The 238,642-nt window shown below is 52.6% G+C and overlaps 5 protein-coding genes and 1 pseudogene across 17 annotated transcripts in view; 1 reads left to right on the top strand and 5 right to left on the bottom strand.

Annotated features, from left to right (window-relative positions):
- Poln (DNA polymerase nu) overlaps nt 1-92,277 on the bottom strand; it is a 126,971-nt gene extending 34,694 nt beyond the window's left edge. The window contains exons 1-19 of one of the 8 annotated variants that reach the window (XM_070021689.1): nt 92,208-92,277; nt 90,381-90,542; nt 77,264-77,408; nt 59,275-59,354; nt 56,130-56,621; nt 53,868-54,070; nt 51,429-51,538; nt 45,310-45,467; nt 43,162-43,230; nt 41,471-41,531; nt 40,780-40,844; nt 39,221-39,304; nt 38,847-38,942; nt 29,704-29,760; nt 27,978-28,031; nt 27,316-27,381; nt 5,434-5,491; nt 2,949-3,026; nt 1,975-2,089 (exon numbers count right to left, since the gene is read on the bottom strand). In XM_070021689.1, coding sequence (XP_069877790.1) covers nt 1,975-2,089; nt 2,949-3,026; nt 5,434-5,491; nt 27,316-27,381; nt 27,978-28,031; nt 29,704-29,760; nt 38,847-38,942; nt 39,221-39,304; nt 40,780-40,844; nt 41,471-41,531; nt 43,162-43,230; nt 45,310-45,467; nt 51,429-51,538; nt 53,868-54,070; nt 56,130-56,621; nt 59,275-59,354; nt 77,264-77,402 — 1,985 coding nt within the window. In that variant the 5' untranslated portion in view covers nt 77,403-77,408; nt 90,381-90,542; nt 92,208-92,277. Of the gene's footprint in view, nt 1-1,974; nt 2,090-2,948; nt 3,027-5,433; nt 5,492-27,315; nt 27,382-27,977; nt 28,032-29,703; nt 29,761-38,846; nt 38,943-39,220; nt 39,305-40,779; nt 40,845-41,470; nt 41,532-43,161; nt 43,231-45,309; nt 45,468-51,428; nt 51,539-53,867; nt 54,071-56,129; nt 56,622-59,274; nt 59,355-77,263; nt 77,409-90,380; nt 90,647-91,396; nt 91,587-92,207 lie in introns of those variants that run through there. The other 7 variants (XM_070021688.1, XM_070021693.1, XM_070021691.1 and 4 more) reach the window with 7 other exon arrangements.
- On the bottom strand, nt 31,204-32,394 carry LOC138826477 (dnaJ homolog subfamily C member 3 pseudogene; annotated as a pseudogene).
- Nucleotides 81,832-90,374, bottom strand: Haus3 (HAUS augmin like complex subunit 3). Its single transcript, XM_070021696.1, has 4 exons — nt 88,954-90,374; nt 87,271-87,710; nt 84,080-84,308; nt 81,832-82,146 (listed from the first exon to the last, which is right to left on the bottom strand). Exons 1-4 carry the CDS (start codon nt 89,860-89,862, stop codon nt 81,913-81,915), a joined length of 1,812 nt encoding a protein of 603 aa, XP_069877797.1. The 5' UTR covers nt 89,863-90,374; the 3' UTR covers nt 81,832-81,912.
- A 4,403-nt stretch (nt 92,278-96,680) lies between the features above and the next one.
- On the bottom strand, nt 96,681-110,881 carry Mxd4 (MAX dimerization protein 4). Its single transcript, XM_070021697.1, has 6 exons — nt 110,687-110,881; nt 110,507-110,606; nt 107,924-107,953; nt 103,369-103,483; nt 100,200-100,362; nt 96,681-99,645 (listed from the first exon to the last, which is right to left on the bottom strand). The coding sequence occupies exons 1-6, from the start codon at nt 110,748-110,750 to the stop codon at nt 99,488-99,490; spliced, it is 630 nt and encodes a 209-aa protein (XP_069877798.1). The 5' UTR covers nt 110,751-110,881; the 3' UTR covers nt 96,681-99,487.
- A 4,199-nt stretch (nt 110,882-115,080) lies between these two features.
- Zfyve28 (zinc finger FYVE-type containing 28) lies at nt 115,081-205,335 on the bottom strand. 4 transcript variants are annotated; one of them, XM_070021700.1, is made up of 13 exons: nt 205,216-205,335; nt 162,816-163,000; nt 157,339-157,476; nt 155,663-155,865; nt 154,514-154,603; nt 153,414-153,503; nt 138,032-138,133; nt 135,883-137,121; nt 121,501-121,655; nt 120,902-121,018; nt 117,795-117,899; nt 116,769-116,872; nt 115,081-116,217 (listed from the first exon to the last, which is right to left on the bottom strand). In XM_070021700.1, exons 3-13 carry the CDS (start codon nt 157,444-157,446, stop codon nt 116,086-116,088), a joined length of 2,445 nt encoding a protein of 814 aa, XP_069877801.1. In that variant the 5' UTR covers nt 157,447-157,476; nt 162,816-163,000; nt 205,216-205,335; the 3' UTR covers nt 115,081-116,085. The 4 variants fall into 4 exon arrangements, with proteins under 4 accessions (XP_069877801.1, XP_069877800.1, XP_069877799.1 ...); XM_070021699.1 differs by having other exon boundaries at nt 121,501-121,652; nt 162,816-162,956; nt 205,216-205,320; XM_070021698.1 differs by having other exon boundaries at nt 162,816-162,956; nt 205,216-205,320.
- A 465-nt stretch (nt 205,336-205,800) lies between these two features.
- Cfap99 (cilia and flagella associated protein 99) lies at nt 205,801-238,442 on the top strand. Of its 3 annotated transcripts, none has more exons than XM_070021702.1 (16): nt 205,801-205,936; nt 213,331-213,457; nt 220,634-220,778; nt 221,793-221,887; nt 223,598-223,710; nt 224,709-224,886; nt 228,033-228,113; nt 228,297-228,371; nt 229,370-229,441; nt 229,623-229,711; nt 233,175-233,379; nt 235,325-235,466; nt 235,677-235,828; nt 235,951-236,156; nt 237,661-237,817; nt 237,972-238,442. In XM_070021702.1, exons 2-16 carry the CDS (start codon nt 213,347-213,349, stop codon nt 238,083-238,085), a joined length of 1,935 nt encoding a protein of 644 aa, XP_069877803.1. In that variant the 5' UTR covers nt 205,801-205,936; nt 213,331-213,346; the 3' UTR covers nt 238,086-238,442. The 3 variants fall into 3 exon arrangements, with proteins under 3 accessions (XP_069877803.1, XP_069877805.1, XP_069877804.1); XM_070021704.1 differs by having other exon boundaries at nt 205,821-205,828; XM_070021703.1 differs by lacking the exon at nt 205,801-205,936 and adding an exon at nt 206,003-206,130.
- The last annotated feature ends 200 nt before the right edge of the window (nt 238,443-238,642 follow it).

The following is a 238,642-nucleotide window of genomic DNA, read 5'->3' on the forward strand; positions in this document are numbered from 1 at the left end:
GGATGCAGTGGGGAGTGCACTGGATGGGGAGCAGAGCTGGGATGCAGTGGGGAGGGCACTGGACATGGAGCAGAGCTGGGATGCAGTGGGGAGTGCACTGGACATGGAGCAGAGCTGGGATGCAGTGGGGAGTGCACTGGACATGGAGCAGAGCTGGGATGCAGTGGGGAGTGCACTGGACATGGAGCAGAGCTGGGATGCAGTGGGGAGTGCACTGGACATGGAGCAGAGCTGGGATGCAGTGGGCAGTGCACTGGACATGGAGCAGAGCTGGGATGCAGTGGGGAGTGCACTGGACATGGAGCAGAGCTGGGATGCAGTGGGCAGTGCACTGGACATGGAGCAGAGCTGGGATGCAGTGGGCAGTGCACTGGATGGCGAGCAGAGCTGGGATGCAGTGGGGAGTGCACTGGATGGGGAGCAGAGCTGGGGTGCAGTGGGGAGTGCACTGGACATGGAGCAGAGCTGGGATGCAGTGGGGAGGTCACTGGATGGGAAGCAGAGCTGGGATGCAGTGGGGAGGGCACTGGACATGGAGCAGAGCTGGGATGCAGTGGGGAGTGCACTGGATGGGGAGCAGAGCTGGGATGCAGTGGGGAGTGCACTGGACATGGAGCAGAGCTGGGATGCAGTGGGGAGGGCACTGGACATGGAGCAGAGCTGGGATGCAGTGGGGAGTGCACTGGACATGGAGCAGAGCTGGGATGCAGTGGGGAGTGCACTGGATGGGGAGCAGAGCTGGGATGCAGTGGGGAGTGCACTGGCAGGGAGCAGAGCTCGCGTCGGGTGAGTGAGTCAGTGGCAGGGAGCAGCTGGGCTGGGAAAGGTGAGGCTGGGTGTTACAGAAGATCTCAGTGGTCTTGCTTGCAGAACAGAGTTGGATGATTTTAGGCAAAGACCTTCCTGAACCCAGAAATGAAGAGTGAATAAGGTGGGCATTGGTGTACTGGCACCAGCCAAGGAGGACCAGAGTGGGCCGGAGAGTGGCCAATTGCTGGTCTGGACAAGGGATATAGTCCTACCCTTGGTGACCTCACATGCCTCCAGGCAGTGACAGCAACAGAGACAAGTGTATGTTGAGCAAGTTAGGGCCACGTGAGGGCAAGGGACAGTATTCCTGGAAGTAATGCGTGTAGTGACTCCTGAGGGTGAGCAGGAAATGGAGGGGGTGGGGAAAGGAGGGGAGTCATAGGGGAGCCACCTGAGGGGAAATGCACAAGGTAAGGGGAAGCTGGCAACTGCAGGCTTTCCAGAAGGGAACTGCAATGGCAGCAGACACAGGCACCTTCCAGTAGTGGCCCATCTGGCCCTGTCTTCTTGCAGCAAAATCCGGACTGTGCAGGCAGTGACACACCCCTCAGCTGCCACTGACAGTCCGGTTCTCCTTCTCAGAGCAGAGCCTTACCAGTTTCTCGGCAGCTGGGGCAGTGAGCGTGACTGCTTGGAAAAGGGGACAGCAGAATCTGCAGTGGGCTCCTAGATCAGAGGGTGGTGTGAGAACGCAGTCCTGCCCTTTCCACCTGCCAAGCAAGCAGGCGGCATGTCTCCCACTCGGAAGAAAATCTCCCAGCTGTGCTGCCTAGAGGCTGCCTGCCTCTGAGTTCTCTCAGAAAGGGCTAGCCACGCGCAGACCAGGCGCTCCCACCCTCTGACACTGGAGGGGATGTAGTGGACATCTGCCCTGCTCCCAGAGGGCTGTGGCTCACATCCCCAGCACAGGGCGCTCTCCTCTCCCTCTGTGACTTGCTCTCGCTATTCTTCCAATATTCCATTGCATGCCCACTTAGTGGGGAAGAGTCATCCATTCTTTCATAATTAGGAAGCTCTTGGCTTCTATCTACATTTTTCAATGTGATTAACCACTAGAGAAAAACTTAATTTCTTCCTTGTAAAAATAGTCTTGGACTAACTTCAGACGTTTAAATCATGTCAGCATTCTTGTATATCTGATTGTACTGTGGCTTGTTATCTTACCACTGTGCAGTCAGGGTAGAAAATACATCATCTCTTTCAGATTCCTGGAATAGCTTCAGAAGTTCTGGATCCCCAGATAAATGTGCAAGAATGCGCAATTCGATCTGTGAAAAGTCTGTGAGACAGAGCTCTGTGTTAATTCCCAGTCCACCAACGATGCCCTCAGCTTTCCCCATCCCTGCCCCCTCACACTGCCTCTCTCTGGGTCAGATCAACGTCCCCCTCCAGCTGCCAGGCTAGTCTGTGTGTGTGTGGCAAATCCGAAGCTCTGCTCTGCCTCCTGTGGGCCCCAGTGCAGCCAGCAGGGAGTGTCCATTCCTTGGCCCATTCACTCACTCCATGTACCACAATTGTAGAAAGAGACTTCTATGTCCCAGGAGCAGTGCTTGGAATGTGTTAGCAAATGACACAGACAGGAGTCCCTCCCTCCACGGAGCTTTGAATACATGATTTGGAGTCAGAGGTGAGGAATGAAATGGACAAGAGTGCCAGGTAAAGCAGTTTGGTTTGGAAGTTAGAGGTGTGTACAGGAGGCTGCGGTTACATCTCTGCACGTGCCAAGAGATGCTGACAGATGAAGAAAGGGACCCTGAGCAGAGGCACAAGGAAACAAAAGGGGCTCAGATGGCTGGGAAGAGGGAGGACTACAAGGTGTGAGGTGCAGGAGGGGCCCCTGGGCTAGGCAACTGCTTTGAATGAGCAGAGGGAACAGAGGCAGCAGAGGGCTGTGCAGGGGTATCTGGGACCTAAATGCGGCAAGACAGAAGAAGCTGGGAGCCAAGGAGTTGCTATTACTTAATGATCATAAGGAATCGCTGTTACATATCAGTATTTCCTTTAGGGATTATTTAAAAAAAACAACAGACCCTGTTAAGTGATTTGAATTATTCAATCGGTTAGCACGTGGCTGCTCAGCGACGCAGGGAGCAGGCAGCAGTGGCAAGGGGAGCTCTTCTACCTTTGCTTGCACCTACCTGCTGTCAGGAAGGAGTGGCCTTGGGAGGAGACAAACAGGGCCCGTGGGGAGATGGTGAGGGTCTGGCCTTCTTCACCTGCATGGTCATTCAAGAGCATGCGGTGAGTGGTCGTGAGCCGACCCCTCAGCCATTCCTTAAAGTTGAATTATTTAACGTCAGTTTTGTGGCTACTTGTATTAAGTGTATTAATTAAAATAATACTACTTCTGAACACTAATGAGATTTCCAATTATTAAAGTGTTCTGTCCTGAGCTGGGCATCAGTGGGTCTTGCCATAACCCTAGCTACGTGGAAGGTGGAGATTGGGAAGACCCCCGTTTGAGGCAGCCCAAGCAGGAATGTGAGACCCCCTCTCAGTCAATGGTGGGACCGAGTGGCACGCACTTGCCATTCTAGCTCTGTGGGGAGCATGCACAGGCAGACTGTGGTCCGGGATGGCCTAGGCACACATGCAAGATGCTATGGAAATAACAAAGGAGCCGGGCGCTGGTGGCTCACAGCTGAAATCCCAGCTGCTCAGGAGGCTGAGATCTGAGGATCGCGGTTCAAAGCCAGCCTGGGCAGGAAACTCTGTGAGACTCTTATCTCCAATAAACTACCCCACAAAAGCTGGAAGTGGAGCACTGGCTCAAGCAACAGAACACTAACCTTGAGCAAAAGAAGCTCAGGGATAGCACCTAGGCCCTGAATTCAAGCCCTAGGGGAAAAAAATGAGCCAGGCGCCAGTAGCTTACACCTGTAATCCTAGCTACTCAGGAGGCTGAGATCTGAGGATCATGGTTCAAAGCCAGCCCGGGCAGGAAACTCTGTGAGACTCTTATCTCCAATAAACTACCAGAAAACTGGAAGTGGCGCTGTGGCTCAAGTGGTAGAGTGCTAGCCTTGAGTTGAAGAGCTGAGGGACAGCGCCCAGCCCAGAGTTCAAGCCCCATGACCGACCAAAAAAAAAAAAAAAAAGAAGAAGAAAGACAAGAAAAACAATAAAGATTAACAGGACTGGCAGAGTGGCTGAAGAGGGAAAGCACCTACCTAGAAAGTGCAGGTACTTATTATTATTGTCTCTGTTCTGTGTAGGTGCTAGTGGCCCAAGCTATAATCCTGGCTTACTTAGCAGGCAGAGAATAGTGGCTCAAAGCCAGCCTCATCTCAATCCATAAACTGGGCGCAATGCTTGGTACTGTCATCCAGCTGAGATTGGAAGGATGCAGGTTCCCAGCCAGCCTAGGCAAAAAAAATTTCCAAGACCCTATCCTAACAGAAAAGGACTTGGCATGGTGGTGTACACATACCATCCTACCTATACAGTAGACATACTTAGAAGAATATTGGTTCTGACTGCCATAGGCAAAAAATGAGATCCTATCCAAGAACAATGGGAGCAAAAAGGCTGGAGGTATGGCTCAACAGAGGACTTAGCAAGCACAAAACATTCACTTCAACCCCCAGTGTCTTCATAACACCTCAGTTCTTCTAGAATACTGATGAAGGGAGGGAAAGATAGATATTGTCAGTGACTGCTCTGTGGTAAGAGCCTTGGGACGGAGGCTCCTGCTAGGAAGATGTGCAGGGGGCCGTGCAGCTCTGATGGTCCCACTGTGACCCTGCAAAGGGTCAGAGTACACGGTCAGGTTCACTTCGCCAGCCCGTCTGTGTACCGCAGTGTGTGTCTGGAGAGGATGGCTTGGGGCTTTGAAGTGCTGTGGTGCTCCTCAGCCAGCACCACAACCCAGGGCAGCGGAGCCTGGGCACAGAATGTCACTGGGAATGGGTAACACCGCACTCATTTGCCATACTTAAGCCTTTTCTTCTTAAGAAATGTGACCATCAGCATTACAACAGAATAGCTCAAAACAGTCCTCAGGACTCCATCTCCAATTAACCAGGAAAGGCTAATACTGGAGAAGAATGTGAGCATACTTTCATAGACATTTCCAGAAATGTTCAGGCTTTAATAAAAGCCAGTGCTATTATATGTTTGTTTTTTCTTTCTCAAGAAGCTGGTGGGGGGCAGATGGTAGGAGGGAAGCTGCTTTCCTGGTGTAATTACCATGTATTTAAACGATGGGAACTGCTAAAAGGGAGGTGCCATATCCTTCAACTGCTTTATATTTTTTCAATGTATATTTAAATCCTAGTCATGTAAATATAGAGAATTTCAGGAAAGTGAAGTTGTTAAGTTTTATAGAAAAGCAATTTGAAACACTTCTAGATTATAGAAAAATGTTACTCCTGATTTTAACAAGGTAGAAAGGAACATATTACCTTTAATTTTTTTTGGTGGGGGGTCCGGTCGTGGGGCCTGAACTCTGGGCCTGGGCGCTGTCCCTCAGCTCTTCAGCTCAAGGCTAGCGCTCTACCACTTGAGCCTCAGCCCCACTTCCAGCTTTTTTCTTTTGTTTATGTGGTGCTGAGGAATCAAACCCAGGGCCTCAGGCATGCAAGGCAAGTGCTCTACCACTAAGCCACCTTCCCAGCCCCTTACCTTTAAATTTTTGAGGTTTGGTAAGCTGAATTGGGTGCTTAGAGATACCTTGGATGTTCTGTTAATAATAAGAAGAAAATAGCATTAGTTGAAATGTCTGCTTTATAACCAGACCATTTAAGGATATTGAAAATTCGTAATATTGTGTTTAACATGAACAAAACCAGTAATGCACTGTTTCATACCTGAGCATAGCAACAGTAGTACAACTGTCTAATAGGGAAACACCATTAAGTACGGGTAGCCCATGTGATCCTTACGGTAATTCAGAAAGTAACTCCACAGCAGTCTGGATCATAAGCTTAGTCAACTTGAAGTTAGTAACATATGTAAAGTAAATTTCTATGAAATGTTAATATTGTAGTTTAATTTAAAAATAGACTTTCCGTCAGAATTCTGTTCTCTGGCCCGTGTCTCCCCCCCACTCCCCCTGGTGCATGTGCCTGTCTCACACTGACTGTGGTTGGTGGTGGCAGCAGCTGTGGCCTTATGACGGCATCTCCCACAAGCCCTTGGGACACTTATTAGGTATCTGTGCACTTTGCAACTTGGGGTAACCAGCAATAGATCACAGCCTCTCCCCACCACTCAAGTCAGCTTTCTGACCCTCGGTAGTACAGTGGACAGTGATGCCCACTGTTTCTCCTAGTGAAATCTTTGGTGCTCCCTGATTCGATCTCATGAATTCTGCTACCGTGCAGTTGCTGGGGTCTGACGGGCGACACTTGTTTAGGTCCATCAGAAACCTGAAAGGGTTGCCAGTGGCAATTTGAACGCAGCGCTCGTGTTCACTACGTTTCCTTGCTTGGCTGGCTTTCTACCATTTGAGTCATGTCTACAGTCGTTTTTTTTTCCTGATTATTTTAAAGATGGAGTCTTGTGGACTTTTCTGCCTTGGCTGGCCTTGAACCACCATTCTCCAGCTCTCAGCCTGCTCAGTGGCTGAGTGAGCCACCAGAGCTCAGCTTCATCCTAGTTTTTTTTACAGAAAGGACAGTAAAGCTTAGAGGTGTTAAGCCAGTGTCTCTCAGCTGTTGCTATAGGTCAGTATCATATAATATTAAAAAATTACCAAATAGAACAGAGTCATTTAAAAACAATGGGACAAATTAAGAAGCAATCCTTTGTTTCTTGAGTCCTGTTTACTTTGTCATCTCTGGTTGTGTTTTGAATTTAACATCTGCCTATCAGGGAAACTGTGTGCTTTTCTGTCTCTCTGAATCTGTCTCTTTTCTTACTTTGTCCCATTGTTTTTAAATGACTCTGTGTTCTTTACCCCACATATGGTACATACATGTGCGCGTAGGAAGGAAGGTAGGAGGAGGGCACAGAATCAGAGGAAAATGTGTGAAAAAATACAGCAGAGGGGCTCGTAAAGAAAGTGCTGTATAAAATGACCTTGAAACTAAATTTATAAGCTAGATATGAAAACAAATGAATTTTGTGATTATTACTTGTATTTCACTCCAAATATCTCATTATGCACATGCAAATATACCAAAATCTAGGGGGAAAATCCAAAGTATATTTGGTTCCAATAATTTCACATAAAAGATAGTTGACATGGGGGAGAAATTTGGGTTTTTCCTAGCTTTGCTTTGACATATACATTATGAAAAATACATTCACCCATCCAAACTAAAAAAAAAGTACTGAGATTATTTTTAATAGTATTGTCATGTGATAGTGGCTCTTTCTTTCCACTATGTGAATAATAAATAAGTTATAGTGATCTTTAGTAAAAGAGATGGTATTAGGCATAAGATACTGCAATATACTTAGTGTACATGCTCTATTTTTGTTGTTCATAATTTTTGCTTTTCTACATTGCTATGTAGCTTGAAGTTTTCTTGTTTCTTTTGTGTTTGAAGACTGGAAAAAATTTCAATATGCAAAAAACCCATCACATTTTACCACATATATCTGTACAAATATTATATGCCAATCCATAAGAAAAGAGAAAAAACAAGTATGAATGGGATGTGTTTCAGCAACTTCTTTTTTGTGACACCAATCAAATCTTACAAACTTGTTCCGTGCACCACACTGGCTGACTTGCTTTGCTTTCTCTCTACTCAGTGGCTAAGTCTACAATGATCTGAGCTGTGTATCGATGCTCATGAAAATCATGAGAAACTTAATATCTGTGCTTTAATAAACTTCTATTTTGTATGCTTTAAAATATTACCAAATAGTTATAGGATAACTCAGCAATAGATAACAGAAAAATGCCAATAAATTTGACAGTGAATCAATAGAACCTAAAGTAAGGAGGAAATGAAAATAGTAAAAATAAGTATGCAACAGTGTTCCCAGGATTTATGAGATATCTAAAGTATAATATCAAATTATATTGTTTTAGGCTGGGTGCTAGTGGTTCATACCTGTAATTCTTGTTTCTCAGGAATCTGAGATCTGAGGATCAGGGTTCAAATCTAGCCAGGGCAGAAAAGTCTATGAGACTCATTATCAACTAACTACCAAACAGCCACAAGTGGAGCTGTGACTCAAGTGCCTTAAGTGGAAAAAGCTGAGGTACAGTGCCCAGGCTCTGGGTTCAATCCCAGTACTGGCATAAAAAAGATATTTTAGTTCCTGAAAGAGAGAAGTGAATTTTTGCAGAAATTAAAAAAAAAAAAAAAGATTAGCCAGATGCTGATAGCTCACGCCTGCAATCTTAGATACTAAGGAGATTGAAGGCAGCCTGGGTAGAAAAGTCCTCAGGACTCCATCTCCAATTAACCAGCAAAATGCTAGACTGGATACATGACCTAAGTGGCAGAGCGCTGGCCATGAGCAAAAAAGTTGAGCAAGAACACGAGGCTCACGAGGCTCTGAGTTCAAGCCCTGGTGGTACACAGACACAAAAAAGAATGACTAAAAATTTCCTAAATGCAGTGATATACCTAATTTTTCCTAATTCAAGAAGCTAAGTAACACTAAATATGATAAAGGAAAACCATGTCCAGAAACATCCAAGGCAAAGTTGAGAGAGATCAGGTGTGAGCAGCAAAACACAGCTATGCACAGCTATGCTCAGGTGAACCGCAGGACAGCAACCCAGAGTTCTCCTCAGCAAACACATCAGCCAGCAAGGGAAGTGAGAGAAACACATTCTCACATGAACGAAATTTAAGCGAATTTGTCCTCTGTAGTCCTGCTCTGAAACTAAAGGAAGCTCTTCAGATCTGTGGACTGTGACTCAAAGCCAGAAAAGTGCATGAGACTATTATCTCCAACTAACCAGCAAAAACCTGGAACTGGAGATGTTTCAAGTGGTAGAGTGCCAGCTGTAAGCAAGAGTATGAACCCTTGAGGTCAAGCCCCGGTAGTAGCGCGCGTGCACACACACACATACACATGAGTGAGTGGGAAAAAATCTTTGCCAGCTAATAATCTGACAAGGGATTAGTATTCAGATTATATAAAGCACTCAAAAGATTAAACACTAAAAGAGCAAATGAATTGAACAGATAGTTCTCAAAAGAAGGACAAATGGCCAAAGATAGATGAAAAGTGAATCAACATCCTTAGACATAAAGGAAATACAAGTTTAATCACCAAGAGATTTCATCTCACTATCATCAAGAAAACAAAACAACTTACACAGGAGGATACGGGAGTGTGGAGGAAGAGCCTTTACACATTGTTGTTGGAAATGTACACTATGGAAATCAGTATGGAGGCTCTGCTAAAAACTAAAAATAGAACTACCACTCCTAAAGAATCTAAGTCAAAATACAGCAGGGGTGCCAGCATACCCATGTTCACTGAGCCACTATTCACAACCACCAAGACTGGAATCAGCCTAGGTCACTTCACAAGTGAAGATATGTGAGTATAAAATGGAGTCATTTTTTAGTCAAAAAAAAGAACGGAATTACATCATTTGCAGAAGAATGTATAGAACTGGAGATCATATTAAGTAAAGACAAATACCATATATTTTCTCTCTTATGCAGAATGCAGATCTAAACATGAAAACAAACAAAAATATGTCTGTAAGAGGGGACTATTTGTGGGGACAGGAGTGATGAGGTGAATAAGACTGAAGTGCACTGTATACATAATGGCATAATGAAACCTATTTTTTGTACAATAAAAATAATATATCATAATAAAGGACAAAACTATCTTCATCATAATAGAGCAAAAAAGACCAAATTCAACATTTATTCATACTAAAATATTTCAACTAATAAGCAGAAGGCACAAGATTTCGTGAGTAATTTCAGTATCTTACACTGAATGCGCCCATCCATGAGCATGTCCATCAGGCATCAAGACAGACCGCCGTTCTTGCTGAGCACTGCATAGCTGGAATCAACCAGCAAACAAGGGTGCACAGTTCCTAAAATCTTTCCTGCAGTACCTACCATGTGAGTTTTAATAAGAGCTGGTATATATTTTTTAAAAGGACATGTTTCCTATTTGTCCTGAGAAAGCAGTAACATTACATTTAATTTTATTGTTTTTAGATAAGTTAGGAAGTTATGACTTTCAAGAATTAAGTTTCAGCCGGGTGCCGGTGGCTCACACCTGTAATCCTAGCTACTCAGGAGGCTGAGATCTGAGGATCGCGGTTCAAAGCCAGTCCGGCAGGAAACTCCATAAAACTCTTATCTCCAATAAACCACCAGAAAACCAGAAGTGGTGCTGTAGCTCAAGTGGTAGAGCGCTAGCCTTGAGCTGAAGAGCTGAGGGACAGCGCCCAGGCCCAGAGGTCAGGCCCCACAACCGGACCCCCCCCCCAAAAAAAAAACCTCACCAAGCATCTCATTTATGTACGCTACTTTGCTAGTAAATATGTTGCATACTTTGAATATCTTAAGAAAAGTTTAAACACCGGTGTTTAAGTGTCATCCTGAGAAGGGATTTTTCTTTCCTTCCTAAAGTTAAAGACTTTTGCTCTAGACATCAGCCCAACCACCAGGTACCACCGTGAGTCTAAGTGCTGCCTCCTCTTCTGTATTCCTGCGACAGCCATTTGCGGTCTGCACCCACTTGCTGGGGCAGCATTGGAGCTGGCATCAGCACAGAGGGGCATTCCAGGCAGTAGCAAACCTCTTTTTGGCTGAAGGGAGAGGAACTAACAGCAGTGCCAGCCTTATAAGCCGGATAAATGCCATGCACCCAGAGTCAAGACGAGAGGAACACAAAATCACCGAAGAAGAAAAATACTTTCAATCAGGATTGCTTTTATGAAGTGTCCCAAATACGTCTAGGGACCAGAGCTATTAAAGCTAAGTAAGTCAGCTATTAAAAATAGAACCAGATTTTATTTGGGTGAGGAGCACCAGAAAGAAACATTCATGGAATGTCTATTGTTCCAAATGGCCTTTAGACAAAAATAACTCTTATTTTGGAATAGTGCAAGGAAGGTTGTGAAGACAGTAGGAGCCCCCCATGCCCCGCAGTTCCCCCTGTTAGCGTCTTGCAGGGCCTTGGTTCATTTGCTTCAGTTAAACCAACAGTGATATATCACAATCACCTAATGCTACTCAGATTTCACCTTTCTTGAAGCCTAAGCCCAGCACCTCCCTCCCGGGCAGTCTGGACATCTATCACCATGCTCTGGGGCGTCTTCCACCTCTCAGCGGGAACATGGAGCCCAGCACTGTAGAGCTGGGGTTCTGCTTCCCCTTCCTGCTGTGCTCAGCATGGTGAGTGGTGAGTGAATGTGTGACCTAAGTGACCAAAGACACACACACACACACACACACACACACACACACACACACACACACACACACACACACACACACACACCACACACACACACACACACACACACACACACACACACGAAGCCACTTTTGACTGCACTCCTCAGTTTTGCTATGGTCTTCTCAATAACACCCATGACACCTACAGTGCCATGACCTGCAGTCTGGGGAGGGACTGCAATATACAACTATCTGCCGCGATGTGTGTCACACATGTAAATCATTCAAAACACAGGGGTCAACAGGAAATGTCTACAGGTGCTCTGAGAGAAGGGGCGAGTACCTTAGAAAGGTCCCTGAGTGGTAAAGCTGGGAAAACAGCAAATTTCCAGCAAAGGACACAGGAAACATCCACAGAATTATGTGTATTGCTTTTGTACACATCCTTTTCTCCTCATGCTGCTATGATTTGAACTCAGGGCCTTACCTGCTAGGCAGGCACTCTATCCCCTGAGCCATGCCTTTATTTATTTATTTATTTATTTAGTCGGTCATGGGGCTTGAACTCTGGGCCTGGGCGCTGTCCCTGCGCTCTTCAGCTTAAGGCAAGTGCTCTATCACTTGAGCCACAGTGCCACTTCCATGAGCCATGCCTTGACCCCCATATCCATCCTCTGTGGCACCTTCACCACGCCTTGTTGAGGAGGACATCAGCCTATGCAAGCTTTCGTGGCTGACAGCCACGTGGGCCAGGGGGGTCTGCCACAGTCTGCTCCTGTACCTGCTCGGCACAGTGGGGCTCCCACAGGGGCGTCTGGAGGACGCGAGAGGAGGTGTGATGGCCACAGGCAGCTCCAGGCAGCGTCCAAGTTAAGAGTCCTTCGCACATGAGTGCAGTCAGAGACCAAACACAGGTAGAACACACAGGAGGGGCTGCGTTCTCCTAAGAAGGAAGAGGAAAGAAACAACAGCTTCTTGCAGATGCTACCTGGCCAGTAGGCTTGTCTCCCAGCTCAGGTAAAGAGCTGGCTCCTCCAGCTGACATCCGTGTGGGAGAGCCTTCAGCTCCGTTTGCTGGAGCCAGACATGCCTGTGTAGATCCCTTCGTACTGGCCACACGTGAAAATTAAATTCCCATGTCTGACTCACATCCAGGGGAAAGACCATGCTCATGAGTCGTCTCTCCAGTGTTTGGGTGGAACTCGGTGCTAGCTGATGGCACAAGTGTGATGCCACACGTGAAAATTAAATTCCCATGTCTGACTCACATCCAGGGGAAAGACCATGCTCATGAGTCGTCTCTCCAGTGTTTGGGTAGAACTCGGTGCTAGCTGATGGCACAAGGGTGATGCCACCACACAGCAGGAAGACCACTGGCAAGCTGAAAGCCAACAAACCCTTCTCCTCTGGGCATAGAATCTTCTGCTCTTAATGTGGACGTTGGAGTATCTAGAAAGCACCTCCAAGTCCCCTGTGTAAACAAGCCTCCCCAGCTTCTCCAGGTGCCCGGACAGCCCGTGGGCAGCATGCACTTGCTTCCACCCCCTGACACTAGGAAGCCCAGGTCTGCTGCTGGCAGCTGGAAGGAAAGTGCTGGAAGGAAAGAGCTGGCAAAAGAAGTGGCCATCCCAGCAGTTGTTTTCAGTGAACTTTGGTGTGTGTAAAAACAAATGAGAACCTTTATAATATTGCCTTTATAATAATAAAGAAATAAAGATGTAAACACTGAGAATTTAGAAAAATTCAGTGTCATAAGCCTTCATTTCACATTTAACAAAAGGCAAGGTATTGCTATGTTTTAATTCCATGTGGTAATTAGTTAAAATGTCAGTAGCTGATTGGAATGCCAGGCAGGGGTGGTAGAAGCTGTGTCCTGAGCTGTACCTACTGTCTTTCTACTTGGGTGCTGTGTCAGAGGGCTCAAAGTGCAGGTGCCAGCCCTGGGAGGGGCTGTGTGGAAGTAGCAAGGGCATCGCCATCTCCCCACCTCTACAGTACCCCATGTCCTGTGCCATCTCCCCCCCTCTGCACCGCCCCCGTGGCCTCTGGGAGGGCAACAGTAGTACAGCGTGGTCACAGCTGCCCACGGGCCCACTGCATGTCCTTTGCCCTGAAGCATGTGGCAGTGCAGGTTCCCTTCTGCCAAACACCTGAAGCAGCCACCCTCCCCCTCCCCCCCAGCTCACTGCCGCCCCAGCAGGGTCCTGAGAGCAGGGTAGAGTCCTCACCATGTCCTCAGCACTACTAAATTCCTAGCATATAGGAGCAATCCACAAGTAGTAGCCAAAAGAATGAAATGAAAAATAGATTTATTCAATAACCCAGCACTACACTCGACTACGTTGAGTCGAGTGTAGAGACTCATGGCTGCAATCCCAGCTATTTGGGGAATGGAGGTCCAAGGCTAGCCAAACCAAGAAAAAATATGAGACCTCATCTGAAAAATAAACTAAAACAAAAAGGGTTGAAAGCATGGTTCAAATGGTAAAACACTGACTAGGGCAAATGTGTGGCCCTGAGTTCAATGAGATACTGGTTAAGTTAAACTTATCTCTTGGACTAGGTTTAAAATTCGGAATCCTTGAGCTAGAAGCAAGGCTCAAGTGGCAGAATGTCTGCCTAACAAGCATGGCCCTAAAGTATGTGGGTGAGATAAATGGCCTAAAAGTTGTAATTCATTTCAGCTGATGGGAGGAAAAAAACAAACCAACCAAACCAAACAAAACCCTTTGGGTCTATTCAGAGTCTTCTTTTCCTTTTTTGATTTAGAAAATGGCCTATACATGTCATTAAGCTCACCAGCACCATTAATCTCGCTAGCTTAAGGCCACAGAGACACATGGAGATGCTGCTGAGGGCATCTATAAAAGCCACTTCTGGGGCTGGGAAGGTGGCTCAGTGATATAGTGCTTGCCTCACATGAATGAGGCCCTGGGTTCGATTCCTCAGCACCACATAAGCAAAATGAAAAAAGCCAGAAGTGGCGCTGTGGCTCAAGTGGTAGAGCGCTAGCCTTGAGCTGAAGAGCTGAGGGACAGCGCCCAGGCCCAGAGTTCAGGCTGCATGACTGGAAAAAAATAATTTTTTTTTGGTCGGCCGTGGGGCTTGAACTCTGGGCCTGGGCACTGTCCCTCAGCTCTTCAGCTCAAGGCGAGCGCTCTACCACTTGAGCTACAGCGCCACTTCCGGTTTTCTGGTGGTTTATTGGAGATAGGAGTCTCACGGTCTCTCCTGCCCAGGTTGGCTTTGAACCGCGATCCTCAGATCTCAGCCTCCTGAGTAGCTAGGATTACAGGCGTGAGCCACCAGCGCCCGGCTTAAAAAATAATTTTTTTAAAAAGCCACTTCTTCCTGCTTTTGTGAAAGTACATGGAGGGATGCTGCTCATCTCCATTGGAGGTGAACTTAGCAAAATCCTCCATGCTCCACTGGAATGCAACTCAACAATAAGAGCTAAGAAAAGGGAGAACAGGACTGTCCCATAACTTCCATCACCAGATCAAACCTAAGATTTCTAAATCAAAAAAGCTGAGACCTAGCCTTGATGTGATCAATCTGAGTTTGTGTTTCTGCAAATTCAATGGATTAGCGGGAGTTTAACTCCCAGTTTAGGTCTTTTTTTTTGTCAGTCGTGGGGGCTGAACTCTCCAGTTTAGGCCTTTCAGGAAAAGCACTCAAGCTGGGCTTGACCATTCTCCTCTCTGGCCATTTCCCCGTCCACCAGCTCCCCTTCTTCCCAAGGAGTCTGGAGCGGTGGAGATGCCCCTGTGGCCTGTGTCACCAGTGGGGGCTGCCCTGCCTCTGCTGGCTGGTTGCCTTCTGCCTGTGTTCCCTGTCTTACTGCTTCTGGGACACTTTAAAGCATGGCAGCAGAGGACTACAGCCTGTGATCTCTGCATGGATAGTATTCTGATGCCTCTAACAGCCTGGCTTTGGTCTTGGTCCTGGTGACTGATCTGTGGAGCTCAGCCGTACTCTCCCTGTTGACCTGGCCTTGGACTGTCCCTGTTACAGTGTACCTCCAGGGTCGAATGAGCAGGGGCGGGGGCTTCATTTATCCATCAGAGGGCCCATAGGACTTCATAGGACCCAGGGGCCCATGAAGACTTGGCAGGAAGAGTGACTCTAGGCCCCACTGTTCAAACGATGCAACTTGACGTGGCAATCCTGGAAATACCTGTCTCGCCCAGGCCTCCCAAACAGAAGCATGCATCGCAGGGTCTGTAGGGGTATGTGCCTCCTCTGGCTGTCCACCCCGCCCTGCTTCTGATCCAAAGTGGCTGGAGCCAGAGCCATTTCACAGTGCCACCTAAGTCCCCCTCCAGTATCCACAGGAGCCTGAAGAGCCACCCACCATCTCCTTCTGCAAATGCAAGGAGAAAAAAGCAGAGCAAGTCACCTTTGGATCTCTAGTGCCTGATGCTTTTCTTGTTTCTCCTGTGCTCATTCTTAAATTCCAGCTGGAAGCCAGACTGAACAGGATTCCTTTATTCTCAGTAGTACCCACTCTCTGTGAAGAAACAGACTTCAGCCCAATGGTGAGTTTCTCAGCAGCAAGAGGTATGTGAATGAAATACCCAAAGACAGTATTTCAAACCCTACTCATGTTAGGAAATATTTTGTTCAACTAAAGGTAATTTCTGCTTTCAGGAAGGTGTCACAAATACTTTCCCTATCCACCCCAATAAGTACAACTAACACACTGGGTACCATGTATACAGCAAACATATGAGAGGAAAGTAGGCTAACCAGGGACTGTGAGTCTCCAAGAATTACACAGAGGAGCCGAGGTCCACACTGTCGCTGTCCCAGTATGTACTACACTAGGAGCTGGAGAAGCTGAAGGCCAGGGACAGAAAAAGCCCTACGGAAAATGTCTGTTCTTATTAACTAAAAGATCAGGAAGGGGGCAGTCTTGCCAGACTGAAAACTTGGTTGTACATCATCTCTAGGTAACACCACCACCAAGACTGTGGCTGAGGTTAGCAAGCTCAGTAAGAATCCTCCCACCTGACACCTAGCCAAGTTCCTCTTAGTATCTTTCCATGCACTGACCCCTCACCCTGCCTGTGGGCTCAAGTCCCCAGATGCCCCTGCTATATTTGGTCTTGAGTTCAATCTCTCTCCCCTATTGGGGCAGTCATAAATGAGCTTTTCCTCTCCTGTTTATCTGTCTGGTATAAGTTGCAGATTTGTAATTTTGCAAAATTTCAAATATACCAGACTCCACAGGATACAGCTAGAACAGTCCTGGGAGAGAAATTTATTACACTAGCAATATGTATACAAGAAAAGAAGTCTTAAGCCATAGAAAATAGAAACCAGTAAGTGGAAAATAGAAAAATAAGAGAAAAATCAGTAAAACAAATAGCTGGTTATTTGAGAAGAATAAACTCTCACTAAACTGGCAAAAAAAAAAAAAGAAAGAAAGAGACAACAGAAGATCAGTGGGAGGAACTGAATAGGAAATACCACTATACAACCTATAAATAGCAAAAGGATAAGGTGAATTCCTTGTACAACTACACACATATGACTTTTACAACTTAGTCAAAACACAAACTATCAACATTTACTCAATATGAAATGCATAACGAGAAATTCCAGGTGATGTCATTAAAGGATTCTACCAAATGTGTGTGTGTGTGTGTGTGTGTGTGTGTGTTTATTTTAATCTTTTATACCAGTCCTGGGGCTTGAACTCAGGGCCTAGGTGCTGTTCCTGAGCTCTTGTGCTCAGTCTAGTGCTCTACCTCTTGGGCCACAGCTCTACTTATGGCTTTTTTGGTGGTGAGAGATCAGAGTCTCACAAATTTTCCTACAGGATTGGCTTCAAACTATGATCCTCCGCTCCAGCTTCCTAAGTAGCTAGGATTATAGATGTTAGCTATTGGTGCCTGGCTCAATTGTCTGTTTTTGTTTTTGTGCTGGTCCTGGAACTTAAACTCAGAGCCTGAGCTATTCCTGGGAGCTTTTTTTTTTTTTTTTAGCTTCTGAGTTTTATAGATAGAAAAATAAGTTATCTTGGTAGCTTTATAAATCTACATTATTTCTGGAGAAGTTAATGTATTACATGACATATTTTCTACAGAATTAAGAATAGGTGTTGCTCTAATTTTACAAGGTTGTAAAAACCAGTCTTCTTAATCTAAGGATCATGGTTTGAAGCCAGTCAGGGCAAAAAGGTCTGTAAAACTCTTCTCCAATTAACCACCCAAAATTTGGAAGTAGAACTGCTGTGGATCAAGAGCTAGAGCACCAGTCTTGAGTGAAAAAGCTCAAGCCTTGAGTTCAAGCCTCACTGCCAATACAACAACAAAAACCAGTCTAGGTAATTTAGAGTAATTTTCTACTAGCAAAAAATTAACTTCTAAATTATATAAATCCTATATACCTTATAATTCTGGAAACTTGTGATTAATCTGTGAAAATGTGTATTAAAGTCAGTATATCCCTAATTAGGTACAACAAGCTGGTATGGGAACAAATTTTATAACTTGTTCACAGTCCTGGGAGCTTTTTGTGCTCACAGCAAGTACTATACCTCTTGAATACAACTCCACTTCCAGATTTTTGGTAGCTAATTGGAGATAAGGGTCTCACGGACTTCCCTTGCCTGGGCTGGCTTCAAATTTCCATGCTCAGATCTCAGCCTCCTGAGTAGCTGAGATTATAGGCATGAACCATCAGCACCAGGTCCTAATTCATTTTATGCTCATATTACCTTGATACCCAAACCAGATACAGATCAATATCTTCCATGAACATATATACAAAAGTGTTTTAAAATATTTACATACAGAATTCAGCAATATATTTAAAAGTATATGATCCACTAATTGTACTCCAGGGTTTACAGCAGATTTATTTGTAATAGTCACAATGTGGAAATGACCTAGGTGTCCTTAAATCCAAGTAGTCACTCATACCTAGATGCTTCAGGTAAAGATAAACTATCCATGTGCCTGGGGGTAGTCCCTGAGCTCTTCAGCTCAAGGCAGGGCTCTACCACTTCCGGTTTTCTGATGGCTTATTGGAGATTAGAGTCTCATAGACTTTCCTGCCTGAGCTGACTTTGAACAGCAATCCTCCTATCTCAGCCTCCTGAGTAGCTAGGATTCCAGGCTTGAGCCACCGGTGCCCAGGCTCTAAAACAATCTTAAGCTCTTCTTGTGCCGGAGGCTGGTGGCTCAAGCCTGGAATCCTAGCTACTCCAGAGGCTGAGATCTGAGGATCACAGTTTAAAGCCAGCCGGGGCAGGAAAGGCTGTGAGACTCTTATCTTTAATAAACCAGAAAAACCAGAAGTGGTGCTGTGGCTCAAGTGGTAACTCGCCTTGAGCTAAAGAGCTGAAGGACAGCACCTAGGCCCAGAGTTCAAGCCCCCATGACCGACCAAAAAATAAACCTTCTTCACTAGAATTTACTCCATGTGTTTAATCCAAATCCTGCATGAGTGCTATTACAGAAAATGCCAGTTCTCTACACACAGCCCCTAGCCAGGTAGTTCTGACACACTACATAGGCTGCTGGGGGAATACCTTTATCTGAGGAACCCAAGTTGCAAGAATTATGCTATTTATTTTCCCTAAAATGTCCCCCTACCATAATACATCAGATATACTTAGCATCCCATCACTGATGGCATTTGTGATGACCTGTCCTAATGTAGACAACTGTGCCCTGGGGGTGAAGATGACTGCTGGTGAGGGGAGGGCAGCACAGCAGGGCTGACAGGGACACCCGGGGACACACACACTCCCCTGAGACTCGCGGGCCAAGCAGCGAGAAAAGTACTCCAAAGACACTGAATGACCGTCAAGAACCACACGACACATCTGCCAACATGTCTGTATGTCAGAGACATACAAACTACTCTAAGCTCTTATAATGGCGATAGGTATAAAAAGTAGAAAAATAGTCAGATATATACCTTAAACCTATATAAAAATAAGTTCCAATGGTTAAAGACCTAGTGTAAAAAGTAAAACTTAAAAAAAAAAGAATCTTTATGATGTCCATGTGAGAGGGATCAGGAAAGCCAGGGTTGGTAGTGTGTGCTTGTAGTACTGACAAAGGTAAATTCTAGTTAAGAGGATTTTTTTTGCCAGTCCTTGGGCTTAAACGCAGGGCCTGGGCATGGTCCCTGACCTTCTTTTTGTGCAAGGCTATTGCTCTACCACTTGAGCCATAGCACCACTTCTGGCCTTTTCTGTTTATGTGCTACTGAGGAATTGAACCTAGGACTTCACGCATGTTAGGCAAGCACTCTACCACTAAGCCACATTAAAGCCCAAGAGGACCTTTTTAAGAATTTTTTTTTGGGGGGGTCTGGTCGTGGAGCCTGAACTCTGGGCCTGGGCGCTGTCCCTCAGCTCTTCAGCTTAAGGCTAGCCACCTTAAGAGGCTGGGAAGGTGGCTCAGTGGTAGAGCGCTTGCCTTGTATGCCTGAGGCCCTGGGTTCGATTCCTCAGCACCACATAAAAAAGAAAAAAGCCAGGAGTGGCGCTGTGGCTCATGTGGTAGAGCGCTAGCCTTGAGCTGAAGAGCTGAGGGACAGCGCCCAGGCCCAGAGTTCAGGCCCCACAAGTGGACCCCCCCAAAAAAAAAGAAAAGAAATTTTTTTGAGAATATATATTTTGCAGAAGTGCCTTTCATAATTTTAAGAAAAATAATTATTTTTTCAAAAAATTAAAAATAAAACGTAAGAAAGTAGAAACTACAAACACTGTAAGTTTCATGATATTGAAACAAAGACCATCTATAAAGACACAGACTACAACATGAAACAAACCATAGACTTGGGAAAGATATTTATACAAATAAACAAAAGATTAATGTCCACAATACATAGAGATCTTTTAAAAATTAATAAGAAAAACTATTAAATGAAAATTAGACAAAGGAATAAACAGGCAAGTCATTGTAAAACCAAACATAGTCAATAAGCATGAAAATACATTTTCCCTCAATGGCAGAGAAAGTTAAGCCATAAGATGCAAATCCACACTTGACAGAAAAATGTTAAAATTATGGAAATTAAGGAGTCTAATGCTGGGCACCAGTGGCTCATGCCTGTCACCCTAGCTACTGAGGAGGCTGAGATCTGAGGATCGTGGTTCAGTACCAGCCTAGGCAGGTAAAGTCAGTGAGACTCTTATCTCCAATTAACTACCAGAAAACTGGAAGTTGAGCTCAAACTGGTAGAGCTCTAGCGTTGAGTTAAAGAGCTCAAGGACAGCACCCAGGCCCTGAGTTCAAGCCCCACAACTGAACAACAACAAAAAAGAGTCTAGAAATACAAGTGCTATGTGCTCTCCAGAATACTGACAGCTGACTCCAGCCACCAGCAAAAATGAGCCAGGGCACCTGTTTAGTGTGTGTCTATCAGTAGAGCTAAATGTCAGCATTTCCAATAGTCAGGCAGCGCTGGGCATGAGGAAAACCCTTAAACATACTCAAGAACATTCTTTACAGCAGAACTTTTCCTTACAACATTGTTTCTAATAGCTAAAAATGGAAATGAATGAGTATTATACAATGATATACTGTGTAGCAGAGAAGACAAATGAACTGGAATTGCTCTGCCAGTACAAATAAGTCTCAAAAACAATGCTGAAAACACAGCATTTTATATGAATATAAGTATAATTTGCTATTGTTGTAAAGTTTAAAATAGCAAACAAAATGAAGTAGGACACATTTGGGATAAAAAAGGATGCTAACTTGAACGGATCTGGGAGAAGATAACGCAGATGTATTCAGAGATCTAGAGTATAGAAAAAGCAACAGATGTAACGAGAACAGAGGCTCAAAAGCCAAAGAATGCATGAGGGGGTCAAGGAATCATAAATCATATTAAAGCCTTATCATATTATATTAATATAAATGTTAATTTGGCTTTGACCCAGATAAATACTAAAAAGGAAGTACAAACATGCTAATGAGACACTGGACATATAGTTAGAAGAGCAAAGAAAACTGAAAGGGCAAAGAACTCACAAACAAAGGAACCAAGACAAAAATCCTGCTCAATAATACCTGGATTTTTAACATTTCCAATTACTACAGCCCTAACTTCTAAAAAGAAATTGAACATTGACCTAGCAGAAAACTTGAGAACTCGGGACACCAAAGAATGAATAAAAATACAATGTGAAAGGTTAGATATTTGAATTTCGTAACATGGATCCATCTTCAGCCAGCAGCATAATGGGCACCGCAGTAAAATGAGAACACTGACAAAAACTGGCCCCACTGATAGAGGAACATTAGAAGGGACATCTAAAGCCATGTGTGATAAGGAGGTATTGGATGGAAGAATGTGACTCCTGGCAGGTACAAGGAGGGCAAAGGTCCTTGGCACCTCCCCATGGGAAAGCCTGTGTGAAAAGACGTCAGTTCTATGGGGCATACAAAAGGAGAACTGACAGGCACGTCAGTCCTGAGTTAGATGAAGAGGGGAACTGAGAGGAAGCAAGGACTTCAGACCTCGGGTGCAGTGCAGTAGGCCAGCATGGGAAAGATTGTGGCTACATTGTCAGCACTCTGAATCCCTGGTGATAACCCCAAACCAGTCTCTGAGACACGTGAATCCAGCCCATGGGCAAATCATACATGTGGCTTTCCACTCGATGTGTGCCTGTGCATGCCAAGTATACAGAGAAGCAGGCCAAAAAGGCTCCTCTTCTCTAGGAATTCAAAATCCAGAGAAGTAAACGCAAGTAAAGAAATGGTGACACCACATATCATAAGCATCATGACAGAGAAGCTGGGAGATGCCAGGCTGAGGTACTCACAGAGCCAACAATGACTGGTGGACCGTTCCAATGCAAGAGCACGTAAGAGCCACATTCCAATGCAAGAGTGTGTAAGAGCCACAATTTTAGGTGAATTCAAAATTTCTAAGTAACCTACATGTCAAATAAGACATTAAAAAAGTTACTAAGAGCCAGGTGCTGGTGTTTTACACTTGTAATCCTAACTACTGAGGAGGCTGAAATCTGAGGATCACAGTTTGAAGCCAGTTGGGGCAGAAAAGTCCATGAAACTCTTATCTCCAATAAACTACTCAGAAAAAACTGAAAGTGGCTCAAGTGGTAGAGCACTATCCTTGAGTACAAACAGGCTCAGCGACAGCACCCAGGCCCTAAGTTCAAGGACAAGCAAAAAAAAAAAAAAAAGTTACTAAGGTATCTTTTGGGGGTGGGAAGGTAGCTCAGTGGTAGAGTGCTTGCCTTGCATGCATGAGGCCCTGGGTTCCATTCCTCAGAACCACATAAGCAAAAAGCTGTAAGTGGCTCTGTAGCTCAAGTGGTAGATCACTAGACTTGAGCTCAGAAAGCTATACTCAGTGGGAAGTTTTAGCACTTATTAAATACCTATATCAGATTAATGACTTATCAGAAAAGATTCATTAAACCACTCAGCTTCTATCTTAAGAAACTAGAAAAATGCCTTTTTTAAACCCAAAGCAAGCATAAGAAAGAAAGTAACAAAGATTAAAGCACAATCAATAAATAGAAAGAAAAACTAATAGAGAAAATAAGCAATTAAAGTCATACCTAGTTCTCTGAGATAAGCCATAAAATATGTAATTTCTAGGCAGATTTGATCATGGGGAAAAGGTGAGAAGACAAAAATTACCAATATTAAGAGTGAGAGAGTTTACATCACATACAGATTCTACCAGTTTTAAAAGAATAAAGAAAACCTCTGCTAAAAATTTAACTATTCGGGAGTGGGAAGATGACTCAGTGGTAGAGAAAAAAAAGCCAGAAGTGGTGTTGTGGCTCAAGTGGTAGAGCGCTAGCCTTTAGTTGAAGAGCTGAGGGACAGCGCCCAGGTCCAGAGTTCAGGCCCCACAACCAGACCCAAAAATAAATAAATAAATAAATAAATAAGCAAATAAATTCAATGCCAGCCCAACAAGAAATAGGCAAGTCAAATAACACTATTGTTATTAAAGAAATGGACTTTGTAGTTAAGAACCTTCCCACAAAGAAAACTACAGGCCCATTAGCAGATTCTACCACAACTATAAAATGAAGAAAATAAAATCTATATAAATTCTATACAAATTCTTCCAGAAAAAATAAAGAGAGGGGGGCTGGGAAGGTGGCTCAGTGGTAGAGTGTTTGCCTTGCATGCATGAGGCCCTGGGTTCGATTCCTCAACACCACATAAGCAGGAAAAAAAAGCTGAAAGTGGCGCTGTGACTCAAGTAATAGGGTGTCGCCTTGAGCTGAAAAGCTGAGGGACAGCACCCAGGCCCAGAGTTCAGCCCCACAACCGACAAAAAAAAAAAAAAAAAAAAGTTAAAAAAAAAAATAAAGAGAGGGAATATTTTCTAGTTCATGATTTGAGGTTGGTACTACCCTGAATCCAAGAACAAAGACATAAAAGAAATAAAACTGTCAACTAATAGCTATTCTTAGAACAGATGCAGGCCATGCACTGCTGAGCATCATGGTTTGAAGCCAGCTGGGGTAGGAAAGTCCATGAGAATCTTATAGCCAATTAACTACCAGAAAAAGCCAGAAGTGGTGCTATGGCTCAATTGGTAGAACGCTAAACCAGCAAAAACAAATAAAACAGATCAAAATTTTAGCAAATCTGATCCAACAACATATCGAAAGTACAGTGCATCAAGAGCAAATGAGCTTTATTTCATGAATGTAGAGTTGGCTTAGCAACTGAACATCTATAGGTATAATTCACCATATTAACAAATGAACCAAGAAAAATGCGCAATCTTTTTTTTTTTTTTGTCGGTCATGGGGCTTGAACTCTGGGCCTGGGCGCTGTCTCTCAGCTCAAGGCGAGTGCTCTACCACTTAAGCCACAGCACCACTTCCAGTTTTCTAGTGGTTTATTGGAGATAAGAGTCTGACAGACTTTCCTGCCCAGGCTGGCTTTGAACCGTGATCCTCAGACTCTAAGCCTCCTGCATAGCTAGGATTACAGATGTGAACCACCAGGGCCAGGCCCCTGAAATGATCTTACTTGATGAAAACTCAACAAATGGTTTCTAGAAGGGAACTTCCTTAAGCATGCTAAGAGCATTTATCAAACCCAATGGCTGACATCATTCTTGCCAATGAACAACTTTCCTGTGAGATCAAAAAATGAGGCATGGGCTCTTGCCACTTCTATTTAACATGCTACAGCCTGTGTCCATCACTCCAATCAGCCAAGAAAACGAAGTAAAGAAATCCAAATTGGAGCCAGACGCTGGTGGCTCACGCCTGTAATCCTAGCTACTCAGGAGACTGAGATCTGAGGATCGAGGTTCAAAGCCAGCCCGGGCAGGAAAGTCCGTGAAATTATTATCTCCAATAAAGTGGCCCTGTAGCTCAAGTTGTAGAGCACTAGCCTTGAGCTGAAGAGCTGAGGGACAGCGTTCAGGCCCAGAGTTCAAGCCCCATGACTGACAAAGAAAGAAAGAAAGAAAGAAAGAAATCCATATTGGAAAGGAAGAAGTAATCCTTATTCATATGGAACATGATCATCTACTAGAACAAATAAGTAGGCCTATCAAAGTTCCAGAATGCAAAACCAGTATATCGCTACATACTAGCAATGAACAATTGGGAATCAAAACAATAATAGAATTTATAATAGCATAAAAATGAAATGCTAAAGAGATAAATATGACAGAACATACATGCTTAAGAAACTATAAAACCGGGCTGGGAAGGTGGCTCAGTGGTAGAGAGCTTGCCTTGCATGCCTGAGGCCCTGGGTTCGATTCCTCAGCATCACATAAGCAAAAAGAAAAAAAAGCCGGAAGTGGCGCTGTGGCTCAAGTAGTAGAGCGCTAGCCTTCAGAGCTGAGGGACAGCGCTCAGGCCCAGAGTTCAGGCCCCATGACCGGACCCAAAAACAAAAAAAGAAAAAAAAAAAAAAGAAAAGAAACTATAAAACCTTGTGAAATTAAAGAAGGCCTAAATGGATCAAGAGATTTACTTTTTCTGCAGGCTGGAAGACTAAATATTAAGATATCAATTCTTGCTGGGCACCAGTGGCTCATGCCTGTAATCCTAGCTACCCAGGAGGTTGAGATTTGAGAATCTTGGTTCAAAGCCAGCTTGGACAGGGAAGCCCATGAAACTCTTATCTCCAATTAACCACCAAAAAACCGGAAATGGCGCAATGGCTCAAGTGGAAGAGCTTAGGGATGGCACCTAGGCCCAGAGTGCAAGCCCCACAACTGACCAAAAAAAAGTCAGTTCTTCCTAAATTGGATTCTATTTTATTTTATTTTTGGGTCCAGTCGTGGGGCCTGAACTCTGGGCCTGGGCGCTGTCCCTCAGCTCTTCAGCTCAAGGCTAGCGCTCTACCACTTGAGCCACAGTGCCACCTCCAGCTTTTTTCTTTTTGCTTATGTGGTGCTGAGGAATCGAACCCAGGGTCTCATACATTCACAGCAAGTGCTCTACCACTGAGCCACCTTCCCAGACCCCTAAATTGGATTCTAGAATCAATGTAATCTAAACAATAATCTCACCATACTTTTTGCAGAAATTAACCATTTGCTAATCATAAAGCTAATGTGGAACAACCAACGGTGTTAAAGGACTTACCCAAACAAACAACTTATTAGAAAAGTACAAGAGCCAAACCTGATGGCACATGTTTGTAACCCTAGATTCTTGGGAGATGAGGCAGAAGAACTATGAATATGAGGGCAATTTAGACTACATGAAAGACTCTGTTTCAAGCAAAAAAAAAAAAAAAATGAAGCCACCAAAACAATGGGTCACAGCTATAATACTAGCTATTAAGGAGACAGAGATCAGGAGGGTTATGGTTCAACCAATAAAGGCAAGTGCCTGTCATCCCAGATATGCAGGGAATGTAGATAGGAAGACAGTCGTTCAGGCTAGCCCAGTCATAAATGCAAGACCCCCCCCTCTTTTTTTTGTCAGTCGTGGGGCTTGAACTTTGGGCTTGGGCGCTGGCCCTGAGCTCTTCAGCTCAAGGCTAGTACTCTACCACTTGAGCCACAGCGTCACTTCCCGTTTTCTGGTGGTTAATTGGAGATATGAGTCTCACAGACTTTCCTGCCCAGGCTGGCTTTGAACTATGATCCTCAGATCCTTGGCCTAGGATTATACGTGTGAGCTACCAGTGCCAGGCTTGCAAGACCCTATTTTTAAAAACCCTAAAAATAAAAGGGCCAGGGACGTGACTCAAGTGGTAGGATATATAACTAGGAAGGTCCTCAGCTCACACCCCAAGACTGCCAAAAATTAAAAATTAAAGGGTGGTATCAAAAGAATGAATGGACAGCTGGGAAGGTGGCTTAGTGGTAGAGCGCTTGTCTTGCATGCATGATGCCCTGGGTTCGATTCCCCAGAACCACATAAGCAAAAAAAAAAAAAAAAAAAAAAGAATGAATGGACACATTACAGTCTGGGAAAAAATATTGAGAAGTATATATCTGATCAAGGATGCGTATCTATAATACATAAAGAATTTTCAAAATAATCCCTTTATACTTGCAGAAGACTTGATGCTTCACAAAATAAAAATGGATGACAAACACATGGAAAGATGCTTACCATGATTAGTCATTGTAGCAATGACTATACACTATACACCTGCCAGAATAGCTAAATTAAAAGACCAAGTCAAGCAAGAGCTGATGGGCTTGCAAAGAACAGCTCCCAGGCCCTAAGTCCAAGTCCCAGAAAAGGCATGCACGCATGTGTGTGCGCACACACACACACATACAGACTCACACCAGAGTTGTTTTAAGTTTATTAAAACTGCACCATAGGAGGCATGGGTCCAGTAACACCAAAAACAAAACAAAAATTGTATCATAAACTCAACGGTATTAATAGCTTGCTTTCATTAGAAAGTCTTCAGTAACAAAAAAATGGAGGTGATGATCAGAGACACTTCTGGAAACCAGAAGCCAATCTGACTGGCACAAACTGACAAAGAAGATAAGGGAGAGGAGAGGGACCTCTGTCTTCAGCAGGAGAGTGGCCAGGCTTCTGGGTGGGAATCCTCTCCTAGCTAACTTAGTCCCTCACAAGTCTTGTCCTAGAACAAGAGACTTGTCCTCTACAAACTTCAGTGGTATGACAGCAGAAGAAACACAGCTCCCTGTGTGTGATCCCCTCTTGGGAACACAATGTTCACAGGCAAATACATGTCTAGGAAAAACTTCAATGGCAAGGCATGGAAATTGGTGTTTAACTTACAGGATGCTTGGCTGAAAGTCTTCCGGTCACAGTTCCGGTCTGATTCCATGTAGAGGAAACAGAGCCCTGGAACATTGAAAAGAGTGTTTAAACCCAAGCAATGCTGTGTGAAGTAAGGACATGCAGGGCCTTCCACTTACATAACCTCCCCACTCCTCTACAGGTCCACAAGCTGCTGGCCCGACATGTCCTAGGATTACCCAACCCACCATGGGATTAGGTCACATAAAGCATACTCCCCTTTAACCAAGTAGCAGCGTCAACAGGCAAGTTGGTCTATACCACCCACCCACCCACACACTGTGTATGAGGCAAGGGGTTCTGAGTGGCTGGGACCTGGCACGCACTCTAGTGGGACTGTGTGTCAGACAGGTTCTGTCATTTGCTGCATGGTCTCAAGTCATAGAGATCTGTAACTGCAGACTCCTTGTCTGTTAGCAAAGGCAGTAACATCTGCTTCTACAGTGATGGGAAAGCACGAGGCTAGGGGAAGAACTGCTTCATAAACGGAAGTCTTGAGATTCTACAGAACCTGAACAACTGGTGGTCCGCAGATCCAAGACGACTTCATCATTTAACAGAATTGTAAATGTCCTATGTGTATCTGAACTTGCTTATAAGCCACCTTTCTAAGACCACTTTTTATTTTAAGCCTCAGTTACCTTTTCCATACAAGCTAGAAATCCATCTACAAAGGTTGACTTGATCTTGTGAACCTAAACCGCAAAGACAAGAATAGCCATTTTTTTATTTCAACAGGAACACAGTGCTGGGCACATGCTGTCAAAGTCACCTCATTTGACCTCAGGCGGTGCCTGCCAGGATTGAGCAGCACTGGCGCACAGAGAAAGGTGCTACCCTACCCTTCTTTTCAATGTAATTTATTGTTATTATGAAGGTGTTGTACAGAGGGGTTACCGTTTCTTAAGTCAGGTAATGAGTATACTTCTTTTTGGAAAATGTCACCCCTTCCTTTGCAAATGGCATAGTTCATTTTCCACATACTGTCTACTGAGTACCATGCCTGCTTCTGTTCACTTTCCCTCCCTCCATTTCTGTACCTCCTTTCCCCCCTCCTAAAAATACAAGGGGAAAAAAACCAAAAGCCAAAACACTACTTCTACTACCCTACTACCACCAAAAACCCCATGTTTCCATTTCCTGAAATTTATCTCAGTAAAGAGTATTTTAAATATTCAGAGGAGCTATACCTTTGGGTTTCTTCACTAAGTATTCTCCTTTAGTCCAATTGTGTGCTACATTGCTATTTTATTTTATTTTTTGTCAGTTGTGGGGCTTGAACTCTGGTCCTGGGCACTGTCCCTGAGCTCTTCAGCTCAAGGCAAGTGCTCTACCACTTGAGCCACAGTGCCACTTCTGGTTTTCTGTGGTTTACTAGAGATAAGAGTCTAACAGACTTTCCTGCCTGGGCTGGCTTCCAACTGTAATCCTCAGGTCTCAGCCTTCTGAGTAGCTAGGATTACAGGTGTGAGCCACCGGCTCCCAGCTACCTTACCCTTTTAAAATTAATCTTTTATTCAGCAATATTTCTAGATTTGCAGATAAGTTGTAAATATAAGCAAATCAATAAAAATCTCACCCAGTGTCCTTGAGGTCTGTGTGCCCTTTCTAGACCCCTCCCACTTGACATGTTTCTGCACGTGGACAGCAGGCCACGAGCTCAGTAGGTAATAGGACCAGCAGTCTCAGCAATGGTAAAGTTATAAATGGGGTTCATGAACAACAGAAAACACTGAAGTAATGGGCAGATTTGTGTACTAGAAAAAGCATCAGTAGCCGCAGGAGTAAAGGGGTCATCAACCCCTTGGCAAATGTTACTGAGCAAAAACACTGTCCTGGGGCACAAGGACCACTGGAAGAGTGGGGGCTTTTGTAGGGTTGAAATATGAGTCAAAACAAAGCCACAGTAATGACAGGCTGTCAGTCTCCCTCTACATAGGACTCCTCGGGTTGCCTGTGCTGGGCACAGCACACCCTCTGGCATAAGATCACATCATGGGATGAGGAAGCAGAAATAACACAAAGTTGGCTGAGAAGATACCCTTCACTTAGAACAGCAAGGGAGTCGCAGCTTATGTGAGTGCATTCACAGAGAGAGGGTCAGACAGCATTCTTACAAACTAGTTACAAAAATGTCTACTCGTGCTGGGAAGGTGGCTCAGTGGTAGAGCGCTTGCCTTCCATGCCTGAGGCCCTAGGTTCGATTCCTCAGCACCACATAAGCAAAAAGAAAAAAGCCGGAAGTGGCGCTGTGGCTCAAGTGGTAGAGTGCTAGCCTTGAGCTGAAGAGCTGAGGGACAGCGCCCAGGCCCAGAGTTCAGGCCCACAACTGGACCCCCCCCCCCAAAAAAAAAAAAGTCTACTCACCTGCCTGTATTCCAAAATTATCTTGGGTAATGGATGAAGGCCTTGCAGAGAACTTAACTAAAAAATGAAAATATGAATCACCAATGTAATTTTTTCATATTAATATTTTGAATATTTTCAGCAGGAGAAACTCACAGCTACAAATGGGCAAATGAAATAAACATAGATTGCTTTGTCAGAAACAAAACATTCCTCGCCTCCCTGCTGTTGTACACTCATCAACCCTAAGTCTAGAATGGGTGAGGATAGCCTTTTCTCTACTCTGGTCATACACAAACTAAAATATTTGAATTTTTCATTAGGACCCCAGAACAAGGTTTCTTTGTTTTTAATCGTGTGTGTGTGTGTGTGTGTCTGTGTGTGTGTGTGTGTGTGTGTGTGTGTGTGTGTGTGTGTGTGTGTCTGTCTGTCTGTCTGTCTGTCTGTGTCTGTGTGCATGCACTAATCCTGGGGCTTGAACTCAGTGCCTAGGTGCTATCCGAGTTTTGCTCAAGGCTAGCACTCTACTATTTGAACCACAGCTCCACTTTTGGCTTTTTGGTGATTAATTGGAATAAAGAGTCTCACAGACTTTGCTATCTAGGCTGGCTTTGAAGCACAATCCTCAGATCTCATCTTCTTGTGTAGCTATGATTACAAATGTAAGCCACTGAAACCTGGTTTGTTTTTAATCTTAAGAAAAAACGATAAAGGAAGCAGGAAAGTGATGGCTTACACCCTAAACTTAACTACTCATGTGGCTGAGATCTGAGAACTGCTGTTCAAAGCCAGGTTGGGAAAGCTAATCGCAGACTCTTATCTCCAATTAACCAGCAAGAAAGCTGGGATTGGTGGTATAGGTCAAGTGGTAAGAGCACCAACCTTGAGCAGAAAAATCCAAGGGAGAGCATGATACTCAGAGTTCCTGCCCAGTACTGGCACAGATAAATACACACATACATGTATACACACATGTACATATATACATATATGTGAATATATACATCTATGTGTATAGATGTATATACACATATATGTAAATAAAGGGTGAAGAGGAAAAAACAGTTGGTTTAATTGAAGTGGGATTTAATCTAATGGTCCTCCTGAGATGAAGGAGTCCCAGCTTCTGTGGAAAGGCTGCAGCTTCCTTCTTGCTGGCTCTCTGCATGGAAAGAGTCTTCTCTATTGACAAGATTCTTCTTTATTTCTGGATCAAGGAGGATATTTTATCATTATTTTTCTTTCCTTCATTCTGGAAGTTGTCTGAGTGCCACTACAATGTTAATTTTCAGTATACTTTAATGATTTCTTGCTTGCTTTTTTTTTTCTTTTTTGCCAGTCATGGGGCTTGAACTCAAGGCCTGGGCACTGTCCCTGAACTTCTTTTGCTCAAGGCTAGCACTCTGCCACTTGAGCCACAGTGCTACTTCTGGCTTTTTTTTTTTAGTAGTTTAATTATTAGGGATAGGAGTCTCACGGAGTTTCATGCCTGGGCTGGCTTTGAACTGTGATCATCAGGTTTCAACTTCTTGAGTAACTAGGATTACAGGTCTGAGCCACTGGTGCCCAGCCGATTTCTTGCTTTTTGACATTTCTTTTTACTCTCAAGATTATATAATAATTTCATTTCTATGACTGTTTCAATGGTCCATGTGCTTTCTCTAGACCTTCCTGAATTTGTTGATGACTTTCATTATGTTCTTGAGCAGCTTCATAATCCTGAATAGTTTTACCGTACAATTCTATTAAACAGACATCTCTTGATCTTTCAGAGCATTCACACTGTCTTGTTCCATCTGTAAAACTTCAGAACATACTCTAATAGCTTCAGTGGACTTCTTGTCCTTAGGAAAGTATCAACCAATACTTCCTTGTGAACGAATTGTATATGTATCCATGCTGGGCTTTGCTTTCCTGGCAGATCCAGACTTGCTGGCTGCATCTGTGCATCTTCTATCTCTGATGAGCTCTTCAGCTGAATCAATCAATTCATGACATGCAAAACATCTTTTATGATCTTGATCAAGTTCAAGACATTCACAACATCACTGAGGACAAACTGTGTAGGTCATGTGCTGATTCTGTAAAATACCTCAGTATGATCATTCTTCAATTTTGATGAAGCTTTTAAGTCACAGAATTTCTAGGTTCCTTTTCTTATATAAAAATATTCAGTTCGAACTTCACATTATTCTGCTTCCCAAATACAAACCTCCAAAATCTTACCAAGGAAGGTATCGCAACAGTATGATCTAAGTTTGTGAATGCAGATGCTGTATTTTGTCAGATTTTGTACATTGACTGAGCTTCCTTTTCTTCATTTTCACTTGGGTTATATTTGAGCACTTTTATGAGATCATCTTTCTGACACATCAAGTCTTCCTATAATCTTGCTACAATGAAAGCCACGCAAGTTACATCAGGAAGTGCTGCTCTTGATTTACTAGTGGTTAGAAAGACAGGAGCCCTCCAGTCCAATAGCATGCAACATAGCTATCAGGGTTACCATCCACTGTAGCATGAAACTAAGATAAAGCACCAGCTAGATGTCCAGCAGCAAGTAAGTTCTTGCCCAATTGAGATGTGTCTCAACAACTGCATTTACTGCGCATTCAGCACCTTTGTACTGCAAGTCCTCCAGGACCGGCAGGAAGGGAACGCCAGGCCCAGCTGGCTGATCACAAAACTAGACAACACCATGTCTGAGGGCATTGGGGATGTGGAGGAGAAAGGTATAACACCTACTAGCTCTGGCTACCACTACAGCTGCCTGCTCTCTGCTCTTAGTCTTTGTTTTGTGTGTGTGTGTGTGTTTTTTTTTTTGGGGGGGGGTCCGGTTGTGGGGCCTGAACTCTGGGCCTGGGCGCTGTCCCTCAGCTCTTCAGCTCAAGGCTAGCCCTCTACCACTTGAGCCACCGTGCCACTTCCAGCTTCTTTTTTTTTTTTTCATTTTATTTTATTTGTGAACATACTGTACAGAGGGGTTACAATTACATGGGCAGGATAATGCGTACATTTCTTATCAAGCATTGCAGCCTCCTCCTTTGTTTACCCTTCACATCCCTTCCCAACCTCCCCCCACACTCCCCCAACCCAATCCTCCCCCCCCCCGCACCAACGTTGTAAAACTCGTTTTCGACATGACAACTTGTACTTCTCATTGTTGCAACAGGTCCACCTGTATCCTTAAACGACTTGTTTTTCCCCATCTCCTCCACAAGTTATACTGACATCAGCTTTTTTCTTTTTGCTTATGCTGAGGAATCGAATCCAGGGCCTCAGGCATGCAAGGCAAGCGCTCTACCACTGAGCCACCTTCCCAGCCCCTCTCTGCTCTTTGTCTAGCCAACTGTCTCTGTGTGTAAACATCTTGACAGCAGAAGTCTGAAAACACTTCAAAAGAACTAAGTGTTTGCTCGTACAGCACTGTAAACAAAGTACTGCACATGTTAAGGATCAGAGAAGGAGGACATAGGAAGCCTGCAGCCCTGCCACTTTATTGAAGGCAATGCTGGCTCATGACACCGCACCCTTCTGACCTTGCTTCCACTCCACCACTCCACTCGCCCACTGGCGCCTCCTCTTGCTGACCTCCAGTGTCAGTTTCTCAGAGTTCAGCTGTGTGGTTACTGACTGGTAGAAGAGCTTCCAACACTGCCCGATGGCTTGCCTGCCTGGCTGGCTCTGAGTCAGTGGTAGTATCAGTTGGGTATCTGAGTATCTACACCTTCCAAATCTCCAGCAGAGTGGAACACCACTGTCTCAGGGTGATGGAAACAGAGATCAGCTGACAGCTTCCTGCAAGTGCAGGCTCCATCCCTACAGCATTCACCCCTGGCTCCAGCCCACAGATACACCTAGACACACCTGTCCAGATGAAGTGGCACACAGCACCATGTGCACATCTGCCTGAACACGCCCCACACTAAACAGTGGGCACCTCACAAACAAACTACCCTCTTCTCCATTTCCTCATAGTAGCTGTATCCAGTGTACAGGCGCACACTCAGGAGCCTCACTGTTATTTACATGCACACCAATGTACTGGAGGTCCTTTCTGTTCTAAAATATTTTGGAAATCCATCTGCTCCACTCCACTTCCCTGATATCACCTGCATTGTAGTGACAAAGCCTGTTTGTTAGTGAGATACAAGATACAAGAGAGCCAGATACAAGAGTGATATTGTAAACATACATAACACCTGTGAGAAGAGGTCCAAAGCTGGGTTACAAAATGCCAGGGAGGAGGTGTCACAACAGGAGCTTCATGGGTGCAGATGTAGAGCGGTTCAGCCGCTTCCGAGGCAGACGTGGTGGTTTCCTGAAACACTCGGTGTACTCTTACTATGTGACCCAACAATCGTGCTCCTCGGTGTTTACCAAAGGGACTGGAAACTCAAGTCTATATGAGTGAGTGATAACTGCCAAAACTCGAAAACAATCAAGATGTCCTTCAGCAGGCACTGGTGGTTTGTGCCTATAATCCTGGCTACTAAGGAGGCTAAGATCTGGAAAATCATGGTTTGAGGCCAGCCTGGGCAGAAAAGTAAGACTTCTCCAAAATAATTAGCAAAAAATCAGGGCTGGAGGCATGGCTCAAGTGGCAGAACATCTGCTGAGCAAGCAAGGTGAGTCAAAACCTTGAGTTCAAACCTCAGTATTATCAAGGAAAAAAAAAGACATCCTTAGCAAATAAGTAGATAAACAAACAATATCCAGACTGTGGAATATTATTCAATGCTAAAATAAATGGTTGTCAACCATGAAAGATAGGAGAAATGTTAGCTAAAACTGCTAAGAAAGCTCCATTCTGTGTGACTCCAATGACTTTATGGTACCCTGGGAAAGCAAAGCTATGGAGACAGTATAAAGGTCAGTGGTCACCTGGGATTGGGATAGAGACAGAGGAATATGCAGGAAAAAAAAGGATTTTTAGAGCTGTGAAAATATTCTGAATAATACAATAATAGTCAACACATGGCATTATTTTCTTGTCCAAACAGTAACAGTGAGCCTTAACTTAATGTAAGGACTGGACAATAATGTGTTAGTGTAGGTTCATCAACTGGAACAAACGTCCATCTGTGAGTGCAGTTGTAGCATCAGGATCATGTGTGTGTGGCAACAGGGCGCATGTGGAAACTGCACTTTCTGCTTGATGGGATGTGTTCTGAAAGGTCATCTGCAGCCCTCCCGTGGCCTGCAGAGCATAGTCCTGGCCTATCTCTCAGTTTTGTCATAAGGCTGTAGCCTCAGAGACCTGAGCAGCCAGAGCCCCAAGCCCTGCTCCCCATTCCAAGCACAGGTAGAACCTTATCTTCAAGCTTCCACTTATGCATCATGTTTTGAAGTTCTTTCTGAACAGCTCAGTCTAAAACATGTCATTCTGCCTGATGTTCTCCCCCTCAATATCTTACTTTCATGTTAGGAGATCTTATCCCACTGGATAAATATGTTTCTGTGATAATGATAAATATGTTTCTATGATGCTTAATTTTAGGTGTTAACTTGATTATATCAAGGGACTATCTAGAGGCTGGTGAAGTATTCCTTCTGGGTCTACTGTGAGGACTTTTCAGAAAAGGTTGGAAAATCGTGGGCTGACCAAGGAAAGATCTACCCTCGATTACCCTAGTGGACCCTGGCTCTTAGGCCTCCTGCCTCAGACTGAGACTTACACAGTCAATTCCCTGGGTAGAGGCTCTAGACTTAGACTAAGAAATGCCATTAGGACCCTTGGGTCCCCAGCTTGCAAAGGGTTGATAATAGGAGTTCTCAGCCTCCATAACCTCATGAGCCAATAATAAATGTCTCCTCAGATGGGTGGTGGTGGCTCACGCCTGTCATCCTAGCTACTCAGGAGGCTGAGCTCTGAAGATCATAGCTCAAAGCCAGCCCAGCAGGAAAGTCTGTGAGACTCTTATCTCCAATAAACCACCAGAAGGCTGGAAGTGGAGTTGTGTCTCAAGTGACAGAGCACTAGCCTTGAGCAAAGAATTCAGCTCAAGGACAGTGTACAAGCCCCAAGTTCATGCCCCAGGACCAGCACAAAACAAACAAACAACAAACAAATAAATATATAAATGTCTTCTCATACATCTATATCTAGCATGTTGGATCTGCCCCTCTGGAGAACTCTAATACAATCCCCCACTGGAACAGTTCCTGTTTTATGATGACAAAGGCCTTTTCCTATCAAGCTATTAAACTGTGTTTAATTCTGAACTAGGGTACAACAAATGTTGAACAAATAGGGAAGCCACCTGCCTTATTCATGGCTAGAGTATCCAAAGTTTAGCTGTATTCTTGATATATAATAGATGCCCATCAGAGGGTGTAACTACATGACCTGGGGACCCCTCCCTTCAGTCAGGTGGAGGTCTGGGAGTTAACTCCCAGAAATGCTGAAAGCTTCCTAACCCCAAGATCAGGCCACTTTCCCAGAATCTGAGTCCCCTACAATGCTCTTAAAATATATGACTTCACTGGAGGAAATACTAAAACTGCCTTCAGTATGTGGCTAAGGAAGAACCCTTTCTCACCCTGGGTGTGTCTACTGTGGGGCAGGAATTCCCACTGTTCCCAGGCAGGAGTGAGTAGAGAAGACTGCCAGCTGGAACCACACATCTCCAGAATGCCGAATGCCACCCTGCCCAGCTGCACCCTTCAGCCGGCATCAGCGAGCCCTGGTGAAGAGTGCCAGAACGGGCCTGCATCAGTGTAGAGATCACGCTCTCTGACCAGCAAGCATTTACCCAGAAACCAGTATCAGAATATGTGAGAATCTGCCACAAGTTTTCAAACTTATACTTCCAAATAATGCGCTCAACAAAGAGGAATCATAATGGAAATGAGAATATACATAGAGAATGTGAGCATTACACACAGACAATGTGAAAGTGAAAACTTGAGTCATTCAAGTCTACTGAGTGTTCCCTGCTCCCAGGAGAATTCCAGAACAAAGCAAGCTCATGCCATGTGAGTGCTAAATCTCAAAGCAGTCAGAAAAATGAAGGTGTAAATTCCAAGTTCTCCTTAGCCCTGGGATGCTGAGGAGGAAGAGGGCAGGAAGGAGGGGAGGGAGCTGGTGGGAGGAGCCACAGGGCTCATTACACCCTGGGAACGGGATAAGGAGGATGGAGAGAAATAGCAAAAAGGAATTTAGAGCAGTATCCATATTTTACTTATCAAATGTCATCTTTTAAATGCACAGAATGAACAGCTTGACTTAGCTAAACAAGAGTGAGGTCAATGATTCATGTTGATGATATCTGTGGGAAAAAAATTAACGTCAGTGCTCAACTTTGTCTACAGGAAAACATATCAAAACCAGGAAAGTGATACTTCCTTTCTTGTATTATTGGCTATCTTGAGAGCAGAGGGAGCTGCAAGGGAAGGGCAACAGTGCTGGCTGGTGCCAGGACAGAAAATGAACTGCCCGCAGGTGCAGGCTCCAGGCCCCGTGTGCTCTCCGAGGTGGTGCCTGCCAGCGGCGTTGGGCTGCGGTCCATCTTTAGTTCTGTTGACACACCTAGGCATATTCGCACTCAACCCGTAAGATCCCATCAGGAAAATCACTATTACATCCTTTCACAGACCTGGAACTAAGGCCCAAAGCAATCAGGTAAGGGTGGCTACCGAGGACCTGGCAGTTCCAAGTCCCTTGTGGGGCACCCTTGGCAAGAGACCTTTGTTCTCCTCAGAGCCTCTCACTCAGATGCTGAGAACCAGCTACGAGGAGTCAGTGAGCACAAGCTCTGTGAGGGCTTGTTTCCGCAGCTCTGCCATGGCCCTGACAGACATACGGAATGCTGGAGTGTCAGAGGAGTCTAAGGAGAAACTCCCCCTGCCACAAAGCCAAGAGCCAGATGGCACAGGAACTGTAAACTCAAGCACCAGTAGCAACTCCCCATAACAACACAGTCCACTTCTCACAGGCTTCTCCTCAGAAGCCCTTCAGTGAAGCCACTTGTCAGCTCTGAACGTCTGTAATCGAAGCTACTCAGGAGACTGAGATTTGAGATCTGAGGATCATGGTTCAAAGCCAGCCCAGAAGGAAAGGACTTAATACTCTTTTGTGTGTGTGTGTGTGTGTGAAAATACCGTACAGAGGGGTTACAATTACATGGGCAAGATAACGAGTACATTTCTTATCAAGCATTGTTGCCTCCTCCATGGTTTCCCTTTCCTATCCGTTCCCATACCCTCCCCCCGCCCCCCAGGACTTAAGACTCTTATCTCCATTAACCACCAAAAAGTCAGAAGTGGGGCTGTGGCTTAAATGGTAAGGTGGTAGCAGGAGCAGAAAACCTCAGAGACAGCACCCAGGCCCTGGGTGCTGGCACACACACAAAAGTGTACCCTCTTGAAGAAGGGAAAGGGAAAAAGAAAGGGGAGTGAACAATTTTATAATACAATGTAAGTATGTATGAAAATAGATAAATGACTTCAAAAGTTCATTCCTCTTAAAGGAAGAACAGCTACAATTCTCTAAAATGAATTTGGGGAACAGGACTGATGATGACCCTCCTCATTTCTAGTCCCTTTTGTGACATGAAACAAAGAAGTCATAATTAGATTGTCAAGAATTTGTTTTAACCCAGGCATGGTATTACACTCCAGTAATCCCAGCATGTAGGAGGCTAGGACAGTAGCAGCTCAAGTTTGAGATCAGCCTAGACAGCATAAGTCAAAGAAACCAAAAAATAACTTAAGCCTGGCGCCGATGGCTCACACCTGTAATCCTAGCTACTCAGGAGGCTGAGATCTGAGGATCGCGGTTCAAAGCCAGCCCAGGCAGGAAAGTCCGTGAAACTCTTATCTCCAATAAACCACCAGAAAACCTGAAGTGGCGCTTTAACTCAAGTTGTAGAGCACTTGATCTGCAGAGCTGAGGGACAGAGCTCAGGCTCAGAGTTCAAGCCCACAGTGGACAAAAACAAAAACCAAAACAAAAAATAACTTAAGAACAAAATTCCACCACATCATCTTTTACCAGAAGTGTGGCCAGCCAGGCACTCCTGGAGGGCTGCTGGGCTCAGCCAGGAGCACAATCCTGGTAGGCGTCCGTCCCTGTCCCCTGAAGGCTGCTGCTGGCACGGAGGGCAGCACCCAGCCAGAGCAGGCCAACGAACATGTCAGACACAGAGATGCTGGAGTCTTACCACAGCCTCTGAGGTGGATGGATACTGCTGCAGCCCCATTCTGGGAAGACGTTTCTTCTGGCTCAACAGGTGCAACTTCAACTTGCCAAAGAGGATCTTCAACAAAAGCAATGCACACATATGAAAGAGCACCAGCCCTGAGGAAACCGCCATCCTGATCCTAGACAAAGCTGCTAGTCAGACACACAAATGGACGTTTTGCTTGCATTTTGATTTTCTGGAATTTAAAGACTCAAAAACTGAATATCATTTGTGAAAGAATACAAACTTAAATACTTTCTAATACAATATACTTATAAATTCAGAATAAACCTCCATTTTAACTCCTGAGTAAGAAATTTATTTTTTGAAAGAATACAAGAATTTACCATTACCTTACGAAGCTGATTATTACTCATTATAAGAAACTGTTCTCCTGAAACAAAGTGGGCTTCTTGCTCCAGTTCCTTGAGACGAGCCTGAATATGTAATAAACACATTTTCATAGTTTTCACAATTAATCAAACAATTACCAACAAAAAAGCTGATAATGGAATAAAAAGTAATCTATATTACCAAAATGGACACACACACACACACACACACACACACACAAACACACACACAATGGACTAATAGAATCACCCTATCCAAAATCTATAATAACAAACTGAAGAAAGCAAAAATATTTTTTTTTCTGGAAGAACTGACGTTTGAACTCAGAATCTTACACTTGCTAGGCAGGCAATATGCCAACCCTAACCTCAGTCTCAAAAGCAAAAATAATAATATACTAACATGATATTAGGACTAAAAAAAGGAATCCAGCATCACATGAAATAAGACAGAAAGAGAAAGGCTTATCAGAATATATGAGATCAGTAAGAAGAAGACATGAAAATGAGTAAACAATCTAAATAGATCCTTTACAAAAGGAAACTAATAGCTAATGGCAATAGAAAAGTTATTACCCTCATCAGTAATCAGGAAAACAGAAACTAAACTTTTTGTATGGTTTGTAATGAGGACAATCTAGAAATAACCAGGTGTTTTCCACAACACAGTCTATGCACTAAGCTACATAAAGCCATGCATTGAGGCTTAGATGCAGAAGGCTGAGTGAAAGGTCTCACTTTTGGTTTACTTAGTTACTGATTTACTTACAGTTCAATACTACTTACAGTTCTAAACCAAGCCAATTTACCTTGTTTGAAGAAACAAGTAAGGTTTTATTGAAGTGGAAAAACCACAAAGAAAAGCAACAACAAAATAACCATGAAGGCAGGGTGGAGGTTGCTTTTAACATCAGAAATGTGTTTCTGGCAGAAAAAGCAGACAGGGTTCTGGACATCCCATGCTTTAACCAAAGTGACAGTTGCACCTGAGTTTTCTTTAAGGTAAGTTTTCATGCATTTTTCATGTATCTTTCTGTATTTTTATTTTTAAAGGAACCCAAGAATTCCACCATTAGATTCTAGGGGACAATGTCCTTGCAAGAAAACCTGACACTTAAGGACTCTGTAGGTCCATTAAAGAACCTGTCTCTTAGGTGGAGGTGTGGTTACAGACAAAAGAACCACTCTGGCAAGCATAAAGTCCTGAGTTCAAACTGTCATACAACCAAAAAAAATCTATTATTTACCATATCCATGTCACATGTAATACTTGTCATTCCCCCTCACACACACAGTAGTTGCAATGCATGCTTCATGTGCACATGTGCAGCAAGGCAAGGTGTGCCCCCCACACGCAGCAGATGCAATGAAGGCCCCGTAAGCATGCGTGCAGTAAACACGACGTGTGCCCCCACAGGTACACATGCACTTGGATGCACTTGGATTTAAATCCTCCCTCCAGGAGTCAGCATGGAAGAACAGTATCAACCTCAGTCTGCAACCAATGGGAAGGAAAGAAACACAGAATCTACTGAGAAGACTCTGAAAGCACAGCTTACCCCAAGAAGTGCCGATGTCCTTTCCATTTCTTCTTTGTTCACCTGAATCTTGTGGTTTTCCATCACTATGGTTAAAAACCCAAGGTAAATCACACTTGCACTCCAGTAAAGAATCCTTTTCAGTAGACTAAAGAGCCCTACTCAGCAACTCCCATTTACGCAGCCCGGCCTCGGCTGGCCTTGTGAAGGGGTCGGCAGGGGGCCTGCACTGGCCTGCTCTGGCCTGGCCCCTTGCACTCCATATATGGAGATGTGCCAATGGCAGTGAGGCTCAGGCCTGGGCCAGAGGCACAGGTGAGAGCCCGGCTGGGTGCTAACAGGGAGAGTCTCAATGCTCCTGTCAGGCTGGAGAGGAGCACAGGACTTGAGGGTGGGTCAGGGTAGAAAAGTGACAACAAGTCAAAGATCAGAGAGGTCTCCTCCTTTTCTTCCTCCTCCTCCTCTTGATTTTATGGAACAAGAGGAGCCCAAATGGCCAAATGTCAGCAACTTTGAGATACTTGTAGACGGGGCGGTAATACAGCCCAACCCTCTTGCTACAGAAGGAAAAGTAAAGAGCTGCTGCCTTTTCAGAGCCCACAAGACAGGTGCCGATGGAAGCCAGAGAAAAGAGTCATTCCCAAATTATTCTCTAGAAAATTCTCTAGATTCTCTGGAAAGAATGACTATACTTCGTCTTGTGGTAACGTACCTGCCAAAATCGGTATCAGAGGAAGCTCCAAAGTGCAGAATAGTTTCCATAAACCATGAACCTGTTTCATAGGAAGAAATATCAATGTTACTCTTAAATTGCTGTCTGTATTTGTTGAACAAGCTACTTGATTTTGTGGCTCTAGAACAAAGGAAACTCCTGTTAGAGTGCATCTCTTTCTCATTATCTACTCTCCTTTGTTCTTTCAAGTAAAACTCCTATTTCTGTTGCATATCCTATTTTTCATCAAAATCCAGTAGAGATATTCAGAAATGCTAACTAGACAAACTGCGCCCCAATCTCCTTTACATTTTCTTGTTTTTTAGGATAGGTTTAAGAACTTGGCAGGCTTTTAGTCTTCCTTTTTAATATAAAAATAAGCTTGCTGAATTCTATAAATTTACTTCGATTTCTATTGAACTTGGATTGTGACCACCAACTAAAGAGCACTGGGATCTTTACACAAGGTCACATACTCTAAGATCATGAAATCCTTCCTCTTGTACTCTTGTTTTCTTCCATGAGCTTTATCAGAGTTTTGTCCTTACTTTGTCCTGCTGCTGTCTGAGAGCCTGCTGGACCTCACTGTCTAGCTCCTCCTGATTTCTCTGTCTGCCCTCCAGCCATTCTCTGCTGGCTTGTGCCCAAAGGCAGGCTGGCTCCCTTCAGGCCACATAATCTGGATTCCCTCTTCCGCCTGCATGAGTTCCATGTTTGGGTTCCAATAAAAGACTCAGGGAAGGAAGGGACAGAGACAGCTCATCTTGGATCCCGCTGGTGGACAAGCCCTTTACTGCCTGTCCCAGAAGGCATCTCTATGTTGTGGGTCTCTTTCATCATGCCCTGGCCTCTGACATAGCTCCTTGCTTCAGCTCAGTTGACTCCTCTGGTGGCTCTGGCTTCCCCATAAAACTCTGGTTGAGGAAAATTATTATTACTATTTTTAGTTGGTTGTGGGGCCTGAACTCTGGGCCTGGGCGCTGTCTCTCAGCTCTTCAGCTCAAGGCTAGCGCTCTACCACCTTGAGCCACAGCACCACTTCTGGCTTTTTGTGCTTATGTGGTATTGAGGAATCGAACCCAGGGCCTCATTCATGCAAGGCAACCGCTCTACCACTGAGCCACCTTCCTGGAAAATTATTTTTATACCACTACTAACTAAACTAAATGCTCAGCTTTTATATTATCTATCACTAGAAACATCCCTATTAAAGGAGGAGGTGTTTTATTTTTTCAGCACTTTGATTTAAACTCACGGCCTGTGCTTGTTTGACAGGCACCCTACTTCTGAGCCATGCTGCCAGCCTATTTTTACACTGGTTATTTTAGGATAGGGTCTTGCTTTTTGCCTGGTCTGATGCCTGGACCTTAATCCTCCTATTTCATGCTTCCCACTCCCAACTTCTCACAATGAATGGAGTCTTATGAGCTCTTTTGCCCAGGTTGGCCTTGAGTCATAGTCCTCCTGATCACAGGCTCCTAGGTAGCTAAGATTAAGGAAAGAGCCATTGTGCCTGGTTGAGAGGTTTAGGCCTTATCATTCCAGTCTTCTATTTCCTGAGTGAGGTGCAAGTGAATCAGGCCTAAACAAAGGTTTCACCTCCTTTACCTTAAGGATGCTGCCACTACACCCTGTGGGGTAGGTGTGAGTGAAAAGACAGCTCTTGTACAATCAGAACTTAAATGTCTTGCCTTCAATTTTGAACAAAGGTCCATCATGAGCTTGTAGAGTATCCTCAGGTCCACACGTACATTCTGATTCTTTAAAAGTGCAAAAGTATAACAATTTAGAAAAGCAGGGCACCAGTGCTCATCACAGTAGGACATGAGAATATGAGAACTGCCATCAGCACCAGAGTGCTGTTAGCGAGAAGCTGAGGCTCTCACTGGCTGGTGTTATCTAAATGGTGTTTCACCACATGCCTCAAGTGGACATGGTTCCCTCCACAGAAGGTACCTCCAGAATGCAAGTGCAGGCTAGCTAGACCCTGTCTCCCAGACCAGCATTTTCCTCATTCCTCTCCCAGAATGAGAAACAGATCACAAAGAGCATACATTAAAAAAAAAACCCTCATAAAATATTCCGCTGTGTACTTGATGCATTACTGAATGTCCACATTAACATGCATTAGTAATAATCATGGGGAACAATGATTAAAAGGTGCAAAGCGAGAGCACAGACCTCTCAGATCCCACTGTCTCCACCACCCTGCCACACACCCCCCCCCGGCCCCCCGCACAATAGTGGCCACATCCACACCTACCTACCCATTCTCTCCTTAGGAGAGAAGCTTACGAAAGTGCAGGGAGTCCCACAAATGGGCTATTTCCAACAGACAGAGAGGGAGACAGAATGAGATCAGCTCCTCCACCCAGTCTGGCTTCTCCCAACAGAGAGTTGCAGGCCATCCTGCTCAATACCCAAGGTTGAACAACCCTACTCCAGGCAGTTCAGAATGTTCACTACTGAAGGTCTCAGACTGGGATGGCCCAGTGGGCCAGGGGCTGGCTGTACACCTAGCCTGGCTCTCCTGTCAATGACCCATCAGAGGAGTACATATCTGCATGCTGAGACCACCATCAGGAGAAATTCCACATGGCTGATGCAGGAGCCCTATTAACTCCAAAATGGCCCCACACTCCTATTCTACTTTGAACAGTCGCAGGATAAGCCATCTCCTTGGCATCACTCAACACTCTAAAAGCCTCAAATCTTTCCAGTTCCCTCCTCCTTTGCAAGTTGCCCTACTGTTCCCTGTAAAGTATTGCCATTCCCAGAAGTTCCTTCTACCAGAGGTTCCTTCCACTTTTCTAAGCAATTCAGCAAAAACTCTATGGGACACAGACCCTCCTCTCACACATGCATGCAAAGGGGGAAGAGCCTCAGGTTGGTGCCTCTGCATGCTTGCCTGCCATGTTTCCACCAGGTGACCTGACCCGAAGAACCTGACTTCAGATGTATTGCTCCCTAGCCCCTCTCTTCCAAGGCCTTGCATCTCTAGGCAAAAACTATGGGCATCCCCAGCAGGAGGGCTTGAGATGTTCTGCCACAAGGACTGAGGTGGCCATCCCAGGTGGCCATCCCAGGAGCTCAGGCATAGTGGTCATGTTACCAGCATGAGGTGTTTGTAACAGGGCAGCTCTCAGCTCCCAGAACAGGTGACTGACACCAGAATCACACCGTGAATTGGATTTCTCAGAAGTATCTCAGGGGGGGCTGGGAAGGTGGCTCAGTGGTAGAGCGCTTGCCTTGCATGCTCGAGGCCCTGGGTTTGATTCCTCAGCACCACATAAGCAAAAAAGAAAAAAGCCGGAAGTGGCGCTGTGGCTCAAGTGGTAGAGCGCTAGCCTTGAGCTGAAGAGCTGAGGGACAGTGCCCAGGCCCCACTACCGACTCAAAAAAAAAAAAAAAAAAAAAAAGAAGTATCTCAGGGGCTGGGAAGGTGGCTTAGTGGTAGAGTGCTTGCCTTGCATGCATGAGGCCCTGGATTCAATTCCTTAGCACCACATAAGCAGAAAAAGCTGGAAATGGCGCTGTGGCAAAAGTGGTATATGGCGCTAGCCTTGAGTGGAAGAGCTGAAGGACAGCGCCTAGGCCCAGAGTTCAGGCCCCATGACTGGTCAAAAAAACAAACAAACAAATAAAAAGAAGTATTTCATCTGTATTCACCATACGCCACAAGAAATGCCAAGTCCAAAAATATTTGTGTAGAATATGGGCCAATGAATGCTGGAAATGCTCTTTTTGCTATTAAAATGTTTCTTTAGTAAGTAGGGAAAGTTTATTTAATAAAAGAGTTGTAGAAAGGTGGACAAAAATCTCATTTTAAAATGACTCACCACACTACTTGTTGAAGAATCTGTGTTCGCTCCACTTCCTTTGACTATGGTAGACTTTTCAAGGTGTTTTGCTACCAGGTCCTGGAAAGAAGGTGCAGTATCACTGGGATCTATGAGCCATGCAGCTATCTTGGGATCAAGCCCTACAAAACCAGCAACTGAAAAGGAACATTTCATTTAATCTTAAAAAGAAAAAGAAACCCTTAAGTGGTGCTTTTTCTGCTTTTACAAGGTTCTTAAAGATTAAAGTATGGTAAGGGGAAACAAAGGAGGCGGCAACAATGCTTGATAAGAAATGCACTCATTACCTTGCCCACGTAATTATAACCCCTCTGTACGATATTTTCACAATAAAAAATATTTTTTTTTTTTTTGGTCCGGTCGTGGGGCCTGAACTCTGGGCCTGGGCGCTGTCCCTCAGCTCTTCAGCTCAAGGCTAGCACTCTACCACTTGAGCCACAGCGCCACTTCCGGCTTTTTTCTTTTTGCTTATGTGGTGCTGAGGAATCGAACCCAGGGCCTCAGGCATGCAAGGCAAGCGCTCTACCACTGAGCCAACTTCCCAGCCCTAAAAAATATTTTAAAAAAGATTGAAGTAAATAATAATATTATATTGTCATCCCTTCAAATTATACAGCTAGGTACCCATTTGATTTTATCATCTCAGCAATTTGTGTGTGTGTGTGTGTGTATGCACATGCACATGTGTGTGTGTATACATGCCAATCCGAGGACTTAAATTCAGGGCCTAAGAGCTGTCCCTGAGCTTTTTTGCTTAAGGCTATAGTCTTGTTTTCAGCTTTTTGGTAGTTAACTGGAGATAAGAGTCTCTCAGATTTGTCTGCCCCAGTTGGCTTCAAACTGTGATCTTCAGAGCTCAGCTCCCGAGTAGCTACAATTACAGGTGTGAGTCCCCAGTGCCTGGCTCCTCAACAATTCTCACTCTAGAAAGGTGGCCACAGCACACCCAGGCTCCATGCACATCACAAGCTGAGAAGGGACGGGCTCTGGGGCCAATTAGAATTTAGAGCTTTCAACAATACAGATAAGAGCCTGAAGTCAGAATCTCTAAAGACATGAGTCTAAGATTTATAATTACAAAGCAGACAGTGTCTGATCATGCAAGTGTGAGATGACTCTCTTACGAGAGCAGGTTTGAAACTGTGGATGAGAGCCCATAGTCAAGGTGACTGCTCACGCCAGGTCAGCAAGGCGTGACTTCACACAGCACTGCCTGGTAACACAGACTCACCCCAAAGGACCATTTCCATTGTCTTTCTTAAACTTTTAGTGTAAGAGTCCTTACTGACAGATATTTTGAAAGTCCTTGGGGAAATCTGACAGCACTGGAAAACTCTGGAGGCTGGTCCCTGGAAATTCTCAAAAGTGAAAAGACTAAGTCTGCCAATCAAATCTCCACAGTGGGAAGAAAATGTCAGTAGCTGAAAAAGAAATGTTAGGCCAGGTGTGGAGGTACACTCTTCTAATTCTGGTGCTCTGGAAACTGAGACAGGAGGCTGGTGTATCTGGAGACAGGCTGGACTACATGAGATACTCTCTCAAAAACAAACAAAAGCCGGGCGCTGGTGGCTCACGCCTGGAATCCTAGCTACTCAGGAGGCTGAGATCTGAGGATCGTGGTTCAAAGCCAGCCCAGGCAGGAGAGACCGTGAGACTCTTATCTCCAATAAAACCACCAGAAAACCGGAAGTGGCGTTGTAGCTCAAGTGGTAGAGCGCTCGCCTTGAGCTGAAGAGCTGAGGGACAGCGCCCAGGCCCAGAGTTCAAGCCCCATGACCGACAAAAACAAAAACAAAACAAAAAAACTGCTATGGTAGGCTGCTAGCCTTGAGCAAAAAAGCTCAGGGACAGTGCCCAGGACCAGTGTGTGTGCATATGCACACACACACATGTGCATGCGCATGCACACGCACAAAAATTGCTAGGTAGATTTAATGGCACACACCTATGATCTCAGATAAAGTCAAGAATATATTTTGAATATCACTATGCTAAAATTTAGGAATGTAGGCAAAGACAACAATAAATGATATACAAGTAAGAGGTATTATAGAATGAGTGGGGAAATTCAAATACTAATTGGAATCTAGAAATATGAAAAGATTACTGCCAACTCTAAGGGGATATGATGGAGCCTCCTTAAATGTGGAATAGTTGTGCTTTTACTCATATACCTGAAATATTTACAGCTTAATTTTATGATGCTTAGGATTTGTTACAAAATATCAAGGAGGCTAGGGTTTGGGGTGTGGCAAGTCAAAGAAGAAAAGGATTGGTAGCTTCAAGTTGATAACTGTTAAAACAAGGTAATTTTATGTGTGCTAGAAAATTTCTACAATAACCAAGAACAGTGGCTCGAGCTTGTAATCCTATCTACTTGGGAGGTAAAGATCGGGATTACAGGTTGAGGCAAATTTAGGCATACAAGATGTTTAATTTTTATTTTTTGTCGGTCATGGGCTTGAACTCTGGGCCTGGATGCTGTCCCTCAGCTCTTCAGCTCAAGGCAAGCTGAAGCTCGAGCCACTTGAGCCACAGCGCCACTTCCAGTTTTCTGGTGGTTTAGTGGAGATAAAAGTTTCATGGCCTTTCCTGCCCGGGCTGGCTTTGAACTGTGATCCTCAGATCTCAGCCTCCTGAGTAGCTAGGATTACAGGTATGAGCCATGGGCGCCCAGTGACATACAAGATTTTTAGGACATAATCTCCATCAACATTGGGGTGAGGTAACATGCAGCTGTCATCTCAAGCTTTGGGGGGGGGGTTGGGGGAAGCACAATGGGTGGGTGTAGCAGCATACACCTGCCATCCCAGGGACAGCAAGAAGCACAGACAGGTAGATCATGTTTCAGGCTGGGTCAGGCATAAAGTAAAACCTTTTCTTGAAAATAACCAATGTGCAAGTGTACTATAGGTATGGCTCAAGGGGATAGCAAGTACAAGGGCTAAGTTCAAACCCTAGTACCACCAAAAAAAGAAAAAACACTACAATAAGAGCTTCTGTCCCAAAATCTTATGACTATTTCCAAGTCTGCACATAATTAAAAATATAGAAAGCTGGGCACAAGCAGTTCACACCTCTAATCCTAGCTACTCAGGAGGGTGAGATCTGAAGACTGAGGCTTGAAGCCAGCCTGGTCAGGTAAATCTGTAAGACATTTATTTCTAACCAGAAAAAAGTTGGTAGTGGAGCTATGGCTCAAATGGTAAATTGCTAGCCTTCAGAAAAAAGCTTAGGGATAGTACCCAGGCCCTGAGTTCAACCCCTGGAATTGGCACACAAAAAAATTTATACAGTGAACACATGTGGTTCCTAGATTCTAGACTGAACATCTTCACTACATTTGCTTTATCACTTGTTAAATAAAAAAAGATTAGGTGGACATGGCAGTGGGGAATGTCTGTAACACTAGCACTAAGGAGGCCAAGGTATGAGGATTTTGAGTTATGGGCACCATGGCTACACAGAAACAAAAAATTCCAAAGCCAGGCACTGATGGCTCACGCCTTTAATCCTAGTTATTCAGGAGACTGAGATTTGATGGTTGTGGTTCAAAGCAAGCATGGATTTTTGAGACTTATCTCTAATTAATCACAAAAAGGCCAGAAGTGGCACAGTGGCTCAAGTTGCAGCGTACTAGCCTTGAGCAAAAGGAGCCCAGAGACAGCACCCAGGATCAGAGTTCAAGCTCTAGAACGGGCAAAAAATAAAATGTCTATAGGTACTTCATATCTTACCACAATCTGAGTTCAAGTCATGTAAGTGTGAGGAATATAAGAAGAAGTCAAATAAAGGTAAAAACGGAAAACCTTCATTATACATGGCATCCCATACTGTCATTAAACTGGTGAATGTAAAGTACTCTGAAAATCTTTGATTTATCAAGTTAATTTCCAATACAACAGCAGGCTTATAGCATAGAAAAAGTCTCTTAATGCAAGCGATATGGAAAGGACTTTGTTCTAGTTCATTTTAAATACATGCAAGGACTCATACTGTAGAAAATCTCATGGTGATGAAGCTCTCACTTCTTCTACATCCCTTAGTAGATGGAGAGAACTCACACTAGAAAAAGTCCTATGCAGGAAAACAGTGGGCTGAAGCCTTTGGAGATCACAGCTGCTTTTGAAGCCATGAAAGAACACATGGTGGAGGAAAAACTCAGGAATGTAAACAATGTGCTAAAGTCTAGATATTAAAAATACTTTCAATTACATGAAAAAGCTCATGAACGAAAAAAGCCTATGCATGTAAACAAGAGGGCAAAGCCTTAAGAATTCAAGTGCTCTTCTCAGACATGAAGGAACTAATATGGGGGGAAAAAACCCTGCAGTGATAAAAAAAAAAGTGTGGTAAAGCCTTCAGATATGAATTCCTTCAGCTGGGCAATGTGGTTCACACCTGCAATCCTAGATACTCAAAAGGCTAATGTCTGAAAGACAGGTTTGAAGCTAACTGGGCAGAAAAGTCTATAAATTCTGTCTTCAAAATAATCAGCCAAAAGCCTGGCTGGACTTGTGGTTCAAGTGGTTGAGCACCTCCAGCTGAACAAGCAGAAGCCAAACAAGTATAAAGCTCTGAGTTCAAACCTAGGGATCAAAAAAAGGAAAGAAAGGAAAAGAATCCCTTTGATCATGTCCAAAACTAGCTTTACAACATCGGTGCGGGGAGCGGGGGGGGGGGGGGGGGGAAGGAGAAGGATTGGGATTGTGGGGGAGGGGGGAGGCTGGGAAGGGATGTGAAGGGTAAACAAAGGAGGAGGCTGCAATGCTTGGTAAGAAATGTACGCATTATCCTGCCCACGTAATTGTAACTCCTCTGTACAGTATGTTCACAAATAAAATAAAATTAAATTAAAAAAAAAAAAAGAATCCCTTTGAGTCCATGAAAGAACAACTAGAGAAAAATCATGATTATCAACAATGTGGTAAAGCCTCCAAAGTCACATTTCCCATACAGTATGAGTTCTCTCATCCTGGAAAGACATCATAGCAATATAAGCAATGTTATAAGCAACATAAGATATTCAGATGTTCAATTTCTCTTCATATTTATAGACAAATTCACTGGAGGAAAATGCTATGAATAAAAAAATATGGTGAAGCCTTACATTTTTTTCAGTTCTTTTAAGAGCATTGAGGGACCCACACTGGAGAAAAGCCCCTGAATATAAGGAATGGATTGTTTTTCATGCAGAAACCCATACCTATAGTCTACACACATCTGGGCTATATGCTACACAACATTACTTCGTGCTCCAAACCTCTGGCCAGTGCTGCTGTCTTCCTTTATTATTTTTTTGAAACATGATCTACTTATGTAGCCCAGGTGGTCCCTGGACTCATGATCCTTCTATCTCAGCCTCATGGGTGAGGATCACACACATACACTACCATGCTTGGGCCGAATGTGCTGTTCTTGACTTTTTTTTTTTTTTTTTTTTTTTTGTCGGTCGTTGGGCTTGAACTCTGGGCCTGGGCGCTGTCCCTCAGCTCTTCAGCTCAAGGCGAGCGCTCTACCACTTGAGCTACAGCGCCACTTCCGGTTTTCTGGTGGTTTATTGGAGATAGGAGTCTCACGGTCTCTCCTGACAGGGCTGGCTTTGAACCGCGATCCTCAGATCTCAGACTCCTGAGTAGCTAGGATTACAGGCGTGAGCCACCAGCGCCCGGCTGTTCTTGACATTTTTAAGACCAGCAAATTAAATGATGTCTGACAATTATTTCTAAAAATGAAGGTATTACTTCAAAATAAAACAGAAAAACAAAAATGTGTTGACAGTGTTGTGATGTTTATTTTCACTCTGGTCTATAGTTCTTAGAAACTATGTGTTGTTTATAAGCTGTTTGTAGTAACGAGTCCCTTTCTGACTATACCCTTGTTGTTTTAATTACTAAAGGAATATAAATAGGTAATATTTCAAGTATAACCTGGACATATGGAGGGCAGAGCTTGTTCCTGCTTAGGGCAAGTAAGGTATTTATCTGCACTGAATGGCCAGCAGCCCTGCAGTAAGTGACAAGATGGCACATATCATTTCCCCACCCCAGGAGGAGTTAAAGAGCTAAACTGCAAAGTCAATAAGTGCTGCAACTTACCATGCTTCCAACTGCCCTCACCACAGAGCTGCAGCACGGTCTTCAAAAAGTCCTTAGCATTAAAACAAACAACAGGGCATTTACATTTCAGGGTCTGAAACAGCACGTTCCTAGAAAACAAATTCACTAATTTAGAATTTAATTCAGAACTTTAAACTTAGAAAAATATTACCATTACTCTACTGATGGTTATTATTTAGATTAACTAAAGAATCCTATGAGGTAGGTAACTTACCTTTTTTCTTTCTTCTTCCTCCCTCCCTATTCCCTCCTTTTTTCCTTCCTTTTGCCAGTATAGGAGTTTCAACTCAAGCCTGTGTGCTTGATCAGCTGGTAATATACTTCTTGAAGCACATCTCTAACCTTGCTTTTTGCTGGTAATTTTGGAGATAGCCTTATGGACTCTTTGAACCTTGATCCTTTAGATTTTAGCTTCCTAAGTAGGTAAGATTGTAGTTGTGAACCACAGGCCTACGCTGGCATTATTTTTTCTCTACTTTTTTTTTTTTTTTGTCGGTTATGGGGCTTGAGCTCTGGGCCTGGGCAATGTCCCTGAGCAATTCAGCTCAAGGCGAGTGCTCTACCACTTGAGCCACAGTGCCACTTCTGGTTTTCTTGTGGTTAATTGGTGATAAGAGTCTCACAGAGCTGGGCACCAGTGGCTCACGCCAGTAATCCTAACTACTCAGGAGACTGAGATCTAAGGATCACAGTTCAAAGCCAGCCTGGGCAGGAAAGTCTGTGAGACTCTTATCTCCAATAAATCACTAGAAAACCAGAAGTGGCATTGTGGCTCAAGCGGTTGAGTGCTGGCCTTGAGCTGCAGAGCACAGGGACAGAGCCCAAACCCAGAGTTCAAGCTCCACGACTGACCAAAAAAAAAAAAAAAATTAAGAAGCTAGATTTGGGCTTAAAAGACATTTGAAGGGCTAGGAATGTGGCTCAATGGTAGAGTGCTTGCCTTGCATGCATGAAGCACTGGGTTCCATTCCTCAGCACCACTTAAGCAGAAAAAGCCAGAAGTGACGTTGTGGCTCAAGTGGTAGAGTGCTAGCTTTGAGCTGAAGAGCTGAGGGAGTGTCCAGGCCCAGAGTTCAGGCTCCACGACTGACCAAAAAAAAAAAAAAAAAAAAAAAAGACATTTGAAAGCTGGGCACCAGTGGCTCACACCTGTAATCTTTGCTACACAGGAGGCTGAGATCTGAGGATCACAGTTTGGTGGCAGCCAGGGTAAGGAAATCTGTGAGATCCTTATTTCTAGTTAACTACCAAAAATTTGTAAACAAAACTGTGGCTCAAGTGGTAGAGCTCTAACCTTGAGCAAAAATGCTCAGGGACAGTGTCCAGTCCCTGAGTTCAAGCCCCTAGACACACACACACACACACACACACACACACACACACACACACACACACACACACACACACACACACACACACACACACACACACACACACACACACACACACACACACACACACACACACACACGACATTTGAGTTGAAATTGAAGACTGATCTATGACTTTATTTCTTTGAGCCTGTTTTCTCATGGAACCAATAAGATCTAATACATAAAGATGAATATTTGGATATGTGAAAAGATATTGCATTTATGTGTATATTAATTTATGTGTATATTAATTAAACTTATGTAAATCCATTTAGAATCCCAAAGAAAGTATCATAGAGTTGAGAATAATGCATCCAATTTTATGGTACATGAGGTAATACTATAATCAGATAATAATATAATTATCCTGGAACTTACTAATGCTCATTCATTCAATAATAACACAGAATAAATATTATGTACCTACTTTGCAGCATTGTTCTCGGGGATACAAATGTGAATAAAACAATTCCTGCCTTCAGAGAGCTAAGGAGTGTAAACTAAGTGGTCCCTCAATACAATGACTATGGAAGACACACAGACTGAAGCTGGGGAAATGTGAGGTGGGATTAGGTGTGGTGCTGGCATGGGTACTATCTTCTCTAGGTGCTTCAGGAAGGCCTTGCCAACAAGATCACCTATGACTGACGACATGAAAGGCACAGTAAGCAAAGTCTGGATGATGAGGGAAAGCAAAGCTTTTTACAGGAGATGTTAACTAATAAATGTGGAGGAAATTACAAAATTAGAAAAGAAGTTGGATCAAAGTAAGCCTTTAGAACCAAATTCCATATACTACATAGAAGAAAAGAAACCAAACTAAAGAACCCCACAATGAAGCTGACAGGTAAATGCAGGACACAGGATCTCTACAAGATGATTTAGATTAGAAGAGATGTGATCACCAAATATTACATGTGAGCCTTTGTTGGGGTTTCTGATCCCAGTAAATCTACTGCAGAAGGACATTTTTAGGTAACTTTTGAGAAACTTGGGCTAAAGCAGGCATGTAAGCAGGAGATGAGGAAACGAGTAGATCCCTTACCTGGCAAACAGACTATGTGCCTCTTGTTCTTGGCTAGGGATGGAAGGATGTTCTGTGTGTATGTAGATGTACCGTTCAGTGGACACAATGCCCTCCTCCAAACTACCACCACAGACTCCTGGGGAATCCAGAGGACCTCTGGTGTTTTCTGGATGACTCTTCAGTAACATCACAATTCCTTTAACGGAGGAAGCTGGAGAAACCTGTAAAAACACAGCACAACTAAGGGTCAAAATTAAACACATACATCTATTACCCAAGATATATCATTTTATAATGAGAGAAAGTTAGAAGATAATAGAATAATATCTTTACTGAAAGAAAAAAGATCAACTGATTTTTTTTTACTTTTTTATTAATTCTTTTACTGTACAGAGGGGTTACAGTTACATGTGCAAGGTAATGAGCACATTTCCAATCAAGCATTGTTGCCTCCTCCTTTGTTTTCCCCCTACCATCCCTTCCCTCCCACCTCCACAACTATTCCCCCCACCCCTAGAAGTTGTAAAATTTGTTTTCAACATAGTGTCTTGTATATCTCATTGTTACAATGGGTCAAACTATATCCCTATTTAAGCATTTGGTTTATTCCCCTTCCCCTCCCCAAATTAGAGAAGTGTATGTACAAGATGCAGGGCACTGGAATCAAATAAAGTGAAAACGGGTTATACTGTGTCTTGGTGCCTGGTCACTGTCCTTGAGCTTTTGTGCTCAAGACTAGTGCTCTACTATTTGAGTCAAAGTTCCACTTCCAGGTTTTTTGGTGATTAATTAGAGATAAGAGTCTCATGGACTTTCATGCCCAGACTAACTTCAAACTATGTTCCTCAGACCTCAGCCTCCTGTGTAGGTAGTATTACAGGTGTAAGCTATCCGCATCTGGCTTCAACTGTTACTATTCTTATAGATGTTTAAATTTTGAATCTTCTTGGTCATTGCTGAACTGTTTATAGCTTGCTTGGTGTCCTCTTTTGAGGTGGAGTTCTGTGCTAATGTCCTGTACCTCTTTTTGACCACAGGGAGCTAGGTTTATTCCCTGTCACTATTTCGACATCTTGCCCCAGTCTCCCTAATGGTATTTTTTAACCCAGGAAAATATCTTTTAAAAAAGAGAAGTCCTCAATTTAGGAGTAGGCAAAAAATATTGAATTTCACCAAAGATGATATGTGAACAGTCAATAAGCAATCAAAATATGTTCAAAGTCATTTTTTTTTTGGTTGTGAGGCTTGAACTCTGAGCCTGAGCACTCTTCAGCTCAAGGCTAGCATTCTACCACTTGAGCCACAGTGCCACTTCCAGTTTTCTGGTGATTTATTGAGATAAGAATTTCACAGAAGCTGGGCACTGGTGGCTCATGCCTGTAATCCTAGCTACTCAGGAGGCTGAGATCTGAGTATTGAAGTTCAAAGCCAGCCCACGCAGGAAAGTCTGTGATATTATTATCTCCAATAAACTACCAGAAAAGCGGAAGTGGCACTGTAGCTCAAGTGGTAAAGCACTAGCCTTGAGCTGAAGAGCTGAGAGACAGCGCTCAGGCCCAGAGTTCAAGCCCCACGACTGATTAAAAAAATTTTTTTCACGGAGTTTCCTGCTCCAGCTGGCTTTGAACTGTGAGCCTCAGATCTCAACCTCCTGAGTAGGTAGGATTACAGGCATGAGCCACCACATCCGGCTCAAGGTCATTGTTATTAAGCAAATCCAATTTATTTTTATTTATTTTAATTTTTTTTGTTATTATAAAGGCGATTACAGGGGTTACAGTTAATTAAGTCAGGTAAAGAGTATGTGTCTTTTTGGACAATATCACCCCTACCCTTGTTCTCTCCCAGTTTTTGCCTCCCATCTCCACCAGCAAATAAAATTTAAAAGCACCATGAAATACCATTTCACACACACTAGAATGGCTAAAGTAAAAAAGATGGGGAATATTTGCAAAGAGGTGGAGACTGTGAAACCTTTACACTTTACTAGTGGAATATATTCCACTGCAGTTTGCTAGTCTCCTAAATCACTTACCGCTGGTGGGGAAGAGGAACTTAAAAGTCTTATTTCTAAAATCAGACACTAAGAAAATCAAAATCAGACACTAAGAAAAGGACCTTCCTTTCATTGCTGTTTTGAGATAGGGTCTCACTATGTTGTCCTGGGCTCAAGCATTCCTCTGTCTGCCAAGAACTGTACTACAGCTGTGCCATCATGCCCAGGAAAGAGGGATTTCTCTTGTGGAGAAAAAGTAACAAACTCTATCAATGTTTACTAACCTGGGTAGCTGTTATCTGGGTGTAACCATCCTCATATATCAGAGTTACCACCAGGGCTGCTGCCTGCTCTAGCATTTCCATCAGCTGGCCTTTTGCCAAATCATCCAAATACCTAACATCACAAAACTGCCTTTGAAATGTTGTTGAGTGGCTAGAGTTCCCAACCTTATCATCACGTTCTTCCAATGCCATGTGTTTACTTGTTTTCTCTAATGAATTACTACATGCATTATATTTTCTTTTGGTATTCATGCTTTCCTTCTTTCCATTATTTACGTTTTTCTTTAGGAAATGCTGTCTTGTATGTTCCATTTTCTGTATAACTGAAACTTCTTGATCACACTGTGGAATTACATAGCTGGGAAGAATCAATGAGTTTGTGCTTTTCTGCATTTGCTCAGCAGACAGGTGACCCATGAGCTCAGTAATGGAGGACTGAGGAAAGGGCTTGGTGGACCCTCTTGATGTCTGGCTTGTTAAAGACTCAGAAGTCTGTGGACAAATGGAAAATATTTCGTTAGAATATGTTCACATTTCAAGGCTGGGAAGGTGGCTCAGTGGTAGATCTCTTGCCTTGCATGCATGAGGCCCTGGGTTCGATTCCTCAGCACCACATAAGCAAAAAGAAAAAAAAAAGCCGGAAGTGGCGCTGTGGCTCAAGTGGTAGAGTGCTAGCCTTGAGCTCAAGAGCTAAGGGACAGCGCCCAGGCCCAGAGTTCAGGCCCCACGCCCAGAACCAAAAAAAAAAAAAAAGAATATGTTCACATTTCATAGGATATTACCTATGTTCTGTTTCATTAAAACATGGGACAGCATAGGATAGCTCTATTAATCAAACTAATTTCTGTTAAAATTGTCCAAGATAATGTGAGGAAATAAGCCTCACATTTCCTATGACCACTCTTTCTTGCCCTCCCTCTCTTTCTCCCCTCCCTCAGGATAGAACCCAGGACTTTGTACATGTTAAGCAAATGCTCTACCACTAAGCCACATAGCCAATCATTTAACCATATTTTCTTTCTTTTTTCTTAGCATACATTGGTTTAGCTGGGTACCTGTGGCTCAAAGTCTGTAATCCTACTTAGAAAGCGAGCCCAGACAGGAAAGTCTGTTAAACTCTCATCTCCAACAAATCACAAAAAAATCTTGAAGTAGAATGGTGTCTCAAGTGCTAGCCTTAAACACAAAATCTCAAAGACATCACCCAGGCCCTGAGTTTAAGACCCAGAACCCACACTACATATGTACATAATTGTAGAAGGGGAATTCCACGGACATTTCCACATAGTCTACAATGTGTCATAATCAACCTCATCCCCTCAGTACTCTTCCTAAAACAATTTCAATAGGTTTCATGGTTCTATTTTCATATGAAAATAGTTTTCATAGTTTTATCTTCATGCAAATAAACTATTGTTAGCCCTAGTAATCCTCATGCACCCCCCAGTACCTATCCACATCCAAGCCAGTTTTTTTTTTTCTGGTCATTCATTTTTGTTTTAGTTATAAAGTGACATCACAATATGTTAATTGATCTACTAACTAAAGAAGAAAGTGCAGATCAATAGTGATCTGGTAATGAGTAACATAGTATTCCAGCATCCTTGTCCATTTCATTATAAGATCCATGGACAGTAATAATTTGTCTTTAACATTTATTTTCAATTTTATCATATGAAGACCTTCATTTAAAAAATTAATTTGAAATAATTTGGAAAAAAAGCTTTAACAGTTGGCTATATGAAATGGAAAATTTTACATTTATACTTACTTTTATTATAGAGAATTACTTGTTTTTCAAGAACAGACTTTCAAGCATAAAATTTATAGATTAAGAATTCTGTGGAGGAGTATACAAGAAAAAGACTCAGGAAAAATGGGAACTCTAAGATTTCAGATGTTGCTCATGTATTTTTTTAGGGTATGATTATGGATATCAAGTCACCACAGTGTAGTTTTAATCACAGTGGATATATTTGAAATTTAGCATGACAGTTTTAAATATTAACAATATGTCACAAATCATATCCTTTACAAGTTTCTAAACTTGTGATAAGTATTTTAATTTCAGCGTAAAATATGTCAGGAAGTCCATGGATTTTCAAAATTCAAGTCCTCATCCTATCAGCCCATCCTGTCCACACTAGAGACAGCTCTACCACTTCCCTATTTTGCTACAGGAAGTTTATGTTGAAATGATGATAAGCTGGGGCCTGAACACAGGTTTGCTCAGAGTCCTTTCTCCTCACCACTAGGCACCTCCACCCATGTTCCTTACACAAGCTCTTCAGCAAAATGACCACTTCTCTCTCTGATACTGTTTCCAGGTCTTTCTGACTACTTATTTTCACTATTTCAAAATTCTAAGCTTTCCATGATCTCCCAAAATATATCTCCATTCTTCCTTGACTCTCTATAAATGTGGGATCATCAAACCAGCCAACTCCTAATCATCCACTAGATCTCAGTGCAGATGTAATTTTCATACTTCAGAAAGACTACCCAAACTCCTGTCTCTCCAACTCAAAAAATCAAATTAAAACAGTATAAAGTTTAAGTTATATGGCTCTCCTCTACTTCCCAGAGCACTCTGAATTCAGGCCTGTTTTGGCACTTCTATTATGGTACAAATCTGTGTGATATGTCTCTGTCTTCCCGTTCCCTCATCCAAATCAAATTCTATTGCTTCTGAAGAATAGAAACTCTGTGTGTGTGTGTGTGTGTGTGTGTGTGTGTGTGTGTGTGTGTGTGTGTGTGTGTGTGTGTGTGTGTGTGTGTGTGTGTGTGTGTGTGTGTGTGTGTGTGTGTGTGTGTGTGTGTGTGTTGGTATGTGAGCTTGTGCTCAGGGCTTTGAGCTTTTGTTCCTTTTCACTCATGGATGATGCTCTACCACTTAAGCCATACCTGCAGTCTAACATTTTGCTGTTTAACCAAAGACCAGTCTCCTGGACTTTCCTGCCCCTGCTGGCTTCAAACCACAGTCCTTAGATCTTAACCTCTGGAGTAGCTAGGATTACAGGCCTGAGCCACTGGTGCCTACATTTTTTAAACCATTATATCTACAGTGCCCAACGTATAACAGGACATTTAATAAGTATTTGTTAAGCAAATAAGGTTTAGAATTATTCTATTTGCAATGATTTACCTTTCTTTCTAGTGTTTGATTCATCCTATTTTCAAGTATTGCTGAATACTCAACACTGGGTTTACTTATCATATTTGCAGCTTTAAAAACAACAAAAATATAAGGTATTAAAATCATTGAAATATAAATCATTCAATTAACTAAATACTGAAAATAGCCTCTATAATCATGCTATTTGCTCACCATTAACTTTTTTTAAAGCTGTAATAAATTTCACAACCAAAATGCATAGGACCTTTGCTGTAAGTTGATATATAAAGCAAAATTCAAATTAACCGGAGGCAGATCTATTTAATTATGAAATGCTTGTTTAAGATGATGACTTGGCATTTGCATCTGAACTTTTGATTCTGAAAACCCAAATTCGACACTTTATAGAACCTGATAAGTGTTAACGGTTTATTTAGACTTTGTTTTATTTTAATAAGCCTTGGTTGCAGTGAGATGGAACCAGAATTTGATCCCAAGCAGTCTGGACTTAGAAGTCTACGTCTTAACCACTGTGATATTTCCTCTGAAGATGTAACTACCACCAGGAGAAGCACATGGGGAAACAGAATGTCCTCTACAACAGAAAAGTTACTAAAGATTAACCTAACAACCAAGGCATAAGACACTTAATATGAAAACTCAAAAATGTTTTTCATGAATGTGCTGATCCTGGGGCTTGAACTGTGGGTTTGGGTGCTGTCCCTGGGCTTTTGTGCTCAAGGCTAGTGTTCTACCACTGTTAAACACAGCACCATTTCCAGCTTTTTGGCAGTTAATTGGAGATAAAAAATTATCACAGACTTTCCTGCCAGGGCTGGCTTTGAACCATGATCCTCAGATCTTGGCCTTCTGAGTAGCTGGGATTACAGGCATGAGCCACCAGTGCCCAGTGAAAACTTACTAATTTTATGAAATAGCTTAGAACACGACCTCTACAAAGAGCAAGACATAGCATTAGAACATATATTAAAATATTAAATTCTTCCAAACACAAATATATTCAGCTCTAATTAAGAGACCATACAGGGATATTTTAATAAAATAATTTCAAAGTGCACATGAAAACAAAATATCTAAAAATAGAAAAGAAAATAAAAAAGAATTGCCTTGGTAAAATTTTTTTAGAACATATTTTAAAGTCACTGTAATCAAATCAACACAATATTTGAATATGGATAGACAAAAAGACCTCTTGAACAGAGCAGGTAACAGGAACTAATCCTAGATCTTATGAGAACTTAATATATTAAAAGATAGCATTTTACTTCAGTAGAAAATAACAAATTAGCCGGGCACTGGTGGCTCATGCCTATAATCCTAGTTACTTAGGAGGCTGAGATCTGAGGATTGCAGTTCAAAGCCAGCCGGGCAGGAAAGTCTGTGAAACTCTTATCTCCAGTAAACCACCAGAAAACCAGAAGTGGAGCTGTAGCTCAAGTGGTAGAGCACTAGCCTTGAGCTGAAGAGCTGAGGGACAGTGCTCAGGCCCACAGTTCAAGCCCCACGACCGACAAAAAAAAAAGAAAGAAAGAAAAAAAAAGAAAATAACAAATTAATAACTATATCTAAAATAAAAGTAATGTACTATTTGGAACAAAAATTGCAAAGCTCTGCTGGGTGCCAGTGGCTCACGCCTATAATCCTAGATACTCAGGAGGCTGAGATATGAGGATCACTGTTCAAAACCAGCCCTGGCAAGAATGTCCATGAAACTTTTTTTTTTTGGTTGGTTGTGGGGCTTGAACTCTGGGTTTGAGTGTCTCCATGAGTCTCTTATCTCCAATAAACCACTAGAAAACCAGAAGTGGCTCTGTGGCTCAAGTGGTAAAGCACTCGCCTTGAGCTGAAGAGCTGAGGGACAGCGCCCAGGCCCAGAGTGCAAACTCCATGACCAACCAAAAAAAAAAAAAAAAGACAAAGCTCTAATTACTTAGATTACACAAGTTCTTATATGTTGAGAAGACAATTTTTTGTGTGCCAGTACTGGGGCTTGAATGTTGGGCCTTGGTGCTTTCCTATAGCCTTTTCATTCAAAACTAATGCTCTACTACTTTAGCCACAGCTCCACTTCCACTTTTTACTGATTTAATTAGAGATAAAAATCTCTTAGATTTGTCTGCCCAGGGGCTGGAAGGTGGCTCAGTGGTAAAGTGCTTGCCTCACATGCATGAGTCCCTGGGTTCAATTCCTCAGCACCAACATAAACAGAAAAGGACAGAAGTAGCGCTGTGGCTCAAGTGGTAGAGCACTCGCCTTGAGCTGAAGAGCTGAAGGACTGTGCCCAGGCCCAGAGTTCAAGCCCCATCACTGGAAGGGGGGGAAGATTTGTTGGCCCAGGCTGGCTTTGAACCTCAACCCTCAGATCATAGCTCTGAGTATCTAGGATTACAGTCATGCATCACTGGCACCAGACAAGACAATCTGATAGAAAAATAATCAAAGGATAGGAAGACAGAATATACAAAACAACAAACCTCAAAAGCAAATATACTTAAATTTACTAGTAGAGAAATATAAATTAGAGGCTCTTTAAAACTTTCTGGTCACTGATGGACAGCAGTCCCATATTGCCTACTGACATCATAGCTGTCTTAGTTTATATAAACATACTCTATAGTGTTCACACAATGACAAAAAAGATATATTTCAGAATATGTCTTATCACTAGCTGATACTTGGCTGCAAACATAATTTGTTGATGAAAGAAACGGGAAGTCTCATGCACTGCTTTTTAGAAAACAATGACCTATACTTATTACAATTAAAAATGTACACACCAAGGAGGTGGTGGCTCATAGGTATAATCGTAACTACTCAGGAGGGCTGAGATCTGAGGACCAAAGTTCACAGCCAGGCTGGGCAGGAAAGTCTGTGAGACTCTTAGCTCCAATAGATTAGCAAAAAAACTGAAAGTGGAGCTATGGCTCAAATGGTAGACCACAAGCCTTGAGCAAAAAGAAACTTAGAGGCCCTGAGTCCAGACCCAGGACCAGCAAAACATAAAAACAAAAAATGCACAGATCACTCTTGGGAACTGGGAGGAGGAGTGGTCCAAAGGGAGCACAAGATGTGACTCTGGGAACTCTAGTAATGTGGTCTCTCCTAAGTTGGGTTCAAGTCTGGCAAACTGGATGTATAGAGTAGGTAAGGTTATATATATGAGCTTATTGTGAGAGAAAACTTCAGTGAAACAGGGATAAACATGCATCAATCATTTATCCAAACAATCTCACTCTTAACTATCTGTTCCACAGAAATATGAGATTCAAGCAAATATTTATGGTTATTGCTCATTACGGTGAAGGAATCAAAGCAGATACCAATCAAAAAGGAAAAGGATGAATAAATTTACATAACATCAAAATGTTATTTAATCAACATATTATTAGTGACTTACAGCTGTTTCAGTGGACTACAGACAATGACCACATTTTAAAAAACAGTGATCAAATTCTCCACTTGTGTATATGAAGATACTACACATGTACTCTGTGGATTGGGTTCCCACTCTGTATGGTTTGCACCTGGGAAGGCAATTTGGGAACAGAGGAAGCTAGAGTAAATCTATGAAGAAGCTAGTTAAGACATAGTCCCTCAGGCCCAGTCAGGGCCCAGCTAGCCCTGTAGAGGTGTTCTGATGGGGGAACTGGGCCTTTATAAGCCAGCACCAACCATCATTGGATAGGTCACTCCTAGGGAATAGATGTTCCTGGGAAAAGAAGCTCTACATCTTGGTTGGGGATGTAGCTCAACAGAACAGTGTTTGCCTACCATGTGCAAGGCACTAGGTTCTATCCCTAGCACTGAAAGAAAAAAGGGTTAAGCAATGCAATCAAGATGAAAATCTCTTGATAGAGATAGTTGTAGTAAAGTCAGACACCAGTGGCTCACACCTGTACTTCTAGCTAGATCTGAGGCTCATGGTTTGAAGCAAGGCTGGGAAAGAAAAGACATGAGACTTATCCTCAATTAACCACCAAAAAGCAGGAAGTAAAGCTGTGGCTCAAGTGGTAGAATGCTAGCCTTGAGCACAAAAGCTCAGGGATAGTGCCCAGGTCCTGAGTTCAAGCCCCAGGACCAGCACAAAAAATAAAAATGTAAAAAGGCAGGTCTCCATCTGGAGCAGCCACCAAGAGGGACTGTGACAGTAGCTGGGCATTGGGTCACAGGGGACCTGGGCATCTGCAGTGCCCAGGAACATACCATGCTACTCATGTGCGTCAGACATGTTCAGAAGTACCTGCAGGATCTGGTGAGCCTCTTCTTTATAGACAGGTTAAAGGAATAAACCACATGTGGTCACTGCAGCTGATCTCAGACAGCAAATGACACCCAGTATCTGTCTCTCTCCTCTCTTGCCACTCTGAAGTCCCCACCACGGCCGAGCACTCTAAGTCTAGGTAGCTTACTGATCAAGTGTCTCAAATACTCATCACTAGTCAAAGGTTGGGTGTTTACCAGAGAAATAGCTAAGGTGGCCCTGGCAAGTAGGAACACCATGTTATTGGGTCATGCATAGCTTTTCCCCAGCCCCATGGTTACTCCATTAAGGATGGCCATGTGTTAGCACTGGGACAGCGTAGGACAAGGACTGGCAGTGTTAACTGGCCACGTCATTCTGCTAACGTGCTTGCTGCCTGTGTTTGTCTCTCGTCTGTGGTAGATATTCTCAGTGGGGAGATGCCTCACACTCATTCCATAGACCTAACCATTTGCCTGGCCTCAAGAACTCCTCGTGCTAGATCTCTCAAGCTTTCTTATTCCAAATCCCTGGTCAGCTAGGTGACCAACTCACACTGCTCATGGTCCCGATGTTTTCTAGAAGTCAAGTGCACTCCCAGTTTGTCTCTTGGATTTCTCTTCAATGTATCTTCCAGGTCTGCCCAGGTCAGGCTGAGGTGACTCACCGCCTACTGAACTGACCCATTTTGAACCAGGATCAATGCTTTCTCCTCTTCTAGCTGGTCTGAAGCAGGTCTCCCTCCTCCCTACAGATACCAGGGCCAGCACTAATGAGTGATGGGAGCCTGGCCACCTGCTCAGGCAGCCTGGCTGTGCCTGGTGGCCAGCTTGTGTCTAATACCACGGGTTGCGACATGCCTTCCTCTTGATGGTCTGACAGAACCAGCGTATGCCAAACAGCTGGAGCTCCACAGTCAATCTCTACCAGGAGCCAGTAGCATGGGAGGAGTCTTTTGCTGTTATTTTAATTAAAAACATTATTTTCTGCAGATGGCATTGCCTGACTTAAGGCTCCATCTGACTTGCCAGTACCTAATATGAATTAAGATCCTCCCAGTCTTCCAAATCCTTTAGATATGGGAGCCAGCAGCCTATTCTAGTCTGTTGCTATTGGTTTGCTATGCATTTGGGCTTCCTGGCAGCTCTCATGGCATAGACCAAGTCATTGAGGCCGGGGTGGGGGTGGGGTCTTCTAATGAACTATACCTCCTGTGGAGCCAGCAGGAGAAATTCCAGACCAAAGTCCCTACGTCCTGACTAATTATATTAATTCAGGTTACCTAGTCTCCATGTCATAATGGACTCTGTGCATAACTGCCTATAAAATGTCTCTCCCATGCACAATGAAGGCACCAGGGTGAGTGGCAGAAGTCCCTCCAGGGGAAATAGACGGGGCAGTGACTACCACACAGTCCCTCCCCTCGGGCCTTGCTCTCCTCCAGCCACTGTCTACATGGTTGCACACAGCCTGCTTCTGATCAGAACCACCAACTGGCTTCTCTTCTGGGCACCCATCCTCTGTTATCAGGAAGCACTTCTACCATCAGTTCTGGTTCATAGAGGACACAGTACCCTGGGACCGCAGGGAAACAGGTCTCTGGCCCCATGGCAGCACTGCTTATTGCTTTGGTAAATGGAGTGTCCAGAGACCCTCTCACAAAATACTCCCAACCCTAGTGTGCTCCAGGAGGTCCACCTCTCTGGGCTTGTGAGCCCTTTCTCTCCATCACTAAGGCAGTGGAGCAAAGGCCTAACACTTCTGCCCAACCCAATGTGCACTAGCTCCTGAAGGGTGTGAAGAGCCACCCTTGAAGTCTTTCATCACCTCTCAGTATCCCTCTCAGGTATTAAATCCAATGTCCCTGAGTGAACACTCCCTCTCCCAGCTGTAGTTTTACTTGTCTTGAGCTGGCATGGGACCATCCCACACATCCTCTCCCCTCACCCCGCTTGCACAGGCTGGCCAGCTTCTGCTGTGCCTGTGCCAGCTATCCATGGCTTCTTAGCTACAAATTCAGCCCTTACCACTCTGCAATACTAGAGCCAGACGCTGCTGAGCCTTGTCAGCAGAGGGTGCTAGCGGGGCACTGTCAGAGGAAGGGACTTCCCTGAGGAAGGCTTCCCAGGCAACTCCACAGCAGAGCTGCCAGCTATTCATGAAGGGACTGACACACCAGAGCCACCCAGTGGGCTACCTCCACGACCTCGCAACAAGGCTAAATCTCAGCTTGGGAGAAACAACTTCTCTAAATTTCAGCACTCTGTCTTCCTGCTTCATGTCTGCTTCTTGGATCTTTTACATTCACTTTACTCCTTGGTGACTAATCCCATCTCTAGTTAATCATACTTCAAACATTCTCTGTTCACTGCTGTATGGCTCCTGTCCTGCTTGGCTAGGTGGCTGTGACTTAATGGTTAGGAGGGAAGAGGTGATAATAAGCAATTTCATATAAAATGTGTATGAGCACATATAAAACATTTAAAGAAAAATGTGGGATTATAAATGTTAAAAAGCTTCCTAAAGTATTACAAATTAAGGAGGAAGCATGATTTAATTTTCCACGACAAAAAGGGCAGGGGCAAAGTTGTCCAAACTAGTCAGTAGGCATATGCCATGATGTATCAACTCTTACACTGACTGTGGTAAAATAACCAAGAACCCTAGGTTTTGCAATACTGTAAAGATTGTTTATCTAATAAAAGTCAAAATTCTTGTCTAGGCTAAGGGATACAAAAATAAGAAAGGCGGGGTCCCCCAAACATTACTGCTGTTGTTTGTTTGTTTTTTTGGGGTCTGGTAGTGGGGCCTGAACTCTGGTCCTGGGCGCTGTCCCTCAGCTCTTCAGCTCAAGGCTAGCGCTCTACCACTTGAGCCACAGCGCCACTTCTGGCTTTTTTCTTTTTGCTTATGTGGTGCTGAGGAATCGAACCCAGGGCCTCAGGCATGCAAGGCAAGCGCTCTACCACTGAGCCACCTTCCCAGCCCATTGCTGTTGTTTTTTTGTAAAGTAGTCTAAAATGGTTTCTTACATACAAGGACAAGTTGCACTAAGGTTGCTTAAAAAGAATCAATTGTCAGCCGGGCACCGGTGGCTCACGCCTATAATCCTAGCTACTCATGAGGCTGAGATATGAGGATCTCGGTTCAAAGCCAGCCTGGGCAGGAAAGTCCATGAGACTCTTATCTCCAATAAACCACCAGAAAACCAGAAGTCGTGCTGTGGCTCAAGCAATAGAGCACTTGCCTTGAGCTGAAGAAAGGAGGGACAGGGCCCAGGCCCAGAGTTCAAGCCCTACGACACACACACACACACACACACACACACACACACACACACACACACACACACACACACACACACACACACACACACACACACACACACACACACACACACACACACACACCACACACACCACACACACACACTCAATCAATTGTCTCCAGCTAGTCCCAGATTAGGTTCAATTAAAACAAAACATAATTCCAATTCCAATGTCACAGCACGACAGACACACACACACACACACAAAATCAATTGTCTCCAGCTAGTCCCAGATTAGGTTCAATTAAAACAAAACATAATTCCAATGTCACACCCTAGGTAAAAGAAGAGTGGAAGAAAGAAACCTTCCATCCTGAAGCTAGAAAGAGTTCCAGAAGCAGGTAGTAGTGGGTACATCCAAGTCACAAGGTTTGTGGTTGCTTCTTCCTGTCTCCCACTGGGGCGCCCATCTTGGCAGGTGCAGCTGGTGGATTTTCAGTGATGAGCAAGGGTCTGGTCCAAAGGAAAGGCTTCGGGCTCCTTCACAGTCCTAGATGGCCAAACCTCCAGAATCAGACCAGTGGAAGGATCTTGGTCCACCTGAAATTGAGGTTCTGCGCCCTATCTTTTTCTGAAGGACTTATCCCAGTCCATTCTCTTCCTTGTCTTTATTTCTAGAAAACACAGCACTGTTCCAGCCAGTGCAGCTGCTCTCACTGGTATTCCAGACCCTAACATTGTTACAACACAGACACAATGTGTCTTCCACCTACAGTCGGGATAGCCCGAGGGTGACCCAATCCATGTCTACTTGCTCAGACCACTTCTGATACCACCACAGCAGAACAGGCTTCCTCAGGCACACTCAGACTTGACAGCAGAAGTTTACTGAGGAATGCTCTTGGGGCCAGGACTGAGACAGGAGAAAGTAAAATGTGATAGATCCCAACAAACCCCTCAGTGAGTATCACTGGAGAATGCCATCAGATGGTACAGACACAGACCACTGTAATTATTTTTTTTTTTGTGCAGGACACAGGTCCTTAAGTCCTTGGTAGGCTCTCTCATTCACAGCTGGTGTTGTATCACTTATACCATACCTCTAGTTCCAGTTTTTTGCCAGTTAGTTAGATGAGAGTATCATAGATTTGTCTGTCTGGGCTAGCTTCAAACCAAGATCCTCAGATCTCAGCCTCATAAGAAGCTAGTGTTACAGGCATGAGCCAATGGCACCTACAGACAGTTGTAATCCTAATCATTAAGAGAAATAGGTAAAAATAAAAAAGGCACATACTAAATTGACATGAATTCACTGAGAGTTCAACAAGCAAGAAAGGCCTAAATTAACACAATAGATTTCTCACAATTTTATATAAACTGATACATGTAACAGCAGTAAAAATTATAAAGAAAAGAGCTTATGGATGTTAGAGTGCGTCGTTTTGTAATGCTTGGACAAACTGAGGGGACCTGGTGCCCAGCAGGCAAATATTAATACAAACCATACCCTCCAGCCTAGGGCTTCACTTTTTGTTTAAAAAAAAAAAAAAAGACAGGAAAGTCTGTGAGACTATCTCCAATAAATTACCAAAAAAGCTGGAAGTAGGGGCTGGGAAGGTGGCTCAGTGGTAAAGCGCTTACCTTGCATGCTTGAGGCCCTGGGTTCGATTCCTCAGCACCCATAAGCAAAAAAAAAAAAACCGGAAGTGGCGCTGTGGTTCAAGTGGTAGAGTACTAGCTTTGAGCTGAAGAGCTGAGGGACAGCACCCAGGCTCAGAGCTCAGGCCCACGACTGGACCCCCCCCCCAAAAAAAAAAAGCTGGAAATAGAACTATGACTCAAGTGGTAGAGTGCTAGCCTTTAGTAAAAGAAGCTCAGGAACAGTGCCCAGCCACTGAGTTCAAACTGTAAGACTGGGGGGAAAAGAAAGAGATGTTGGAGAAACATCCAAAAAAAAAGTTGAGGAGGGGCTGGGAAGGTGGTTCAGTGGTAGAGCGCTTGCCTTGCATGCCTGAGGCCCTGGGTTCAATTCCTCAGCACCACATAAGCAAAAAGAAAAAAGCCGGAAGTGGCGCTATGGCTCAAGTGGTAGAGCACTAGCCTTGAGCTGAAGAGCTGAGGGACAGCGCCCAGGCCCAGAGTTCAGGCCCCACTACCGGACCCCCCCCCAAAAAAAGTTGAGGAAAATATTTACAAAATACCTAATAGTAATAACATTTGTTACTATTTGTTGTTCGTAAACAGCTCTTACAAATCAGTATGAGCTAAATTCACAAATCAGCCTGCCATGTTGGCATCCAAGATGAACAGAACAATTTACTCTGCTTTCCAAGAACTCAAAATTTACCAAGAGTTAGAGCATTACACAATCAACTAGCTATCTCATATGTGTTGTAGCATATGTCATATGTTGTTAAACATCAAGCAAATGCAAAAGCAAAGAAAATTGGCCATGAAGACAAAACCTTGAAAATCATACAGAACCTTGAAAATCATTACCTGTGTGAGCAAAGGGTGAAGACAAAAAGATACAGGGCACAAGAGAAAAGTGCCATGTCTCTGGAACCCATAGTCAAATTTGCATGGAACATAAAGATGAAAAAGAGTGGGACATATGACCAAAAAGGGAAGGCTGGAGCCAGGCCATGCTGCAAATCTTGCAGAGAACAAGGACAATGAATGAGCTAACTACAAGATTGTGCAAAAGAGCAATCAAGAGGTTACTACTCTTGTCTCCTCATTCAGGGAACCCTGAATGAGGGCCATGGCATTACAACTAAAACCTAAGGCTTTTTAGGGTCTAGTAACTAAGTGAGTAGAAATATTTTATATTTGTTTGCCAGATATAAAAATATCCATATAATCCTGATTAGAATAATCATTTAGTTTTATGTCCCTGAAACTACAAAATATTTCCACTTAGATACTGAGAAAAGAGTTCATATTAATTAATTGGATTTTTTTTCGGTTCTGGAGCTTGATCTCTGTGCCTGGGCACTATCCCTTAGCTCTTCAGCTCAAGGCTAGTGCTCTACCACTTGAGCTACAGCACCACTTCTGGTTTTCTGGTGGTTAATTGGAGATAAGAGTCTCATGGACGTTCCTGCCCAGGCTGGCTTTGAACTGTGATCCTCAAATCTCAGCTTCCTGAGTAGCTAGGATTACAGGCGTGAGCCACTGGTGCTCTACAAATTGGATTTTAACAAATACTTTAGAGGGCCTTTTTTTGGGTCCGGTCGTGGGGCCTGAACTCTGGGCCTGGGTGCTGTCCCTCAGCGCTTCAGCTCAAGGCTAGCACTCTACCACTTGAGCCATAGCGCCACTTCTGGCTTTTTTTTTTTCTGCTTATGTGGTGCTGAGGAATCGAACCCAGGGCCTCATGCATGCAAGGCAAGCGCTCTACCACTGAGCCACCTTCCCAGCCCCTTTTTTTTTTTTTTTAAAGTACTGGAATTTGAATTCAGGGCTTTTGACCTACCATTTAAGCAATCCCTCTAGCCTTTTTAAATATTTTTCAGGTTATGTGTCCCACTTTTTGCCCAGGCTAACTTCAGACTGTAATCTCCTATATATACCTTCCCTGTAGCTGGGATTTACAGATGTGCACACTCACATCCAGTTTATTGGCTAAGGTTTCATAAACTTTTTGCGTGGGCAGGCCTCAAAAACACCATCATCCTAATTTCTACCTCTCAAGTAGCTATAATTATAGGCAAGAACTACCACACCCAGCTATCTTGAACTTTAATTTATAATTTTATAAAATATATTGGTGCCAGGCACTAGTGGCTCACATCTGTAATCTTAACTACCCAAGTGGCTGAGTTCTGAGGATTGTGGTTCAAAGCCAGCCCAGGCAGGAAAGTCCATGAGATTCTTATTTCCAACTAATCACCCAAAAATCAGGAAGTGGAGCTGTGGCTCAAAGGGTAGAATCTTGAGTAAAAAAGTGTAGAAATAGCTCCAGGCCCTGAGTTTAAACCCTAGGGCTGGCAAAAAAAAGAAAAGAAAAAGAAATATATGTATTAAAAGACAACAGCAAGAGGGACAGTGCCCAGGTCCAGAGTTCAGGCCCCACTACCGGACCCCAAAAAAAAAAAAAAAAAAAAATAAGCCGGGCGCTGGTGGCTCACGCCTGTAATCCTAGCTACTCAGGAGGCTGAGATCTGATGATCGCGGTTCAAAGCCAGCCCGGGCAGGAGAGACTGTGAGACTCCTATCTCCAATAAACCACCAGAAAACCGGAAGTGGCGCTGTAGCTCAAGTGGTAGAGCGCTTGCCTTGAGCTGAAGAGCTGAGGGACAGCGCCCAGAGTTCAGGCCCCACGACCGACAAAAAAAAGAAAGAAAGAAAAATATAAATAAATAAATAAATAAATAAAAGACAACAGCAAGCCAGGTGCCAGTAGCTCAAGCCTGTAATCCCAGATATTCAGGAAGTTGAGATCTGAGGATCGTGGTTCAAAGCCAGCCTGGGCAGAAAAGTCCGTGAAACTATGATCTCCAATAAACCACTCAGAAAACCAGAAGTGGTGCTGTGGCTCAAGTTGTAGAGCGCTAGCCTTGAGCTGAAGAGCTGAGGGACAGTGCCCAGGCCCATAGTTCAGGCCCCACAACCGACAAGAAAAAGGAATGCTAGACATAGCTACCAAACTAGAAAGACAGCCAACCAATTGGGAAAAGATATCAGACAAAGGCCTATCCATATCCACTATATATAGGGAGCTCAAGAAACTAATTCCTCCCAAATCTAACAAACTAATCATTAAGTGGGCAAGGGAACCAAAGAGACTTCTCAGAAGAAGAAGTTAAAATGGCAAAGAAACAAGTGAGGAAATGTTCATCATCCCTGTCCATAAAGAAAATGCAAATAAAAACAACCCTGAAATACTGCTTTATGCCAGTCAGAATCCTAAATTCAGACAATGACAAATGCTGGCAGGGATGTGGGGAAAGAGGAACCTTACTGCACTGCTGATGGGAATGTAAACGAATACAACCACTCTGGAAAGCAATCTGGAGGTTCCTCAGAAAACTAAACACAGGGAAGTGGCGCTGTAGCTCAAGTGGTAGAGCGCTCGCCTTGAGCTGAAGAGCTGAGGGACAGCGCCCAGGCCCAGAGTTCAAGCCCCACGACTGACAAAAAAAAAGAAAAAGAAAAAGAAAACTAAACATAGATACACCCTATGACCCCCATACCACTCCTCGGCATTTACCCTGAGCAACAGGAACCAGAATACAACAAGGACACCTACACTTCCATGTTCATTGCTGCGCTGCTCACAATAGCCAAGATAAGGAAACAACCCAGATGCCCACTATATATGAATGGATCCAAAAAATGTGGTACCTTTATGGAATTTTACAGTCATTAGAAAGGATAAAATAATGGCATTTGCAGGGAAATTGATGGGACTAGGACAAATCATGTTAAGCAAGGTAAGCCAAGATCAGAAACAAACAGCGCATGTTCTCCCTGATATGCAGGTGTTAAAATTAAAATGCAATAATATATGACAAAATAAAACAGGGCTCAAGTTACCCATTCACAGTTAGACCAAAAGAGGATAGTCTCAGGAGAAAAGCACCAAATCTCAATACCCAAGCAACCCCTTCATTTGTATATAATAGGCATGCTGAAAAGACCCCAACGATAAGAAAACAAAGGACCTCTTCTAAATTTGTCCCATCATTTTTAGATGACTGTATTCTTCACTTCACATATGGTGTACACACACACATGCACATCTGAGGAAAGGTGGGGGCAGGACATAGGGGAGTAGGGAAATATAGCAGAGGGGCCTATCAACTGCACTGGACACTGATGAAAGTGAACTAAGCAACTCAAGGGCAGTGTTGGGAGAGAGGGCTGATACTAAGCAAAAGGAAAGAAATGTATGTATCACTTGATTTGTAAAAAGAACAGTTTTACTGTTAAAAGTCATAGAGTTCATAAGTAATGTGTATTGAGATAATGATGCTGGGCGTCGGTGGCTCATGCCTGTAATCCTAGCTACTCAGAAGGCTGAGATATGAGGATCTCAGTTCAAAGCCAGCCCCAGCAGGAACATCCATGAAACTCTTATCTCCAATTAACCACCAGAAAACTGGAAGTGGCCCTGTGGCTCAAGTAGTAGAGTGCTAGCCTTGAGCTGAAGAGCTGAGGGACAGCGCGCAGGCCCAGAGTTCAAGCCCCATGACTGACCAAAAAAAAAAAAAAAAAAAAAAGATTTCTAGACACTGAGGCAAAAAGATATAAATATATTAATCATATGCAAAATCCTCAGCTGACCTAGAAACGACTCCCCTAGTAACTGCCAAACACCTCTGACATCATCACTGAACAATAAAGTAACAAAAATTTAAATCAAGTAGGGCTGGGAAGGTGGCTCAGTGGTAGAGTGCTTGCCTTGCATGCCTGAGACCCTGGGTTCGATTCCTCAGAACCACATAAGCAAAAAGAAAAAAGCTGGAAGTGGCGCTGTGGCTCAAGTGGTAGAGCACTAGCCTTGAGCTGAAGAGCTGAGGAACAGTGCCCAGGCCCAGAGTTCAGGCCCCATGACCGGTCCTTCCAAAAAAAAAAAAAAAATTTAAATCACGTAAAACCAATTCAGAATAGAAAGGTGTGTTAGTTAAGATAAAAGCCTAAGGTACAGTCACACAAAAGCAAATACAACAGCTGAAAGAGCAGAGAGTAAGTTTATTTTCTCTCATATTTTGAAGTGAAAGGTCTTAGTAGGTGTAGCTGTTTTCGTGAAGCATTGAAAGGCTGAGGGTCCTTCTAGAATGTTGTTCTACAATCTGCTAAGATGAGTCATTTTGGGTACCAACTGGTAGGAAGGAAAAGGGCTATGCTGTGTTCAGGCCCACCCTGGAAATGGGACATAGTACTTGACCTCAAACCCCACTGACAGGAATCTGGCCATGGGGTCATTTATGATGCAATGAGACTGAGCTATGTAGGGCAACCACATGCCTCAGAAGAGAAGAATGGCTTCTAAGTTTGTGGTAGACAACACTATCTACCAGAAGGGTTTTCAGATCAATATACTAGGCCTGTGGTTAGGAAATAGTTGCCATAAACATCAGGAAAATGGTTACCTTTGAGCCAAGAGATGGTTCTTAGAAATCCTGGTACTTATCAATGTGACTAGCAGTGACTTGGATATTCTGATATACATGTACATATGTGCATACATGTATGTGTGTGTATGTGCAGTACTGGGGACTGAACTCAGGGCCTCCTGCTTGCTAGTCAGGCACTCTGCCACTTCAGCCACACACCAACCCCTGATACTCATATTAATTCATTATGATATATTTTAAACTTCTGCAAGTCTAGTACTTTTCATGGCATAAGTTATAAAATAAAAATTTATGCCAGTTTAAGAGAATGTAACAGTCCACTCTTTACTGGGTGTGTGTTTGAGTAACTCCATGTGTCAAGAGTAGAGACAGACTTCACAGTGACAATGAACCACAGGCTTGATGCTGCTTGGTTTTACTTAGCAAGTACTTGTAAAAGCAAATATTTGTAATTTATTCCTATGAACTTCTGTTTTCAATTTTGATATTTATCTGACATGAATATTCTACTAGTTCTTAGAATCCAAGAGCAACTACCAGAAAAAAAACAAACCTCATCTTTTTCTATTACCTTCTTGATACCCTTTAACAAGTCAGGATTTTACAGAATACTTTAGAAAGATGACAAAGAGCGTTCATGTGAGATGGGCTGACTACCAGAAGCTTTTCAGTAGAGCTTCCAGAGGTGTTTCATTATGCTCATCAGTAGGTTTTGTTTTGTGTCAGGGCAGGGCTTGAGCTCAGAGCTTGGAGCTCTTGCTTGACCTTTTTACTCAAGGTTGGCACTCTGCCACTTGAGCGACTCCTACATTTTCTGTTTTAATTGTTAGAGATGAGTCTCTTTTCTGCCTCGTCTGTCTTGGAACGAAGATCCTCAAATCTCAGCCTCCTGAGTAACTAGGATTATAGAGGTGGCCCACTGGCTCCCAGCATACTCATCAGCAAGGCAAGTATGTTTCCACCTCTGTCAAGTGCCTATTGCTCCATGTTTTTCTTTTTTTTCTTCTTCTGGTGGTACTGGAGTTTGACCTCAGGGCCAGGCAGGCACTCTATAGCTTAGCCAATTCTTTTTTGCACTTTTTTCTTTTTTTGGGGGGGGTCCGGTCATGGGCCTGAACTCTGGGCTGGGCACTGTCCCTCAGCTCTTCAGCTCAAGGCTAGCGCTCTACCACATGAGTCACAGCACCACTTCCAGCTTTTTTTTTCCTTTTTGCTTATGTGGTGCTGAGGAATCGAACCCAGGGTCTCAGGCATGCAAGGCAAGTGCTCTACCACTGAGCCACCTTCCCAGCCCACTTTTTTCTTTTCTTTCCTTCTTTCTTTTTTCTTTTTTCCTGGTTCTAGGGCTTGAACTCTGGGCCTCGGTGCCGTCCCCAAGCTTTTGTGCTCAACATTAGCACTCTACTACTTGAGCCACAGCTCTACTTCTGGCTTTTTATGGCTAATTGGAGATAAAGGTTCACAGAATTTTCTGCCTGGGCTGGCTTTGAACAATGATCCTCAGATCTCAGCATCCTGAGTAGCTAGGATGACAGGCATGAGTCACCGGCACTCAGCCTGCACTAGTTACTTTTAAGAAAAGGTCTTACTTCTTGTCCAGGTATGTGCTGAGACTGTTACCTGCCTATTTACGGCTTCCTTTTGCAGCTGAAATGACGGGCATGCCCAGCCATGCCCAGAAATTTTCTGTTGAAAGGAAGTCTTGCAGACTTGTTTTCCTGGACTGGCCTAGACCCACAATTCTGCAGTCTCCCACATAGCAGGCACATACCACTACACTCAACTATCTGTTGAGAATGGATGTCCAAAACATTTTTTGTCCTTGATCCATGATCTTTATTTTCAGCTCTCCAAATAGCTACTATTACAAGCATGATATACTGGCCCCTGACTTTTTCTTAAAGTATTAGGAAAGTTAGGTGTGGTGGCATGCACCTGTAACCTGAGCACTCATGAGGCTAAGTTATGAGGGAGTGTAAGTTCAAGGCAAGCCTGGACTACACAGACCTCGAGCACTAGCCTGGTCTACACAGTGAAAGCCTTCCTAAAAACCCAGACTAGTAAGAATTTCTGGGTGTGGACAACATACTTAACACTTCTTAATGTTTTAGGATGAACACATAGGAATAAAAAATTTTAAACATAGCTGGGTGCCGGTGGCTCACACCTGTAATCCTAGCTACTCATGAGGCTGAGATCTGAGAATTGCGGTTCAAAGCCAGCCCTGGTAGAAAGTCCATGAGACTCTTATCTCCAATAAACCACTAGAAAACCGGAAGTGGTGCTGTGGCTCAAGCAGTAGAGGCTTGCCATGAGCTGAAGAGTGCAGGGACAGCGTCCAGGCCCAGAGTTCAAGCCCCACAACAGAACAACAAAAAAAATTTAAACATTTAGGTTTAAATAAGTATCTTTACTATTCCCTTTTATTTTCACTAAACCACTATGAATTGCTGGATACATAGTCAAAATTTTGTATTGCTTTATTAATGATTCCTATTATAATAAGGCATATAAACAACATAAGCCTGTGTATGTGAAGAAATTGAAATGTTAAGTGCTGAGTGTAGTGGCCAATACCTATAATCCTAAATACTCAAGAGGTAGAGATTGGGAGGAAAGCTGGAAGCTGCAAATAACCCAGGGATGGTAGGTAGCATGGTTGTGCATGCCTATAATCTCAACTACGAAGGATGCCATAGGTATGAAGATCACAGACTAAGTCTAACTTGGGGGTGGGAGGGAATACAAGCCTCTACCCAAGTAATTTAATTACTTATTAGCTTACTCACTTATAACTTACTCTGTAAGAAATAGATCACAAGTGATCCAGACTTGCAAATTCAGAATAAAACTTGTTTTGTTAGTAAAAAGACAATGTCCTGATGTTGCAAACATTTCAGCCACACTTTTGACCACACATCTGCATTTTTATTATGTTACCTATCGTAAACATATCCACATACATCCACTGGTCTTTGGAGTTGATACACTTTTGTGGTAGTATAATAGTTTCAAAACACTCCTTGTATGCCACACACATAATAACAAATGTAGGTACTGACCCAATGACCTGAGAGCCAAATGAGAGGCAATAGGAAAGAGCTTGTTGCTTTTGGAAATAAATACTGATGTAAGGGAATGTTTGACTGAAATGTCCAGCACAAGGAAGGGTATATTTTAGTTTTAAAGCAACACTGGTAAGGGATTGTAAAATTCAGAAATTGGTGTCAGCGCTGATTGACAGTAAACAGGGAAGGAACCAAGTTTCCTATTTATAAGCCTCGGACAGCTCCACACACACACACAAAATTCTATGGAAATTTGCTACATTCATCTTACTTTCAATTATTAACCTTAAAAATATTAGTAAAGATAATAAAAGATGGAAAGATTCAGAAAACTTACTCTTTGTATTCTCTCCCCAGTTCTTAGAATCCACTAAATCACCTGAATGTATAGCAGACATAATCTTCTGAGCAACACTGGAAAGAGGTGTCTCATAGAGGTCAAAGCCTACATATGCCTCATAATTTTCCATTTTCATAAGGTCCTAGATATAACATAAGATACTCATGTTATCTTTGAAACTTCAAAATAATAAACACCATTATTTGGAAAATTAATGTCTTGAGAACTTCATTTTTAAGTCTGTATTAATAGCCACAATAAATAGGTTTGAATCAACTCATAATACAAAAACAAAAAAACCCTCACACACACACACACACACACACACACACGGAGTCAAAGATTCAATATTAGGGGATCATGGTAAACAGAGAATTTATTTTCTAATTACTTAGTTATGAAGTAAGTAATGTAAGTAAGTAAGTAAGTAAGTAATGTACTCAAGCACAGTTTGGAAAAGGCTATTAACTGTTCAACCCCAACAGACACCTAGACTAATCCGGTGAAGGTCAGTATAGATCGAGCACCTGATCACACAGCTGGTATTTTTTCATGAGAGAAGAAAAACATAAATGCTAGGCTGGGTATGTGATTTATTGTTAAGAGTGCTTGCCTAGCATGCATGAAGCCCTGGGTTCGATTCCTCAGCACCACATATACAGAAAAAGCTGCAAGTGGTGCTGTGGCTCAAGTGGAAGAGCACTAGCCTTGACCACAGAGAGGTTCAAGGACAGTGCCCAGGACCTGAGAAGCCCTAGACTGGCAAAAAAAAAAAAAAAAAAAAAGAAAAAAGAAAGAAAAAGAAAAAAATAAATGCTCTAGCTCAAGATAAAATGGGGGAGGGGTGGAGGGAATGTTACTTGAGCTGATAACTAAATCTTAAAATGTATTGCAAAAATGTTTTAACACACTAAAATTCCCTTAATAAAAACAAAAATTTGGGGCTGGGAATGTGCCTTAGTGGTAGAGTGCTTGCCTAGCATCCATGCAAGTCTGGATTCGATTCCTCAGTACCACATAAACAGAAAATGCCAGAAGTGTCTCTATGGCTCAAGTGGTAGAGCACTAACCTTGAGCACAGAAAGACTCAGGGACAGAGACCAGGCACTGAGTTCAAGCCCCAGGACTGGCAAAACTAAATTAATAATAAAAATTTAGCCATGTGCCAGTGGCTCACCCCTGTGGTCCTGCTCAGGAGGCTGAGATCTGAGGATCCTGCCCACCCCCGCAGGAAAGGCCATTGAGATTCTTATCTCCAGTTAGCCACCAGAAAAATGGAAGTGGCACTGTGGCTCAAAGTGGTAGAGTACTAGTCTTGGGCAAAAAAGCTCAGGAATAGCACCCAGGCCAAGTTCAAGCACCACAACCAACAAAAATAAAATAAATTTTAACAGATATAATAGCTGGTAAATTTTATTTATTGTTAGTACTGGGGCTTGAACTGTCCCTGAGCTTTCTGTACTCAAGCTAGTATTCTACCACTTGAGCTACAGCTCTATTTCTGGCTTTTCAGTGGTTAATTAGACAAGAGTCTCAGGGACTTTCCTATCCCAGCTGGCTTCAAACCACAATCCTGATTTCATCTTCATGAATAGCTAGCATCACAGGTTGAGCTACCAGTGCCTGCTAGTAAATGTTTTGTCCTTTACAAAAATTAACAGGAGGGGCTGGGAAGGTGGCTCAGTGGTAGAGCGCTTGCCTTGCATGCATTAGGCCCTGGGTTTGATTCCTCAGAACCACATAAGCAAAAAATGCCAGCAGTGGTGCTGTGGCTAAAGTGGTAGGGAGCTGGCCTTGAGCTGAATTGCTGAGGGACAATGCCCAGGCCCAGAGTTCAGGCCCCACAACTGACCAAAAAAAAAAAAAAAAAAGGATTGCCCATTTCCAACAATGATAGCTGAAAACGCTCATTCTCTACAACACACACAAGAAAATTCTGGAAGTTATTCCCTTAGAAACTCACTTGGGATTTAACACAGGCCAAATATAAACTCAGCTCTTAAGGAACATTTGATGTAGTAACTGACAGTCCACTTTGAACTTGCAATTTTTAACCATCAAAATGCTACATTAATATCTTATATTAAATACAACCTAATATTTAAGTATTCTTTCCTAAGGAATTAAAATATGCACAATAAGCCCTTTAACCACTTTTATGTAATTTCAAATTTCACATATCATTTATTATGTGTAGTTTACATAAAAAGTACAAGCACTGCTGAAATCTGTATTGCAAGAAACTTAGGGTTTCTCAGCCCCCAGAACTCAATCTCTTAAGTCGAAAGTTGCCATTCAAATTCTGACATTGTATGTTATAAACAGGCACTTTCAAAATCTCTTAAGTCAGCCAAGTGCCAGTGGCTCACACCTGTAATCCTAGCTACTCAGGAGGCTGAGATCTGAGGATCAGAGTTCAAAGCCAGCCCAGATAAGAATCAAATTAACCACCAGAAAACTGGAAGTAGCACTATGGCTCAAGTGGTAGAGCGCTAGCCTTGAGCTGAAGAGCTCAGGGACAGCACCCAGACCCAGAGTCCAAGACCCATGACTGACTAAATAAATAATCTTTTAAGTCTGCAGCAGGGAATTACATGAAAATACAATTGAGCAGCCAAATTTTACTTTAGTCCATATGAGGTGACTTGACTATTTCATAGACAAGGACCTCCCCTTAGCCATGGAAGATACATTCCAAACCCCAGAGGATGACTGAAATTGCACAATGTAGAGCATGTGATAGAAAACTGCCAGAGCTAGCCAGGTGACTAACAAGAGGGCAGAACACACCACAGAGATGCTCAATGAACAACTCCTGTCCAGAGCGGGTGGTTTCTGACTCCTTCACATGGCTCAGAACTACATACAACTAATAACAGTTGTTTCTAGAATTTTCCATTTAGTATTTTCAGACCACAGCAGACCAAAGTTGACTAAACTTTAGAAAGCAATGCCCAGGTAAGGGGAAACTTGTACTAATAAAGTCAATGATCTTAAAACGCTAACTCATTGTATTAAAGTCAATGAAAACTCAGATAAGGGAAAAACTACTTATTAAGAGTCATACCTTGGAAGTGGTGCTATGGCTCAAGTGGTAGAGTGCTAGCCTTGAGCTGAAGAACTAAGGAAGAATGCCCAGGCCCACAGTTCAAGCCCCATGACCGACCAAAAAAAAAAAAGTCACACCTGTAATCCTAACTACTCAAGAGGCCAAGACCTGAGAATCGAAGTTCAAAGCCAGTTGGCAGGAAAAGCTATGACTCTTATCTCCAATTCACCACCAAAAAGCCAGAAGTGGAACTGTTGTTCAAGTGGTAAGACACTAGCCTTGGGTAAAAAAAAAAAAAAATCTCAAGAGGCAGCACCCAGATTCTGAGTTCAAGAATCTGAGTTCAAGGATCCATTCCAGGACTGGCACACAAAAAAATGTATTTTTAAAAATGTTAACTCAGTTGGGCACCGTAATCCTAGCTACTCTGAAGGCTGAGATCTGAGGATCATGGTTCAAAGCCAGCTGGGGAAGGAAAGTCCGTGAAACTATCCCTAATAAACCACCAGAAAACTGGAAGTGGTGCTGTGGCTCAAGTGGATGAGCGCTCACCTTGAGCTGAAGAGCTAAGGGACATTGGCCAGGCTCAAAGTTCAAGCCCCAGGATTGACCAAAAAAAAAAAAGTTAACTCAAAGTCCTACAATTATTTTCAATACTCAATAGCAGAAAACTTCAGTGTATAAAGGATCTGATTGCATTAAAAACATTTTCAGAAGAGAATGATAAAGAGAAATTGATCAAGACACATTATATTCTGGACACATTTGACTTCTGGAATTGAAACCCCTTTGTACAACTACTTAATGTTTTAAAAATACATTCCTTGACTAATTATACTCTTGACTTCTGAAATTGAAACCCCTTTGTACAACTACTTAGTAATACTTTTAAAAAATACATTCCCTGACTAATTATACATTTGTATATACATATATTTGCACATATGTATTATGTTTTCTACCTATAAATGCAAATTTTCCAGAACTAAGTGCTACCAAGCAAACAAGACATAAAATAGCACGACAATCCTGTATGAGGGAAAATACAAACATAACAGATTGAGTATCCCTTATCTGAAATGCCTAAAACCAAATCAGACTTTAAATTTTAGAATATTTGTATAATGACACATCTTGGAGATGAAACCCAGGTCTACATCTGAAACTCATTGTCTCATATACACATTATACACTGAAGAATATAAGGACAATTGCATTCCATTTCTGACTTGTCACCTGGTTAGAATGGAATTTCCACTTGTGGAGGACATAAATGTGCACAAAGCTTCAGACTGTGGCTAGGCATGGTGATGTATGCCTGTAACTGCAGCTCATGGGAGGTGGGAAGCAGGATGATGTCAAATTCAAGGCCAGCCTGGGCTACAGAATAAGAACTTTCCTCAAGAAAAAACAAGAAACTTTTTCCTTGAGTAATATGGATTTTCAGATTAGGGATGCTCAACTTCTATGTACTTAAACCCACTAAATGAAAAAATACATTGACCTTGAATTTCAACTGAGTCATGTTTATTACATATATTTTCCTTCTAATACATAAAACACTAAAACAGCATATAAAGATTGTTTTCAATAATTTTCAATCTTGAAGACCAACAGCCTTAATCTTTGATTGGCTTTCTAAATTCTCCACAATATCTTTCAAATGGTCTCCATCTTTTAAAAAGTACACATATAATTCTCTTTCTATTTGATGCAATTTATTAGTTGCCAAAATTTTTCTTTTGGTCTTCACATCAGCAAAAACATCAGCAAGGAGATGATTGAGCTTATTCAATTGGGATTCAACTTGATAAAAGTGGTCCATTAATTCCTAAAAAAAGAAAAACGCTTTTAATCAAGAATTTTATTAACAGCAATTATAACTTAAAACATAATTTATAAAAGAATGATTTAGTAACTATGCACCATCTAAGAATTAAACTGCAATTAGAAATGAGATTATAGGAATCTAATCATTATATATTTCATTATCATGTTTCAAATATAATCATTATAAAATGAGCCCAGCAGCCAGGCACTGGTGGCTCATGCCTCTTATCATAGCTACTCAAGAGGCTGAAATCTGAAGATCATGGTTTGAAGCCAGCCCAGGCAGGAAAGTCCATGAGACTCTTATCTCCAATTAACCACCAGAAAACCAGAAGTGGTGCTGTGGCTCAAGTGGTAGAATGCTAGCCTTGAGTTGAAGAGCTGAGGGATAGCATCCAGGCCCAGAGTTCAAGCCCCACAACCAACTGGGGAAAAAAAAAAAAATCACTCAGGGGCCAGGAAGGTGGCTTAGTGGTAAAGTGCTTGTCTAGCATGCATGAAGCCCTGGGTTCGATTCCTCAGTACACATAAACAGAAAAAGCCAGAAGTGGAGCTGTGGCTCAAGTGGTAGAGTGCTAGCCTTGAGCAGAAGCAGCTCACAGACAGTGCCCAGGCTTTAAGTTCAAGCCCCACGACTGGGGGGGGGGGGGGGGGGGGGAATCACTTAGAATGTTAGGATGTATCCTTGCACATCCATCTAACTCTACCTAAAATGAAGATGCATTCTGTAATCAGGAACATCCTATGACTATAGCTATGTACATTTTTGTTGGTGGTGGTGGTCATGGGGCTTGATGCTGTCCCTCAGCTCTTCAGCTCAAATCAAGCGCTCCACCACTTGAGCCACAGCACCACTTCCGGCTTTTTTCTTTTTGCTTATGTGGTGCTGAGGAATCGAGCCCAGAGCCTCAGGCATGCAAGGCAAGTGCTCTACCACTGAGCCACCTCCCCAGCCCCATAGGTAATTTTAAATGTTTTCTCATCAACATTCCTGATGTACAGTGTAGCAAAATATAGTCAATTATGAATCAACAAATCAATTAGGGGCATTTTAAATTGAACATGAAGCTTTAAAAATATCGTAGCCATATTATTTGGCTTTAGTGTTCCTTTGTGTCAGTACAGAGCTTGAACTCAGGGGGATTACTCAATCAAGGACTTTGCTCATACCCAACACTACCATTTAAGCCACCTCTCCACTTTCAGTTTTTTGCTAGTTAACTGGAGGTAACAGTTGGACTGAATCTTCAATTATATTCAGACTGCTAAGTAGCTAAGATTATAGGCAAGGATGTATGCATGTGTTGTGTGTGTGTGTAAATGCACATGTGTGCACAGGCTGGTTGGTCCTGGTATGTGTCTAGATCAAGATCTATCTCAGCTTTCCATTGTTGTGGGTCTGACAGATGCATGTGAGCACATCCTGCTCCCTATTAAGGTTATGTGTCTTGGACTTTTCTGCCCGGGCTAGCCTGGAGCCACTATCCTTCTAATCTGTCTCCTAAGTAGCCACAACTCTGTCCAGTTAGGGTTGAGAGTGGTTTTGTGAGTGTTTCTGCCTTGGCTGGCCTCAAACTGACAATCCTCTATCAGTCTCTCCCAAGTATTTAGAATTATACCTTTGAGCCACCAGCAATCATGCATTTTTTTTCTGGTGGGTCGTGGGGCTTGAACTCTGGGCCTGGGCGCTGTCCCTCAGCTCTTCAGTTCAAGGCGAGCACTCTACCACTTGAGCTACAGAACCACTTCCGGTTTTTCTGGTGGTTTATTGGAGATAGGAGTCTCACGGTCTCTCCTGTCCGGGCTGGCTTTGAACCGCGATCCTCAGATCTCAGCCTCCTGAGTAGCTAGGATTCCAGGCGTGAGCCACCAGTGCCCGGCTCTCTTGCATTATTTTTTAAAACGTATTTTTAGCTACTATGAGTCATACCCACCTGATCACTAAGCAAAAGCTGATTTCCTCCTTGATATAAAGCATCACTAAGCATGTCCACATCATTATTAACTTTGGACAGAAAGAAAAAATGTTCTTGAGTAGATATTGCCAGTTGATCTTGCTCTAGAGAGACATCTTTTTTCAATTTCTCAGCCACTTCCTCCAGACTTCCATGAGTAATAAACAACTCTTTTTTCTTGTTGTCTCCCTCTAAAAGTTGATAAAGCCTAAAATATATAAAGAAAAATAGAGATAAATTCTCAGTAGTAGTTTCAAAATTACAACCCACTGTATTGAGGCATTTACAGGGATAACAACTAATAAACAGAAATGTATGTGCTTCTAAAACAAACAAAATTATTTCAACTTTATTATTTCTGTACAGAAATACCTAAATTTGGACTTGGTGGCACATTATTTATAATCCTAACACTCAAAGCTGAAGCAGAAAGTTTTGGGTTTTTTTGGGTCGGTCATGGGGCTTGAACTATCGGCCTGGGCGCTGTCCCTCAGCTTTTCAGCTCAAGGTGAGCGCTCTACCACTTGAGCTACAGTGCCACTTCCGTTTTTTTCTGGTGGTTTATTGAAAGAAGTCTTAAGGTCTTTCCTGCCTGGGCTGGCTTTGAACAGCAATCCTCAGAGCTCAGCCTCCTGAGTAGCTAGGATTACAGGCGTGAGCCACCAGCGCCTGGCTGAAGCAGAAAGATTTTGAGTTCGGGGGCTGGGAAGGTAGCTCAGCGGTAGAGTGCATGCCTTGCAAGCATGAGGCCCTGGGTTCGATTCCTCAGCACCACATTGTGGCTCCAGTGGTAGAGTGCTAGCCTTGAGCTGAAGAGCTGAGGGACAGCGCCCAGGCCCAGAGTTCAGGCCTCATGACCGGCAGAAAAAAAAAAAGATTTTGAGTTCAAGGCTTGCCTAGAAAACGTACTAAGTTTGAGGTCAATGAATGCTGTCATAAAAAAAAAAGTTAACAAGAAAAACGATGCCTAGTTTCTCCCTCTTCCAAGTTTTAGATATGAAATTAACCTATTTCAAAGTGTGATTTATTGATACTCCAGAGAAAATATTCTTCACAGAATACGTTTATGAGATGGTAGCAATAGTAATGCACTTGAAACCAAAGGCTGAGGTTCAAATCAAGTCTTGAAACTTAATTTCTATATTTAATATCTGCATATTTTATAAAATTCTGATTAGATTAGAGAAACACTAAAGATGTAAACAATATGTAAACATCAAAGAGCTACTTAATGGCTATATGATACCAAGCTTTTGCTACTCCAATCTTGTCAGTTTGGAGTTGCTAAGTTAAAATCTTGACGTCAGGGAGGCACGATGACTCATACTTATAATCCAGGCTACTTGGGAGGCTGAGATTAGGGGAGTTCAAGGCCAATTTGGGAAAAACTTAAGGGACCTCACCTAAACCAGTAAAAAGCTGGAGTTGGTAGTACACGTCCATCATCTCAAGAAAAGGATAAATGGGAGGAACATGGTGCAGGCTAGCCCAAACAAAAAGCAAGACTCTATATAAAAAATAATTTTAAAAGGCTAGGAGCATGGTTTAAATGGTAGAGCCCTCCCAAGCATGAAGCTTTGAGTTCACACTCCCCAAGATCCCCCTACCCCACTACACACACACACACATCTTAATGCACCACAAGACCATCCATATAGGGCTGGGAAGATGGCTCAGTAGTAGAGCGCTTGCCTTGCATTCATGAGGCCCTGGGTTCGAGTCCCTAGCACCACATAAGCAAAAAGAAAAAAATCCGCAAGTGGCGCTGTGGCTCAAGTGGTAGAGCGCCAACCTTGAGCTGAAGAGCTGAGGGACAGTGCCCAGGCCCAGAGTTCAGGCCCTACGACTGGACCCCCCCGCCCCCCAAAAAAAAGACCATCTATATACTTCAATCGTTAGTAGCAGAAAAATCCACCTGTCTATAAGGGAAATGAAAAAAAAATCTGAAGCAAAATATTCCATACAAATGTTACAAAAAGCATCTGCTCCTTCTTATTTTCCTAAGTTATAATAGACTTTTTTTTTGATCGGTTGCAGGGCTTGGAACTCTGGGTCTGGGCGCTGCTGTCCCTCAGTTCTTCAGCTCAAGGCTAGTGCTCTACCACATGAGCCACAGCACCACTTCCGGTTTTCTGGTGGTTAATTAGCAGTAAGAGTCTCACGACACTCCTGCCTGGGCTGGCTTTGAACCATGATCTTCAGATCTCAGCCTCCTGAGTAGCTAGGATTACAGGTGTGAGCCACCAACACTATAATAGACTACAATAGACTACTGAATGGCTCAAGTCCAACGCTGCCCACCATAATCCTGTGAAATGTAACTACACAATTCCACAAGGCATAGCTCATATACATCATGATGTTGATGGCACTCTCTGAAATGAGGCAGCCCTGAATTCCAGGTCCATCATTTTACTAGTAACAAAAATCTACAGTGGGGAATAAACTTTGTTGTATCTATTCATTCCTCCAATCCACTGGCTTCAGCTTAAAGTAGCTGCATTTACACTTAACATGAATGGGAAGGAAATACAAAATTTATTTATTTATTTTTTTTGGGGGTGCGGTCATGGGGCCTGAACTCTGGGCCTGGGCGCTGTCCCTCAGTCTTCAGCTCAAGGCTAGTGCTCTACCACTTGAGCCACAGCGCCACTTCCGGCTTTTTTTCTTTTTGCTTATATGGTGCTGGGGAATTGAACCCAGGGCCTCATGCATGCAAGGCAAGCACTCTACCACTGAGCCACCTTCCCAGCCCCAGAAATACAAAATATAAAAGGAAGCTGTGGCTCACACATATAATACTACTCAGGAGGCTGAGAGCTAAGGATTAAGGTTCAAAGCTAGACAGAAAAGTCCACCAGAGTCTCCAATTACCCAGCAAAAAGCTTCAAGTGGAGCTGTGGCTCAAGTGATAAAGAGAGTCAGTCAGCCTTGAGTGAAATAAACCAAGTGAGAGCCCAAGGCTCTCACTGAGTTCAAATACCATGACTGGTATACATGAATACACACACGAATACACACGTATACACACACAAGGGAAAAAAAAAACAGAAGAGAATAAAAAGACCAAAATTAGAGTGCAAATATTTTTTAAGCCCACACAACTTTAATTTGAACTAATATTTCACAAAAAAAGAAAAAAATTACTAAAGATGCAATAAACTACATACCGATGAGTAGAATAATCGTTGCTATTAATGGTATTCCTTGGATTTATTTGCCTAGAGACAGATGGATCTGTTAAAATTTGTAATCGCTGACAGAGCATCTTGTTTCTTTGACTAAGTTCTTGAACCAAGTTCTCAAGGTGTCGATATATGTCCCAATGCTTCCTCAATTCAATTTCATAAGATAGTTGTACAAGTTCAAATGATGCCTTTTGCTTTATTAACTGATTTAAAACTAACTCTTGTCTTTCTGTATAATAATCTTGTTTAGCAATCTGCAGGTCAAAATCTCCCTTTACAACTGGCATAGTCAATAACTGGGCATTCTCTTTTATCACAGCAGGCAAACGTTTATCTTTTATATGAGTAATTTGTTCTTCAAGTTTCAGAATCTCATTATTCAAGCTAGAAACTTTAGCATCCAAATTTTCTTTGTCAATGACCTACACAAAGAAAAACAATTACATTTCAAACTACAGGTTTAAACTAAGAATATTTTTAAATGATTTTTTTTATTACTTTAGGTGATCAGATAATATGCTCAATGAATAAAAACAAATTCCATATTAACATTAGCCAAAATTTTAGTTTAAAAAGAAAAAAGATAGACTAAGACAAGCGTAAAGCCAGCATAAACCTTAGGGCCTGGGCTGGGAAGGTGGCTCAGTGGTAGAGTGCTTGCTTTGCATGCATGAGGTCCTGGGTTCGATTCCTCAGCACCACATAAGCAGAAGGAAAAAAAAAAGCCAGAAGTGGCGCCATGACTCAAGTGGTAGAGTGCTAACCTTGAGCTGAAGAGCTGAGGGACAGCACCCAGGCCCAGAGTTCAGGCCCCACGACCAGAGCCTCCCCCCCAAAAAAAAACCCTTAAGAGCCATATACATAGACATAGACAGAGTAATGGGTGCCAAAGATCTTGTCGCATTTGATTAGCTAAATCATAGCACAAGCACCTTACTCACTGACAGCAAATGAATGCTTTCTAAGTTTTTCTTAAAAATTATTCTCAAGGCTAGAAGTATAGCTCAAGTTGTAGAGTGCCTGCCTAGCAAGCACAAGCTTTTCCAACCCCAGTATCATTAAACAAAAAAATTGTCAATTTAAATAATATTTTTTAAAAAGTTGGTATTCTTCTAGCTTACTGGTTGATTTTAGTACACAGAATTACACCAAAAGTTTTGTGTCCATTATAACTAACTTGGTACACATAGTAAGATTATAACTAACGTAATACAGATAATAGTATTTAGAAATTACATTTTTACTTAACACATCCATACACTGTAAACAAAGCAGAGGTCCCTGAACTTAGATGTTTGGCTTCGTTAACATCATGTTCTCTAAGTCAGAGTAAACAGGCAGAATATTCACAATCAAGTAATTTGTCTCTTTACCATATGAAAAGCAAATTCCAGTTTAGTCTATATCTAAATACAACTTTTAAATTCAGAATGTAAATTAAAATGTTCTCATTTAAAATAAACTACAGAATGTAATTAGAATTATAATCACTATGCTCGTCATTACTGAGGACCTATTGGCTATAACTAATACATATCGTACATAAGTACTAAACTAAAAAATAAAAATTGTAATCCGAACCACCTTTCTAAAGTATTTTAGTAGAAATACTAAATCCTACATTCCCACCACAATTAGCATATATATTTTCATTCACTTGTTTACCTTGCTGGTTAGGCTGTGAAGATTCTCCTCTGCCCATTTTATACTTGACTTCATGCTCCAATTACTTGTTTTCAAGTGAATTAACTGATGTTGAGCACAGATGTATGCTAGCTGCAGCCTAGCCATCTCTAGTTGTCTCTCCTCCAGGATTTCTTGATTATCACAAATAGACGGTGTTTGTATATCTAAAAGTTGAAATTTTTCTTCATTTGAACTTTCAACTACTTCACGTATACCTTGAAAGAAGTGCTTTTTGGAGTATGAAGTTAACGCTGTTGTGCTTTTCTCTTCTTGGCTTAGATATTTCTCCAAGGAAAATTGGGATAAAAACACCATTGGATTTGTCCCTTGACCTAAATCTGAATGTCTGAGGAATATCATCAATTTATTAATTCCATCAACAAGAGACTTAAGTTCATTACTGAGTTTAACATTCCTAACATTTAGAATTCCTTGACTTTGCTTCAGTTTTTTACTGGCTTCTTCTTGTTTAGCATTTAATCTCAGAGATGTGTGGCTATTTACTGAAGTCATCAACTGGCACTTATTACGGCGCTGAATCTTTAGTTTCTTTAATTTCTGCAAAGTTTGAACTTCATCCTCTAATTTCTCTAGTTCTTTATCATCCAGTCTAGATGTCTTCAAATCAAAAGTTATACAAGTTTTAAGAACTTCTTCCAATGCTGACCCTTCTAGGATGGGCTTGCCTGATTTTTGAAGAATGGTAAAAGCTTCCAATTCTTTCTCAGACAACACGTTCTGTTCATTCACATTCCCACAAAACCATCTCAAAAATGATTCATCTTCCACATTCTCAAACAGCCAGTCAAAATCTTCTCCATTAAGAATATCAGCTTTGGGATAACCAATTTTTCTTAATGTTTCTACAAACTCATTTCCACAACTCATGGTTTAACTACCTCGGTTTCTTGTACCCGATACTGGTTTAAGGTACTGACTTTTAGAAAATAAATCCAAACATAAACATAGCTAATGTTTATACTAAGTCCACAGAGAAAGAGAAAACTGATTTAAGAATCTTATGATTCCTCCTGGGGGGGGGGGGAAGGAAGAAAATAAACATTAGACCACAAAGCAAAAGTATTTTTTAAAGATACAGATAAATGACACATGGTATTAGGGAGCAGTAGCTGCGTTGCCTGGTGACAATAAAGCAAGACGTCTGTTTCAGGTATTTCTTAGGAAATTACAACAGTAATGAAAATTAACAATAACACCCCTTTGCCAAAGATAAAATTGCTTAAGAATACACGCTGCATTTTATAGAAAACATGGTTATTATTAACTCAAAGTAAACGGATAGAACAAACCCAAGCAGCCTTTCTCCTGGCTTTCCAAGCAAGAAAACGGAAATTTCCTTTCTCTGAGGAAGACCCAGCAGAGTCCCGGCCTCCGTTGGCACTCACCGAGCTGTCAGGGCTCCATCTGAGACTCCCAAGTCAGCACCCGGTAAGAACGAGCCAGCACCTGTGATTTTCAAGAAGCCCAGCGCCGGGGTCGGGGCCGGGGCCGCAGGCCCGGGCTCACCACGCCCTTCCGGGCTGGCTTCGGTTCGATCCGTCGAGACACTAGTGCGCGCAACAAAACACGGAACCGCTGAGCCCCGAGCCGGGCCCTGCAGGGTCCACCCCGCAGCCCGAGAGCCGCTCCGCGGAGCCCGCCCCGCCCGGCGCCCCGCCGATGCGCGCCCGCCCCGCTCCGCTGCCGCTCCCCGAACGCCCCCCGCCCCCCCCGCCCTCGGAGGTCCAGGCCGCGGAGCCCGCCCCGCCCCGCCCCGCCCCGCCCCGCCCGGCGCCCCCCGAACGCCCCCCGCCCCCCGCCCCGCCCCGCCCGGCGCCCCGCCGATGCGCGCCCGCCCCGCTCCGCTGCCGCTCCCCGAACGCCCCCCGCCCCCCCCCGCCCTCGGAGGTCCAGGCCGCGGAGCCCGCCCCGCCCCGCCCCGCCGCCGCTGCTCCCCGAACGCCCCCCGCCCGCCCCCCGCCCTCAGAGGCCCAGGCCGCGGAGCCCGCCCCGCCCCGCCCCGCCCGGCGCCCCCCGAACGCCCCCCGCCCCCCGCCCTCAGAGGTCCAGGCCGCGGAGCCCGCCCCGCCCCGCCCCGCCCGGCGCCCCGCCGATGCGCGCCCGAACGCCCCCCGCCCCCCCCCCCGCCCTCAGAGGTCCAGGCCGCGGAGCCCGCCCCGCCCCGCCCCGCCCGGCGCCCCCCGAACGCCCCCCGCCCCCCCCCCCGCCCTCAGAGGCCCAGGCCGCGGAGCCCGCCCCGCCCCACGGCGCCCCGGCTCGCAGCCGCCCTCCTCGAACGCCCTCATCCCGTCCCTCCCCCTCAGCGCTATTCGCATTCCGGAGAGCAGCATCCGGAGGGCGCAGAGAGAAGGTCGCGGCCACCCCCACAGCTGTGCGGCTCCACAGCCCCGAAGCGTCTCACCTCAGGGCGCTCTCGCTCGCGTCCTCACAGATCCCGCCAGAAGCGCGCCTCGCGGGGCCTGTCGGGAACGCAGCGACTGGCGCATGCGTAATGGAAGAGCCACGGCGTCGGGGCGGGACTACGCAATCCGGGTGGCGGGGGAGGGGAGGAGGGGCCTGGCTTGAGGACTCAGCCGCGCGTCCCCACCGTCCCCACCGATGTTCAGTGATTGGCTTTCTGGCGTGAGACCCCGCCCTGGACTCCGCCCTGAGCCACCGCCCGGTAGGGGAGTGATGATTGGCTCGCTCTCTCGAAGTCCCGCCCTCGCTCCGGTCTCGGGGCCCAGCGCTGGCTTCCCGCCGAGTCGCCTTGGGCGCTGCGCGGTGCCTCCGCGTTCCGGGCCGCGAACGTGCGGTTCTGCCCTCCGTGCCCGCTTCCGCTCCCGCTCCCATTTCTGGAGTACCGAGGCCCGAGAGCTCGGCCGACCCCACTCTGTCCTCCTCTGGGACTCTGGTGGTGCCGGGAACGAGGCAGCGCACCGACGACCCCAGGTCCGGCGGCCCGTCACGCGCGGCCCGTCACGCGCGGCCCCTCACGGCGCGGCCCGTCACGGCGCGGCCCCTCACGGCGCGGCCCGTCACGCGCGGCCCCTCACGGCGCGGCCCGTCACGCGCGGCCCGTCACGGCGCGGCCCCTCACGGCGCGGCCCGTCACGGCGCGGCCCCTCACGGCGCGGCCCCTCACGCGCGGCCCCTCACGGCGCGGCCCGTCACGCGCGGCCCGTCACGGCGCGGCCCCTCACGGCGCGGCCCCTCACGGCGCGGCCCCTCACGCGCGGCCCCTCACGGCGCGGGCTCGGTGGAAGGGTTGTCGAGTGCTCGAACCTTCCGCGGGGGAAGGAGGGAGCGGGGAGGACCAGCCAGGAGGAGTGTGTGGATGTTTACAGACTTGGAGGGGAGCTCAGAGGCAGTTGAGGGCGTGGATGAGGCCGCCTGGGGGGGTCCTCCCCAGCCGGGGCTTTGCGGGGGGGGGAGGAGTCCCGGGCTTGGCGGGGGGGGGGGCGGGGAAGGAGTCCCGGGCTTGGCGGGGGGGGGGAGGAGTCCCGGGCTTGGCGGGGGGGGGGGGGGCGGGGAAGGAGTCCCGGGCTTGGCGGGGGGGGGGGGGGAGGAGTCCCGGGCTTGGCGGGGGGGGGGAGGAGGAGGAGGAGTCCGGGGCTGGGCGGGGGGGGGGCGGGGAAGGAGGAGGAGGAGTCCGGGGCTTGGCGGGGGGAAGGAGTCTCGGAGTCCGGGGCTTGGGGGGGGGCGGGGGGAAGGAGTCCCGGGCTTGCCGGGGGGGGGGGGGGGGGGGAGAAGGAGGAGGAGTCCGGGGCTTGGCAGGAGGAAGGAGTCCGGGGCTTGGCGGGGGAGGGGGGGGCGCGGGGGGAAGGAGTCTCGGGCTTGGCGGGGGGGGGGGGAGGAGGGGGAGGAGGAGGAGTCCTGGGCTTGGCGGGGGGGGCGGGGGGAAGGAGTCCCGGGCTTGCCGGGGGGGGGGGGGGGGAGAAGGAGGAGGAGTCCGGGGCTTGGCAGGAGGAAGGAGTCCGGGGCTTGGCGGGGGAGGGGGGGGCGCGGGGGGAAGGAGTCTCGGGCTTGGCGGGGGGGGGGGGGGGGGAGAAGGAGGAGGAGTCCGGGGCTTGGCAGGAGGAAGGAGTCCGGGGCTTGGCGGGGGAGGGGGGGGCGCGGGGGGAAGGAGTCTCGGGCTTGGCGGGGGGGGGGGGGGGAGGAGTCCCGGGCTTGGCGGGGGGGGGGAGGAGGGGGAGGAGGAGGAGTCCTGGGCTTGGCGGGGGGAAGGAGTCTCGGAGTCCCGGGCTTGGGGGGGGCGGGGGGAAGGAGTCCCGGGCTTGGCGGGGGAGGGGGGGCAGTGGGGGGGAGAAGGAGGAGTCTTCCCCAGCTCGGGGGGGGGGGGGGGGCCAGGCCCACCGAGGCTTCCTGGACATCACTGGCGGTTCTGGCTTCCCGGCCCACAGACTGTCCCACCGACTTCTGAGCTGACCACAGTTACCCACAGTTACCCTCGCTGAGACTAGACCTGAGGATCACGGTTTGAAGCCAGCCAGGCCAGTAAAGTCCCCAGAGACTCTTACCTCCTGTCATTCACTCCAAAAGACCTCAGGAACTGCGCCCAGGCCCTGAGTTAAAGCCCCCCATAAAACTATAAAGTAAAAGTTAAAAGTGTTAGCGCCACAAGTACAAATTATAAACATACAGGGTCTTCTTGATGTTGTATTTGGAATTTTATCTCAAACTTGTTTCTAAGGCAAGCTTTCTTCCAATCAAAATCAGTTGGAGCTTCAGTGTAGTCAAAAGATAAGGACCTGTAATCCTAGCTACTCAGGAGGCAGAGGTCTGAGTATCTTGTTTGAAGCCAGCCCAAGCAGGATAATCCATGAGACTCTTACCTCTAATTAAACGCATGCACCGTGTGCACGCGCGCACACCGAAAAAGACTAGAAGTGGAGCTGTGGCTCAAGTAGTAGAGCTATGCTAGCCTTGAGCACAAAAGCTCAGGGACAGCGCTGAGCTCAAGCCCCAGAACTACACACACACACAGATAAAGGGGACACAGGAACGAATGCACACAGAGCAAAAATATATAAAAAATATATAAAAATATAATGAACCAACTAGCCTTCAACATAGGTTTGTGGGAATGAGTGCTATTACTATTTGCTTTTTTTTCCTTCCTAGATGTTTTCCTCCCACTAATATTAAAAAGTATCTTAGGTTTTGGATGATGACTTTTCAGACTATTTTTATACTCTTTGCATCAGTTTGTGATGCTGAAGATTGTTTTTAGATACCATTTGAAATTTCATTATTATTATTATTGTGAGGTAGAGAGGTTAGATGACATTTTAATAGAGGTGCTGGGAGCATTCTCCAAGCAGTAGGGAATAGAGTGTTTTTAAGCGGAGTATGACACACTCAGATGTGTGTTAAGAGACTTGACTCTGCAGCTACAAAAGCAACAAAGGTGGAGGAGTAAGCCGGAACAAAGCAACCCAGGAGTTCGATAGGGCAGAAGGAGCTGCAGGAGCTGGCAGGACCAGGGTGTGACCAGCCAGAGAGATGTGACCTGGGAGGCTACCAGCTCCTGATCAGATCGGGGTTCAGTGCCCCAGTGACACAGTGCTCTTAACCTGTGTCCTCCCGGCACTGGACGCCCTCAGGTTCATGCCGATGTCAGTCTGGTGCTGAGCTGAACCGAAACCTTCACCAGCATTGGCTCTGGTGGCAGCTGCTCCTCCTCCACCTGAACTGGGATGAGGGGGAAAGGGAGGGCCAGCTCCTGGGATGCCTTTCATTGCTCTGTCCGTTGTGAGGCCTGCCTGGGCAGAGTCCACCCCTCCCATCCCTCCTGCCCTGGCCTAGGAGCCTACACTACTCCACTTGGAGTCTGCATGGACGCCAGACTGTGAAGCAGCCTTGTCCATGCTCCATGGACATCCCAGGTGGACAGGGGAAGCCTGGGGAGCTGAGGCAGGGTCTGCTGGAGCTCTTCTTTTTCTTTGAGACAGGAGAAGAAATCAGACTTTCTTGAGACCTCAGGGTTGGAGGAGGGAGGAGAAAGACTGTTTATCATCATATTGGCAAGTGATGTCATGTGACAAAGTTAACTGTCCTCAAACTCAGAAGAGCGAGCTTGGGGGTGTGGTGTGTGTGTGTTGGGGGGTGGGGAGGGTCCTTGGAGTTGGAAGGAGCAGGCCCAGAGGACTGGCAGAGCTCGGCAGCCAAAGGAGAGAAGTGTCTGATACTTGGCCTCAGACAAACTGAGGGGGTGAGGCAGCGCGGAAGTGAGGTGCTGCTGAGAGCCACTGCAGCCCCACCCTGAGGAACGGCATAGCCCACTTCCATGCTGGTAACCTGGGGTTGGTGTGCAGCTCCTCTGGCTAGAGATCGGGTTAGGAAGCAGGAGCCATGTGGAATGGCCTGCCAGCAATTAGCTCAGATTAGCCTAGCCCCAATATTGTGGCTGTAATCTCAGCAAAAATGTGAGGGGAAGGGACATGGGGAGGCCGGGCCTCCGGGCGGGCTGGGCCTGAGCCTGGTCAGACAGCTTACAGGAGGTGCGCTGAGGGCAGGGTTGGGGTGAAGGACATGATAAGGCCGATGTTGTGGCTCAATGCCAAGGTCACGGGACTCAGAGGAGGATAGCAGGGAGAGCAGCAGGGCCAGCGCCGGGCGCCCCAGCTGCCCAGAGTGGGTGAGGGCTGGCCGTGGGCGGTACCACTCGAGGGTGCTGGCTGTGGCTTAGCAAACAGGAACATGACAGACCTGCCCAGGGGGGATGCGGGAATCCCGAGGGTTGGGAGGGGCAGGTCTCCATCCATCCCCCTCTGGCCAGGTGGTGGGGGAGGAGTACCTTCTGTGAGCCTTAGTTTCTCAAACTGTAGAGGACGCCCGCACAACGACTCGGGTGTTGCTTGTGGCTCGCATGGACTTGTGCCCACCACTTCCAGCTGTGAGCGGTAGTGACAGATTGTGAAGCATTATGTTTGGAACTTAAATGTCTGACATTTACAGCAACACCAACTCAGGCCTCAATTGTGTTCCCAGCAGAATTCCCTCCCTTTGAGAGTGCCCCCCTCAACAGCCCTAGGGCCCCCCAGGTGGAATCATCCTGGCCCAGAATGACACCACCTGTTGGAAATGGGGAGCACCCCCTCTCACAGTCCCCCCAAAACCTGCCAGCAGGTCCCATCTCTAGCAGCTCTGTCATGGGCCCAGCCTGGGGCTTCTTCCCCCACCCCCCACCCCCTCTGTAGTGCTCAAGGTGGCGCATCCCCACAGGGCAGGCTCAGACAGCAAGCCCTCCCCACCCCACGCACTCTCAAAACCTCACAGCTGCTCCCCCAAGACAGCCGGACGGAGGCAGGCTCTGCTGGCAGGTCCTGAGGTGGGCAGCAGACAATGCCCAGCTTATTCTAGGGATGCTGGGGAATGGAGAGCCACAGCATAGAACCCTGGAAGGGGCAAGCCAGCCAAGCCCAGGGCTAGGCAGCACCCAAACCAGTAATAGCAACACCTGTGGGCACAGAGGCATGGAGAGGAGTCTGCCTCAACTCCCTCCTGCGCTCAACCCCAGGGGTGACAGTGGGCTCCACGACTGGTTGGGACACAGGGCTTCCTGACCCATCAGAAGCAGAGCCCGGACAGGGTGGCGTGGGTCAGTTACATGGGCTGGGATGACGGGATGCGCTCAGGTCCTCTAGCCGAGGCTGAGGGGAAGGGTGCAAAGCAGGATGATGGAAAGAACTGGAAGCCAGAGGCCGAGGTATAAAAATCTGTATTTATATTACAATGACAGATTGACACAGCACAACCCTGCCCAGGGGTGGGAGGGGCTGCTCGGCAGCTCAGGGCCCAGACTCTGCTCGGGACCTGCCCCAGTGCCCCCACAAAGGGTCTGGAGTAGGGATGGAACCGGGGTGGGTGAGGGAGTGGCAGGCCAGCTGACCCCAAGAGAGCTTGGTGATAGCTGGGAACAGGAGAGGGGCTAGAGGTTGGTTCCAGGTTCCATCCACCCAGGGGCATAAGCTCAAGAACCCTGCCGTGCCACTGGGAGGGGACCACAGGCCCCAGGACGAGCCACCTGCAGCACCTCCAGGGGACCTGTAGCAGAATGGGAGCCCTGGGTGGGGCTGCCTCTCCCATGCCCCGGCCCAGCCCGGGCCTCAACCAGTCAGCACCACGGGGCCTATATGGGCAGGGAGGGTACAGAGAAAGGACGCAGACTGGCTGTTCTGGCCATGACTCCTTTCTAGAGACCATATCTGCCCTGCTCTGACCCCGTGGCCACCAGTAATGACCAGCTTGTGCAAATGGAAGGGAGTGGGAGAGGAATGGATAGGGACCTCTTAGCACCAGTCCCCCTCCACCCCCCAGACCGTCTGCCACACCTCTGCAGGCAGCAGCAGGGGGAAGCAGGGTAGAGCCTGGGCGGCTTCTGAGACCAACCCTGCAGTATTGGTGGGACAACTGCTGAGCTGCTGGGCAGGTTGGCCCGGGAGCTGCTCTGCTCACCTGGGTTAGATTCTGCCAGGCAGAGTGAGGAAACTGATGGCTTCAGAATTCTGACTTGGGAGCAAGCCCTAAAGACAGACTGGGCACTGGGAATGAATGCTAGGTGGGCTGGCTCCCACAGAGAGAAGCCCCCTTTCTAGACCCTGCAGACCCCCAGAGGCAGGGGAGATGCAGACAGAACCACTCAGCATCCTCTTAGGCATCCTCTCCTATTCCACAGAACCCACCCGCAGGCCTCCTCTCCACCCGCTCTCCAACAGCCCCTACAGGGCCAGTTCTGTGGCAGAGCTGTTTCCAGGGAACCCTTGCCTAGTGGGGCCCCCACCACAGGGTGTCCATCGACATGGTGAAGAAAAACAGCTTGGAACTTTATCACAGATGCCCTGGGGACGGGTGAGGTGCTGCTGCCCTGCCCCCCTGCTGCCACCACCTAAGTATTGCTGTGTGCTGCCCACAGGGAAAAGTCTTCAGGAATGACAGACCAGCAGCAGCAGCCTCCTACCCTAGCCAGAGACAGCTGTGTCCACCCGCTGCCATCAGTGGATTCCTAGATCCACCTCAAGCCGAGAACAGGGGCTCCGGCAGAGTTGCGGGTTCATAAGGAAGCCCCGGCCAGGCAGACCTGCTGTCCCCAGGCTGCAGTCAGCCACCAGGGAGGCACCACTGAGCCCGGGGCCACGGGCCCTGCCTAGAAAGCAGCTACGCCGCTCACACGGGCCCGGACATGTCACTGGAGGCGGCCTCAGCTGTGGGAAGGGCTGGAAAGCTGCCGGGCAGGCCGGGGCATCCCGTGAGCCACAGGGACATGCTGGTGGTGGCGGCAGGGCAACACAGGGACACAAGGCACACTCTGACGGTGTGCGGGGGACAGGTCCCTGAGACGCTGGGTCACTCCCACCCCTCGGCACACAAGGACACAACGGCTAGGAAAATAGAGTACAAAAATCTTATACAGGAAATAAAGGCGACACACACTCACGTCCTCGGTGAGAGAGTCTTCAGAGTTTTCTCTTTTTAAAAATGTTTCTATTTTTTTGGGAACCCTCTGCCGGCTGAGGCCGTGGGCAGAGCGCTGTGAGGGGCTCCCTGGAGGGAGCTCCTGGGTGCGCTTAGCCTGCCTGCCTTTCTCTCTCTCTCTTTCTTCCTTTATTTTATTTTTTTGCTTAAGAAAGGGAGATGAGCGTCCAGGGGCAGTGTACCCAGCTCACCCCAGTCTCTGTCAGGAAGAGAAACCATATTCCTGCACAGACCAGGCAAAGCCACCTGGGCCAGGGAAAGGCGAGTGGGAGAGGGGGAAGGGGGAGGCAGCAGGAAAGCCAGGCATAGGCCAGGGGCCAGCACTTACAGGCTGCCCTTGAAGGCCCAACCTCACAGGATGTGTGTCGGCTGGTGCCTGCATGTTTGTGTGAGTGTGCGCGTGTGGGAGTGAGCCCAGGGGGTGCATGTGTGTGTCTCATGGTCCTAAACAGAGCGGAAGCTGCCTAGCATGGCACGGAGTGGCCTGACTAGCCCCCAGGAACGCGGCCCTGGCTCCTGACACCCGCAGGAAGAAAGCCTCTCTCCACCCGCCTGCCCCAGGTGCTCACCCAAATCCCGCCCTTCACGGGTCCCTCGGTCCACGCCTCAGGAGCCTGTGTGGACCAAAAGATGGACGTACAGACAGACAGACAGTGGCGCCTTCCTTCCTTCCTCAGTCCACGCCTCTCTCCCAGGATCTGGCGTCGGCTCCAAGCTCCCGCGGTGGTCATTAAGCCCCTGACATGGAGCCCACCGAAGTTTGCAGCAATGACATTTAATACTTCTGGAATGATTGGGAATCTGAGAACAGACTGTGTGCAGCTACGCTGGGCTCCAGGGCGCGGGAGCTGGGCTCTGCCTCCCTGCAGGAGGACCCTGCTCTGCAGGAAGAGGCTGGCAGTCCAGGCAGCGGTGGAGCTTCCAGAATGGCACAGCAGTGGGCCCACGGAGAGGCTGGCATGGGTCAAGGGAGGACTGGAGGGCTGACACGCTCGGCCAGGCAGGGCGGCGGGCCGAGGAGCACAGGACATGGGACCTACAAGAGGCCAGGGTGGCCGGGCCGCTGGCAGGGGCGCCCGTAGCTGCCGTCGCTGCAGCCGCCGCTCCGCAGGCTGTAGTGGTCATCGGTGTCACTGCTGCTCCCAACACTGTCCAGTTCCCCGGGGCCCAACTCCATGCCCTCTATGTCCACCTCTGGGGAAACAGCGGGGAACAGGTCAGGCAGGCGCTCTGAGGCTAGCTGGGAGCTCCCTTCCAAGGCAGGGCTCCTCTCCCACAGCAGCAGAGGCTCTGGGGTGGGGTGGGGGTGGGGAGGAAGGCAGACCTGCCTGGCCCAGAGGAAGCAGGTACAAGACTGCTCCAGAGTGCAGCCTGAGATAAGAACTCAGCCTGGGACTCAGCATGGTGGTCAATGCCTGCAATCCCAGCTACTTAGGAAGGAGGAGTAGCTAGGTAAAGTTAAGAGGGAGAGTCTCTGAAAAACAAGCTAAGGACCTGAGGGACCCAAGCGGTGGGGTGCTCCCTTGCCTATAGTAATCACAAATTCCCGCATCTAAACCCAGTCCTTGGGGGAGGGGGAGGTGCACTGGGGGGGCGAGGGGGACAGTCACCATCAGCAATGAACATGCCTCGTTGGTGGGGCGGGGACCTCCTTGTCCCGGGAACACCCCCACCCAGCCCCCGGCATCCTCTCTGCCACGGGGAGGTTCAAGGTGCCTGAAGCCCGCGCAGGCTGCCCGGGCCCCCACCTTGCTCCGAGTCGTCTGTGGAGACAGCCGAGCCGGTGCTGTCTGTGCGCACGCGCTCCACGCTCTGCACCGACAACTGCTCCAGGCGCCGCTTCAGGAAGCGGTGCTCCCGCTGCAGCTGCTCCTTGATGCTCAGGGCGCGTCGGTCCTGCTCCTCCAATTTCTGGGGGGCCATACAGGGTGATCTGTGGGGCTGGGGCTGGGAGGGCCGCAGAAGCCTGCACAGAGCAGGATCCTCACCCCTCCTGGGGTGACCCCACACGGTCCCCAGCTCCACTGGCTCCCAAGACGGCCTGGCCCTGTGCTCTCAACATGCTGCCCAGCTCTAGAATGCCCATAGCTGCCGGCCAGCCCAGCCCAGCCCAGTCACATGCGGGCCTGAAGCTGCGGGCCTGAAGCTGCCGGCCAGCACCATCTCCGGAGCCTGCCCCGCCCGGCCCTCACTGAGCTTGTGCCCACATTGTCTGTGCCACGCCCTCACCTTCAACCCCCTCCTGGCCCCGTCAGTCACTGCTCTGCGAGGACCCCCAGCCCCACACCGGGCCTCCCTCGAAGCTCCCACCATGTAGTCCCTGAGGGGCAGAGGAGGCCCTTCAAGGGGACAGAGACCCACCTTCGAGCGTTTCCAAATCCCCAAACCTGCATGTGTGTTTGAGGGCCTCCCTCATCCCATGCCAGCTGCCAGCAGCCTCCACGGCCCCACACCCTCCAAGATGGCTGCCTCCTTCCAGAGGGCCTGCTTAGGAGAGCATGGAAAGACCCCTGGCCCCACCGGTCCTTCCAGTGGCTACCCCTGCACAGCCCAGGGACACACAGGCACCATCCTCCCCTCCCCCCAGCCTGGCCTGCCCACACCACTGCCTCACCCCCCCCCAGCCTGGCCTGTGCACCCCACTGCCCCCCCCCTCCCCCCCCCAGCCTGGCCTGCGCACCCCACTGCCCCCTCCCCCCCCAGCCTGGCCTGCGCACACCACTGCCCCCCCCTCCCCCCCAGCCTGGCCTGTGCACTATGCTGCCCCCCCAGCCTGGCCTGCCCACACCACTGCCCCCTCCCCCCCCAGCCTGGCCTGCGCACACCACTGCCCCCTCCCCCCCCAGCCTGGCCTGCGCACACCACTGCCCCCTCCCCCCCCAGCCTGGCCTGCGCACACCACTGCCCCCTCCCCCAGCCTGGCCTGCGCACACCACTGCCCCCTCCCCCCCCCAGCCTGGCCTGCGCACACCACTGCCCCCTCCCCCCCCAGCCTGGCCTGCGCACACCACTGCCCCCTCCCCCCCCAGCCTGGCCTGCGCACACCACTGCCCCCTCCCCCCCCAGCCTGGCCTGTGCACACCACTGCCCCCTCCCCCCTCAGCCTGGCCTGTGCACACCACTGCCCCCTCCCCCCCCAGCCTGGCCTGCCCACACCACTGCCCCCTCCCCCCCCCAGCCTGGCCTGCCCACACCACTGCCCCCTCCCCCCCCAGCCTGGCCTGCGCACACCACTGCCCCCTCCCCCCCCAGCCTGGCCTGCGCACACCACTGCCCCCTCCCCCCCCCAGCCTGGCCTGCGCACACCACTGCCCCCTCCCCCCCCAGCCTGGCCTGCCCACACCACTGCCCCCTCCCCCCCCAGCCTGGCCTGTGCACACCACTGCCCCCTCCCCCCCAGCCTGGCCTGCCCACACCACTGCCCCCTCCCCCCCCCAGCCTGGCCTGCGCACACCACTGCCCCCTCCCCCCCCCAGCCTGGCCTGTGCACACCACTGCCCCCTCCCCCCCCCAGCCTGGCCTGTGCACACCACTGCCCCCTCCCCCCCCAGCCTGGCCTGCGCACACCACTGCCCCCTCCCCCCCCAGCCTGGCCTGCCCACACCACTGCCCCCTCCCCCCCCCAGCCTGGCCTGCCCACACCACTGCCCCCCCCTCCCCCCCAGCCTGGCCTGTGCACACCACTGCCCCCTCCCCCCCCAGCCTGGCCTGTGCACACCACTGCCCCCCCCTCCCCCCCCCAGCCTGGCCTGCGCACACCACTGCCCCCTCCCCCCCCAGCCTGGCCTGCGCACACCACTGCCCCCTCCCCCCCCAGCCTGGCCTGCGCACCCCACTGCCCCCCCCCCCAGCCTGGCCTGCACACCACTGCCCCCTCCCCCCCCAGCCTGGCCTGCCCACACCACTGCCCCCTCCCCCCCCAGCCTGGCCTGCGCACACCACTGCCCCCCCCTCCCCCCCAGCCTGGCCTGCCCACACCACTGCCCCCTCCCCCCCAGCCTGGCCTGCGCACCCCACTGCCCCCCCCCTCCCCCCCCCCAGCCTGGCCTGCCCACACCACTGCCCCCCTCCCCCCCCAGCCTGGCCTGCGCACACCACTGCCCCCCTCCCCCCCCAGCCTGGCCTGCACACACCACTGCCCCCCCCTCCCCCCCCCAGCCTGGCCTGCCCACACCACTGCCCCCCCCTCCCCCCCCCAGCCTGGCCTGTGCACACCACTGCCCCCTCCCCCCCCAGCCTGGCCTGCCCACACCACTGCCCCCTCCCCCCCAGCCTGGCCTGCCCACACCACTGCCCCCCCCTCCCCCCCAGCCTGGCCTGCGCACCCCACTGCCCCCCCCCCAGCCTGGCCTGCACACCACTGCCCCCTCCCCCCCCAGCCTGGCCTGCACACCACTGCCCCCTCCCCCCCCAGCCTGGCCTGCGCACACCACTGCCCCCCCCTCCCCCCCAGCCTGGCCTGCCCACACCACTGCCCCCTCCCCCCCAGCCTGGCCTGTGCACACCACTGCCCCCTCCCCCCCCAGCCTGGCCTGCCCACACCACTGCCCCCTCCCCCCCAGCCTGGCCTGCGCACCCCACTGCCCCCCCCCTCCCCCCCCCCAGCCTGGCCTGCCCACACCACTGCCCCCCTCCCCCCCCAGCCTGGCCTGCGCACACCACTGCCCCCCTCCCCCCCCAGCCTGGCCTGCGCACCCCACTGCCCCCCCCTCCCCCCCAGCCTGGCCTGCGCACCCCACTGCCCCCCCCAGCACTGCTAGTAAAACCCAGCCAAGCCATGGCATCTCCTTGACTCCCATCCATTCTACGGTCCCCCAGAAAACATCCTTTCCCAACACATGCCTCTAGGCGCCCCCACGGCCCTCTGGGCCTGTGGCAGAGCCAGGGCTGCCGGAGCGGGCAGGCCACACTGCTCACCTTGATGTGCATCTTGGCCCGCTTCAGGAGGCTCAGCGTGGTGTGGCGCGTGCTGTCAGGGCCCAGGGGTACCAGTTGCTTCAGCTGCTCCAGGTAGAGCCTGAGTTTGGCTCGTCTGAAAGAGCCAGAGACAGTCCGTGAGGCCAGGCGGGAAGGCCCATGAGGCGCCAGCAGGAGGGGCCCGGGCCTGAGGGAGGGCCGGGTGGCTCCCGCCCGGACCGCCGCCCCACCGCTGGGGTCCCTCCCCGGGGATCTCCTGGCCTGGCACGTGGGGCACACTGGATGTGGGCGCTCGAGGGACCCTGCAAAGCCTGACTAAGCACAAGCTGGGCTCAGATGCCCAGGACTCAGACAATGCCAGCATGCCGCACGCGCCCTGGTCCCTCTTGTCGCGCTGACCAGGGTGCGTGAGGGCTGAGGGCCAGCTCCCTGACCCCGGGTTTGCTAGGCCTTCATGACACATTTTGTTCCTGAATCCATCTCCTCAGGGGGCTTAGTCTCACGACCCTCCCTCCCCGACCAAGTGCTGCCGCTCCGGACAGGCCCACTGGGCTGGAAGGGGCAGCTACGTCCGGGCCACGGCCCTCTGTGGCCTCGGTGACAGCCGGACCCGTGCCGTGGCCGCACGCATCCACAGGCTGGCACACGGCCCTTGCCTGGCCCTGCCAGTTGGATCTGAGCGGCTCAGGGGTGCGCGGCTCAGCACCGCCCCCAGGCCCTGCCGGCCCCACCTCGCTCCCACGTCCACTATACTCTGCTAAGTATGGATTCTCAGGCGCACAGCTGCCAGGTCAAGGCGGGGAATATTCTGGGGACTTTGGAAAGCCTGCAGCCCATCAGGGCCAGCATCTTCTCCCTAGCCATGGAGCAGCACATTCACGGTCTTCTTCAGTCCTGAAGAGACCCTGCAGGGCCGAAGGCAGGCACTACCACCTCCTCCTTGGACAGAGGAGGCGTCACTGGGTGCAGGGAGAGGCTGCGGGGAGACACTGGCAGCCCAGCTCAGAGGTGGGGAGGGAGGGAAGGAAGGAGAGAGGCTACAGCCTGCGCCCACACCTGTTAACAGCACCGTCTCACTGGAGCCCTGGCCCAAGCACCTGGAGGCCCAGAGGTTCTCCTGGATGAGGAACAGTTAGACTTTAGGAAGAACTTCTAGAATACAGACTGAGGCAGGGGCTGGTCAGTAGATGGGGGAGAGAAGTCACACTGCCGGAGCCGGGCTTAGGCAGTGTGTTGGAGCTGAGGCCTTGTGGGTTTCCCTCTGCCTTCATTCACGTCCAAGCGCCCAGAACCCCAGCCTCCTCTCCTCCAGGGGGTGAACCTGAAGTCCCGGGCTGGAGGCATGTAGCTGAGCAAGCTAACGGAAGAAAGGCCCTGCCAAGACCAGTCACCTGTCCTGCGGCCACCACCGAGGCTAGGGTGCCAGGTGCTGTCAGGCCTCCTCCAGTGCCCACCTGTTGCCACCCCCACTTAATAGCATCTGTCACACATGACCTTAGCAAGTACCAACTGTCAAAAAGAAAGTTCCCCGCCCACAGAGAACCACATGATCACTGTGCTGCATCTCCATTTCCCTGTCATGAGTGTTCAACAAAAAGTTTGGAAACAGAACCACGTGTGTGACAAGTGACCCGGTTTTGTTTGAGCAAATGGAACAGCAGACGCACATGAGAGACTCCACGGAACACAACAAAGCGCAGGAAGCGCGCGTCGCCAGCACAGGCGGCCACAACGTTTATTTCTTTAGCTTGGTGCTCTTCTGTATTTCCAGGTATTTGCTATGCTAGTCCCTCCCCCGCGTTACTAATACAGAGAAAGACACATTTGTACAAGAAAGAGGGGGAAAAAACACAGCTAAAAGACAAGTAACAGTAGAAAGATATTTGCAATACATATAAAAGACACACGGTTAGTATTCGTGATATTTTGAGCTCATACACATCCAAAACAAAGAGCAGTACCTCAATGTAACAATGAGCAAAGAGCACAAACAGGTGAGTTGCAGAACACAAAGGGCAAATCTAACATGAAGTTCACTCCATCTCATGAGTAATCAAGGAAACAGGCACTCCAACAAGCAGATACACATTTTCTCCTTCACGCCAGCAAGAGGGCAGAAGGCGCTTGCTTAGCCGGCGCCGATGACCTGTCGTTTGCCGTGGGCTTGGCTCGTAACTGTGGCTAGCGCTTCCACTGGTCTTAGGACTTGGGTCTTATAACGTCCTCCCAGGCATGCAAAGATGCGGGGTCAGCACTGCCCGCCACACAGGCACCATTAAGACCCTGGGAGCAAACTGTGGGTCCTACGCAGGCTTCAGGCCAGGGAGGTCTGGGAGGGAGAGGCCGGAGGGCAGCGCTCACGGGGTGCTGAGTGGAGGACCGCAGCAGGGACAGAGGAGCGTTAGGGGCCCTTCTTACCCCAGGGACCAAGTGATTGAGACGCTCTTTGGGGTGCAGTACAGGAAGCACATGAACAACACTTTAGAAAAACACATTTCTCCGGAGACAAAGCCAGGCACTAGACCATACACATGTGCTGTTTAAAATTCAGCGTGTCCACCCAGTCCTGGGCGGGTGCGTGCCCGCGGCTGCAGGCTGCCGGGTCGCCCTGGCTCCTCGCCCGGGGCAGCAGCTGTGACGGCAGGCTGCCTGAGGCCCTCAGCTCTGCCAGCGTGGGGTGGGGGCGCCGGGGCAGTCCTCACCCTTGGAGCCCCACAGCCCCAGAACCCGGCCACGCTGAGCCTCCGGCGGAGCCCCTCCCCGCAGCCCTCCGTCCCGGCCCCAGGCATTCCGTGGAGTCGCTGGAACTTTGCCTTTTGGAAAGGACCCGGAGCGGACACAGCCCCTGCGAATCCTGCGTGAACCACCCCCGGTGCCAAGCCCTTGGCACCGCCCTCCTGCCTTGCTGCCACCGGCTCCCACTCCTCAGACAACACCCTGAGCTCCATGCCACGGTGCCCCTCCGCCGCGGGGCTGAGCTCCAGGCGGCTGGCAGAGCCACATTCTGGCCAGGCCGCTGGAGAAAGGGCACTGGGGAAGTCACCTGCCGGCCAGTGCGAAGGGGCAAAAGAGCTCCTGCGGGCCCTTCAGCTTACTAGAACCTTCTATGCGCCCTGTGTGGTTCCATGGGGCTGCACTGGGCCTCTGCCCCTGGAAGGGACCTGGCGCCATCTCCCTTTAGGGTGCAACCCGCCACTCTAGGGCAAAGAGAACCCGGAGCTCCCTCTGTATACTAGCTCTGGCCAAAGCCTAGGGCTGAGCCCACAAGGGCCACCAGGCCCTGGGTTGGCTGCAGTCACTGGCTGGCAGACTGCTTGTCCACTGGAGGGCTTAGAAGACGAGGATCAGGGCCAGAGCAAGGCTGAGAACCTGTCCAAGGAGGCCCCACAGGCTCAAGCCAGGCCCCAGCAGGAGGGCCATGTGAGCCTGGCTGTGCGTGCAAGGGTACCCAGAGTGACCCTCCCTCCTCCCTGGCCATGACGGAGACCCCTACCCGGGCCCCAAGCTCAGGCCCCTGGGCTGTTCAGGGCCCACCAAACCTAAGGCTTGGCCAGGACTCCTGGCTGGGCTGGGGGCACCCAGGCTGCCAGCCATGCCTGAGGCCCAGTGTGAGCACAGGCTGGGGGCAGAGATGGCAGAGATGAAGGCCAGGCCTGGTCCTCTGCCCTTGCCACCTGCCCTCCCTCTGCGCCCAGGCTGCTCCCCCGACACGCTCTCCAGGAAGTGTCCCCCAGAATGCCCCCGCGCCGGGCCTGGTCAGGGCTGACTGGGCTCCTCTGGCCTGGGAGCCCAGCAGCAGCCCCCAACCCTATGGCCCTCTGGGAACACCCTGCCCCCCGACACACGTGACCAGTGCAGGAAGTGCATCTCCTCAGGGAACACGGTGTTCCGTCCCGCCCAGCCAGAGCCCCGATCCCGCGGGAGCGGAAGCTGGCGCTGCCAAGGGTTCAGACATGGGGGAGGGGAGGGGAGAACTGGCCAGACTCCAATCTTCCCAGCACACCCATGAGGCTCTGGTCTGGGATCAGCCCCGCCCCACCAGGAAATGGAGCTGGCCCATTTCACAGATGTGGGCAGCCTCCACCTAGCAGTCCTCAGGGATCTCCGTGGTCCACGGGGCTGCTCCGGTGCCTGAGCTCCCACTGACCACCAAGAGGGTGCTCGCCTAGCCACACCTCCCACACACAGGCCGAGTCTCAGGGGACGCAGCCGCAGCACACCCCTGCGCTGGGCTCTGCTGGCTGACTCCGGCCTCAGTCCTGCACGGGACGTGGCCATCTAGCTGTCTGTGGGAGGCCTGGGGGCAGGAACCCACGCTCTGGTCAGGGGCCTGGCTCCAACGGGGCCTCGGGCAGGAGGAGCGGGCCTCCTCCAAGCTGAGCGCAGGAGCCACACAGGGCCACAGTCCCCTCCTCCCGGGAGCACGGCCGACTGCCAGCAACAAGTCCCTGGCCTCCATCGAACTCTGGCCCCAGTCTGCCGCCCCTCAGCAGAAGGTGGGCCATGCCTGCCAGGCAGCTCGTAAGGAAACACAGGGGGCGGGAGAGCCACTTACCTGTGCTTTTCTAGTTCGTTGTGCGAAGACCTGTTTAGAGAGACAGAAAGACAGGGCTCACTCTGAGGCCCCACATCACAGCACCAACTACCACAGTGCTTCTGAGGGCGCCCGCAGCCCCGGGCCCAGGGAGTCCCCAGGTGATGAGGGCAGGGGCGGCTGAGCAGCTGGCAACCCAGGGCTGAGGAGTCTCCCGCGAGCTGTGAGGACAGGGCAGGGCACACACAGCGAGTGCAGAGGGACAGGGGCCCGTGGCCACGCAGCCACCGAGCGTAGCCAACGGGAGGACACAGGGGAGGTAAGGAGCCCTGGAGAAGCCCCACTCAGTGCTTCACATCTGGCCAGGAACAAGCACCTGCCTTCTCTGCTTCGCTCTCCCCAGGCCGTCTGTATCCCTGCAACAATCCCACCGCACAGACGCAGCTGAGCAGGGCGCACTGTGTCCTAACAAGACGGACAACACTGTCCTCCTGCGGCCCTCCTCAGGCTCACACGCCTGGTGGCCACGGACGTGGTCCCCATGTGGATGGAGACGCCCAGGACAAAGCCATCCTAGCCAGGTCAGCTCATGGTGTGCATGTGTGAGCGTGCGTGCGCACGTGCGTGTGTGTCCTGGGCTGTAAATGCTTCCTGGAGCAGTAGGTCTGGGGGGACTGTGTCCCACATCCTGAGCCCCACCTGTCCTGCCCATCCAGCCAGGGCAGCCAGTCCTGAGCACCATTCGGAAGAGTCTGCCCTCCAGTTATGAGGTCACTTGCCGTCCCAGTCTGGGGAAGGCTGGGCACACAGGAGCAGGGCTTAGGTACGCGCCCTGACCCTGATCCACGTTCCCCTGCTTCCTGGGCCTCTGTGGCCACTGCCTCTTTCCAGTGGCATCTCCCATCTCCACTCAGGCCACAGCGCCCGCCCACCCTGTCTGCTTCCACCACCTGACAGCCGCTGGTGCAGCGGGCCTCTCCTCTTCCCGCCCCCCCCCCCCGGGCTCTGCCAGGTCCTCGGCTGCCTGTGCAGTTTCCAGGCCGCAGGACCTCCTGGTCACCTGGGCTGGGCAAGGAGTCCCAGCACGGAAGCCACAAGGGGCACCGCGGAGGCTCCTCACTGGCCATCAGGGGGACAATCTCTCAGCCTGGCCGTGTGGTCAGGTCTGCTGGCTTACAGGGGAGGCTGAGGTCAGCAGGTGTCCTTCAGTGTAGACAAACCCACCCATCCGCCCCGGTGAGGACGGCACTGGGCTCCTTACACCCTGGGGGGCGGACAGGCACTCTGCCGCAGCCTGGGGCAGCTTCTCCCCTGCTCCCTCTGCCTGCAGGTACCCGCAAGTCCCAGGAGCACCTATCCCTGGAGAAGTAGCACTAATGCTGCTCTGGGTGGTGCCAAGGGCTGTCCTGGCACCGCATCTGTCTGTGAGGTAGGCATTCTTTTGCTCGCTGTCTCAGAGAACCTGGTGCCAGCTCCTCCTTCCAAGCCTTCCCTTCACAGAACTTGGAACAACCACTGTACTGCTGACGTCCTACCCCAGGGATGTCTTCCTGCCTGCCACCCACCGCTCGCTCTAGTTTACCATGCCCAATCTTGTCCCTTGCCGAGGCAGACGGTAAAGAGCCGTCCAGGTAAGGGGCTGCCCCTGACACGTGGCCTAAGGCCGGCTGCAGATAAGCCTACTAACAAGGAAAGGACATCAGCCTAGACTGGGCTGAACAGGCCCAGGGAAGGTTGTAAATACCCAGAGGGGCTGCAGGAAAGCTACAGCCAGGCTGAGGCAGCCCCTCTGCACCCCCCCAGCTGCCGGGAGCTTGCCATCACAGCAGAAGGTGAAGAGCTCCCAGGAAGAGGGTGTGAGGGGTGAGTGGGCCCGAGCAAGTAACCGCATCTTTCTATGCTCTGGGCTCCCCAGGCTGCAAGATGGAGACAACCATGACACTGCCTTCCAGGGACCCACTGGGGCGAGGTGAACGCGGAGGAGGGGGAGGACGTGCTCAGGCGGGCTGGCGGCGCCAGAGGTCGTCCTGGCGGCCGGACGGGAGGCAGGGATGCCCGCACAGCCGGGTCTGTGCACAGACGTCCGCAGCAGGGGGCCGAGCTGGGCCTCAGGCGGCCAGGGCCTCAAGGAATTGTCTGCCTGGCCGGACCCGCAGCGGCGGGCGCCCGTGCGGGCCTCGCTTCCCAGAAGCACGCAGGCCGCAGGAAGGGGGCCGCGGGATGGGGGGCAGCGGAGGCTGCCCCGAGCCGGGGCGGGGCCCCGGGTCCGCCGGCAGCCCGGTCCCCTGCCGGCGACCCCCGCCCCGCGGCTGGGGTCTCCCGGGGAGCACCGGCGGGGGCCCTGACCCCCACCGTGGAGACGGGGGGGTGCGGGGCGGAGGCGCGGCCGCCCCCCGCCCCCCGGAGCAGTCCCCGGGCGCGCGGCGGGCGCGGGCCGGCGGTGGGCGCTGTACGCGTGGCACTGTTTACGGCGGCGGGAGGCGCGGCCGCGGGAAGATGGCGACGCGCGGGCGGGGCGGGCGGGGCCGGGCGGGAGGCCGGGGCGCGGGCGGGGCGCGCCTCCCGCGGGCCGGCGGCCGGGCGCGGGGCGGGGGGCGGCGGTACCTGCTGTTGGGGGCCTTGCGCACCAGGCCGGCTGCCTTTGTTTTCTTCCTGGAGAAGTCGCCGTCGAAGGGCAGCACCGAGGCGTAGCCGTGCTCGGCCTCTGCGGACAGACGGCGCGGTCAGCGGCCCCCCGCGCCCGCCCGCCGCCCGCCCACCCGGGCACAAAGGGGCGCGGGCTACCTCGGTCCCTGCGCTCCAGGTACTCGGCCGCCTCCAGCAGCAGCAGCAGGGAGTTCAGCTCCATCCTGCCGCCCGCGCCCGGGACGGCGGCGGCCGCTGCCCGGCGCGCTCCGGCCGGCTCCGCTCGCCGCCCGCCCCGCGCCCGGCGGCACACTCGCCAGACTCGCGGACTCCTGCGCTCGGCCGCCACCCTCCGCCTCGGGCCCTCAAATTGACACATAAGGGAGAGCGGCGGGTGGGGCGGCCAATAGGCGCGGGCGCTGCGGCCCCGGGGGCGGGCGCCGTGCCGGGCCCCGGCCAATGGAGACGGGCCGAGCGCCTCGGGCAGGGCCGAGAATGTTGACAGATGCAAGGCTAGGCCGGGATAGGCTGGCCGCGCTAGTAACAATTTAGAAGCCCAAGCTTAGCAACAGCACGTGGTGGCCCGGCCCCCGCGCGCGCTGACTGGCGGCCCCCGTGCATGTTAAGTAGTTGCCGCGCGCCGATTGGTCCAGAGCGGCCTATGTAAATTGAAACCGCGGGCCAATGGGCGCTGGCCGGGCGCGCGGCCAATGAGGGCCCTGGAGGCCGGACGGACGCGTTGCCGAGAGGAAGCGGCGCGCCGCGGGCCGGTCGCGGGCCGGGCCTGCGCGGGGGCCCCGGACCGCGAGCCCAGGGCCGGGGCGGCACGGGCTCCGCGGAGGACGGGGCCTGGCGTCCCGCGTCGGGGTCCCTTCGTCGCTGCGCGCCGCAGGTGGCTCCTGGAAGCCGGGACGCGGGAGCGGGGTGCGGACGGCCCGAGACTGGAGCCAGGCACCCCGGGGGCCAGCGGAGGAGCCGAGGCCCCGCCCGGCCGCCGGGGCCCCCGGAGCGGCCGCCTCGGGCTCCCTCGTGGCTCTCGTGCGGGGCCTGGCCGGGGTGGGAGGGAGCGGCCCACGGAGCGCGCTCCCGGTGAGCGTCCACCTGCCCCGCGGACGGCGGCCTCCACGCGCCCGGAGCCCCCCGCGGAGCGGGGCTGGAGCCGGCGCCGAAGCGCCCCGGTGCTCCCTCCCCCGGGAAGCTTCTAGACCTTCCACCCCACGGGGCGATCCGTGGCTTCCCCTCTCTGGCCCCGGGTCACCGCACCGCGCAGCTTGTCAGTTGTCTGCTGGCCTCGGCATCGCATCGAACCCCACCCCCCCACAGGGTCATTAGGTTGGTAGATACCCCCCCACACACAGGGTCATTAGGTTGGTAGACCCCCCCACACACACAGGGTCATTAGGTTGGTAGATACCCCCCCCCACACAGGGTCATTAGGTTGGTAGACCCCCCCACACACAGGGTCATTAGGTTGGTAGACCCCCACACACAGGGTCATTAGTTGGTAGATACCCCCCCACACACAGGGTCATTAGGTTGGTAGATACCCCCCCACACACAGGGTCATTAGTTGGTAGACCCCCCCACACACAGGGTCATTAGGTTGGTAGCCCCCCCCCCACACACAGGGTCATTAGTTGGTAGACCCCCCCCCACACACAGGGTCATTAGTTGGTAGACCCCCCACACACACAGGGTCATTAGTTGGTAGACCCCCCCCCCCACACAGGGTCATTGGGTTGGTAGACCCCCCCCCACACACAGGGTCATTAGGTTGGTGGACCCCCACACAGGGTCATTAGGTTGGTGGACCCCTCCCCCACAGGGTCATTAGGTTGGTGGACCCCACACACACACAGGGTCATTAGGTTGGTAGCCCCCCCCCCCACGCACAGGTCATTGGGTTGGTAGACGCTCCCTCCTCCCATCCCCCATGAACCAGCCCTACCCCCTCCCCTAGATGCCCAGCACGCGCTGGGCCGCAGGGCTGGAGGGCGGCCGGTCAGTCATCTCCCAGCCAGCCGTCTGCCTCACAGACCCGGGTCAGCTGGTTTGTACAACGCCCTGAGAGCCACCATGAGCCGGGCAAAGCCCCGGCTGCGCCCGAAGCTGGCTGGTGCTCCAGCAGGAGCCAGGAGTCCGTGAAGTTCCGGATTCTGGTTTGGCCAAGTCACCTGTTTCTGTAGTTATCAAATGGACATGGCCGTACTACCCCTTGGGGTGGCGTAGACTCGGTGAAACACTTCATGGACAGCCCTGGACTGGACAGCAGGCTGGGCACAAAGCGGCACCCAGAGGTAGCAGACCAGGGAACAGCGCCCAAGTCAGTACTTGCATGGCCAAACTCCTGGTCCCGCCCATGGAGGGGAGGGGAAGGAAGGGGAGGTGCCTGCCTGGTCACAACTGGCCAGAACCGGCTGCCAGGCTGGCCCACCACTAGCCCGGGTCAGGCCTTGAGAAAGTTTGACATGCAGGAAAACATTGTTTTCAGAATACAAAAGACAGGGAAATCAGGGTACTTAAAGGTGTGATCAAATGTCTATGGATCCTGATATAACGCCAACGTTGCTTTTAATTTTTAAATAAAACAACTCATCCTACTTGTGAACGATTGTCAGAGTGGATTTTTGTTCTCAACTTATAAAGGTTTCCCCACTTTGCTGATGAGCCCTGCACAGTTTAGCAATTATAGAGTTTCTTGTAGCCAAAAATATCCTCAAAAGCAAAAAAAGGTAAAATATCCTTTTAAAAGCTTTTTGAGAAGGAAAAGAAGCCCTAAGGAGGGATATGTGGGGGTGGATGAGTGTCCTCGGTGGTGAGCAGGTGGCCCTTAAAGTGGAGGTGCCCAGTCTCTGACCCCTCTGAGCACAGAGCATGCCCAGCCCAGCCCTGCTGCCCTACGGCCCCAAGGGGCTGTGGCGCATCCTTCCTGAAGAAGAGAGCCTGGGGTGGGGCAGGTCTTCCACGAGGGAAAGAGGTGTTGATGTGCGCCGGGTGTGTTTGGGGCTGTGTTGTGCTGTGTGCTGGGGTGGTGACAGCATTGCTAACAAGGAAGGCTGCCTGGAGGTGGCAGTCTCGGAAGGAAACAGGTCTCCTCAGCTCTCCCTGCACAGCCAGCGGGCCGGCCCACGGAGTCCCGGCTTCGGGGTGCCGGCAGCTTTCACCCAACCTGGCTGGCCAGGGCGTGCGACCCCACAGGTAGCCTCCTCGGAGTCTGCCCTGCCTCCGTCAGGCTGTGTCAGAGGCAGGCCTCTCTGGACCCTCCACCCATCTGTGGGGTTCTGAAAACCAGGACCTGGCCACTGGGAGATGGCGGTGGAGCGACCTCTATCAGAGCTGGCACCCTGGGAGCCCGCAGGCCTGAGGCAGTGTGTGGCGTGCCCCCTGGTGGCTGTTAGGTGCTGTGGTTGGAGTCTGGGCTGGACCAAAGGAGGAAGACATGGAGGCGGTGGGGTGTCCGTGACTCCAGCCCCCCAGTTTGGCTTTAGCACCCTCTTCACCAGCAAGGACACCAACGGTCCTGAGCCCCGTGCTGTGATGCGGCCCGTGTAACCGGCTGCCTATCCCCACTCCCTCCTCCCCAGTACAGGACTCTGCCTCCCAGCCAGGGTCCCGTGATCTGTGCGGACAGGCCAGAGGTCCAGTGCCACACACAAGGGGAAGGGCTGTGGGGCCAGCGGCAGAGGCCAAGTGTGTCCTGGCACTGATGGAGTGGGATCTCGGTGCTGAGCCTTTGGGGTCCCTCCCCTGCCCCTCCTGTGCTACCTCTGGTCACCTCCCAGGCTGCCATGTTCTGCTTGCTGGGCTGCCTTGTCGGGCGCTGCGTCTAAGTCTGGATCTGAGCACCCGTGGTCAGGCCCCCTTTGGCCTTGGGCCCCTGCTGTGATTGGAAGCTGGGGTGGGGCTGCCCAAGGGCCCAGTGTCAGCCTGTGTGCCGTCTCTGGCTGCCGGCCGGGTGATGGGACAGGACGGCCTGGGAGGTGCCTTCCCCGGCACCTATCTGTGCCCACTGCAGCTTCCGGCCCTGTGGTCCTTCCTCTAGCTCACAATCCAGCTCTGCCACTTACTGGCCTCCTCGAGCCTCAGTTTCCCCATCAAGATGGGACTCCTCCCCTAGGTGGACAGATGTGATGCCTTATGTCCAGTCTGGAAGATGACCACTGAGTGCAGGGCTGGGCTTCGGGGCTGGAGGCTGTGGGGCCTCCTTGAGGGTGCAGCTGTCTGCAGGGGAGGGCCATCTCTGCGCTCCGTCCACGACTCCCAAGGGACTGGGCCCCCAAGTCCTCACTGCCCCGGCCGTGTGAGCAGGGGCCGCCTCCTCCAACCACCCCACCCCCTGCTGGGCTAGGCCACAGCACAGGAACACAGGGACCAGCAGGACGGTGGCGGGAGGAGCGGCGGCCGCCCCCCCCCCCCCCAGGGCTGATGGAAAGCCATGTCTGCCTTCCAGCCGTTGTAAGAGTGGCGGCGGTCCATGTCAGCGCCCACACCTTCCTGTCTGGGGGTGGGGGGGGGAGAAAGTCGTCAGCGTCCACAGAAGACATGAGAACCTCTGCAATCCTTAAATAGATTTATGGAAATGGTCTCTAGTTACAGCATTTAGAAAATAAAAATCATCTCAATACATAAGACTCTCCCCCCCAGAAGCCATTTTTGTGCATGTGTATGCCACTGCTGAGCGACAGCGGGTTTTTGTCTATAAAAGAAGCAGTAGGTGTGTCATCTCTAAAAACAAAACTGCAATCGTCATTGCAATGTGAAGCCTGAGATTGAAGCCTGAGGAGACGGCGCGCAGGGGCCATTTGGCTGTCTCAGCCTGGGTCCCAGCGGCTCTGGGTCTGAGGGGCGGGCCCAGGGCCCAGGGCGCAGGGGGAGGAGGGTAGTGCTGGCCACGGGGCGGTCTCCGTGGCCCTGTGCCGCCCGGGGCCGCGGCCCAAGAACCTGAAAACCTTCTACCCACGGGGTCTGGGCCCAGCCAGTGCCTGCTGTCTGCCTGCACTGGGCTGTGTGTGTGTGCCTAGGCCGGGCATGTCTGTGTGCCTCAGGGCCACTGGGCTGGCATTCCACTGTTCCCTCGGGGAAGAGATGAGATATGTGTCCTGGAGCAGGGTCCTAAGGCGGGCAGCGGGGATGGGGAAGGAGGTGGGGAGCAAGCACAGGAGCCCCGGGCTCCTGCTTCCAATCGCCAGCCACAGAGAGCAGCCACGCCTGCGTCCCTGCGGCCGGAGCGGCCTCTGGGACGGGTGGAGGAGCCCCCCCTGCTCTACCAGGTGTCCTGCCCCAGAGGCAGCCCCCAGGCACCCCTGATCCTCCACGGGGAAAGAAGACCTGTCGGGCCCCTGCAGCAGACCTGGCCACCAGGCTGGGGACCAAGGCTGGGGACAGTGGCAACCTGAGCAGGGCTACAGCAACGGCAACAGCTTGCTGGGGCACGCGGACACCTCCGGGGCGGCCTGTGCGTGCGTACGTGCGTGCGTGCGTGCTCCGGCAGCAGGGCCGGGAGGAGCCCGGCCTTCCCGGAGTCCCCGGCCCCAGAGCGGCTGGGGTCCCATGTGGTGTCACATGCCCGCCTTGTCGCTGTAGAAGGGGGTGACGTGGAACACGTAGCAGTGTGTGCACACACGGACCGGCTTCACCTGCCCATAGCGTGGCAGCGGCGCTGAGTGCGGCGAGCAGCGGGAGCAGAAGATCTGGAAGGCAGAGGGACATTGTCGCCGAGCCGGGGGGGGGGGGGGGTCCCGCTCGCCCCTTGGGTCCTCCCTCCAGCCAGGCCGAGCTGTGGCAGAAGGGATCTGCCTGGCCCAGGTCCTGGGGGCTGTGGAGCTGGGACCTGCAGGCACCCCTGGGCAGGAGGCCAGGCTCCAGGGCCAGTGTCACCACTGCCGATGCTTCCCGCTCAGGCTCTGGCCCTGTCCCGTGTCTGGCTCTGAGGCACTGGACATGGCATCGTCCAGGTGTGGGCTGATTGCCTGGCCAGGACTGAGAGGGGGACATGTGCCTGAGGAGCCAGAGGCCCTGCTGGCCTCCCACAACCACAGTCCTGACTGCTGCCCAGAGCTTGGTCTGAGGGGGCGCGGGGCGAGCACACCACCCGAGCTTGGTCTGGGGGGTCGCCGGGCGAGCACACCACCGGAGCTTGGTCTAGGGGCGGGCGCGGGGCGAGCACACCACCCGAGCTTGGTCTGGGGGGTCGCCGGGCGAGCACACCACCGGAGCTTAGTCTGGGGGCGGGCACACCCACCTTCCCGCAGCTCCGGCAGTGGTGCTTCCTGCGGATGACTGTGAAGGGCGCTTTGCAAGCTGTGCAGAAGCCACAGGCCTCGTCTGGCACCCACTCAGGGGGATCTGTCACAAGAGCCAGGAGCCCATGAACCGGGTGGGGCGGGTGGGCAGGCATCCTGACACCCCCCCCGACGTCTTCCCCTCCCCCCCACCCCCCACCCCCGTCCCGTCCCGTCCTGGACTTCAGGGCCGGCTGTGATTGCAGAGTCTGGCTGTGATTTGGGGAACAGACTGCAGCCCAGGGGTTCTTCTTAGCCATCACCTAGGCAACCACGCCCCAGCTGCAGGCCAGGCCTGGCCACCTGGACTTGGGGTGTGCAGCAGGGCCCTCTGTCCGCCTGGATGACTGAGGCCTTCACCCCCAGGTTTCCTCTGCTGACTCTGGTCACCTGGTGCAGCCAGTCTTCTGTCATCCATCTTGGAAGGAACGCGGACCTCAGGACCAAGAGGCCCCTTTACCAGACTGGTGGTGCCATGTGGGAGTCTCTCCCACAAAGGTACCGGGGCGCCCCCAAACAGACCCTGACTTCCTGCCAGCTCAGCCGTCTGGTCTCCAGCCAACTCCAGGCTGATAACGGAGAGGGTCCCCCCGATCTCACAACATTAAACTGGGCAGTCTGCAGCCCCGTTGGCCACAAGAAAGGCTCTGGGACTCCGGAGTTCCCAGGGGAAAGGCTCTGGGGCCCCCAGAGCCCCCTGTGAGGAAAGTGTCCTCCACCGGCCGCGCAGGGCCGCTCTGTGGTGCCCGTGAGCTGAGCGTCGGGGCAGCCAGCCCCTCACCCGACACCGCCTCGACTCCCCGCATCATCGGGTTTGTGCCCGTTGGGATGACAGATCTGTGCTCACATGGCAACAAGGGGCTGCGCGCGGAGCCGAGGCGGGGTGGGGGGGCGGAGGCGGCCTCCCCTGGAAGCTGCACCCCACGTGGCGGGAGCCGAAAGCGTCCACAGCAGCTGGGCCGGCCCGGCCCACGCTCCCCACTCACCTTCCAAGTCCCCGGCCCGGGTCTTGGCGGCGAGCTCAGAGGAGGAGAGGGGCTCCTGGCACAGTGCGCAGTCCTCCAGGGCTGCCCTCCGCAGGCTCTGGGACACTGAAGGAGAGGGGCCGCTGGAGCCGGGTGCCCTCGGCGGCCCCTGGCGGCCACCGTGGTGCTCCCAGAAGGCCACGGGCCCCTCAGCACACGGAGCGTGAGGGATGACCCAAAGGGCTCCTTCTGGTGACCTTCATGCTGGGGGAGGAGGCTGAGGTGCATGGTGCATGCATAAATTCTCCCCCACGCATGGTTTGTGTGCCCCCCCTGTGATGCATGCAGCTCCCCCCATGAGCACATCCTGCCTGGGAGCACTCCTCCCCTGACAGCGTCCTGCCTGGAGCACTCCTCCCCTGACAGCGTCCTGCCTGGGAGCACTCCTCCCCCGGGAGCGTCCTCCCTGGGAGCACTCCTCCCCTGACAGCGTCCTGCCTGGGAGCACTCCTCCCCTGACAGCGTCCTGCCTGGAGCACTCCTCCCCTGACAGCGTCCTGCCTGGAGCACTCCTCCCCTGACAGCGTCCTGCCTGGGAGCACTCCTCCCCTGACAGCGTCCTCCCTGGGAGCACTCCTCCCCTGACAGCGTCCTCCCTGGGAGCACTCCTCCCCTGACAGCGTCCTGCCTGGGAGCACTCCTCCCTTGACAGCGTCCTCCCTGGGAGCACTCCTCCCCTGACAGCGTCCTGCCTGGGAGCACTCCTCCCCTGACAGCGTCCTCCCTGGAGCACTCCTCCCCTGACAGCGTCCTGCCTGGGAGCACTCCTCCCCTGGGAGCGTCCTGCCTGGAGCACTCCTCCCCTGACAGCGTCCTGCCTGGGAGCACTCCTCCCCTGACAGCGTCCTGCCTGGAGCACTCCTCCCCTGACAGCGTCCTGCCTGGGAGCACTCCTCCCCTGACAGCGTCCTCCCTGGAGCACTCCTCCCCTGACAGCGTCCTCCCTGGGAGCACTCCTCCCCTGACAGCGTCCTGCCTGGGAGCACTCCTCCCCTGGGAGCGTCCTCCCTGGGAGCACTCCTCCCCTGACAGCGTCCTCCCTGGGAGCACCCCTCCCCTGACAGCATCCTGCCTGGGAGCACTCCTCCCCTGACAGCGTCCTCCCTGGGAGCACTCCTCCCCTGACAGCGTCCTCCCTGGGAGCACTCCTCCCCCGGGAGCGTCCTGCCTGGAGCACTCCTCCCCTGACAGCGTCCTCCCTGGGAGCACTCCTCCCCCGGGAGCGTCCTGCCTGGGAGCACTCCTCCCCCAGAGCGTCCTGCCTGGGAGCACTCCTCCCCTGACAGCGTCCTCCCTGGGAGCACTCCTCCCCTGACAGCGTCCTCCCTGGAGCACTCCTCCCCTGACAGTGTCCTGCCTGGGAGCACTCCTCCCCCAGAGCGTCCTCCCTGGGAGCACTCCTCCCCTGACAGCGTCCTGCCTGGAGCACTTCTCCCCTGACAGCGTCCTGCCTGGGAGCACTCCTCCCCTGACAGCGTCCTGCCTGGAGCACTCCTCCCCTGACAGCGTCCTGCCTGGAGCACTCCTCCCCTGACAGCGTCCTCCCTGGGAGCACTCCTCCCCTGACAGCGTCCTCCCTGGAGCACTCCTCCCCTGACAGTGTCCTGCCTGGGAGCACTCCTCCCCCAGAGCGTCCTCCCTGGGAGCACTCCTCCCCTGACAGCGTCCTCCCTGGGAGCACTCCTCCCCTGACAGCGTCCTGCCTGGAGCACTCCTCCCCTGACAGCGTCCTCCCTGGGAGCACTCCTCCCCAGAGCGTCCTGCCTGGAGCACTCCTCCCCCAGAGCGTCCTGCCTGGGAGCACTCCTCCCCTGACAGCGTCCTCCCTGGGAGCACTCCTCCCCTGACAGCGTCCTCCCTGGAGCACTCCTCCCCTGACAGTGTCCTGCCTGGGAGCACTCCTCCCCCAGAGCGTCCTCCCTGGGAGCACTCCTCCCCTGACAGCGTCCTGCCTGGAGCACTTCTCCCCTGACAGCGTCCTGCCTGGGAGCACTCCTCCCCTGACAGCGTCCTGCCTGGAGCACTCCTCCCCTGACAGCGTCCTGCCTGGAGCACTCCTCCCCTGACAGCGTCCTCCCTGGGAGCACTCCTCCCCTGACAGCGTCCTCCCTGGGAGCACTCCTCCCCCAGAGCGTCCTGCCTGGGAGCACTCCTCCCCCAGAGCGTCCTGCCTGGGAGCACTCCTCCCCTGACAGCGTCCTCCCTGGGAGCACTCCTCCCCTGACAGCGTCCTGCCTGGGAGCACTCCTCCCCTGACAGCGTCCTGCCTGGGAGCACTCCTCCCCCAGAGCGTCCTGCCTGGGAGCACGGAGCGTCCGGCCTGGCAGCTCACAGTCCTGTTTGAGAGCGAGTACCCATTTTGGATGTTCCTGATCTATGACTTCCAGGTGGCAAAGCTAGTCAGTACAGAGGCTCCTCGGGACCGTCCTGCTGGGCTGGGCTTCTAGAAATGATGCACTATGCCAGGTATCCAGGTATCCAGACACCCCTCAGCAGAAGCCCTGAGCTGCGTCTCAGCTCAGCAAGGAGCAGGGAGCAGGGGTCCGAACACCTCCTCCCTGCACCTGACCAGCCCGCATCAGACACCTTCTTCCTTGCCAGACACTGGCAGTGCCTACGCGGCCTGCTGGAGCACGGAGGTGTGCCCTGTGTGACAGTGTGATGCGTGTGCCTTCCATGTGTGCCATGCCACACAGAGGCAGCCCGCAGGCCGCGGGGGACACTGCCCCTGCTCATGGGAGGTGGGCCCTCACCCCTCGCTCTGGCTGGCCTGTGAAGGCACTGACAGATGGCCAGAGGTGGCATGGTGGCACATCTGGTCTAGTTTTTAAGAGGGAGGGCAGGTCTCCCCCGCATCTGTCTGCGGTAAGACCTCCAGACCCCGCCGGGGACTGGAGCAGGGTCACCGCCGGCAGCATGGCAGGGTCCCCAGTGGACAGCCTGGCACGTTTGGTCATGCCAGTCCGGTGGTGAGCGGTTGGCTCGCTCAGGCACTGCCCGTTCCCCTGGCTGGGAGGTGTGAGTGTTCAGTGTCCCTTCCTGGGAGCTTGTCCTGGGCGGCCACTCACCCTTCTTTAGCTTGTCCTTGTCATCTGCCTCTGGCTTGGTGGCCATGACCTCAAACAGCGTTTTGAGAATACTTCTCAGGTCACTGGCATAGTTCGTCTGCAGCTGGTCAGCCACACCTGAGGGGCAGGACAGAAGGAAGGACAGGGAAGGCTGGCCTCAGTGGAGGCCAGTGCCACGGGCTAGGTGGGGCTCAGCAGGCCCCGGCCCCTGGGGCGGTAGGGAGGGGGAGGGGGAGAGTGCTTCCCGCAAGGCCGCACCACACCACAGCTCCCAGTTATGTCGACTGCTCAGCCAGGGACCGGCGAGAGCCGCCCCCAGCTGGGCCCCGTGAAGGCCCCAGCCACCATCACAGGGGCGGGGCATCTAGACATGCCCAGAGCCACAGTGTGGACCACACGTGCGGGGGCCCCAGGGGCGCCCCAAGCCGCTCCTCTCCCCGCACAGGCCTCCCTCATCCTTTCTGGTGGGCAGGGCTGGCCTGAGGGATGGCTCTGCCCACAGCCCCACAGCGGGACCCTGACGTCCGCGCTGCCCACCGCACGCACGGCCAGGGAGGCCGGCCCCGCGGCTCCCAGGCCCCACCCGGCCCACCGCACACCTGAAATGCAGACAAACAGGCGGTGGATGAGGTCCTGGCTGCCGTGGAACCTGGACCGGATCTTCTCTCTGGAGGCGGCGGGGGTCACAGGCATGGCGTCCTGGCCGCCCTCCAGCCCCGTCTTGTCTGAGGAGCAGGAGCTGGGGGTGGAGCTGCTGCAGAGAAGGGGAGGCAGGGTGGGTGGGGGCAGTGCCGGGGGCTGAGGGAGCCCAGGGGTCAGCCGGGCGGGCGGAGGGACAGACAGACGGATGAGGCAACAACCTCCCCACTACCGCCCTCCTCGAGAGGGCTTGCACATGGCATCCGTGTGAAAAAAAATCCATGTGATCCAAGTGAGCCCCTGGAGAACCAGGCAGTCGGGCAGGCCGGTGCCCGACCTCATCCGGACCACGATGGCTACGCCCTGGGAGTAAGCCCTTCCGGACCCTTCCGGTGAGTCTCCTAAGCTCACGCCACTCCCCTTGTGTCCTTGTCCAGCGCTGTCTCCTGGTGTGCTCTTGGCTGCCACACCCTCTGAGGAGGGCTCAACGTGGCCCAGACCCTCTGAGTACACCTGCGCTGAGTACACCGTGACCAAGCAAAGGGCAAAACCACTCTGCAGTCCTCAACCCAACCACCAGTGTCCTTAGAAGACACAGAACTAGAGTCGGGGCACTATCCCTGAGCTTTTGTGCTTAAGGCTAGTGCTTTACCGTTTTGAGCCACAGTGTCATTCCAGCTTTTGGGTAGTTAATTGGAGATAAGAGTCTCATGTCTCAACAGATGTTGGCAGGGATGTGGCCAAAAGGGAACACTACGACACTGCTGGTGGAAATATAAACCACTCTGGAAAGCAATATGGAGATTCCTCAAAAGACTAACATGGAGCTCCCCTATGATCCAGCAATCCCACTCCTGGGCATTTACCCAAACGATCACAAGCAACACCACACTGAAGCTACCAACATAACTATGTTTATTGAAGACGAACATCATCTAAGATCTGGAACCAACCCAGATACCCCTCAGTAGATTAATAGACCAAGAAAATGTGGTAGATATACACAATGGAATTCTGTGCTTCCATCAGAATGACATCACCCATTTGTAAGGAAATGGAAAGACAAAAAAAATTAAGTGAAGTAAGCCAGACCTAAAAACACATAGGCCCCATGGTTTCCCTCATTTGTAGTAATTAGTATATGTCTAGAATAGTCCTAGCAGAGGATCACAATAGCTCAATAGCTATGTACATATGAGCATATAAAATGATTCTAATCAAAATGAACTCTAAAATATGGAAATGAGTTTATTTATTTTTTGTCGGTCGTGGGGCTTGAACTCTTGGCTTGGGCGCTGTCCCTCAGCTCTTCAGCTCAAGGCTAGCGCTCTACCACTGGAGCTACAGCGCCACTTCTGGCTTTTTCTGCTTATGTGGTGCTGAGGATATCAAACCCAAGGCCTCATGCATGCAAGGCAAGCGCTCTACCACTGAGCCACCTTCCCAGCCCTTTATTTCCTATTCTAACTGCTGTTTTGTGTATGCAATTTTTTGTCCATCTACAAATGTTCATTACAATTCTTAACATTTCCCCCTGAGGCCTACTCTGGCCCTACCCTTTTGGGGGTACTGGCCACCGGCCGTTTGTCCAGCTGGTGGTTTTCCTCAAGCGCTGGCTCTGCGTTGGAGGAAGGTGCATATGTAGAGACCAGGAAGCTGCCCCTTGCTGGCGGGGCACACACGGGCGCAGCCTCCGTGCAGGAAGTGCTCTGGTGCCATCCCTGCCCACTCCGCCATTCCTGCGGCCCCGGGCCTCCCGTGGCTCTGGGGCAGCCTCCAGAAGAAACTGGAAAGGAGCCGAAGCCTGCACGCCCCGGCGGGGATCCGGGGACCTGACTGCCGTCAGCCCCGCGTGTGGAGGGGCAGGCACCACTGCGGCCGGGACACCTCCTCCCACAAGCTTAGAACCATCCGGAAACACAAAGACAAGATACAAGGAGCACTTCAGGGTGCCACGTGGTGCTGCACGGGAGAGGCTGGGTGGGGAGAGGCCCTGGAGCCCTGTGGGCTCCTTCCTTTATTGGAGGAGGGGGCGCCGGGACTCATCACTCTGACCTAAAGCGATGGATGTTCTCTAGAACGTCCCTAGAACGTTCCCTAGAAATGAGGGGGGGGGGGCATGGGAGCCTGGCGTGCAAGGCCATGGAACCCAGAGTTGTGCAGGGCCCGAGCGAGGATCTACACCCCACCCCGCACACCTGGACCCCGTTTCCAGCAGAGGTGCGGCCCTCACGGCCCCGTCCTGGGAGCTGAGGGGGGCCGTCAGCTTCCATTGCATCACCACCAGCATCAGTAGACGGCCTCGCCACAAGCACTGACGACAGACGAGCAGAGACCTCCTCCCGTGGCGTGGCTCACCCAGCCCAGAGACGGAAGACACCAAGGGCCCAGGGAGGAAACAAATCGTGGCGGAATATCACTCCGCTCTCTCAAGGAATAAGACTTAGAGACCTGCTGCAGTCTGGCTGAGCCTTGGAGCATGCTGAGCAGGGCAAGCCAGACCTAGGGTGAATTCCTGCAGAATCCCACTGCGTGAGGTCCCTGGAGCAGGCAGCCAGCAAAGACAGCAGTGGAGGGGCCGAGGGGGTGGGCACAGTGTGGGAAGATGAGCGCGCTCTGGGGTGACGGCACAGGGGCTATGCACAGATGGATCATGTGCATGTGACATCACGGTGCCACCAGCTGGGAACCAAGAGCGTGAACATGGAAGCCAGGCGCCAGGCGCTCAGCCTACAACCTTAGCTCCCTGGAGGCTGCGTTCTGAGACTGTAGTTCAGAGCCAGCTAGGTCAGAAAAAGCCCACAAGACTCCATCTCCCATTAAGCAGCAAAAAGTAGGGTGGGAGACATGGCAGAGCTGTGAGCAGGAAGCTGAACAGATGTTTAAGGCTCAAACCCTGGTACTGACAAAAATAGAGAGATATCAAACTAACTGTGTGTGTGAGTGTGTGTGTGTGCATGCATGTGGGAGTACATGCTGGTCCTGGGGCGTGAACTTGGCCCAGGTGCTGTGTCTTAGTTTTTTTGATCAAGACAGGCACTTTACCACTTGAGCTATAACTCCACCTCTGGCTTTTTGGCCGTTAAAAGAGTTTCACAAGCTGGGTGCTGGTGGCTCATGCCTGTAATCCTAGCTACTCAGAAGTCTGAGATCTGAGGATGGAGGTTCAAAGCCAACCCGGGCAGGAAAGTCTGTGAGACTCTTATCTCCAATAAACCACTAGAAAACTGGAAGTGGCGCTGTGACTCAAGTGGTAGAGCGCTCGCCATGAGCTGAAGAGCTGAGGGACAGTGCTCAGGCCCAGAGTTCAAGCCCCACAACTGACAAAAAAAAAAAAACAAAAAAACAAAAAAAGAAGTTTCACAGAACCTCCCTGCTCAGGCTGGCTCTGAACTGAGGTCTCAGGTCCTGACCCTCCTGAGTAGTTAGGATAACAGGCATAAGCCAGTGGCACCTGACCAATTGATAATTATTTTGTGTTTTATATCTATATCTATCTATCTATCTATCTATCTATCTATCTATCTATCTATCTATCTATCTATCTATCTATCTATCTATCTATCTAATCTATCTATCTATATATGTTTTGGCAGAATAAATGTTCTTCTTTGGTGATACTGAGGTTGGAACTCAGGGTTTCGAGCATGCTTAGCAGGTACTCTACATTCCTCCCCTCCTCATGAAATTTTAGAGGAAAATAGCCATCAGGGGAGAGGACAGAGACAAAGGGGCCAAGATGAGTGTGGAAGAGATGGCTGGACTGGCGCGCCATTCAGGCTGCAACAACATCCACGTGCTGAAATCCATTCGCAAGTGTACCCACCACCATCCGCCCAGTCCATCCAGGGCCTCCCGCAGCTTCCACATGCTCTGTGGCCACGCCCACCACTCTGCCCACGGAAGTTCGAATCGCTACAGAACACCATTGTCTGGTAGAGAGATAGAGGGGACTTGGTCACATCAGTCGCAAAGGTCTGGGTCAAGCCCATGCCCAGGTGCAGCCAGGTGAGGCTGCAGCGCTGCGCGAAGGTGCCAAAGCTCTTCTCTGACGGCCCAGGGAGGAGAATGTCTGGCTTCACTGTAGAAGTGGGTAAAGCTACAAGTTGAGCTTCTGGAAGGTTGGGAGCCCAGGGCATAGCTTCATTCAGCAGCCTGATACAGCAGACAAGCACATTTTACTCAAAAGCTTAACTCCAGTCACCTTTTCAAAAGACCATAGCAAGTCGGGTGCTGTGGCCTAGAATCCCAGCTTCTCAGGAGACTGAGATAGGATGGCTTCAAAGCCATCTTGGGCAGGAAAGTCTGAGAGACTCTTATCTCCACTAACTACCAAAACAAACAAACAAAAAGCCCAAAGTGGAGCTGTGACTCAAGCGGAGTAAAATACTAGGCTCAGAGTTCAAGCCTTAGGACTGGCAGGCACACACACACCCAGACGAATGTGGCTCAGCAAAGAATGTAGTAACCGAGTATACAGATAGAAAAAGGCCTTCACTCCCTTGAGCTTCTCAGTCCGTGAAGCAAGAATGAACACCAACAGGAAAACCGACAGTACTGCAAGCTGTTCTGGCTACGCCATCATGGATTCATCTGAATCCCCAAATCCACTGCAAGGCCTGAGTACCAGGAAGGAGATGCTGCGGGCTTGTCTGGGCGCGTCTTGCTGTGGGAAACGTGAGCACACAGACCTCTGCACAACCATGTCCACCCAGCCCGTTAGCTCCACCCCGACGCAGGTAATGGGGGCTGACCCGTTACAGTCATCCATCCATTTGTCTGTCATCCTTCAGAACCCATCAGCCACCTTCCACCACCCACCCAGCCACCCTCCCTCCATCCATCCATCATCCAACCTACCCATCTATCCATCGATTCATCTAGCCACCCCCCACCCACCCTTCATCCATATCCATCTCTCCATCCATCTCCCATCCACATCCATCCTTCCATCCGTCCGTCCAGGCACTCACCCATCCCATCCACTTGTCCTAAAAATGTATACTAGGAACCATGCTTATGGTAGAGTGACGACAGGGCATGCTCTTCTTTTCCCTGAGGGTGGCAGGCCTGGGGTCCTGGGAGGACTTCCTGAGGACGGCCCGGGCAAAGGCCTCACGGCAGTCCCCGACTGCAGGGGCCCACCCCGGCAATGCTGGGAAGACCAGCCGGAGGAAGGCGGAAGCTGGGGGAGGTTTTCACAGGACCATGGCCACAGCTGGAGGTGTGGAGGGGCCCGTGACAGACCCTCCCAGGAGCTGCCCCAAACCTCCAGCCTCAGGCCTCAGAGCAGCAGGAGGAGGAGCACGCCCTGAGGCACCGGTGTCCAGCGCTGCCCGTCAGCACCACAGCTCCGGTGGGCAGCAGGGCCTTGGTGCCATGGGGTGAACTGGTGCCTTCCCGCTTCCTTCCTCCTGGCCACACATGGTCTTTCTCCCTGGAAATCTCAACATACGACCCTCACCCTCAGGAATGACATCTCCTCATGACAGCTCCTGATGCCCGCGGGCAAGCAGGGGGCAGCAGGAGACCCAGGTTCTTCCCGTCCGACGTACCTCCTCAGACGAGGTTCTGTCCAAGTGAGAAAGTGAGGCACGAAGCCGGTGCTGGAGGCTCACACCAAAACCCCAGCTACTCAGGAGGCTGAGATCTGAGAGCGCGGTTCAAAGCCAGCACGAAGACTCCCATCTCCCAGAGAGACTCCTATCGCCAATTAACCACTCAAAAGCTGGAAGTGGAGCTGTGGCTCAAAGTGGTAGAGAAGTAGCTTTGAGCATGAAGAGCTCAGGGACGGCACCCAGGCCCTGAGTTCAAGAACCATAACCAATAACCAGAAGGAAGGAAGAAGGGAGAGAGGGAGGGAGGGAAGGAAGGGAGGGAGGGTGGGAGGGAGGGAGGGAAAAAGGGAGGAAGGAAGGGAGGAAGGAGCAGGCAGGGACCAGAAGAGAAGGTACGAATCCAGGAAATGAGTGGTCTGGGAGGACAGGAACCTAAGGCAGAGGTCTCCAGCTGGCGTCCTCGGGGGAGCCTCTGGCTCGGGTCGGGTGGCCCTGAGTGCCAGGCACATCTTGGTGCCTTCTCTGAGTGCCCACCAGCGTCCCTGCTCCTTTACTCCTGGGGCAGCAGGTGTGGACCTGGCCCCGGGGGACCAGCGCTGGCCAGGAGGCGGCCCAGGGCCTGGCTCAGGGGCTCGGAGCCCACTTCCAACCACAGCTCTGGACTGGATGCTGGACAGCGCTGCTGGGAGGCCAGGCCCGCGTGCCTGCGCCGCCCCCGTGGCTCCCTGGCACGGGCAGAGCCGCCCCGGGCCTCAGAGCAGCTCAGCACAGGCCACTGGCAGACGCCGCCCGCCCTGCGGCGGGAATGGCTCCCACGAGCTTCAGCTCCCACCAAGCAACACGCAGACCTGAGCGGAGAACCCTTCACATGGTCAGGAAATGCCCTCCGCTGCCCTAAGGCTCAGTGTCCCTGGCAAATCCCCGTGCTCCCTCTCCTTCCTCTCCTTCAGCCTGGCTCCCTGTCGCCACCAGATATCCTGTGGCCCCAGGGTCTTAGCCCGGACGTGAGGCAGCCCAGCACGCCTTTTCCTGGCACTTCCTTTGGTCCTATTGCCATCCTTGAGCCATGGTGGCAGACAGATTGGACCCAGGCCCGGCTCTCTTCCCGCCCCACCCCTGCGCGGCGGCCTCCCTGGTCCTCACATACCTGCGGCACCCCACGGGAGAACGTGGCAGCCCCTGCTGGCCTCGGGCAGCGCCGCATCCCCGCCCGGAGGGGCCCCGCCCCGCGCTCAGTGCTGATGGTGTCTGCCGAACGCAGCGGCTCGGCCAGGGAGTGGCACACGCAGGCCCTGCGTTCCGAGAGACAGCTGCACTGGGCAGCGCTGATGGGGCTTAGGGAAAGACAGCAGCTGTGTCTGCTGTGGAGCCTGCAGAAGCCTCAGCCCCCCCACGCCCAGGGAGGCGCGCAGAGGATGGGGCTCCACTTGAGCACTGCCCCGAACCGGATGCCCGTGCACCGGCAGGGCTCCGCCACCCGGGCAGAGCTGGCCTGGCGGCAGAGGAGCTGGACACCCAGCTGGTGGAGCGGGAGGAGCATCTCCTGCGAAGTGGTTCTACTAGGGTGATCTCGGAAGGAGGGCAGAGTGGTCAGAAGCCCAGTGTCCAGCCCAAGTGAGCAGATGTGACCCCAAGATGAGAGGCTCCCGACAAACCCCCAGAATCGGTGACCCGCAAAGGGTCTGCAGAAGCACCCAGTGGAAGGGTCTGGAATTATCCCAGATTAGTGTGGTTGGTGTCCTGCTGAGAGGCAGGAGAGCCACCACAAGCTGGGGAGGGGGAGTGGCTGGGCCACAGCCAGGGCAGCCGGGGAAGGGGCCCCTCGGACCGCCCGCCCACACCCTGCCCTCCACCACTGGGACCCAACAGATTCCTGGGGCACTCAGCTTCTTGCTGGCGGGGTATCTTGTCACTATGGCCCCAGGACACAACAGTAAAGGCCGAATCTAATGCAATCCTGAGACCACTTTTACCTGCTGGGCGGCCTGCTGCTTCCCTACCCACAGAACGGGCAGGAAACAGCCTGGTGACAGCACACTCAGATCCTAGACCCTGCCTGCCTCTGGCTGGTGCACAGCAGCCTCAGGAGTGTGGACAGGGGGCCCTGGCGGAGAGTGGAAACAGCCCAACATAATATAGCATGCTTGAAGTGTTCAAAAATATTCAAAAGAATAGTAACATCCCACGTTAACTGTGGCATACGCTGTCCAAGGACATCCCAGCCTGCAATCAACGCTTACACATCTGGGCACAGTCCTTTGCAGAGCGTTGTTTGCTGCTGCTTCTTCCACGAGCTGAGCCTTGTACGGCACAGTGGTGGCTGTGATCTGTCTCCTGGGTGGGCTGCACACTCCCAGTGCTCTGTGTGGATGGCGAGGAGCAGAGGAAGGGAGCTCCAGGGCTGTCAGGGGAATGTGTGTTCCTGCTTGGCTGCCTGGGGGCCTTTGGAAAACCCAGCTGGCCAGGCCACAAACTGCCCCCGGGGTGTCTGCGGCCAGGGCAGAGAGCCTGCACCACCTCAGCCTTGGGCTGGAAGCTGGGGCGTGGAGCTGAGGGTCGCCCTTCCTCCCCCGAAATTCCATGCGTGAATGAATGCACATGGGCACTATGCCAGGCATGGTCGTGAGGTTGTGTGCACAAATACACGTGAGCGTGCGCTCAGCCACCGAGGCGTGTGCACAAGGACAGGAGGGCAGATGCGTACAGACCTGACAGTGCATATTTGTGGTAGTGCTTCTGTGTGCATGTGAGCACTTGTGTGATCGCATGCTCCAACCTGGATGGGCCCGCTGCACCCCCTCTGCATCCTGACCCTGAGACCCGGAATCTCTCCCAGGGTCCAGTGTCTACACCACAGAAGGCAGCTGCAAACAGGCCTGACTTCCAGACCACTGAGGTCTGACTCGAGCAGCTTCCACAAAGTGGGTCTCTTCCCAGCGCTTTCCAAACTCATTTCTGCAGCCTGTCACGTAAGAGCACCAGCAGTGTAAGATAGAATTCAGTAGCCTAGGGCCTGCACATCCCTTTAAGCATGAGTCACACTGTGCTTTAAATTTAAATACGATCGTTTAGAAACGAAACCCCGGTGCATGCTAGGGGCCAAGGAGCCACCGCGGTGGGCGAACGCTGAAATGATCAGGCCCAGCCTGAGCCGCCCCAGAGGCCCAGGGAAGGACAGGGTCCAGTCACGATAAGGTGTCGTTGGGCAGCTGCAGCGGTTGGAGAGGGTCCAACACTTGGCAGCAGGAAGTGCTGCCCCCGGGAGAGGCCTGCACGTTGGGAGGGCTGGACATGGAAAGCCAATGGCTTCTGCATGACGGGGGTGAGGGCATTTGAGAGCGGGCACCAGAGCTGTGGGGCAGCCTAGGTCTCTGCGCCTGTCACGATTTGTTCCACAGACAGGGGATGCCGTGGAACCGCGGTGGGCATTGCAGTCAGATGGTCCTGGGTTCAAGTGCTGGTACTACACGTGAGCTTGGTCGAATCGGGTGTCCTCTATTTTTTTCTTCTCAGTCTTGCCAAGTGCAGATAATTCGTGGACAGAAGTGTGACTCGACTCTGCTCAGCGCTCTGGTATGCTGTGGCACCCACGGGACTGCACCGTCAGGAACTATAGTCAAGACCCAACAGGCAAAGTAACAATATTTTTTGCCAGTCCTGAGGCTTGAACTCAGGGCCTGGGCACTGTCCCTGAGCTTCTTTTGCCCAAGGCTAGCACTCTACCACTTGAGCCACAGTGCCACTTCCTGCTTTTTCTGTTTATGATATAATGAGGAATCAAACCTAGGGCTTGGTGCATGCTGGGCAAGCACTCTACCACTGAGCCACATTACCATGGATTATTCTAGATTGGTAAAATGAGGCCAGGCAAAACAAGCTTTGAATAAAATGTGTTTTCCCCTAAAAGGTTCACTTGAAAAGACAGGGAGGAAGCCAGTAGAAAGCAGAGAACAAAGGATGGGGGGCCTGGGGCACGCGTGGCTGCCCTCCGCTCTGGGCCTCGCTCCCGGCTCCAACACAGCTGCCACGGGACCCGCGTCTGTCCCGTGGCAGGGGCAGCCTGGCCGTTCTACCCGAACAGAATCCTGCCACGGCTCCCCTCCTCTGAAGCACTCAGCGGCTGTACGGCACGCAGGACAAAGCCCCCAAGAGCAGGATCTGCGCCGTTCGCCTGAGGCCCCATGCCACACACCGCAGGGCCACAGGCGGCGCTGGGCAGGGGCCATGCTCCGATCAGGACAGACACCTGATGGCCCCTGCTGTGCGTGCAGTGCCAGCAACCAGCACCCCGGGCTTGTTCAGCCCAGGCAGATGCCAGACTCTTGGCTCTTCCCCTAGGACTGGGTGACAGCCACATCCCATCTCCAGGACCACATGAACATCACTGACACCAGCCGAGCCTCCGACTTCTCTCCGTGTTTCAGTGGACTTCCTGCTGTGTGCAGCTGCCTTGTCCATCTGCCTGACACACACCTTTGGCCACGCCTGTCTGGTTCCTTGTTGGGCACAGACGCCGGCTCTGCGCTCCGGGACATTGACACGCAGAAAGGAGGGAGGAGAGGAGGCCCCCATGCAGGTGCTGCCTTGAATGGGGTGCATTCTCTCTGCAGCTCTGGTTCTGGCTCCCTCCAGCTCAGTGCTATAGGGCCCCAGGGTGCTGTCCAAGGTCCTGGAGCAAAGACATGGTGGCCCTGGCTACCAGGACCTGATGCTGGCACTTCCTCACAGCCCTCATGACACATTCCCCGGAGGGCTTCCTGGAAGACAGGACATCTCCTGAGCACCCTGGACACGACCCACGACCAGCACGGGACTGCAATCACAGGACCCTGAACACAGCCCACGACCAGCACGGGACTGCGATCACAGGATCCTGAACACAGCCCACGACCAGCACGGGACTGCGATCACAGGACCCTGAACAAAGCCCACGACCAGCACGGGACTGCGATCACAGGACCCTGAACAAAGCCCACACCCAGCACGGGACTGCGATCACAGGACCCTGAACACAGCTCACGACCAGCAAAGGACTGCGATCACAGGACCCTGAACAAAGCCCACGACCAGCACGGAACTACGATCACAGGACCCTGAACACAGCCCACGACCAGCACGGGACTGCGATCACAGGACCCTGAACACAGCCCACGACCAGCACGGGACTGCGATCACAGGACCCTGAACACAGCCCACGACCAGCACGGGACTGCGATCACAGGACCCTGAACACAGCCCACGACCAGCAAAGGACTGCGATCACAGGACCCTGAACAAAGCCCACAACCAGCACGGGACTGCGATCACAGGACCCTGAACACAGCCCACAACCAGCACGGGACTGCGATCACAGGACCCTGAACACAGCCCACGACCAGCACGGGACTGCGATCACAGGACCCTGAACAAAGCCCACGACCAGCAAAGGACTGCGATCACAGGACCCTGTACTCAGCCCACGACCAGCACGGGACTGCGATCACAGGACCCTGAACACAGCCCACAACCAGCACGGGACTGCGATCACAGGACCCTGTACACAGCCCATGACCAGCACGGGACTGCGATCACAGGACCCTGTACACAGCCCACGACCAGCAAAGGACTGCGATCACAGGACCCTGAACAAAGCCCACAACCAGCACGGGACTGCGATCACAGGACCCTGAACACAGCCCACAACCAGCACGGGACTGCGATCACAGGACCCTGAACACAGCCCACGACCAGCAAAGGACTGCGATCACAGGACCCTGAACAAAGCCCACAACCAGCACGGGACTGCGATCACAGGACCCTGAACACAGCCCACAACCAGCACGGGACTGCGATCACAGGACCCTGAACACAGCCCACGACCAGCAAAGGACTGCGATCACAGGACCCTGAACAAAGCCCATGACCAGCAAAGGACTGCGATCACAGGACCCTGTACACAGCCCACGACCATCACGGGACTGCGATCACAGGACCCTGAACACAGCCCACGACCAGCACGGGACTGCGATCACAGGACCCTGAACAAAGCCCACGACCAGCACGGGACTGCGATCACAGGACCCTGAACACAGCCCACGACCAGCAAAGGACTGCGATCACAGGACCCTGAACAAAGCCCACAACCAGCAAAGGACTGCGATCACAGGACCCTGAACACAGCCCATGACCAGCACGGGACTGCGATCACAGGACCCTGTACACAGCCCATGACCAGCAAAGGACTGCGATCACAGGACCCTAAACAAAGCCCACGACCAGCAGGGGACTGCGATCACAGGACCCTGAACACAGCCCACGACCAGCAAAGGACTGCGATCACAGGACCCTGAACACAGCCCACGACCAGCAAAGGACTGCGATCACAGGACCCTGAACACAGCCCACGACCAGCACGGGACTGCGATCACAGGACCCTGAACAAAGCCCACGACCAGCACGGGACTGCGATCACAGGACCCTGAACACAGCCCACAACCAGCAAAGGACTGCGATCACAGGACCCTGAACATAGCCCATGACCAGCACAGGACTACGATCACAGGACCCTGAACACAGCCCATGACCAGCATCAGCTGGCAGTGTGTGTGGCCCAGCCACACCAGCTCTACCTGGCTGTAACAAAAGCGACAACACCTCCGGAAAGAAGCTGGGGCGGGGGTGAGGAAGTGGGGGAGGAGCACCTGGAGCAGCAGTAACTTGCTCATCAGCGGGAGTGTGTGCAGCTGTGTCCATTTCCCTTTGCTTAGACTCCTAAAAATGGAAGAACGGCCAGGCATGGTGATTCATGCCTGTAATTCTACCTACTTCAGGGACTGAGATCAGGACCAGGGTTTGAGGCTAACCTGGGCAAAAAGTCTGTGAGATCAAAGCTCTACCAATAAAGTCTGTGAGATCAAAGCTCTACCAATAAAGTCTGGTTGAATGGTTCAGGCCTGTCATCTCAGCTATGACAGGACGCACACTCACGTGCATGTACATGCACGCACATGCACACGCGTGCGTGCACACACACACGTACAAGTGGAATTGAATTTCAAATACATGCCTCATGCCTATAATCCTCGCTACTCAGGAGGCTGAGATCTGAGGATCACTGTTCAAAGCCAGCCCAGGCTTTGTGAGACTCTTATCTCCAATAAGCCACTGTGGCTCAAGTGGGAGAGTGCTTGCCTTGAGCTGACGAGCTGAGGGACAGTGTCCAGGCCCTGAGTTCAAGCCCCATGACTGACACACACAAAAAAATGAGAAGCAAAAGAGGCCAGTGGCGTGGCTCAAGAGAGACAGAGAACCTACTAAGCAAGTGCAGTAATACCAAAAGTATGGAAAACTGAACAATAAAAACTCTGGACCCTGTTTCCTTTAGCAGCAGGAGAGAATAAAATCTCCTCCAACAGGCTTCTCTGGGCGTATCTTCTTTTGTAGATTTGGCTGGAAACCATGCAAATATTTTATATAAAGTTACATTAAGTATAAACAGCAGTTTCTATATATCTCATGCAAAGTTAACCTGCTAGGAGTAAAATTGCTGGCAGAACTTCAGAGAGAGGAACAATTTGGAGTCAACAAAGCAACTGGGTGTGTACTCTAGAGATTATGCCCTAAAGACAGGAAAAAAGTGTAGACAACCATCCTTGAGTGCACATACAGGGCAGCCAGCTTGGAAAGTGCTTTGGCAGCTCCTTAACTGTTTAAACATGGTCGCCATTGATCTACGTGTCCACAGAAAACCCGCACCTAGCCGCACAGCGGCACCACGACCGCAGGGCGCTCCTCAGCCGGTGCCCAGAGACACAGGGTGCCTGTCTGTACCATGGCGTCACTCAGCCACAGACTGGAAGCTTCTGAGGTGGACAGCCACGTGGATGACCCTGAACACACTGTGCTGGGCAGAAGAAGCTGGACGCAAAGGGCCATATCTCCTATGGTTCGTTCGCCAAGCCCACCGCGGCAAACCCTCCGAGGTGGAACACAGCCTAGAGGTCACCAGGGGCTGGGAAGGAGGCCGGGGCCGGGGCCGGGGATATGCTTTGGGGGCACGTTGCTGCGCAAGTGGCTACAGCTGACCCCAGGCGCCATGGCCCAGCCTGACTGGGCAGCAGAGGCCCGAGAGCCCCGGAGGGCTCCTCCCGCACTGTGGGAGGACACTGGCGACACACTGCCTGCTGGAGTCCCAGAAGCCCCCTCCTCGCACCATCCCACGGCCCAGCCCGCAGGGCCCTGCTCTGGGCTCCAGGCTGAGCCCTTCCTCCGCCTGTCTCAGCGGAGCCTGTGAAGTGAGGGTCCAGGAAAGGGGCCTCTCACCCGGAGGACGCCTTGACCCTGAGTGTGGACACTGGCTAGACCCAAGGTTGAAGACAAAACAGGCCATGATGCTGCCACCGGAGCAGCTTGCTGGTCTGCCTTGTGGAGGACAGGCCCAGGCGGGGGGACTGGGGAAGGAGACAGCCTCAGGCAGGGGTATGGTCCTGAGGGCCCTTCTCCCTACCCTGCTACCACCCACTGTCCTGACTCCAGGGAGCATGCGGGGGCCCTGGTGGGAGGGAGATCTACAGACGCCTTTGGAGAGGTGGTCAGACAAAGCCTGGGCTCCTGGGAGCACTCCTGAGAACCTTCTAGAGGGACATACAGAGTCCCATCATGGCCCCCGGGAACCACACCCACCACCAGGGGCCTGTGTCCCTCCCTTCAGCACGCAGGTGGCTGGCAAGGGTCAGTGGGCAGCACGCTCCATGGGTCCTGGGTCTAAGGCAGGCCCGGCCACGGGCCTGGGCAGACCGTGCTTACCTGCAGCCTGCTGGGTGAGGTGGCCGGGCCTGGGCTGTGTCTCCTCCCTCTGGAGGCCCGGGGCTCCCCTCTGGGGCCTCGGGCCCCTTCAGCTGGCTCGTGGCCGGGCCCTCTTCTCTGTGCCCGGGGGCCGCAGCCCCCTGGGGCCCTGAGGCATGTGTGAGGCACTTGGTGGGGGCAGGACCTTCACATTCCCGCCCGTCAGAGGCATCTTCCGCGGGCTGGGGAGGTGTGGGGGCTGGCGGGGTGTCATCCAGTCTCTCGGGACGCTTGTCGCCAGCCTTGGCTAAGCCGGTGGTGGGGTGAGGGGCGTCCAGGAGGCCCCGCAGGGGCTCCACCGCGTCCTCCCGGCCGCCCGGGCAGCTCCGGCAGCACACGCAGGAGTGGAGGAGGCAGCTGGAGGCCGCGTGGGCCCCCTCGGCCTCGGCCCGGGGCTCCGGCGGGGAGGCGGCGTGGCCGGGGACTTCCTGGGGGGCAGTGGCGGGGCCCGGCGCAGCGGGAGACTTGGGGTTGAAGATGACGGTGGCGGAGAGCTTCATGCCACCCGTGCGGTGGGCGATCAGCTCGGCCGTCTCGGCGTCCTCGGTGCTGGCCTCCCAGCCGTCCAGGGAGGGCTGCGAGTCCAGGCAGCTGCAGGAGGAGGCGCCCGCCAGGCCGGCCACCCGCTTCTCGCCGTCCTCCTCGTTATTGTTGTTGCACCAGTCCTCCGTCTTTCCCGCCGTGGGGGCGTTGGCCCCCGCCCCGCCGCGGGGCCCGCTATCCTGGGCGCCGGCTGGGGGGCCGTCTGCCCACTCAAATGGGTCACCCGGGGCCTCCGCCACCTCCACATCGTCCATGAAGAACACCCTCTCCTCCTCGAAGCTGCCTGCCTTCAGCGGCGCTCTGCCGGGAGACCCCTCCCCGCGGGGGCTGCCCTCGGCCCCCAGCTTGCGGGCCGGGGACTGGCAGGCGCTGGGCGGCGACAGCAGAGAGGACATGGCGTCGCCCGCCCTGTGGACCATCCGGCTGAGCTCCTCCAGCTCCTGGTCGTCGTACTGCATGGAGCAGGCTAGTTCGGCCTCCGGGTCTTTGGCCTTGGCTGAGAGCAGCTCTTCGGCGGGGAGGGGCGTTGGAAAGGCGGGTGCCAGGGCGGTGGGTGGCTGGGCATCCGCCTGCATTGGGAGCTCCGCATCCTGGGAGACGCAGAGGCTCCGCTCCAGCCTGTGCAGCTCCTCTTCCGTCAGCGCCTGGAGTAAATCCCTACAGTCAAGACAGAGACATGGTGAGGGTCCCAAAGACCACGCCGGCCTCCCTGGCCAGGAGTGGACACAGCCCCCTGCCGGCAGCAGTGGCGGCAGCAGGAACGCACCCAGGGCACGGGTGTCCGCACTGCTCAGCACCCAATGTGCGTCCACTACACCAGGGTCTCCGGGGTCCTCCCTGACTCAGGGCCAGATGACAGCCTTCTGAAGACCATTTCTCCTTCCTCCTCCCCTCCCTCCTTGCATTGTTCTTGTTTATTCGTGGTTAAGTAGTTGCAAAAAGGATTTCAAGTTCAGGAGTCAGGTTACGAGTACAATGTATCTTGTCCAATACCAGCTGTTCCATCTTTCCCCATCCCATCCCTACCTCAAGTTGCACAAATTTTTACATAGTAGACGCTGAATATAATGACATTTGCTCACCCTTCCTCCCTCCTTTCCCATGCCCTCCTTGTTTCCGCTTCCTGGTATTCACTTAACAAACAGTCCATTAGTTGTTCAGAGTAGTTCACCGTTGGACCTCCCCTAATTTCTTTGTGTGTCCGTGCATATCACCTGTATCTGCTATCATGTATGTTTGTACTTTATATGTAACTTCCACATATGAGAGTAAACAGGTGCCCTTAGTCCCTCTAAGCCTAGCTTACCTCACTTAACATGATTTGTTCTAGGCCTCTCCATTTCCCTGCAAATGACATATTATTCTGATAGATGAGGAAAATCCCATGGGGTGTAGGTACCACATTTTCTCGGTCCGCTCATCTGCTGGAAGGCATCTGGGCTGTTTTTACAACGTGCCACTGTGAATGGTGGAGGGGGCTGAACTTGAGCACCGGCACGGCCCTCCCAGCGCGGCTCCCCCTCACCCCCGCAGCCCCGCGCCACCCTCCCCGACGCTCAGCCCTCACCTTATTTTCCGCAGCAGCGTGTGGAAAGGCCGGAACAGCTCAGACATGTCCTCCACCTTGCGGTCCAGGTTCAGGGGCCCGTCTGCATAGACCACGAGGCCGCTGCGTTTGAGACACGGGAGCCGGTGTGGTCAGACCCGTGGCCCCTGCGTGGGTCCCAGAACCCCACCTCCAAGTGGTACCCACTAGGGTGTGCTGCAGCCTCACCCTTCACCTCCAGGACTTAATCAAATATGTTTACAGAGAAAGCAACTGGAGCCACCACCCAGCCTAGAGCACCTTTTGAAGTGGATTAGGGAGTCATAAGATAGTCCTAAGAATGTAACTGTAGCCAACACTGGTGGCTCACGCCTGTCATCCTAGCTACTCAGGAGGCTGAGATCTGAGGATCACGGCTCAAAGCCAGCCCGGGCAGGAAAGTCTGTGAGACTTATCTCCAATTAACCACCAGAAAACCGGAAGTGGCACTGTGGCTCAAGTAGTAGAGCGCTCGCCTTGAGCTGAAGAGCTGAGGGACAGCGCCCAGGCCCAGAGTTCAAGCCCCATGACCAACCAAAAAAAAAAAAAAAAAAAGAGTGTAATTGTACATATCAGTGCTGCAATCAGAGAAATTAGCATGGGGATCTGGTCCTCAGATCTTCCTCACTGACATGGGAACAGAGCTGTGGAGGCTCGTGACAGTGAGGTCTGAGAGGATTCCAAACCCTGGCCCGGGTCGGAGAACTGGGATGAGAGCCAGAGCCTCCCCTGCGGTACCGTCACTGCAGTGGGAAAAGCATCACACTGCCCAGACACCCACAAAGCCCCCAGAGCTGTTCCCCGGGCAGGGAGGCTGGCTTTCCCCTCCCCCGCATGCCCTCCGGCTCAGCACCCGCTGATGGCCCTGAGAATCGCTCTGGCCATCACCACAGAGAGGCTGGCCCCAGCCACCCCACCATGCCCGGCTGCTCTGCTTCACCCCAGGACCCTGCCCTGGGTGCTTCCCAGAGCTTCGCCCCGGGACCCCCTAGGTGCTTCCCGCTGGGTCTCTAGGAAGCAGACGGCAGGGTCTCGGTGTGTCTGAGGGGCTCGGGGAAGTCCATCTGTCCCTGGATTCTGTTTTGTTTTGTTTTACTGGAGAACAGCGGAGGACCACATAGCCTCATCCACAAGGATCAAATAAACATAATTTAGGCCACAAATTCGCAAGATAGGGCCTTAACTTTTTTTTTTAATTGTAAAGACACTATACAGAGAGTTAGTTACATGAGTGAGGTATTGAGTACACTTCCTCTTGAACATTGTTACCCCCTCCATTGTTTTCCCCCTACCATCCCCCCCCCTTCCCCAAGGTTCTTTTTTTTTTTTTTAATTGTGATTAAGTGATTACATAATTTCCGGAATTTCACAGTATTGTGGAATAATGATGTTCATTTAAAGTCACAAGTTCATTCTAACTTTCCTGGAGCAAATTGTCTATCACAGTCTGTAACATATAACGGTGTTCACATGTTATATACCATATATGTGATCAGCAGCATGGGGATATTTAGTAGTGGTTCAACCAGATGAGTGGGAGTTCTTTGTTTCTTAAGCCGTTAGTTTTGTCATATCGCCTAACATTTTGGATTTAGCATCCACTTATCAGGGAGACCATGTACCGTTTGTCTCTTCTTTCTTGGCTTACCTCGCTCAACATGATTCCTTCTAGCTCCATCCATTTCCCTGCAAATGCCATTATTTTGTCATTTCTAATGGCTGCATATTCCATTGTGTATAGATAGACAACTTTTGGATCCATTCATCTGTGGTGGGGCATCTAGGTTGTTTCCATATCCTAGCTATTGCGAACAGTGCTGCAATAAACATGGAGGTGCACGTGTCCTTGTATATTGGTTCCTGTTGTTCAGGGTAGATGCCTAGAAGTGGTATGACTGGGTCGTAAGGGAGGTCAATCTTTAGCTTTCTAAGGACCCTCCAGACTGCTTTCCAAAGTGGTTGTATGAGTGTACATTCCCACCAGCAGTGTAATAGGGTTCCTCTTTTTCAACATCCCCTCCAGCATTTGTCGTTGGCTGATTTGTGGATGTGGGACATTCTGACTGGGGTAAGGTGGTATCTCAGGGTTGTCTTTATTTGCATTTCCTTCACCACCAGGGATGATGAACATTTCCTCATGTGTTTCTTTGCCATTTTTATTTCTTCATTTGAGAAGTCCCTCTTTAGTTCCCTTGCTCATTTAGTAATTGGTTTGTTAGGTTTGGGAGGGATTAGTTTCTTGAACTCCCTGTATATACAGGATGTTAACCCCTTGTCTGATACATTGCTGGTAAATATTTTTTCCCAATTAGTTGGTTGTCTTTCTAGCTTAGTTGCGATAGATTTAGGTGTGCAGAAGCTTTTTATTTTAAGGTAGTCCCATTTGTCGAGTCTCTCTCCAACTTGTTGTGACCCTGGGACTTTGTTCAGGAAGTTCCTTCCTGTGCCTATTAGTTCAAGTGTCTCTCCTACTCTGTCCTGCAGTAGTTTCAGAGATTCAGGTTTAATGTTAAGGTCTTTAATCCATTTTGAGTTGATGTTGGTGCATGGTGATAGGCTGAGGTCCACTTTTAGTTTTCTGCATGTGGCTGCCCAGTTTTCCCAGCACCAGCTGTTGAAGAGGCTGTGTTTCTTCCATTGTATGTCTTTGGCTCCTTTATCGAATATCAGCTGGCTGTAGGCTTGTGGATTTATTTCTGGGTCTTCTATTCTGTTCCACTGGTCTTCGGGTCTGTTTTTGTGCCAGTACCATGCTGTCTTTGTTATTATAGCTCTGTAGTAGAGTTTGAAGTTCGGCATGGATAGCCCTCCCATATTGTCTTTATCCCCTAGAATTGTTTTGGCTATTCTAGGTCTTTTGTTGTTCCATATGAATTTTTGGACTGTTTTCTGTATTTCAGTGATGTATGTCATTGGGATTTTAATAAGAATTGCATTGAATTTGTATATTAGTTTTGGAAGTATTACCATCTTTACTATATTAAGTCGGCCTATCCAGGAGCATGGGATGTCTTTCCATTTCCTAGTGTCTTCTGCAATTACTTTCTTTAACTTTTTATAGTTCTCATTAAATAGTTCTTTTACATCTTTGGTTAGGTTAATTCCTAAATATTTTATTTTTCGGGAGGTTATTGTGAATGGGGTTGCTCCCTTTATTTCCCTCTCTTCTTGTACATTGTCAGTGTACAGGAAGGCAACTGATTTTTGTGGGTTTATTTTGTATCCTGCTATTTTGCCGAAGTGATTTATGATTTCTAAGAGTTTGGGGATGGACTTTTTGGGATCGTGAAGGTATAGTATCATGTCGTCTGCAAAAAGGGATAGCTTAACTTCTTCTTTCCCTATGCGGATCCCTTTAATGTCTTTTTCTTGCCTTATTGCCCTGGCTGAGGGTTCCAGGACTATATTGAAGAGGAGTGGAGACAGTGGGCATCCTTGCCTTGTTCCTGATTTTAGGAGAATTGGTTGTAGCTTTTCCCCATTAAGTATAATATTGGCTATTGGTCTGTCATAAACGGCTTTTATTGTTTTTAGAAATGTTCCTTCTATTCCTATTTTCTCCAGAGCTTTTAGCATGAATGAATGTTGAATTTTATCAAAGGCCTTTTCTGCATCTGTAGCGATAATCATGTGATTCTTGACCTTGGCTCTGTTGATATGTTGGATTACATTTATTAACTTACGTATGTTAAACCATCCCTGTGTCTCTGGGATGAAGCCTACCTGGTCATAATGTATAATTTTTTTAATGTGTTTCTGGATTCTGTTAGCTAGAATCTTGTTAAGTATCTTTGCATCTGTGTTCATCAAGGAAATTGGCCTGTAATTCTCCTTTTTGGTTGGGTCTTTGCCTGGTTTGGGGATGAGTGTGATATTGGCTTCGTAGAATGAGTTTGGGATAGCTCCCTCCTTCTCTGTTTCTCTGAAGAGCTTGAGGAGTATGGGTATTAGTTCTTGTTTAAAGGTCTTATAAAATTCTGCTGTAAATCCATCTGGTCCTGGGCTTTTTTTTGTTGGAAGACTTTTGATAGCTTCCTGTATCTCATTATAGGATATTGGCTTATTTAATTGGTTAACTTCTTCTTTGCTTAGTTTGGGCAATTTGTATTTCTCTAAAAATGCATCCATTTCTGCCAGATTTTCTTCCTTTTGAGAGTATAGCTTTTGAAAGTAGTCTGTCAGAATTGTTTGGATATCTTGGGTACGTGTTGTGATGTTTCCCGTGGCATCCCTAATCCTATTAATATGGGCTTCCTCTCTTCTTTTTTTAATTAATCTAGCCAATGGGCCATCAATTTTGTTTATTTTTTCAAAGAACCAGCTTTTTGTTTGGTTTATTTTGGTTATGGTTTTCTGATTTTCTAATTGGTTAATCTCTGCTCTTAATTTGGTTATCTGGCTTCGTCTAGTAACTTTAGGTCCCATTTTTTCTTGTTTTTCCAGCTGCTTTAATTGCAACATGAGATTATTTACTTGGTCTGTCTCCATTCTCTTGATGTGGGCACTGAGGGCAATAAATTTGCCCCTCAGGACTGCTTTTGCTGTGTCCCACAAGTTTCTTTGTGAGGTGTTTTCATTTTCATTGAGTTATAGGAAATGCTTTATTTCTTCTCTGATCTCTTCTGTTATCCAGGCATTGTTAAGGAGTGTGCTGTTCAATTTCCATGTATTAGAGAAATTTCTGCGGTATGCTTTGTTATTGAGAGCTATCTTGATTCCACTGTGGTCAGATAGGATACAGGGGATTATGTCGATCCCTTTGTATTTGCTTAAGTTCCTTGCATGAACTATGATATGGTCTATTTTGGAGAAAGTTCCATGAGCTGCTGAGAAGAATGTGTACTGTGTTGTTTCAGGGTGAAATACTCGGTAGATGTCAGTTAATTCCACTTGAAGTATGGCCTCACTTAATTCGGTAGCTTCTTTGCCAATCCTCTGGTTGGTAGACCTGTCCTTTGCTGAGAGTGGTGTGTTAAAGTCTCCTAGTATTATCGTATTGGGATCTATTTTATTCTGTAAGTTTGAGAGCATTTGTTTAACGTATCTGGGTGCACCAATATTTGGGGCATATAAGTTGATGATGGTTATATCCTCCTCTTGGATTGTTCCCTGTATTAAAATGTAGTGTCCGTCCTTGTCTTTCTGTATTGATTTTAATGAAAAGTTTATTTTGTCAGATATCAGGATAGCTACACCTGCTTTCTTACTGGGGGCATTTGATTGGTAGATCCTTTTCCATCCCTTCACTCTGAGTTTGTTTGTATGTTTGGCTGAGAGGTGGGTCTCCTGAAGGCAACAGATGGATGGGTTTTGTTTTCTGATCCAGTCCTCAGTTCGTTTTCTTTTAATTGGAGAATTCAGCCCATTTATATTAAGAGAAAGTATAGAGAGATGCATTGTTGTCCCTGCCATTCCATTTTCCTAAGTTTTTCTTCTTTCCTTTCCTCCTGTGCTTGCTCAGTTAGACTTTGAGTAACGCCTGTTTGGGGCAGGTCCCAGTTCCTGGTTGCTTTCTTCAGGTTGTGTCCCCCCTCTTAGAATTCTTTGTAATGCTGGCTTAATGTTTATGTATTCATTTAGTTTTTCTTTGCTATTAAAAGTTTTCAGTTCTCCATCGAATGTGAATGCTAGCTTTGCCGGATTTATCAGTCTGGGTTGGCAGTTATTGGCTTTCAGGGCTCGTATGGTGCTTTCCCAGGCTTTTCTTGCATTCATTGTTTGTGTGGAGAGATCTGCAGTGATTCTATTTTTTTTCCCGTTGTAGTATAGCTCCTTCTTCATTTTTGCTGCATGCAGGATTGTTTCCTTATTATTCAGATCTATCATTTTTACTATAATGTGTCTAGAAGTTTTTCTCCTGGGATCTTGCTTGTTTGGTGTTCTATAAGCTTTTGTAATGTAGGTAAGATGGTCTTTTTTGAGGTGGGGAAAATTTTTGCTGATTATCTTATTAAATAGGTGTTGCATTCCCTTGCTCTGGAATTCCTCACCTTCGTCCACTCCGATTATGCGAAGGTTAAATTTCTTAGCATTATCTGCTTGCTCTTGAATTTCTCTTTGGTTTAATTTGAGTGATTTTTCCATATCTGTCACTTTTTGGTCCAGTTGGTGTATTCTGTCTTCTGTATCTGACACTCTACCTTCCATTTCATTCACTCTGTTGACAGTGGCTTCTATTGTGGTTTGCATGGAGGAAATGGATCCCTTCATGGATTCAATGTTGGTTCTCAGAGTACTGATCTTACCTCTCAATGAGGTATGCATTACCTCTAATTGGCGTTTATCTCACTTCTTACTGAGGTTTGTGCAGCTTCTATTTTTGCATGCATCTCTTGTTTGATACCCTGTATCTCTTTGGATAGTTCATCCTTGTGCTCTTTCAATTTCTGATCAATTTCTTGCTTTATTTCTTGAGTCATTGCCTCCAGCAACCCTTGGATGTAGCTTTTGTCCTCCATTCCTGCTTTGCTCCCACTGGGGCTCTCCCCTGCGTGGCTGCTGGCTTTTGAGGTGAACTTGCTGTCCTGGGTGGTGGTAAACCTTGTGATTTTTCTCTGTGATTTTCGCATGGGGGTTCAGGAGACTGCTCTGCAATTTTGTTTTGGTGTGTCTGTCTTTGCTTGGTTGCTGATTCTGTATTGGTAGAGAGAGTCTGTGCCTGATCCGGGTTCTGTTGGAAGCCTATTTCCAGCTGCTATTCTGACCTACTTAGGATTCTCGGCTCTCTGCTGTAGATTGCTGGCAATTCCCACCTTTGGAAGGGTTGAGCAGCTTAGACTGCTTGTGTTTGCTCCTACGGGTGCTCTTGGGAAGATCAGATGCTCTGGATGTACTCTCCCAAATACTGGAGTCTGCTATGGGCTCCTGGTGTGTTTTGGTTTGTTTGTTTGTTTTGGGCTGGTTGTGGGCTTGAACTCTAGGTTTGGGTGCTGTCCCTCAGCTCTTCAGCTCAAGGCTGGCACCCTACCATTTGAGCCACAGCACCACTTCTGACCCTTTTTGCTTTTGTGATGCTGAGGAATCAGATCCAGGGCCTCATACATCCAAGACTATCACTCTACTGCTGAGCCGCTTTATCTGCCTGAGCTCCTGCTAACTATCAGGTGCTGGCAGCCTGTGTTGCCCAATTTCCAGCCTAGGGTATATGGGTGGAGTTTTGGTGGGGTTTGGGCTTCTCTTGTCCTGAGACTCCAGGTCTTCTGTTGTCACAGGCGTGCTTCCCGGGGAGTGCTGTTCCCTGTTTTTCTCCCCTCTGTTGAGGCGTATGCTCAGCTTTTTACTTCAGTTGGGAGGAGTTGGTTGTGTTCAGGCCCGATCCCCAGGCCTGGTTCCGGCCCCAGCCTGGAGCGCGCTTGTTAGGCCTGTGCTGATGTGTATACCACCTAGGTTATGCAGCCTGGAGCGCACTCGTTAGGCCTGTGCTGATATGTATACCACCTAGGTTATGCAGCCTGGGGTACACAGTTCAAATTTCTTCTACTGTTGGTAGTCTTGACCCAGGGGCGCTGTTCCTGGCTTGGGCATTTAAGCTCCCTTCCAGGGGCACTCTTGCTCTGGCCTGGCCAGCGGAGTGTGCTCCATGGGCTGGTGGAGCTCTCAAACAGTTCCCAGTTTTAGTGGGTCCTGTGGTCCGGGTGTTGGGGTAGGGAGTCTAGGTCATGGTCTGGGGATTCCCTCCAGCTCTGGTCTCCCTTGAGGGATACGCTGTCCCCTGTGGGGTACTCACCCTGGAGCTGGTTGTTTCTGTGTGGTGTAGGTCGTCAGTTGTTGTTGCAATCCGGGCTGGGCTGGGCGGTGGTGGCTCTGTGTGATTCTTTTCTGTCTCTGCCTCTATCGAAGCTGTCGGGTCCACAGTGTCCACGCTCAGGTGGCTTCTTCGCGGGTTGTAGAGATCCGGTGGGTCTGACGCCAGTGCTTTAGGCGGCTTCTGCTCGGGTGGTCTGCAGGCCGCGTCGTTGCGATCGCGATTGGGCAGGTCCGGTGGCTCAGGCGCGGGTGATCTGCAGGCAGCCCCCTGTGCCTCTGGGACCCCGACGGCCCCCACCAGGTCTTGCGATCGCTATTGGGCGGGTCCGGTAACCTCAGGCAGCCTCTGCGAGGGTGGTCTGCAGACAGGTCCCTTTGTCGCGTTGCTGGTGCCGGGCAGCTTTGGCGGGATGGAGCCTCTCTGCTGGGGTGGGGAGTGAGGGGTGGGGGTGGGATCCTCCTGGAGACTCCCGGCTTGTAGGTTTCTCTGTTCCTGGCGATCAGTTGTTCTGCAAGCCGGTACCTCAGGCGTGTGTTCTGCAGGCGGCCCGGCTGGCCGGCGGCTTGGCGCACTGCCGCGGCCAGTAAAGGTTGGGGGAGGGGTCTTCGCTCTTCTCTGTTCTGAAATTCTTCTTTTCCTCTCTTTCTTTTTTTGTTATTTTCCACCTCCGGTTTTTCTCTGAGTGTTCGTCTTTTTGTTGATGTCGGTCTCTTGGGGAAATTAGCGTTGGAACTCGAACTCTCTTTTTGGTTGGGGAGAGCTGTGGCGTTTCCCTACTGCCCCGTCGCCATCTTGGTCCCCCCTCCTGGCCTTAACTTTTGACGGTAAACCAGGTGGCCTCAGGACAGTGAAAAGAGGCAGAAAAGGAGCCGAGTGTGTGTGGTTGGAGGTGGGGGCTGGGTGTTGAGAGGCCGCCCCGGCCTTCAGCAATCCCCGCAGTCCTGTCGGCTGAGGACAGGGCAGTCCCCCCTGAGCGGCTGACCTGAGCATGTGCCCGCCGGCGGTGCCCTGCAGCGGCCAGTGCTCCCACACCTGCCCCGCCAGGGTGAGGTCAGGGCAGAGCCCCACAGCAGCCCAGTTAAGAGCAGTAGAAGGGGCTGCTGCCCAGGGCCTGGCCATGCTGGGCTCATCTGGAATCTCGGGCATCAGCCCTGTGCCCCAGGGCCCTGTGCCCAGCTGTGCTCACACACTGGAGCACTCAAACCACAAGCGCCTGCTCTGTGCCCATCCTGCCCCCTGCACAGAGGCTCTGGGAGCAGCCCAAACCACTCCGAGGGGCAGGCATGGCACAGGGCAGACCGGCTCTCTGTGTCCCTGTGAACGTGGGCAAGGCTGGTGACATTGTGTTCCAGGAGCTCAGCAAACACCTGCACAGAGTCCTACTGGCCTGGCCACTGACGGCCATGTGCTCTTGGAGAGCGGGACGGGGGCATGGTCCTGGTGGCATGTATGCCGGGACACAACGCACACAGGAACCCGGCTGGAAGAGGCTGCAAAACCCACCCTTCACCACTTTAAAGCGTGGTGCCGCTGGGTAAATACATAGTATTGTGTAAGCTCTGCCTCTCATCCCCCTCCAAGAGTACCTGCAAATAAGTCCTCTCCTCTGCCCGCCCCCCCCCCCATCCGCCCATGCCACCTTCTGGCCCACCACTTCCTGTCTGTCTCCAGTTCACCCACACAGCACGTCCCATGTAAACTGGATCCTGCAGTGTGTGATCTGCAGCTCTGCTCTCACTCCCCATCGGGTTCACGGTCACGGTCGCTGTGCGGCGTCAGCACTCCGTTCTCACCGTGCACACACGCACTGGGTTATCATTTATCCCCAGATGGCTATTTGGGCTACCTCCTCCCTCAGACCACCTGAGGCCAGCGATGGACCATTCCCAGAGACCTGGTCAGTTGCGGGGTCATGATTTTAGTTTCTTTATTCTTTTAAAAGAACTATTCGTCTCTCTGCCCCAGGTTTGCCATGGTCAATTTAAAATAAAAAGTCCACTGTGGAAAAAAAAAAGAACTATTCAAGTAACATTGACCCCAAAGAAATGTATCCTTTACCTGACCTACGTAACTGTAACCCTCTGTCCTCAACTTTATATAATGACAAAAACAATAATACTAAAAAGAACTGTTCTAAGATAAAGCCTTTAAAACCAGTTTTGGGAAGACTCAGTCTCTCCAGCCTCGGTCTCCTCCCTCACAGGCAGCTCAGTCTCTGTGCAACAAGCAGTGTTCAGGTGTACAGTGGTCACTCGTAATGTGTGTAATTACAGGAGGGAGGTCTCGAGCTGAAACGCGGTACCCCCGGCATGGACAGCGGTAGCCCCTCCATGAGCGGCTGTAGACCCTGCATGGACAGCGGTAGCCCCTCCATGAGCGGCTGTAGTCTCTGCATGGACGGCGGTAGCCCCTCCATGAGCGGCTGTAGTCTCTGCGTGAGTGGCTGTAGACCCTGCATGGACAGCGGTAGCCCCTCCATGAGCGGCTGTAGTCTCTGCATGAGTGGCTGTAGCCTCTGCATGGACAGCGGTAGCCCCTCCATGAGCGGCTGTAGACTCTGTGTGTCTGGTCCAGAATGGCTCTGTAGCCAATGAAGAGGGCGCTAGGCTGCAGTCCTGTGGGAGCCAGTGAAGTCCATCGCAGGGCAGCCTCAGGACTGGCCTGAAGCCAGTTGGGGCCTGATTCCTTGGGTACACTGCCTTGCTGTGAGGTAGGAGCCCTGTCAGTGGGCCTTGGTGCATGCTCTGCCTGAGCACACACCTTCCTCCATCTCCTGGGGAGCCCCCCCAAGCCACTTTCCAGGCTGAGCCCAGAGGGGGGTCCCCCCCGGAAGCCCTCCCACAACCGCCCAGCTCTGCCGTGGGTGGGCAGACCCTGGGCCAGCAGGGCAGACTCGGGGTGCACAGCATGAAGAAGTGGTCCTGTGCTCAGGCTCCTCATCTCCTGGGACATGTCACTCCACACTTCACCCAGACCAACCCAAACATCCTCAGATGATGGGAAATTCCAAAATTCAAGTAATTACGGGGCTTCAAGTGCCATCCCACTGGGAGGGTGGTGCACATCTGCAATCACACCACTTCGGAGGCTGAGGCAGGAGGGTCCTGAGTTCAAGGCCAGCCTGGGATACAAAATTCAGTGTAAAAAATAGTAAATAAAGTACTGGCCCTCTGGTGTGAGGCGACCTCTTTGGATTTGCTGACTTGACTGCTGAGACGAAGAGTGGTAAGAGGAAGGGCCAGGGGTCTGAGCCATTGGAGGGTTCTGGAAAAGCCTACAGGGCCGGTCAGTGAGGAGCCTGAGCCTGGCCAGGTAGTGCAGGACTCCGGGGGGGGGGGGGGGGAGGGTCAGGCCTCGCTGTGGTGAGGGGCGTGCCTGTCCTCTGCAGGGAGGGGGGTCAGGGGGTGTCAGGCCTCTCTGTGGTGAGGGACGTGCCTGTCCTCTGCAGGGAGGGGGGGGTCAGGCCTCGCTGTGGTGAGGGATGTACCTGTCCTCTGCAGGGAGGGGGGTCAGGGGAGGGTCAGGTCTTGCTGTGGTGAGGGATGTACCTGTCCTCTGCAGGGAGGGGGGTCAGGGGGGGGTCAGGCCTCGCTGTGGTGAGGGATGTACCTGTCCTCTGCAGGGAGGGGGGTCAGGGGGGGTCAGGCCTCGCTGTGGTGAGGGATGTGCCTGTCCTCTGCAGGGAGGGGGGTCAGGGGGGGTCAGGCCTTGCTGTGGTGAGGGATGTACCTGTCCTCTGCAGGGAGGGGGGTCAGGGGGGGTCAGGTCTTGCTGTGGTGAGGGATGTGCCTGTCCTCTGCAGGGAGGGGGGTCAGGGGGGGTCAGGCCTTGCTGTGGTGAGGGATGTACCTGTCCTCTGCAGGGAGGAGGGTCAGGGGGAGTCAGGCCTCGCTGTGGTGAGGGATGTGCCTGTCCTCTGCAGGGAGGGGGGTCAGGCCTTGCTGTGGTGAGGGATGTACCTGTCCTCTGCAGGGAGGGGGGTCAGGGGGGGGTCAGGCCTCGCTGTGGTGAGGGATGTACCTGTCCTCTGCAGGGAGGGGGGTCAGGGGGGGTCAGGCCTCGCTGTGGTGAGGGATGTGCCTGTCCTCTGCAGGGAGGGGGGGTCAGGCCTCGCTGTGGTGAGGGATGTGCCTGTCCTCTGCAGGGAGGGGGGTCAGGGGGGGTCAGGCCTCGCTGTGGTGAGGGATGTACCTGTCCTCTGCAGGGAGGGGGGTCAGGGGGGGTCAGGTCTTGCTGTGGTGAGGGATGTGCCTGTCCTCTGCAGGGAGGGGGGTCAGGGGGGGTCAGGCCTTGCTGTGGTGAGGGATGTGCCTGTCCTCTGCAGGGAGGGGGGGTCAGGCCTCGCTGTGGTGAGGGATGTGCCTGTCCTCTGCAGGGAGGGGGGGTCAGGCCTCGCTGTGGTGAGGGATGTGCCTGTCCTCTGCAGGGAGGGGGGTCAGGGGGGGTCAGGCCTCGCTGTGGTGAGGGATGTACCTGTCCTCTGCAGGGAGGGGGGTCAGGGGGGGTCAGGTCTCGCTGTGGTGAGGGATGTACCTGTCCTCTGCAGGGAGGGGGGTCAGGGGGGGTCAGGCCTCGCTGTGGTGAGGGATGTGCCTGTCCTCTGCAGGGAGGGGGGTCAGGGGGGGTCAGGCCTTGCTGTGGTGAGGGATGTGCCTGTCCTCTGCAGGGAGGGGGGTCAGGGGGGGTCAGGTCTTGCTGTGGTGAGGGATGTGCCTGTCCTCTGCAGGGAGGGGGGTCAGGGGGGGTCAGGTCTTGCTGTGGTGAGGGATGTGCCTGTCCTCTGCAGGGAGGAGGGTCAGGGGGGGTCAGGCCTCGCTGTGGTGAGGGATGTACCTGTCCTCTGCAGGGAGGGGGGTCAGGGGGGGTCAGGCCTTGCTGTGGTGAGGGATGTACCTGTCCTCTGCAGGGAGGGGGGTCAGGGGGGGTCAGGCCTTGCTGTGGTGAGGGGCGTGCCTGTCCTCTGCAGGGAGGGGGGTCAGGGGGGGTCAGGCCTCGCTGTGGTGAGGGATGTACCTGTCCTCTGCAGGGAGGGGGGTCAGGGGGGGTCAGGTCTTGCTGTGGTGAGGGATGTACCTGTCCTCTGCAGGGAGGGGGGTCAGGGGGGGTCAGGTCTTGCTGTGGTGAGGGATGTACCTGTCCTCTGCAGGGAGGGGGGTCAGGGGGGGGGTCAGGCCTCGCTGTGGTGAGGGATGTACCTGTCCTCTGCAGGGAGGGGGGTCAGGGGGGGTCAGGCCTCGCTGTGGTGAGGGGCGTGCCTGTCCTCTGCAGGGAGGGGGGTCAGGGGGGGTCAGGTCTTGCTGTGGTGAGGGATGTACCTGTCCTCTGCAGGGAGGGGGGTCAGGGGGGGTCAGGCCTCGCTGTGGTGAGGGATGTGCCTGTCCTCTGCAGGGAGGGGGGTCAGGCCTCGCTGTGGTGAGGGATGTACCTGTCCTCTGCAGGGAGGGGGGTCAGGGGGGGTCAGGTCTTGCCGTGGTGAGGGATGTGCCTGTCCTCTGCAGGGAGGGGGGTCAGGGGGGGTCAGGCCTTGCTGTGGTGAGGGGCGTGCCTGTCCTCTGCAGGGAGGGGGGTCAGGGGGGGGTCAGGCCTCGCTGTGGTGAGGGATGTGCCTGTCCTCTGCAGGGAGGGGGGTCAGGGGGGGTCAGGCCTCGCTGTGGTGAGGGATGTGCCTGTCCTCTGCAGGGAGGGGGGTCAGGGGGGGGTCAGGCCTCACTGTGGTGAGGGATGTACCTGTCCTCTGCAGGGAGGGGGGTCAGGGGGGGTCAGGTCTTGCTGTGGTGAGGGATGTACCTGTCCTCTGCAGGGAGGGGGGTCAGGGGGGGGTCAGGCCTCGCTGTGGTGAGGGATGTGCCTGTCCTCTGCAGGGAGGGGGGTCAGGGGGGGTCAGGTCTTGCCGTGGTGAGGGATGTGCCTGTCCTCTGCAGGGAGGGGGGGGTCAGGCCTCGCTGTGGTGAGGGATGTGCCTGTCCTCTGCAGGGAGGGGGGTCAGGGGGGGTCAGGTCTTGCTGTGGTGAGGGATGTACCTGTCCTCTGCAGGGAGGGGGGTCAGGGGGGGTCAGGTCTTGCCGTGGTGAGGGATGTGCCTGTCCTCTGCAGGGAGGGGGGTCAGGGGGGGTCAGGCCTTGCTGTGGTGAGGGATGTACCTGTCCTCTGCAGGGAGGGGGGGTCAGGCCTCGCTGTGGTGAGGGACGTGCCTGTCCTCTGCAGGCCCGGGGCGCTGGCCTGTCCCGATGCTCAGCAGCACCCCATGTTTCCACTATGCTCATACTTCATTTGCCCCCACAGTCCACTGTGTGTCTGCTCTGTGTTCTCCAGGCCTCAGTGAGGTGTCTCTGGAGTCAAGGTGTAGTTGAACAACCAAGGACACCCCCAAACACAGGGCTCAGAGTTTGACCCTGAGAAGCTCAGAAATGCTCAGAGACACAAAGAGTTCTACTGCTATTTACGCAGGGCCTGAATTCATTCACGCACTGCCTTAACACCTTGGAGGCTGAGGCCCTGCGTGCCAGCTCCACCCGCATCCCCCGAGGGGCAGGGGCTTACCAGGTATCCAGCCTGCCTCCAGGCTGCCATCCACCTGGTCTCCAGCCTAGCAGGTTCTGCTTCCCGGCCTGTCCAGAAATTATGCCGTCAAACCAATCCTGTCCTTTGGCAGAAGCCAGGGGACACCTGGTCCTCGTGTCTCTCTGCTCCCTTGGTCACCTAACAGGTCTGCGTGGGGTGTGGCCAGCCTCCCCGGGTGAGCCTGTGCCCAGCAGGCTGCCGTCCTGCGTCAGGTGGTGAGGGCTCAGCCACCTCGCACTACTCAGGGTGGGGGCTCCCCTTCACCACTGAGCAAATCAGGGGTGCTCAGGATGTTTGGCTACTCATCTGCCAGGGGAGGCCAGAAGGCCAGCTCAAAGAACGCACCAGGGCCAACGCTGGGACCGCACAGGGGCCAGCCCGAAGACCGCACCAGGGTCAGCCTGGAAAGCGCACCGGGGCCAGCCTGAAGAGTGCACTGGGGCCAGCACTGGGACCGCACAGGGGCCAGCCCGAAGACCGCACCGGGGTCAGCCCAGAAAGCGCACCGGGGTCAGCCCGGAAAGTGCACCGGGGCCAGCCTGAAGAGTGCACCGGGGCCAGCGCTGGGACCGCACCAGGGCCAGCCCGAAGACCACACCAGGGTCAGCCTGAAGAGCGCACCGGGGCCAGCCCAGAAAGCGCACCAGGGCCAGCCTGAAGAGTGCACCGGGGCCAGCGCTGGGACCGCACCGGGGCCAGCCCAAAGACCGCACCAGGGTCAGCCCGGAAAGCGCACCGGGGCCAGCCCGGAAAGTGCACCGGGGCCAGCCCGGAAAGCGCACCGGGGCCAGCCTGAAGAGTGCACCAGGGCCAGCCTGAAGAGTGCACCGGGGCCAGCCCGGAAAGCGCACGGGGCCAGCCCAGAAAGTGCACAGGGCCAGCCTGAAGAGTGCACCGGGGCCAGCCCGGAAAGCGCACAGGGCCAGCCTGAAGAGTGCACCGGGGCCAGTGGCTGAGCAGCCACTACTGGGCCGCGGCTAACAGAGGCCCCGGCGGCCTCCGCAGGGATGGGCCACCAGGATTCTGCTCGTGACTGTCGGGGAGGAGGGCACTCACCACACGATGGCCAGCCTGGGGATGGTGAACATGAGAGCAGGCTCGTAGTCATCAATCATGTCCTGGGTCAGGTACCCGAAGTCCAGGGCCCTGGCCGAGGAAGACAGAGTGTGAGCCCTCGCCTACGCCTGCACCAGGCCCCCAGCATGTCGGGGAGCGCGGCCCACTGCGCCTGTGCCAGGCCCCCAGCACGTCGGGGAGCGCAGCCTGCTCAGGCCAGGCCTCATCACCCCAGAGGACGGGCCTGGAGGGTGACCTGCACCCAGCAGCAGCCCGTGTGCCGCGCAGTGGGCTCCCCGCTGCATGGAGGTCCAGGCTACTTTCCAGCTTTCCTTTGGCCCCAGGAAAGGACAGAAAACACAGAGGACCTATTTGTGCCACTGGGCGTTTGTTGTGACACCCAACAGAGCAAAAGAAGAGGCCGTGCAGCCCTTGCTCTGCTGCACCAGGAAACTGACACAACCCTGGTGCCAAGAATAAACATGGGGCAAAGATGATCCTCAAGCAAGGGAGCTTCCCAGCCGCCCTGCCAGCCGGCCGACACCCCTGAGCAGATGCTGCTGCCGCCAGGACCTCAACGCAACAGGTTTTTCTGTCACCCTGTGTTCTGGCAATCTGAAACATCTCTCAAAAGAACAGACAGTCCCTTTTAAACCTACAAACTACGGTGTGCTTTAGTCAGTTGTAAATCACTTAGTGCCAACAGCACTATACAAATTGGGGCAATACTCCAGGAGAAATCTTGGCCCCAAAATCCAAATGTAAGAATCTGCGCCAGGCCTGAGGGGTACCGAAGGCCCACCCTGCGGTGGTGCTTAGCAGGACTGGAGCCCACAGGGGCCCCTCCCAGGGTGAGGTGGAGGAGGGAGTCCGAGGTCTGGGCAAAGGCATCAAAGCTGAGCCCTCTGTGCTGTGCTCCCCCACAGGACTCCAGCAGTGCCCTGGCCCTTCAGCCTGAAGCACAGGGGGGCATGGGGCTGGACCAGCAGGAGGCGGGGTGGGGAAGGCAGTGGACCAGGGCTTTCCAAACTCCAGCAGCTTTGACAGGGATGACCGGGCTGCTTGTGGCCTGGAACAGGGCAGGGGAACAGGGTCCTCACCTCTCCACGGTCTCGCAGAACAGCACGATGACCTCCTGCTGCACGTAGTATTCCCTGGGAGACTTCACCGGCACCATGGCCGAGACGTAGCTGCGAACAGCAAGGGCTGTCAGGCCTTGGGATCTCCCCAGACCTCCCCGACAAGGTATTACATTAAACCCCCAATTCTCAACAGTGCTGCAGGTCATAACTGCATAAATGTACAACTCCCAGCTTTACGGGTATTTTAAATCAGAGCTCCTGCCAGGGCAGACCTGGAAGGCCCCACAGCCGGCACCGTGTCAGCCCTGACCACCCGAAACCATGGTTGCCTCTCATGACTGTCCCCACCTTTACCCTGGCCAGAACGGGGCAAAGGCGGGGGGCCACGACTGCATGCATGGATACGTGGTAAGCAGCCCGTGCGCCTACTGGGGACAGCCTGGCCGCATGCCTCTCTGCAGCCCAGGAGTCAGCCCTGGCCGGACAGCCAGCAGGGCGGCTGCCCAGGGGCAGTGCCATCGTGCGAGGTCATTCAACCGTCTCCCACGAGAACGCTGGCTGTCTTCAGAACCACTGCCTGACCTTTTCTTGCTGTGGAAGCTTTGGGAATCCAAGGAGGGAAGGAGTTAAGGTGCAATTGTCTGCGCTCCGGCCTGGGGGGTGGGGGGGCTCTCCCTGCGTGGACCCAGCAGAGCTCCACACATCACAGGCAATCTTCACCACTGTGACTGCTGGCCGTGGATTTTGCATCCCACCTCTTCACAGCTGCATGTCTACCACAGTGTGCCTGCCATGTCCCCACAGGTGACGGCTGCGTGTCCCCACAGGTGACAGCCACGTGTCACAGTTGTACGCCTACCACAGGGTACCTCCCGTGTCCCTGCTCATCTCACAGTGTGCCTGCCGTGCCTCTTGGTTCCCCAACAAGTCTTCTCCCCCGGAAGCCCATCACAGCCAGGACCCTGCAAGACCCCCAGGTCACATCCCCGCTCACCCCCGCAGTGCCCCCAGGGTTAACCCCACAAACAGGTGGCACCATAGACCCCGACTTCTCCATTTTCTAGCGAGAAACTCCAGGATGAGCCCCAAAGAGCTGTCACTCCCTGACCTGGAGGGCAAAGGCGGTGACCCCCACACCTGGGGCGTAGGCCTGGGTCCCAGGGTCACCTGAGCTCAAACTCTGCGAAGAGGATGTCAAACTGCCGCAGGGCCTCCCGCATCTTCTCGGTGTAGGTGTTGAGGTCGCGCAGCGCCTGGTCGCGGAGGGCACCCCGCACATCCTCCAGGCTGCGGGTCAGCGCCTTGGCCAGGGGCCGCATGGCCATGCTCTCCAGCTCTCGGTTCATGATGCTGGAGCCAGCGGCCAGGCACTGTGGGCAGAAGTCGGGGAACAGGCGTGGGAGTAGCCCGGGGTTCCCAGGGGCCACCCCGTCTGCAGGGACTTGACCGCAGGCCCCAGGGCCTGAGCACCCGTGTTCTTCTGGGCAAGGACTGGGCACCTGCTACTGACGGTGCCCCTCCTGAGGCCTCCATCACTTCAGGGCAGCCACAACCACAACAGGTGTCCCCAGAGACGGGCACGGCCTCGGCAGGGACCCAGGAGGCAGGCAGGGCACGGGGCTCAGAGAGGGCTTCGCACAGCCCCCCAGTGTGGGGCTCCTGTCCCCTCCAGACCAGCACACGGGATGGCCATGGGCCTGGAATTCCCAGAAGCCACGCTCGGGCCTGCTCCTCAGCACAACACACCAGGGCTGAACTGACCCCAAGCACGGTGACCTTCAGGGAGATCACAGACACCTCAAGGCTGGAGAAACCCAACCAGCCTGGAACCCAGACCCACTCCCCTAAGCATGCCAGGCTCTGGGCCGGTGAAGAGCCCCCTGACCACAAAGCCTCCACTTCTGCCAGGCCTCCAGCCTCACTCTGTGTCCTGGGCTTTTACTGACTGCTCTCGGGTCAGGGGTGGGGGTGTAGCCAGCCTCTATGGTGGGAGGAGGGTGTCCTCCTGGGGTGGGGGTGCCTACACACCTGCTCAGCCTTCACCCGTTAGAGCTAAGCCCATCTGCAGTGCCCATTGAGGGCAGTTTCCTGAGTAGCAGAGCAAGAGGTCCCAGCTTCAGCTACCGGCCATGCCCAGAGCCAAGCGCGGAGCTGGGGGTCCCGGGACCACACTGGGAGGCCAGCAGCCCGGGGCCAGCGGCAGGGCCTGTTCCCCGAGGAGCACGCCGAGGTTGGATGTGGGCACAAGGTGCTGGCTCACCACAACCAGCCAGGACTCCGGAGGCTTTCCCAGCCAGTGGTTTAGGGGTGAGGGGTCTGGCGCGTGGGGCACGAGGGTTAAGGGGCTACAGAGACAACGGGACAGCACGGGGTGACAGGCAGCAGGCTGCAGCCCCACCCCTGAACCTCAACATCTGCAGAGCACAGCCAATGCGAGGTGCCTGGGTGACCCCCAGCGGGGCTGCGGGAGGCCGGGGCTGGGGACACCAGTCCTGCACTCACACGGCGGGCACTTTCCTCTGGATGCCTCAGTGTCCCCAATGGGAAATAAACATAAAGATCTGATGGACTACTATGACATGTGGCAAAAATCAAGGCCCCCTTAGTAAGGATAGCCTGGCTGATAGCGGTAGTGTTACTACAAGTCCTTTTGGGGGGGGGGTCCTGGGTGTGTGGAGCCCTGGGAATCTCATTAAAAACCACCTCTGCAACACAGCGTTGCGGCTGTCTCCCTTGGAGCAGACAGAAGGCCCTGGGCCCCGCGGTGCTCAGCGTGCTACAGGCACTGCCTGGACGAGGCCAACCCAACCGAACACCCAGGGACCCAAACAGCCACTTCCTACCTCAGCACCAAACCACAGCTGGCCAGCCAGGTTGTCATGCCGGATCTCCTCGGGGAACTTGACACAGAAATCCCGAGGGGCGCGGTCCTGGGGGATGCACTCATCCATGATCTGGCTGATGATGTTTAACACGTTGTCCTGAAACAAAAGGAGCGAGCATGCCAACACCACATCCGGCTGGCCCCACCGCACATGGCACAGGCGCCACGCACATCACTGGTTTTTTGTTTTTTTTGTCAGTCGTGGGGCCTGAACTTTGGGCCTGGGCGCTGTCCCTCAGCTCTTCAGCTCAAGGCAACTGCTCTACCACTTGAGCCACAGAGCCACTTCTGGGTTTTTGGTGGTTTATTGGAGATAAGAGTCTCACGGACTTTCCTACCTAGGCTGGCTTTGAACCGCGATCCTCAGATCTCAGCCTCCTGAGTAGCTAGGACAGCAGGCGTGAGCCACCGGTACCTGGCTATCTCCGCTTCTTAAGATACAAAAGTAGTCCAGTAGCATGCCTTTGCTGGCTGTACACTTCCCAGGAATGTCCCCAGAGTGGACAGGCATGCTGACATTCATCCCTGAGACCCTTCCGCAGGTCAGGCCAGGCCCACGTGGCCTCTAGAGCGGTCCTGGTGAACTTCTTTGAGGTGACACTGGGAAACTTCCCGTGGCACCGTGAGGCTTTCCCAGCATGCCTAGAAACAGCGAAGTGGTGCTTGCCCTTCCCCTGCCTGTTCCCTGCAGTAGCGCTGTGTCCATCCTGCGCACCTCTCTGCACACCTGTCCAGTCTTCTGAGGATCCAGCCAGCAAATGGAGCTGCTAGGTCTGCAGGCTCGTGTCTGAGTTTGCTTCTCTCTGCCACATTTCTGTGGCACAGGTCTGGGCCCTGAGAGGTCGCGCACTGCCAGTCAGGTGCACAGCTGAGGGGCCCGTGAAGCAGGTCTCTCCTGCCGCACACTGAGGGGACACCGCTCCCTGTCTACCACACAGTCAGCACCCTGTAGGAATAAAAGGCCTTTCCCAGCCAGGTACCAAGGGCTCACACCTGTAATCCTAGCTACTCAGGAGGTGGAGAATCATGGTTTGAAGCCAGTCTGGGCAGAAAAGTCCATGAGACTCCATCTCCAATTAAGCAACAAATGCTGAGCTGGAGACATGGCTTAGGTGGTAGAGCACCAATCATGAGCTCTCTTGCTCAGAAGCGAGAGCAAGAACTCTGAGTTCAAGCCCTAGGATATACATGTGCACGTGTGGGCATGCACACACGCACACACACACACACACACACACACACACACACAGCCTCTTAGCTCTCTCCTGGATTACAGCTGACCTTAAGAAACTATGTTTTAAAAACAAGTTATTTTACTTCCTCATGCTCAAAATACAAAATTCATGAACTGAATGCATGCCTTGTATCTTCAAGGAAACCAGGCTTATTGTGTCTTGAATTCCAGCTTGCTCTTCCCTTTAACACCGTCTTGTCTTCAAGCACACAGAACCCTGTCTAAATCTTTCCTTCTTTGCCCGCTCCTCACAGGAAGTCCCGGGATGGGGAAGCAGAGTGGCGCGGAGGGCTTGCGCAGTGACGTGCTGCAGCTGAGCCGCTTCCTTGGCTCCGTCGGCGCTGCCATCTCCCGGTGTACTTGGCCTTGCATTCTGCTGCCGTCACCCCTGTGGGGACAGGCCACTGTCCGGCTTCTGATGGATAGCGGTGTAAGTGGCGGTGTGGTCTCAGCCCTTCCTTCCCGGGTCTCCACCACCTTAACTAGTGCGGCAGTCACTGACATTGGTGACTTGCAAATGTGGGTGTAATCACTTTAGCACATGCATCTCTAGAAATGGAATTCCAGAGTCAAGAGTGTGATGTGCACTGCAGGCTCTGATTAGATTCTGCCAAGTTGCTTTACAGAAAGCTCAAACTAATTGACTCTCACCCCCTGTAATTTGGGATCTTGGCGTCATTCCCTTCTGCCTTCGGAGGCTTACGTTTCAAACATTTTAGGAACCAGATATGGAAAATCACCACCAGTGGGGACCATGGGGCTGGAGAACCCTCTGCACTGAACTCTGAGGCACAGCTCTCGGGCAGAGTAAGGAAAACGTTACGCCTCAGCGATATAAAAGAAAACGGTATCTAGCCAATGATGAAACAGTGATGCTGATCAAGATGCATTGAACTTACAAACTGGCACGTTGAATGATAATCCCTGTTGTACAACTACTTAAAGGAAAAGAGAAAAGTAGCCTCTAGTCAACATTGAGTGGAGCTACTGTCATTTCTTCCTAAAAGCCTTTCTGGCTAGGAAGGCCTGGTTCTATGGTCCAATAAAGGACAAAGCAATAAGGTCAATAGTGCCAGGTGTTGCTGTCAGTGTGCCTGCACAAACCCTAGCTGGGATTTCTAATTCCTCCCAAGATGGAGTGGCAGGGGCCACCATCACCTCTCCCAGAGATGGGCCTCAAGACCCTGGACAGAGGAAAGGAAGTCCGTGGGTTTGAGTCAGGAAAAGCCAGGCAGGTTCGGCCAGGGCTCCGCTGGCTTCACGTCAGAGCATGGGGAGAAGGCATCGGGGGAAAGGAGGGCTCGGCCCCCAGGCCGGGGAGCAGGAAGAGGCCTTTGCTGGTGCTGGCTGAGGATGGGAAACCCCTGCTTTGCATCAAGGAAAGGAAAGGGGTCAGAGGTCAGAGAGGTAAGCTCTTGAATGAGCGCTGATCTGCTGAGGACCTTACACAACAAGATCCGAGCCGCAAAGGAAAGTGAGGAAACGTGAATTATCTGCTCCAATACACTTTATATCTTTTTTTTTTTCCACTACTGACATTTGAACTCAGGCAGGTGCTTTACTGCTGAGCCAGTCGCCAGTCCCCCCCTACCCCCCGCTTTTTAGTTCTGAGATGGGCTCGTGCCTCCGCCCCAGGAGCATATACCCAGACATCTGCCTGTTTGTAGCTGGGATTATAGGTGTGTACCACCAGGCACAGCTTCTCCCATGGAGAGCGTCTTGCAGACTTCTCTGCCTGGGACTGGCCTGGAACCAGGACCATCCTGATCTCAGCCTCAAAGTAGCTGGGATTACAGGCTTGACTCACAGGTACCCAAGAGAAGATAGGTCTTGATAGTATACTACCAAAATTCTTCCAAAAGGAAATAGGATACTATCTATTCAATAAACTGAATTTTAGTTAAAAATCTCCTAACCAAGGAAGTTCCAGGCAGGGTTCATAGCTGCTTCTACCAGATGCAGAAGAACAAAGAGCACACTGCTATACAAACACACGAGCACAAGCGCCAGTGTCTGTGAGGTCTGACCTTACCAGCAAAACGGGTGAGGAGCCAGTGACTGCTCATAACGGACACAGACATCTTCAACAAAAGGTGAGGAGCCAGTAACTGCTCATAACGGACACAGACATCTTCAACAAAATTTTAGGGAATGTAACTTGACAATTCATAAGAATATGTCATGAAAAGTAGAATGGAGCCCAGAAATGCTGGGTCGTTTCCTTAATGTCTGAAAATGAACCAATGTGTGCCTCGTGAGGCTCCTTCAGGGCCAATGAAGCAGAATCTCCTGGTCTCTGTCTCAGTGAGGACTGAGAGCCAGTGACACAGTCTAAATTACACATTTCTTTTTGGGGCTGGAGTTTGAACTCAGGGCCCCATGCTTGCTAGGCAGGGCACTCTTCTATTCGAGCCATGCCCCCCACCCTTTTGGCTTTAGGTATTTTTCAGATAGATCCTCATGCTTTTTGTTCAGATTGGCTTTGGGCAGTGGTCCTCCCCACCTACAATAATCATAATCAAAAAGTAAGACTTGGAAGTGGCTCTATGGCTCAAGTGGTAGAGCACCCGCCTTGAGCCGAAGAGCTCAGGGACAGCGCCCAGGCCCAGAGTTCAAGCCCCACGACCGACAAAAAAAAAAAAAAAAAAAAACCAAAAAAAAAAACACAAACAAAAAAACCCCTAAGACTCATCTTTTGAACCCTAGGGCTGAACATGTGGGTCAGTAGTACAGCACCTCTTCAGAAAGGGCAGGGCCTTCACCAGACAGGGAAGGAATGCGTCTGGCCTGAGCATTCCACCCCTGCCCCGCCCCCGTCTCACTGTGACGCCAGCCTGGAAAGGGGCCACAGCCTGCTCCAGCCACCTCTCCCTTTCCTCCCCATGGCCTTCAGACAACGTCATCAGCAGAAGCACCCAGTCCACAGCGAGAGGGCGGGAAGGGACAACATTCATGCCTCACAGGGACCAAAACCTTCCCCTCTGTCCCACGTGGGCTGCAGAGGGGGTGGCTCCGTCCTCTCTGAGCATTTCCTCCTGGAGCACCTCCGGCAGGCGGCCCCGGGCCCTGGCCAGCATGTTTGTAACGTGAGGCTGGAGGCAGCAGCTCCAAAGGACAAACAGCTTCATGAGTGGAGGCAGTCACCAAACAGCGCAAAGCCACAGAACCCAAAAGAAAAAGGGCACAGATCATGAGGGGGCCCCAAAGGTGTCCTGCTGGGAGGGAGGGCTCGTGGGTCAGGCCACGTGGACAGTGTCCTGCTGTGGGGGGGCCTCTGGGTCAGGCCACGTGGACAGTGTCCTACTGTGGGGGGAGGGCTTGTGGGTCAGGCCACGTGGACAGTGTCCTACTGTGGGGGGAGGGCTTGTGGGTCAGGCCACGTGGACAGTATACTGTGGGGGGAGGGCTTGTGGGTCAGGCCTCGTGGACAGTGTCCTACTGTGGGGGGAGGGCTCATGGGTCAGGCCTCGTGGACAGAGTGTCCTGCTGTGGGGGGAGGGCTCATGGGTCAGGCCTCATGGACAGAGTGTCCTGCTGTGGGGGGCCTCGTGGGTCAGGCCTCGTGGACAGTGTCCTACTCTGGGGGGCCTTGTGGGTCAGGCCACATGGACAGAGTGTTCTGCTGTGGGAGGCCACGTAGGTCAGGCCTCGTGGACAGAGGGCATGTAGGAAGTGGCCCAATGGACTGGCATGGGTCCACCACAGACCTGAGCCAACCTAGGTGCTACCAGCTGGGCCCCAGGTTGCCCTCCCGCAGGGGCCGCCCATGGCCGCTGTGCCAGGGTGCACGTGGTTGCAGTCCTGAGTATTTTTAGTAGCTGCTTCCAGGCTGTCTGTGAATTATGCAGCAGAAGCTGCAGCCCGTGAGTCAGCAGCGGTGCAGGGCCACGCTGCCCACTGCCCCCCGCACCCCTGCAGGGCGCCTGGAGCAGGTGAATGGGTCCCGGGCGGCCAGCCGCCCCCGGGCTCAGGAGCCCAACCCCCGCCCACCAGCTTCTGTTCCACACTGGGGTCCCGTGTGCTGACTGCCCCTACCCCACTGTGCTCTGCCACGACCTGGGCTGGGCTTCTCCAGCACTCCCGAGGGACCCCAAGGCTGTCCCTGTGGAACAGAGGGGGGTGACAAAGGCCATCCTAGGTCTGGACACCACCCAGGCAGGACCAGCCTTTCCTCCAGGGCCACCCCCGGACCCGCGGCTCACCTGGCAGGAGCGAAACTGGCTGACGAGCAGAGTGCACCGCTGGGGGTCCTTGCGCCCGTCCAGGCTGTCCAGCTCCGCGGCCACCTGGTTCAGCTCCTCGTCGGCGTAGTAGAACTGGGCCAACAGCTGCGGGTCTGACCTCTGCAGGGAGGAAGGTGCCAGGAGTGTAACGTGGGTGCTGACAGCTGGAGGAGACACAGAGCTCGTGACCCTCTGCCTGGGCCCAGGCTCAGAGCAGAGCTGCTGCCAGGGCGGTCTGGACCCTTCTACCTGCACAGCAGACTCCCTGCACACATAAACTGGCATGTTGAATTGAAACACTTGTGCACAGCTATTTAAAAGTAATTTGTGTAAAGAAGCGTTAGTAAGGTAGGTCACCATGGCCTATGGAGCTCTGGCTGGGGCTGCGGGGAGGTGGGGAGGCGGGCAGCACAGGGGCGCCCCCCACCAAACGCGCTCAGCACTGTTCGGCTGCCACTGCTCTTTCAGCAAAATCCAGGCTCTTTTCCTGCCACCCCTGCGCCTGCCCCGGCGCGTGCGCTGCCCGGGTCATACACTCATTGAGGGGTCCTCTGTCCTGCGCTGTGGGGGCCTGGTCTCCTGGGTCTGAGATTCAAAGATTAGTGCGGAGCTGCAGCCTCCTTACCGGAGCGCCTGCAGCACAGGGGCAGCTGCTGACTCACGGAGCGTAGCACCTGGCCGTGTTTGGGGCTGTGTTTCCCTCTCCACTCTCCTCCCAGACAAGCAGGCCCTGTGCTCCGCGCGCTCTGCAGCTCTCCCCTCCACTCCCTTCTTGGGCCTTGTCCCAGAGGTGATGAGGCCGTGGTCATCATCCGGCCCAAACCACCCGGCCAGCCCAGGATGCCGGGAGAAGAGGGAACCCCAAGGGCGCCTGAGCAGAGCGGCCTAGGGCAAGCCCTGAGGCCAGGTGCTGGGGAGCACGGAGCTGCCGCGGGCCGGGGTGGGCGCCACGCCTCCCTAAGCCTTCCCAGGAGCCGAGGGGACGCCCATCCTCTGCCGCTCACCCCGCAGAGGCTGCCGTGCCCGAGTCCTGGTGCAGCCCACGCTTCGCCTGGTGGCGAGGCCCCAGCACAGCTGCGGACAGAGGTGAAAGAGCCCCGGTCACCACGCGGCCACTCTGAGGGTCAACCCTGGACAGAGGTGGAAGAGCCCTGGTCACCACGCAGCCACTCTGAGGGTCAACCCTGGACAGAGGTGGAAGAGCCCTGGTCACCACACGGCCACTGAGGGTCAGCCCCGGACAGAGGTGGAAGAGGCCCGGTCACCACGCGGCCACTCTGAGGGTCAGCCCCGGACAGAGGTGGAAGGCTGCCAGGGGTGCCCTGAGCCTGTCACCACGCGGCCACTCTGAGGGTCAACCCCGGGGCCGCAGGCAGGTTTCCGCCTCTCCTGTCCAGAGTGAGGCCCAGTCCCTGCCCTCCCTCTCTGAGGCCCAAAGCTGTCGCCTCACTGGTGAACACAGAGCCCAGCTCTCTGCTTTCAGATGAAGCCTGCCCCCCCCACACCCTCCTGTGCCCTGGCAGAGGGCAGCCAGGGGCAGCGCTGGGTTACCAGCTGACAGGTAGCACCCCGTGCCTGACTCTGGGCCCACGCACCTGACGCCCAAGGTGAGGCCATCACTCAGATCGCCAGAGCCACACCTCCTCTGACTCCAAGCCAACCGGCTCCCCTGTACGCATGGGGGGCGGGGAGGAGGGGCCAGTGCTGAGAGCCCCGCAGCTGACGCTCTCCGCAGCCCAGCGCTGCCCTCAGAGCTGGACTGAAACTCAGCAGGCAGCACCACCCTCTGCGTGCTACACAGCCCAGCTGCGGCTCACCGATGGGCGCCATCTGCCCAGCAACCAGGCCAGGTACTGAATTTGGGGCACTGGAAAAGCAACGATGTCTCCAGAAGACTAAATCTCTGCTTGAGAACAAAGGCACGGCGTGGGGCAGAGGCAAACACTGGTTTTACCTGGCTTTGATTTCAGTAAACCAAAGCCCTTAACACCAGACCTGTAGATAGGTGGACTAACGGCAAAGAGCTAGATCACTGCTCTCCCCTTCTCTCTCCCCCACAACCCCCACACAGGATGAGAAGAAGAAATGAAGAGTATTCAGGAAAAAAAAGTTATGAAAATACAAAAGGCCCATGCTATTTTAAACTTTCAGTTCTCCACTGAGCCAGCTCTCACCCCCGCAGGACTGGTATTTCAGACAGAATTCAAAGTTCCCGTGTGTCTCTTGCAGTGTCCCTGGGTGGGAGCAGCTAGGAGCCAGAACGAGTCTTCTTCCTATGTCAGTCATAACCCCAAGACCTGAGACACTGTGAGAGGAAGCCCCCAAGCAGGGTCCATGGAAATGAACTCATACAACCAACAAGATTCAGTGTGTTCTGATTAACAGCATCCAGAAGAAAAATCTGGGCACCAAATTTCCATTTCTAAGTATACAGGTAGGAAACAAGCAATTGCCTTCATCACACAGCGCTACACTGGTGAGGTAACCCCAGCTCATACACATCTCCCCCACAGGACTGTCCCAGTAACCACCAGCTGCAGCCAGAGGGGTTAGGGCTCGAACTCAGGGCTTAGGCGCTGTTCCTGGGTGCTTTTGCTCAAGGCTAGTGCTCTACCACTTGAGCCATGGCTCCACTTCCAGCTTTTTGGTGGTCAACTGGAGATAAAGAGTCTTACAGACTTTCCTGTCTGACCTGGCTTGGAATCACAATCCTGAGACCTCAACCTACAGGAGTGAGCTACCAGTGCCTGGCTAAATTAGCACTAGATTTTTAACACTACATTTGATTTCTTTTTAATATTCCTAAGTAAAGTCCACAACACACAGGAAACAAATGACGTTAAACAGGGATGACCTTATTAAAATGTGTACAATGCACAGTGTAAAACAAGAAATTAGAAGACGGGCTGGGAAGGTGGCTCAGTGGTAGAATGCTCACCTTGCATGCCTGAGGGCCTGGGTTCAATTCCTTAGCACCACATAAGCAACAAGAAAAAAGCCGGAGGTGGCGCTGTGGCTCAAGTGGTAGAGCACTAGCCTTGAGCTGAAGAGCTGAGGGACAGCACCCAGGCCCAGAGTTCAGGCCCCACAACCAAAAAAAAAAAGACAAAAATAAAGCCATGAAAAAAGCATTTGCTCCGAAGACTCACAGAACAAACAGGGTCTTTGACAAAGGCAATCAGAAAGCAGCTCTGAGCTCAGACACACAAGGCGGATGGGCCGACACAGACCTGCTGGGCTGTCCGTTTGTGCCGAGTCCCGGCGCGGGACGCGGGCTGCAGCGTGGCGAGGCGGGCCCTGCCGCAGGCCTCCTGGCACCAGCACCGGGTGGCGCTGGTTTCCTGGCAGCTCTGAGGGCTCAGGCCATGCTGACTCAGGGCTCCGCACACTTCGCACCGTTGGCCTGGACAGTTCCTGGCCGCCACGCGCCGTCCAGGGCAGAGCCCCGAGCCCCACAGCCCCGCTGCTTGGGTGCCTCCCAGGGAACGGTGTGTCAGCGTGGACCTCCGCGCTGGAGGTCCAGCCTGGACCCTTCAACACCACGTCTGAGGGCCTGAAAGGACACCGGGCTGCTCGAGCAGCAGCACCACGGGCCTGGCCAGGCCCTGGGAGGGGAGCAGCACCACCAATGGGCAAGGTAGGACAGGCGGGTGGGACAGATGGCCGGCCAGGTGGCCCAGTAGACCAGCGGACACATCCTCCACCTCAGGTTTGAGCCCAGGGCGTGAGGCCTGGAGGCCCATGGGGCACACGCCCCCAGCAGATGTCTGTAGACACCACCCAGACTTGGAACACCAGTTCCCAGACAGACCACCCTACACGGCCAGTCTTGGGCCGATCACCCTACTACTCAGTAGTGCTGGTGGCCCCAGGGCACTTGCTTTCCTGATCTTAGCAGATACTCAAAGATGGTGGCCAGACACAGACTTCGGCGGGACACGCTGGCCAGACCCCGGGGGTCAGGGGCCCAAGGTGCCCACTGGACCCTCGCCAGCCCTGGGCCTGCTCTCGAGGAAGGCCCTCGACCTCACACTCAGGGTCAGAAATCCAAGAGCACCGTAAGTGGCCAAGGAAGGCCTCTGTTGGCATCTGGCTTTGTGGCTCCCACAGTCAGGTGACCCACAGCCCCAGCATGGCAGCTGCCAGGCCAGCCCTCAACCAGCGAGGGATCAAAAACAGGTCCCCGGGGCCAAAATGCTCGCCACCCCCACAGCCCACCTAGGCCCTCCTGCAGGCCTGCCGCCGACTGTACCACTGAGCCCCAAATTGGGCCTCAGGACCCCCCAGGGCTGCCAAGGCCACTGGCCCAGAGTGTATCAGCCTCCCCTCAATGGGTCTGGAGCTCACTCCTGTAATCACTTGGAGACAGCCTGCTGTCCCTCTGGCCCCTTGAGGAACAGCGGCTGGTCCATGCCCTTCCACCCCCCTTCTTCATCCTGCCTTTGGGAGGGGACCTGGAGCGGGCCCGCCGGTCATCATGCCGGCAGCTTCCTAGCCTGGCCTTTGCTGAGGCTCCCGCCAGGCCCCTGCCAGGCCCACTCTCAGGACGCGGGTGCCAGCGTCCTGTGTCATCTGGGCTGGAATGGGAAGCCTTGCTCTGCATCTGCCGCCAGGCCCATGATCTCCTCAAACCTGCCACACACCTTGATTGGAGAGTCACCACCAGTGCCAGCTGCTTCCTCCTGGGTCCTGGGAGGGACCCAGAGCCTGGTCAGGGCCGGACGGGGAGACAGAGCCCAGCCACAACTTAAACACAGCGCATCTGAGAGAGCAGCCCGCGCCACCTCACCCTGCAGATCCTGCAGATCCTGCGCCTCAAACCCTCCGTCTCTGTCCCTCTCGCAGGAGCTCTCAGTCTTCACTGCAGAACTGCTGGGATGAAGGTCACAGGGCAGCAAGAGGCAGCCCAGGGCGGCCTGGGCTCTGGCATCTCCTCCTGGAAGGGCGCATCCTAGTAAGGAACATCCCTCACGCCCTGGGGCTGCTCCTCGGTCCCCAGAAGCTCTGCCGACTCCTCTCAGCCACTGTATTCAGTGGGGCAACGTGGAGACCCGATCTGCTGGGACAGCTTTCTGGAGTCTTGGAGGACCACAGGTTCAAGACCACCCCTGGGCTATACAGTGAGACTTTGTCTCAAAGAAAAGGAGGCCGAGGTAAGCAAAGCTGCACCGGGCCACTATCACTGGGCTGGGGCTCGGCAGCTCAAGGTCTGGGCTCTCCCGTGTGTGGTCTCTGGCTCGGGGCACGTCTGGGAACAGGACTGGGACGTCCAGAGCCCACACACAGTAGTAGGTCGGCCTGCATGGACACCATGTCAATTCTGAGCACTCAGGGGGTCCCTACCCACCTGCGGGCCCACTTACCCCACCCAAGCACCCGAGGACAGTCAGCCTCCTGCGCCGGCCTCCAGCCTGACCCAGGACCCCGGCCAGTCTGCCTCACTGCTGCCTGGCCAGCCGGACCAGCAGGAGCTCACCTGCCGCAAGGACACAGCCTGCCCTCCACAAAGCCCTCTCAAAGAGGCACGGGCGCAGGCACTGGCTGAGGAGCTCGTGCCCTCCCATCAGTTAGTGTGCTGTTCCTAGGGTAGGACAGGAACGAGCGCTCCCCACAGTGTGTTTAGAGAAACAAGGCCCTGCGGGAAGGGTATGCATTTTAAAAAGAAAAAGAAGAGAGGGAAGGAAGGGAAGGAAGAAAGGGAAGAAAAGGAAGGAAAGGAAGGGAAGGAAAAGAAGGAAGGGAAGAAGGAAGGGAGGAAAAAGAAAAAAAATAAGCCTTTATGGGGTTGGAGGCATGGTTCAGTTGGTAGAGCACTAGCCAATGAGTGTGAGAGTTCGAGTCCAGGTCTCAGACCTAAAGACAAAGGGCCTGTGGGCTCCAGGTGGGCCCAGGCCCCGGGGCTCCAGCTCCGGACCCTGCCCTGTCACACACTCCACCTCAGACCACTCTGCAAAGTGGCCTTGAAACGCGTGGGGCCTGGCCACGAAGCCGTCATCATACGCACAGCAGCTGTGCAGAAGGCGGCTGGCGAAGGCCTCTGCCCTGACCACCCTGCCCTCCGCAGAGTGGCCTGTGGGGAGCCTGGGCTCTGCTCCCCCCCAGCCACAGCAGGGCAGGACCTGGCATGGGGCGCCACCAGGTGGTGCACCTGGGCTGCCCCAGGGAAGATGCCCATGCTCAGCATAAGCACCCACTCCCCAAGCTGCCCAGGCCACGGAGGCGGAAGGGCAGAGCACGGGTGGGGGCCACCCGGGGCTTGGGCTGACAAGGGTGAGAAGAGGGTGGGGCACTCACCCAGGGCGGCTAGGAAGACAGGAGGTCCTGGATCCCCCACGCTGTCCAGGGGGCAGGAGGACAAAAAAGGAGCTGGGCCTCCTGGCACCTGCTGAGAGAATCTGGGCACTCGCAACAGGACCTGTGAGGCCTTTCAGGAGTGTGGGACCTGCGAGGTCACCCTGAGCTCCTCCCGTCCGCCCAATGTCCCTGTGCTGCCTGGTGGCCCCCTGCCAGCCTGGCCACAGACTCGCTCCGGGCAGAACAAGGCAGAGCAGGCCCCTCCCTGCTTCTGGTCCAGTCTGGAATCCAAGCCCTGAGCCCCAAGTCCAACCGGGAAGGAACATCCAGAAAGATGCGGCCCCCATCTGAACAAACAACATTTGACTGCAACGTCCAGTCACTCCGGATAAAAAAAAATAGTCATAAAACCTTATTCACACTGGAGATTCACGCTCAGTTCCCAGAGGCTCACTAGGCTCTTTGTTTGTGGGGTTTTTTTTTGTCAGTTGTGGGGCTTGAACTCTGGGCCTGGGTGCTGTCTGTGCACTCTTCAGCTCAAGCAAGTGCTCTACCACTTGAGCCACAGCACCACTTCCAGTTTTCTAGTGGTTTATTGGAGATAAGAGTCTCACAGACTTTCCTGCCTGGGTTGGCTTTGAACCACAATTCTCAGATCTCAGCCTCCTGAGTAGCTAGGATGACAGGCGTGAGCTGCCAGTGCCAGGCTTTAGGTTGTTTTTGGGAAGATGATTTCATGTTTTTTGTTTTGAGTTTTTCTGCTGTCACAAAGGTGAGGAGGCACAGAGGGGCTATGGCTATGTCAGTCAGGTGAAGAGTACAGTTCTTCCTGGACAGTGTCCCTCCTTCCCTCCCACTCTCTCCTCCTCGCTGAGCTTCCATTGGTGCCCAAAATGATGTTTGCCAAGAACATGCCTCGACCAACCTGCAGGCGCCCCAGCCGCCCGACAGCCGGGAGCGTCCGTGCTGGGCGGCTGTGATTGCAGGGCCAATGTGGACACTGAAATAGAAACAACGCTGTCCCTCCGTCTTGCCAGCACTCCTCTCCCAGCCCGGGTCGCTGCCGGCTCAGAGCACTCCCCTCAGGCCCGCAGTGCTGGGCAGAGCGTGCTGGCTGCAGTTGTGGACGAGCCCATTCCGGGCACGGTGGCACGGTGAGGAGCGCGCTTGGAACCAGGGCGTCAGCTCTCGTGTGGAGATAGATCCCACCCAGGAAAGAGAAGCTGCAGAGAAGCCAGTCCCCCACCCAGGACCGCTGTGTGTGGGAGCAGAAGAATGTCCCCTTTTCTGCCAAGACACCCCTTCCTGGGGAGCGGCGGGCCTGGCCTTTGTTGTACAGCGCTTACAACAAGGGTCCCTTTCCTTTCTCTCTCCCATTCCTTTCTCTTCCTTTCCTTTGGGAGAAAGGGTGCTCCTATGGTGCCTAGACTGTCCTTAAACACTGCCCTCGGGGCTGGGAAGGTGGCTCAGTGGTAGAGCTTGCCTTGCATGCCTGAGGCCCTGGGTTCGATTCCCCAGCACCACATAAGCAAAACAGAAAAAAAGCTGGAAGTGGCGTTATGGCTCAAGTGGTAGAGTGCTAGCCTTGAGCTGAAGAGCTGAGGGACAGCACCCAGGCCCAGAGTTCAGGCCCCACGACTGGACCCCCCCCCCCAAAAGCAAAAAACACTGCCCTCAGGCAATCTTCCTGCCTGGGCCTCCAGAGCCACTAGCACAATGGGTTTCCAGGAGGGAGATGGATTTTCTTTCTTTTTTTGGGGGGGGGGTCCGGTCGTGGGGCCTGAACTCTGGGCCTGGGTGCTGTCCCTCAGCTCTTCAGCTCAAGGCTAGCACTCTATCACTTGAGCCACAGCGCCACCTCCGGCTTTTTTCTTTTTGCTTATGTGGTGCTGGGGAATCAAACCCAGGGCCTCTTGCATGCAAGGCTAGCGCTCTACCACTGAGCCACCTTCCCAGCCCGGGAGATGGATTTTCTTTCTTTTTTTGGGGGGGGGGTCCGGTCGTGGGGCCTGAACTCTGGGCCTGGGCACTGTCCCTCAGCTCTTCAGCTCAAGGCAAGCGCTCTACCACTGAGCCACCTTCCCAGCCTGGAAGATGGATTTTCAAATACAGCTCCCAGGCAAGTATTGTCTGCAAGCGCCAAGCCAAGACTACTGCAGAATATGCAACCTGCGGCAGCAGCGGGGCCAGAGCCCCAGGAGCCCCAGGACCCGCCGGGGATGGGCCTGGGCCGCTGCAGCAGCCTGAGGGGCAGCAGCAGGTGGAGGGTAAAGCGCGGCTCACCAGCGGAGTGCGCTCGGCCGCGGGGAGCCAACTGCAGCCACCTCCCTTCCCAACTCCGCAGGCCTGCCGATGCTTCTGAAATGCAAGGACAGCCACCCACCCGTCCCCACGGGGCTAGCGGGGGCCCCAGGCTGCCACTCACCCTCTTGAGCCGCTGCCACAGGCTGGCGGCATCCAGGAAGCAGGGCGGGTTTGAGGTGACTGAAGAGGGCACAGAGCTGAGCTTTTAATCAACTGACACATAAAGCGAGCAAGCCATGTGTGGCTGAGTGAGCCACGCGCAGGGGTGGCAGCCCTGGTTTCCGCCTTGTGGCTCGGGCCTGGCGGCTCTTGAGTGCCCCTTGCTCTTGACTGAGCAGCTCCATGGGTAGAGAAGGGGAGGCCGTCCCGTACCTGAAAGCAGCAGGGACAGCCCAGCCTGGGTCGGGGAGGGGGCGGGGCGGGGGGGGGAATGGCTGGGCATCGTGGAGAAGAGAAGAGGTCAGGGAATAAGGTGGGGGCAGAGGGCAGAGGAGCCTGAGAATGCCAAGCAGCCCCTACCCCTGTGACCACGTCTGCCCCGCCCCCGCCACATGTCCTTTCATGCTGTGCTGTTGTTCAAATAATCAAATAAAGGAAATAAAACGTAGAGGCCCTGGTCTGAGGACAAAATCACCATGGATGGCATCAATGGAAGAGACAAGCCGCAATTCCTTAAAAGCAGCTGCTCTGGAGAACAAGGTCTCTGGCCTTGTGCTGCTCCAGGAGAGGACAGACATTGTGTGCAGAAGAGCCTGGGCTGCATTTTGTTTTCAGTACTGGAGTTTGAAGCTGAGTCCTTGCACTTACTACGCAAATACTGCTGCTACTGAGCCAGGCCTCCTGTGCGTGTGTGTGCGTGCGTGCGTGTATGTATGCGTGTGTGCGTGTATGCTTGTGTGCACATGTATATGCACATGCACATGCCTGTACTAGTGGTTGCGCGCGTGTGTGTGTATGCTTGTGTGCACATGTGTATGCACATACACATGCCTGTACTGGAGCTTGAATTCAGGACCTGGGCACTGTCCCTTTGCTTTTTTGCCCAAGGCTGGCACTCTACCACTCGGGGTAGAACTCCACTTTTAGATTTTAGTAGTTAACTGAAAGTAGGAGTCTCACAGACTTTCCTGCCCAGGTTGGCTTCAAACTGTCATGCTCAGAGCTCAGTCTCCTGAGTATCCAGGAATGTCTGCCCATCTCTGCTGGCTATTTTTGAGACATCACATGCCTGGACGTGTCCCAGTGACTAGGAACACACCACTGTGTCCAGCTGGACACAGCAAAAGAATGGGTCTTGCAAACTTTTTTCTGACTAGATCCAGACCCTAACAATCTCACCTCCTGAGCATTAGGATTACCGTCTGAGCCCCAGCTTCTGTGCTTGGCTTTAATGCATTCTTAGAGGAGAAAATAGAGTAGGGTATTCGGGAGGCTCAACATATGGCAGCAGAGAATGGAATGGGTGTCTGGCTGGGAGGAACTGTGGAGAACTAATTCAGAGCAGATGCTCAAGTCAGGGAGGAAAAAAAAAACCCACAAAACAGAAAATGGAGTAAAATGACTCCCTTACCAACGGGGTACGTAATGAAAGCGTCCCATGCCTGCTCCAGGTCTGGGAGCACACATCTCAACCCCAGCACTCAGAAGGACTGAAGGCCTGAGGCCATCCTCCGTGAACAGGAATAACCCAACGCTTGACTCTCTTGTGCTCACCCCACCTCTCCAACCCCCAGCCCTCTGTCCTGGGGACAGACCTGGAGAGCAGCTGGGCCCAGCCATTGGTGACCAGCCACCTCCACCGCTGGCTGGCTGCTAAGCAGCCACCTCGGGAAGGTCTAGGTGTGGGCGAGTTGACGGGGCGAAGGGTGTAGGGCCAATCTCAGCCGTGTCCCCAGAGGAGCCCAGTTGATAGGCTCTGGTGAGGAGATGGCGGAGGGCAGGAGAGTGGGCACAGGCAAACCTCCGTGCCGGAATCTCTCCAATAGCCAGACTCAGACGTGGCAGCACTTCCTGTCTACTACACAGCCCCACAGCTGGCAGTGTGACCCTGACAGACCTGACCTGACCCACAGTGGACAGTGTGACCCTGACACAGACCTGACCTGACCTGACCCACAGTGGACAGTGTGACCCTGACACAGACCTGATCTGACCTGACCCACAGTGGACAGTGTGACCCTGACACAGACCTGACCCACAGTGGACAGTGTGACCCTGACACAGACCTGATCTGACCTGACCCACAGTGGACAGTGTGACCCTGACACAGACCTGACCTGACCTGACCCACAGTGGACAGTGTGACCCTGACACAGACCTGACCCAGGGTGTTTTGAACCGCATTTCATATCATACTTCACAAAAAAAAAAAAGCTCTAAACATCTTCCTGTTCTTGGGGGCAGGGATTTCTTAAATAGCGCTCTCTCTGTCTCTGTCTCTATCTGTCTGTCTGTCTGTCTGTCTTCTGTCTCTCTCTCTCTCTCTCTCTCTCTCCCTCTCTCTCTCTCTCTCTCACACACACACACACACACACACACACACACACACACACACACACACAAACTCATGAATTAGGAAAGAGAAAAAAATCTATAAGTGGGATCTCACTGCGTTGAAGTTTGTTTTTCCGAAGACCCCGCTCAGAAATGGAAAGTCTAGCCGCAGACCAGGCTTCTACCGACCGCGCGCCACACACAGACGGCGGCACAGACACCTGAGCGTCGCGGCGGCCTGTGCCCAGGTGGAGGTGGGACTTGGAAAGACAGTGGTGTTTTCAGGCATGTTCAGAAGCACAAAGGGACGGCATTTGTGATTTGGATGATTTGCCCCTGCCGGCCCCATACGGGGCCCGAGGGCACACGCACACACAGACATGCACACAAATGCTCACTGCAGCTTTATTTCTAACAACCCAAACCACGACGCAGCCTGCCGTGGTGGCACACACCTGTAAGCCCAGGTGTGTGAGAGTGGGAAGAGGGCGGCTATCTGATGTCCACCCTGAGCAAAATTCCCAACGCTTCTCTGGAAAACAAACAAGGCCTGGGCGTGGCACCTGCCTAGGAAGTGTTGAGGCCCTGAGTTCAAACCCCAGTGCCACCAAAGAAAGCAGGAGTCAGTCCCGACAGTCACGCAGATGCCACCCCAGGCCTGCCGGGCGCCCCTCAAACCGCCCCTCCATCAGCCCCCCCACACCCCACTGTCAGCACCAACAGCCCAACTGTCCACAGCACCTGTCACCTGACCCCTTCCTTCCTTCCCTCCATTCCCCAGGCAGGTCCAGCGCCCTCCGGCTCCACCTCCAGCGCGTTCAGCCCTCTGCCTAAATGCCCGACAGGCATCTTCCCATTGTGGAGGGAGGAGAGACATCCTGAGTTTCAACATCCAGAGTTAAGCATCAGGGCAAGCCCCACCCCGGGGGAGGGGGGAGGCGGGGGGAATTGGGAACTGCCCACGCCACCCGTGAACTGCACACTCCCCAACCCAGTCCCTGTCCTCAGGGCTCCTTCTGGAACTAAGACATCACCGGCCCAGACCCAACACCTACCCCGTGTCCACAGCCCCACGGCCATCTCTTGGGTCAGCCCCAAGGCACCTGGGCACCTTCACAGTGCCGCCCTGGAGCCTCCAGGGATCCGGGCAGAGCCACACCACAGCCCACCTGACACAAGACCCACTGCGTCCTGGCAGACATGGGCCCCCACGCCCGTCCAGCACCGCCCTCTACAGGAGCTCCCATCGATCGCACCTTCCAGCCTCCAAAAGCAAGCTATGCTGAAGCCTTTGTAATGACCAGGTCCCCACAGCTGCGTTAAACACAGGACTCACAAGTATTCCTTGTAAAAGGTAGGAAAATGCTGAACAGTACCCAGTGCCGAGGCACCATTAACCCTGTGGCCTTCCGCCCTGAGTCTGGGAGCCCGGCGCCTCATCTTTACCCCAGAGGGCTTTGGCAAGGGGCAAGGTGGGCCCCACAGCCACCACCCACAAGAGACAGGCAAGAAGGTGTCCACTCTCTTGGGTCCTCTCAGGCTGGGTGAAACCCCGGGGATGCTCTCCCCGCCCTCAGGCCCATGAATCCTACCTGTGGATTTTATGGTCTATTCCTGCAGAAGGCCCAAAGAAGTCAGAGCAAAGATCAAGCAGACCGCATCAGCATGTAATTAAACCTGTGGTGCCATGGGTGGCCCTGTCCCCTTCCCCGGGGTTCTGGAAGCCTATGGTTCGCCCCCAGCCCATTCCAGCCCATTTGCTTCTGTTAACCTTCAGATAGGGTCTCAGGCTGTTGCCTGGAGCCAGTCCTGGACCTCAACCCTCCTATCAGCTCTCAAGTAGCTGGGTTTATAGGCATGCTTTTATAAATTGGGTCTCATTTGACTTTTTTCCTATTCTGGCTTCAAACTCAACCTTCCCATCATTGCCTTCAGAATATTACATATCATTTCGATATTACAGGTGTGAGTTACCATGCCCAGCCCTACACTCACATTTTTAAAAATGAAACTGGCCTGTAGATTCCATTTCTCAGCGGCTCTCTGCGCGGGGCACACACAGTGCCTGTGCAGTGCTTGGCTGAGCAGCCGCTCCACTGACCTTTCCGCTGCCCCAGGAGTGTGGCTTTCAAAGGGAAAGCCATGCCAGCCTCCCAGTGCCACAAGCAGACGGTATGAAACAACCCATCTGTGCCTCATACCTGCGCAACTGCTCCCAAGCGGTGGGTGCACAGTTCTGTCTTTTCTCACACACTGACGACAAATACTGTGTTCTGAAAGGCTGGAAGAGCTGAGCAGGGCCCAGCCCTCCTCGCCACGCCGACATTGCACGTTTGTGCTTGTGCCAAACAATGCAGAGTTGGGATGCTGAGTGTTCCCCACGCCCCTCACTGCAGAGGCTGGTCCGGGGGCTGTGCTACTGGGAGAGCATGGAACTCTCATGAGGAGGGGCCAGCTGTGAGGTCTGCAGGATGGGGGGGTGGGAGGGGGTTCCCCATGAAGGGGATTGTGGGACCGTAGCCTCCTCTTCCTCCCCGCTGCTTCCAGGAGGCCGAGGCGACGTTTGCTCTACTACAATGGGCAGCCTCACCATTGGACAGAAGCACAAGGCCAACCAGTCATGGAGTGGACCTCCAGAACAGGCCAATGAACTTTCTCCTTACAAGCAGTCATGGACTGGACCTCCAGAACAGACCAATGAACTTTCTCCTTATAAGCAGTCATGGACTGGACCTCCAGAACAGGCCAATGAACTTTCTCCTTACAAGCAGTCATGGACTGGACCTCCAGGACAGGCCAATGAACTTCCTCCTTACAAGCCCATCATCTGTTTGTTTGTTTTGTTTTTGGGTCCATCATCTCAGTTAATGGAATACATGGTATACAGGCAGGGAAAGACGCAATGACACCCCTCCTTGTCCAACTAATGAATGAACAAGAAAAAAGCTTACCATCTCAGCTATTTTGTTACAGTGACAAAACTAACACATGTGAGATCACAAACAGAACACAGAAATCTTGCTAGGGGGCTGGGAAGGTGGCTCAGTGGTAGAGCGCTTGCCTTGCATGCCTGAGGCCTTGGGTTCGATTCCTCAGCACCACATAAGCAGAAAAAGCCGGAAGTGGAGCTGTGGCTCAAGTGGTAGAGTGCTAGCCTTGAGCTGAAGAGCTGAGGGACAGCGCCCAGGCCCAGAGTTCAGGCCCCACGACCGGACCCAAAAAAAAAAAAAAAATCCTGCTAGGACCCAAATCAGAGTGTGCCATGCAGGGAATTACCTGAGAAACCAGCAAGACTGGCCCTAACAAAAGTGGCTCCATAGGGGAGCTCTATGTGGAGTCTTTTGAGGAACCTCCATACTGCTTTTCAAAGTGGTTGAACAAGTTTACACTCCCACTAACAATGCAGTAAGGCTCTCTTCTGTCCACATCCCCTCCAGCATCTGTTGTTATTAGAGTTCTTGAGTATAGCCATTCTAACGGGGGTGAGGTGGTATCTCAATGTTGTTTTGATTTGCATTTCTTTTATGGCTAGGGAGGTTGAGCATTTCTTCATGTGTCTATTGGCCATCCTTCTTTCCTCTTCAGAGAAGTTTCTCCTTAAGTCTTTAGCCCACTTATTTATTGGGCAGTTGTTTCTTTGAGGATTTGTTGTTGGGGATTTAATTTTTTGAGTTCCAGGTATGAGACCCTTGTCCACTGTAGTGAAGATCTTCTCCCAATCCATGGGCTTTCTATTGATGTTGCTAGCTATGTCCTTTGCCATGCAGAAGCTCTGCAATTTCATGCAATCCCATTTGTCCAAACTTTCTTTGATTTGCTGTTTCTGGGTCTCTTTCAAGAAAAGTTCGGCCTGTGCCAAGGAGACCTAGGGTTTCTCCTATTCCGTCCTGTAATGTTTTCAGAGTGTCTGCTTTGACTCTGAGGTCTTTGATCCATTTGGAGTTGATTCTGGTGCAAGGTGATATATAAGGATCTAGCTTTAGTTTTCTACAAGTGATTAACCAGTTTTGCCAGCACCGTTTATTGAAGAGGCTTTCTTCCATTCTATTTTTTTAGCTCCCTTATCGAAGATTAGATGGCTATAGGTCTGTAGGTTCATTTCTGGGTTTTCAATTCTATTCCATTGGTCCTGAGGTCTGTTTTTGTGCCACTACCAAGCTGTTTTGATTACTGTGGCTTTGTAGTAGAGTTTGAAATTTGGTATTGATATTCCTCCAGCACTGTTCTTTCTGTTAAGGATTGTTTTTGCTATTCGGGGTCTTTTATTGTCCCATATGAATTTTTGGATTGCCTCTTCTATTTCCTTGAAGAATGAGGTTGGAATATTGATGGGTATTGCATTGAATTTGTAGATAGCCTTGGGAAGTATTGCCATTTTCACAATGTTGATCCTTCTAATCCAGGAGCATAGGAGGTTTTGCCACTTTCTAAGTTCTGTTTTGATTTCCTTTTTCAGGTTTTTAAAGTTTTCATGATAGAGATCCTTCACTTCTTTGGTTAAGATAAGAGCTCCCCTATGACCCAGCAATCCCACTTTTGGGCATTTACCCAAATGTTCGCAAACAAGACCATATTAAAACTACCAGCACAACTATGTCCATTGCAGCATTATTTACCATAGCTAAGATATGGAACCAACCCAGATGCCCCTCAGTAGATGAATGGATCAAGAAAATGTGGTATATATACACAATGGAATTCTATGCCTCCATCAGAAAGAATGACATTGCCCCATTTGTTAGGAAATGGAAAGACTTGGAAAAAATTATATTAAGTGAAGTAAGCCAGGCCCAAAGAAACATAGGTCCCATGGTTTCCCTTATTTGCAATATCTAGTATATGTATGAGTCAAGCAGGAAAGGTCAGATAATGTGATGTTAGGTGAAATGAACCCCAGATAAGTATTCAAATGTTTTTTCTTTCTTGTGATTGTTTTTTTTTTTTTTTTTTTGTCGGTCGTGGGGCTTGAACTCTGGGCCTGGGCGCTGTCCCTCAGCTCTTCAGCTCAAAGCGAGCGCTCTACCACTTGAGCTACAGCGCCACTTCCGGTTTTCTGGTGGTTTATTGGAGATAGGAGTCTCACGGTCTCTCCTGCCCGGGCTGGCTTTGAACCGCGATCCTCAGATCTCAGCCTCCTGTGTAGCTAGGATTACAGGCGTGAGCCACCAGCGCCCGGCTTTGTGATTGTTTTTAACATATTTATAAGATGATTTCTTTGTTGCTTTGTATGTCCCTCCCCCACGGTATAACCCCTGCTTTCACTGTATTTGATATTGGTATAATTTGTGGAGGGGAAGGGAAAAAACAAATCATTTAAATAGGGATACAGGTGGACCCACTGCAACAATGAGATGTACAAGACAAGTCATTAGGTCGAAAAACAAACTTTACAACTATGGTGGGGGGTGGGGGGGAGATGGGAAGGGATGGGAAGGGGAAACAAAGGAGGAGGCAACAATGCTTGATAAGAAATGCACTAATTACCTTTGCATGTAATTGTAACCCTCTGTATGGTATTTTCACAATAAAAAAAAAAGTTTTTCTAAAAAAAAGAAAGAAAAGCGGCTCCAGCCCGGGGTTGAAGGACAGAGGCAGAAAAGGTGTTGCCTGGAAGCCAGCCAGGAGAGCCTGGTCTGGAGGTGATGGCGAGTTCCCCTCCCTGCCCTCCCCCAACCTCCTACAGTGGCATCCCACGGGCTGAGCCCAGGGAGGTGGAGCACACTTGGCAAGAAAGGGCCAGGACCCAGAACCAGGAAATGTGGGTCACCGAGTTCAGTCGGGGTTTCAATCTGTCTACAGTTCAAGTCCACAACCACCTGTGGCCACTAGGGGCGAACTCTTAGCACAGTTACTCTGCTAATTGTGTCTGTAACCAACTGTATTTGACCTATAGCCATTTTGGTCTTTTTTACTGCAGCAAGACACCTAATTTTCAGTGCTTACGCGGCTGGTATTTCCCAGCCTGCCTTGCAGCTAAGTATGGCCTTGAGATTCGGTTCTAACCAAAGGGATATATGGAGGGTGTATGCAGACATGATGGCCGGCCCTCAGCAGCCATAGTGGTCAGGAAATACAAGCCACAGAATGGAGGGGGCAGTTAAGTAGTGTGGAGTGCAAGGGGCTGCTTTCCTTTCCTATTGCATCCCACAAACCCAACCCTAATGGAACCATGGCCTTCAGCCATGTTTCCCTTTCTTTTTCTAAGTGACTTGCGATAGCTTTTATATATTTCTAAAATCGATCACTTCTTTTTTTGTTGTTGGTCGTGGGGCTGAACTCTGGGCCTGGGCACTGTCCCTCAGCTCTTCAGCTCAAGGCTAGTGCTCTACCACTTGAGCCACAGCACCACTTACAGCTTTTTCTGCTTTTGTGGTGCTGAGGAATCAAACCCAGGGCCTCATGTATGCGAGGTGAGCGCTCTACCACTGAGCCACCTTCCCAGCACCGATAATTTCCTCACTATAGTATTACCTGTATTTGCCCCTCTGTGGTAGTCTGTTTAGTACTGGGATGATGGAATCCCACGCTAATGCTCACTTTCCTGCTCTGCCCTGTGGTCCACATGGCTTCCTCACTCCAGGAGAGACAGGCTGCCAGCACGTCTTTCTGGCCTTTCTGTGGCTTCACTTGGTACTGGACATGTCTGACCCTAGAGAATATGCTTTTCTTTAGGAGCATGGCGGTGGCGTGAGCTGTTTTCCATTTGGAAATGCATTGATTTATGACAGTCACACCCCCACAACAAAGCCTCAGGACAGGGTCAGCAGAATGGACTTTGGCCCTAGGCCGCACCTTGACCTCAATCCTGCTGCTTTGAGCAGAAGTGGCAGGATCTGGGGACAGGACAGGCCCATGGCTGCGGGGACCACCGCCCCCACGGCCACCAGCCTCAGGGTGCCAGGGTCAACGCACAGCTTTTCCCAGCTGCTGCGCCTTCAGGGCCCGGGCCGGAAAAAGACCAGCCACCTGCAGCTGGCTGTCCAGCTGTCCCCGTGTGGAGCCCTGGTGAACCACCTCCCTGACACCCCGGTGCACATGTTCCCCCCCCTGTCAAACCACGAGAGGGAGACTGAGCCCCGCCCAGCCCAAGCTCATCGCGCGGAGCCGCAGGCGCCCTGGGAAGGAAGCCAGGACTCGCCCTCGTGAGAGGTCTCAAGCTCACAGAGGGGTTTTCATAGGTTTCCTGCTGCTGCTGCTGCTCTTGCTGCAGTGCTGGGATCTAACCAGGTCCTGCGCACGCTAGGGACACGCCACCGCCGAGCTACTCTGGCAGTCCTCTCTGCCCTGCCACCCAGGCTGACTGCCAACTCCCAGCTCTACCGCCTCCCTGCCCGGCCTCCCTGAAGGAGACCCCAGGATTCCAGCCTTTCCCACACACCGTATGTGTCTCTTCTCATTCCAGGCCAGAGCCAGCACTGAGCAGGACCCAACTACCCTGATTTTCCACCCCACCTAAATACCACGTTCTTTCCCTTCCTCTTCTCCCCAGATCTCACTCTCAACTGTGCAGCGGCTGGGTAGGTTAGCCTCAGTCTCGAGATCCTCCAGCCTCAGCCTCCCCATGCTGGGATTACAGGTGTGTACCACCATGCCTGGCTCAGACACTCTGCATAGGAGCACCTCTCTTCCTGCCTATCTGACCTGGCCCCTGACACAGCATGTTGCCCTCAGCAGAGGGTCTGAGCTGACCAAGGACCCCTGAGAGTCACACACAGGTTCCCAGAGTCCATTCTTGTCTGGGGAAGGCCAGGCAGCCTTGGACCACCAGAGAGCTGAGAAGCCATGATAGGACAGAGTGGAGCTCAGGGCCGGCCAGTGCTATGCACAGGCCCAGGAGGATACAAGGAGGGAAAGAGGCAGAAAGTGAGCCAGGCTCTGCTAGCCATTTGCTAGCCAGAACCAAGCCACGTGACTGGGGAAACTAAAGGCTAATGAATCCACAGCCGCAGGCTGCAGGCCAACACGGCAGAGCCCACCCCAGTCGGAGGCTGGGACTCACTGCCCGCACACACAGGTGTTGCTCTGTGTCTTGGCTACCAGCCAAGGCAGGATGTGTTAAGATGGGGCCTCCCCTTCCTGGAAGCACTCATGGACTGCAGTGGGCCCCTTAATACGTACTGACTGGGCCGCAGGACATAGCACACGCTCTCTACAAGCCTCTGGACGGCTGCATAATTCCCTGCAAAGCCTGGGAATACATTTAGACATCAAGACTCATAAACCACTGGCGATTATGACTGTATTAAACTTGGATCTCAAGAGAGGCAAATTTCAATTTCTCAATTAGCTCCTCAAGATCACTCTAAATAATGTCGACCCCAAATACAGCTACCTCATAGGGAAAAAAATCCTCCTGGCAAAGAAAAAGGTCACCAAGCATTGATGGGAACAGCAGTCTCCCAAATCTGCTAGAAACCTTTCCCCGAAGTTTACCCCCTCTCTTACCCCTATTCCACAAGAACAGAAGAGGCCCCCAGAACCCTGGGGCTCGCTTTAGTCTGTCATTGCCAAGGCAGATGCAGGCAGAACTTAACTTCAGCAAGTCGAGGAGCTTTTTCACAGCCATGTACATTTAAATTAAGTGAATCGTGACAATAACAAATACTTCAGGGACAAGCAAAGAATGCCCGTCACTACGCAGCCAGGACAGACCCACATGCTTCTCATCAGCTGCTTGAGCCCACCTGCCTAGTCCTGTGGTCACTCAGACACTCGGCGCTGGGCAGGCTGGGAAGCACCTGTGGGCTTCCCTCTGATGACCCAAGACAGTAGTGTTGACACAATCACTCCAACCTTTATCCACACCATCGACAGTCCTTGCAAAAACCGAATCTCCGAAGATGAAGCAAATTATGTACCCAGAAAAGGACCTTAGGAACTGAGGATACAAACACTGGATGTGTTCCAAATCCAAGATGCAGGGTTAGAAAATCGATCAGAGCAAAACGTCGCATCACTGGCCGCACTCAACCTGCATAGTTTTATTAAAGACTTAAGTGGTATGACATCATACAAATGGATACAAAGAAGAGTTGCTGCCACATGGATCTCTGAGAAATGGCAAACGGTGCTGTTGGGTTTGTGTGTGTGCGCTGATACCGTGGGCTTGAACTAAGGGCCTGGGTGCTGTCCCCGAGCAAGGCTGGTACGCGTCTCACTTTTTGGTAATTAACTGGCCATGAGTCTCAGGGGCTTTCCTACCCAGGCTGTCTGGAGCCACAAGCTGCTCTCTGTAGGCCTCCCTCTGACAGGGATGATGCCATTCAGAGGAGTTGGGCCTTGAGTAGAGGGAGCTGGGGGGGGGGGTGCTGCACAGGTGTTGGGAGAAAAAGGAAAACTGTTCTAGAGTGTTACGTGTCTCTTCTCGGATCGCTGACTGAAAAGGTGCTGAAGGATTTTTTGGATTTTCACTCTTACTGACCAGAAAGCAGGCATCAACACTGCCCCGCCGGTTGCCTTCATCTGTGGGACCCACGAGGGGACCTGTGGTCACTGGAAGCCACATGTGGCTCTACAAGAGGTGAGGACTTGAGACTTATTTTTTGGATCCACGTTTTTGGAAACCTGGAGCTGATATTTGAAAAGCTAAGCGGTTTTACTACCAGCAGAGCCCCAGCCATTGCTGGCTCAGAAAAATAGTTGACTGTGTTTGTCAAGAAGATGACTCATCTCAATCTTGAGCCAAGTGATTTAACGATTTAATGATGTGCCAGTATGTGCTACGCCAAAAAGTCTCTACGCAGTCACTGTGCTGTGGCTCAACAACGGGATGCCAACAGCAACGCAGTACACACATGTTGTCATAAAGCATGGTAAACGGTGTAAGGAGTTATGAATGATCTTAAACTGAGTGCCGTGATCTTGCTGATCACGTGAGGCTTTACAAACTGTGGGGTGAAGTCAGGCAGAGGAGGAGAGACGGTCAGGGAACTCAGCGGCAGCTGTGTGATCTGGCGTTCATGGTGGTTACCGCCAAGTTCTCAGAGTCCAACCTGACGTCACACTACAGGGCCCCAACAGCTTTTCTGCTCCTTGCTTTCATACGTGAAGTCGTCTGAAGCTATGGAAAGTGGAGCTTGGACGGAGTACAAGGAGCAATAAGTACGCAGCCGTGAACGTCTTTGCCACTTGTGCCTGCTGACACGCAACCCGCAGTCATCTGCCACGGTGAGATGATGGGCACTAGCTCGCCCCACCGCCCACCACCACCATGACACGGGCAGTGCTGAGCTCCCCACTCCCCACTCTGAGGAGACAAGCACTTGGGGACCCATCTAGACAACCTAGTGCTGTGAGCAGTGCTTTTCAAAACTGACTATGGCTCAAGACTGACAGACACAAACCTGGAGAGGAGTCACAAGCAGCAGCAGCAGCAGCAGCTAACTTCACATTCCACCCGGGAGAAGCAGTTCCAACCAGCACATGACCTGCTTTCGCTAACGGTTTGAACAAATACAGCAGGCTAGTTTTTTGTTATTATCAAGAAGTCGTACCAAGGAGTTCACTTCCATGGCTCAGGCAATGAGTGCAATGCCTCTTGGATAATGGCTTTGCCCCATAGGGGGACCCTAGCCACAAGCTACACAGCTCATTTTTTACCTAGTGTATATGAACACCATGACTGCAATTGTTCACCTCTCCTCCCTCCATTTCTGTGCCTCCCTTATCCCTCAGGGGAAAAAAAGTTTCCATTTCCTAGAATTTGGTGGGGGTGGGGGGGTGGGGGGGGCTGGAGGTAGGGGGGGTGTTTTTTTGTCAGTTGTGGGGCCCGAACTCAGCCTAGACGCTGTCCCTCAGCTCTTCAGCTCAAGGCTAGCGCTCTACCACTTGAGCCACAGCGCCACTTCCGGCTTTTTCTGCTTATGTGGTGCTAAGGAATAGAACCCAGGGCCTCATGCATGCAAGGCAAGCGCTCTACCACTGAGCCACCTTCCCAGGCCCCTGGACTTTGTTTTGATAAATGGTATTTTAGAGGTTCAGAGGAGTTACGCACTTAGATTCCTCCCCTTCGTGCACTCCCTTTAGTAGATTTATGTGTAAATACTTAAAGCCTTGTATAAGTTATCATGTCCAGTTGTATTTCAGATCTAGCTTCTACATATGAGAGAAAATTATGCACCATTTGTCTCTGTTTTGCTTATTCTCCCTAACAGGATTTGTTCTAGATCCATCCATTTCCTTGCAAATGACATAATCTTATTCTTTCTGATGGGTAAGTAAAATCCCATTGTGTGTAGGCACCTCGTTTTTGGATCCACTCATCTGTTGTAGGCACCTGGGCTGCTTCCATAGCTTGGCTACTGCGAACAGCACAGCAGTGAATGTGGATGTGCAGTGCCTCTGCCGTTATCCTCGCTTAGACTGAAATGGCTGGTCATAGGGAATGCTGTATTTCAGCTTTTGAGCAATCTCCAAGCTGCCTTCCAGAGCCACTGTACTAGTTTACACCCTCTCCAACAGTGCCCTAGGGTGTCTTTTCCTCCACATCCCTGCCACCATTTGTTATTCTTCAAATTCTTGATTTTGGCCAATCTAACTGGGGTGAGATGCAATCTCAACGGTGATTTCTTCTAATTGTTACCATAAAGGTGGTATCCAGGGGGCTAGTTTCATAGCCAGGTAATGAATATGTTTCCTTTTTGACAACGTCATCCCTTCTCGTCACTGTCTCCCAGTTTTTCCCTCCCATCCTCACTCCATGGTGCTTTGATTTATATTTCTTTTATGCCCAGGGGTGTTGAGCATTTCCTCTATGTGCTTATTGGTCATTCTTACTTCTGAGAAGTCTCTGTTTTGCTCCTTTGCCAATTTACTGATTGGTATACTAGTTTCTTGAGCTCCTTGTATATTATGGTGTCCTTGTCAGATATATAGCTGGTAAAGATCTTCTCCCAGTCTGTTCGTTGTCTTTCTAGTTTAGTAACCGTATCTTTTGCTGTGCTTTTAGCTTTTTAGGCTGATGTAACCCCATTTGTCAAGCCTCTCTCCTATTTGCTGTGTCCCTAGGATTCTTTTCAAAAAGTTCCTGTCCATGTCCATAAGTTCTAATATTTCTCCTACTCCATCCGGTGGAAGTTTCAAAATTTCAGGTCTATTGTTGAAGTATTTGATCCATTTTGAGTTGATATTGGTGCAAGGTGAGAGACAGGGATCCAATTTTAGTTTTCTACATATGAATGCAGTTTTCCCAACACTGATTATTGTCAAGGCTATCTTTTTTCTACTATATATTTTTGGCTCCTTGTCAAATATCAAGTGACTGTTATAATATGGCTTTATTTCCAGGTCTCCAAGTCCGCACCGTTGATCTTCAGGCCTATTTTCATGCCAAAACCAAGCTGTTTTTACCCTTACAGCTCTGTGACGGAGTCTGAGATTATGATACTACCAGCACATTTTTTTTTTTTTTTGCCTAGAATTGTTTGGCTGTTGGAGGTCTTCTGCTCCCCTACATGAATTTTTTTTGTTTCCTCTATCTGAGTGAAGAATATCATTGGGATTTTGGTGAGGGTTGCATTGAATTTATGTATCGTTTCTGGCAGTATGATGATTTTCACAATATTAATTCTACCTACCTAATCCTCAATCAGACCTTTATAGTTCTCATTGTAGAGGCCTTTTGCTTCCTTGGTTAGGTTTATTCATATATATTTTGAGGCTATTGCAAATGAGATTGCTTTCCTGACTTCCCTGACTATATATATAACAATACAAAAACTACTGATTTTTGTGGGTTGATTTTGTATCCACAGCAGGTTAATTTTTAAACTGGTGATTTTGTATAAGAAATTTTGTAGCTGGGCACTGGTGGCTCACACCTGTAATCCTAGCTACTCAGGAGGCTGAGATCTGAGGATCACAGTTCAAAAGCCAGTCCAGGCAGGAAACTCCATGAGACCCTTATCTCCAATAAACCACCAGAAAACCAGAAGTGGCGCTGTGGCTCAAGTGGTAGAGCACTTGCCTTGAGCTCAAGAGCTGAGGGACAGCGCCCAGGCCCAGAGTTCCAACCAAAAAAAATTTTTTTGTAATAAATATATAAATAGCTGTTGATTAAAAAATACAATTTGCATAGCCAGGAGTCCCGCAGCAGCTCAGCGTGGGTGTGTAGAGGTCAGAAGGCAGCTGAACCCCACCGTGTCCCTACCCCTACTGCCCAGACCATTCACCTCTGGGCTGCACCACAGAGGTCTGCCTCAGCCTCGCTACAGAATACTATGACAACTTGGCTGCTTCAAGCACAATACTGGGGCAACACTACTTTAAAACTCCAGGGCTAAGGATTCCCTGGAAGGCAGCCTACACAGACCCAGAGAACACAGCCTTTCCACTGCAAAGGGTGAAGGGCCACGGGAGCTATTTCTGATCTATATCAAGCAGCTGTGGGTTTGCCTGGCAAAAGGCAGGTAGAAACTGCCCTCCGCCGCACCAGGGCCTCCACGTCCCCTCTGCCTGCACCTTGGCTGTTGGCCTATGTCATCCTAAAGTATATGCTTCGTTGTCTTTAACTTTAAAGAGCTGTCGGGCCAAAGTGACATTTTGAGATGTTTTTGCTTGCACAGAGCCGCTGAGGCCGGCGCGCCCTGCACCGCTGCCCTTCTGGAGACGGGGGCTGAGCAGCCTGCGTGCAGTCGCCTCTTCCCTCCATCCACCAGCTGCACCCCACAGGGCACCTGGCACCTGTGGTGCTCACTCTCCTTTATCACCTGGGAGCTTCTCACACGCACATGTCTGCTAGCGCCTTCTGTTCCTTCTGGAAACAGCCAGAACAAATTCCTACAACAACATTTTTTTTTTTTTTTGTCAGTCGTGGTCCTGAACTCTGGGCCTGGGTGCTGTCCCTCAGCTCTTCAGCTCAAGGGGAGCATTCTACCACTTGAGCCACAGTGCTACTTCTGGTTTTCTGGTGGTTTATTGGAAATAAAAGTCTCACAGACTTTCCTGCCCAGGCCGGGCTGGCTTTGCGATCCTCAGATCTCAGCCCTCCTGAGTAGCTAGGATGACAGGCGTGAGCCACCAGCACCTGGCTACAGCAACAATTCTTACAAACTTAAAACTTCTAATCCCAGGACTTTCTGGAGCAGTCAAGGTAGCAGGGCTGGTCCCCTTGGGAGGCTCCCGGGGAGAACCTGTTTTCTTACATTTCTGATTCCATGGGCTGGGAAGGTGGCTCAGTGGTAGAGCCCTTGCCTTGCATGCTCAAGGCCCTGGGTTCGATTCCTCAGCACCACATAAGCAAAAAGAAAAAAGCCAGAAGTGACGCTGTGGCTCAAGTTGTAGAGCGCTAGCCTTGAGCTGAAGAGCTGAGGGACAGCACTCAGGCCCAGAGTTCAGGCCCCACGACCGGACCCCAAAAAAAAAAAATTTCTGATTCCACAGTCCCTCTCTGACTTTCCACTGCCCCCCTCTCCCTCTGCATCTCCTGCCTCCATCTCTGACTGTGGGATCTGGCAGCCACATCACTTCGAAGGCTGCAGAGGCTGTCAGTCTGTCTGTCTGCAGCCCTTCACTCCACCCTGCCCAGAGCACCGGCAGCTCCAGGCTGAGGCCGTGGCTGTTCTGGGGAAGCAGCATGGTTACTGTTCTGTTCACACCCACAGGCCACGCATTCTCCAAGAGCTGGACACACTGCAGGGAAGAGCCAGGACAAAGCAAGGGCCAGCCCAGCCACAGCTCCAGAGACCCTGGCATGGCCAAGTGCTTCTGCACAAAGTGGCTGACCATGTGAGAAAGGCCATGACCCAGGCCACGGTGGCCCCAGCACCGCACACACACCAGACATCTACGCCATCCTGCTACTCAGGCTGAACACTTCAGTAGCTCAAAGTCCCAAAATGGGGTTTTCAGCATCTGTGCCACAATCTGCTGTGAGCAGTCACCACGCTATACACTTGATACAGGCATTAGGAGGTGAGATCCAGAGCACGCGGTGTGAGATCCAGAGCACACGTGGTGTGAGATCCAGAGCACGTGGTGTGAGATCCAGAGCACATGGTATGAGATCCAGAGCACACGTGGTGTGAGATCCAGAGCACGCAGTGTGAGATCCAGAGCACATGTGGTGTGAGATTCAGAGCACGCATGGTGTGTGATCCAGAGCACATGGTGTGTGATCCAGAGCATGCGGTGTGAGATCCAGAGCATGCGTAGTGTGAGATCCAGAGCACGTGGTGTGAGATCCAGAGCACGTGGTGTGAGATCCAGAGCACGTGGTGTGAGATCCAGAGCACACGTGGTGTGAGATCCAGAGCACACGTGGTATGAGATCCAGAGCACACAGTGTGAGATCCAGAGCACGTGGTGTGAGATCCAGAGCACGCAGTGTGAGATCCAGAGCACGTGGTGTGAGATCCAGAGCACGTGGTGTGAGATCCAGAGCATGTGGTGTGAGATCCAGAGCACGTGGTGTGAGATCCAGAGCACGTGGTGTGAGATCCAGAGCACACGGTGTGAGATCCAGAGCACGCAGTGTGAGATCCAGAGCATGCGGTGTGAGATCCAGAGCATGCAGTGTGAGATCCAGAGCACACGGTGTGAGATCCAGAGCACGTGGTGTGAGATCCAGAGCACGCGGTGTGAGATCCAGAGCACACGCAGTGTGAGATCCAGAGCATGTGGTGTGAGATCCAGAGCACATGCGGTATGAGATCCAGAGCACGTGGTGTGAGATCCAGAGCATGCAGTATGAGAGCAGGTGGAGCTGGTGTGCAGAGCAGGTGCACTGACATCTACTGCACATGTGGTGTGGTATAAGGCGCTTGCAGGGGAGATGTGCAACCCTCTGAGGTGAGACCCAGCGTGCATGGGTGAGATCCTGAGCTCATGGAATGAGATGCAGAGCACACCCCTCTGGTGAGATCTAGAACACGCGGAAGTGAAAGCTAGTGCTCACAGAGGGGGAGGTAAGACCTGAAGCCCCCAGAGGAGAAGCCCAGAGCGCTTGTTTGTGAGACTCAGACCCCATGGAGTTAGCTCTGGTATGCAAGCTGCTGCACACAGGCTGACTACAGGTCACTGTCCCTGTGTCTGGGCTCACTTTCCATCAATGGGTGAGTCCCTTTCCAGTCTTTATGGGTGTGGACTGGAAGCTGACTTGCTTAGACAGTGAGACACCAGAACACTCTCCAGTCTGATGTCTCACAAGTTCTCCCTTCTTGGACCTGGCTGAGACATAAGGATATCCATCCAGGCTGCTGAAAAATGGGGGCCTTGTGGAGGGAGAGGCTGGCGGTCCTGAGCGACTAGGACCAGCCCTGAACCTCCAGGCTCCCCAGAATGAGCCTATGATGTACTAAATCAAGACCAGAATCATGAGCGACCCTGATGTGGCTCCATGCTAGTTCTGGCCGCAGTGACACCACTGCCCGGGCTTAGGCAACATTTCCCCTGGGATCTGGAGGCCACCAGGGGTAGGGTGCCAGGGTGCCAGCTCGCCCCGGTCTGAAGTCTACCACTCACCACTGTTGTCCTCAGGCACAGAGAGAATGCGAACACGCCAGTCCTGTGACCCTTACTCAACAGTCACACTGGGTCAGCACTGCGAACTATGAACGTGGGGACACATTCAGTCCCCAGCCTGTCCTTTAATCTCGTCCTGCTGCGTACAGGATTCTCTATCATTCTAGACCCTTTTGCTGCATTTTCTAAGTCTCAGCAAACCCAGGCACCCAGCCTTCCATGCGGCAGGGCTAGGGGCCTCCTGGGCTTCTGTTGGTGTTCTTTGTGTTTAGCATGCCTCATTGTGAATGATCTCTGAGGGCGGTAGATGGGCGCCGCTCAGCCGGCATGGACCTGGAGCATGCACAGCCCAGAGCTGAAGAGTTCTTTCCTCACATGCTCCTCCAGGAGCTCGGCAGACCCCAGCACCCACGTGCAGTGGCTCCGGTCTCCCGACGCCGCCATCCTTATCTCAGGATAGGACAGGCCAGCTGGAGCCCAAGTCTGCCCAGGTTTGGGGGCTGCAGAGAGGAAGTGTGGAGATAGATTCTCTGCGGGGCACTCAGCCAGGAAGTCTCAGTCCAGCAGCATCTGGTAGTGGAAAATCAGCCAGAGCAAGGGTGTGCAGCAGTGAGGCAGCAGAAGCACTCAAGCAGCACAGGGACCAACAGGGGGTCAAGGCCAAGCCCAGAACCAACAGAGGGCTAAGGCCAAGCCCAGGACCAACAGAGGAGCCAAGGCCAAGCCCAGGACCAACAGAGGGCCAAGCCCAGGACCAACAGGGGGTCAAGGCCAAGCCCAGGACCAACAGAGGGCTAAGGCCAAGCCCAGGACCAACAGAGGAGCCAAGGCCAAGCCCAGGACCAACAGAGGGCTAAGGCCAAGCCCAGGACCAACAGAGGGCCAAGGCCAAGCCCAGGACCAACAGAGGAGCCAAGGCCAAGCCCAGGACCAACAGAGGAGCCAAGGCCAAGCCCAGGACCAACAGAGGGCTAAGGCCAAGCCCAGGACCAACAGAGGGCTAAGGCCAAGCCCAGGACCAACATAGGGCCAAGGCCAAGCCCAGGACCAACAGAGGAGCCAAGGCCAAGCCCAGGACCAACAGGGGGTCAAGGCCAAGCCCAGGACCAACAGAGAGCTAAGGCCAAGCCCAGGACCAACATAGGGCCAAGGCCAAGCCCAGGACCAACAGAGGGCTAAGGCCAAGCCCAGGACCAACCGAGGAGCCAAGGCCAAGCCCAGGACCAACAGAGGGCCAAGGCCAAGCCCAGGACCAACATAGGGCCAAGGCCAGCCAGGTCCCTGCTCCTCCTGCACGGCCTTGTCACAGGCTGCTGTTTGGAGGGAACTTCGGAGCAAAGCTACCCACTCCTGAGGCCAGACCGGGCAGCCAGAGAGCGGCCTCAGGTCATCCCAGAGCTGGCTTAGCCCACACCTCCACAGGGCCTGGGGAACAGCTGTCCACACTCAGGGCACCTGAAAGTACCCCGATGAGACGACAGGAGCATGGACAGCGGCCTGAGCGGATTCCTAGGTGTCCACACCCAAGGCCTGGCCGGTCCAACCCACCAGCCCGGGCCAGCAGCAAGCACAGCCCTTCAGGGCTCACGGCGCTGCGTCTGCAGATTCACTCAGCCTCAGAGAGCTAATTATGCCTTCACCACAGCGGAGACAAAAGCCTAACAATATCAAGACCTCCACTGTCCATCCCACACCACAGACCTCCACCATCCATCCCCACACCACAGACCTCCACCATCCATCCCCACACACAGACCTCCACCATCCATCCTCACACCACAGACCTCCACCATCCATCCCACACCACAGACCTCCACCATCCATCCCCACACCACAGACCTCCACCATCCATCCCCACACACAGACCTCCACCATCCATCCCCACACACAGACCTCCACCATCCATCCTCACACCACAGACCTCCACCATCCATCCCACACCACAGACCTCCACCATCCATCCCACACCACAGACCTCCACCATCCATCCCCACACACAGACCTCCACCATCCATCCCCACACACAGACCTCCACCATCCATCCTCACACCACAGACCTCCACCATCCATCCTCACACCACAGACCTCCACCATCCATCCCCACACCACAGACCTCCACCATCCATCCCCACACACAGACCTCCACCATCCATCCCCACACCACAGACCTCCACCATCCACCCCCAGAACAAAGACCTCCACCATCCATCCCCACACCACAGACCTCCACCATCCATCCCCACACCACAGTCCCCACACCACAGACCTCCACCATCCATCCCCACATCACAGACCTCCACCATCCATCCCCACACACAGACCTCCACCATCCATCCCACACCACAGACCTCCACCATCCACCCCCACACACAGACCTCTACCATCCATCTTCACACCACAGACCTCCACCATCCATCCCCACACCACAGACCTCCACCATCCACCCCCAGAACAAAGACCTCCACCATCCATCCCCACACCACAGACCTCCACCATCCATCCCCACACCACAGTCCCCACACCACAGACCTCCACCATCCATCCTCACACCACAGACCTCCACCATCCATCCCCACACACAGACCTCCACCATCCACCCCCAGAACACAGACCTCCACCATCCATCCCCACACCACAGACCTCCACCATCCATCCCACACCACAGACCTCCACCATCCATCCCCACACACAGACCTCCACCATCCATCCCCACACCACAGACCTCCACCATCCATCCCACACCACAGACCTCCACCATCCATCCCCACACACAGACCTCCACCATCCATCCCCACACACAGACCTCCACCATCCATCCCCACACCACAGACCTCCACCATCCACCCCCACACACATGCAGGCTTTGTGTACACCATTTCAGGCATGTAGACGAACCTCTTTTGACCCTGATCGTACGGTGGTGAATGGGACATCATTGCCCGCAGGTGTCCTATGCTGTGGCTGGGCCTGAGAGCAGCTCATGTTTCGAGAAGCCCTGTGACACGGGATGCAGAGGGGTCAACACCAGAACAAGCACCCCACAGGAGAGGCGGCCACGGGCAGCACCTGTGTGCAGCGCCGTCCCCACCCATCAGGACAGCTGACCTCCCCGAAGTGTTTACAGTGATGAGCAAACACCCCATTATTCCTACAGCACTGTGCACCTCCTCGCTGGGCACCGTTCCGCTCTGCTTTGCGCCTCAGTGGATTGAAGACATCTTTGCTGCTCTCCCCTGGCCCTCTCCTCCTTGGGAGTTACGTGTTCTCTCTTGTCCCCTGACGTGTTTGCCCTGTGCTAACACACACGCTGTATTTGCAGGCTGGAGTTAGGCACATCCTCTTTCTAAAAAGCCTTTTTTTTTTTTTTTTTGCAGCACCTGGATTTGAACTCAAGGCCTTGTGCTTCGCCAGGAAAATTCTCTACTTGAGCCAGACCCTCAGCCCTACTTTAGTAATTTTTGTTTTTTTGGGGGGGTCCAGTCGTGGGGCCTGAACTCTGGGCCTGGGCGCTGTCCCTCAGCTCTTCAGCTCAAGGCTAGCACTCTACCACTTGAGCCAAAGCGCCACTTCTGGCTTTTTTCTTTTTGCTTATGTGGTGCTGAGGAATCGAACCCAGGGCCTCAGGCATGCAAGGCAAGCACTCTACCACTGAGCCACCTTCCCAGCCCATACTTTAGTAATTTTTTTAGGTAAGTTCTCAAACTTTTACCCAGACCACAATCCTCCCAGCTATACATCCCACAGAGCTGCGATTACAGATGTCTCCTCCAAGGCTGGACTTAAGCCACCATCTTCCTGCCCCTCTACCTCCCAAGTGGCTGGGATTACAGACCTGAGCCACCACACCAGCTAGAATCCCAAGCCGGCCTGGATGTGTTCAGGCTTTCCAGTCCACTCTCCGCCCACCTTGGTTTTCGGGCTGTTCTTGCCGGTCTGATTCTCATTCTCCTCGTTTGGTGCAGTCACCGCCCACAGGCTCAGCGGCTTCGCCCCACCATTGCCGCTTGCCTCCCACGCCTTCCTCCTGACTGATTTTCTTTCTGAGGACATTTTCCAGCACTTCTTCAGCAAGGATTTGGGGGCGGTTGCCTTTTTGTCTCCTGAAGTTGCCTTTCATTTCATTGCGCCCTGAAGCTGGGTTCAGCCCCGGACAGCGGCCTGCAGTCCTGGGGAGAGCTTGCTCTCCAACCGCACACACAGTGAAGCCTTCAGCGGCCCAGCTGCCATTGGTGAGGCCTTCAGCGGCCCGGCTGCCATCGGGGCCCCAGCCTTTCCTCCAGCCACGTACAAAAGGTTGGGTGGCGACTCAGACGCGGGTAGTGACTGGGGCACAAGTGCTGTCATGACGGACAGCGTGGTCCATGGGTGGCACTGCTGGGAGCTGGCGGGGGCCGGCCAGATGGCTGTGCTCTGGAAGGGACTGTGGGAGCCTCTGTCTGGCTTCCCATTTGGTGACAGAAGGTCCAGCTATCCTCTGCCACTCACCAGAAGCCAGCTCAGTGGGGGTCCCCTGATCTTGGAGGTCAACTTCTAGGGCTGGGAAGGTGTGCTTGCCTAGCATGCATGAGGCCCTGGGTTCGATTCCTTAGTACCACATAAGCAGAAAAAGCCAGAAGTGACACTGTGGCTCAAGTGATAGAGTGCTAGCCTTGAGCTGAAGAGCTCAGAGACAGCACCCAGGCCCCACCCAAAGCTAAGGCCCCTTGACCAACAAACAAACAAACAAACAAACAAAATAAATACTGTGAGACACCTAATCCCTTTTTCTTTATAAAGTTAGCTGCTCACTGTTCACAATAGCCAGGATATGGAAACAAACTGGATGTCCCACCACAGATGAATGGATCCAAAAATTGTGGTATCTATATACAATAGAATATTATGCAGCCATTAGAAACAACAAAATAATAATAGCATTTGCAGAGAAATGGATGGAGCTAGAAGAAATCATGTTGAGCGAGGTAAGCCAAGAGTAAAGAAACAAACAGCACATGGTCTCCCTGTTAAGTGGATGTTAAATCCAAAATGTAAGGTAATCTGACAAAATTAACAAGACTTAAGAAACAAAGGACTTCCACACATCTGGTCAGATCACTACTAAATAACCCCATGCTGTTGATCACATATATGGTATATATGTGCACACTGGAGGGAAACCAGGAGGAGGACACAGAACTAGAGGGAACCAGGGAAAGCATACAACAGCAGGACCCATCAGCTGCACTGGACATTGATCAAAATGATCTAAGCAACTCAATGGCAGCGATGGGAGGGAGGGAACAAGTGGGAAAGAGGGAACAGCTGATGCTATGCAAAACAAAAGAAATGTACATATCACCCAATGTGGAAGAAATAACTGTACTGCAAAGCTCATAGAACTCATAAATGTTATAAACCATGATAGACAATTTGCGCCAGGAAATTTAGAATGTGTTTGTGACTTTAACTGAGCATCACTATCCCACAATACTGTGAAATATCGGAAATTATGTAATCACTTAATCACAATAAAGAATTCGAATAAATAAAGTTAGCTGCTTCAGGCATCTCATTACCATGACAGAAAGTTGACTCTGATAGGCCATTTCACGGCTTGGAATGGTGGCACACCGCAACTACAGCAGTAAGTGTAAATAGGAGGACTGTGGTCCAAGCCCACTGGGCAAAAATCAAGACACCATCTTGAAAATAGCCAGAGCACAAGGAAGGGGCTGCAGGGGTGGCTCAGGGCTGCCTAACAAGCATGAAGCCCAGAGTTCAAACCTTAGGACACAGGGGAGGGGAAAGGAGGGGAGGGGAGGGGAGGGGAAGAAAGGGAAGGGAAAAGAAAAAGAAAAAGGGAAGGGAAGGAAGAAGGGGAGGGAAGGGGGAAGGGAAGGGAAGGGGAGAGGAAGGGGAAGGGGAGGGGAGCGAGAGGGGGAAGGGCAAAGGGATGGGGTAGGGAGAAGGGAAGGGGAAAGGGAAGGGGTAAGGGAGGGGAAGGGAGAAGGGAAGGGGAAAGGGGAAGGGGGAAGAGCAGGGGAAGGGAGAAGGGCAAGGGGAAGGGGAAGGGGAAGGGATCTCCAGGAGAGACCCTGGGATGCTGTCCAGCCAGCTTCTGTGAACCTGTGGGGCCCCCTGGACCTCCCTACCCAGCTGCCAGGCAAATTCTGAAGTCTGGCCCAGTGGACAGACACCCAGACCATGAGTGTGAGCTGGCCTCCTATGAAAGCACTCAGTCTAGGGTTGCAGCTATAGACAGGGACTTCAAGACACACTCAGCTTTGAGGTTTCATCCCTCCTGAATCTGCCACTCTTGCGAGGATGAAACTCAACAGCTTGTGTCTGTGTGAAACATGGCATTCTCCAATTTCATCCTTGTTCATGTGAATGATAGGATTTCATTTTCCTTATGGCTGTGTAATATCCATATATGTAATATACATGTAAGTACATATATACACACACACACACACATTCTGCTTGTGGATCACACTCATCTGTTGTCAGGCACCTCGGCTGAAGCTGCTGTTTGCCTGTTGAGGACAATTCTCAGTGCATGCAAGTTTGCAAGTGTCTTTCTGGTATATTGGTTCACTCTCCTTCAGATCTAGTCCCGTAGTGGAATGGGGAGGTCAGAAAGTAGGCCCACTTTAGTCTTTTGAGGACTCTCCACACTTGAGTTTACATTCACACCAACGATGCATGAGGTTTCTGTCCCTCTCCTCTACGTTCCCAACAGCATTCATGGTTGTTTCTTTTCTTGATGGCTGCCATTCTGACTGAGGTGAGATGGAATCTTAAGTGGAATCTAAGACTTGCATTTCCTTTGTGCTAAAGATGTTGAACATTGCTTCACATATCAGCCATTTGCATTTCTTCTTCTGAACACAAATTCAATTTGCTTGCCCACTTATTAGCTGGATTATTTGTTCTTTATGATTTGATGTAGTCTCATTTGTCACCGCTTGCTCTTGTTTTCTAGGCAGCTAGAATCCTATTCAGAAAATAATTACCTGTGCAGATTACTGCTCCCAGGATAGATTAAAGTTCCAGGTCTTGCTTTGAGTTCTTTGGTCCAGGAGGAGAGCTAGAGGCCCAGTTTCAGTCTCCTGCAGATGGTAGGCACCCAATCTACCGAGCACCATTTTTTTTACTCCAGGGGATGTTTTTGTTTGTTTTCTCGTCTGTCAGGACTTGGGTGGCTGTAGCCGTGTGATCTTATTCCTGGGTCTTCTATGCTGTTGCACTGGTCTTTGGGTCTGTTTTTTCTGATATTTTCTTCAATTTCTTTCCCGAGGTTTTGCAGTTATCATTGTAAACGTCCTTCACTTCCTTGCTTAATTTCTAAGTATTGTATTGTTTTTGAGGCTACTGTGAATGGAAGTGTTTTCCCTCAGTTCTTTCTTAACCTATTAATTGTTGGGATATAGAAAAGCTGTTGGTTTTGTTTTGTTTTGTTTTAGCATTGGTTTATGTTTCTGAAGGTGTTCATCAGATTCTAGAAGTTCATTGGTTGAGTCTGTACGGCAGTCAAGTACAGAATTATATCACCAGCAAATATGGATAATCTGACCTTTTCCTTCCCTATTTGAATCCCTTTTATTTCTTTCTCCTGCCTTATTATTCTGAACTAGAAATTCTAGTACCATATTGAGTACCAAGAGTAGGGAGATTAGCTACTCTTGTCTTATTCCTGGACTTTAGAAAAAAAAACTTTTCATTTTTCCTCATTTAATTTTCGTTGTTGTTTTTGTAGTTTGCTTTGTTTTGTTGTTGTTTTTGAGATAAGGTCTCACTGTGAATTCCAGGATAGTTTAGGACACGCCACCCTCCTGCTGCTGCCTCCCTGATTCCAGGCTTACAAATGTGCACCCTCCTCCAGTCCTCCTCTGTGAAGGCTGGGGTATTTCTGTCATGGGATGTACCATGTTTTGTTGATCCACACATCTGTTGTCAGACATTTGGGCTGTTTCCACCTTCTGGCTACTAATCATAGAGCTATTACGAACTTGGGAATACAATTCTTTTTTTTTTTTTTTTTGTCGGTCATGGGGCTTGAACTCCGGGCCTGGGCGCTGTCCCTCAGCTCTTCAGCTCAAGGCGAGCGCTCTACCACTTGAGCTACAGCGCCACTTCCGGTTTTCTGGTGGTTTATTGGAGATAGGAGTCTCACGGTCTCTCCTGCCCAGGCTGGCTTTGAACCGCGATCCTCAGATCTCAGCCTCCTGAGTAGCTAGGATTACAGGCGTGGGGAATACAATTCTTTAAAGTGTCTGACATTATAATATATATATGTATATACATATATATATATATACATATATATATATATATAGTTAATAATAGTACTAAGGGTTTTCTTTCAGTCCCAATATCCCTAAAAAATAATTTAGTACATTTTCAAAAACTAAAAAGTCATTATCCCCAAATTCGGTATTCACGCCCAGTCCCTCTGAGAAGCCCTGCTCCACCCTGCCTGGACTGCAGGAGGGTGGAGGGACACTTTGCACAGCGCACCCAGAGCAGAGACAGCCAGGCCAAGCCATGAGGACCTCAGCTCCTGGCCAGGAAGAAGCCCCCACGTGGCATCCTGCGTCCCTGCCTCCACCAGCACAGAAGCCGTGTGAAAAGGGAGAACTGTACACTGCAGGAAGGAAGAACCATTCTACATAAATTACCATAACATAAAACATTCTGGTCAATTCTGCCTCATCTAGTCAGACAAGTCAAGAAAAAGGATCCATTCATTTCTGTCTTTCTCCTTCAGACACTTGAATTGCCCGCCAGTCTCCAACTTCCTGCGCGATCCAATAATTGTTTCAACCCACAGAGCGATGCAAAAACTTCCGCCGGGGGCCAGGGCTTCACCTGACGCGGAGGATAAAGTGCCAACAAAGTCTAGCTCTGAAGTCTCCAGCAAGTTAATGCGCCCTCTCTGAGACTTCAAGTATAAAACAGGTTGCGGGGCTGGACAGGTGGATCAGTGGTAGAGTGCTTGCCTTGCATGCATGAGGCCCTGGGTTCAATTCCCCAGCACCACATAAGCAAAAAAAAAAAAAGCCGGAAGTGGCGCTGTGGCTCAGGTGGTAGAGCACTAGCCTTGAGCTGAAGAGCTGAGGGACAGTGCCCAGGCCCCGAGTTCAGGCCCCACAACCGGACCCAAAAAAAACAAAAGCAACAAAACAAAACAGGTTGCATCAGATAGTCTAGATGATAACAAAGAACCCAAACATCACATGCTGACCCACACAAGCTCATCCCTCTCTACCTGCTCCCACGTCACAGCTGACCATAGAAATGGGGTACACCCAAACTGGCACTTTCACCTGGTCCTCCACCCGACTGCTGCCACGTGATGCCCAGGCTGACCTCTCACGGGTCCTCAGCAAGCAGCCAACAAGCAGGACGTGGGCTGTGGCACAGAGCTTGAGAGGCATGGAGGCCAGGCCCGGCTCAGTGGACCCTGTGGCATCCCCAGCTGACTTTCAGCAGCAGTCAGGCACAGACTGGGGTGTCTCTCCCATGGAGGAAATGGAGGAGGGCAGCAAGTCCTGGCTCAGACTATGCTCTTTGAAACTGACAGGTGTCCTGTGTCAGGGTCTGTTCTCAGCAACCAAGAATCTAACAGGTCTCCAAGAGAAAAAGGGGGGTTAGGAATACCCTTTCACCCCCAAAATGATCTGGGAGAGTAGCTAGGGCCACAGCTGGTCTCTGGGTCTCCATGAGACACTGAACTCTTCCTGAAGAATCAAATGTTGACCACACCCAGCTGCTCTGCTCCCAGCCGCCGCCATGGCTGAGCAGTTACTATGAGCCTTCCCTCCCAACAACTCCACAAAGGCAGTCCCATCACCTCCACTGACAGCTAGGGAAACTGAGGCACAAGCCTGGGAGACACCGGACAAGGGTCCCCCATCCGGGTGCTGAAGCAAAGCCCTCCTGCCCTGTCTGTGTCCCTGGTGCCGTTGGCTGCACTGTACATGTCGCTCCGCTGGGAACGCACCCAGCGGGCCACCGTCCCTCTGCAGGACAGCGCACATGCGTTCACCACCACGGAGCCCAGTGCTGTCACTCACACACTGCACGGCCGCGGCACACACAGATCGCTCTGCATGGCCATAGCAAGCACAGATGCTATGCTGGGAATTTCCAGTGGCTCGAAGCAGGCACTAAAACCTCCCTAAATTATCCATCTCTCCCCTAGAGGTCCAAAGTAATCACCTAAGACATCCCTGTTCAGAGTGCTGGGGCAGCATGCGTAGCCCTGCTCCCCCCTCGGGTGACCGCCTGCTGGATGCAGCTGAATCCCAATACCAATTACTGGGAGCTTTCGACTCCCATTAACAAAGCCCTCACCGCACTTCCAGTAAGAGCGTCCAATGGCTGGGAAAGGGGCCTAGCCCACAGAAACCCATGCGGGCCCTTCCTGTGACTCCACCTCTTCCTGGTCTTGAAGATGTGCTTGGAAGGAGTTGCCGTGCATCCCCCACCCCCCACTACTCAACACCACAGGCAAGTCTGGGAGCAGAGAGCAGCTTCCTGCTGAGCACCCGCCCTGCACTCCAGGATCACAGCCACAAGCCCTCAAGGGCTGTGGGCCTAGCCAGCATGCAGCCCTGAAGCAGGGCTCTGGGGAGAGCCAGAGGGAGAGGCCCCAGCCCCGTGAACTCAGGGAACCCTGGGACACAGGCGAAGGTGTGCAGAGCCAGCTAACCTGCCTGACCCAGCACCCTGCCCGGCCTCCTGGCCCGCTCGGCCTTCCTGAGCCGGCTCTGGCCACGCATTTGCTGGGAGGGGGCTGGCCCTGGTGAGGACTACGTGCCGCCTGAACACTGGCTTTCCGATGGGGACAGCTGCCCCTGCAGCTGCAGCCTGGGCCAGCTGGACACTCGCAGTTATCAGCTGCAGATCAGACAGACAGCACTCAGGCAAGGACATAACAACACTCAAATCCCAAACACCACAAGGTCTGTGCGCAGGGAGCACTGGCAGAGTGCTGTGGGGCAGCGGTACATCCCAGCGTGAGCATCATGGGACTCGAGGAGGAAGTGGTATGTCCCAGCGTGAGCATCATGGGACTGGAGAGGAAGCAGTACATCCCAGCGTGAGCATCATGGGACTCGAGGAGGAAGTGGTATGTCCCAGTGTGAGCATCATGAGACTGGAGAGGAAGCAGTACATCCCAGTGTGAAGCATCATGGGACTCGAGGAGGAAGTGGTATGTCCCAGTGTGAGCATCATGGGACTCGAGGAGGAAGTGGTATGTCCCAGTGTGAAGCATCATAGGAATTGAGGAACAAGCAGTATGTTCCAGTGTGAAACATCATGGGACTCAAGGAAGCGGAAACTGCTAGCATGAAGCATCATGGTACTTGAGGAGGAAACAGTACCTCCCAGTGTGAAACATCATGGGAATCAAGAAGAAAGCAGTATATCCTGGTATAAATCATCATGGGAATTGAGCAGGAAGTGGTACTTCCCAGTGTGAAGCATCAAGAGACTCAAGGAGGAAGCGGTGTGTCCCAGTGTAAAGCGTCATGGGAACCGAGCAGGAAGCAGTATGTCCCAGTGTGAAGCATCATGGGAACCGAGCAGGAAGCAGTACATCCCAGTGGGAAGCATCAAGGGACTCAGGGAGGAAGCGGCATATCCCAGTGTGAAGCATCAAGGGACTCAAGGAAGCGGCACATCCCAGTGTGAAGCATCATGGGATTCAGGACATTAGTGGCTGCTCTCTCACAGGCTACTCTCCTATTCAGACCCCACATGCCCAGCGAGTCTCAGAGCCTTCCCTTATAAAGGCCATCTCAGAACCTAGAATATTCACATAGCATCTACACATCACTCAGTAAAGCAGGGTTACAAGGAATTACCCTGAAAAGGAAGAGACCAGAAAGGTTAATAACTCCTGCCCTGGAAGTGGTTTGTGGGTACAGATGAGAGACCTGGGGTACGTGCCTGAGTGTGGTAATCAGTACTACATCTACCTGTCCACTGTCCAGCATCACCCACCCACACATCAACCCCTCCCCAGAGGTGGAAAACACAAATGCACTCTCCAGAATGGCTCTCTCTGGCCCAGGTCTGAGTCCAGGGTCCCCATTCCCCCATGCCATCATTCCTTCCTCCTAGTGACCAGAGATGACCATTCAGGGCTACTGGTAAAGTGTTAGACCAGGCAAAGAAACAGAGCACTGATACTTACATCTCAAATAAAGGCACCAATTCCAAAGGCCTTTCTAATGCATCAACTCTCAGAAAGGCTGTTCACTAGGGAAGAGGGAAACATGACCAGAGAGACCGGGCCATCAGGCTGCCCAGCACTGGCCCGTCCAGGCTGCCTTCAGTCAGGGTCACACTCAGAACCCTGACAGGTTCATCAGGGAAAATCACACTGGTGCTCAAAAGGTTCATCTTAGGGAAATTGGTGGAAATACATTTTGCAAATGTCATTTTAATGTTAAACTATTGTATTATTCATCATTTACTCTTTTACCCAGCTTAAGTAGTTATTAGTGCTTCACATACCAGAAACTGTGTCATAGAAAAATATTTTAAGCATTTTCAATCACTTTTTAGAACTACAGGAGTAATGAATGTTTACCTCAAAATATTCTCCACTGCACTGTAATGAACAAGGTCAGTGTTCAGAGCAAATTAAATTAATAAATAGGTTGTCTAAAATACACAAGTGGAAAAGTAATCCTAACTGTAGGCAACAATCTGCACACACACACACACACACACACACACACACACACACACACACACACACACACACACACACACACACACACACACACACACTTCTCGGCTCACACTTAACACTTCAACTCTTCCAGGCCTGGAACCTTCCCAGAACCAACTCCACCCTCCCTTCTGCCAAAACCCACTCCATTCTGCAGGAAGGAAAAGCATAAAATTCAGTTCATAATCTGAGGCAAACATTGAGGCCTCAGTTTGGAAAATGAAAGGATACTGCAGTGACAAAACATAGTCCAACCCTTCAAACCATCAAGGTGCTTAACTCCTGTGACGGAGCCCAAACAAGAGCCAGCCAAGTTTAGGCTAGCCACTGGGCAGCAGCTCCAGAGATGGTCACGGGCAGAGGCAGAGATCTGAGACCCAGAGGTGGCTCAAATCCAGAGGTCAGGGACAAAGACCTGCGGGCTGGCCGCTGAGAATGACAGGGCGGAAAGGACCAGGCCTGAGTGGAACTGTATTCCCCTGTCCTTTGAAGCACAGGCTTGGGAGAGAATGGAGAGAGTGGACAGAGTGGGCAGCTGAGGGCTGGAAGAGAGCTGTAAGGACGCTCCCCTCCCTCTCCCTCTCTCCCCCCTTCCTGGGGCTTGAACTCAGCCTCCAGCTCTCCCTTGGCGGCTCATTGTCCAGAGCCCGACCTCAAGGGCAGGGACTGCTCCCGCTTCCAGTCTCTTCTCCACGCACAGCCACAGCCCAGTCCGAAGTGACCGCTCACGAGACGGAAGTGAGCACGGCCCTCCCGGCCGCCCCAAAGCCTTTTCTTAGCTGGCGACAGTGACCCAACAGAGCCGCGACCCATCTGCTGCGCAGGGCCGGCCGTGCCGGGCAGAGCCTGAAGCCGCGGAGCGGGGGGGGGGGGGGGGGGGGGGGGGGGGGGGGGAGCGGGGGGAGCGGGGGCGAAGGGAGAAGGCGGCCGGGCGCGCAGGGCGTGGCCAGGGCAAGGCAGCCCTCAGACCACACCCGGCGCGGAAGCGGCCGCGGTGCTGCTGCAGCGGGGCGAGAGCAGCCTGCGCCCCGCCGCCCTGGGAGCCCCGCATCACCCCCGGGCCATGCGCCCTGGGAGCCCCGCATCACCCCCGGGCCATGCGCCCTGGGAGCCCCGCATCACCCCCGGGCCGGCCGCCTGGGAGCCCCGCAGCACCCCCGGGCCATGCGCCCTGGGAGCCCCGCATCACCCCCGGGCCGGCCGCCTGGGAGCCCCGCATCACCCCCGGGCCATGCGCCCTGGGAGCCCCGCATCACCCCCGGGCCGGCCGCCTGGGAGCCCCGCATCACCCCCGGGCCATGCGCCCTGGGAGCCCCGCATCACCCCCGGGCCGGCCGCCTGGGAGCCCCGCATCACCCCCGGGCCGGCCGCCTGGGAGCCCCGCATCACCCCCGGGCCATGCGCCCTGGGAGCCCCGCATCACCCCCCGGCCGGCCGGCTGCCCTGGGAGCCCCGCATCACCCCCGGGCCGGCCCCAGGAGCCGTGACACCGCGGCCGGCCAGGCGGGCACGAGTCCGCCCTCCGCCAGGGGCCAGGACTCCCGGAGAGCCCGCTGCGAACCGCTCTGGAAGAGGGGGCCGGGGGACCCGGGCGGAGAGCGCGGGGCCGGCGGGTGCTCGGGTCGGCCGGCGCCGCGCCGTGGCGCTGACCCCACCCAAGCCGTGGCCCCCGCCCCCGGGCGCCCGCGGGTCCCGGCCCGGACGGGCGGCGGGGACACAGCGCCCGCAGTGCGACGGCGCGGACCCGGCCCCGGCCGCGCGCGGCCCGGGGCTCCGCGCGCGCCCACCCGGCGCTGGGGCCCAGGACACGGGGGGGCGGGGGGACACGAGACCAGGACGGGGATGCGAACCGGACCCAGGGAGGAAGGGATCTGGGGGTCCGGCGCGGGCGGACGGTCCTCACTTCGGGCCCGCAAGGACCGGCGCGGGCGCTGGGAGACTGACGGAGCGGAGCGGGTCCGCCCGGCCCTCGGGGCTCCGCCGGGGCAGCGGAGAGGCCGTCCCCGCGGGTCCGCGCCGCGGACGGGACGGCGGCGAGGGGAAGGGGTCGGCGCGAGCGGGAGGGGCGCGGCGGCGGGGCGCGGGGCGCGGGGCGCTCACCTTGGGTTTGTACAGCCACTTTCGGAACCTGTTCATCATCGCCGCGCCCGCCCGGGCCGGGCTCGAGACGGCCCCCGCCCGCCGCAGCGCTGCGCTCCGCTCGGGCCCGGCCGCGGCGCGGGGAGGACGTGGAGGCCGGGGCCGGGCCGGGCCCCCCCCCCCCGTGCGGGCCGGGGGCGGCTGGGCGCAGAGGACTGCGGGCGGGCGGGCGCGCGGGGCAGGTGCGCAGCCCGGAGGATGCTCGGGGAGCGGCGCACCGGGCGGGCCCGGAACCGCGGGCGGGCGGGCGGGCGGGCGGGCGGGCTCCGGGACCGGCGCGGGCACGGGGGCGCGCGGCGCCTCGCCGCTCCCTGGCACCCCGCGCCTGCTCTGGTCACCGCCGCCCCGCGCCGCACATGCGCCGAGGGCGCACGAGCCCCCAGCCCGCCGCGAGCCGCGGGCGGGGCCCGCCGGGGAGGCCGCCAATCCCGGCGCCGCGCCGCGCCCGCCCGAGGAGCGCGCCCGCCGGGCCGCGCGATCCGAACTACAAATCCCGGCGTGCACCGCGGGCGGCCTCCAGCGGCGCGGCGTTGCTAAGCGACGACGCCCAAACGACGCCCCGCCGGCCGGGAGGGTGAGCTGCCGGCAGCGTCCGCGACCCCTTCCCGACCCCTCCGCGACCCCTCCGCGACCCTCGCCCCGGTGGGCGCGGGTGCAGGCGGAGAGGCCCGGCGGCCGGCAGGTACGCGGGCGGGCCGGGCTGGGGCGGGGCCCGGCGGGGGTCGGGGCCCGGGCCTCGGCGCCGCTCCGGGCGAGCGTCCTGGACGCTCGCCGTCTGGCCCGCCCGCGAGCGTTTGGCCGCCGCTGGCCACCGTGCGGGAGGCCACCCGCCTCCCGAGGGCGCGTAGCCGAGGGCGCGTAGCGGTGCTTCGAAAGGTACTTCCCCATTCCCACCCAGCACGCGGCCCGTGCGCTCCAGAGGAACCCGAGCACCGGTGCCGCGCCCGGCGCACGCGTCCCTGCGGCCGGGTTCACGCTGCCCCGGAGCCCGGCCTGCCGGGGGGGGGGGGGTAGCCCGGCCTGCCCCGGAGCCCGGCCTGCCCCGGAGCCCAGCCTGCCCGGGGTGGGGGAGCCCGGCCTGCCCCGGAGCACGGCCTGCCCGGGGGGGGGGGGGGGGGGAGCCCGGCCTGCCCCGGAGCCCGGCCTGCCCCGGAGCCCGGCCTGCCCGGGGGGGGGGGGGGGGCGGGGGAGCCCGGCCTGCCCGGGGGAGCCCGGCCTGCACTGGGGAGGTAGGGCCTTCCGCACAGAATTCAGAAGCAGCCGGCACCGCTGGTTACCTGGCCCAGGGTTCGGATCCCCGACCTCTGTTACATGAAGCTAAACCCGAATGATTTTCGTGCTCCCCTCGGGCAACCACCTCTCTCTGCTCTTATCCCCAAGATTTCCACCCATCCACTGCTGCGAAGTTCACTATCAAGTCACCTTGGCCTGGATGCTGCTATAGTCAGCAATCAGGACTCTCACCTCTTCTGCAATGTCAGCAGCCGGTGATTCCAGCCACTGCCAGGCTGACTTGGCTGGAAGGCATTCTCCTCTCCTCCTGCCCCAGGCTCTTTCCCCAGCTCCCTCTGCCCACACCTCCTCATGGTGGAGGCCAGGGACTCAACCATCCTCAGCAGTCATTCTTCACCCCATCTTGAGTGATTGCCTGCAGCCGCCTGTTTTCCTCTAGCGCCTCCAAACCTAGGTCACCAGTGAGCCCACACCTGCGTATCTGTTCTTCACCAGCTGGGTGTGAAATTGAACATGTCCTACCCACACTGCCCTCAGTCTTCCCCCATGAAATCTGCTCCTTCCAAAGCCCGAGTCCCTTGGTGAGAGAACTAACAGTAGTGGTTTGGTGTCACCGCCCAGTGTAATTTATGGCTTTTATCTATGGGCCTGTCCTTGTCCAGCTCCAGGGTCTGGGGAAGTTGCTGCTCACAAACTCTCTTCCTGGGCTTCTCATAGTTTGGAATTTTGCTCAGGATAAAGACTGATGTCAAGGAAGTGGGAAAGCAGGTAGGAGTAGGTACAGCTGCACACAGTAAAATAAAATTCCATCATTATAGTTCGTTCATGTCCATAAAAGAAGTCCTTGGAGAGGCAGTCCTGGGGTAGAGCAGCCCCGCAGTCCTCAGGAGTCAGCACATGCCATTTCTCATCATGATCAGGATGGCTGCCCAAGTTGATTCCTTCACCTTCTGAGCCCAGGCACCAAATGAAAAAGAGAAAGGGTTCCAGCAGAATTTCCAGCAACCCCTACACATGACCACCTTCCTGCTTCCCGGTGAACTCACACCATCACCTTTCTGGTGGTCAGCTATGGGCAAACCTTTACTCTTGTGAAAGGGAGAGTAGTGTTTGAGAAGCAAGCAGAAAACTCTGGCCCTTGGAGCTGGGCTTTAAGCAAAAGTAACAAGGCACCTTTGGACAGCAGTGCTTAGGAGAATGCTTGGATGCTGTCCCTCAGCTCTTCATCTCAAGGTTAGCACTCTTAACACTTGAGCCCAAGCACCATTTTAAGCTTATGTGGTGCTGAGGAATCAAACCCAGGGCCTGATGTATGCAAGGCAAGCACCCTACCACTGAGCCACTTTACTAGCCCCATAATCTTGGAAACATCTTTTAACTAACATACAATTGGGTTGCTATACAAATGATGCATGGTGGTTTCTCAACATCAAAATAAAGCCAAGAGACTAGAAATGTGAATCACATGGTAGAACACTTGCCTAGCATGTGTGAGGCCCTAGGTTCAATCTCCAGTACCACAAAAGAATAAGGCTGCAGCTGTGCACTGTTGGGTCACACTTGTAATCCTAACTACACAGGAGAATGAGATCTGAGAATCACAGTTCAAGCCAGCCCAGGTAAGAAAGACCCTGAGTCTCCTATCTACAGTTAACCATCAAAAAGCTAGAAATGGAGCTGTGGCTCAAATGATAGAGTGCCAGCCTTGAGCTAAAAGCCAAGCAAGAATTCAAGGCCCTGAGTTCAAGCCCTAGTACCAGCACAAAAAAAAATTAAGGGGCAGGTGGGGATTTAGCTCAGTGTAAGAGCACTTGCCTGGCAAGTGCAAGGCTCTGAGTTTAGTCCTCAGCTCTGCAAATAATAATAATTGTTTTTTTAACCTGAAATCATAGTCCTAAGAGAAATTAGCCAGACTCAGACAAGTACCACGTTTTCTCTCACGTGTAGAAGCTAGAAGGAAAAAAAAAAAAAAAAAAAAAGAAGCCAGGTGCCAGTAGCTCACACCTGTAATTCTAGCCATTCAGGAGTCTGAGATCTGAGGATCGTAGTTCAAAGCCAGTCCAGGGGGAAAGCCCATGAGACCATCTCCAATTAACTACCTCCAAAATCACAAGAGGAGCCATGGCTCAAGTGGTAGAGCACTAGCCTTGAGAAAAACAGGTGGGATAGTGCCCAAGCCTTGAGTTCAAGCCCTAGGACCGGCATGCAGGAGTACACACACATACACAAAGACAGTTGAAGGGAGACAATTAGAAACTGAGCTGAGCTGAGCTGGAGGGGTGAGAGGAGGAGGGGACAGTGGGCCATGAATTCAATATATGCTCAAAAGTAAACATTTCATTAGATTTTTAAAAGCTAAAAATAGACACATAAATAGGTAGGTAGATAGCTGAATAGACAGACAGACAGACAGATAGACAGACAGACAGACAGACAGATAGATAGATAGATAGATAGATAGATAGATAGATAGATAGATAGATAGATAGATAGATAGGATAGGATAGCTAAGGCTGAGGTTCTGGAACCATGCTTCAGACCCGGATGTGACTCCGGCTCCTACCCCAGCATGTGATTGCTTTGGCAGTTTCTATGGTAACTCAGCCCTTTCCTCATGCTGATCCTCCCGGAGCTGCACCTGCTCTGTGCCAGGTGTAGGGGTGTAGAGCCCCTGTCCCCGGAGCCCTCAGACCAGCAGCAAGCCAGAGCTACCCAGAGGGGTGGTGTGAGATCCCTCTCTGCCCTTCCATCTGGTGTGGGGCTGCTCCTTCAGAGCCGTCCAGAGTCTAGGGCAGGAGGGAGCGGCAGGAAACCCTCATACCCAGGAGTGTTTGCACACATGCCTGGGGAGGGGGCTATGTCCCAGCCTGTAATCCTAGCCACTCGGGAGGCTGAGATCTAGAGGATTGACGTTCAAAGCCAGCCTGGGAAGAAAAAAACCCACAAGCCTCCATCTCTAAATTAACCAGCAAAAACCTGGACTTGGAGGTGTGGTTCAAGTAGTAGGATGCCAGCCCAGGGAGCAAGGAGTTTGCACATCAGAAACAATTTTAAAAACATTAGTTCCGCATGTTGGTACACATCTGCACTCACATCTCCTTAGAGGACACGGTATGAAGACTGCGCTGGGCCAGCCCAGGCAAATAGTATGAACCGTATCTGAGAAACAGACTAAAAGCAAAAGGAGCAGTGGGCCTGGTTCAAGGGGTGGAACCTTACACGCTCAAAGGCCTGAGTTCAAACCCTAGTACTGGTCTGAGTGGTTAGAGAGTTAGTCCTCTTTGTGCTTTTACACTTCCTGGGTGCTGGTGAGACGCGGCTCTGAGCGGGGGGCCAGCCTTCCAAGGTGAGATGCTCCGTCTGCCTTCGTGCTCACCGCGGTTTATGAACCCTTCGGCGATGCCAGATCAGGCCTGCAGAAGGACGGCTGCGGGACGTGGTGGGCGGAGGGCCCGGGCTGGGCGGCCCAGTGAGTGATGTGTGGCCCATCCCCACGTGAGGCTGGAGGCCTGGGCGGCCTGAGCAAGCCCGCCCAGCAAGGCCTGCGCTCTACATGGAGGCAGGGAGCGGCCCAGAAGGCTCTGTCCAGAGCCTCCCCCAGACCTGCCTGTCCCTGCTGGGCCTCAGGACAGGAGTAAGCAAGACTGGGGGCCTTGGGGCACCCACCACCTCCCACCCTCGAAATTCCTGGAGCGTCTGGGATTGCTTTCCACTGAGGAGAGAGCTGAGCTGGAACAAAGGCCCCAGCACAGGGCCAGCTCAGGAGGACACAGGCCCTCACACAGGCCAGTGGCACCAGGGTCCCGGAAGGGGTAGGGTTAGCAGGGCAGGAGGGGGACTGGCACTGCAAACCACCTCAGGCCCAGCCCCGCCCCATCCCGCACTGGCTGCCCAGGCTCCCCACCATGGAGCCCTCAGCAAACCCACTGCCTACCCTGCTTCGCTCCTCCTCAACCCCACGGCCACAGGCCTTCCCACTCGCACCCCGCCCTGCAGACCTGAGACACAGAGAGGCTCAGCTGCTGGCCCTGCACTGCCCAGCAGAGCCGGGAGGAATGGAGGGAGGGAGAATGGCAGGCCCTCCCAGACAATGCCCCAGGAGCTGTAGACAAGACCTCTCCTGCCCGTCCTGCCCGCCGAGAGCCACGTGTGGAGGGGCACCTTGACCCTGCCCTGGGTCAGCAAGGCTGGCCCAGCCCCCACAGCGAGAGCGCAGCGCCGAGCCTGGGCCTGCCCGCCTTGCTGCTTCACCCACCCCCGGCAGATGCTGACACCCACACACACTCTGTTCCTCCAAGGCCCCAGGCGGGCAGGAGAGATGTCACAGAGAAAGAGAATGAGAGAGAACAAACAAGAAAACGAGAGAAAGAACCAGCCTCTGGTCCCCATTGAGTAATGCCCCAGAAAACGGCCCTGCTCCACAACCAGTGCTTCCTCCATGACGGCCGGGGAGTCTGGAGGCTGCCTAGCCCTCCCAGGAGAGGATGCCACATCCAAGGGAGAAGCAGATGGCCCCTGGGCACAGTGCCTCATGCTTGTCCCAGCCCTGCTCCAAGTACCTCGCAGACTGGGGAGCAAAGTGGGCCCAGGACCCTGGAAGGCACCCACCAGGACTTCGTTCACACAGTGAAGCCCTCCCATCCCAGGAGATTTGCTAGAGGTGACCCGAGTGACCAGAGGAGAGGGAGAGAACCCAGGTGGACAATGGGGGTCATTCTCCCACCACCCAGCCTTCTGACGACAGACGTCCTCAGGGTTAGGATAGAACCAGACCAGTGGCTCGTGCCTATAATCCTAGCTACTCAGGAGACTGAAACTGAGAATTAGAGCCCAGCAGGAACATCCATAAGACTCCTATCTCTCACCACCAAAAACATCAGAAGTGGAGCTGTGGATCAAGGGGTAGAGCATTAGCCTTGAGTACAAAAGCTCAGGGACAGCACCCAGGCCCTCAGTCTAAGTCCCAAGACTGGCACCAAAAACAAGAGGGAGAAGGGTGGAGTGGAGCTGCTCCAGGGGCAGTCCCCAGTGCCAGGCTGCCAAGGGGCTGGGCAGGTTCATACAAACCTCCGTTGGCCCTGGGCTCTGCCTGGCACCCAGGGATCTGTTTGATGGAGTCTGGCATCATCCAAGTCAGAGAGTCACTGTCTCTCCCCTCCCCGCTCACCATCAGGCCCCCCAGCCCAGAGTTCCACGGTGAGACCGCTCCACTGGTCTCCAGAAACAGCATGGTGCTGGCACCATCATGGGGGCCAGGCAGGACCTCTCCTGTCCTTGTCCTTAACCACCAGGACGTGAAGCCAACTCCCACCATTTTCCAGACCCAGGAGGCCTTTCTTCTGGTCTCATTAGAGGCTGGTGCTGGCTTCTGTGTCTGCAGCCCTGAGGGCTAGCCCGGTCACCGTTCAGGGCCCAGCAGCGTGGGGACACTGGCCCTCGGTGGGGCAGGTGTCCTGCCTCTCTCTGTGTCCACTGGCTAATGTCTGCAGGGGCCAGAGGCTGCTCTTGGAGAGGACTCAGGAGCCCCCTCATCCTGCTTTTGACATCCTTGTCCTAGAGCCCCTGTCACCCTGGGGTCACCTGCATCTCCTCCACAACCATCCTCGAGTTCAGCCTCAGTTTTTCAGACCTTCATCTAGCCTGCTCTGGACCTGCTGTCCAAGACATACAGGGCCCCCAGGGCTGGAGGAGGGCCCCAGGGCTGGAGGAGGGTCCTCAGGGCTGGAGAAGGGTCCCCAGGGCTGGAGGAGGGGCCCCAGGGCTGGAGGAGGGGCCCCAGGGCTGGAGGAGGGTCCTCAGGGCTGGAGGAGGGTCCTCAGGGCTGGAGGAGGGTCCTCAGGGCTGGAGGAGGGCCCCAGGGCTGGAGGAGGGGCCCCAGGGCTGGAGGAGGGGCCCCAGGGCTGGAGGAGGGGCCCCAGGGCTGGAGGAGGGTCCTCAGGGCTGGAGGAGGGTCCTCAGGGCTGACAGGTGTCTCTGGAATCGCGTGGCCACCCAGTAGCAGTGGGCGTGCCCACTGAGAAACTTCATGACACTGTCATGTTGAGCACCCAGGACTCGTCCTGGAAGACACTTGTCACTCGTTTGGTTCCAGGTTTTGCTTCCTTTTTCCTGCCTTCCTGGAACTCCTCTGCTCATTGGGCTTTGACCTTTGGGAACAGCTTTCTAATTTTGAAGACCCATCACTGGACCCCATCTGGATTGGCCGCTGCTCTGGGGACCTTGCAACATGGCGTCCCTAGACAGCCGCCAACTTAGAGGGCCTGGGTCCCGGACTGGGCCTGGTGGAGGAGAGGTGACCCCACTGCCCTCAGAGCACCAGCACCCAGCTCTGCGGCTCGTGGGGGCCTGTACACCCTGGCTGGCCCAGAGTGGCTGGAGTGAGAGAATGGGAGGGGTGGGGAGCGCAGGCTGGCCCTGGCATTGCCCAGCTGCCCCGAGCAGTCTGACCAGAGCCTGTGTTTGCCTGCTGCATGGCAGATGAGGCCTGTGCCAACTCAGAGGGCAGTTGGGGGCCATTTAATATGGACCCTGGCCTCACATCAAGTAGTTTCTCTTTCCCTGGAGGAGTTGGGGTAAGCCAGTCTTCTCTGGCATGATTCCAGAATGTTCAGGGTCTAGACAGGGCCTGGCCACTTAGCTGTGTCGGTCCTCTCCAGCCTTAGTCCGCTTCTCTCTAAAGTGGAGGTGTTCAGCTGGGGGCCCCAGGCTCCTTCCTGCCTGTCACTGGGCCGGGGTGCTGGGAGGTGGCCAGCGGGCAGTGCCAGAGAGGCTGCAGCAGCCAGTTCAGCCACGCTAGCCACCCGAGTGTCATGGAGAAGGTGACCTGTGGTGATCTGTTTTTAGGGTCCTGCCCGGGAAGATGGGATACTATGGAAAGTGCATCAAGGTTGTGATCGAGCAACTGGACAAGTTCAAGCCAGAGAAGGACAGGCCTGAGCAGTTCCTGGAGATGGCATCCAGCGCCCTGCAGGTAGGGCCAGGGAGGCTGCCTGGCCGCCTGACTGGCCTCAGGGGCGCATATTCCCTGTTCCTTCTTCCCGTGGAGAAGGCCTAAGACCCACGGTGCCGCCCAGAGCCCCTTGGAGCCTTTGCACACCTCTCCATACAGGAGCTGCCCTTGGTCCCCATGCTGGGCAGGCCTTGAGGGGTTGCTGCAGGGCCTTCCACATGCCCCCCCACAGTCCTGTCCTAGAGCAGAGGCAGCCCTGAGCCCCTCAACCCCTCACCCCCACTTTGGAGGAGCCATGCCTGTGCCCAGGGTGGCAGTGAAGGCAGCTGTGGTGTATTTGTGCTTCCAGCAGAGAGGTGGGGGCCGGCAGGGCCACCAAAACCCTGGCAGGGGCTGGGAAGGTGGCTCAGGGGTAGAGTGCTTGCCTCGCATGCATGAAGCCCTGGGTTCAGGTCCTCAGTGCCACATCAACAGAAAAAGCTGGAAGTGGTGCTGTGGCTCAAATGGTAGAGTGCTAACCGTGAGCAACATGAAGCTCAGGGACAGTACCCAGGCCCTAGTCAAGCTCCAGGACTGGCCAAAACATCAAACAAACAACCAACCCTGGGAGACATTCTCCAGCGCCTTCTTCCTGCCCACACCTGGAAGAAACAAGGGGCTCCCGCACATCCCCCTCTTGAGCAGCACCCCAGCTGGGCCTCACACAGGCTCCACCCATGTGACCTGGCAGAGGCGCTTGAGTTCCTCAGAGCTCACAGCTGCTCCTCATTCACGGAGACTCCTCCCGAGACCCGCTCAGCCAGCAGAGTGCTGTCTGCCTCCATTGCTCAGGTAGGGCCTACACCTGCCCGTAACCACTCCACCTGCTGCTCCCCCCCCCACCGAGGCCTAGGCCACACAGGCTGGGTTCACTGCCCCTCAGTCTGTCTTCTCTCCACAACCAGAAAGAATGTACTAGAATGAGCCAAAAAGGCTCTTCCTGTACCCAGAGTGGGAACTCCACATCCCTACCCACCCCACCATCCCCTCTGCCATGTCCATCTGCTCAGGCCACATGGTGTCCAGGTACTTCTAGAGTGTTCCATGTTCAAACCTCTTGTACTTGACCCCTACCTGAGACACTGGCCCTGGATGCTGCCTGGATTCCATGGCCAACACTGCACCCACCCTGTGCCCCACTGCACCCACTTTGTGCACTATGCCCAACCACACCCCACTGCACCCACACGGAACCCACTGCACCCACACGGCACTCACTGCACCCACACGGCGCCCACTGTACCCACACAGCACCCACTGCACCCACACAGCACCCACTGCACCCACACAGCGCCCACTGCACCCACACGGCACCCACTGCACCCACACGGCGCCCACTGTACCCACTGCACCCACACGGCACCCACTGCACCCACACGGCACCCACTGCACCCACACGGCGCCCACTGCACCCACACGGCGCCCACTGCACCCACACGGCGCCCACTGCACCCACACGGCGCCCACTTTACCCACACAGCACCCACTGCACCCACACGGCACCCACTGCACCCACACAGCACCCACACGGCGCCCACTGCACCCACACAGCACCCACACGGCGCCCACTGCACCCACACGGCGCCCACTGCACCCACACAGCGCCCACTGCACCCACACGGCACCCACTGCACCCACACGGCACCCACTGCACCCACACGGCACCCACTGCACCCACACGGCACCCACACGGCACCCACTGCACCCACACGGCACCCACACGGCGCCCACTGCACCCACACGGCGCCCACTGCACCCACACGGCGCCCACTGCACCCACACGGCACCCACTGCACCCACTGTACCCACACGGCGCCCACTGCACCCACACGGCGCCCACTGCACCCACACGGCACCCACTGTACCCACACGGCGCCCACTGCACCCACTGCACCCACACAGCACCCACACGGCGCCCACTGCACCCACTGTACCCACACAGCGCCCACTGCACCCACACGGCGCCCACTGCACCCACACAGCGCCCACTGCACCCACACGGCGCCCACTGCACCCACTGTACCCACACAGCGCCCACTGCACCCACACGGCGCCCACTGCACCCACTGCACCCACACGGCACCCACTGCACCCACACGGCGCCCACTGTACCCACTGCACCCACACGGCACCCACACGGCACCCACACAGCGCCCACTGTACCCACTGCACCCACACGGCACCCACTGCACCCACACGGCGCCCACTGCACCCACTGTACCCACTGCACCCACACGGCACCCACTGCACCCACACGGCACCCACTGCACCCACACGGCACCCACTGCACCCACTGCACCCACACGGCACCCACGCGGCACCCACACGGCACCCACTGCACCCACACAGTCCAAGGTGGGAAGAGGGGTTTCCACGCAGCATGAAAGGGAAGGGGCTGCTGATGAACGTGGTTTCAGATCGTTTTAAATAACCCATGGATTATTCATGGTAAATGCTCTGTTTGTTACTGGTGAGTCACAATGTTGTGACCACGGACAGCGTCCTTACATGGGGAACCCAGCACCCCAAAACCACTGGGCAAATGATGGAATGCATAGAGCTGACATAGCCGGGGAGCTGACCCACATGTGCGCCGGAGTTCAGTGCAGCGGCAGAACCTGCTGAGAGACTCCGGCCGTCCAGGGAAGTGCCCATGAAGAGCCGGACACTGGTGTCCACCCAGCTTGGATGACTCACGCATCTAGAGCTGTTGGAAATCGCTAGGACACCCTACATTAATTAGGCCAAGGCTTGCACGTCCAGTGCCAGGAAATGATACATTAGCTGTTGGGCGGAGTGTCAGCAGGCCACAGGACGGGCAGCTAGATGGTACCCACCCTGGGACACAGCGCAGCAGCCCTGGCCCCCCTACAGAGCATGACCTCTGGGACACACGCTCCATGCCGATGAAACAAGATGAAGAGCTCCAGATCAGCATAGTCTCAAACCCGGTGATGGTGTCCTCACGAGAAGAGGGACATTTGGAGAAAGTGGCACAGAGAAGGGACGGCCCTATGACAGACCCAGCAGAGTTAAAGACCAGGCAGAGGGGCAGAGCCAGGCTAAGAAGGCACAGGCTGGGAAGGTAGCAGAAGTAGCTTCCAAAGCGGGGAGACCATGGGCTGCGGGACAGCAGGAAAAGGCAGGGCAGGAGAGAGGCCCAGCTCAGGAAGACCTGGCCTCCAAGGGGGCGGGGTGGGCTGGGGCAGGGCAGGGCCGGGTGGTTAGTGAGGTTGGAGAAATGCAACCAGGGCTTGTAAAAGAGCTTAAAGGAGAGCAGGCCGAGCAGAGGGGCCACGCCTCGCAAGCCCCGCTGCAGGAGATTGATAGGGAGAGCTGGTCTGTCCTGCCACAAGGACAAACAAAACAAAAAACCTCATCCCTCTTTTCCATCCACTCAACCTTAGAATGTGCCTTTGCCTCACAGCCTCAAAATGGTTGCCTTGCTTCAGGCATTGTTTCCACACACCAGGTTGAGGGGTGGGAGGAGAGGAAGAAAGCAGTCCCAGGTCTGTGCTGCTTGGCTCTGCCTTCCTTCTGAGGAGTTTTCTTGGGAGCCACCCAGCAATCTGCTAGCCCTTCTCAGAGTGGCTCTGTGGCCTGACCTGCAGGGGCACACGGCCACCCCCACTGGACCGTGCCTTTGCAGGGGCGAGAGAGATGGCTGTCCAGTCGCCCCAGGATTCTGACGTCAGTCTTCAGACGGCCAGCCACAGGTATCGGTCAGCTGAATTCAGGCCCAGCGCTGTGGCTGGCTGGCTCCCGGGTCCTCCACCGCCCTTGACCCTGGCTAGCTGCATCCTCACTTGCTGTCCCTTCTCAAAGGAGACTTAGGTCTGGAGCCTGGCTGTGCCAGGGGCCTCTGGTGCAGGTGCCAGCCGGCCGCCGGCAGTGCCAGCACCAAGCCCAGCTGCCAGGCTGTGGGAAGTAAGTCAGGCTTGCTCAGGGCTGGTCCTGAGAGGATGGGGGCGGGGAGGGGTCCCCAGGTACCATCCTGGGGGCTCAGACGCGCAAAGGCTTTCTTGCCGGGAGGGAAGTCCGTGAGGTGAGCAGAGAGGGCACGTGTTAGACAGTGTGTGTCCCCTTTCAACCCAGGCTGAGTGGGCAGGGCAGGTTCTGTGAGCCTAGGTTGTGCCAGCTGCCAGCGCCATGCTAATCACTTAGGTGAGCTCTGGGCGAAGGGATGGGAAGCAAACACAGCTGCCAAGGACAGCTCCCAAAGGTGAGGCCAGAGTTCTGGGAGCCTGGGCACCGCCCCAAGATCCCGCAGGCCAGCACTGGAAGGATGGCACTAGTCCCTTCCTCCCGGGCACCCATGTGACTTCTAGCATGGAAAAGAGTCAATAAATGACCAGTTATACAAGTGGGACAGGCCGTCTGACGCTAGGAGTAGCCAGGACTGCCCACCCAGGACCGGAGCAAGCCACTGTGCCAGGAAACACTCAGGCAAAGATCCTGACCGTGTGTGGAGGCCGCCAGGGGGCACTAGCATGTCCAGGGGACGCCGGCACGTCCAGGAAATGGAAGGGGCTGGTGTGACTGGGCCAGAGCCAGGGTGGTAGGGGCTCAGGAAGCTGGGCCAGCCCAGTCAGGACTTCATTGGTCATTGTGAGGTTCTATGAATAGCAGACATGATAGGACTTCCAACATTAAAGAATCCCCCAAGCTGGGTACCGGTGGCTCACGCCTGTCATCCTAGCTACTCAGGAGGCTGAGATCTGAGGATCATGGTTCAAAGCCAACCCGGGCAGGAAAGTCCATGAGACTCTTATTTCCAATAAACCGCCAGAAAACCCGAAGTGGCGCTGTGGCTCAAGTGGTAGAGCGCTCGCCTTGAGCTGAAGAGCTGAGGGACAGCATTCAGGCCCAGAGTTCAAGCCCCATGACTGACCAAAAAAAAAAAAAAACAATCCCCCAGAGCCAGGCACTGGTGGCTCACACCTGTCATCCTAGCTACTCAGAGGCTGAGGTCTGAGGATCACAGTTCAAAGCCAGGCCAGGCAGCAAAGTCCATGAGACTCTTATCTCCAATGAACCACCAGAAAACCAGCTGTAGTTCAAACTGGTAGAATGCCAGTCGAGCAAAAAAGCTCAGAGACAGTGCCCAGGCCCTGAGTTCAAACCCCATAACAACAACAACAAAAAAAGACAGACCAAGGACAGAGAGAGAGGAGCAATTGGGAGAGAGCTAAGTCCTCAAGCCAACTGGCTGTGAGGTAACAAGTGTCCAAGCACCAAAAACAGGTTGTGTCTATAAATTAGGGCAGCCAAGGCTGCCAGTGTCCAGTGCTCAGACTTCCCTGCCCAGGCCGATTTCCAACTGTGATCTTCTGACCTCAGCCTCCTTTGTAGCTAGGACTACAGGTATGAGCCTTTAGCACCCCACCCAACGTTTCTAGATGAGCAGTGATGTGGCTCAGTTGTAGCTCAGCTGGCCTAGCATGCACGAGGCCCTGGCTTCATGCATGGACCACAAAACGAAGTTTTTACAATAACTAGTTCTCTAAGAGGAACGTTCTTACATGAATGCCTGAGAAGTGAGCTGCAGCCTTTCCTTTGGTGGAGGTGGTTTGACAGGACAGGATTTGTTAAAGGGGCGGCAGGCAGCACACAGGCCAAGCACAGGCAAGGCTGAGTGGAGAAGAGCGGCCAGGACGGAGGCAGCGTTGCCCACCCCACACCCTGGCCCACAGTCCCACTTGTGTTACCTGCTTTGTATCTCCTTGAAACTTTTCCAGTGGTTTCTTTTTACTGGCGGTATTGTACTCACCTGTGGTAGGGAGAGAGGGTTGGACCCATGGATGCATCTACTTCCATCCTACAGCTGAGCAACCACTACTGTAAACATCAGCAGGTGGAGACCTCCACGTGGGTGGGTGCCTTAGGTTCCCAGAGTGTGATCACAGGGTCAAAAGATCTGGAAAACAAGACTCTGAAAACCTCTTTGCCAACTGCTCTCGGGAGAGGCTTGGCAGCACCTGTCTCCAGCAGATCCTTGGGGTTAGGCTGCCAGTGCCAGGCCTCCTCCTTTTCTCTCTCCTTCAAACTGAACTATTTTTCAAAACCTAATTTGAGGCCTTCCTGCTTTTTAAAATGATTAACAGATGTCATGCCCAGATCATGTTGGCCTTGGAAGATTTGTGTGTTGCAAGTGCAGTGTTTAGAGGTGGGGCTCTGGGAAGTGGCTGGATCAGGAGAGGACTCTCCCTCCCTCCCTCCCTCCCTCTCCCTGCTTCCTGACCACCACCATCAGAGCAGCTTTCCTCTGAGGTGCCTTCTGCCGCGGTTCAGCCTTGCCCCGGTCCCTTGCTTTTGGCACAGAACAACATCTTGCCCATTCTCCGTGTTTGTGCATCATTCTCTGGAGTAACTTTTTGTTCATTTGATTTGAATTCCTGAGATGTTTTCATTTTAAAAAACTTGTATATGTGCTCACTTTTTAAATTATTTTTTTCTTCTTTTTTGCTTTGAGCCCCATGGAGATAAGATTCTTGAAGATTTGTCTGGCTAGGCTGATTTTGACCTTGATCTTCAAACTCAGCCTCTTGAGTAGCTAGGTTTACAGTCATAGGCCACCAGTGACTGGCTCCTTTTAGCCATTTTCAAGTGTCTAGTGATATTAAGAATATTCCAGCTGGGCGCTGGTGGCTCACGCCTGTAATCCTAGCTACTCAGGAGGCTGAGATCTGAGGATCATGGTTCAAAGCCAGCCCGGGCAGGAGAGACCGTGAGACTCCTATCTCCAATAAACCACCAGAAAACCAGAAGTGGCACTGTAGCTCAAGTGGTAGAGCGCTCGCCTTGAGCTGAAGAGCTGAAGGACAGCGCCCAGGCCCAGAGTTCAAGCCCCACGACCGACAAAAAAAAAAAAAAAAAAAAAAGAATATTCCATGCTGTGTGAGGTCACGGCTGTTCATCTCCACATTTCCACCTTCCCAAACTGAAGCTCCATCACCATCGAACCCTGAGCCTCTGCTCCCTCCCTGCTCCAGGCCCCACCATGTAGGCCAGAATATGTATACACTACCTGTTCTTGTTGCGTCCACTCTTCATTTCCCACATTTATCTCACCCCCAGGCCCACCTTGCCCTCCCGTGGCCCAGCGCCGGGGGTCCTGTGCTCAGATGGCCCCTGCCCAGCCTGCTGTTTCCCTTCCAGGATCTGAGTGCCCAGAAGCGGTCCTTCATCTTAGAAGTTCTTTCTGGCTGCCTTGAGTATAGGAAGTTGCTGACTATTGTGGTAGATGCCTTCTATGTGCGAGATGGCCGGTTCTCCCTGTGGGCTGACTACAACCTGTTCCTGGGTGAGTGTCCCCGGTACAGGGCAAGGCGAGCTGGCAGCCACAGACCCTTGACGCAGTGGCCGCTCCCCTCACTTTACCCTCCGTGGCCGGGTGTGTCCTCACCCCGCCCCCACCCCGGGGAAACGGACACTTCAGGCTCGTGGAAAGCTCAGCTCCAGACAAGCAATCTTTGGCCTGGCAGAGAAAGGGTGCCCCTGAGGCCAGTTTGGGGTGGGGTGGGAGGTAATGCCTCCTCTGAGGCTGTTTCTGTCCTGCCTCCACTCCTGCCTGGCCCTGCCCACTTCGGGTAGCTCCAGACATGGCCTTTGTAGACAGGGCCAGGGTGGCACGTGGGTGGTCCCTTGGTGGGGCTGCCTGGCCCTGGGGTGAAGAGGAGGCAGGGGCGGGGGGAGGTGGGCCTAGGCAGCTAACCAGCTGGGGGTCAGAGGGGCGCCCCACGCCCCCCCTCAGAGAAACCCAGAGCTCCCGGCCCTGGCGCTGAGGCCACCCAACCTCTCAGCGCCAACAACTGGCCAGAAATCACTTCACTCTTGTCCCAGAGCCCTTGGGGTCTCTGAAAGCCGATCAAATGAGGCGACTGTGGAGCAGCCGCAGAGGCCCCCAGCCAGTTTTTCTGGTTGTTTGTAACTGTGCTGGGCCTTGCACTCAGGGCCTTAAATTCTCTCTTGGCTTTTTCACTCAAGGCTGGCACTCTACCACTCCAACCACAGCTCCACTTTGGGGTTTGGGTTTTGTTTTTGTTTTGCTGGTTAACTGGAGATTAGCGTCTCTTGGGGTTTTCTTCCCCAGACTAGCTTCAAACCTTGATCCTCAGATCTCAGCCTCCCGAGTAGCTGGGTAGCTAGGATTATAGGTGTGAGCTACCAGCACCCAGCTTTCAGACAGCGTTGGCTGGTCCTCTACACCCTAAAGCCTTAAGCCTTGGACAGAACTCCCCCCGCCTGCCCCCCAGCCCCGGGTTACAAGCCAGAGCCCCCTGCAGAGCGGAAACCCTCACAGGGTCTCTTCCCTCAGTGATCTGCTACCTGGCCACCTTCCAGATGGAGGAGCTGGGCTTTCAGCTCTTCTGCAGCATCATCAAGTCCCAGTCCGCAAGCAAGACATCCAAGGTGAGTCCACCATGACTGCTAGGGGCAGGGCCGGCGCCAGCCAGAGAGACCCAGGAACTGGGCAGAGGTGGGTCTGCTCCACTGCCCGCCCATCACCTATCTGGTCTGTCTGAGGAGAGAACCCTGGTAGATTCACCCTGCATTAAAATCAGGCTTCAGCCTCTGCTGGGGAGAATACACGCTTGTGCTGGGGACAATCTGATTCGCATTCCTGTTGTCAGGGAGGGTGTAGGCTTTCCATTGTTAGTGATCTGCCACTGCCCGAAGCAGCTGGTCCTCAGCTAGGTCCCCAGTCTTCCCTCCCTCCGGGGAGGCTGGGCAGGCCGGCAGGACTGAGGATCATGCCCACGGGGTCCTGAAGATCCGGCAGCAGGACTGCCAGCCCCAGGTGCTCGTATATAAAGCTGAAACCGCATCTGGCTGGCACTGCCATGCAGGGGCACCAAGGGAGCTCCCTGGAAGGGCAGGGCGGGGGGGGCCGTGGTGGCCAAGATGGTCTCTCAGAGGTGCCACTGTGGGGAACGCCACGTGCAGCCTCCACAGAAAGCACGGTCCACCATTTTGGGAGGTGTGGTTGTGGGACTCCTGCTGCCTGCCAGGACCCCCCTTCCCCCCACACAGCTGACGAGTCCTCCCACAGCCTCCACTGCAGCAGTGTCCGTGGTGGGAATGTGGCTTTGCAGGGCCTGCTCTGGGGAGGGGGCAGCAGCCCAGCTGAGAAGGAGCTGGAGACAGCGTGCCCAGGCTGGTGGGCAGGACAGCCTGGCCGACAGGAGGACAGGAGCCCCGGAGCGAGCGGGAAAGGGGGAGGAAGCAAGGGGTGCGGGGAGCAGGCTGCCTGAGTTGCTTTGGTGTACAGAGGGCATGGGGGCCAAGAGGAGGCAGGAGGCAGGAGGCCAGCAGGGGTCAGAGGCCATCCGGCCACAGCTCCAGTCTTCTTCCAGTTGTGCTCCCTGCCGCAGGTGCAGGCCGGGCTGGGGTGGGGTCCCGTTCTGGTGGCCTCTGTGTCAGACCCCTGCCTTCCATGAAGGGGTTTCCAGTGCTCCCTCAAGTGGATGGGCCCCCCTCAGGCGGCCCTCAGGGGACCCCAGCTTCAACAGCCTCCCAAGCAAAGGCTGGTGGCTGAGCTTTTGCCCCAGCCACGCAGGGCAGGGTCACCGTGCAGCACCCCGAGGTGCTGGCTCCCCCTTTGCAGGGCTGAGCCAGCCCCACGCCTTCTCAAGCTAGACCAGTCAGACTTGGGAACAAGAGCCGGAAGGCAGCCTGCAGATGGGCACCACACTGGCATCGCCACCGAGACTGGCCCCAGCCATCCAAGGACACCACAGGGCCACCCGGCACGCCAGCCAGGGCCAGGGCCAGGGCCAGCGGGGTCTCCCCGCTCCCCAACATCGGCAGTAGGCCCAGGTTGTAGAAAATGGTAGTTCATTCCTGGAATTCCAGAGCCCACTGGGGGACACCCCCACCCCAGCTTGCTCTGGAGTGCAAAGTGCGCCTTCTGGGCACTGGGAGCAGGGTGGAACACAACTGCCAATTCAGCTAGCACGGGCAGGCTGGGGTCTGGCCCCTTTCCCACGGGTGCCGCAGGAGGAGGGGTGGTCCTGATGAGGTGGTGTCTTTGGCTGTCTGTAGGGCTGGAACCCCAAATGCCCTACCCTGCTCTGATTCCCCTGTGGGCTGGGTCCCACCCCTGACGACTCTCCTGCTCAGTTCCTCAGATTCTTCTTCAGCCCGCTAAACCTGTGCTCGTGGATCAAGGACGAATGGAGCCTCGTGTATGAGGCCACCCACGTGACCAAGAACTGGATTGATCCCCTGTTGAGGTGGGCCGGGCGGGCGGCTGTCGCCTGACCCCATTCCAGCCTCGGCGGGCATGGGACCTGCTTGCCACCTTCTGCTCACTGGACCCCTGAGAGAGATCAGCCTGGGAGGCTCAGGGCAGTCACAGGCGCAGCCAGTCCCACAGCCCAAGCGGGGGCAGAGGATGGACTCCAGGGTGCTGCTGGGAACCCCTCCCCCCCAGAGAACCTCCTCACCTTGTCTCCCTGGGACAGACCGGCAGACGCCTCTTACATGACAGCCGTGAGGGGCAGCTCTGCAGCCTGCAGCGAGCTCTGCTTTGCCAAGGGAGGTCCTGCGGCTCTGTGGGCCCTGGGGCCGGCAAGCGGGAAAGCCTCCAACGGATTGAGGGGACAGACAGACCCTGGCCCCTGCCTGGCTTCGCCAGCCAGCTGGGCTACCACAACCCTCCGGCCCCAAAGATGGGAGCCCTGGCCCAGGCCAGCAGTGGCCTCCTGAGAGTCTTCCGCCCTGCCCACACTCCAGCCCCCCCCCCCCCCCCGCCCCTCTCTGTGCCCTAGGTCTCTAGATGACACAATTGCAGGAGGGAACACTGGACAGGCTGGTGGTGGGGTGACACCATCTTGAGAGGCCCTACCCGAGCTCCTGCCCCAGAGCCGGCCATGGAGGCTGCGTGGGGGGACGCAGGCCCTTCCTCTCCCCACCCCCACAGCCCTCCAGCATTCCTCCCCATCACCAGCTCCCAGCGTCCTTTGTCGGGACGCTTTGCCTAGATTAGCTCACACCCCAGCAGCTGCTCATGGTCAGAGTGCCCCAGATTCCTGCAGCGTGGACCTTCTGGTCTCCGACCCCCCTGCCCAGGCCTCTGGGCTTCAGTTCACTCATTTGTGAAGGGGGTCCTGAGGCTCTGCTGCACCCACAACGGGTGTCCAGTGGAAAGTGGCGTCCATCCATCGCCACCTGGCCCTCAGAGAGACCTGATTGGGTGACCTCCAGGGCCTTCTCCACTTTTACTTTCAAGATGGCAGCCAGAGGTACAGGAGCTGGTCAGCCAGCTGGAGGGAGAGTCAGCCACTACCTCATTTCCCTCAAAGACCAAGATCAAGGCCACAACCCCCAAAGAGTTCAACCTGACCATTCCCAAGCCCCGTGCCATTCCAGCACCTGAGCCCATCCCTGATGTGGCCCATCCCAACCAGGTAAGCCAGGCATCTGCTCAGGGCCCAGGATGTCCAGGTGGGAGAGTGAGCTGAGGGGCCAGTGGGGGGAGGGGCGTCTGTCCAGGCCAGGAGCTGTTGCTGACTGACTGCCTGCCTTCAGAAGGGTTGTTCTGGGTTGTGCCAGTAGGTGCTCCATGAAGCTGCTGGCTGCAGGCTCTGACTTGTATAGGAATGGAGCCTGGAGTCTATGTTGCGTCCACGTGCAACATTCCCTGGGCCCATTCCCATGCTGCAGTAATAGATAAACGTGCTCATACTGACTTAGCAATAGACCACTGGCTTCATGATTAAAGAAGGGCAGGCTCCAGGGATAGTTTGATTAGGGTTCCAGCTCTATTTTTCTGTGACTTTCTCTGTCCTTGACTCCTCTGCATGTAGGCTTCATCTCTGGGCTAGATTCTTCATGGTATTAAGAACCCTCAGCCCTGAGCTCTTAGTGTACAAGAGCATGAGAGAACAGCGTAGGCCAAGAATTCTGGGGGGAAAAATCTAATTGGACCAGCCCCAGTCTGCAATGTCCCGATTGGTCCTGGGCCAAGCTCTGTCACCCAGCTTCCCAAAGCCAGTCTAGGACCCCACAAAACCAAGGGCGGTTACAAGAGCAGGAGGGGATCGTGCTGGGGACCCTGGGGGTTTCCACCCCGGTTCCACCATTCTTTCAGCCCAGAAACTTCACAAACCACCACATCTACTGTGTCTCCCACATGGTTTCCTTCTCATTGATCCCCAGCTCTTTTTCTTCATATCATTCAAGAGTTAGTGTTTACTGCTTTGTAGAGCTGCCTACTCTCTATTTCCTGTACCAGACACCACCTCTCTTATTTGTTCCACATTCCTAATGCTGCTAGAATAGTCCCAACTCAGAACAGATCCTTAGTAAATACTTGTATTGACCAATGGGAGGGTAGATGGATGAATGGGTAGATGGATAGATGGCTGTGTGGGTGGGTGCATGGGTAGGAAGATATATGAATGGTTGAGTAGATATGAGTGAGTAGATGGATGGGTCCGTAGATATGAGGATTGATGGATGGGTAGGTGGGTGGATAGATGAATGGGTGGGTGAGAGGTAGGTGGCTGGTGGGTTGGTGGATGGGTGGGTGGGTGATGGGTAGGTGGATGGGTAGGCTGATGGATGGGTGGGAGGATGAATGTGTGGGTGATGGGTAAGTGGTTGGTGGGTTGATGGATGGGTGGGTGATGGGTAGGTGGTTGGTGGGTTGATGGATGGGTGGGTGATGATGGGTAGGTGGTTGGTGGGTTGATGGATGGGTGGGTGATGGGTAGGTGGTTGGTGGGTTGATGGATGGGTAGGTGATGGTTAGGTGGTTGGTGGCTTGATGGATGGGTGGGTGATGATGGGTAGGTGGTTGGTGGGTTGATGGATGGGTGGGTGATGATGGGTAGGTGGTTGGTGGGTTGATGAATGTGTGGGTGATGGGTAGGTGGTTGGTGGGTTGATGGATGGGTGGGTGATGGGTAGGTGGTTGGTGGGTTGATGAATGTGTGGGTGATGGGTAGGTGGTTGGTGGGTTGATGGATGGGTGGGTGATGATGGGTAGGTTGTTGGTAGGTTGATGGATGGGTGGGTGATGATGGGTAGGTGGTTGGTGGGTTGATGGATGGGTGGGTGATGGGTAGGTGGTTGGTGGCTTGATGGATGGGTGGGTGATGGGTAGGTGGTTGGTGGGTTGATGGATGGGTGGGTGATGGGTAGGTGGTTGGTGGGTTGATGGATGGGTGGGTGATGGGTAGGTGGTTGGTGGGTTGATGGATGGGTGGGTGATGGGTAGGTGGTTGGTGGGTTGATGGATGGGTGGGTGATGGGTAGGTGGTTGGTGGGTTGATGGATGGGTGGGTGATGATGGGTAGGTGGTTGGTGGGTTGATGGATGGGTGGGTGATGGGTAGATGGTTGGTGGGTTGATGAATGTGTGGGTGATGGGTAGGTGGTTGGTGGGTTGATGGATGGGTGGGTGATGATGGGTAGGTGGTTGGTGGGTTGATGGATGGGTGGGTGATGGGTAGGTGGTTGGTGGGTTGATGAATGTGTGGGTGATGGGTAGGTGGTTGGTGGGTTGATGGATGGGTGGGTGATGATGGGTAGGTGGTTGGTGGCTTGATGGATGGGTGGGTGATGGGTAGGTGGTTGGTAGGTTGATGGATGGGTGGGTGATGATGGGTAGGTGGTTGGTGGCTTGATGGATGGGTGGGTGATGGGTAGGTGGTTGGTAGGTTGATGGATGGGTGGGTGATGATGGGTAGGTGGTTGGTGGCTTGATGGATGGGTGGGTGATAGGTAGGTGGTTGGTGGCTTGATGGATGGGTGGGTGATGGGTAGGTGGTTGGTGGCTTGATGGATGGGTGGGTGGGTGGCTAGCTGGGTGGATGGGTGGATGAATGAATGAATTGTTAAGTAGCCCCACAATTACCCCAACTTCAGATCTTCAGCCTGTCAAACCGCATCTCCCCAGGGACCTTTCTCCTTTCCACGTCAATCTGCTAGTCACCTCTCCCTCTCTTTGCTCAGCCAGGCACAGCCATCTGTCCCTCACTGTGGGATGTTGGTGGCTGTCTTCTTCTTCTTCCTCTGAGGTCCAAGATGACAGTCCTGGGAGGGAGGTTTGAACCCCCACCCCGGCCTCACCTGTTCACAGGGCTCCTTTGGCCAGCGTACCCCAGCCTGCTTACCCATCCATAGTTCTGAGTGCCTGGGATGTGCAGACACTAGACCTGCACGGCGTTAATGCTCCAGGGCCGACTTACACACACACACACACACACACACACACACACACACACACACACGCACGCACGCACGCACGCACGGTAAGTGACACGTTGGTAAGAAAAAGTAATGCAAATAAAGGAGATAAGAGGTCAGTTATGATTCTGCAACGTGGCCAGGAGAAGCCTCCTGGGAAGAGAAGACCCGTGTGGGCCTCTGTTCTTTCAGCGGCAGAGCTGGCCGTCTCATCGGGCCGGTGACATGCCTGCCCCAGCGCTGGACCCGCAGCCCCCTCTGCCCACCCCATCCCGTGCCCGCCCTTGGCTCCAGACTGCAAGGCACCTGCTGACCGACTCTCCAGTTGCTGACGTGGGTCTGCTCTCCCCCCACCCCACCAGATTCCACAGAGCACCTACCAGGAGCCTAAGAAGCAGCAGCTGTTGCAGATGGTCAAGACATACAACCGCAGGAAGGCTGAGGTAGCCACCCCGGACCCCCCCTCCCTAGGAGTCCCACCGGGATCTGTTAATGGAGGGGCGGGGAGGCAGAGAGGAAGGGCACACGGGGAGGATTTGGGCTGGGGGCCAGCACGCACTTCCCTCCCCATGGCCCAAGTTGACTGGGTGGGAGGCAGCAGGACACGTTTTGTGGTGTCCTTGCAGGAGCTGCTGCTGAGGGCAAACATGGAGGAGCTGCAGTGCGCCATGCCCAGGGCCCATAAGGAGCGGCCAGCACAGGTAAGAACGGGTTTCCCAGTGGAGGCCAGTCTTTGAAGTGAGGGTTTTTTACATTGTCAAAACATTTCTTCCAAGCTGAGTACCAGTGGCTCTCGCCAATAATCCTAGCTACTGAGGAGGCTGAGATCTAGAGGATTGAGATTCAAGGCTAGCTTGGAGAGAAGAGCACTGCATCTCTAAAAATAACCAGCAAAAAGCCAAGCTGGAGGCATGGCTCAAGTGGTAGAGCTCTAGACTAATAAGTACAAGGCCCTGAATACAAACCCCAGTTCTTCCTGCCGGGTGCTGGTGGCTCACACCCATAATCCTAGCTACACAGGAGGCTGAGATCTGAGCATCCCACTTCAAAGCAGCCTGACAAGAAAGTCTGCGAGACACTTATCTCCAATTAACCACCAGAAAACTAGAAGTGGCACTGTGGCTCTAAGTGGTAGAGCGCTAGCCTTGAGCTGAAGAGCTGAGGGACAGCGCCCAGGCCCAGAGTTCAGGCCCCACCACCAGACCCCCCCCCCCAAAAAATTCTCAAAACCATTTCAATGGTGACAGGATACACAGCTTACAGGCATCATGGACTGACACTGAACCTGATTCTGGAGCAGACGAAGAGGCCGTGTGCGCTTGTGTGGGAGTGCCTATGAAGCCAGAGCGGGGAGGGAGGGTGCCGGAGAGGAGGCAGGGTAGGAGGATCTGCGGGGTGGCCTGAGGTCCTCTCGCTGAGCGTGCCTGGAGACGAAGAGGGAGGGGCACTCTAACCAGCCCTTCCCCACACTGTGGATTGAGGTGCCCCCATGTGTCACAGGCAGAAGGAGAGGCCTGAGCTAGAAGCCTGGGAGCAGCCCAGGAGAGGGCCAGCGGCTAGCCCTGATGGGTGGCCAAGGAGGAGGATGCTGAACCCTAAGGCTAAGTCCAAGGGGAAACGCTGGAGTGAAGGGTGGGGGACAGACTTGGGTGCACCCAGCAGGCACAGGTGCCAGGGCGTCCCTGCTTGACTTCCACAGGGCTCCAGGAAGCAGCTGAAGTTTCGACCTGCACCCCGCATCCAAAGGACTCCAAAGCTGACCTTCTACAGGGTGGGTGAGGGGCCCCGGCCAGTCAGGCCTCTCACGGGCACCCCTTCCCACCTGTTCTGCCCTCTGAGAGTGGCTGCAGAGGGCCTTGGAGCCCCGGGGAGAGTGCCTGGGCCAGCAGGGAGGGCAGGATGGTGGGCCCCCGGCTTCTGCCCCTTGCAGCCAACTATGCGCTCTCTCACAGCCTGACAACATCCCGGTAAAGCTGAACACAGCCACCATCCTGCGGGAAGGCGCTTTATACCAGCGGCAAGTGGAGAAAGAGCTGCAACGGTGAGCGGGGGGGGGGGGGGATCTCCTCCTCTGCCTCATTCTGGCCCCACCAAGACGTTAAGGGGAAAACCAAGTTCAGTTCTCATCCCTGGGACACGTCCCGGGAGTGCCAGCAGATGCATGGACTAGAAACCATGGTTTCCCTGAGGCTCACGGAACTCAGGGATGCACTTACCACAGATAAAAAGATGTGGGGCTGGGAAGGCGGCTCAGTGGTAGAGCACTTGCCTCGTATGCATGAGGTCCTGGGATCGATTCCTCAGCACCACATAAGCAAAAAAAGCTGGAAGTGCTGCTGTGGCTCAAGTGGTAGAGCGCCAGCCTTGAGCTGAAGAGCTGAAGGACAGCACCCAGGCCCAGAGTTCAGGCCCCACCACCAACAAATAAACAAAAAGATGCACAGGACCAGGTGGCAGGGCCAGGAGCTACCAGCATCTTCCATCTGCAGGGGAGACCCTCAGCCACGTCCCGTGGGGGGGAGAGCCTCGGCCACGTCCTGTGTGGGAGACCCTCGGCCACGTCCCATGGGGGGAGACCCTCGGCCATGTCCCATGGGGGGAGACCCTCGGCCACGTCCTGTGTGTGGGGAGACCCTCGGCCACGTCCTGTGGGGGGGACACCCTCGTCACGTCCCGTGGGGGGAGACCCTCGGCCACGTCCCATGTGGGGAGACCCTTGGCCATGTCCTGTGGGGGGAGACCCTTGGCCACGTCCCATGGGGGGAGACCCTCTGACACGTCCCGTGGGGGGAGACCTTTGGCCACGTCCCGTGGGGGAGAAGACCCTTGGCCACGTCCCATGGGGGGAGACCCTTGGTCACTTCCCGTGGGGGAGACCCTCGGCCACGTCCTGTGGGGGGGGAGACCCTTGGCCACATCCCATGGAGGGAGATCCTCGGCCACATCCTGTGTGTGGGGAGACCCTCGGCCATGTCCTGTGTGTGGGAAGACCCTCGGCCACGTCCTGTGGGGGGGACACCCTTGGCCACGTCCCGTGGAGGGAGACCCTCGGCCACGTTCCGTGGGGGGAGACCCTCGGCCACGTCCTGTGTGTGGGGAGACCCTTGGCCATGTCCTGTGTGTGGGGAGACCCTCGGCCACGTCCTGTGTGTGAGAGACCCTCGGCCACATCCTGTGTGGGGAGACCCTCAACCAAGTCCCGTGGGGGAGACCCTCGGACACGTTCCGTGGGGGGAGACCCTCGGCCACGTCCTGTGGGGGGAGACCCTTGGCCACGTCCCGTGGGGGGAGACCCTCGGCCATGTCCCGTGGGGGGAGAGACCCTCGGCCACGTCCCGTGGGGGGGACACCCTCGGCACGTCCCATGGGGGGACACCCTTGGCCACGTCCCGTGGGGGGAGACCCTCGACCACGTCCTGTGAGGGAGACCCTTGGCCACGTCCTGTGAGGGAGACCCTCAGACACGTCCTGTGGGGGGAACCCTCGGACATGTCCTGTGGGGGGAGACCCTCAGCCATGTCCCGTGGGGGGGACACCCTCGGCCACGTCCCATGGCTTCTCTGAAGGCTTTGTGTGCAGGCGTGCCCTCTGGTGGGGAGGTCTGCTCACCCTTATTTCTCCAGTTCCGGGTTGGGGGTGGTGGGACTAGCTTTGGCCTAAGCCAGACGCATAGCCCACGCATCACAGCCCACTCCCGGTCTTCAGACTCTGACCCCTTGCAGGAAAAGGACCTACAACTCAAGCGATGCTGCTACTGCCATGATACTAAATTCCCACTGAGTAGTCAGCCCGTAGCCCGGCCGTCCTCACATCAAAGGTGCTCCCAGGAGTGGGGCGGGGGTGGAGGCCTTCGAGCGTCCATCCCATCTGGATAGATAGCTAGGTAGACAGATGGATAGATGACAGATGATAGATGGATGGATAGGTAGAGTTAGAGGCTTCCATGCTGTATAACTTGTTGGTTCATTCCATTGCTCTCAGCTCTCTCCTCTCTTCCCCTCATTAACACTCACACCTTCCCACCTTTGGAAAGACATGGAAGTCAGCATCATGCTGCTTGAGACCTTAAGAGGTAATATTAGGCTAGCAGGGGCCTCCCCTCAGAGACCCCCGACATGCCAGACAGCGCACCCCCCATCCCTGCCCCAGGGCCTCACAAATTCTCAACATGAAGTTTAAAACCATTGTTCTGGCTTTCTTGCTTGGAATCATCTGAGTCCAGCACTTGCGGCTCAGCCCTGGTCTTGTGACCACGGAGGGGGAGAAAGAGGGAGATGGTGTAGAAGAAAGAAACACTATAGAGCGGTGTACTTCTCCCTGCAAGAATTACCGAGCCACCCAGTCCCTGGCCCCCAACTAGATGACAGGGCTCAGGCACACCCAACTAGGGATTGAGGAGCTTGGAGAGCTTTTCTGTCCAGGGGCTCACAGAACTCAGGAGACACATGTGTACCCATTCACCATAAAGATGATTACGAAGCACACCAGTGGAGTGGCGTGCAGGACAGGCAGGGGAGAGGGCCGCGGTTTTTGTGTCCTCCAGGGCCCGCTGCCTGTGGACAGCCCAGACGCTCATACAGGCCCCGATGCTCCAGCTCATACAGGCCCCGATGCTCCCGCTCATACAGGCCCCCGATGCTCCCGCTCATACAGGCCCCGATGCTCCCGCTCATACAGGCCCCGGTGCTCCCGCTCATACAGGCCCCGGTGCTTCCGCTCATACAGGCCCCGGTGCTCCCGCTCATACAGGCCCCGATGCTCCCGCTCATACAGGCCCCGATGCTCCCGCTCATACAGGCCCCGGTGCTTCCGCTCATACAGGCCCCGGTGCTCCCGCTCATACAGGCCCCGATGCTCCCGCCGCTGCTGCGGCGGCCTCACCGCACAGACAGTCAGTGGCATCCCTCAGCTCCGCCCCCTCCTGGGGGCGGGGAGTCCCATCCTGGAGCTAGTGAGGGGCAGCCACCCAGAAGTCAGCCCATCAGCATGGAGACGCTCCCAGGATGGCAGGAAGCAGGAGGGGAAGTCCAAACGCACACCTTACAGCATCGCAGGGGTCCTGTCCAGGCTGTGGCCGGCTGAGGTTGGGCAGCAAGCAGAATGCGTCAGCTCAGGGCCACACCTGACGGTATAGTCCCAGCTTGGTGCAGGAAAAGACTTGGCAGGACTTGGGGAAGGGGACCCGGGTTCCTTCCTGTTGGCCCTCCCAGCGCCGGACAGCCTCGTGCTCACCCACCACCAGCCAGCCCCACCTCCCATATCTATGAGTTGGGCTGAAGGTGAGAACTTAGGTGGCTTACCAGGTACGTGAACAGGTGGCCAGACAGGTGGAAAGAAGGAGGTGGCTGGTGGACAGATGCACAGAAGGAGCAGGTGGCTGGTAGGATAGAGGCGAGCGCTGCCCCTGGGTCAGCTGAGCCTACCACAGCCCCCAGGGAGTCTGTGGCCTCCTGGTACCCCTGACCAGAGGAGGACCCCAGCAGCGCCTCTGCCCCTCCCCTCAGGGTTGACAAGCTGATGGACGGGTGCGGGGACTTCTCCGAGTTTCTCAAGTGGCAGGAGAAGATGCAGGCAAAGGACCGGGAGGAGCAGCTGGCTGCAGGCGAGTGCCGACGGCTGCAGGGCAAGCTGAGCCATCTGGAAGCCGTTCTGGCCCGACAGAACCTCATCCAGCAGAAAAAGCAGAAGGCCGACCAGAAGAAGGAAGAGGTGACGTCATGGCAGGAGCAGGGGCCAGGGCTATGGGCTGTGGGGCCAGCGGTGCGACTTCCAGGAGCCACAAGCCATGGCCAGCCAAGAAGTGGGCCTGGGCCCCGGGCGAGCCACGGCTGGGCAGCTTCCAGGCTGACCCTGAGTCATCTCCTAACACCATACAAGGTGTTAGAGGCCTCTGTGTCCTCACCTCAGCAAGCGTTGGGGTTTTGGCTGGCTGACTGGCTGGTGGTATCCAGGTGTGAACTGAAGTCCTCGTGTAATGTATGGGGTTTTGTGGTGCTGGTCATTTTTAGGTAGAGTGCCACCTGCGGAGGCCGGGATGCTGTCCACCTCATAGCTCCTGGCACGGGCGTGTGCCACCACACCCAGATGTGGATCTCACCAACCATGCCCCCACGCTACCCTTCTCCCAATTCCAGGGAGCTTGGGTCACAGTCACGATCCACCGAGCCTTCCATAGGTGCTGGGTTTTTATAGCACTTGTTGGGCATCTATGGGTTAATTGCAATTTTTCCTTCTCTAATACATTGAATCAATCTTTTATCTGCATCTGAAACTACTTGATTATACTTTTTTTTCACTCAACTTTTTTTTTTTGTCAGTTGTGGGCCTGAACTCTGGGCCTGGACACTGTCCCTCAGCTCTTCAGCTCAAGGCAAGCACTCTACCACCTGAGCCACAGCGCCACTTCCAGTTTTCTGAATGGTTTATTGGAGATAAGAGTTTCATGGACTTTCCTGCTCAGCCTCCTGAATAGCGAGGATGACAGGCGTTAGCCACCGGTGCCCAGCTTCAACCAATTTTATCCTTCTTTTAAAATAATTTGATGAACCATGTAAATAAGCAGCTCTATTTAAGTAAAACTTTTGCCTGGCACTGGTGGCTCACACCTGTCATCCTAGCTACTCAGGAGGCTGAGATCTGAGGATCACTGTTCAAAGCCAGCCCGGGCAGGAAAAGTCTGTGAGACTCTTATCTCCAATAAACCACTAGAAAACTGGAAGTGGTGCTGTGGCTTAAGTGGTAGAGTGCTTGTCTTGAGCTGAAGAGCTCAGGGACAGTGCCCAGGCCCCATGACTGACCAAAAACAAACAAACAAACAAAAAACAAAAGTAAAACTTATTTTGTGTGTGTTTTGGAGCTTGAATTTGGGTCTGGGCACTGTCCTTGAGCTTTTGGGCTCAAGGCTAGTGCTTTACCACTTGAGCTACAGCTCTACTTCTGGCTTTATTTTCTATTTTCTTTTTCAGTTGTGGGGCCTGGATGCTGTCCCTCAGTTCTTTAGCTCAAGGCTAGCCCTCTACCACTTGAGCCACAAGGCCATTTCTAGCTTTTTCTGCTTATGTGGTGCTGAGGAGTTGAACCCAGGGTCTCATGAATGCAAGATAAACACTCTACCACTGAGCCGCCTTCCCAGCCCCACTTCTGGCTTTTTGCTGGTTGTTTGAACCATGATCTTTAGGTCCCAGCCTTCTGGATAGCCCGGATTACAGGCGTGAGCCACCAGTTCCCTGGGTTCCGTTCCTCAGTACCACATAAACAGAAAAGGCCAGAAGTGGTGCAGTAGCTCAAGTAGTAGAGCGCTAGCCTTGAGCAAAAAGCAGCTCAGGGACAGTGCCCAGGCTCTGAGTTCAAGCCCCAGGACTGGTAAAAAAAAAAAAAAAAAAAAAAAAGTAATTTCTTAAATCCTAGGATAGCTTTACGATTTACAAAAAGGCTGCAGATAGTACAGAGTTCTGCATCCTCCACCCGTCCCCTCATCTTGAACATTTCACATTACTATATACTTAGGTCTCTAGGGCTGCCGCAACAAATTACCAAAGAACAAAATCCACCTCCAGGCCTGTGGGGCGTGGGGCGGTCTAGAGGCAGGGCTGGGCTGGGGCTGGACAGCAGGCGGGAGCGGCCAGCTCTCACTGTGGCGGTCCTGTCTGAGCAGACGGCAGCGTTGATGCTACAGTGCACCCAGAGGCGCCAGCAGGAAGACAAGTGCATGAAGGAGCTGGTGGAGCAGGTGATAGAGTCACAGAAGAATGTCAAGGTGGCCCAGATGAAGCTTGTAAAAGGCCGGCGGGAGATAGGTACGGCAGGGGTTTTCCTAGCTCCTCTCCTTCCTGCTAGGGTCCTTGGCAGGCGAGCTACTGTGGTCCTGCGGCCCATGTCCTTGGAGAGAGGGCTGGCGGCGGGCAGGTCCTCCCTAGTGGCCTGAATTTGTGCGGGAAGTGGCCCCTGCCTAGTGCCTGCCTGCCAACCCCCCCCCAGCCCTGTGAGCACTCTGCTTGGTCCCCAAGTTCAGGAGGTGATGGAGGAGAGCCGGGAGCTGCTGCAGCGCATGGCTGAGGAGGCCAGGGAGGAGCAGAGGCAGCGCTGCAGGCTCATCTCCCAGCTGCGTGCTCTGGAGACACAGCCCACGCGCAAATGCAAGCTGGTGGACCTCACCCAGGTGAGGGAGCCGAGCCCAGCAGCCTGCAGCGCCCACCGAGGCCAGAGGCTGGCCCTGCCTTGCTTGAGACCTACCCAGCCCACACAGAGCTGGACCTCAGCTCCCTTCCCTGTGCCCCCCAGATCCCCGGCTATGGCCTGGAGGGAGAGATGTCTGTTGTGGAGCTTCAAGAGCGACTTGTTCTGCTCAGAGAGGCCCAGAGGCGCCAGGAGGAGGAGAAGCGGGATCAGATCATAGAAAGCAAGCGTGCTAAGAGCCTGGAGCTGCAGAACACAGTCGAGCAGATCTCTCTGTGCCGCGCAGCCATGGGGAGGACGGCAGCCTTAAGGTGGGTGCCTGGCCCCCAGGGAAGGCAGCTCCTGAGAGCGGGGAGCAGCGAGCCTGCCTGGTTGGGCTCCCCCCCACTCCACCCCCCCCCCACCTCGTCCCTGCCCCTGGCAGCAGGCTGATCGCTGTAACTGAGCTCTCTCATTTTATGAGTTGATTTTCAGGCATTCCAGAAATGGTGGGGAATGGTGGGATGGCCATGGCACCGATGACCTGGCTGCAGTCTTGTTATGCCTGGGTCACATATGTGACACTGAGGCCGCAGAGGTGCCTCACCGCTAGCTAGCTAGCTAGCTGCAGAGCCGTTTGGAAGTAGCTTCCGGCATCTGCTGCTTTATTCCTGAACACTGTAGCGTGAGTCTTCTAAAAAAAAGCTTGTCCTACATAGCCATGGTACTAACACAGCTAGGAAAGGTGACAGAAAGTCTCGGGACTGCCTGAACATCCTGTCTATGTTCACATTTCTCCAAGCATCTCAAGACTGTGAAAACTGTGTGTGTGCATGCATGTGCGCGCTGCTCCTTTGGCTCAGGTGCTGTCTTTGAGCTTTTGTGTTTTGTTTTGTTTTGTTTTTGGTCGTGGGCCTGAACTCTGGGCCTGGGCGCTGTCCCTCAGCTCTTCGGCTCAAGGCGAGTGTGCTACCGCTTGAGCCACAGCACCACTTCCAGCTTTTTTCTTTTTTGCTTATGTGGTGCTGAGGAATCGAACCCAGGGCCTCAGGCATGCAAGGCGAGCGCTCTACCGCTTGAGCCACAGCGCCACTTCCTTCCTTCTTTCTTTCTTTCTTTCTTTTTTTTAAATATAAGGTTAGCCCTTTACCCCTTGAGCCACAGTTCCACTTCTGGCTTTTTGGAGTTTATTGGAGCTAAGAGTTTCCCAGCGTTTCCTGCCTGGGCTGGCTTTGACCCGCGATCCTCAAATCTCAGCCTCCTGAGTAGCTAGGCTGACAGGCGTGAGCCACGGGTGCCCAGATTGTTGTATATTTTTAAACCGCATAGCACACGCATGCGCATACACATTCTAGCTTGTTTGTCTTGGGGCAGACACTGGGGCGGTCCCAGCCCAGTGCGGCTGTCAGTTCAGCCCGGTCAGGCTCGGGCAGGCACCCTCCGTCCACCCAGGGTCTTGCTGGACCCTGGCACAGCTGCTGCAGGGGAAAGCGGTACCCGGGCCTGGAGAGGGGCGGGTGGCAGGGTAGACGGGGAGGACTCGACATCCCCAGCCCTCCAACACCTGCTGCGGCTGCCACGGGGTGGGGAGGCGGGCACGAGGAGGGGGGCACGGAGGGCGGGCGTGTGGAGGGGGGGGCTTGCCGGGCCCTTCCCGTCCACCGCGGCGCCTGGGCGGGCGGAGCGCGGTGTGGCCAGGCTGCCTGCAGCCAGCCTACGGGCACACGTGCCCGAGCAGCGGGCAAGCGAGTGCTCCGGCGGGGGGCGGGTGCGGGGAGCCGTTCGCGGTCGGGGCGCGGTCTCCCCGCCGACCCTGACCCAGGCTGCCGGGTGCAGGTGGGAGGAGAAGAAGGCGCGGGCCCCGGGGCCGCCCAGCGCGGACGAGCGCGTGCTGGAGCTGCGGCGCAAGATCGAGCAGCGCACGGCCGAGCGCCGAGGGCGGGCCGCGCAGCCGCCCGGGGCCACGCCGAGGGCCGGCCGGCCCCATCCCCGGGTGAGCCGCGGGGCGCAGGGCGCGGGGCGCGGGGCGCGGGCCGGGGCGGGGCGCGGGGCGCGGGGCGCGGGCCGGGGCGGGGAGGGCCGCGGGGCCCGGGCGGGCAGCGCTGGGGGCCGGCCGCGGAACAGCGCGTCCCTTCCCCGCCCCGCAGGCGCAGGAGGAGGCGCAGCGCTGGGAGGAGCTGGAGCGGAGCCGCGAGCGCCAGCTGCGGGCCCGACAGCAGAGCTGCGGTCCCCCGACGGCGCGGGGCCTGGGGGCCGCCTGAGCCCGCGCCCCGCCCCTTGGAGCTCCGCGCCCGGTGGAGCTCGGGCCGACCTCCCCCAGCGAGCCCTCCCCCGCCCGAGCCCAGAGGCGGCTCCCGGGCGGCCTGGCGGGGACCGCACCGGCTGGAGGGCCGGCGGCCGGGGCTCAGGAAGGGCGCGCCTTCCCCGGGGGCCGCCCAGGGCCGCGGACTCGGCGGAGAGCCCCCACCCCCCGCCCGGGCAGCGGCGGGGCCCCCGGCGGGGGAGGCTGGGAAGCAGCCTCCCAGTAAGAGTTACAGCACAGTGCTGCGATTTCTCCACAAGCCAGGTGGACACGCAGAGTCCACTGCGTTTAAGGAAATAAACACACTTCTTACGTCCCGCGTCGTGTGATTCCAGTTCATTTTATCAGATGCGGAAGAACGTGGTGGTGCCGTGGAGAGCGGGGAGCCTTGAGGACAAGCCTGCGGTGTGAGCGCCGCTCCCAGTCACCGTCCTTTCTGCCAGCTTCTACAGTGGGCCCGGGGTGCAGGGCCGCTGGCGGCAGGCACGGCTCGCCTTTCACTTGCTAGGCTAGCCT

Source organism: Dipodomys merriami, unplaced genomic scaffold (assembly GCF_024711535.1).
Source record: "Dipodomys merriami isolate MVZ:Mamm:240054 unplaced genomic scaffold, mDipMer1.0.p SCAF_143, whole genome shotgun sequence".
NCBI classification, from domain to species: domain Eukaryota; kingdom Metazoa; phylum Chordata; class Mammalia; order Rodentia; family Heteromyidae; genus Dipodomys; species Dipodomys merriami.

What these genes read in the sequence shown, in the direction of transcription:
- Zfyve28 (XM_070021698.1), bottom strand. Translation starts at nt 205,254, where the DNA reads ATGATGAACAGGTTCCGAAAGTGGCTGTACAAACCCAAG. An exon ending in AGTGGCTGTACAAACCCAAG is followed by an intron (nt 162,957 to 205,215) that starts GTGAGCGCCCCG and finishes TCCTCCCTGCAG; the next exon opens with AGGTCAGACCCGCAGCTGTT. An exon ending in ACGCTGCTGCGGAAAATAAG is followed by an intron (nt 137,122 to 138,031) that starts GTGAGGGCTGAG and finishes TCTTGACTGTAG; the next exon opens with GGATTTACTCCAGGCGCTGA.
- Cfap99 (XM_070021702.1), top strand. Translation starts at nt 213,347, where the DNA reads ATGGGATACTATGGAAAGTGCATCAAGGTTGTGATCGAGCAACTGGAC. An exon ending in TGGCATCCAGCGCCCTGCAG is followed by an intron (nt 213,458 to 220,633) that starts GTAGGGCCAGGG and finishes TTTCCCTTCCAG; the next exon opens with GATCTGAGTGCCCAGAAGCG. An exon ending in ACAACCGCAGGAAGGCTGAG is followed by an intron (nt 228,114 to 228,296) that starts GTAGCCACCCCG and finishes GTGTCCTTGCAG; the next exon opens with GAGCTGCTGCTGAGGGCAAA.
- Mxd4 (XM_070021697.1), bottom strand. Translation starts at nt 110,750, where the DNA reads ATGGAGCTGAACTCCCTGCTGCTGCTGCTGGAGGCGGCCGAGTACCTG. An exon ending in AACGAACTAGAAAAGCACAG is followed by an intron (nt 103,484 to 107,923) that starts GTAAGTGGCTCT and finishes TGGCTCTTTCAG; the next exon opens with ACGAGCCAAACTCAGGCTCT. An exon ending in CACAGACGACTCGGAGCAAG is followed by an intron (nt 99,646 to 100,199) that starts GTGGGGGCCCGG and finishes CTGTTTCCCCAG; the next exon opens with AGGTGGACATAGAGGGCATG.
- Haus3 (XM_070021696.1), bottom strand. Translation starts at nt 89,862, where the DNA reads ATGAGTTGTGGAAATGAGTTTGTAGAAACATTAAGAAAAATTGGTTAT. An exon ending in TTCACAGCCTAACCAGCAAG is followed by an intron (nt 87,711 to 88,953) that starts GTAAACAAGTGA and finishes TTCTTTGTGTAG; the next exon opens with GTCATTGACAAAGAAAATTT. An exon ending in AACGATTATTCTACTCATCG is followed by an intron (nt 84,309 to 87,270) that starts GTATGTAGTTTA and finishes TATATATTTTAG; the next exon opens with GCTTTATCAACTTTTAGAGG.